At 52.6% G+C, this 273,092-nt stretch overlaps 12 protein-coding genes and 2 long non-coding RNA genes across 38 annotated transcripts in view; 9 read left to right on the forward strand and 5 right to left on the reverse strand.

Moving 5' to 3' along the window:
- Positions 1-364: 364 nt before the first annotated feature.
- MECP2 (methyl-CpG binding protein 2) lies at positions 365-59,235 on the forward strand. Its single transcript, XM_027963279.2, has 3 exons — positions 365-459; positions 48,121-48,471; positions 49,568-59,235. The coding sequence occupies exons 1-3, from the start codon at positions 398-400 to the stop codon at positions 50,649-50,651; spliced, it is 1,497 nt and encodes a 498-aa protein (XP_027819080.1). The 5' UTR covers positions 365-397; the 3' UTR covers positions 50,652-59,235.
- Positions 59,236-61,462: 2,227 nt separating this feature from the next.
- Positions 61,463-73,892, forward strand: IRAK1 (interleukin 1 receptor associated kinase 1). 3 transcript variants are annotated; one of them, XM_027962961.3, is made up of 14 exons: positions 61,463-61,682; positions 61,776-61,943; positions 62,066-62,197; positions 62,313-62,416; positions 62,572-62,760; positions 63,007-63,071; positions 63,278-63,392; positions 63,775-63,893; positions 64,356-64,563; positions 64,812-64,877; positions 66,012-66,248; positions 66,821-67,232; positions 67,650-67,793; positions 68,076-73,892. In XM_027962961.3, the coding sequence occupies exons 1-14, from the start codon at positions 61,547-61,549 to the stop codon at positions 68,135-68,137; spliced, it is 2,157 nt and encodes a 718-aa protein (XP_027818762.1). In that variant the 5' UTR covers positions 61,463-61,546; the 3' UTR covers positions 68,138-73,892. The 3 variants fall into 3 exon arrangements, with proteins under 3 accessions (XP_027818762.1, XP_060264093.1, XP_042097882.1); XM_060408110.1 differs by having other exon boundaries at positions 61,463-61,943; XM_042241948.2 differs by lacking the exon at positions 64,812-64,877.
- Positions 73,893-87,503: 13,611 nt separating this feature from the next.
- LOC121818191 (uncharacterized) lies at positions 87,504-91,795 on the reverse strand. The gene is made up of 3 exons (XR_006058263.2): positions 91,060-91,795; positions 89,660-89,812; positions 87,504-89,047 (listed from the first exon to the last, which is right to left on the reverse strand). It is a non-coding gene; the product is annotated as an uncharacterized LOC121818191 (long non-coding RNA).
- A 1,698-nt stretch (positions 91,796-93,493) lies between these two features.
- On the reverse strand, positions 93,494-98,075 carry TMEM187 (transmembrane protein 187). 5 transcript variants are annotated; one of them, XM_012107080.4, is made up of 2 exons: positions 97,998-98,075; positions 93,494-94,899 (listed from the first exon to the last, which is right to left on the reverse strand). In XM_012107080.4, the coding sequence occupies exons 1-2, from the start codon at positions 98,027-98,029 to the stop codon at positions 93,819-93,821; spliced, it is 1,113 nt and encodes a 370-aa protein (XP_011962470.1). In that variant the 5' UTR covers positions 98,030-98,075; the 3' UTR covers positions 93,494-93,818. The 5 variants fall into 5 exon arrangements, 4 of the variants coding, with proteins under 4 accessions (XP_011962470.1, XP_004022708.1, XP_011962471.1 ...); XM_004022659.5 differs by having other exon boundaries at positions 97,972-98,075; XM_012107081.4 differs by having other exon boundaries at positions 93,494-94,903; positions 97,972-98,075.
- A 948-nt stretch (positions 98,076-99,023) lies between these two features.
- On the forward strand, positions 99,024-121,730 carry HCFC1 (host cell factor C1). Of its 10 annotated transcripts, none has more exons than XM_027963610.3 (26): positions 99,024-100,198; positions 105,285-105,433; positions 105,587-105,747; positions 106,295-106,503; positions 107,379-107,463; positions 107,959-108,065; positions 109,165-109,344; positions 109,427-109,786; positions 110,016-110,176; positions 110,573-110,770; positions 111,095-111,319; positions 111,413-111,517; positions 111,875-112,130; positions 112,457-112,599; positions 112,740-112,878; positions 113,015-113,235; positions 113,713-115,060; positions 115,258-115,421; positions 115,912-116,488; positions 116,846-117,166; positions 117,371-117,489; positions 117,575-117,712; positions 118,005-118,190; positions 118,770-119,070; positions 119,460-119,523; positions 119,741-121,730. In XM_027963610.3, exons 1-26 carry the CDS (start codon positions 100,006-100,008, stop codon positions 119,778-119,780), a joined length of 6,150 nt encoding a protein of 2,049 aa, XP_027819411.1. In that variant the 5' UTR covers positions 99,024-100,005; the 3' UTR covers positions 119,781-121,730. The 10 variants fall into 10 exon arrangements, with proteins under 10 accessions (XP_027819411.1, XP_042097928.1, XP_027819412.1 ...); XM_042241994.2 differs by having other exon boundaries at positions 117,578-117,712; XM_027963611.3 differs by having other exon boundaries at positions 116,849-117,166.
- A 746-nt stretch (positions 121,731-122,476) lies between these two features.
- Positions 122,477-124,509, reverse strand: LOC132658819 (uncharacterized). Its single transcript, XR_009598871.1, has 2 exons — positions 124,358-124,509; positions 122,477-124,068 (listed from the first exon to the last, which is right to left on the reverse strand). It is a non-coding gene; the product is annotated as an uncharacterized LOC132658819 (long non-coding RNA).
- Positions 124,510-124,587: 78 nt separating this feature from the next.
- On the forward strand, positions 124,588-131,436 carry RENBP (renin binding protein). The gene is made up of 11 exons (XM_004022782.5): positions 124,588-124,665; positions 124,963-125,072; positions 125,239-125,314; positions 125,487-125,562; positions 125,761-125,933; positions 127,264-127,488; positions 128,183-128,264; positions 128,492-128,667; positions 129,172-129,303; positions 131,112-131,199; positions 131,289-131,436. The coding sequence occupies exons 1-11, from the start codon at positions 124,639-124,641 to the stop codon at positions 131,420-131,422; spliced, it is 1,299 nt and encodes a 432-aa protein (XP_004022831.2). The 5' UTR covers positions 124,588-124,638; the 3' UTR covers positions 131,423-131,436.
- Positions 131,437-131,732: 296 nt separating this feature from the next.
- Positions 131,733-136,397, forward strand: NAA10 (N-alpha-acetyltransferase 10, NatA catalytic subunit). The gene is made up of 8 exons (XM_004022778.4): positions 131,733-131,883; positions 132,354-132,452; positions 132,858-132,916; positions 133,870-133,915; positions 133,998-134,113; positions 134,307-134,351; positions 135,436-135,520; positions 136,068-136,397. The coding sequence occupies exons 1-8, from the start codon at positions 131,863-131,865 to the stop codon at positions 136,302-136,304; spliced, it is 708 nt and encodes a 235-aa protein (XP_004022827.1). The 5' UTR covers positions 131,733-131,862; the 3' UTR covers positions 136,305-136,397.
- Positions 136,398-140,630: 4,233 nt separating this feature from the next.
- On the forward strand, positions 140,631-156,636 carry ARHGAP4 (Rho GTPase activating protein 4). Its single transcript, XM_027962975.2, has 22 exons — positions 140,631-140,759; positions 144,613-144,820; positions 144,927-145,089; positions 145,301-145,363; positions 145,617-145,796; positions 146,416-146,544; positions 146,633-146,854; positions 150,809-150,910; positions 151,063-151,254; positions 151,355-151,439; positions 151,684-151,711; positions 151,932-152,034; positions 152,563-152,623; positions 152,735-152,812; positions 152,894-153,028; positions 153,137-153,242; positions 153,347-153,580; positions 153,670-153,743; positions 153,833-154,016; positions 154,208-154,300; positions 154,486-154,600; positions 155,705-156,636. Exons 1-22 carry the CDS (start codon positions 140,693-140,695, stop codon positions 155,936-155,938), a joined length of 2,856 nt encoding a protein of 951 aa, XP_027818776.1. The 5' UTR covers positions 140,631-140,692; the 3' UTR covers positions 155,939-156,636.
- Positions 156,637-156,689: 53 nt separating this feature from the next.
- AVPR2 (arginine vasopressin receptor 2) lies at positions 156,690-161,637 on the reverse strand. Of its 3 annotated transcripts, NM_001199793.1 has the most exon segments (5): positions 156,940-157,145; positions 157,305-157,419; positions 157,422-157,438; positions 157,440-158,186; positions 158,472-158,496. In NM_001199793.1, coding segments are annotated over 5 exon segments (1,110 nt in total).
- A 21,971-nt stretch (positions 161,638-183,608) lies between these two features.
- L1CAM (L1 cell adhesion molecule) lies at positions 183,609-206,998 on the forward strand. Of its 3 annotated transcripts, XM_060408115.1 has the most exons (29): positions 183,609-183,722; positions 184,362-184,458; positions 192,731-192,929; positions 195,510-195,524; positions 196,028-196,133; positions 196,315-196,517; positions 197,499-197,621; positions 197,744-197,914; positions 198,355-198,466; positions 198,623-198,807; positions 198,946-199,077; positions 199,182-199,325; positions 199,919-200,030; positions 200,161-200,327; positions 200,442-200,598; positions 200,833-200,957; positions 201,089-201,199; positions 201,341-201,538; positions 201,722-201,792; positions 201,925-202,147; positions 202,725-202,840; positions 203,046-203,247; positions 203,347-203,469; positions 203,565-203,738; positions 203,827-203,946; positions 204,053-204,208; positions 204,766-204,900; positions 205,094-205,166; positions 205,675-206,998. In XM_060408115.1, the coding sequence occupies exons 3-29, from the start codon at positions 192,854-192,856 to the stop codon at positions 205,904-205,906; spliced, it is 3,762 nt and encodes a 1,253-aa protein (XP_060264098.1). In that variant the 5' UTR covers positions 183,609-183,722; positions 184,362-184,458; positions 192,731-192,853; the 3' UTR covers positions 205,907-206,998. The 3 variants fall into 3 exon arrangements, with proteins under 3 accessions (XP_060264098.1, XP_060264097.1, XP_027818773.3); XM_060408114.1 differs by lacking the exon at positions 184,362-184,458; XM_027962972.3 differs by lacking the exons at positions 183,609-183,722; positions 184,362-184,458; positions 195,510-195,524 and having other exon boundaries at positions 192,767-192,929.
- A 30,184-nt stretch (positions 206,999-237,182) lies between these two features.
- On the forward strand, positions 237,183-265,047 carry PDZD4 (PDZ domain containing 4). Of its 3 annotated transcripts, none has more exons than XM_027963172.3 (8): positions 237,183-237,745; positions 259,016-259,269; positions 260,237-260,327; positions 260,760-260,858; positions 261,270-261,332; positions 261,755-261,856; positions 262,043-262,153; positions 262,346-265,047. In XM_027963172.3, exons 1-8 carry the CDS (start codon positions 237,686-237,688, stop codon positions 263,909-263,911), a joined length of 2,346 nt encoding a protein of 781 aa, XP_027818973.1. In that variant the 5' UTR covers positions 237,183-237,685; the 3' UTR covers positions 263,912-265,047. The 3 variants fall into 3 exon arrangements, with proteins under 3 accessions (XP_027818973.1, XP_042097713.1, XP_042097714.1); XM_042241780.2 differs by lacking the exon at positions 237,183-237,745 and adding an exon at positions 238,135-238,279; XM_042241779.2 differs by lacking the exons at positions 259,016-259,269; positions 260,237-260,327.
- A 2,454-nt stretch (positions 265,048-267,501) lies between these two features.
- SSR4 (signal sequence receptor subunit 4) lies at positions 267,502-271,467 on the reverse strand. 2 transcript variants are annotated; one of them, XM_042242265.1, is made up of 6 exons: positions 271,211-271,467; positions 269,304-269,419; positions 268,465-268,539; positions 268,173-268,262; positions 267,845-267,910; positions 267,502-267,664 (listed from the first exon to the last, which is right to left on the reverse strand). In XM_042242265.1, exons 1-6 carry the CDS (start codon positions 271,275-271,277, stop codon positions 267,560-267,562), a joined length of 519 nt encoding a protein of 172 aa, XP_042098199.1. In that variant the 5' UTR covers positions 271,278-271,467; the 3' UTR covers positions 267,502-267,559. The 2 variants fall into 2 exon arrangements, with proteins under 2 accessions (XP_042098199.1, XP_042098198.1); XM_042242264.1 differs by having other exon boundaries at positions 269,304-269,422.
- A 126-nt stretch (positions 271,468-271,593) lies between these two features.
- IDH3G (isocitrate dehydrogenase (NAD(+)) 3 non-catalytic subunit gamma) overlaps positions 271,594-273,092 on the forward strand; it is an 8,529-nt gene continuing 7,030 nt past the window's right edge. For all 3 annotated transcript variants that reach the window (XM_027963523.2, XM_027963524.2, XM_027963525.2), the window contains exon 1: positions 271,594-271,714. In XM_027963523.2, the coding sequence (XP_027819324.1) occupies positions 271,634-271,714 (81 nt within the window). In that variant the 5' untranslated portion in view covers positions 271,594-271,633. The remainder of the gene's footprint in view (positions 271,715-273,092) is intronic.

The following is a 273,092-nucleotide window of genomic DNA, read 5'->3' on the forward strand; positions in this document are numbered from 1 at the left end:
CCAGCATCCGCAAAGGCCTATTAATCCTTAATATTCAAATTCCGCCCACTAAACCATCCCCTCGGCGCCCAAGCCGCCTCTTTTCCCCAAATGACGGCCGTTGGCAGCCAATCGGCAGCTAGACGGGGCGTCCGCCCCCTTTTCCCTCGCCGGAACGGACACCGAGTCCCGCCAATTGGGGGCGTCGCCACCGAGGCCCCGCCCCACCCCGGCCAACACATCCAATGGCGCGCCAGCTCGCTGAAGCATCGGGGGCGGGGCGCAGGCGCGCAGGTGCAGCTGTGCGCAAGCCGGTCGGGAGGGCGGGGCGCGACGTCGGCCGTGCGGGGTCTCGGCGTCGGCGGCGCGCGCGCTCCCTCCTCTCAGAGAGAGGGCTGTGGTAAAAGCCGTCCGGAAAATGGCCGCCGCCGCCGCTGCCGCGCCGAGCGGAGGAGGAGGAGGAGGCGAGGAGGAGAGACTGTGAGTGGGACCGCCGCGGCCGCGGGCGGGGACCCTTGCTGGGGGGCGGGGGGTAGGGGCGGGACGTGGCGCGGGAGGGGCCCGCGGGGTCGGGCGACACGGCTGGCGGATGGCGTCCCTCCTCTCTACCCTCCCCCTCCCGCTGGTGACGGCACCCCCCCCCCCGCGGCGGCCCGTTACCCGCACTTGCGGGTGACCGTCTTCGGCGCGGCCTCCTCAGGCTGCCTTTGCCTGCTTCCCCCCACCCTCCCGCCTTCGGCGCGCATCCCGGCCCCCCGGCCCCGCGGGCACCCCTGTCGCCGGGGCTTCGCCTGTCGGGGCTGCGCGCGCGTCGTGCCCTTCGCGGGGCTTCGGGCCCGCGGCGCCGTCGCGCGCCCGCGCCCCCGGCCTCTCCCTGGCTCGCGCTTTCCCGTCTCCCTCCCTCGCGCGCCCCTCTCCCGTTACTCGGCCCCCCCCACTGGCGCGCGTGCGCAGTTCTCCTCCCGTCGGGAGAGTGCGCCACAAGGGCTCCTGGGCAGTCGCCCCCATCTCCAGGCTTTGCCTCCCCCTCCTTCTCGCCCATTCCATGACTTTCTGCCCCCCCACCGTCCCCGCCGCGAGCGAGTTCCTTTCGCATCTAGCAAGAACAAGTAGGTGGGAATTATTGTCCACCCACAAAAGGCACTAGACATTGTGTTCTTGGCCCCAGAGCTCATCAGAAAGAGGCGGTGATAGTTGCCATCAGGAGCCGTGGGGAGGGGACGGGGTGTCCGGCAGCACCCGTAGCGCTTCGATGGGAGCACGCTCCCAGGGCGTTTGCGGGGGGGGGGGGCATGGCCTCAGAATACGAGCGCCCTCCCATCCTTCCCCCCCGCCCGCCCCGCTTCGCCGGCGATCTTCCAGTTACATAAGTGGAGTGGGACTCAGTCTGTGACGGGCTTCCATAGTCCCGGAGCGCGCCCGGCTCAAGATCACCAGTACCAGATGGGGCAAGTTCACCGCATCGCCGGGGTGCCCATCGCTTGGTCCCTGAAAGTTTATTTTCTTTCTAGTTTGCTTCTGAGTCACCCATACTGAAACTCAGGTGACTGATTAGTGGTGTGGCAATGTTTTTTGTGGTTTTGCACTGAAGACTTAAGGTCATGGTGAAGAGTTTAAAAGATTGCTTTCACAGAGGAGACCGTTCATGGCCTTGCTAAGTGTGGATTCCAAGGGCGGGGAAGGCTGGCTGTGGAATACACCTCTGTGGCCGTCGCTTCTACTGTGAGTGTGTTCGGTGTGGATTGGTCACAGCCGAAATGGGCTCCACCACAAAATTGATATTCCTGACTCATGGTCAGGCAGATGTGTGCTTCTCGTTTTTCAGGAACAGGAACGGGCTGCAAAGCCATTCAGAGTTGTGTCTCTGTTGTGCCGATCAGTGCCCCAAATTGTGAGATGGTAGCATAGAATTCTGTGGGTGGTTGGTGATCACAGAACCGAACCTACTGGCCTGTGAGGCTGAGTGGCTTAAGACTTGAGGACTCTGGCAAATTTTAGGCATTTTGTTACATTACAAAAATGAAGCATATATCGGCCTTGGTAGCAAAAATCATTATTAACAGGCAGTTGCTATCCAGGAGAAATTTGGGTTCCACCGTCAGAATTTTCATCTGCATCTGAACGATTTCAACTAAGAATGCCATTAACCTCTTGGGTCCTTTGAAATATGCTGAATCTTTATGTTTTTTTAAAATCTGGTTTTTAGTTTTAGGTCTTTTGGGAATTTCCACTAGGGATTTAGGGAAATAGATTTATTTATGGGCTTTGAAGGACTTCTAAATCCTAGTCCTGGAACCTAGGAAAAAATTTGCTTTCATTTTTTACCCGGACGTATCAGAACCTTAAAGGGCACAATCAGTCACAGAGGTGTAGAGTTGATTGAATAAGTTGCCACAGAACACCCATTCGTGGCATGTCAGCGAGGGGGCTGATCACTGAGGTGCATTCCTGTCTGCACACACAGATACACAAGCCTCACTTAACGAAGATTCCAAGGTTTGTACATCTGAGCCTCAGATGTGACCGGCAAGGGCTCTGTTTCGTTTCCCATCATTGTCAGTGCGTTAGCCGCCTCGGGTGCCCTTCCAGTGAGCTGTTCCATCATACCCCTATCCCACAGCCTCCAGAATATAGTTTGTCTGCAAAGTACCTGGTGGCATCTGAAGTCATGGTGTCCTAACAGCTTGAGGAAACTCTCTATGGCTTTCTTGCCAGTACACACCATACTCATTTGCCTGGAATACAAATTTGCCTGGAATGCTTGCAACCTAGAATCCCAGGTCTTTGTTTCACCTGACAGAGCATGATGCAGTCCAACCATACTCCAACTTTTGTGCTGCTTATGTTGCAAGAGGGTTCGAGTACTGTTTTGCATTTTATTTGCGATTTCCAGCCACAGCCCTTGTTTGCTGGCTGGCCCTGCCTCTTTGTGGCTGAATCTAGTGGGATGGGGAGGCACGCTGTGAAATTTGACAGAAGAATTGGCTAGAGGAGTCCAATATGATGATATCTTCCTCCTGAATACCCCTTCCCCCAAGTGGAGACGGAATGAGAACCTTGCTTCTTGAACCTAGAATAAAGAAGAGCCGATGGAAAAGTGTTAGTTCCTTCCTGGAGGGCGGTTTCCACTGTTAATATACCTGCCCGGGATTATTTACATGATAAATGATGTCTCCTGGAACCCGTGATCTTTTGTAAAGGTGAATATCAGTGAAAATCTTTTAACTGGCTAAGAGCAGTTTGTGGCCAGCTTGCCCGAGTTATCTATGAGAAGAATATTATAGAAAGGATTTGACTTTTGCAGTAACTAGTGTTTCAAGCACAGAGGGGGTAAAACATAGTCCTAGACTGGTGGTTCCAGGGAGCGTGGCAGACACCTGTTTGTTTTCCCCACCCTTTGTTGGTGATGCGCACGCAGACCAGCCTTGTGTGGCTGGCAGACAACCATTTTTTCTTGGGTAGAGCATTATTACTGCTCCAGTTGGAGGACCTTGTTCTCAGTGCTTCTGTACCAGTGCCTTCCAGTGAAACTGTCATTGTCACCACTGTGCCTTTACCTCAGTTTGGGTAGGATGGATGTAAAGTCTCTTTTCCTTGGACTCACTGACACAAAAGTTGTGCTCTTCTGCATTTACCTGGTCTCTTCTGCCTTTCTTTGGCATGGAGCCCCTTCCTGTTGAAAGCTTGCTTTGTACACCTTTGCTTAAAATATTTGGTTCTACCTCTTTGATGGTAGGTATGGTGTCGGGGGGGGGGGGAACAGAGTGAGAGCAGGGCATGGCCACTCCCATATTTAAGAGGCGTTGTGACCATTCTGTTAGAGTAAAGCCTTGGCCTTTTTCACTTCTTCAAGGCACAGTTAACGTTGGTTCTGCTGGTGTGTGAATGTCTTGAGCATAGCTGTTTTGTTATACTGCAGAAGTCTGGACTCTCGGGATCAAGCCTTAGAAAGGCTTCGGTGCGTAAGAGCTGGGGGCACTCTATATACATATATATAGACCTGCAATTCACTGCTGTATTGGGTCTTCACCTAAGTGCTCTCATTTGCTGGCTCTTTTTTTTTCTCCACGAAATCTTGAGTTATCAGAGATCTTAAATTCAGAGCTCGAAGGAACCTTAGTTTAGGTCCCTCAGTTTACAAATAAAAATGCAATTTACCAAGGGAAAAAAAAAGGCAACTGTGAAAAGTTGTGGCTCTTCTAGGGCCTCCCGGCCAGGATGCCGGTTTGATTTTTATTATATAGCTAATTGAGTAATAGCTCAGCTGGTAAAGAATCCACCTGCAGTGCGGGAGACCCTGGTTCGATCCCTCGGTCAGGAAGATCCCCTGGAGAAGGGATAGGCTACCCACTCCAGTATTCACGGGCTTCCGTGGTGGCTCAGATGGTAAAGAATCAGCCTGCAATGTGGGACACCTGGGTTTGATCTCTGGGTTGGGAAGATCCCCTGAAGGAGGGCGTGGCAACCCACTCCAGTGTTCTTTACTGGAGAATCTTCATGGACAGAAGAGCCCAGGAGGCTACAGTCCATGGGGTTGCAAACAGTCGGACACGACAGAGCAACTAAGCCCAGCAAACCTGAGTAATACTGTGACTTTGACTTCTGAGATTTTAGAGCGTTCTATGACTCGACTGTTTAAGGGAATTCTGAGGCCTCACTGCACCTCAATAGATAATTCCAGATACCATCCTGGTAGTTCCAGACCAGCAGTAAAAGACTTGGTTGGTGCTGCACTTCTGAGTTTGATTACATGAGTAATTGTGTGAATAGTCTCTTGTGTGAATAGTCTCTTAAGTTGTACATGCTAGGCTTTTTTTAGTCTAAAGATAAAAGTGCAACTCTTGGGCCGGCAAGATATCAGCAATTAGCTAATATGAGGCGGTTGAGGTTTTAAGAAGGAAGTGATGGTTGTCTTGATGAAAAGTATAGTGGCGGAAGACCTTCTTTGAACATGTGTTCAAAGGCAAAAGAGAAAGTATCACACTGTTAACTCAGTTTATTGAACATTTTACTGATCAGAGGCCTAAAAGTGAATGCTCAAAAACAGTCTTGTGTATGTCTGAGGATGGCTTAGGATCTCCCGGGGTACTTGGTTTCTGTTGGTTCCGTCTGTTTTTTTTCCTCTCCTGGCTAAAGCCTTTTTATATGATGTCACATCAGCTTGTTGCAACTTCAGCTGCTTGCAAATGACAGGATACTTTGCCTCTGCATTTCATGTGTTCTTGGGATGACATTTTGATGTTGCGTGTTCTCTGGAATATATCTTCTGTCTCTGGATATTTCTGTATGAGATGTTGCCTGAAATACTTACTGGAGATCGCTTCCTAACTGTATGTTTTAGTGACAAAATGTCCCTCAGAGGTGACAAGACCTGTGATAGTGTCAGTTCTAACACTCATGAATCTTTCCTTTAGCACTGTGTGTTATCTGGCAGTAAATTTCAGTGTATCCTTTGTTTCTAGCTAGGTAAGCTGGGAAATAGCATGGTACTTTGTCTGTATCTTCAAAATGTCCCAAATAGCCCTGGGAAAAAGGTCGTGCAGCACAATGGGGGCTTTCAACTTACGATTTTCTTTGTTTTAGGCTCCATAAAAATACAGACTCACCAGTTCCTGCTTTGATGTGACATGTGACTCCCCAGAATACATCTTGCTTCTGTAGACCAGCTCCAACAAGATTCCATGGTAGCTGGAATGTTAGGGCTCAGGTAAGTAACCTTCCTTTTTTTTTTTTTAGTATATGTCCTGGTTTGGCCATCTGTTTTTAAAAAAAAAAAAGGAATCAAACAAGATCTACTACTCTTGAACCATTATCAAAGTACCCCAAAGACTAAAGACATACGGTGCCAAACTGTGCCATATAATAAAAAAAAGTCACTTCCCTGAGCCCTGAAAGGTCAGTTGGGTTAAGGCTCCTTGGTAGCCACGGTATGATCCGGGGGCGGGTGTCAGATTAGAGCTGGAACTGGTGACCTGCCCCTTCAGTTCACCTTCAAGCAGGTCAGCTAAGTGGAGCTCTTCACCGGCTGCTCTGGCTCTCACCTAGCAGCCTTCAGCGTAGTGCTCTGTTTGTTCTGGTCTTGGGTAAATGACTTCCTGGTCAACATTAGCGAGTGGTGGTGGTGCATTTGCAGATACGGGAACCCACGTGTGGTCCCCTAGAAGGACGACCTTCTGCAAGCTGTGGCCAGATAGCAGAAAGAAAGAAAAGAAAGTGAAGTCAATCGGTTGTGTCCGACTCTTTGTGACCCCATGGACTGTAGCCCACCAGGCTCCTCCATCCATGGAATTTTCTAGGCAAGAGGACTGGAGTGGGTGGCCATTGCCTTCTCCAGGGGATCTTCCCAGCCCAGGGATCGAACCCAGGTCTCCTGCATTGCAGGCAGACACTTTACTGTCTGAGCCACCAGGGAGTTGAGCGTGTGCATGCCACACACCTCCCACAGGGGCAGCAGAGAGCACCCTGAGGCCCTTTGGGCTCTTGAGACTCTAGAGCAGGAGGAAGGCCTTTTGAGAAGCTGGGGAGCTAGGCCCTCTGAGTCTGCCATGCAGGGGTCCTGTCACCCACACATCGGGTGCTTGGGCACCACCACCTGGCCTTTGAATTTGGTCAGATCGAATGGTTCCTTCATTTCTAAACTGGCAGGCTCAATATCTTAAGCTTTTTTGGAGGCCACATCCACATTTGATGTTTTGACATCCGGATTGCAAACATCCCGTGTGGTAAGACTGAACACTCTAATTTGATTTCTCCATTTCTTTTCCAAAGAAAAACACGTGACTTTACACATATGCGGTCCTCAGGATTCCAGCTGACCCCCTCAAATTGTGCACTTAGTTGTATCTCTCTAGCAGCTTCTGATGCTTCAGTTTGAAGCTGTGTGGACATCCATCTTGGCCCATTTCGGGGCTGAGTGAGGGGCAGAGAGTTTGGGTGGAGGAGCAGAAAAGGTGTAGACGGAAGTGAAGAGCATCATGCTGCCTCCAAGTCACAAATTTGGTTCCGCTTCTGATCCTATGACTTAAATTGTCATTCCCATTTACCACTGCGGGGTGTGCTCTGGGCCCTGCTGACAGGACGTTCTTTGTACGCCACGTATTTATGCTGGTGGGAGTCGTGTGGCTGCTGCTTTGTGCATTGTCTCAGAAACCATGTGGATGAAATGTAATATAGGCAGTGAATGGGTTTCTTCTGATAGATATTAGGCCTGAAGGGGTGATTGATGTTTTTAATAGTCTTTTTCTCTGATTGCACATGGATTTCATAAAACAGACGGTGGCAACTCTGTACAGTTTCTTCTAAACAATGTAGAAAGGAAGAGATGTTTTTAAAAATATCTCTTATTACTTGTGAATTGGAGAGACACAGCCATTTGAGCTTCAAGGGACTTTGAAGTGAGCATGAGTGTGAAAGGCGCTCAGTTGTGTCTGACTCTTTGTGACCCCATGGAGCATACAGTCCATGGAATTCTCCAGGCCAGAATTCTGGAGTGGGTAGCCTATCCCTTCTGCAGATCTTCCCAACCCAGGAATCGAACCAGGTCTCCTGCATTGCAGGGAGATTCTTTACCAACTGAGCTATCAGGGAGCTTTGAAGGGAATTCTCAAAGGACAGAATGTCTTTAATAGATAAGTACTTGGTCTCTTACTACTTTTCTTTTCCTTTTTAATAAATTATAAAAAACAATAAAGAAAAGTCAAACTATTTTAAAGTATATCAGTAAAAAAGCAAATGCTCCCAGTACTTTCCACACCCACTACCCAAAGTAACTGCCGTTAATAGCATACTGTAGATCCTTCTGATTCTTCTTCTCAGGCTCTGCAAATATGTTCCATTTGTGTTTTTGACAAAATAAGGATTGCATGGTACGTATTTGACATCTACCCATGTGATACGTTTCTCTGCCTCGTTTCTGTTAAATAGAAGAGTGGGTTGGTGCTAATGTACTGTCATGCAGTGTTCCCCTTTTGATTTTCTTGATGGTTCACTATTAAAGATGCTATTGAATTGAATGTCCTCAGGTGCCAGTCCTTTTGAAGAATGGCTGCCTAGACTTGAAGTTGCCGGTGGGTACTTACCACGTCGCCTTCCAAAATGTCTATCCCATTTCCCATGACAATCTTAGCAAGTGCTACTTCCCATATTTCCCATATCCTCCCAGAATTGGATGTCCTTTTTAAATGTGTGTTTCTTGGGTTATTACTAGGGCTGAACGTCAGTGGTCACTGGCCATTTGTATTTGGTTTTTGTGAATTGCCTGTTGGTGTCTTGCGTTTATTCTTCCATCAGGGTATTTCAAGTCAGTTTATAAGAACTCTTAATATATTAAGGATATTAATTCTCTGTCATCATGCAGAGACTTTTCTTTATTACGTGATATGACGATACTCATCTAGATTTTCTTTCTTCCTAAAAAACTTCATGATGTGCTATATTCATACATACATATTTGATACATGCAAAAGATTCATATAGTTTCGTTGTCTTATGTTTTCTGTACGGTATTTGGAATACTTGTTTTTGTATTTAACTTTGGGATGGGATAAGATCTCGAGTCCAGCTAGTCAGTATGTCATAGCTTTCTGGTCTTCACCTTTATCTTATGCCGACTTCAAGTGAACAGAGCATCTTTTACTTCTTTCTTTCTGAAGTTTTGTCTTTGTGAGGCTCTTGAGGGCAAGCCCATTAGCAGATAATGGTTTATGCATTCATCCAACAAATATTTTTGCTCCTGCTTTGAGCCAGGGGTGGTGCTGGGCCCTGCACGTGCTTTCTTCACTGGCCGTGGGGTACTGGGGAAGGCGACAGAGGTCATGATACCAGCTGCATGACTCCAGTGCCCATTCCAGAAGACTCAAGAAAATAGCGGATCTTCACAAAAGTAGGTTTTAGATAAACTAGGAGGACTCCAGAGGGTGTATATGTGCATGTGTGTGTTTTAAATTCTGACACGGAAGTCGGAGCCATGGGGTAGACTGCAACATAAGCATAGTTTGTTTTCTAACTTGGATAATTGCGGGCTGATTTGTGTCTTGATTTATGATGAGGGCTTTTTGCTGTTAAAATAGTTTTATATTCAACTGCCTTGGTTGTGATGGAATAAAAGTTGCGCACTGATAAAAATGGTAATTTTCTTCTATGATGATTTTGAAGCTTTCTGTAATAGCTGATAAAAATAAAGACAGGGTTTTGGTGAATGTGATCTTTGGGGAACAAGTGTAATTTTTTGTGGCTGGCATCATTTAAATCTAATAAGTACCCTCAAAACTGAAGTGGAATCCTAATTTCTTTTTGACTTAAAGAAATGACATAAGTGACATGTGATTAAGGAAGAGGCTTCTTGTGTAAGGCTGAGGTTTTTTAATGATTACTGTAAATACGTATATAACAGTACAGCATTAAAAAGGTGGTATAAAAGGTTACATGGTATAAGATCTCCTTGCCACCCTGTCGTCAGACAACCATTTCTCCCTGAAGGCAACCGTCATTATCAGTTTCTTATAAATCTGTGAGTGTGTGTGTGTAATTTTGAAATTGTGAAATGTTCATAACAGAAAATTTTCTGTTTTAACTATTCAATGTGCAGTTTAGTGACACTGAGTACATTCTCTTTGCTGTGCAGCCATCACCACCATGTATCTCCAGAGCCCTTTTATCTTGCAAAACTAAAATGATAACCATTAAATGAGAACTCCCCGCTCTTTCCCCTCCCTCAGCCCCTGGCAATTGCTCATCTACTTTCTCTCCTATGAAATGGACTATTCTAGATACCTCATATTATTATATATTTTTATGTGTTTATATAAACACATATATATTTTATATGTGTTTACGTATATGTCTTATGTGTGTAGTTTTTTACCAAATAGTAAAACACTGTGCGCATTTGCACCATTTGCTCTTTTTAGTTAATATATTTTGATGCTTGTGTGGTATCAATTTCTGTACAGACATGTCACTCATTTTAAGGGTTGAGGTAGTAGTCCATTATGGATACACCATAGTTTCTTAACTGATTTTCTCTTGATGGATATTTATGTTTCCAGTGTTTTCTATTTCATTGTTGTAGTGAATAGTCTTTTATATTATACCATTTCTCACAGCTAAGTTTATCTGTAGGAGAAATTCGTAAAGCTGGAACTTGCTGGGTCAAAGGATATATGCATTTTAAACTTTGATAGATATTGCTAAATCAAGGATGGCCTTCCAATTGCGTGCTTTTAGAGGGGAAAAAAACTACATTTGAGTAGATAAGCAGAAATTTGTAGAGATTACAGAGCTGTTTATTCAGGTAGGAAGAAATCATTTTCAGCAGTTAGCATGAGAAAGCAAAACTTCAGAAGCTTCCATTTAACGACCTAATGTGAACAGAGGAGCTGAGACGGGACCCTTTATTTGGCAAGAACATCATCCTGTTCTCATTTGTGGATCTTGAAGAAAATGGAGTGTTTTTATTTTGGTACCGTTCTAACTTGCAGCGGCTCCTTGGGACTCAGGGTTGAAGAGCGCCCACAGCTGCTGAACGTTCTCTCTCGTTTGTGTTGTGACGTCATAAGGAATACCCTGAAAGTATTCAGGACCATATTGCTGTCGCCTTGTTTCTCAGTGACTGTGGTACTCTTTCTATTGCAGTCCTTTTTTCACTTAGCCTGGACTAATTGAGCATCTGTTATTTGTCAGTTCCTGCCCTAGATGCTAGGACTGTTCATACACTCAGTGATTTTCTGGTTTAAAAGACAACAGGCCAATACACCTTTATTTTACAAGGGGCTAAAGGTGACAATGGCCACTTAGAGTGCACGGAAACATTAGACAGATCCCACCTGGACTCCTGGGTAGCGTCAGGGGAGAGACTTCTTTGAAAAGCGACCCCCACTACCCAGGACCTGAATGATAAGGCACCGTTAGATTCCAGGAGGAGGCACATGCAGAGGAGAGGGTCACGTGTCTGGAGGCTCGGACGGGAGAGAACTCGGAGAGTTCAGGGTGGGAGGATGGGGCGGCGGGGGTCTCAGAGAAGTTGCGCTGGCAGGGATGCTGGTGGCAGAGCAGACCCAGCTGGCCCAGCTGTGCCAAATAGGTTCGGTCTTCCTTCCAGCGGCCTCACTCTGAGAGGGTCCCGAGCCCCAGGAGGTGGTGGCAGGTGCTCCGGCCACCTGGCCTGTCCCCCCAACCCCGGGGTTCTGGAGGCCATCAGACCCCAGGGGCTCCTGTTCCATGTCTCCTCCTCAAACCTTCCTTTCCTCCCTGATCTTGGAGACCGAGAGGTTGTCCATCCCCTGAAGGTGATGAGGCTACTCCCCAGCCAGGCTCTGTGCCGTGTTCCACAGGCCAGTTTATAACCTTCGAAAGTACTTTGCGAATTCCCAGGACGATGCCCTACCGCAGGTGACATTCTGCAGCTAGTGCTTTTTACGCGCCCCTTGGCTTTTGAGCCTGGGCCGTGTTGCTGTGTGCAGCCCTTCATTCATTTAACTTGTCTCCTTGTGCTGTGGAAACATCTTTACAACTGAAGTCCCACCAGAGCCCTGAGGGAGAATGGAATTGTCGAGAAACAAGGATTGACATCTGGTTTATGTTTACATTCCTCGGCTCTATTAACTGAGAAGATATTTTTATTTCGCTGTTTGTGAAAACTTTCCACAAAAAAAAGGCATCCATTTTCTAGACTTATTAATAGAGCAGTCCGAAGGTTTTATTTTTAGTTTTGAAAGAAATCAAAGCAGGCTTCTGAGATAGGCACATTTTCCCTCATTTCCATCTCCTTTTCATGTTTTGCTGCTAAGACACCAACTTGAGCACTTTTCAGCATGAGCTGGCTGTCTCCATGTAGATTATTTGTGAAAAATGTAAGCACTTGGGTTTTTCTGGGGTTTCTACTGGTACTTAAGTTTTGACATTTCTTTGAAAAGTATTTTAAATCTGTATATATATATTTTAGTAATTCGTTTTTAAAATACAAATTTCTGTGTTTCTAGGGTTTCTGTTTTTATAAACAGCAGAAGGTATTAGTCCATATTAAGTACTAATTTGCTCTAATATTTTCAGCTGTTTTTGGAATTACACTTGGCAAAAAAAAGAGACAAATGTCTGCAGTTGTGACAGTTTGTCTTTTTGTTCTTTTAACTCCAGAATAAATAATTCTAGTGAATTTTTTTCTAGGCTTGTAAGAACACAGGAATAATTCGAGTCATTGTAATAAGTAGTTAGGCAAAATTGAAAGTTTTTTTTTTTTTCAGTGGTGTGACCCTGTAAGAACCTGTTAATACAGCCTGTGAGCAACTGTGTAAAATCTCTTAACCACTCTTCCAGATTGTTTAAGACAAAAGAAAATGAACAACCAAACAAAAATACTGTTCATTATGCTCTTTATTTTTAATTTCATAAGTAAAGCATCATTCTAGGAAATTTAGAAAATGCATGTGGAAATTACTCTGGAAATTCCAGCATGCAGAGAAAACTGCTGTTATGGTTTGGTGTGTATCTTTCTAGACTGAGGGTTCTGGCTCAAGTTTGAGAAGTCAGGGGTTCTGTAACCTTGGATGTACACTTGGCCTTTAGTTTTACTAACCTCTCAGTAAAAATTTAATTACAGATATAGGCAGCAGACCATGGTAGTGTTAGGAGTACCTGTGCTTTTGTCACCAATAGAGAGCAAAGATGCTTTCATATCGTATTCCATGCAGTTACAGAGATTTTGAAATATTGCTCGTGTTTATCACAACTCAAACTTAGTTGTCAGACTCACTTCCAGATCTGGCTATTTATGTAGTGGCTTACTAAAGAGGCACATGTTACTCTTAATACCAATTCTCAAAGTAAGTTGTTAATCAGTTTCTATGTATTTTATTTTATACATTTGAAAACATCCTTCTGAGGAGTGGTTCAGAGGGCCAAAGTCCATTATGCCATGCGACTCCAGATATAAGAACAGCCAACATTTGAGTGGTTGCTGTGCCAGGGTAAGAGATCAGGAAAGCCCTAAAACACAGGTGCATTAAAGAGAGAGAGAATGACATGAAAAGTGAGTTTAAATTACTGTATCAAATATTTTTTTATGAACACATTAATATTTTCCAGATCCTGTGCAGAGTGTACTGCAACTACAACTGGCAAATAATAACCTAAAGGTTACCTTTGCTATTGGCATTTTAAATATCCTTCTAGAGTCTTTACACACCTGTGTATATGTGTCTATGTTTTACTTATTGAATATTTATTTGTGTGTTGGCTGCACTGGGTTTCAGTTGGGGCACATGGGATGTTCAGTTGCGGCACATGGGATGTTCAGTCCTCGTAGTAGCATGCAGGATCTTTTAGTTGTAGCATACAGTATCTAGTACCCTGACCAAGGATCGAACCCGGGCCCCTTGCATTGGGAGCATGAGTCTTAGCCACTGGACCACCAGAGAAATTCCTACATGTTGATTGAGATAAATGGGATCATATAATATGTACTGTTGCAACTTGCCTTCTTTCCACACTGATAATGTCGTAGATATCTTTCCATGTCGGTAAAAATACGTATCATCACTTTTCTCTAAAATGAAAATAACTTGTGTTTTCTAATTATAAAAGTAATAACTGTTTTGTGGGGAAAAAATGTTTTTTAGAAAATATGGGAAGAGGAAACGGAAGGATTGTCCATAAAACTGCCATCTACACATAGATAATGTTTTTATGCCATCATTTTTAATGATCACCTGGCATTTTATTGATGCCTCTACCTTGATTTAATTATGGCTGTTTCCATTATTTCTGTGCGCTGTGTGCTGACCATTCTCCTCTGTGCCTGTGTCTTTAGCTTGCATCTCTAACCTCTCTTTTTTTGTGTTTTTTTTCTTTTCTTTTCTTAATTAATTGCTTTATTTTAATTGGGAGATAATTACTTTACAATATTGTGATGGTTTTGGGCATCTCTAACCTCTTGAGCCCCACATTGGATGGCCTCTTCAGTCTTTCCCCTGGAGTTGCTCCTAGCCGTCTCAAACTTAACAAGTCCCAAACAGAACTCATGCTCTTTTCCCTCCTTCAATTCTGCTTTGGACATGACTGAGCGACTGAACACCAACAACAATGGATCTGCTTCTCTTCCTAGTTTCTGTTTCATTAAATATCATCAGCATCCACCCAGTTACCAGTCTAAAATTCTAGGAGATGTCCTAAGTTTTCACCTTCCTCTAATCCACCAGCAAGTACTATGGCCCTCCACATTCAAAATGTACCTCACAACCAACCACTTCTCACCACCTCCACTAAGACCTCAGTCCCCACCACAAGTCACTTCTCAGACGGATGCTGTAAGACTTCAGGTCACATATTGAACAGCTTTCTCACCTACACTTGGAAACAGCTACATCCTTCATAGGCCTTTTTTTTTTTTTTTTTTTTACAGTGGTACTTAATTCTAACTGATTAAATTTTTCCACATACAAGTACTGGGTTCCTTGCTGCTCTGTGTTGAAGGATCTGCAGTTCATCAGGCTGTCATCCAGTCATTCATCCCATGATGGAGTTAGGTATCTATGGTACCTGGGGCAGTGTGGTAGGCAGGCTGTAGGGTGACCGACACAGAGTGGCATCTAGTTTGCATGGAGCTCAAGTGTGACTGGAGAGACAGACTTTACATAATTTCCAAGTGATTATGTAATTACAGTGGGTTCAGTGTTCTAAAGGAGGAGTTGGAAGAGGGTTCACTGTGATCATGTGTAATGGAGGAATAGCCCAGCCTTGGGAGGGATACGGAGGCCCACCCTAAGGAGGCAGTGCTGAAGTGAGGGACCAAGGGGGCAAAGCCCAGAGTGGAGGAGGGCTTTCCAGGTGGAGAAGAGTACCTATGAAAGCCCTGAGTCTGGCCAGAGCTTCATCAACTGAGATACTTAAGCAGGCTGTGGCAGAGCAGGAGTTGGGGGCTGAGATGCAGGCTGAGAGGCTGACAAGGTGGGTGCAGGATTTTTGATGTTAATGTCATAATAGTAGGAAGCTATTGAAGGGTTAGGCTGTTTGGATTTTGATTTTATAATCAAAGTAGTATAGCCACTAGATAACAGCATAACCTCGAGGTTATGGTGAAAACAACAGTCTAGCCCTCTCCTCTCCTGTTCCATCACCCAGAAATGCGATGCCAGCTTTACATGGTGTCTCCTTTGAGTTTCTTTGGTTACTGTCAAAACTAAATTGTATATTTATGCATCTTTCTTGATTTGACAATGTTGGGGAGTTATGAAAGAAGACAGCTTATATCACCTCCCTTGTTGGCATTCATATTCACAACAGTGGTTCCTGTTCCATCACCATTAGTCCATAAAACACTTCCCCTTTATGGAAGGGGATATAATAACCCTGGATCAGTATAAATGCTGAATGTTTGCCTTTGATAACTAAATTCCAGAGTAAGGAGATGGTGTAATGATCATCTGAAATGGTGGCAAAATATTTGCTGTTGTATTTTCTATTCTCCTTGATGTCAATACAGACTCATGGAATTTTACTTATTAAATGTTTTACTATGCAGCCAAAGTCACTATTCTTTCTTGATCAAATTATTCCAAATGTGGCCAATGAGATTCCCTTTATGCTGGCACCTGTGTTGTCTTGGCATACCCTTATTAATTAGTCTTTGAGTAATTCTTTGCTTTCTGGGATAAGACATTCCATCCCAATGTGTGCTTTCCTAACCCAGAGCTGGTTCCAAGAGTTCTGGATCCTTTTAGTGGGAAATGGCATTTAGAATCCAAGATTTTGGTGTTAGATGTGCACACTCTTACCGGGGTGCCATTGTATCTATTATCTTTCAGTGGACAAAGCTAGAAAACATACTGAAAAGCTTTCTTACCTCACAAATACAAAACGATGTCTACAATGGAAATTAACATTAGCGGGTTTGTCTTCAACTTTATTTTACCCTTATATATCTTTTTCTTACACAAAAAAAGTTCATTCCTAATTAACATTAAAGGTTACTTACTTTATCTTGTAATACACATAAAATAATTAGCAAATTATAATATCATTAGTACTACGAAAATAATAATTATGAATGACGTTTCAGATTTCTTCTTGTCCTTAGGATATATCTCACCAGGATCGTAAAATCAAGATTATTGTGTTCAAAAACCACCTGGAGAATTTGCTTCTAGTAGTAGTGAGGTAGCTCATTTTGGACTACCTCCCACCTCCTTGCAGATAACAGCTAACAACTCAAGACAAAAATAAAAAACCACTTGTTTTAAGACACTAGAGAGAGACTGAAAACAGGCAGAAACTAGAGGGAAGTCGATACTTGGAAGAAGGAAACTGCATTAGATGAAAAACAGCTATTTACCCATGGGCAGTCCTCCTCAGTGCTGCTGCAGGGAAACAGAGACTTTGATAGAGACCTAGACTCGAGGGTTAAGGAATAAGAGGAATGAAGGCAGAAATTCTGGAAATCAGATTAGCCACAGGCAGTGGGGAAGGTAGGCAAATTCTTCATAGAAACTCTATACTAAACTCCAGCTAAGGCAGAAGGAATGAATAGAGAGTTCAACTGCTGCTCACCACAAGGAAGACTGAAGATCTCTTCAAGCAAATTAGAGCTACCAAGGGAACATTTCATGCAAAGATGGGCACAATAAAAGAAACGGTATGGACTGAGCAGAAGCAGAAGATATTAAGAAGAGGTGGCAAGAATACACAGAAGAACTACACAAAAAAGATCTTCATGACCCAGATAACCACAATGGTGTGATCACTCACCTAGAGCCAGACATCCTGGAGTCTGAAGTCAAGTGGGCCTTAGGAAGCATCAATAAGAACAAAGCTGGTGGAGGTGATGGAATTCCAGCTGAGGTATTTCAAATCCTAAAAGATGATGCTGTGAAAGTGCTGCACTCAATATGCCAGCAAATTTGGAACACTCAGTAGTAGCCTCGGGGCTGAGAAAGGTCAGTTTTCATTCCAATCCCAAAGAAAGGCAGTGCCAAAGAATGTTCAAACTACTGCACAGTTGAACTCATCTCACACGCTAGCAAAGTAATGCTGAAAATTCTCCAAGCTAGGCTTCAACAGTATGTGAACTGAGGACTTCCAGATGTTCAAGCTGGATTTAGAAAAGGCAGAGGAACCAAAGATCAAATTGTGAACATCCATTGGATCATAGAAAAAGCAACAGAATTCGAGAAGAACATCTACTTCTGCTTCATTGATTGCACTAAAGCTTTTCACTGTATAAATCACAACAGACTGTGGAAAATTCTTAAAGTGATGGGAATACCAGACCGCCTGACCTGCCTCCTGAGAAATCTGTATGCAGGTCAAGAAGCAACAGTTAGAACTGGACATGGAACAATGGACTGGTTCCAAATTGGGAAAAGAGGCTGTATATTGTCACCCTGCTTATTTAACTTATATGCAGAGTATATCATGAGAAATGCCAGGCTGGATGAAACACAAACTGGAATCAAGATTGCCAGGAGAAATATCAATAACTTCAGATATGCAAATGACACCACCCTTATGACAAAGTGAAGAGGAACTAAAGAGCCTCTTGATGAAAGTGAAAGAGGAGAGTGAAAAAGCTGGCTTAAAACTGAACATTAAACAAACGAAGATCATGGCATCCGGTCCCATCATTTCATGGCAAATAGATGGGGAAACAATGGAAACAGTGACGGACTTTATTTTTGGGGGCTCCAAAATCACTGCAGATGGTGACTGCAGCCATGAAGTTAAAAGATGCTTTCACCTTGGAGGAAAAGCTATGGTCAACCTAGATAGCATATCAAAAAGCAGAGATATTACTTTGCCAATAGAGGCCCATCTAGTCAAAGCTATGGTTTTCCCAGTATGACTCTGGGAATGATCATGACTCTCACATCCCAGTCATGTATAGATGTGAGAGTTGGACCATAAAGAAAGCTGAGCACCGAAGAATTGATGCTTTTGAACTGTGGTGTTGGAGAAGACTGTTGAGTCCCTTGGACTGCAGGGAGGTCAAACCAGTCAATCCTAATGGAAGTCAGTCCTGAATATTCATTGGAAGCACTGACGCTGTAGCTGAAGTTCCAATACTTTGGCTACCTGATGCGAAGAACTGAGTCATTGGAAAAGACCCTGATGCTGGGAAAGATTGAAGGCAGGAGAAGGGGACAACAGAGGATGAGATGGTTGGGTGGCATCACCAACTCAATGGACATGAGTTTTAGCAAGCTTTGGGAGTTTGTGATGGACAGGGAAGCCTGGCATGCTACAGTCCATGGGGTTGCAGGAGTTGGACACAACTTAGCAACTGAGCTGAACATGCCATACATGAAATTTAATTCAAGATTAATTATGGATCTAAATACAAAGCTTTTATTCTTAGCATACAGAAAGCAGTAATTATTAAAGGGGAAAATGGATACATTGGACTTCATTAAAACTTAAAACTTTTTCTTTTCCAAAGGTAAGATTAAGAAAATGAAAAGACAGAAGTGATTGAGAAATAGTTGACACAAGTTGTAAATAGGAAAGTCGTATATCAGACAGATGACTTATATCCAGAATAAAACTCTTACAATCCAATAATAAAAAAGACAGTCTATTTTTGAAACAGGAAAAGATTTTAGTAAGTACTTCATAAAGGAAGGCATTTGAGTGATGACCAGTTTTCATGTGAAAAAGTACTAACATTAGTCATCAGAGAAATGCAAATTAAAGCCACAATAAAATACCACTACACATCCACTGGAAGGGCCAAAACTGAAAACTGACAACACCTAATGTTGCTGAGGATAGGGGGTGGGGCTGACTGGAAACTGGTGCCAGGGAAACTTTCTGTGACAATGGTAGCATCTTTTATCTTGATAGGGTTTGGCTTATACAGGTCCATACACTTGACAGAACTCATCAGATGGTGCACTTAAAATTTGTCATTTCACTGGATGTAAATTTTTCCAAAGAATGAGTTTTCATCTCTAGTTAATGGTATACATGCTAACTTGTTTGGAGATGAAGCATACTGATGAACTTTGAAATGCATCAAAAATAAGATGGATTGATGTGTGGATGAATCATGTCAATAGTGGTAGAATCTGGGTGATAGATATATGAGTGTTCTTTGTACAGTTTGTTCAATTTTTCTGTATGTTTCAAATTTTTCTTCATAATGTGTTGGGGAAAAGTCACTTGGAATAATTCTTTTCTGCGTGGTTATGTTACTGATTTGATGTAGTTAGCTTTATTTGTTTTCAGTGTTGTGGTTTGCTTTTTTCTCTTTATTTGTAGAATATAGTCAAACCTAATTTAATTGGGGAATTGCTCCTTTAGCAAATTTCTTCAGTTATGATTGTGGAATAACAGAGTTATGAGTGTCATAATGATTCTTTATGTGTGTGCTAAGTTGCTTCAGTCGTGTCCAACTCGCCAGGCTCCTCTGTCCATGAGATCCTCCAGGCAAGAATACTGGAGTGGGTCACCATTTCCTTCTCCAGGGGATCTTCCCAACCCAGGGATACAACCAACATCTCCTGCGTTGCCAGGTGTGTTCTTTACCACTAGCGCCACCTGGGAAGCCCAAAGTCGCTCAGTTGTGTCTGACTCTCTGTGACCCCATGGACTATCCAGTCCATGGAATTCTCCAGGCCAGAATACTGGAGGGGGTAGCTGTTCCCTTCTCCAGCAGATCTTCCTGAACCAGGGATTGAACTCAAGCCTCCCACATTGCAGGCGGATTCTTTACCGTCCAAGCCACCGGAGAAGCCCAAGAATACTGGAGTAGTTAGACTATCCCTTCTATAGGGGATCTTCCCAACCCAGGAATTGAACTGGGGTCTCCTGCATTGCAGATGGATTCTTTACCGTCTGAGCCACCAGAGAAGCCCAAGAATACTGGAGTGGATAGCCTATCCCTTCTCCAGCAGATCTTCCCGATCCCTGGAATCGAACCAGGGTCTCCTGCATTGCAGGTGGTTTCTTGACCAACTGAGCTACCAGGGAATGGTATGTGGTGTCCCTGGGTCCTGAGAGGTCCTGGCTGAGTGTGCGCCGGGTCTCCCTGCGTGCTGTTGGGGGCCTGGGGCTCAGACGTCTCTCCACCCTCACCCCCGCTACGAGTCACTGGCTGTCTCCTCCACATCTCCAGGCTCACTGTGGCCCCTGAACCCCAGACTTGTGCATCCAGCACTGATTTGTCATCTCTGGTCGGCTTCCAGCAGGCTTCTCCAGCTGAACCTGTTCAAGCCTGAGCTCCTGAGCTCCTGGTCGCTCAGGCTTGGCCTTTGCCTGGCCTCCACTTCCTAGTAAATAGCAACTCCGTCTTCTTGGTGGTCAGCTCAGAAAGCAAGCACTAGAGCCCTGAGCTGCTCACTCCCCAGCTCTGCTCCTGCCATCCTCCTCCAGCCTCCCATCCACTGCAGCCCCCCTGGCCCCTCCAGGTCCCACCCTGCTTGAGGGTCTCAGCCTGGCTCCTCCCTCTGTCAGGAACATTCTTCCCCCAGGAATTCCACGGCTCCCTTTCCGGTCTCCTTCAGGTGGGCTCAGTGGGCTCCTTCCCAGTGCTGCCCTCCCTGAAGCTGGATGCCTGCTTCCACCCAGCCACTTTCCCCTGCCTCACCCTTCCCTTCTCACCATCTCCTATATGCTGTTTGACTCGGTTTCTCCCTGCCTCTCCCCTGGGGTATCTCCAAGGCCTGGAATCAAGCACACATACTGGGTGGATGGGTGGATGAAGTCTGTAGTGGGACCTTGCCCTAAGATTTTGTCTTATACTCAGAGGGGCAGCCTAGAATACAACCTGCTCTGCTGCTGACTCAGTAGCTTTCTCTGTGTCCAAGTGCACCAATATTCTTTATGGTTGAATCAAATCTGCAATCTGGAGCAGAAAGTGCACACAAAGGGCAGATATGTGGAGTTGAAGTTTTTTGGGGGGAGGTTGTTCTTTTTTTAAACTGATTTGGCTACCTTGGGTCTTAGTTGCAGCATCCAGGATCTCTCTCTGCAGCACATGGACTTTCTAGTTGGGGCGTGCGAGCTCAGTACTTGTAGCGTGTGGGCTTAGTTGCTCCAAGGCCTGTGGGATCTTAGGTCAGTGACCAGGGATCAAACTTGCATCATTCCCTGCCTTCCAAGGAGGATTCTTAGCCACTGGCCCACCAGAGAAGTCCTTGGAGTTAGAGTTTAAGACACTTTTGGAGGATTTGCAATTAGCCCAAAACACAGTATACACTGGTGAAAATCTAAATGGCACCCACACTAGTCCCCCACTTTTTTTTGTTGTTTGTTTGTTATTTGGGCCATGGCACATGACTTCCAGGATCTCAGTTCACCGACCTCAGAGTGAACCCAGGCCTATGGCAGTGAAGGTATGGAGTCCAGATTGCCAGGGAATTCCCAAGTCCTCCGTTTTTTGAACAGAAAGGCATGACTTGTTTCATTGTGCTTTACTTTATTAATAGTGTTTCACAGTTTATACGTTTTTTACAAACTGAAAACTTGCGCAACCGTTCTTTTCCCGGCAGCATTTGCTGACTTTGTGTCTCTGTGTTATATTATGATAATTCTCACAGCATTTCAGGCTTTTTCATTATTACTATATCTGTTATGCTGACTTCTGATCAGTCATCTTTGATGTTACTATTACATGGCTCAGATGACGATTAACATTTTTTAGTAATAAAATTTTTAAGTAAAATCTGCACATTTTTTGGACATAATGCTCTTGTACAGTTTGATAGACTGCAGTCTAGTGTAAACATAACTTTTATATGCACTGGGAAATGACAAAAACTTGTGTGATTCACTTGATTGTAATACTTGGTTTTTTGTGGTGGTTTGGAACTAAACTCGAAGTTTCCCTGAGGTATGTCTGTACATCCTTTACGAGTGTATAATTTAACAGCACGATTTCCCAGGGCAGCTTTGCAAAACAGGAGAAAGGAATTTTAAAGGCTGTCAGGTGCCTTTGCCATCTGTGGCTTCATATTTGGGTAACAATATTTGTGTTTTGCCAACAGATGTGCAGCTTAAAGTACTCAGGAGGATGGCCTTTGAAGAGGCAGATCCTGCTCCTCCCAGCTGCTGGGCCTGGGGGCCTGACTGCCCCTCACTTGGGCCCCAAGCGACCCCTACAGACATCTGGTGCAGGCCCTGTAGCCAGAAGGGACAACTGTGTCTGGCATGCTGCTTTTCCCAGCAGGTCATGAACTTCTGGAGCAGGGAGCCCACGTGACTCCTCGGGGCTTTCCCCTGCAGAGTCCAACGCCCAGCATGAGTGACCAGTGGCACCCTCCCTGGGTCTCCTCAGAGCCGTAAGGGACAGGCTTTCTGGCTCACCGGGCAGCTTTGGGGCACACGTGTGTGTGTGTCCGCTCCCTGGACCTGGTGTCCCAGCTCACTCTGCGGGCTTGGGCTGTTCCTTTACCTGCCCAGTGGCTCTGCTTTGGGAGGGCAGGATGCTCTGGCTAATTGATCTTTCTGAGTCTCAGCAATTCAAACTTTTGTTTTGTTTTTGTTTCGGATTGATTACGACACCCACTACTATGAAGAAAAAAGGAATCTGGTATTGTAGGAGGTGGTATGTGGTATCATTAATTGTTTGATTTTTAAGCTTTTTTTTTTTTTTGCAGTGAGTTCTTTGAATAAATAATTCCGAGAGCTTATCACATAGAAGGCATATGTGTTATCCTTGGTACATTCTGAATTATCTGGATTTTTTTTTTTGTCTCTTGAATTCACTTACACACAATTCAAAGGCTGCCTTTTTAGCCTACAAAAATAGGAAGAAATAAGCTCAGAATTAATTGGCGTTTTTCAGTGGTTTGAGTTATATTGATTGTGATAACTTGGTGAAAAAGCTGTGTAGCAAGTAAACTTCACATATGATTTATTGTGAATACTTTTTGTTTGTTTGTTTACTTCTAAGTACTCGATACCTTTTTTGTTGTAAAAGAATCTCTTTGAATCTTGGGTTTGAAGCAGGTGAATCCTAGCTTCTACTTTAAAAAGCCTAAAGGTTGAGTTGGAGGCTTGTGGTGTCCTCTTGTGTGCCCTGAAGTCTAGAGGGAGGCTGTCCATGGCTAATGTTGTGGCTCCATAAGTATCTGGGATCCAGGGCCCCTCAGTCTTTTTCCTCCATCACCCTGTGCAGGTGACTTCCACCCTCAGGTTTGCCTGTGGTCACAAGATGGCAGTTGCAGCTCTAGCCACTGCATCTTGCTTTCCAGGGAAGGAGGAGGAAGGCATGGGGGAAAGGGAAAGGGAACTTGCTGGCACACCCTCCAGCCCCATTCAGTAGTTTCCATTTCCATCTCTGTCCCTCTTTTTTTCCTGAGGAAGAATCAGTAGCAGTCGTTTCTTTCTCACTCATGGGTTTGGATGGGATTCAGATCTGTTCTCAAGCCTGTTGTTCCACAGCCCAAGAGGGAGAAGCAACTGCCAGGGATGATCTCTTCTTAAGCCAATGTCAGGAGCCCAGGAGGAGTGAATTGACACCCAAAGGCCTTTTAAAGTCTCTTCCTAATCAAAATGACTATACTACCCAAAGCAGTCTACAAATTTAATGCAATCCCAGCAAACTACCAATGGTATTTTTCACAGAGCTACAATAAAAAGAAAAATCACAATTCATATGAAACACAAAATACCCCAGATAGCCAAAGCAATCTTGAGAAAGAATGGAGCTGGAGGAATCAACCTTCCTAACTTCATACTATACTACAAGGCTACAGTCATGGAGACAGTATGGTACTGGCACAAAAAGAGAAATATAGACCCAGTGGAACAAGATAGAAAGCCCAGAGATACACCCACACACCTATGAACACCTTATCTTTGACAAAGGAGGTAAGAATATACAGTGGAGAAAAGACAGCCTCTTCAGTAAGTGGTGCTGGGAAAATTGGACATGTAAAAGAATGAAACTGGAACCAACTTCCTAATCAGTTCAGTTCAGTTCAGTTGTTCAGTCGTGTCAGATTCTTTGCGACCCCATGAATTGCATCATGCCAGGCCTCCCTGTCCATCACCAACTCCCAGAGTTCATTCAAACTCACGTCCATCCAGTCAGTGATGCCATCCAGCCATCTCATCCTCTGTCGTCCCCTTCTCCTCCTGCCCCCAATCCCTCCCAGCATCAGAGTCTTTTCCAGTGAGTCAACTCTTCACATGAGGTGGCCAAAGTACTGGAGTTTCAGCTTTAGCATCAGTCCTTCCAGTGAAAACCCAGGGCTGATCTCCTTTAGAATGGACTGGTTGGATCTCCTTGCAGTCCAAGGGACTTTCAAGAGTCTTCTCCAACACCACAGTTGAAAAGCATCAGTTCTTCGGTGCTCAGCTTTCTTCACAGTCCAACTGTCACATCCACACATGACCACTGGAAAAACCATAGCCTTGACTAAATGGACCTTTGTTGCCGAAGTAATATCTCTGCTTTAAAGTTTCACAAAAATAAACTCAAGATGGATTAAAAACTTAACTGTAAGGGCAGAAACTATAAAGCTCTTAGAGGAAAACATAGGCAGTACACTCATTGACAGAAATACCACAAGATCCTCTTTGACGCACCTCCTAGAGAATGGAAATAAAAACAAAAATAAACAAATGGGACCTAAGTAAACTTAAAACCTCTTGCACAACAAAACTGTAAGCAGGGTAAAAAGACAACCCTCAGAATGTGAGAAAATAATAGCAAATGAAACAGCTGACAAAGGATTAATGTCCAAAATATATAATCAGTTAATACAGCTCAAAATCAGAAAAACAAGCCAATCAAAATATGGGCAGAAGGAGGACTTCCCTTGTGGCCCAGTGGCTAAGACTCCATGCTCCAATGCAGGGGCTCTGGGTTCAATACCTGGTTAGGAAAAAGTGTGAAAGTGTTAGTCACTCAGTTGTGTTTGACTCCTTGTGACCCCATGGACTAGAACCCACCAGACTGCTCTGTCTGTGGGATTCTCCAGGCAAGAATTATGGAGTGGGTTGCCATTTCCTTCTCCAGGGGCTCTTCCCAACCCAGGAATTGAACCCAGGTCTCCTGCATTGTAGGCAAATTCAGCGAAATAGAACCCATATGCCACAACTAAGACCCAGTGCAGACAAATAAATAAATTTTGTTTAAATGGTTAATAGACCTAAACAGACATTTATCCAAAGAAGACATACAGATGGCCAGTAAACACATGAAAAGATGGTCAACATCACTAATAGAGAAATGCAGATTGAAACTACAATGAGATATCACCTCACACCAGTCAGAATGGCCATCATCCAGAAATGTGTATGAACAATAAATGCTGGAGAGGAAGTGGAGAAATGGGAACCCTCTTGCTCTTTTGGTGGGGATGTAAATCGATAGAGCCACTATGGAGAACAGTACGGAGAGTCCTTAAAAAAAAAAAAAAAACAAAACTAGGAATAAATCTACCATATGACCCAGCAATCCAACCACTGGGCATATACCCCAAGAAAACCATAATTGAAAAAGACACATGTACCCCAGTGTTCGTCACAGCACTATTTACAATAGCCAGGACATGGAAGCAACCTAGATGTCCATCAACAGATGAGTGGATAAAGAAGCTGTGGTACATATATACAGTGGAATATTACTCAGCCATGAAAAATAAATGCATTTGCATCAGTTCCGTCCAATAAAGTCGATGAACCTAGAGCCTGAAGTATGTCAGAAAGAGAAAGACAGAGTTTGTATATTAACACATACATATGGAGTCTAGGAAAATGGTGCTAATGAAGTAACTGCAGGGGAGGAATGGAGACGCAGACGTAGAGAACAGACTTGTGAACACAGTAGAAGGAGAGAGTGGGACAAATGGTAAAAGCATCACCATATATGCACTACCATGTGTAAAATAGATAGCTGGTGAGAAGCTACTGTATGACACAGGGCACCCCACCTGACGCTCTGAGATGACCTTGAGGGATAGGTGGGACAGGTGGAGAGGAAGGAGGCTCAAGAGGAGAGTGGGATGTGTAGTATCACAGCTGGTTGTCATATGGCGGAAACCAACACAACCTTGTGATTTGCCTCCAAGTAACAAACATCTGTTTCTGCTTTATTGACTATGTCAAAGCCTTTGACTGTGTGGATCACAATAAACTGTGGAAAATTCTGAAAGAGATGGGAATACAGACCACCTGACCTGCCTCTTGAGAAACCTATATGCAGGTCAGGAAGCAACAGTTAGAACTGGACATGGAACAGTGGACTGGTTCCAGATAGGAAAAGGAGTATGCCAAGGCTGTATATTGTCACCTTACTTATTTAACTTATATGCAGAGTACCTCATGAGAAACGCTGGGCTGGAAGAAGCACAAGCTGGAGTCAAGATTGCCAGGAGAAATATCAATAACCTCAGATATGCAGATGACACCATCCTTATGGCAGAAAGTGAAGAGGAACTAAAAAGCCTCTTGATGAAAGTGAAAGAGGAGAGTGAAAAAGTTGGCTTAAAGCTCAACATTCAGAAAACGAAGATCATGGCATCTGGTCCCATCACTTCATGGGAAATAGATGGGGAAACATTGGAAACAGTGTCAGACTTTATTTGTTGGGGCTCCAAAATCACTGCAGATGGTGATTGCATCCTTGAAATTAAAAGACGCTTACTCCTTGGAAGGAAAGTTATGACCAACTTAGATAGCATATTAAAAAGCAGAGACATTACTTTGCCAACAAAGGTCCATCTAGTCAAGGCTATGGTTTTTCCAGTGGTCATGTATGGATGTGAGAGTTGGACTGTGAAGAAAGCTGAGTGCTGAAGAATTGATGCTTTTCAACTGTGGTGTTGGAGAATACTTGAGAGTCCCTTGGACTGCAAGGAGATCCAACCAGTCCATTCTGAAGGAGATCAGCCCTGGGATTTCTTTGGAAGGAATGATGCTAAAGCTGAAACTCCAGTACTTTGGCCACCTCATGTGAATAGTTGATTCATTGGAAAAGACTCTGATGCTGGGAGGTATTGGGGGCAGGAGGAGAAGGGGACGACAGAGGATGAGATGGCTGGATGGCATCACTGACTGGATGGACGTGAGTTTGAATGAACTCTGGGAGTTGGTGATGAACAGGGAGGCCTGGCGTGATACGATTTATGGGGTCGCAAAGAGTCTGACACGACTGAGCGACTGAACTGAACTGAACAAAGAAAAATGAAGTCTCTGCCTCCTGAGTCCCGTCAGTGAAGCCAGGTGCGTGTGAGCACATGCAGAGCCTGTTGGCAGGGAGGCATGCTCTGCTCACAGTCCACTGCGCGAGAGCAGGAGATTTCAAACAGACAGCATGTACTGCTATGTTCTCTTCTCTACCAGGACGCCGTCCCAGCTCTACAAGAAGCGGGGAGATAGCTTTCCTAAGCAGAGCACACGGAGAAGGCAGTAGCAACCCACTCCAGTACTCTTGCCTGGAAAATCCCATGGACTGAGGAGCCTGGTGGGCTGCAGTCCATGGGGTCGCTAAGAGTCGGGCACGACTGAGCAACTTCACTTTCACTTTTCACTTTCCTGCATTGGAGAAGGAAATGGCAACCCACTCCAGTGTTCTTGCCTGGAGAATCCCAGGGACGGCAGAGCCTGGTGGGCTGCCATCTATGGGGTCACACAGAGTCGGACACGACTGAAGTGACTTAGCAGCAGCAGCAGCAGAGTGCAGGTTCCTGTGAGGAGGGCAGACAGAGGACCTGGGTATTGGGGGCCAGCTGGCAGTGCCTGCTGCGGGGGACAGATAATTCCTTTCCCTTGGTCTACCGAAGCTCGGGGGTGGCCCTGAGACCCAGCCTTGGCCAAACCCATTCTGCCCTCCAGGACTCTGACTTTTGAATCTTAGTTCCCTGACTAGGGATTGAACCTGGGCATTCAGCAGTGAAAGCCTGGAGTCCTATGCCGTGGACCACCAAGGACCTCAACGTGGCCTCTTGTCTTCGAAGAGATTTGGACTCTCAAAAGATAGTGCGAAAGAAGTCATGGTAATGGCCTGTGCAGCAGGAAGTCAGTGAGTGATGTCTGATGATGGAGTTGTGGTGCTGCCCAGGGTGGAGGTCCAGACCAGGTGGTCCCCGCAATAACACCTGGGCTGTGTTTTCAGTCAGGCAGCTGCTGCGGGTGGCTGAGTTTTCTAGTCTTCTCTGCATTTCCAGCTTCTGCTGCAGAACTCATTTGAGACTGGAGCTAGCTAGAGGTGGTTTCTGTTGCTTGCAACTGGGACCTTGATGCTTTCACAGTTTTATCTTGAGTAGGCTGGATAAACAGGGGCTTTTGGAGCCATGTCACTTTAGATCCCGGCTCATTCACCTACTAGCTTTCAGGTCCCATTTTCTTCCTCGAGCCTCAGCATTACCTTTATTTAAATGCTGCTTTTGTGATAACAGCTGAGCCTTCACTGATATTGGATGTAAAGCAGTGACTGGGAAAGTATCCTGGCCTGAGCTTTTTGATGGACTACGTATCATTTGGGCACTGGGTTAACAACCCAGGAGTACTATGAATAGCTCTGTGAATTGTACTATGAACAGGCCCCTCTGGGCAGGGAGTAAGAAAGGTCTGGAAGCCCTGTGGAGGCCCACTGTTAGCAGGGCTCTTGGCAGATCCTGACCTCTGGCAAAGCACAGTGGTACTTGACAACCAGAGGCTGTTTTCTGAACGGAGGGATGAGTGCAATTTCTTGGGATCCTGGTGAGTCGAAAGTCTTTGAAGAAAACAGTTAAGCCACGGCTCACCCTCCAGTGAATCATCCTAGGGTTAATGCCTCCCACTGGGCAGTGGGAGCAGTGATCATCGTGAGTGCCCCGGGACCAACTCTTAAATTTCCTTCTCGTTCTAGACTTGAGTGCGACGGCTCTTATTGCTAACTTAGTACCAGTCCACTCATGAGCAAAAACTATGAACAGGAAACTTTTACAGAAGAGAGACAGGTGGCCAATGAAGATAGGAAAAGAGTTCTGCCTTGGTAATAATCAGAGACATGCATGGAAACAAGCACGCTGCCATTTTTACTTACCAGATTTGTAAAGATTCAAAGGCTGGGTAGAAAGAAAAGACCTAGTGCCAGCGAATGTTAGGCTCGGCCCCGCTCTGTTGCTGCACGCCTTGCCTCTGGACATATTTGGATGCACTCTCAAGCAGGCAGCCTATGCACATGGTTCACAACTCAGGAAGTGGGAGCTCTCTGATGGTGCTTGGTCTCTCAGTGTCCGTGCCACCACCTGGGCCCCTCTGCAGGGATTGGCTGTCTCCAGGGGCTTCTTTGTGTCCTTTGAGGTGTTCTGTACACAGACACGTACTTTTAAACCTACGTTGATTTCCGTGCACCTGCTCGGGTCATCGTAGCTAAGGTGTAGTTTTGCCCATTTTGTCTGCATTCCTCAGTTCACTAGCAAGAAGCTGTACTTAGCTTTTCACCAACCTCTGCAACATCCGTATTTGTCTCCTTTTTCCTTCTACTGTTGTTTTGTTTCTTCTCTTTTTCCTTAGTAACCTTCTGAGGTTTTTACTGGTCTTTGAAGAAGTGAACTCATGGGCTTTGTTGTCCTGTTGGACTTGTATATCTGCTTTCCAGTCCGTTGAGTGGTATAAAACTTTATTACTTCTACTTTCTTGCAGTACAGTCTCTGGTTTTCTTTCTCTCACTTCTTAAGTCTAAACTTGGCTCATTGGTTTTCAACTTTTCGAACATAAGCATTTAAAACTGATCCTCAAACAATTTCAGCTGCATTGAGCCAGTTTCAGTGTACCACATCTCCACTGAAAGTCAGCTTGAAGGGTTTTTTCAAAAATTTCCTTTTAGGATTTCTCTTTGACCCAAAAATTATTTAGAAATGTGTTTTTTTTTTTTAAATTTACAAGTACATGGTTTTGTGGGTTTTTTCCTAGTTGCTATTTTTAAAAATTCAGTTCCAGCTAAATGGCACTATGCTCCAAGACTCTGATCTCTGGGGTGTCCACCTCATGGCTTGTGGAGAAGTGCAGGACCAGATGAGCATGGACTGTTGGTGGGGAACAGAAACCAGAGGAAGCTCGTCTCCTTCATCTCGTCCATTATGAAAGTGTCCTCTCTTCTTACTGTTGTTCTGCTTCCATTCACTACTGGGGAGTGTGTGTCAGTCCAGTTTGCTTATTTTACCTTTATTATTTAAGACCAAATTTTCAGCTTTAGAAACTGTTTTGACTTCCTGGTAAATCGAGCTCTTTGGTGTTACAAAGTGAACCTCTTGGTAATTAGTAGTGCTTTTGCCATGACCGTTGCTTCATCTGATAGTAATGGTGCTGTGCCACCTGTGTTTTTGGTCAGCACAGCCACTTTAAATTTTCCTCCTTTCTGTGTCTTTATGGATTAGATGTAGCTCATGAAAATGGCAAATAGCTGGATTTAAAAAATTCATTCTGTTACATCCATTAACATCTGTTTAATTACTAATGCATTTAGATTTGTCTATACCATTTTATTTTGTGCATTCTGTTTTTCCCACATTTCCTGGTTTTTTTTTTCCTCCTTTTTTGCCTTCCACTGGATTAAGTTGTTTTTTTTTTAAATCATCTTAAAATACACATAACATAAAATTTACCATCTTACCCATTTTTAAACCACTGTACCACCATCTCTTGGAATGAGTTTTAATTGGTGTCATGCAGTGTACACAGTGCCATACTCTGCTTTTTCATTTACCATTTAACAATAAAACATAAGCATCGCCATTGTTATGAACTAAAGTGTATGTGTCCCCCCAGATTTGTATATTGATGCCCTAACCCTTAATGGGAGGATGTTTGGAGTGGGCCTTTGGGAGGTGACTAGGATTAGATGAGATTGTGAGGCTGGGACCCACTGGGATCAGTGCCTTTATAAGACAAGACACCACAGAGCCCACTCTCTGCCGTTTGCCATGAGGTGGACACAGTGAGAAAGCAGCCATCTGCAAGCCAGGAAAAGGGCCCTCAGCAAGGAATCTCCCAGAACCTCGATCTTGGACTTCTGCATCCAGAACTGTGAGCAATAAATTTCTGTTGTTCAAGCCACTCAGTCTATGGTATTTCAAATGGCAGCCTGAGCTGAGACACTCTTGTTAAAAAAAAACAGGGAACATCCCTTGCAAGCTCACTTAGATTCCATCACAAATGTAGCGAATCTTCTTTCTTGGCTCCCTGCCCCTTACCTCTGGACGCTTTGCTGCGTCTCTGTGTGAAGCTTTCCACAAGAGTAGTTTCTGTTTGTAAGCTTCTCATCCCCCTTGGTCAGCTCCTGGGATCACATCTGCACTCAGTCCTTTCACTCCCCACACACACACACACAGAAACTGGGGGTGGGGGGTGGGGTGGTTCCAGACCAGCTACTGTCCGCCTGCCTGACCAGGATCCACTCCTGGAATCTGCAGCAGCCCACGCTGGGCTGGTCCTTAACCTGTGCTCTGCAGGTGAGAACGTACCAGGCGCAGCATGTATCTTAGTAGCTTCTCCATGGCCTGTGAAAATTTGAATTTCCTTCCGGCAGCTCTTCGCTGGCAGAAAGGGGGGTTCAACCAGGTCGTGCCCTTTGGCTCTTATCTCTTCATCCCCTCCTGCTTCCCTGGGCTGTGCAGCCTTTTCTGCCAGTATCCCAGGTGATGATTCAGTTGTCTGTTGCTGTGCGTGTCTCCTATCAGGTGAAGCCACTGAGGGCAAGCTCACCAAGCACAGCCTCCCCTGGTGTCCTTGTGAGTGGTACGCGTTCCTCTTGTCTGTGCGTGACCTTCGTAGGTCATCAGAGCTCTGAGAAGAAGGCAGTTAGCAGCAAGGGATATAGCTCTTTGTTTTACCCCTCGAGCTGAGACATTTCAATAGAAGATTTTTCTGCATTCCCATATGTACAGAGTCAGTCTACCTCAGCCTTCAGGTGCACGTGAAACACTGGAACCGGAAACAGCTTGAGTAGGCTCAAGTGCCCCGGAGTTCTTGTTCCACCAAAGACCCATTTCAGCGGTGTGTTTCTCTCAGCTGCACTAACTTGGTCGTGGGGAGCTGTGTATTCGAGCAGAATAGTCTCTGTGAGTGTAGCCAAGTCTGAGCGCATCTCTGGGAAAGGATCTGAAGTGGAATTGGGTGTTATCAGCACACACCTGTCTCTTAGCTCCAGGAAGCTCTCATCTTCCAGAAGGGGGTCCCACGAACCCTAGAGGCATTTTCAGATATCTGAAGTTAGCTGAGCAAGTTCTCTGGCACCTGAGTGCTGTTCCATCTGTTCCTGCCTCAGTGGCAGTCATCTTAGGAGCCTCAGGTCACCTGCAGCTCAGTCCGCAGGTGACCCTTGGGGTTTCAGCTAACATCCCGTTAGGTGGCGAGAGAGAGCACTGAAAATGAGAATGAACGGAATTGAACTTGTTTTTCCTTGTGTGAGAGAAAGGTTCACAGGGTGGGGGTGGTGTGTGTGAGAGAAAGGCTCACAGGGTGTGTGTGTGAGAGAGAGAGAAAGGCTCACAGGGTGTGTGTATGTGTATGTGAGAGAGGGAGAGAAAGGCTCACAGGGTGTGTGTGAGAGAGGGAGAGAGAAAGGCTCACGGGGGGGGGGGTCCATCAAATTTTACCATATGTGTGTAAGAGAGAGAGAAAGGCTCACAGTATATGTGTGTGTGAGAAAGGCTTACAGGGTGTGTGTGTGTATAAGGCTCACAGGGTGCGTGTGTGTGTGTGTGTGTGTGTAAGGCTCACAGAGTATGTGTGTGTGTGTGTGTAAGGCTCACAGAGTGTGTGTGTGTGTGTAAGGCTGACGGTGTGTGTATGTGTGTGTGTAAGGCTCACGGGGTGTGTGTGTGTGTAAGGCTAACGGTGCGTGTGTGTGTGTAAGGCTCACAGAGCGTGTGTGTAAGGCTAATGGTGTGTGTGTGTGCAAGGCTGACGGTGTGGGTGTGTGGCTGTGTGTGTATAAGGCTCACAGGGTGTGTGTGTGTAAGCCTCACAGGGTATGTGTGTGTGTGTGTAAGCCTCACAGGGTATGTATGTGTGTGTATAAGGCTCACGGGGGTGTGTGTGTGTATAAGGCTCACAGGGAGTCTGTGGGTGTGTATAAGGTTCACAGGGTGTGTGTGTGTGTGTGTATAAGGCTCACAGTGGGTGTGTGTGTGTGTGTAAGGCTCACAGTGGGTGTGTGTGTGTGTGTGTAAGGCTCACAGGGAGTCTGTGTGTGTGTGTGTGTGTGTATAAGGCTCACAGGGTGTGTGTGTGTGTGTGTGTAAGCCTCACAGGGTATGTATGTGTGTGTATAAGGCTCACAGGGAGTCTGTGGGTGTGTATAAGGTTCACAGGGTGTGTGTGTGTGTATAAGGCTCACAGTGGGTGTGTGTGTGTGTGTAAGGCTCACAGTGGGGGTGTGTGTGTGTGTGTAAGGCTCACAGGGAGTCTGTGTGTGTGTGTGTATAAGGCTCACAGGGGGTGTGTGTGTGTGTGTGTGTAAGCCTCACAGGGTATGTATGTGTGTGTATAAGGCTCACGGGGGTGTGTGTGTGTATAAGGCTCACAGGGAGTCTGTGGGTGTGTATAAGGTTCACAGGGTGTGTGTGTGTGTGTATAAGGCTCACAGTGGGTGTGTGTGTGTGTGTAAGGCTCACAGTGGGGGTGTGTGTGTGTGTAAGGCTCACAGGGAGTCTGTGTGTGTGTGTGTATATAAGGCTCACAGGGTGTGTGTGTGTGTGTGTATAAGGCTCACAGGGAGTCTGTGTGTGTATAAGGCTCACAGGGGTGTGTGTATGTATAAGGCTCAAAGGGTGTGTGTGTGTGTGTATAAGGCTCACAGGGGGTGTGTGTGTGTGTATAAGGCTCACAGGGAGTCTGTGTGTGTGTATAAGGCTCACAGGGGGTGTGTGTATGTGTATAAGGCTCACGGGGGGGTGTGTGTGTGTAAGGCTCACAGCGGGGGTGTGTGTGCATTCAGCAGATTTGACCACGCAAGGCCCTTAGGGCCCTGGCCCTTTTTTTCTCCCTTCCCTTCTCCTCAGCGCACTGCCCGCCCTCCCACCCCCCACCCCAGAAAGAAGGTGGATCAACGGAAGGGGGACAGGTGAGACCCGGGTCATCTGATCTCTGTTGTGGTGAAAGGCAGCCCCAGTCTGCCGTCTGGGAACAGGCCTCCCTCGCCAGCTCTGCTCCACCCTTTCTCTTTCCCGCCTCTCTGCCCTTGCCTCCCAGCCACCCCGGCCTGGTTCAAGCCTTCCAGCTCTCCCTCGCGTCTCTCCCGGCCCCATGGGGTCCAGTGTCAGACCTCACTCCACTGCTGGAGCATTTTCAGTGACTCCAGTCAGAGTCATCAAATTCCAAAGATGAGGTGGCTCAGATGTGAAGTAAGAAAACCAAACGAAGCCAGTGACTGCACCAGGAGACGGTGCCGGTGGGACCCCTTATAAACACACACACACACACACACCCTGTGAGCCTTATACACACACACAGGCATCCTGTGAGGCTTACACACACACACCCCGTGAGCCTTACACACACACACACACACACACACTTTACACACACACTCTGTGAGCCTTACACACTGAAAATGTGTCACTGAAAATGCTCTGCTCCACCCAGAGCAGGGTGCTGTCCTCCACGGGTGTCACGGCCCCTCAGTTGACTCCTGCCCCTCCCAGCCGTGAAGAGCTCCCGTGCTGCCCTCCTCCTTTGCCTGCCCCCTTGGGGTCAGATCTCTCCTCTCGAGCTGCAGCTTCCTGCAGCTCCCTCCCCACCAGAGGACAGTGTTGACTGTCCCACCCCGCACACCCTTGGCGGGAGGAGGAGCAGAAGTGTGTCCCCTACGGTCATGAGCCAGTCTATGAGGAACATGGGCTGTGATGCTCAAACTCTTCAAGTCCCCATGGCGAGTCTGCTCACCTGCCAGACACCTCCCTCTATTGAGAACTTGGTGCCAGGCTCACAGGCTTTGTCTGGCTGTTCCCGACCATCTCATCCCACAGGTAACTTAGGCAGGCACATAGTGGGCTTCCCTGATGGCTCAGACAGGAAAGAAGCTGCCTGCAGTGCAGGAGAACTGGGTTCATTCCCTGGGTCGGGAAGATCCCCTAGAGGAGGGCATGGCAACCCACTTCAGTATTCTAGCCTGGAGAATTCCATGGACAGAGGAGCCTGGCAGGCTATAGTCCACAGGGCCACAAAGAGTTGGACATGACTGACTGACAGTAACAGAGGGCCCTCCTGGTGCTTGGCTCTCAACTTTTGATCATCTCTCCTCCAGTGACCTTAGCTACCCACTACCAAGGTCACAGCCTGTACTTCGTCCTGTCCCTGGAGACTGCCCCACCCTTGGAGCACTAGCACACAGCTCCCCTGGTGACAAAGACTTCCTGGAATCTGTCAGTTTTCCCTCCTTTTATGAATCCTGCCCATCACTGTACGAACGTGTTTTCCAGTTTCCCAGCTTCACCGAGCACTCCCACCTTAGCTCCTGCCCAGTTCTCTGTTCCCTCTTTGCCTAAGCTTTTCACGACTTTACTGAATATTCCCCTTTCCCACCTCCCAGTTTTCTTCTGCCCCTAGTGGATGTTTGCCTACCTGGGCCAGTGGAGATTTCTCCCAACAGGCTTGTTCTCTCCTGGAATCCCCTTCCTGCGTCTCTTCAGGGGTCCCACCGGCACCCTCTCCTGGTGCAGAGTCATTGGCTTCATTTGGTTTTCTTACTTCACATCTGAGCCACCTCATCTTAGGAACTTGATGAGAGACTCTGACTGGAGTCACTGAAAATGCTCTAATGCTTCTTTTTCATAGTTGCCTTTTCAGCTTGAACTGCGGTGGGTACACTACATCTGAAGGTCAAATCTGGCCCACTGCCTTTTTTTGTAAAGAAAATTTTCTTGCAACCCTGCCCTCCTCCTTCCTGTATGCATTGTCTGAGGCTACTCTCCCACTTCACTGGCAAGTTGAGTGCCTCCTGTAAAGCAGAAAATGCTTCCTATGTGGCTCTTGGCAGACAAAAATGCCCTAAGCCCTGCACGGAGGTATGGCCATGTGTTGCTGGCTGGCTCATCAGACCCCCCCTCCCCAAGGGAGCAGGGCCAGCTCCCTGGCCACAGTGGCAGACACAGTGCTAGCTGCCCTGAGCCACCTTGGCAGCAGAATTTGGAATATTGTTCCCAGCTAACTAGATTCAAACCTGTTTCTCCAGCCCTCTGGCCCACCTAATAGGCTTTCATTCCCCCCAGTTTTTGTTACTGGGGTAAAATACACTTGGAAAAAAATTACCGTTGAAGTGTAAAGAAAGAAAGAGAAGTTGCTCAGTCATGCCCAACTCTTTGCGACCCCGTGGTCTATAGCCCACCAGGCTCCTCTGTCCATGGAGTTTTTCAGGCAAGAGTACTGAAGTGGCTGACCATTTCCTTCTCCAGGGGATCTTCCTGACCCAGGGATCAAACCCGGGTCTCCTGCATTGCAGGCAGATGCTTTACCATCTGAGCCACCATGGAAGCCCCCATTTAAGTGTACAATTCCATGGTATTAGGTATATTCATACTGTACAAACATTACCACCTTCCATCTTCCAGGAGCTGTTTAATCCAGTCCTGTTCTGCATGAATCAGCTAGACTTGGTCTGTGTTGCTTACTACTAATAATCTGGAGAGATCCACCTGATTGTCTTTCTTCTCCTGCCTTGCTCCTCTTTGTCTCCTCTGCTGACTCTCTCTCCTCATCATAGGGCCAGATAATGGGAGGGAAATTGTCCATACTCATATCTAAGGGACCCTCACTTGCTCGCTGGCCTCTTCAGACATCCGTGCTGAGAAGACTACCAGATCTCTGTCTCTAGCCTTGAACCCTCAAAGGCGAAATGCCTCAACATGGAAAAAAATACAGAAGCCAGAATCCTGAATCTCCAGCGGTCCACCAGCACACACATGCCCTCCCCTGATGGCACCTAGGCCAACCACAGTGTCCCCTGCTTAGACTCTGCACTACCCCCACAGCAGTCAAGGGGATGACCATGCAGATCCGCAGGAGTGCAGTCTGCAGGCCACCCCCAGCTGCCGGCCCCTTTGGGCTTGGCCTTGGCCCTGGTCTCAGCTGTGAGAGCTTCCTCACCTGGTCAGGCTGATCCCAGGGCCGTGGGTGGGTGAAGGAGGGAGTGGGTACCAAACCCCTGCCCTACCATCACTGCCCATCATTCTTGCATGTCCTGGAACCTGCCAGATTGTTCCTGGAGTTGGGGCCTTGGCTCTTCCTAGTCCTTAAGCCTGGACCCCTCTTTACATGATCCCTTAAGGCACCTGAAGAATTCTTTACCCTTTATGTTCAGGACATTGACCACCATCCCTCTCACTGATGAGGTGTGTTTTTTTTAATCACTTTTTTTCGGAAGCATGGTGTGTTCTTTCAGCCTGCAAATGCAGCTCACCTTTGTCTCAAATTAGTTCTCTTATATATCTTTGATGGCGTCTATGTGCCATTTGGGGTTCCCTACTGCAGGGACACGAATTATCCTTATGTTGGATTATCTTTGTCTCTCTTCCAATGCTGTTAGTGTCACTCTAATTGCTTTTGCTTTTATCTCTTTCATCTGCATACAGTGTTTGTCTGATTGGATTTTCAGCTATGCATATTCTGTTTCTGGCTGTCTTTAAATGTACTTATTAGTTCCTTAATGGCACATCTTGGTCTGCAGTTTGTTTCCCTAGGTTGGGAATTTGCCCTTTCATCTTACTGTGTTTTATCTTCTCATCTTTGAACTCTTATTGCGAACATGTTCTTATAAAATTGTAAGGAATTTCCTTCTCTTCCTTTTGTGTATTCGCTCCTTGGTGAAAGTTTGACTTTCCTGAGCCATATCTCCCTCCCTGTCTCTCTTCTCCCCTTTTTTTTTTTTTTTTTTTTTTTTTTTAGCTTTTGGCCATAAAATGTTTCTAGAAGTACCATGTGTTTTTTTGTCAACTTGGCTCAGGCTTCGACGGCTCCGTCCAGTTCTGTTTGTTGGCTTTGCTGCAGAGGGGAGTTTTGGCTGTCTCCTCCTGGTCCGCTGGCCTGTCTCGGTGCTTTCCCCTCTAGGCTGTCGTGAGCTTGGCTCTTGTGGTCAGAACCAAGTTGCACAACCAGGGGAACTGCAGGCAGGGGGACTCTTCGGCCACATCTGGAGTCACTAGCTTAGGAACAGTGTTCAGTGTTTTATGTCACGGCTCGCTCTAGCCCCTTGAAGGACATACATGCCATTCCTGGAAAGGGGCACCCCAGGCTCCTGCTGGTTCCCTGAGCTGGGTGGCCCCAAGCACAGGCACCTCCTGCAGTGCTGGCCTCTAGACCTGGGACATACGTGTGCTTGTGCCTGGTTCAAACTGTCACCCTGCAGAGACCAGCACGCCCCTATAAAGCAATTCTATTCCAATTCAAAAGGAGTTTTCAAGAGTGAGAGATGCCTCCCCAGTTCCTCCGTTGCAGCTTATTGGAGAGATCTCGGGGCTCTCGTGAGCTTCCTGACATGGCTTCCAGGGGTGGAGCAGCCCTGCGGCTGCTTTGTTCTCTGGAGCCCTTTCCTCAGCTGCCAGGTTGTGGCATGTGCTGCATGCAGTGTTACATCCCTTGCCTTCGCGGAATGAAATCTGCCCTTCCCACTCCTTGCTGTCTGTGTGTTTCCCCATCTTCTCTGGGATCAGGAGAGAGCAGGTACGTGGGAGGTTGGAAGCTGCCGTTTGGACCAGATGCTCTCATCTGCGGTGACTTGATCGTGTCGTGTGGCTGCTGACGCAGGTCCCCGGAAGCACATCCCAGCCCCGCCACCCTCTGTTGTCTTCAGCTCTTCCCAGGTGCGGATTCCAGGCGACTTTCCACTGGCGGGCTGGAAGTCAGTCTTCCATTGTATTTTCTACCCCATTAGTGCTTGTACACAGGGCCACCGCTGACTTACTGATGTATGTCTTCTCACTTTTTCTCCGGTCCCCAGAGTTGTTTCAGGGAGCGAGATTCAGTCCCTGCCAGTGACCCACAGAAACCCTGCAGCCTACTGGGGCCCTTGCCCTGCAGGCTTCTCGGCCCTTCTGTCTGCCACGGGCAGACCGTGCTTTTCAGCCAGCCTGGCTCCAGGTCCCCCTGTTGTGACCTTGAAGATTTCCTTGGGCTCTGCTAGTGGGGGTGGGGGTGTCCTGTCCCAGACTGCCCCTCCAGCGGGTCACTCATGGTGCCTCAGCTTTGGATGTCACCCCTTCTTTTTGTCTTTTGTTGCTCCTTTTCTTCAGCGGCTCCTGTGTTGTCATCAGGAAGCAAGGCTGTCAGACCTGCAGCTGTGGGGTGACCTCCACTAGTGAGAGGAAAACAAACGGTATTAAGAGAAAAACTGCAGCAGGCAAGAGCTGTGGGAGCCTATTGCTGGGAACCAGAGAGGCAGGCGCGACCAGAGTGTCTGTGCACACAGGCCATGGGGACCTGAAGCTGGATATATGGCGAGGGGCCCCCAGAGGCCAGCTTTCCCCTGATGAGCATCCGTCTGTTTGTGCGAGGGCTTGACATGAGTAGTCTGTAGCACAGATGTGCACAGGGGCCCAGAAACATGGTGGGAGAGAAGTAGCTAGATATGGAGGCTGGGAAGAGACGAAGTGACGAAAATGTCAGTCATAAGACTTGAGTTCTGGGTTTCCTCTCATTCTTAGCACATTTATCCAGCCCCCTTCAATGACCTACATGGGACCCAATCCTTCCCACCCCAAGCAAGTCACACCACCTTCCAGAGCTCTCCCCTGGCTCCTGGTATCTCCTCTCTGACAACACTCAGCAAAAGCGCTGTGATTTCGTTATTGACTCTTTGCTTTATAAGATTGTTTGTACTGGAAGAAAGAGAAGAAACAGATGCAGGTAGAAAGCATACCTTGTTGCCAGAGCATCCACTATGGAGTGAATGAGGGGGTGACGTGAAACACTTCTCCCCACTCCCAGCGTCTTGGTTGTGACAACTGTGTTCAAAGTTTGCCCCTCCCTGCTGGGCATTCCAGAGTAGAAGCCATTTCTGCCACCCCACTTTATTCCTATGGAGTTCTAGAACATTTTCATCACCCCTAAAGGAAGCCATGTGGAAGACAGCCTGACGTTTCCTCAAAAGGTTACACGTGGAATGCCCGTGTGACCCAGAAATTCCACTCTAGGTATAGACCCAAGAGAATCGAAAATATACACCTGTGTAAAAACTTGTACACAAATATCCACAGCAGCTAAAAGGTAGAAGCAACCCAGATGTCTATCAACAGATGAATGGATGAACACAGCATGGTGTGTCTATACAGTGGAATGTTATTCAGCATAAAAAGGGAAGAAGTTCTAATACATGCTACAACATGGAAGAACCTTGAACACATGCTGAGTGAAAGAAGCCTGTCACAGAAAGCCATATATTGTATGATTCCATTTATATGAAAAGTCCAAGCAGATCCATAGAGACGTAAAGGAGATTAGTGTTTGCCAGGGGCTTGGGAGTAAGGGGCTCTGGGGAAGTACCTGCTTAGTGGGTGTGAGGTTTCCTCCGGGGGGGTGACAAAATGTTCCGAAACTAAATAGTGGTGATGCTTGCACAACATTGTGAATGTACTAAGTGCTGCTAATGGTAAATTTTGTATCATGGGTTTTACCACAATTTAAAAAAAAAGATTGATCAAACGCTTTCAGAATATTTAGCCAACAACCTTCAACTTGGCTACATGCCTAGTCATTAAACTTCTAGGACTAAATTCCTTTCTGACTGTCATGGTTACCATGTTCTGGGCTTTGGAGATTTCATTTGGGTCAGCGTGGTCCAGTCCACCATGTGTCCCCATAGGTCCCCACGCTCACCTCTTTCTCTTAAATGGGACAGCAGAGCTACTTGGCAGAGCATTGGAAAACCTGCCATAATGATTTAGGGTAATTGGTGAAGCTGGCTATCATTTTAGTGGGTTCTCACAAAATATAAGGTCGAATTCACATATCATGACATTCACCCATTTAAAGGGTTCAGTGGCATTTAGTACATTTGCAATGTGCATTCTAATGGGAAAGATTGAAGGCAGAAGGAAAAGGGGGTAGCAGAGGATGAGATGGTTAGACAGCATCACCTACTCAATGAACATGAGTTTGAGCAAACTCCAGGAGATAGTGGAGGACAGAGGAGCCTGGCGTGCTGTAGTCCATGGGGTCACAAAGAGTCAGGCACGACTTAGGGACTGAACAACAGTAACAAATGTACAACCATTGCTTCTATCTAGTTCCAAAATATTTGTATCACCCCCCCAAAAAAAAAAAATCCCTGTGTCCATTAGGAGTCATTCTATATTACTTACTACCTCTGGCCCCTGGCAGTGAATATCCTACTTGTAGTCTCTGGATTTTCCTATTTCTGGATATTTCATATACATGAAATCTCATAATATTTGTCCTTTTGTGTCTGGCTTACTTCACTTAGCATTAACATCTTCAGTTCATGGTCCATCCATGCTGTACCAGGTGTCAGAGTTTCCTTCTTTTTTTTTTTTTTTTTTTTCCTTTTGGCCACCATGGGGCTTGTGGAATCTTTGTTTCCTGACCAGGGATTGAACTCTGGCTCTTGGCAGTCAGAGCGCCAAGTCCTTCTTGGGACCTTCTGGCTGCTGTGATGTGTGCTGTTAGGAACATCGTCATCCATGGGCTCTTGTTTGAGTCTCTGTTCTCAACTCTCCAGGGTTCATACCTTGGAGTGGAATCTCTGGGTCACATGGGAACTCTACATTTACCTTTTTGAGGAACTAACTGCCTGACTGTTCTCCACAGTGGCAGTGTGTTTTCAAACTTGCTTATCTTTCCCACATGTAGTGGTTTCATGCTGTGACGAGGAGACTTACCGTATGGCACTGACTGCCTTCATTTGGGGAGGGTTCTATCTTTGGGCGGCATGAACTGTGTTTTGTACAGCTTTTCAAAGCATAGTTTCTTGCATCTTCTAAAAACTGGGCTATTAAAGAATACACTGAGTTCAGAACAGGGCCACTGAACTTTAGGTTCCACTGTTGAAGCCTTCAAGCAGAACCCCGTCCCTCTTCCTCCTCTGCAGAGACCTCTGAGACCATCTTGCAGTGCCAGTTTGATTGCTCTCAGATCTTTAAAGGGACCAAAGCTGGAGACTCACAGTGCTGCTGCCTTGATGATTCGTGCAGAGAAACCTCCTGGATTCTGAGATGCTGTAGCTCGTACTTGACTCTTCGGGACAGAAGCAGCCTCTGCCGGGAGGCCTGTTCTCGCCTCGGGTCCCAGACTATTGACGTGGAGAAGTAGCCACCCCCTCATCCTTCCAGTTCGTGGCTTCGTAGTGAGGCTTGGGCTCCTGACCGGACTCCACGAGGTGGCTGAAAGGTGGAAATGAAAGGTGCTGACACACGCATCTCCCAACATGGGCCTGATGCAAGCATGACTGAAATTAGGAAACGTCAGGATATCGCTGGGGCTCTGGAAATGTCCTAGAGCTCACTCTGGGGCAGCCTGATTCCACTTCAAGGGAAGAATACCTTTTCAGCTACAGCCTTCACCTGGTTTTGTGGTCTGTCTGTCTTTAATATGAAATCCTTGGGGGTTGAGTAATCCCACCTGAGTGTCCATGGTCTGATCAGTGCAAGTGCCAAATGTCAGCGATCACACCCGTGGAATTCACAGGAGCCTTGGATCCAAAGAGTGCCTGGTACGGCTTACCAAGGCTGCCTCCCGCTTGATTACTGGAGGTTCCTTTCATTAGGAAAATACAGTCAGTTCTTGCCATCAGACCCCTTGGGATACAGTGATTTGGACTGAAGTCAAGATTCCTGCAACTCTTTTTCCTTTGCTAGGTCAAAGCAAGGATTTGATGTAATGTTTTTTGTTTCACGAGCATAATTAGCAAATGATTTTATTTACATAAGAGCCTTCTCTCAGTCTTTATAGATGTTTAAGATTTGTGTAGCTCTTCTGCTTCAATGTGATATGTCATTTCCTCCCCAAATCGTGTGTTTTGGTAATCACACATTGGAAAACAGAAGTTGTTATGGGAAAAACTGGATCAGAGTAGACCATGAGAAATGTGTGTGATTTGGTAATCAGAGCTCACAAAACCAGTAACCATTGTGGTTAAAGAAGCACCAGGGCTCACTGGAGGCTCTATTGGCATTTGCAAGTGGCATCAATATCAGCTGACTGGTTTTTGCCATGACCCCAGATTGGTGCTTCCTTCCCTGCATTGTACAGGTTAGTTTTTCTGTTGATATTAAAAGCTGGGTCCTGGGCAAGGCTGCCTTTGGCAGTGATTTTTTTTTTTAAACACAGGGAAACATGTCAACACTTTCTTTCACACTCATAGCTGTACTATCTAGAGCATAATGCTATTGAAAACGTTGCAGTGCTTTGAGCCACTAAAAGAAGCCACTTCTGCAAGGTTTCCAGCCTTTTCTCTTAATATATCCACGTGAAGTGAAGGCATCCTCTTTAATTGTGAGACAGCTTGGGTGAAACAGCTTTGAAATCTTGGTGTCGGGCAGCACAGTTTCCAGTCATGTTGCTGTCACCTCTGCCTCTGCAGACATGCTGCCCCTGTGCCCCAAGCAGGCACGCCATCACCCTCCTGAGGCCTGAAGGCTGACTCTGCTCCGAGCATCCATTTGGGGCAGTTGGAGCCCTCAAGGACTTCAGCATCACCTCCCCGGCTGCCTTCAGTGAGCCAGTCCAGTGGCCCATGTCTTCAGTCACCAGCCCTTTTTCTGCGCAAGCTGCAACCCATTCTGAAGAGTCCATGCCTGCCACTGCGTGGGATGCCCCTCTATTTCCAGGCCTTTCCTCATGGCCTCAGGAGGTGCTGCTATCACCGCTTATCCCTGTCCCCGCTTTTCCCTGTTCCTGGCTCTTCTACTGGTCGGCCATGGAGCGCCTGCTGGAGTCCTCGCCAAACAGGACTCCCTCCCTCCCTTCCTGGCCTCTTTAGCTTGCATATTCCTTAGTCTCTGGCCAGTTTGTGAGTATTGGTCAACCTTTGTAAGCACTGTCTTCTATAGCATCTTCTGGAAGTCGTTCAGTCCGGCAATTTTGGTAGTTTCAGCCAGAGGAGTCTCTGCAGGTCTCTCTGCCTCACTGCGGGGAGCCGATCCGTGGACCTGCACCCCCAGCATGACCGTCCTCTGTGGCCACACACTCTCCATCGCTGTAGGCGTCACTCTCGACTTTCCTGGGCCCTCAGTGGCCACTCCAGCACCCTCTCCTGCCAACCCCAAGGTCCAGGCACCCATAGTCGGCATGTCCTGGCTGCCTCCTTGAAGCTGATGGGCAGAGGGTGCCATCTTCCCTTGGCACACGGTTCCTGAGCGAGGGGACGACAGGAAAGAGGACGTGTGTGCTCTCTGGGGCACTGTGGGGAGCAGGAAAGGCCTCTCAGAAGTCGAGAGCCAGGGTGACACACGGGGCTTACCCTGACTCATTGATTCCTCCAGGGAGGGGCTTCCCAGTGGTGGCAGGATAGAGCTGTTGCTGGGGTCACCCAGGCCCACCTGGTCTGCCGTGCCCAGAGCACTCATCATCAGCCCTGAAGACCCGCTGTGTCTGGCCTTCCTCTGTGCCTGGGACAGAGGACAGGGTCACCCTTGGCTGCCTCCCCTCATCCGCTCCCCCAAACGGGGAGCACTTGAAGCCTAGAGAGTGAGTCTGGTTCTACCCTGGTGTCCCCATCCAGAACTGAGGCTGGCTTTGGGCAAGGGCCGTCGACGAGCACATGTCATCTCAGATATGACCTCAGACAGGTAACCTTGTCTGCTTATCTCTGCTCTTCTTTTGACCTGTAACATTGAAGAGTTGATCAGGTGGATACCCACAAGTCTCAAATGGATGAACTTAAGAACTAGGTACTCAGTTCTCACGGTCCTCTCTGGGGCAGTGTGTGTGCACACGCATGCACACAGAGATACAGTCTGATGAAAGGGGGGATGAAGAGAGGGCTGTTTGGTTTCTTTGAAACTGTGTTTTAACAAACCCCATAACCCTTCTGCTGGGGGGCCTCAAGTATTTGCCTGGCCTCCCTCCTTCAGGTTACCCTGCCACCGAGCAGGCAACTGAGCCAGGGGTGACTCACTTGGATTACCTGTTTGGCACCCTTTTTGCCTCCAGTTCACACTCAGCAGAATGGCTTCCAGGCTTCTTTGTGGGCTTTTATTTGTTTTCAGTAGCAGTCAGAAAAAGTACCAAACCACCTCTGTGCCCGTCAGTCCACAGAATTGAAAATCACCATATTTTCATAGCAGCTTCAAGTAATTTCAATTTGAAAGAGCCAGGACGTCATAGATAGTTAAAGGCTGTCTTATTCCCATCATTGGTGCTATTGAAAACTCATTTATCGATTATTTAGGTGAAAGGGCAGGTTTTACGTTATGTCTATGTGATTGTAATAAAAATCTCTCAAAGCCCATGCAATTCATTTAGGCCAAGTTGCAGTCTGGGCACAGGGGTCTCCCTACTTGGTAGCCAAAGAATTCTCTCCTCCCCTCCTTGAGCTTCTTTTTAGTTGTTCCTTTGTGTTGAGGTGGAGACTGCTTATAATGCGGTGTTTGCTGCTCCTGCAGTGCCTCCTCGCAGGGCTGGCTGTCGCTCCACCCTGCTGCTGGCCCAGGTTTCCCTATCCTCAGTTGGTGACACTTTTCCCCACACCGGCCAGCTGTGTTGCTTCACCTCCTGGTCACGTCCCGAGTCCCCACTACCTACACCTGGGACTGTGCCTCGAGAGCCCCTGGAGCAGTCTGCCCTGCCCTGGGCATCGCCCCATGAGGAATTGCCATCCCCTGCCCCAGATCATCAAGGTGATGCTGCTGCAGGGCTGCTGTGGCATGGAGTCCAGCAGGCCTCAGAGTCCCCCAGGCCACCTGCTGCTCTCTGGGGTCTCCTGCAGGCCACTCTCCACACAGCAGCTGAAGGAATCCCATCACACCCAGAATCAAACCCGACACAGCTCCATGACCCCTCCTTGAGGCCTCCCTGCTGCCTAAAACCTTCCTCATAAGACCCTTGAGACCCTCCCTCACTTTCTGTCTTTCCCTCCTTTTCCCCCCAACATCGCCAAGCGGGTTATTTTCTTCTCTGAAATCTAAACAGTTCATGCTTTTGGATCTTCACTTTCCCCAGCACAGGCTGCCCTAGGACCTGAGCCAGCCTGTTTCCCCTCCATGGATGCTAGGCGTGTTCTAGTCTCTTCCCTTCTGTCTTGATTTTCTTTTTGGTTATGTCAACTTTTACATGATTCGGAAAATGAAATTCTGGTCCACACACCTGGCAAGTTCTGGCCCTGTGCCATTCCTCACCTCAGTCCCGCCTACCCCATGTTGGACTAGTTCTGTGCATTTCTGCCCTCTGCTTCCTAAAGTCTCTGTTTCTCCCCTGGAGAATGGCCTACCGTGGACCCCTTCCTGGGGGTCCCACCCTGAGTTTCCCACCCTGGGGTTCAGGTTACCTGGCTCTCCGTGGTGTGCACATGTCAGTGTTGGCCCAATAGGTCTCGGGCGGTGGCTGTCTGGCTTGGCTGCAGTCTTGGGCCAGTAAAAAGAATGCTATCACCAATAGCATTGTGCTCAAATGCAGAATGTTGTTTTCTGTTTCTGTGGGTATGTGTTCTTGGTAGATTTCTAGAAGGGCTGGCCCTAGACGGCATTGACACCCTTGTTGGTACCTAAGGGGCATTCCTGGGGCACATGCTTCATGCCAAAGCTCACCGTAGTTACAGTATCCACAGATGCACATGAGGGCTCTGAAGAAGCCAGACTTGGCCATCAGGGCCCTGTTTTCCTGTGGCCTGGGACTGTCTGGGTTCCTGACACAGAGCTAAGCCTGGGCTTACCCTCGAGCTCTGCCGGAGACAGCCAGGATAGGTAGGAGGGCGAGGTGTGCCCTTTCCATGCCCCGTCTCCCTGGGCCCGACCTGTGAGTTCTGGTGCAAACTCACTTTTGGGGACTGAGCCATGTCATTCGAGTCTTGCGGCCAAGGCAGGCCTTGGTGCCTTGGTGGTGGTCTCCAGGGTATGGCCAGCAAGGGAAGTCACTTGGGGTGGGTTGTTGTGAGCCTCACGGGCCCCAGGAGGCTCTGGGGCTGAGATCTGGAACACAGATGAGTCTGGCTCTTTTCCAGGGTGAGTTTCTAAGAGAGGGCTTTGCAGGTGACTGGCTCTGAGCCCACAGTTCTGGTTTCCAGGCCTCCCTGGCCCAGGTGATGCTCTCACCCTGTTGGCCCAGCCACGAGAGCAGCATGGCCAGACTCTAATCCCAGAGTCTGGAGCCTCACAGTAACCACTGTCCAAGGAGATAGGAGGGGGTCCTACCGGGTGGGACCCATGCATACCGGAGGAACTGGTCTGTCAGCATGGAGGAATGGGGAGGCACCCGCCCTGGAATCAGGCACGTCCCAGTGCCAAAGCCCCGCGTGGTCAGGAGAGTCTGGTGAGAAAGACTCACCCAGCAGGGAATTGCTCCTCTTCTCACGTGAGAACCCTGGGCAGTAGTGTCTGGTTGCCCCATCCCACTGTTTAGACAATGCCTTTGTGACTCTTCTCTGTCTAGGGTGTTGGTACCCATTGTCAAGATAGGAGGAGACTGAGGCACAGGATGTTGAAGTCACTTGTGCAGATCCATGTTTGGAAATGGCAAAAAAAAAAAAAAAAATCACGATTTGGGCTCGGTGTGGCTTACTCCAAATCTGCAGGTTTTTCCTCAACACTGCACTCGGCACCACCTCCCCAGGGGCAGTGTTGGGCTCTTCCCATCACCAAGGTGTATTGTACGGTTTTCATTGAACACCCATTTGAGAAAACCCCAAACACAAAAGCTTAAAGTAACACTTATGCTTAAAAACACAAAAACTTAAAGTAACACTCCCTGGGGAAGAGGAGCCCCCTCAATTTTGGTGAGTAGGTCCCTCTCCAGCGGGTGAGAGAGCCTCTCATCATCCGTCCAACCCAGAGGCCCTAGCTCGTAACACCGAGAAGCCATCTTGGCAAGCCTGCTAGAGATGGGCCTCAGGGTGACCACAGTGTCGGTAGGGTGCTGTGGGCCATCACTGTCAGCAGCCCCAGGCTCTCAAGTCATCTGTGAAGGGGAAGGGCATTTCAATCTGGGGGACGCTAGTAGGACAGCCCCTCTCCTGGGGCCCTGCCCATGTCAGGGCACCCCAGACCTGCTGGCGCCCACTTTTTTCTGCACACCAGTTTGTTCCCTGTGATACTGACATCCTTGTTTAACACTCAGGGAAGAAAAGTCCGAAGAGCAGGATCTCCAGGGCCTGAAGGACAAACCTTTGAAGTTCAAAAAGGTGAAGAAGGATAAGAAAGAAGACAAAGAGGGCAAGCATGAGCCCCTGCAGCCAGCAGCCCACCACTCTGCCGAGCCAGCAGAGGCCGGCAAAGCAGAGACCTCAGAAGGGTCAGGCTCGGCCCCAGCCGTGCCAGAAGCTTCTGCGTCCCCCAAGCAGCGGCGCTCCATCATTCGTGATCGGGGCCCCATGTACGATGACCCCACTCTGCCGGAAGGTTGGACCCGAAAGCTTAAGCAAAGGAAATCTGGCCGCTCCGCTGGGAAGTATGATGTGTACTTGATCAAGTAAGTGAGGGTGATTCCTGTCTCTCCAGAGCAGGGAAGGCTAGTGGTGGTGGTTGGGAAAGAGTCAGGGATCACCACTAAGAAACTTTTGGGGACCCCTTGGAGTGTTAGCTCCTTGCGGCTCATGGATCAAGAAAGTGTGTGTGCGTAACCCACTTCCGGTCGGGTCTTCAGTAGTGACCACTGCTGGTGGGTCTGATCAGGTATGCTTGGAATGACCACCTGGGGAGGTCACTGCCCTGAGGGAGATGTCCATCAGGGCCTTGTCTGGAGGAAGAATAGCACTGGGGACACAGAGTTCTGCCATTCATACTCTGCTGATGATTTCCCAGCAGAGGGGCTGTCCTCAGGACCTGGGAACCTCTTCTTTGTGGGAGAGTCCTTCTGTGCCAATACTTCATGAGCCCTGAGAAATACAAATTCACAGGGTTCAGTCTGTTGCGTGAGGCGTGCTGGTAAAGGGGGGCTGTCTGATACAGCCTAGAGAGAGCCCCAGATGGGCTCGGAGTACCTTTCCCACTGTCCCTCTGGCCTTTGTCCAGCTGTGGGCTGGTGGTTGGGTGTTACCTGTTGAAACAGAGTCACTTCCTAGCCAGATATTTAGAGGACAAGTGTGACTACGTTCATTTCACTTGTCCCCCTTAAATGACTCCAGACAGGTTAGCCATTTTGGAATTCACTCGTACAGTCTCATTTAATTCCAGTAACTCAGATAAAGCATCATCCTACTGGCGAATGAGGAAACTGATTCCTGGAGAGTTCAGTCTGGCAGGTAGACAGGGTCCCCGGGCCAGACCCCTTTGGGGGGCTGAGGAGTGCAACTCCCGGGGGCATCCATGTAGCAGCAGGCCACGTGGGCACCTATGGCCATCAGGCGACCCGATTGCTTCCTGTATAAATGGGACCATAGCTCCCTAATTTTAGCTCATCTCAGCTTCTCTTAAATGTCCCTCTTGGTGAGCTGTATCATCGGGCATGTCAGTTGCAGAACATCTCCTGTCAGAGGGCTCACCATCCACCTTCTCCTGTGCCCCACCTCCAGCATTGCTCTGGAAGCTTCTAACCTTTCTTTGTGTGTCTCCGCTTGTTCCCACAGTCCCCAGGGAAAAGCCTTTCGCTCTAAAGTGGAGTTGATTGCGTACTTCGAAAAGGTAGGCGACACCTCCCTGGACCCTAATGATTTTGACTTCACGGTAACCGGGAGAGGGAGCCCCTCCCGGCGAGAACAGAAACCACCTAAGAAGCCCAAATCTCCCAAAGCTCCAGGAACTGGCAGAGGTCGGGGACGCCCTAAAGGGAGTGGCACCACGAGACCCAAGGCAGCCGCGTCAGAGGGTGTGCAGGTGAAAAGGGTTCTGGAGAAAAGTCCTGGAAAGCTGCTCGTCAAGATGCCTTTCCAAGCTGCGCCGGGCAGCAAGGCAGAAGGGGGTGGGGCCACCACCTCGGCCCAGGTTATGGTCATCAAGCGCCCCGGCCGGAAGCGAAAAGCGGAGGCCGACCCCCAGGCCATTCCCAAGAAACGAGGCCGAAAGCCAGGCAGTGTGGTTGCTGCAGCTGCCGCCGAGGCCAAAAAGAAAGCCGTGAAGGAGTCGTCTATCCGGTCCGTGCAGGAGACCGTGCTCCCCATCAAGAAGCGCAAGACCCGGGAGACGGTGAGCATTGAGGTGAAGGAGGTGGTGAAGCCCCTGCTGGTGTCCACGCTTGGCGAGAAGAGCGGGAAGGGACTGAAGACCTGCAAGAGCCCAGGGCGGAAAAGCAAGGAGAGCAGCCCCAAGGGGCGCAGCGGCAGCGCCTCCTCGCCACCCAAAAAGGAGCACCACCACCACCACCATCACGTGGAGCCCCCAAAGGCCCCCGCGCCTCTGCTCCTGCCCCCGCCCCCACCCCCGCCTGAGCCCCAGAGCTCCGAGGACCCTGCCAGCCCCCCTGAGCCCCAGGACTTGAGCAGCAGCGTCTGCAAAGAGGAGAAGATGCCGAGAGCAGGCTCGCTGGAGAGCGATGGCTGCCCCAAGGAGCCTGCTAAGACTCAGCCCGCGCTCGCCACCGCGGCCCCGGCCACAGAAAAGTACAAACACCGAGGGGAGGGAGAGCGCAAAGACATTGTCTCATCCTCCATGCCAAGGCCAAACAGAGAGGAGCCTGTGGACAGCCGGACGCCCGTGACCGAGAGAGTTAGCTGACTTTACGCAGAGCGGATTGCAAAGCAAACCAACAAGAATAAAGGCAGCTGTTGTCTCTTCTCCTTATGGGTAGGGCTCTGACAAAGCTTCCCGATTAACTGAAATAAAAAATATTTTTTTTTCTTTCAGTAAACTTAGAGTTTCGTGGCTTCAGGGTGGGAGTAGTTGGAGCATTGGGGGTGTTTTTTTCTTATCGACAAGCACAGTCAGGTTGAAGACCTAACCAGGGCCAGAAGTAGCTTTGCACTTTTCTAAACTAGGCTCCTTCAACAAGGCTTGCTGCAGATACTACTGACCAGACAAGCTGTTGCCCAGGCTTCTTAGGGTGTGCCTGCACCTCCCTCCCACCCAGTCCCCCTACGTGGTCACTAGGGACAGAGAGCACTTGAGAAGACACTCCTGGTTTGGGGGCCATCGCTACCCCAGTCTCAGCTCTCCTCTCCCCCCACACCCTGCCCAGCCTTGAGCTCCACCACCCCACCCTCCAGCCCCCCTTATGCCCACCCACGTCGGGACCAGGAGGTCCAGGGCAAAAGAGACAGTTGGATCCTTTCGAGACGGTGGAGACGGCCAGTGGCTCCAGCCCGTGTGATCCCACCCATGGGGGTACACAGACGGCTCCCCACCAGCCCCAATCCCAAATCGACCAGGACATTTCACAGGATGGGGACATAGCACCTGTCGGCCCCGGTTCTGGCCCAGCTAGGAGGGAGGCATCCTTTGAGCCCCCCTGGGTGTCGACTGGCCTGCGCCAGAGGCGACATTGGCCCAGGGCTGGCCTCCAGCGGGTAGCGCTAGACAGAGGCCACCAAGGCCACGTGCCGAGGCCCCAGCAGGCTGGCCCAGGCTACAGCTGGCGGAGTGCCACAGGCCAGGTAGAAGGCATCCCTAGCTGCTCAGAGCAGTTGTGGCCGCTAGTTCGAGCCTTAGTAGACAGGGCCAGGGGCCAGGGGGAAGGCAGGGGAAATGTTCTTCCAAAACTTTTCCAATTCTCAACTCCTTTAGGGACAGCTTAGAACTATTTGCACTATTGAGTCTTCATGTTCCCACTTCAAAACAAACCTGCTTTGCGAGCAAGCTAGCGGGCTTGACTTGGTGACCCTTTGTCCCTCAGGCCACTAGACGTGACAGTGTTGACAACTACCTGGATCTGTATATACCTGCGCTTGTTTTCAAGTGGGCTCAGCACATAGGGTTCCCACGAAGCTCCGAAACTCTAAGTGTTTGCTGCAATTTATAAGGACTTCCTGATTGGTTTCTCTCCTCTCCTTTGGTTTCTGTCTCCTTTCATTTCAGCCTTTTTATTTCTCCCCTTCCTCCCTCGTCCTCACTGCTCCCTTCTGTTCCAGGCAGCCTCAGTGCCCAACCGTACTTTGAGCCGACGCTGGTCAGCTCAGGCCCCCAGAACTACCCCCACCCTTGGCCTTCCCGCCGTCCACCCCAGCCTCCCCTGCCACCCATTTCTGAGCCCTGAGGAAGCCCCAGACTCCGCTGAATCCACCCAGCCCTAGTACCCCAGCCTCTCTGAGGGGCATGGGAGAGGCAGGATCTTGCTCTCCCAGGAGTCCCCTCCTTCAGTCAGACCCTGGATCCCAGGTCTCCTCAGCCTTCCCACTCAACGGCAGTGGGTAGGAGAAGTGGACCCAGATTGGGATTGCAGAGCCAAGGGCAGCACAGAGACCCACTGTGGCCTGCCAGCATCACGGAGTGGCCAAGCCCTGACCTTGGCCTGTGCAGGACCCAGCTAGGGTGGGGTAGTCGGGCCAGGCAGCAGGCAAAATGAGTGCAGATACCCCCTGCCACTCCTCTGAGCAGGAGTTCTCTGCTGGGCCCCGTGCGGCCTTTGCTTGCTGGAGGCTGGTAAGGGTGGCTGGTACTTCAGGCTTTTCCCCATCAGCACCAGGGCTGTGGTGTTGGGGCGTCGAGGCTTGGGCTTGTTGCGGGGTGTTCATTTGTCAGTTTCAATTTGAGACCCCGTGCTCTTACCCTCTGTTCAGGAAGTCCTTATCTAGCTGCATATCTTCATCATATTGGTATATCCTTTTCTGTGTTTACAGAGATGTCTCTTATATCTAAATCTGTCCAACTGAGAAGTACCTTATCAAAGTAGCAAACGAGACAGCAGTCTTATGCTTCCAGAAACACCCACAAGCACGTCCCACGTGAGCTGCTGCCATGAACTGTCAAGTGCGTGTTGTCTCGTGTATTTCAGTTACTATCCCCCAGCTTTCCTCACTGCAGTGTAATCATGAAGGAGTGAAACATCTTAGAAACCATCTAGCACTTCCTTGCCAGTCCTTTAGTGATCAGGACCCCTAGTTGACAGTTCCAATCAGTAGCTTCAGAAAAAAAAAAAACGAAACTGTGTCTCTCTCTCCCAGAATGGTTAGAAGCAAGGGAATTTGCCCTGTTCTGTTTGTGGAGTTGTAGCTGCCCTTTCTAGCATTTTTGTATCCATTTCTTGATGCTGCAAAAGCAAGTCCCCCAACCAAACCCACTCTGCTGTCCACCTGCTGGGCTTCACTTCTGAGTCCTCCCCCAGGAAGGGATGGGAGTTGGAAGAGGGGGCGTGTTCATTGGGGTCCCTCTTCCTCCAAGGACAAAAGGCTCCTGGCACTCTCAGAGGACTCCTGTCCACATGAGCCCGCTCTCCAGCCCATTTGTCAGGGAGGTGCCATCTGGTTTGCTGGGTCAGGTTTTGAGGCATTAATTACACCAAATCCATAAAATGTGGCTCCTGGGACCGGTCTCCAAAGCTGACCTCCCCAGCAGCTTGGCACCATCTGGTCCTGGGCCAAGGAGAGCTGGGCCTGTCATGCTCACCTCTGACCTGTAACAGTTGATTTTGGAGCTGACCGATGGTGGTGGTCGAGAACACTGTATCTCAAGTGGTGTTTCCTTTCTGCCCAGCCTGACCTGCAGGCCCCTTGCTCCCCAGCTCCTGCCCCTAGAGTTTCAAGGCTGCAGGTGGCACCTTAGGGTTTTCTCCCCCTTTCATCCACATCCCCTCTCCCCCAGATACAGGCATTACGAGCGAGTCACCTTTGGGCAGGGGTGCTGAAGGTCCTGTACCACTTCTGTCCTGGAGACAGGTGGACAGAAGGTTGGAGGGCAGGCCTAGCCTTGGAATTCTCACCAGCTGTGTCCGGCCCAGTTGGGGAGTGTGACGTTGATTCTGTGTGTACTTGAACATTGCGAAGATTCAGGGGCCATCCCTTAGGGACTGTGTCCAGAAGGCAGGAATTGATAAGACAGCTTTCAGATACCCGAGGGGCTAGGTCCGTCACATTGGGTCTCCCCGCCCCGTGCCTGTCACTTGGTTGTCCTAACCTGTGTCGTTGCTGGCATTGACACCACAGTGAGGCGGGGCCCCTGGGCCACAGCAAGGTCCAGTACACGTCCCTTCTGCACCGTAGTCCTTATCAAAAGGCACAGGAGACCCCCAGAAATGCCCTGCCTCCCCCCACTCCCCTCAGCTCCCTGGACGGTGGAAGCCACAGCGGTGTCCTGGGCATGCTGGTCAGTCAGCACCTGACCTCTCCTGAGCCCCCATGCCGGTGCTAGCAGCAGTCTGCTCAGTGGTGGCATGCCAGCCTAGAGGCCATGAGCAGTGGCAGTGGGACATGGAACAGCACCAGGTTGTCACCTGCCTCCCTGCTTGTCATTGCCGTGACAGCCATCATGAAGGAGGATACTTAAATAGCCACAAGCACGCTGCCATCTTTGGTGGGAGAGCAGTTTCCTTAGCTGACAGGACCTCTGGATTTGAAGTAACTTCTAACAAGCAGCGTGAGCCCAGGAGGGGACAGAGGGTGTAAAGGGAAGCCACCAGGTATGGTAGCCTGGATCTCGTGGAGCCTGGCAGTTGAGCTCTGTGCCCCCTCTCCAGAGTGTTCCTACCAGGCCTGACAAGGCCAGGGGAGGTCACAGGCATCAGCCCTAGCTCAGCACAGCCATCTCTAGCAGGGTCATGGCCTCAAATTGTTTTTCTGATGTGAGTTGCCCGCGTGGGTGGCCCAGACCATCCAGACCTTGGGGAAGTGAGTTCTCTCTAGAGCCCTGTGGGCATCAGCCTACTGACCCCCTGAGTACTGGCCAGTGCCTGGGGAGGGCTAGGGGCACAGGCGTGTTGCCAGGCTCGTAGTGGATTCCCCAATCTCGAGCCGACAGCCCCGCCACGTTGTGTTCCGGGCTCTCAGTTGCTCCCTGCAAGGGCCCCATCTCAGCGCTCTGCTCTACTGGAGGGGTTTGTTGAGTCTGTTTTTGCTTCTTTCTCTTTTTGAAACTGTATCAATCTTTAGAAAACATAGCTGAATTGTTAGAGCTCGCTAGGATACTGCCTCACCCAGGGTCTAAAGTTCCATGTTCAAGGGGAAAAAGGGAACACTGAAGCCCCTTGTCAACATTGCAGAAGAAAGACCTAGGAAACCTTGAGCAAGAAACTATATCCTGATGTTTCTGGGTGAATAAGAGCAAGCTTTTGCCAAAAAAGGCTGATCTAAGAGGACTTGCAACCTGGCCTGCTGTGTGGCCAGCATTGCAGGTGAAGGGGAATCCAGCCTGAAACTGCTGGGTCTGCGCCTTGGGGCCCTTGGGTCACTGGAGAGTCTATCTCTCTGTCTCTTCCTCTGTCTCTCCGGTAGCGGTCCCTGCAGGGAGACCTGCCTGTTGCGAAGCTACAGGAGCCCAGCTCCGGGTGGGAAAGGTGGGCGCTCAGCAGGAAATTGTAAAGGCACGCAACCTCCTCGCTACCTGACTTCACCTGTTCCTTCTCCTCTGTCATCTCCAGTGAGCCTGCCCCAATTGCCGAGGTGTCAGGAAGAATTAGTTCGAATTAGGGCCCAGGCCACTAAGCAGGAGAAGGTGATGTCTCCTCCACAGCGTCTGCCTGTGGTGTGGCCTGCCCCCGAGGACAGTCCCTGGCTCTGCGCTCCTTGGGGCCTGGGGCTGAGGGAGGGCAGGGGAGAGGACCCTCATGGAAGGGGCTTCAGCTGGAGGTTTCCAAACATTGGGGAAACTTGCCTTGGCTCTGCCGGCCTCCCCCTCGGTCACCTGTCTCCTCAAGTCCTGCTCAGCGGTGAGAGGAAAAGGCCACGAGGTTTGGCTCCTGCCCACTGGTAGTCCCTCTCCCCACAGTGTCTCTGTGTCAAGTGACAAAGCTATTCTTCCTGGTGACCCTGATTATATCCGGTATCTTCTAGACTATACGAATAGACCTGCTTGGTCTTTTCTCTCCTGGGCTTTTGTTTTGCTCTTTAGTTTTGCTTTTCCCTCTCCTGTCCCTTTTATTTAAATACACTGACTAGACACACAAAGCAGTTGAATTTTTATATATATATATATCTCTGTATATTGCACAGTTATAAACTCATTTTGCTTGTGGCTACACACACACACACACACACAGACCTGTTAAAATTATACCTGTTGCTTAATTACAATATTTCTGATAACCATAGCATAGGACAAGGGAAAATTTTTAAAAACCAAAAAAAAAAAAGAAAAAAAAACAAACGGAGAAAACAAAAAACAACAACAACAAAAACGAAAAATCAGTCTGCTGGTCACTCGTGTCCAAGCAGAGCCGTGGTCTTTCCTCGCTTCTTTCAAGGGCTTCCCAGTGCCGAGCGAAGGAGGCAGCTCCTGGATTTCGCACTGTTTTTCCCAAGCTTGTGAGTGCGGCCCCAGGGCACTGGTGTAGACAGGACAGTTCGTTTCAGTGGGTGGATGCAAGCGTGTTCCCTGGCTCTGGCGAAGCCTAGAATGTAGTTGGCACTGCCTGGTCCCCTTTGATCTCTGGGTGGGGCAGCTGGCGTTCATGGGGGTGACCTGCCCCCCGCCGACACCCTCCAGTGACCCAGTCAGAGTGATGGTGTGCAGACAGGCAGCAAGCCTCTCTACTGGTAGGGCTTGTCTCTGCCAAGTCCGGGGGCTGAATGGGAGACAGAAGGCTGTGTCTCAGTTCAGAAAGCGTGAGCTGTACCAGGTAGAACATCAGGGACCCCAGAACCACACATGTGGTCCAGCGGGCCCCCTCCAGGAGGTAGCGAAGACTCCAGAAACGTTCCTTCCTCCCCACCCCCCCCACCATCCTATGAGTAATTGCATTTGCTTTTGTAATTCTTACCGAGCAATATCTGCTAGAGTTTAGCCGTAAGTTCTTTTTGATCATTTTTTAAGTAAGTAAAAACACCAAAAAAAAAATAAGAATAATATCCAGAAACTTGTTCTTCCAAAGCAGAGAGCATTATAATCACCAGGGCCAAAAGCTTCCCTCCCCGCATCATTACTTCTGAGGCCTATGTCCAAAAGAAACCCTTAGAGGCCCTTCAGGTGGCCAGGCACCCCTCAGGCCTTTGGGAGGACCTGGGCCTGGGGGCTGGGCCCCGCCTTCTGTTCAGTATTAGTGGTGGGTCCCTGCCGCTTCTACCCAGCCTGGGCCAGGGTGGCAGAGGAAGCTGCTGCGACCACTGCTGTCCAGCTTCTTGCAGATGGGTGTTGGCGTGTGTCCAGTTCTGCCTGAGATCTGAAGACAGCACCGAGTTAGCCTCAGCTGGTGACCTCTCACCTGGCCTGCCCCAGGCAGCAGGGCCCACCCAGTGTACTGTTCCTGGGTTGCCGGACGGTAGCATGGCAAAGGCTTGCAGAACTCAAAACCTGCTCCTTCCCTTGCTCCCAAGCCCTCCTTTTCCCTTTGAGTTGTCACTGCTTCAATCAATAACAGCCGCTCCAGAGTCAGTAGTTGATGAATATATGACCAAATATCACCAGGACTGTTACTCGGTGTGCCGAGCCCTCTCCTCGTGCAGGGCTCCTGTACCCGGACACTGTACCGTGTGCTGTGTTTGCGCTCCTCCCCTCCTCCGCCCTCCCCTCGTCTCTCTGGGGTTGTTTCTGTTTGGGTTTGGTTTGGTTTTGAGTTCTCCTTTTGTGTTCCAAACATGAGCTTCTCTCTACTGGTCCTCTTAACTGTGGTGTTGAGGCTTCTATTTGTGTAATTTTCGGTGGGTGAAGGGAATTTTGCAAAGTAAATCTCTTCTGTGTTTGAACTGAAGTCTGTATTGTAACCATGTTTAAAGTAATTGTTCCAGAGACAAATGCTTCTAGACACCTTTTCTTTACCAACAAAAGAATTCAGAGGGAGGGGATGGTAACCAGAAGGAGAGGGGCTGTCCTCTTGCCCCAGGAGGGAGAGAGCCAAAAACAGGACCCCCTGCCCAGATCAGCCAGAAGCCACCCAAAGAAGTGACACCTAGAGCTGACAAAGTGAATAGCTGACGTGCTGCCATTTGTGAAGTCAGAGCAAAACCAGGTTTTGGTCCACTCCCAGATTAATAGCATCAGGATTATCTTTTTAAGGACAGACAAGGTTGACGTTCCTACAAGGGGAGCCAGGAGGGGTGTGAGCGGAACCAACCACACCTCGGTGGGAGAAGGTCAGGGTGGGCCTGTGGGGCAAGGCTCGGCCTGAAGGTGGGCGTCTCCCAGGAGACCTCCACTGTGGCCACAGGTCAGGCGTGTGTGGACATGGCATTATGATTCGGGGGGGACATTACTGTTCGGGGTACCATCATCAAATCCACCCCGCCCCACAGTGCAGGACACTAATGTTACCTCTGGATTCCCCACTTTCCTGGACAAAGAGATGATGATGGGGTGGGGGGTGCACACCCTTGGCTGTCATCTGATCCCCAGCAAAATTTGGATATGAGAAACCCCCCTTCTCGTTTCATGGCAAAACCCGATCCTCTTGAGTAGCCATTACCTCCCAGACACTATTGAGGACTGACGAAACAGGGTGGCCACGTGCTCCCTTAGCGCCCGGGGTCCCCCCCCCCCTTCGAGGACAGTGCTGACCATTCGGGCATGGGGCTTAGGAATGAGAAGAACCAAGCAGGATCACCGCCCCCTCCTGAGTCGCAGGGACCCTGGTCACCCTGTGCAGAGGGAGCAGGCTCCAGCCCAGGAGGAAAAGGGCTGGAAAAGTGTGTATGGGGTGAGGGGAGTCACCCAGGACAGACTTGGCTGGAGATGATCTCCAAAAGCCCTCTATCGCATTCACCTTCAGTTTTTGTGTTTTGGGACAATTACTTTAGAAAACTTAAGTAGATCGTTTTAAAAACAAAAAAAATATTGATTGCTTTTTTGTAGTGTTCAAAAAAAGGTTCTTTGTGTATAGCCAAATGACTGAAAGCACTGATATATTTAAAAACAAAAGGCAATTTATTAAGGAAATTTGTACCATTTCAGTAAACCTGTCTGAATGTACCTGTATACGTTTCAAAACACCCCCCACTGAATCCCTGTAACCTATTTATTATATAAAGAGTTTGCCTTATAAATTTACATAAAAATGTCCGTTTGTGTCTTTTGTTGTAAAACCAAGTGATTTTTTCATAAGGTTCTTTTACTATTTGAAAAGATGGGCAGCACGCAGTTTTATTTTATTTTTGTAAGTTTTTTAATACGTGTGAAAGCCAAGAATACTCAGCATGCCTTTCTAAGTGACGCGTTCGCACCTTTTGTTGGGAAGTACTGTATCCTGTGCTGTTAGCATTCTCGATAAATCTCTCTGTGAAAGTGACTCCAGGTCTGGGCTTTCATTATCAAGACAGCTCCCAGGACAGCAAGGTGGGGCACTTCCTGGGAACACACAGAAGCCAGCTGCTTTCTGGGCACCCTGGGGAGGACAGGGCACTGGCCGGCACCCCGCACTGGCCTGCCTCAGGGTCCACCTGCCCAGAGGGGAGCTCTGAGCCGGCAGGTGGGAAGGGCCTTCTGCAGGGCAGCATCCTGGCTGTCCCCGATGGGCTGCGGGGCTTTTGGAAACCTCCCAGCTCTGACTCCTCCGGTGCCTCCTACCTGAGACCCTCCTCTGGTGCCTCCTGCCTGAGACCATTCCAAGGTCTCTGCTGACCTGCTCCTGGCTCGGAGGACGCGCTGCCTCCCCCCACCGGCTTCTGATGAGGTGGATTGCTCTCAGGAGCTCGTGGTTTCCCTACAGCTGTCCTTTATCAGGCTGCCGATGGCTTGGAGATGAAAAGAACTGCTTAGAGTTCAGCACCACAGGTACATGTATGTGAACACAGCTACTTGGAGGTGCACTCGAGCGTCCTGGCCTTAAATGGTAAAACAGAGGGTTAACATTCATGGCGTGTGTGTATCCTGAGCATCTCTGAGGTGCCAGGGCTGTCCCGGGAGCTGCAGTCCAGCAGAATTGGAAGTGGGACCAAGTCCCAGTTCACTTAGTATGTGTGTGCCCACTAGTTCCCTCCACAGCTTGGGAGTCTCGGTAAGAGCTGTCCCTATGGGAAGCCACTGGGGCTCAGGGCATGGCTGGCCTCCTCTTGCGGAGTGGCTGCAGCTTCTGGGAAGAGGCTGCCACAGAGGTGCGTCTCAGGCTGACCTGGTTTCTGCAAACCACTCTTGAAGTCTCTGGATGGACAGCCTGCGGGCGGGGAGGGTGGCAGCCCTCAGGGGTCAGGATCAAGTGGATAAGGGGGTGGCTAGCAAAGACCTGCCTTTCAAGTTGGCGTCCAGCTGGAAAAAACAGAAGAGGACGGCGCCCTGGCTGCTTGGCGGGAGGCGGGGAGGGGTGTCGGGGAAGCAGATGAGTGCTGAGGCTGAAGGACGTGCCAGGGGACTCCAGGCCAGCTTCCAGCTACCTGAGTATCTGCTGGATGGAGCTACAAGTGCAAACCCATAAGGGTGGGAGCCCTGGCACATTCTCGGAACCCCAAGGAGTTGTGGCTGGGTTAAGGCTGCTGCCAAGTGCCAAGAGCGAGACAGGTGGGCAGGAAAGCGCCACACGGTGACAACGTCAGAAGCCGTGCTGAAAAGCTGCAATCCCTCAGAGGGCTTCAGGAACCCCGGAAAGGTCTTAAGCAGAAAAATTGATGTGAAGTGCTTTGTGTCTAAGTAAGACCCCTGAGCTGAGAGGAGGCAGGGAAGCATGTTCGTTTAGGTTCATCTAGGTCAGAGCCCCGTGGGGAAGAGAGGAACTCCAGAGAAGTTCAGAGAGGTAACAGTTTCCTGGTGGCTGCTACTGTGGCTGCTACTGCTACTGCGAATGATGGAGGCATGCCGGAGGCCTGTGGGGAGACGCCAGATAGGCCAAGTATGGCGCTCAGTGAGCTTCAGAGAAAAGGGTGGGAGCTGCCAGAGCCCGCCATCCTCAAGCGTGACAAGAGGGTGGAGGGCAGCCGGAGTGAAGGTCTGTCTCTAAGAGAGTAGTAAACACGTTTTCTGTGCTAGCGGAAGGAGCCAGCGAAGAAGAAAAGAGGGCAGCTGCTGCAAAGACCTAACCACCGCTGGAGCAGGTTCCGGGAGGGCCAAGAAAAGATGGGATCCAGGGCCCAGGGGGTGGGTGGAGATGCTGCGAGCTTCCAGATCGTTCTTCCTGCCCCCAGCCTCACAAGCCAGCTGCAGAGAGTCAGCCGGGAGCCCTGGTGTGACCCACATCTGACCCTGGATGTCTTGACCCCTCTCCACCGCTTTCCCCACGAAACAGAAACCTAAAGAGGACCAGCCAGCGGCTCTCCGAAGCCCCGCTTCTAGCCCTTTCTGGAAGGCCTTCGCTGTGTCCATCGTCCCTGGGGCCGAGAAGCGCTCTCCTGCAGCCCTCGGAGCCCTCCTCCTCCGGGAAGCTCACCCGTCCGCCTCGCCGGGCCCCGGGGCGAGGCCTCCGGGAGGCGTGACCGCGCGCGGCGCCCCCGTGTGGCCGGGGCTGGCGGCGGTGGCGGCAGCCCCGGGTGCCGCCCCTTCCGGCCCGCCGGGCGTCGCACGAGGCCGCCTTAAAGGGGAAGTGAGTCAGTGTTCGCGGACCCGGCCGGCCGAGGCCCGCGCCCGCCGCGGCCCGGAGAGGCCCCGGCCCGGCGGCGGCGGCGGCGGCGGCCATGGCCGGGGGGCCGGGCCCAGGAGACCCCGCGGTCCCCGGCGCCCAGCACTTCTTGTACGAGGTGCCGCCCTGGGTCATGTGCCGCTTCTACAAAGTGATGGACGCCCTGGAGCCCGCCGACTGGTGCCAGTTCGGTGGGTGGCCGCAGGCCGGCAGGGCGGGCCGGGGCGGGCCGGGGAGCCGCGCGGGACCCGGACGCCGCGACCTGACGCCCCCCTGCCCCGCAGCCGCCCTGATCGTCCGCGACCAGACCGAGCTGCGGCTGTGCGAGCGCTCCGGGCAGCGCACAGCCAGCGTCCTGTGGCCGTGGATCAACCGCAACGCCCGCGTGGCCGATCTCGTGCGCATCCTCACGCACCTGCAGCTGCTGCGGGCGCGGGACATCATCACTGCTTGTGAGCGCGGCCCCGGAAACCCCCGGAACCCCCAGGACCCTGGGACAGGGGCCGCCCAGGGCTTGCCTCGGAGCTCCTCCCTCCAGCCTGGGCCTAACGTCCTTCCCTCCCCGGCCTCCCAGGGCACCCTCCCGCCCCGCTTCTGCCCGCCAGCACCACCTCCCCGACACCCAGCAGCATCTCCACACCCTCTGAGGCTGCGGTTCCCGGCCACCGGAAGTTGCCGTCTCTGGCCTCCACCTTCCTCTCCCCAGGTAAGAAAACCCGGGTTGGCCTGATGAACCTCAGGAAAGGACCCCCTTGCTCCTGGCCACCCCGATAGATCCTGCCACTGGCCTCTGCCTGCCTTTCACTGGTGTCTTTGCGAAGCTTTTCCAGGCTCCCAGACTCACTCTGACCCCGAGCTCTGCCCTGGACCAAACCCAGCTGCCCACCAGCCACCATTGCCATCTCCAGCCCCCTCATCTACCAAGGTAGGTGGGTCCTGCCCCCCACCCAGAGGTTTGATGCCAGCAAGCAGTGACAGCTGCCTTTGGTCCCCTGGGCCACCCCAGGCAGCCCTGCAAGGGTGGGCTGAGGCAGAGGGGAGGATATGGGACCTCACCTGATACAGGGTCTCTTCCCACAGCCCAGCCCGGAGAGCCCCATGCCCCTCCTGCCGGCGGCCCCCTCCTCTTCGTTCTGCTGGCCCCTCCATGAGATTTGCCAGGGCACCCACGACTTCTCAGAGGAGCTCAAGATCGGGGAGGGCGGCTTTGGCTGTGTGTACCGGGCAGTGATGAGGAACACCGTCTATGCTGTGAAGAGGCTCAAGGAGGTGTGTGGAGCATCCTCGCCAGGGCCCTCAAGGGCTGTTCCCAGACTCGGGCTTTTGTGGTCCTCCCCCACCCCCTTCGCAACCCCACAGGGTTCCTTCAGCCCTGTGATTTCACAGTCCAGGGCCCCCAGGCCCGTGCTCCTTCTGGGCCCAGAACAGGTGGCGGGGGGTGGGGGGCATGAAGTCCGGGCCACAGGAGTCTCACACTGCCAGTCCCCCCTGCCTCATTCTCCCCGAGGGCTGCAGGAGGCTGACCTGGAGTGGACCACAGTGAAGCAGAGCTTCCAGACCGAAGTGCAGCAGCTGTCGCGGTGAGCCTGCAGGCAGGGGCAGGGCCCCACCAGGACCACATGTCCGGGGACCTGGCTCCCCATTGGTCTGCAGCCTGCCAGGCCCAGGCGAGCTGGGAAACCTGGTTAGGGACCATCGGCACCCTACACCACCCCCCAACAATGGCCAGATGGAAGGCGTGCTGGATGCTGGGAGCAGAGCACTGAGACTCCACTGTTTCAAATAGGTTTCGTCACCCCAACATTGTGGACTTTGCCGGCTACTGTGCTCAGAGTGGCTTCTACTGCCTTGTCTATGGCTTCCTGCCCAATGGCTCCCTGGAAGACCGCCTCCACGTCCAGGTAAGCCTTGCCTGGCCTGGCCTGGCACACTGTGTCACTCTTGGCACCTGGTCCAAGCGGGACATGGGGCTGGGGTCCTTGGCCTCAGTGATCGGGACCTCTTCATGCTTGGAAGCCAAGCTCATGGGGCCTCTGAAAGGGGCCCCATCTGCTCCCCTGGGCAAACAGAGTAGCGGAAGGATCTTGGCGGCATTGCCCAGAGGGCAAGAGGCAATGGACAGCCCCTGGGCCCCATCTAGAGAGGCGCCCGCAGGACACAAGGGCTGACCAAGCCCAAGACAGGAGCATCTCTGACCTGACACTTCAGCGCTCAGGGGAAGCATAGATGGGCATCAAAGACGGTGGCTCCACGGTCTCCCCTTTCTTCCTTGTGCCCCTCCAGACACAGGCCTGGCCCCCTCTCTCCTGGCCTCAGCGACTGGACATCCTTCTGGGCACAGCCCGGGCAATTCAGTTCTTACATCAAGATAGCCCCAGCCTCATCCATGGAGATGTCAAGAGGTGAGGCGGGGACACGGCCAGTCCCTGGGGGCCTTTGAGGGTGGCAAGAGCCCTATGGCAAGGGGTGATGCTCCCACACCTCCCGCCAGCAGGGACCGGGGGTGCCTGCTGCCTGGTCCCTAGGAGCCTGGCCCTGAGTGATCCCCCTGAGAACAGGGGACGTCAGGGCTGGGGTCTGAGGGTCACTGAGCACCCAGTGTGGGCCAGGGGTGGACATGGAGGCCAAGGATGGGTTCCACTGGTGAACAGGGCCTCAACTGCAGGATGGGGCTCTGGGGGCCACTTGCTCGGAGCCCCAAGTGGCCAGAACACCATGAGCACGGGCCACAATCCGCCACTGAGGTGCACGTCAGTGGCTCCGGTCTGATTGTCTCAGGACCAGGCAGGGGGCAGTAGGTACAGGGGTGATGAGTCGCAGAGAGGGCTAAGGCCAGGCTGACGCCACCGCCTTCCGTCCCCAAGTTCCAACGTCCTTCTGGATGAGAGACTGATGCCCAAACTGGGGGACTTCGGCCTGGCCCGTCTCAGCCGGTTTACAGGGGCCAACCCCGGCCAGAGCAGTAGTGTGGCCCGGACTCGGACGGTGCGTGGCACCCTGGCCTACCTGCCTGAGGAGTACGTGAAGACCGGGAGGCTGGCTGTGGACACCGACACCTTCAGCTTTGGCGTGGTGAGCTGCGGGGCCCTCGACTGGCCTGGGGGTGGGGGGCTGCAGCCCTCGGAGAATCCTCCAGCAGGCCTGACCAGCTTCAGATCCCAGGACCCGTCTTCCCCAGCTCGGGCGCCCTGCGCGGCTCCACACCTTCATGTCTGTCGTTTTCCATTCCTCTCCTCCACGTGGGCCCTCCAGACCCCCTGAGCTTGAGTCCCACGTGCAGTTTCTCAGCGGCCCCAGTCTGCAGCCTGCTCTCTCTGCAGGTGCTGCTGGAGACCTTGGCCGGCCAGAGGGCCGTGAGGATGCATGGCACCCAGCCCAAGTATCTGGTGAGCCTCCTCCCGAGGCAGGTGGGGAGAGAGAGAGGGAGGGAGGAACAATCCGGAACGTGGGGCTGCCAGCCCAGCCTCTGCTGACTCATTGTTGAGAGTAGGCAGGGCCCCAGACAGTTGCATCTGCCTGGCTGGGGACAAACCTCTCTGTCCCCGGCAAGTACCACAGGCCCTTCCAGACCCCACCTAGGTTTGGCGAGGTTGGGGGGGTGGTCAGGGTGGGGGGTTGCAGCCCGATCACAGTGGAAAACAGAATCAGGGGACCTGGGAGAAGCAATGGATGGGAATCGGACCACGTCCCCCCTCACCCCAGATGCCTTCTCTGGGTTTTACGGGGCAGGTCTATTCCTCCGCAGACTGACCCAGAGCCCAAAATCCAGCTCCTCTCTGCTTAGTCAGCAGGATCCTTCACACTGTATAAGCCGGTGTGTTGCCCGGGCTCGGGGCTGTTTCCATCCATTCCCGGGTCTCGAAGGGATCTCTGCCAGAGCCGGGCACCAAATAGATCTGCACTCGGGCCCATCGTCAACACCGCAGTGGCGCAGCATGCCAGACCCCACAGGGTGCCTGCCACGGCTTCTCTGGGCAACCACCAAAAAGCTCTTTTAGAACTGTGAGGAGGTGGTGGAACCCCTTTACCCCCGCCATGCTTGGGATGAAGGCCCAGACCCTTGACGTGGTTGCCAGCTTGCTGTCTGTCCTCCAGACCTGGCGGCTCCCTGTTCCTCTGCCTGAAAGGCCACGCCCCGCACCCCCCCCCTGACCCCAGGGTCTGCTCCTGGTCCTTCCTGTCTGGTCCTGTCCCTCCCCATCTCCGTGGGGCTCTCCCCTCTGAGCCCTGCCCTCTCTGGCTAGTTGCTGTCTTTTGATCAGAGCCCGAGTGTCACTTGCTTGGGCCCCCCCATCAAAACCCCTGGGGAGGCCTCCCTGCTGTGGTTTCCCCTGGTTTTCGAAGCATATCGACGTCTCTCCCCTCTCAGGAAGTCAGCTCTGTGAAAGCCAGCCCAGGTGCTGGGCGTGTGGCTGGATCCCGGGGGCCCAAGTCAGCGCTGAGCATATGCAGATGAGGGCCGGGGATGGCAGCGCAAGGCACGGCCCACGGGGGCCAGACTCACGTTGCATGTCCCACAGAAAGACTTGGTTGAAGAGGAGGCAGAGGAGGCCGGGGTGACCCTGAAGGGCACCCAGACCGCAGTCCAAGGTGGGCCAGCCGCAGACACGTGGGCCGCCCCAGTTGCCGCCCAGATCTACAAGAAGCACCTGGACCCCAGGCCAGGGCCATGCCCACCAGAACTGGGCCTGGCCCTGGGCCAGCTGGCTTGCTGCTGCCTGCACCGCCGGGCCAAGAGGAGACCCCCGATGACCCAGGTAGTCCTGTGAGCTGGGGGTATGGGAAGTGCTTGAGATGCCAGTCTCCACATGTTGCTCAACTGCCCTTTGGTTTGGCTTGAACCCCCGCTGAACCCAGCCAGGTACAGAGAGGGAGGCGATCGGCTTTTTACTGCGCCCCCTTCTGGGTGCCTTGCGCCACTGCATCTGCCTTTTTTGTGTCCCTTCCACCTCTTTGTCTCTCTTTTATTTATTTATTTTAATTGGAGGCTAATTACTTTACAATATTGTGGTGGTTTTTGCCATACATTCAACATGAATCAGCTGTGGGTGTACTTGTGTTCCCCATCCTGAACAACTCCCCCCACCACGTCCCTCCCCATCCTATCCCTCATTTGTCTCTCTTGAGAAAAGAAAGAAGCATCATTGAGGGCATCAAGGCAACAAGGTTTGCTTTCTCAAAGACAAAGAGAAGCTGTTCTCAGTCCTTAGCTTTAGTGACAACGATTCTCTTCTCTGGCCCTGACCTGGAGCTGCCCTGCAGTTCCACCACCCTCTGTGAGGACCTGGACAGGGCCACTCACCCTGAGAGCCCCGGTCCCTCCCTGCAGGTGTACCAGACACTGGAGGAGCTGCAGGTGGTGGTGGCAGGGCCATGCCTGGAGCCAGAGGCTGCCAGCCACAGCCCCCCTTCCCCGCAAGAGAACTCCTACGTGTCCACCAGCGGGAGCGCCCTGAGCCGTGCCAGCCCCTGGCAGCCCCTGGCGGTGCCCTCGGGGGCCAAGGCCCAGGCTACAGACTGGCCGCACAAAGGTGCCAACCAGCCCGTGGAGAGTGACGAGAGCATGTCTGACCTCTCTGCTGCCCTGCACTCCTGGCATCTGAGCCCCAGCTGCCCTGCGGGCCCAGGGGCCCCCAGCTGGGTGCCAGCACCCCTCGGGCAGGCTGCCTGCACCCAGGGGGGTGCCGCCCGAGAGTCGAGCTGGGGGAGCGGCCCGGGTCTCCAGCCTACAGCTGTGGAAGGTACCAGCAGGGGAACCAAAGGCCTCCTTTCCGGGCAAACCCCATCCTCCCGACCCCAGCCTTCTGGGAGGAGAGACCCAGGACCCGCCATGAAGCTCCATCTGTCCTTAGCAAGTTGCAGGCTGCCGTCTTGGGTTGGGCTGCTCGCCTGACCCCAGGAAGGTCCAAAGAAGGACCATCCCGGGCCATCTTGTCTCACTGGGCCATGCCCCCAGCTGGCTGAGGATAGGCCAGGAGTAAGGCAGGCCCAGTCCATGACTAGGCTCCAGGCCTTGCCCACAGACAGAGCGCTCAGGACCTCTGTCCTTTGAGAGGGCAGGGAGGGAACTAGGCTGGGGATGGGGAAGGCTCGCGAGGCCAGCAATGAGTGTCAGCAGGGAGTTCCCAGAGGCTCAGGGGGTCCTCTCTCCACCCCAGGACCCCTCCTGGGCAGCTCCACATCCTCGCAGCCCCCGCAGATCGTGATCAATCCGGCGCGACGGAAGATGCTGCAGAAGCTGGCATTGTATGAGGACGGTGTCCTAGACAGCCTGCAGCTGCTCTCGTCCAGCTCTCTCCCAGGTACCCTCCAAGAACAGTGGCCTTTGAGAAGTCATGTGCCCTGGGCACAGCCCGGTCCTGTCCTGTCCCACCTCCCTGTCCTGCCAATACTCCCCCTCCCCGTAGTCCAGGATTGCCCGTGCCCGTACTTCCAAAACATACGAAGCCCCTGCTGGGCAGGTTCCATTCAAAGAAATGCTGCTGAAGAATGGAAACCACTAAGTCCAGAGAGCGCCCCAGGAGCAAGGACTAGGGCAGCCCCACTGTCGGCTAACCGACTGGCATTTCCTACCCACTGTGCAGACTCGGGCCAGGACCTGCGGGACAGGCAGGGGCCCGAAGAGAGAGACGAGTTTCGGAGCTGAATCGCCCGCCTGGGCCGATCCCCAAACCTGGAAGTCCAAGTTCTCATGGTCGAAAGTTCTCACGGCCCTCAACCCCTTGGCAGCCCACGGGCATTGGGGGTGGGGGGATTCCATCTGCCTGGAGGAGGGTGTTTGGTGGCCCTGGCACTTTTGGGGTGTGGGCACAGGCTGGGCTTGGAGCCCCCCGCCCTGAGTAGGGCAGGGACATCTTCATGACCTGCCCTCAGTCCAGCATCTGTGGAAGCAGAAGGCCGCTGGCCCTGGAAGGGCCAAGGAGGAGCTAGAGTGGGCACTGCCAGTTGGGCAGGGCATCTGTAGCCCAGGGCTACAGGGCACAGAGCCATCGAGGCAGGGCCCCTCCCAGCCTTGTAACTGGGAAAGACACAGGTCTGGCTGGCCCGTGGTTCAGTCCACAAGCTGGAAGTGGGGGTTCCAAGAGGCCCCGGGGAGTCCCACAGTGCCTCCCACCAGGCCAGTGTCTGCAGGCTGCCCTGGAGGACCAGGAGCTGGTCCGCTACCCAGGCCACCCCTCGGTGCTGTGGACAGTCATGGAGCCAGGCTAGGCTCTCCAGACCACAGGCTCCGCCCCTGGGCACAGCTTGTGGCAGAGGGGTCACGCCCCCCCACTCCAGGTTTGGCTTGGCACACACCTTGTGTCACCCAGACAGTGAGAAGCCCCAAGAAGGCAGGAAGTCGGGAGCCAGGCAGACAGGAAGAAAAAAGACAAGGGGACTCTGAGTTTTCGGAGCAAGTCAGGGTTTGTGTCACTGAGTGTCTCTGAGAGCAGCCCAGGGCTGTAGCAGAGGCTCCAGATGCTTCTGTGTCTGCAGTCGTGAGTCACACTACAGGCCCCACGTAAGCGAGGCATCGGTGGAATCCAAGTTGTCCTGGAGTAATAAAAGCTTACCCTTCCATCTCTGGCTGTACTCGTAGACTTTGTGGCAAAGCCCTGAGCTTGTCCAGGGACTTTGTTCTCAGGGTTCTTGACTGTCCAAACCCAGACACCAGTCTCCCACCCCACCCCCAAATCCTCTGCAGGTACTTGCTTCCTCTCCCAGTAAGCCACCATGCTGGTGACAGGTCACACAACACTACTACCCAGCAGTACTTTCACAGGGTGTTACCTTTTCCCCTATGTTACACATTTTTATTGTAAATGGCATCTTTATTTCCTTTTCTAACTGCTTGTTACTCCTGTATGGAAGCACAGTTGAGTTCTGTCCATTGGCTGTGCTTTCTGTCACCTTGCTTCAATTTACACATTAGCTCTAATAGTTTGGTAAATACCGTGGGATGGTTTATGCACACAACCATCTCATGTGCAAATAAAGACTGATTCACCTCTTCCTTTCCATTCTGTATGCTGTTCTTTTTTTCATTTATTTCTTTATTTTTTTGTTTGGCTATACCGTGCTTAGTTCCCTGACCAGGGATTAAACCCAGGCCCATGGCAGTGGAAGTGCAGAATCCTAAACACCGACCCACCAGGGAATTCCCTTTGTTCTTTTTCTTACCTTGTTACACTAGCTAGGGCTTCTGGTCTGGTATTGAATAGAAGTGGTGAAAGGGGACATCCTTGCCTTGTTCTCAGTATTAGGTGCAGAGTGTTATATTTCACCGTGAAGTATGATGCTACCAATAGAATTGTCATAGGTGTGTTTTGTCAATGTGGTAAACCCCATAAGTTGATTTTCAAATATTAAACCTATTTTATATTCCTTAGATAAAATTAGCACTTGGTCATGATGTTACCCTTTTATATATTGCTAAATTCCATTTGCTAATATCATTTTGAGAATTTTTGCATCTGTTCATGAGGGATACTAATTTGTAGTTATCTTATAATATCTTTACCTGGTTTTGCTATCAGATAGGCTTTCATGCAGAGAAGGCGATGGCACCCCACTCCAGTACTCTTGCCTGGAAAATCCCATGGACGGAGGAGCCTGGTAGGCTGCAGTCCATGGGGTCGCAAAGAGTCGGACACGAGTGAGCGACTTCAGTTTCACTTTTCACTTTCATGAATTGGAGAAGGAAATGGCAACCCACTCCAGTGTTCTTGCCTGGAGAATCCCAGGGACGGGGGAGCCTGGTGGGCTGCTATCTATGGGGTCGCACAGAGTCAGACACGACTGAAGCAACTTAGCAGCAGCATCAGGCTTTCATAAAGTAAGTTGGAAAGTGTTTCCTTCTCCTCCTAGGTTGTTAAAGGGCTCATATATGCTTAAGTGTTACTCCTGTAAATGTTTGATGGAATCACCAGTGAAGTCCTATGCATCTGGAGTTTTCTTTTTTTCTTTTCTTTTTTTTTTTGAGTTTTCTTTGAGGGAAGGATTTTCATTATAAATCCAGTTTCTTTAATTAGATATCAGGCCCTTTAGATTTTGTTCATGTGTCAGTTTTAGCAGTTGGTGTCTTTCAAGGAATTTGCCCGTTTCATCTAAGTTGACATGAACTTAATAATGCCCCCTTACCCTTTGATGTCTGTAGGATATATAGCAACAGCCCCTCTATCATCCCCAATACTGGTAATTTGTTTGTTTCCTTTTTCTGAATTTATTTTATTTTTAGCTGTGCTGGATCTTCACTGTTGCATACAGGCTTTCTCCAGTTGTGGCGCATGGAAGCTACTATTTGTTGGGGTGCACAGAGGCTTCAGTAGTTACGGCTCATGGGCTTAGTTGCTCTGCAGCATGAGGGATCTTTCTGGACGGGGATTGAAGTCATGTCTCCTGCTTTAGCAGGTGGACTCCCAACCACTGGGCCACCAGGGAAGTCCCATGTCTTTCCGTTTTTTTTTTTTTTTTTTGGATCAGCCTAAATAGAGGCTTATCGATTTTATTGATAATTTCAAAGAAGCAAGTTTGGTTTCACTGATTTTTCTCTATAGTCCATTTTCTCTCTTTTATTAAGTTCCACTATCATGTCCTTTCTTTTACTTGTTTTGGAGTAATAAATCTTTTGGGGGGTTTAATTTGCTCATCTTTTTTTCCAGCTTCTTAAAGTATAATCCTAAATCAGTGACTTTAAAAGTTTCTTTTTCTAATATAAGCATTTAAGGCTATAAATTCCCTTTGAGAATACTGTTAAGCCGCATCCTACTGATTTAGATATGTTGTTTTCATTGTCATTCAATTCATAATGTTTTCTACTTTTCCTTGTGATTATTTTCTTTAATGTCTTACTTAGAGGTGTATTTAATTTCCAAATATTTCAGGATTTTACAGATACCTGTATGTTTTGTGTTTTTTTAATTCTGTTGTGGTCAGAGAATTTACTCTGTATAGTTGCATTCCTTTGAAAATAATTGAGACTTGCTTCATGACTTAACATATGGTTTAGCTTGATGAATGTTCCATGTCTGTTTGGAAAGAGTGTATATTTGGCAGTTGGGTGGAGTATTCTGTAAGTGTCAGGTCAAGATGGTTGACGGTGTTTGAGTCTCTGGATTGCAGTCTCCAGCTGTAACTCCATCTTTCACCTTTCAGTTCTTTTAGATTTTGCTTCATGTATTTTGACATTCTCATTGGGTACATACACGTTTAGGATAGTGTTCTTTATAAATTGGCTCTTTCAATATCATGAAATGCCCCTCTTTATCTCTGCTAATGTTCTTTCTTTTGATGTCTGCTTTGTCTGGTGTGGATATAAGTGGCTACTCTCAACTTCCTTGCGCTTAATTTGTTCCCTGGTATAGCCTTTTTTTTTCAGTTCTGTGTCTTTGAATTTAAAGTGCACTTATAGACGCATATGGTTCAGTGCCACTTTTTGTTTTGGTTTATCTTTCTTAACCAGTTTCATAATCTCTACCTTTTTAATTGATCTGTTTAGGCCATTTACATGTGATAGTGAGGTTTCAGTCTATCAACTGCTTTTTATTTTCTGTTTGTCACATCTGTCCTTTGTTCCTCTTTTCCTCTGTCCCTAATATCTTTTGATTAATCACGTTTCTTATATTCTATTATTTCTTTCCTGTTGGCTCGTTGCTCTAATAACTGAGACCACTGGTTCTACTCAGGAGCTGCATCATATCCTGGGCATCATATCCTGGAAAGTACCTCTAGGCAGAAATGCCAGGCTGCTCGTAGCGGTCACGACATTTGTTTTCCTTCTGATCACAGTCTGATACTGCCGTTGTCCAATATCTAAAAATAGTTGTTTCGAATATTTTGTCTAGTTTTCTAGTTGTTCACGATGAGAGGGCTATTCTGGCTGGAATCACAACATTCCCCTCTTTTCTGAGGAATTCTTCAGTCCTAAGATGACCCCATCTTTCTCCTGCAGGATCCATTTGTTCCTCACTCCTGGATCTACTTTCATCAAATATGTTCTAGTAGCTTCCAGTCTTTCTTTTTTTTCCAGTCTCATGTGATTTGATTTTAATTTCTCTTGAAATGCAGTAGGTTAACAATGTTTCAGGTGTACAACAGTGTTTCACTTATACACTATAAATATATCTATCCTTCTCACTTATACACTATAGATATATCTGTTCTTTTTTAGATTCTTTTCCATTATAGGTCAGTCACCACAAGGTATCGAGTAGAATTCCCCATGCCATACAGTAGGTTGGTTAGTAGCTTGAACCATTCCTTTGACGTAGCACCTCTCTCCAAATCATAACCCCAATTTTCTATTCCTCTTTATGGACAAAGTTCTCAAAATAATTGTCTCTTTTCTTACTTTTTTCCCATTTCCTTTTCAAACCCTTCTAATCTGGCTTCGACCTGCCCACTCCACCAAAGTGATGTCCAAGACACCACTGACCATGTTTCTGAATCTTGTGACTCCCTTCTGACTTCATCCTCCAGGCCTCTGGGTGCCACCTCTGCGATGTTGCCTGCTCTCTCCTTTATGCCACCCCTTCACTACCTCCACTCACTCCTTTTCACCCAGATGCCTACCAGACATGTCCTCTTTGATGTCTCGCAGGTGCCGTAAACCTAAATGACAAAATAGAACATTGGATTCCCAGCTCACTGATGTTGTTTGGCTATAGACAGCCAGGTGACAGCCACCACTGAGATCTAAGTCAGCACCAGTTATCTATTGTCCCAAATAACCACCTCAAAACAGGCTGAAACGATGACATTTATTTTGCGAACCCGCAACATGGGCAGGCCTCTGATGGGTACAGCTCAGTGTCAGCTGGAGTAGCCAGAAGGCTGGTTGCTGGGACCACTCAGGCTTCTGCACATGTCTGGTGGTTGACACTGGGGGTTTGCCAAGTACCCTGCCGAGGCCGGGACACCTATCTGCGCATACTGCTTCTTCATGGCCACGTGGTTTCTTCCCAACATGGGGGCTTGCTTCTAAGAGTGAGCCCCTCGAGATGGCCTGCTGGAGGCCATATCACTAGTTTGGGTCTGGTTTCTACTGCATCCTCAAGGGGGAAGCAATTACAGTCCAGCTTTTGGTGTGAGGAGTGTCAGAGGATTCATGGATGTGTTGAAAACCAGCACGGGCATTTCCTTACACAAAGAAGACCACTTTGCTGGCTTCAAACACAGAAGGGTCTGCTGTGTCCTTGAACTTCCCAGAAATGGAACCGCGTAGATGGGCCCTGTTGTGGCTAGCTTCTTTCACTCAGCATGTTGTTCAGAGACGCAGCTGAGCGGTAGCAGCAGACAGGCCTTCATGCCTACATGCTCTTCCATTGAACACGCAGACCACATTTTACCCCTTCTCCCCTTCATGGATGTCTGGGTTGCTTTCAGTCGGGGGCTGGTATAAATAAAGGTGCCGTGAACATTTCTGTCAGTGTCTTGGTGATGGATGCCTGCATTTCTCTTGGATGTTCTATACACTAGGGTTTTAGCCTAGAGGCAGAACCACTATTGGTTACAGATAGGGTTCGGCCTGCCGGGGTGTGTGAGGCTGTAGCTTCTGCCTCTCTTGGACCTCAGGTCAGCAGGCCTGGCTTCTGGAAAGGAGAGACAGCCATTCGTGGGAAAGCAAACCCCAGTGAAGCCTGCATTGGTCTCACCATATCCCCATGGTGCAAACAGCCCACAGACAAGCCAGTGCACAAGGTCACGCACGCAGCAACCCGCAGGCACGCTTCCCACAGTTCTCAACTCCAAACCACAAAGGCACTCCGCCCTCCACCAGCCTTCCTACCCCCTCCTCATCTGCCAGATCGACCCAAATTTCTTGTTACGCCAACCTTGACCTGGGATCACATGTGGAGGGGAATTCTGGGAAATTCAGAAATTTCAGTTCAGCTTGGGTGACACAGTATCAGAGCAACCCAGGCACATATACACATGGGATGCATGTGGTCAGCTGTAGCGGGTCCTGCCAGATGTTTTCCAGTGTGGCTACACCAGTTTACCCCCTCTCCCCAAGCAGTTCGTGAGCATTCCAGTTGTTCCACATCCTCACGGATAGTTGGTGTTCTTGCGTGTTTTCATTGTAGTCATTCCAACAGGGTTCTGAAGGGCTATCTCATTGTGGTTTTGGTTTGCATTTCCCTGATGACTCATGGTCAGCGTCCATTCATCTGCTTGTTGGCCATCTGCAGGTCCACTCCTGGGAAAGGCACACCGCCTGATGAGGCCCTTGTTGATATGCAGGGCTTCTGTGTCCATTCAGAGGATTTGTCTTGGATGACAAGTGTCCCATAGCATCTTCTGCCACTCTGGGCTTTATCTTTTCACGCTCTGAATGACATTTTTTGATGAACAATTCTTAATTTGAATGAAGCCCAACATAGTGATCATTTCCATTTGGGTTAAGAGATCTTTTCTGTTGGTCTGTGCACTGCTTAAGAGATTTTGGCTTCCTCCAGGGTCATAAAGATATTCTCCTTTGACTTCTAGACACTCCATTGTTTTACATTTCATATTTAGGTCCATGTGATACCTCAAGTTGATTTTTGTTTCTGGTGGCAGGTTGACATCAAGCTGTCCTTTTTGTCCCCACATGGACATCCTATCTCTCCCACGTATGTTCAGTCGCTCAGTCATGTCTGACTCTTTGTGACCCCTTGGACTGTCACCCACCAGGCTCCTCTGTCCATGGGATTTCCTTCTCCAGGGGATCTTCCTGACCCAGGAATCAGACCCACGTCTCCTGCATCACCTGCTTGGCAGGCAGATTCTTTACTGTGAGCTATTGGGGAAGCCTCCACCAGTAAGTAAAAAGACCATCCTTCCCCAGTAGATCACAGTGGGGACTTTGTCATCAACCTACTGGCCAGCTCTGTTCTCTGTTCCATTACACCAGGCTTTCTGCCTTCTTTCTATCAGCACCGTATCAGCTTCATTACTGCTGCCTTAGAGCAAGTGTCTATTTCTGTGAGCGTTGAGCCTTCAGGTTTGTTCTAGATCATCTGGTTTTTCTTCCAAATTGATCTTCCAGTTTTTCTAGGCACTTTGCATTTCCACATAAATCGTAGAGCAGTTGGAGCTCTCCTCCACTGCTGCTGGGAATGTCAAATGGGTCAGCCACTTTGGAAAATGATTTGGCAGTGTCTTAAAATGTCATCATCCACTTATATGACGATACACTCTTCCCCAGCTAGCATCTGAGAGGAGCAAATTCATCCATCCACACCAAGACTTGTACGTGAGTGTTCACAGCTGCTCTAATCACAACAGCCAGACAGTGGAAACAATCCAAATAGCCATCAGGTGACTGCGTAAACTGTATGTTCATACAACAGAGGAAAACTTAGCGATAAAAAGGAATGAACTATTGGACTCAGAGTAACTACTGAGTGAAAAGAGCCAGACCAAAAAAAGCACACAATTCTAGGAAATGCAAATTTATCTCTCCTGACAAAAAGCTGGTGGGTGGCTGGTTTAGGGATGGGTGGGGATGGAGGTGCAAGAGACGGGAGTCACCAAGAGGGAGGGGAAACTTTTGAGGTTTCATAGATTTCATAGATAGAACTTTCAGAGGTCTAGGTTTTCGATTATGTGCAGTTGATTTTATGTCAATTCTATCTCAAGATTGCTGTTTGTTTTTTTTTTTTCAAAATACAATGTGACTCTTTTAAGCAACATATTGTTGGGTTTTTTTTTTTCTATTTAATCCAGCCTGGCAATCATTGTTTATCCACTGACATTTTAATGTAATTGCCCATATGGTTGTGTGTGTGTTTATTGTGGTTAATATACATGACATAATATTTATCATGTGAACCATTTGCATCCGATTCAGTGGCCCTGGATACATTCACAGTGTTGTGTAACCATCACTACCATTGAAACCCCCCAATTTTCTCATCATTACCAACACAAACCCTGTGCCCACTAACCAGTGACACCCCATTCTCCCTCCTGAGATGCCCATATTGTCCCATCTGCTCTGTGTTCCTTCCTTTCTCCTTTCTCACATTCTTTCAATGTCACTAGTGTCATCCCTCTTGGGTTACCCTGCAGATCAGGTCTGCAGCCCTGCATGTAGCCCTCCCCCAGCACTCCTGGCTTCATAGTGTCTACGTGGTTTCACTTATGCTGCATTGACCACATAGATTCCCTTTCTAATGCTCTGTATGCCTTCCTGCTGCTCTGGTCTTCCACCCTGGATCCCTCTATCCCTCCCTTGCTTTATTTCTCAAATGACTTCATCTCTTGGCTGAAAATAGGGTCAAGAAAATAATGAAAGGATAACATCACCACCAGAGCCATTAACGAGTATGAACCATCCTCTGCTGTTCTCTGCTCTTTACTCCTGCAAACATCACCAAATCCCCTCTATGGGCCCCATGACCTAGACGTCAGTGTTTTTTGAATAACACTTTAAATAGCAAATATTCTCTGGATGGACCTCTGCACGCAGGGGAAATGTGGGGCTCCTTGACGTGTTTATCAAGAGGGCTGGGGTAACTATGCTGGGGTCTGTGACAGTCTTTCTTGGCTATAACTCACATACCATAGCATTCACTTGTTCCAAGCTGCAAAAGGAAATGGCATGCCCATCAGCAGTCACTGCCTGTGTTTCCCTGTCCCCCTTCCAGCCCAAGGCTACGCTTAGTCACTCAGTAATGTCCGATTGCGGTCCCATGGACTGTAGCCCGCCAGGTTCCTATGTCCATGGGATTTTCCCAGCAAGAATACTGGAGTGGGTTGTCATGTCCTCCTCCAGGGGATCTTCCCAACCCAGGGATCAAACCAGAGTCTCCTGCATTGCCAGGCAGATTCTTTACCACTAGCTCCACCTGGGAAGCCCCAACCCAAGGCAATTATTAACTTATTTGCTCTCTCTATGGTTTTAGCTATTCTGGACATTTCACATAAATGTGATCTGTTGTGTCTGACTTCTTTCCCTGAGTAGCATGACTTTCAGGTTCAGCCACATTGCAGCCTGTGTCAGACCTCCATTCCTGTTGATGGCTGGATAATATGCCATCGTACAGAGAGAACACACTTTGTTAATCCATTCTTCCATAGATGGAAATGTGGGTTGTTTCCACTTTGGGGTGCCTGTGAATAGTGCCACTATGAACATTTGTGTATGTTTTCCTGTGGTTGTGTTTCATTTCTCTGGGAGTGGAATTGCTAGGTGGTATGGTAACTTACATAGAACATTTTGAGGTTCTATTTCCACAAGGGCTGCACCATTTTACAGCCCTGCCAGCAATGTGTGAGGGCCCCAAGTTACTGTCCGTCCTTTTGACGAGCACCATTCTAGTAGGTGTGAAGGGCCAGCTTATTGTAGTTTGCAGGTTTCTACTTCCTTAATGGCTAATGGTGTCGAACACCTTTTCATGTCAGGGGCATTTCCCTTCAGCCTGAAGAACTACCTGCAATATTTCTTACAGGATAGGTAGGCTGGCATTGAGTTCCCCAAACTTTGCCTGAAATGTATTTATTTCACTTTCATCTTTAAAGGGTATTTTTCTGGGTATAGAACTCTAGGTTGGCAACTTTTCCCTTTTGGCACTATTTCAGGTATCATCCTATCACCTTTCATTATTTCTGTTGAAAAGCCCACTGCTGCTGCTGCTGCTGCTGCTGCTAAGTCACTTCAGTCGTGTCTGACTCTGTGTGACCCCATAGACGGCAGCCCACCAGGCTCCCCTGTCCCTGGGATTCTCTAGGCAAGAATACCAGAGTGGGCTGCCATTTCCTTCTGCACAAAAGCCCACTACCAGTCTTATTATAATGCTTCTGCAGGGAATGTTTCATTTCATTCTAGCTGCTTCTGATAGTTCTTCTCTGTCTTGGGTTTTCAACAGTTTGACTGTATGAGGCACCTGGTGCCTAGCTATGATTTTCTTTGTATCTATGTTGGTCAATGTTTGTAACATCCTTGAACCTAGGATCTGATGTCTTTTTGTCACTTCTGAAAAGTTCCTGGCCACTATCTCTTCAAATATTGCTTCTGTCCTCTTTCCTCTGTAGCCGCTCGAGTAGGCCTTGTTCTCTGGTGACTACAAATTGTTCTTGAAAAATATACATTTTTACCAACTTCCCAAGGTGTTTCCAGGGAGAGTTAGTTCTGATATACTCTTATCAATTGTGATCAGAATGAAAAGTCACCACAAGTTATTCTTGACATCTCTCATTCCCTCACTCATACTCTCAACACAGCTAGCCAACACATCTTATCTTCTTCCACACTGTATATCTCTCCCCTCTGCCTCCTTTCCTGCCACTTGGGTCTCTTCATAAAACTCAGACATTATAAGGTTGGTCAAGACAGATCTGTGCCCTAGCAAGCCAGAACCAAATCCAAGCAAAGCTATGTCCCTTTGCTTTTCTCTCTGTTGAAGGGATGAACCACACTAAGCTCTCCAGCTACTGCTGGGTGGTGTTTTCGGCTTGCTTGTGCTCTAGGAGCCACCAGTTGCAAAAGGAAGCTTGCTTTACACCATCAGTAGGAGGCTCTGGGATGCCGGGCCACAAGTAGAAGCTGCAGATTCAGTAGTGCCAAAGGAACGGCTGGCAGAGGGCAGGGGACCCGTGGTTTCCTAGGGACAGAAGAGACATCACTCTGCTAGTGACAATTTAGAAGAGAGGGTCGACGCATCCTAAAACCTTCATTTTTTTTATCCTCTCACCAGATTGCAGATGTGACATCAGAAATCCTCCCTCACTGTTGTTTTTCTAGAAGAGAATGAAAGTCAGCAGGCACAAACAGTGAATGGAGACCTCCCTCCTGGGCTAGGTTTTCTGCTGAGTCATTGCCTTAATGGCTCCCCGAGATAACTGGCTCCCCGTCTCTTAGCCTGTTTCTAAGGCAACCAGTGAGCAGGCTGGGAGCAAAGCCAACTTGGGATCAGTAGTCCCATTCCTGGCCACCATGTGGTCAGTTTTTTTCCTAGCCAGAACATTTTTAGAGTCCTTTTTTTTTTTTTTTTTTTCAAAAGAACAAACCTTGCCTTTTAAAAATACCTGCTTCTCATGGAGAATCCCAAACAGCCTAGGAGTATAGTTTATGAAGACAAAGCCCTTCTGAATTTCGCTTCCTGCATCATCTCCTCCCCAAGGGCAGAGAGCAACCACGCCAGCCTCCATGGTCTACCAGCTGCTGCTCAAAACGGTGCTCCCCCAGCCCACCCCGCGTCCAGCTGGGTGCCCAAAGGCTGCTCGCAGGTGGACCCCCACTTTTGCTCCTTTGCGGAACTGCAGAGCAGACACTGTCTGGATACGCTGTCAAGTGATGTACGTGGTCCTCTGTTGGGGAGTCACTTAGGTTGTTTCCAGTTCTTCTCTTTGTGCTTTTGCTACTACAAACAATCCTGCTTCCTTGCACGTGTATTTTTACACACTGAGGCAATGGTATTTTTTAGGTGAGACCCTCAGGAGCTGGATCACTAGCTCATTTTCGTAGACATAGCCTACGTGGCCTCCAAGATACCAGGTATTGGCCAAAGTTTCACCTTTGCCAATTCACTGGCGAAAAAGCCTAGCTTGCTTTTTGTGTGCATTTCTTTCAGTTTGAGTGGTGTTGGATGTTCTTCATGGGCCCTTTTGAGTTTCTTTCCATGTGAGCGACCTAGTTACAGCTTTTTCTTATTGGGAACAGAGAGTTCTTTCCATATCTAGGATGATCTGTGTTCCAAGTAGTCTATCCTCATTTGGGACACGTTTTTAACTTTGTTCCTGGTACTTGCCATGCGAAACTGTACAAATCTTCACCTGTCAGAACGGCTAGCATCAAAAAGACTACAAATAAATAACAAATGTTGGCAAAGACATGGAGACAATGGAACCCTCATACGCCATTGGTGAAATGGATAAGTTGGTGCAGCCACTATGGAGAACAGTATGGAGGTTCCTTTAAAAAGTAAAAATAGAACTACCACAGGACCCAGCAATTCCATTCCTGGGTAAATGTCAAAATAGTCTCAAAAAGTAGAAAAACCGAATCCAACAAGAACCACACATGATATGAAATGATATGCAAAGTTTGTATTCAGCAAACTGTTCTTACCTTTCACAGAGGCATTCTCACAGTAGGGTGAGCCCAGGGAGTGTAAGAAGGAATGAGACTTGGGGGACCCTGCCTGGCTGAGGCCTGCTGGGGGCTGGGGCCACATTTCCCCCAACCTGTTGCCACCATCTGTCTTTGAACACAATTCTGCCTCTTTGCCTAATTAACTTGGGAACCTAACACAGCCTAAGTTGGGGATACATGTGTGTGTGTGTGGTCCCTTGCTACCTGTGTGCAGCCACTCGGGATGACCATGGGAGCCCCTTCCCACCTTTTCCCAATTGCAGCTGTTGACAGCAGACTCCTCAAAGACCACAGGCAAAACCTTTCGACCTGGCAAAGCTGAGCTTACTGGACTCAGTGCAAAGGCGATGAGGAAGGACACCACCTCAACCGAGGAACCTAGAAAAAAGACTCGGAGCCAGGAAAGTGCACAGTGATATCCAGGTGGGAATCTGGGGGCAAGCCAAGGGTATGACATCGTCACTGTGGATTGATTGGTGGACACAGCCTAGGGTTAGGTCTTCACCTAGGGTTGGGTTACAGTCTTACCTTCCTGGACTAAGTTTGTCCTGGAGCCAGAATCTCATGTACTCTGCTCTGTTCCCAGTTTGACAACGCAGTGGGAAAGGATGCTCAGTCCCAGAATTGTTTGTCTTGGGGACAGGATGGTCTGTTTGTTCCCAGTGTGATGTAACACGGGACTAGGAAAGGATGCTGGTGTCAGATTTCACAAGACCCTTAGGCCCTGTTGGTGCCCACTCACTCCCCTGTGAGGTCACCAAGACGATTCTTGGTCAAGCCAGGCCAAAATTACTTCGGCCTGCACTAAGAGAGACCACGACCTTGTCAGAGCCTTAGAGACTCCTTAGAAGGGCCAGGTCAGGGGTGAGATGTTTTTAATTAGATTTTTTGAGTCTGCTGTAAGGCTGGACTTTTAATGATGGGATCTGATGGGGATGGAGCCAACCTGACTCAGGATTGGTGGACTCTGCTGAGCCAGGGCTTTGAAGGTAACTGCAAGAACAAAGGGCCCTCTGCAAAGCCGGGGCTGTTATGCTCAGTTGGAGGCCGTCACCCTGATGAGGGCTGGTTAAAGAAGGTCATGTTTGGATAAATGGATTTTGAGGAAGCTCCTGAAATCAGCAATAAAGTTATTTACAACTTCTACATCCTAGACAAGAATTTCCTGGCATAGCAGAGGCACCGGGAGCTAAGAGGCTGGGTGACTGTAGTTGTGGTTCTTGCCTGAGCAGGTCAAAAGCTGCTGCAGTGTGGGGGAAGCCGCCTCCCCCGGGACTGAAAGTTACGAGATGGTGGGTGTCAGGTGGGCTTTCTTGCTAACTTCTACCCAAAAGTATGTCCTACTGAAGGACCCCCAGCAGCAAGGGCTGTGGGGTCAGCAGGGCTGAGAGGTGAGAAAGGAGGCAAATGCAAGGTGGATGGATTCCTGGATGGATGTGGAGGACAGAGGAGCCTGGCATGCTGCAGTCCATGGGGTCACAAAGAGCCAGACACGACTTGAACAACAAAACAACCCAGATTAATCCTCAAAATTATTCCCCAGAGTGAAGGATCCAGACAGTAACTCATCTAGCCTTTTGGCTTGAGATATATATATCATGAGGAGGGCATGGCAACCCGCTCCAGTGTTCTTGCCTGGAGAATCCCATGGACTGAGGAGCCTGGCTGGCTATACAGTCCATAGAGTCGCATGGAGTCAGACACGATGGAAGTGACTTGGCACGCACACATATATATCATATATCAGGTTTTGAAGCTAGCGTCTATCACAAATTTCACTTTCCAACAATGGCTGGAGTGATATCCCCCACACCATTTGCTCTTCCAGAACATTTCCACTCCCTCATCAGAAGGTAGAGTCCCCCTGGCCCTGGGCAGGCCTTTATGACTGCCTTGACTAGATGGAGTCTGGCAGAAGAAATTAGTAACATCCAAGGCGAAGTCCATCTCTTGAGAGGCTCACCCTCACAGGCCCCACACTGTTAGGGAGGTGACCCAGAGGGGCACGTGTGCAGAGGGACTATCCAACACCCACTTGCCCATGTGGCATCTTGGCAAAGATGCCCAGCCCTCAGTGGGCTAGCCCCAGCTGACACCACATAGAACAGAGATGAGCCCTGCCCATGATTTGGACCCACCAGCCAAATGGACCTTTGGTGTTGATTTAAGCCACTGTTCTGGGGTGGATAGTGAACTGGAACGCTATCCATTCCAATTCCTGTGTTGTTAAGCGAACTGATTTTTTTTTTAACAATTACCACTTTGACCACTTTGAACTGTCCAGGTCAGTGGTATTTTAAGTTCAGATCATTCACACTCATGTGCAGCCATCACCACCATCCATCCCCAGAGCTCTTTCCATCTCTGTGCCCAGGCCCTGGCACCCAGTCTCCTACCTTCTGTGTCTGTGTGCTGGGCTGCTCTGGGGACCCCATACCATAGATAATACACTCTTTGTCCAGTTGTGTCTTGGGTTATTTCACTCAGCATAATGTTTTCAAGGTTTGTCCATGTTGAAATATGTATCAGAATTTCGTTCTTTTTTAAGGCTGAAGGACACTCCACTGTGTGTCTCTACCACACTTTGTCCACTCATCTGTGAACACTGATGTATAAGTACCTGTCCCAATCCCCACTTTCAATTCTTTTGGGTAGAATTGTTTCAAATACCCTTCTGAGATCTTCTGATGTCATGTTTTCCTCCTTGGATGTACTAATATTGCTAATTATAGTAACATCATTTGTAGTTGAATAACCTCTGCACTCTTGGAATGAACTCCACTTGGTTATGGCATTGTGTAGTCAGGTAGTCGCTGAGTCGTGTCCAGCTCTTTGCGACCCCATGGACCGTATCCCGCCAGGCTCCTCTGTCTATGGGATTCTCCAGGCAAGAATACTGGCGTGGGTTGCCATTTCCTTCTCCAGGGGATCTTCCCGACCCAGGGATCGAACCCATGTGTTCTGCATTGGCAGGCAGATTCCTTACTGCTGAACCACCAGGGAAGCCCCGGGTTATGGTATATTCATTTCTTAATCTGCTTTTGGCTTGTCTTAGCTAATTTTTAATTTTTGAACTGTGCACCAATATTTCAGCGCAAAGAATCTGCAGTTTTCTTTGTGGTGTGTTTGTTTTTTGGGGGGTGGGTAGGGATTCTTTGTCAAGTCTGGAAACCAGGTCAGACTGTCAGTCAGGCCAGAAGTGTCCACGGAGCACCCCGCCCCGCTTGGACTCTTGGAACTGAGCCCGGGAGGGAGAACCACGGGGAGTCACCCTGTGTGCCACTCTCAAGAAGGTTCTTTCGGTTTCATTAGACGCACTTGGAAGCTTGTCTTTACTTTCTGGAATACAGTGGCACGACCCGTTTCTGAAAAGCCAGAAAGGATGCATTTGACAACTCTCCCCTTTTGCTGTCTTTCTTCTGGGGACAGTGTCGGAGGTGTCCGCAGCCAAGTTGGCAGAGAGGATGGGCGAGGCCACCGCTCAGAAGCGGAAGACACCCCGCGCTGCCTGGCGGGGTCCGGCGGTTGGGGCCAGCGGGCCGGCGCTCCTCCCTGCGGGCCCCTCCCCGCCTCCGCCCTCTCTCTCCCCGCCTCCGCCCTCCCCCTCCCCCTTCCTTGCACAGCCCCGCCCTCGCCTCCTGCTGAGCCTCGTCGGTCACCGGGAAACGCCTGAGAAGACTTCAAGGACATGGCTGTGCACACACACACCAAGATGACTAACACTAAAAAGACTGGTCATAGCAAGTGTCGGCAAGGGAGTGGAGCCAACAGCGGTGCAAACTTGGCCAGCCACTTTTCTTACGAACTTGAACTTCACCTACCCAGCCCCTCTCAGCCAGCCATTCCCCTTCTGAGTGCAGTGCAAGTCGCTCAGTCGTCTTTGAGACCCCATGGACTGTATAGTCCATGGAATTCTCCAGGCCAGAATACTGGAGTGGGTAGCGGTTCCCTTCTCCAGGGAGTCTTCCCAGTCCAGGGATCAAACCCAGGTCTCCCACATTGCAGGCGGATTCTTTACCAGCTGAGCCACAGGGGAAGCCCAAGAATACTGGAGTGGGTAGCCTATCCCCTCTCCAGTTGATCTTCCTGACCCAGGAATCAAACCGGAGTGTCCTGCATTGCAGGATGATTCTTTACAAACTGAGCTACCAGGGAAGCCCATTCCCCTTCTAGGTGTGTAGCAAAAAGCAAGGAATGCACAAGTCCATACAAAGACTTGTACCTGCATGTCCACTGCAGCTATTCTATGATCCCCCAGCTGGAAACAAACTGAATAAATGGCCATCAACAGAGCTACAGGACCTCCATATCACAGACTGCTGCTCAGTGATAAAAAGGAATGGACATGTTGATACGGGTATGGATGTCACTGCGAGCTTCCTTTCATACCAACATCTAGAACTGCAAAAGGAATCTGGAGAGTTTTGCTTTGGGGCTGAGTTTGATGGCGCCTCCGCTGTGTGTGTGGAAAGTTCCAGTGGTTACACTTAGTATGTTTTGGCTCAATAAAAATAATGTAGATACGTAAGCTCATAAAGTTGTAAATTTTACTTTAAATACCACTTTCACTTTTAGCCACCAGTTTTATTATTTCCTTCTTTCTATTACTGTAGTTCTAAGTCTTTTTCTTTTTGGCTGCACCAGGCATCTTGGGAGATCTTAGTTCCTGGACCAGGCAGCCTCCAGACAGAGTCCTGGTTCCTACTCAAAGAAATATGCATAACAATATCTTTGAGCCCCCACCCAGGTGGAGGATGGTAACTTCAGACTGAAAAGATTCTGGGGGGTGGGGGGGTGCACAGCTCTATTGCCTCACCACCAACCAATCAAAAACGGTCACAAACCCTGCAACCCTCACCCCAAATGTTGCCTTCTGTTTCTGGGGACCAGAGATGACCATCCTGTTAGGTCTCCTGTTTGGCCCCTGTCTATTTCATCTCTGAGAGGGGCCAACAGTTTCAAACTAAATTGCTGTTATTACAAGGGTGAATGCTGGTTTCAGGCCAAAAATACCTTGACTTAGATCTGGTAGAGAGAGACTTCTGCTCTGCTAGGCAGGCCTACAGCCATGCACAGCAGGAAGAAGTTACAGAAGAAAGAGACCTCCGCCCCAATTCCCAAGAAGTATCTTGAGTATGGAGTCTCTCAGTGGGGAATTGTTAGGGGAAGCACACTGATTGAAACCGCCCACCCTGGCCAGGCACCATAGTAAACATTTGCAGGAGTTGTTTTATGACAGGAGATTCTGATAAGGAATAGGGAACTAATAAGCCACTACCAACCGGAAGAGTTTGGGAAAGGTCGAAAGGAGACACCACGTGTCCATCCACTTCCCAGAATCCCTCTCGCTAGCATCCATCTTGGCTGAGCGGTGCGTGCACCACCAGGAAAGACTCTGAATTAGAATGATTGGCCAAAGACCACCCAGAAACTAATCCCATCACCATAAAACCCGAGACTGCGAGCCATGTGGCAGAGCACTTCTCCTGGGTTCCCTTACTCTACTGCTCTCCACCCGGGTGCCCTTGCCCAATAAAATCTCTTGCTTTGTCAGCACATGTGTCTCCTCGGACAATTCATTTCTGAGTGTTAGACAAGAGCCCGGTTTCGGGCCCTGGAAGGGGTCTGCCTTCCTGCAACACCTTCAAGGAAAGCCCATGGAAACCTCCCTGTAAGGTGCTAGATGTGTCTATTTCTCCATGGAGTTCTGTCCATTTGTGCTTTATATATTTTGAAACTATTTTAACATCTTCATAAAATGTTGTAGGTTTGTCTGATATTAATATAACTACACCAGCTCCCTCTTGGTTCTTAGGTGCCAAGTAGATCTTGTTTTTCTCCTTCCCTCACATGTGATCTTTCCACAGACATATGTTTTAGGTGAGTGTCTATTAAACAGCATATGCCTGGAAGTTGTGGTTTGGATGCAGTGTGACAATGTCTGTAATCTCTGACAGTCCCACTATCTGAAGTCCTCTCAGAGTTGACATCTGTTGTTTGTTGTGTCGGCCACCACAGAAGCAACCCCCCCTCCCCAGCCCTGTGGGGCTGGCTCAGCTCATTGTGGATGTCACACTCTCAGCTCTCCCACCTGTTTGGGTTGTACACTATGAAGAACAATCTGGAAAGAAAGCCCATCTGAATGGCAAGGACAAAGAGTTGCAAATGATAAACATTTCAGATGGCTGCCTGGCAAGGTCAGAGTGCTCTCCAGAAAAGCTGAGGTGCCCGCTGATTAGAGGGCTTTGAAATTAAGCATGTATGTTCAAACCACAATAGACCCTGTATCACGCCCACTAGGAGGCTTACAGTCAAAAATCATTAAAAAAAAAATCAGTAACAAGTGGTGGTGAGGATGTTAAGAAATCGAAAACTTTGCGCACTGTGGTAGGAATGGTGTGTCCAGTCCTCCAACAATTCAACAGAAAATCAGCCCCTGTCCCAGCACAGCCCTGTGAATGTACTAAAAACATTGAAACATACACATTAACAGTGTGAATTGGGGCATTCTCTGGTGGTCCAGGGGTTAAGACTCCACACTTCCAATGCAGCAGGGGGGGTCTCAGGTTCGATCCCTGGTCACAGAACTAGGATCCCACAAGCCACATGGCCCCCCCAAAAAAAAAGTTATCAAAAGTAACACGAAAGAACATGAATTATATGGTAGGTCATTCAGATCTGAATTTTTCAATGTATTTTCCAAACGAAATTTGGCTCCCAAGCCATGGTAGCAAGGGCTCCAGTTACAAAGACCAACGTAGCAGCCAAGAGCAGGGGAAGCCTCACCTTCGCCACTTCCTTCCCCCTCGGACCTGAAGGTCGTTCACCTCCTCTAAACTTACTGTTCTTGATAGTAAGGCCTCCATCCTCCCTGGAATGATATGTGTTTCCTCATGTACAATGCCACCGAGAGATGCAGCCCTGGTCGGGAAGGGTGGCCAGGACACCACCCGGTTCTATGCATACACTTTCCTGATCTGCTGGGTTTGTTGGTTTTCTTAAGATTTATTTATTATTTTTGGCTGCACTGGGTCTTTGTTGCTGCATAGGCTTTCTCTGATTGCAGTGTGGTGGCTTCTCTTGTTGTGGGTCATAAACTCTACAGTGTTTGGGCTCCAGAAGTTTCAGCTCACAGGCTTAGTTGCTCCGTGGCACGTGGGATCTTCCCTGACCAGGGATGAAACCCATGTTCCCTGCATTGCTAGGCAGATTCTGAACAACTGGATTTGCTGGGAAGCCTGTGACCTGCTTTTATGTGACCTTGTCCAGTGCTCATATGAGAGGTGAAACTGAGGCACAGAAGGCTGACAAAATGTATGCAAGGTGTCCCAGCTCCTGAACTGCAGACGTCAATGTGGATTTTGAAACTGTAATTAAGTACCGATAACATCAAATTTGGGCTTCTCTGGTGGCTTCCCTGGTACCTTCCCTGGTAAGGAATCCATCTGCCAATACAGGAGACCCAGGTTTGATCCCTGAGTTTGGAAGATTCCCTGGAGAAACGCAATGGCAACCCACTCTGGTATTCTGGCCTGGGAAATCCTATGGACAGAGGAGTCTGATGAGCTACAGTCCATGGGGTCGCAAAGACTCCGACACGACTTAGCAACTAAACAACAACAAACATCAAATGTAGCATCTTGACCATTTTTAAGTGTCCAGGTTGGCGGCACTAAGTATGTTCATGTGGGTGTGTGTCCATTCCCAGAACTGCCCATCTTCCCCAATGGAAACTCTGTCCTTATTAGACTCTAACTCCCCCTCCCCAGCCTCTGCCCCCTCCCCTTCCTCCTCTCTCCGTCTAGGGTCTGATGACTCTAGGCGCCTCATACAAGTGGAGTCATACTGTGTCTGTCCTTGTGTCTGGCTTAATCTCACTGACCATCACACCTTGTTGGTCCAGTGGTGTTGTAGCGGCTGTTTTTTGAAGGCTGAACCACACTCCTTTATGGGGCTGGACCATATTCTGTTCATCCAGGCATGCATCAGTGGACACTTGGGTTGTTTTAAATGTTTCAGTTATTGCGAATAAGGCTGCTGTGAACACAGGGGGACAAGTATTGCTTCAAGGCCCTGCTTTCCCTTACAGTGGGGAGATCCCCTTCAAGTAGGATTCCGGGATCCTATGGTAGTTGTATGTTTGATTTTTCTGGGCAACTTCAATTTTAAGCCAGGAAAGGCAAGCAAGAAAGCAGTGCAGTTCTAGTTGGCTGCCATCCGCGTAGCAGACAGCAACCCTTCTCCCAGCACCATGTGCTGGTGATGCTTGGCGCACAGAGACTCTGGCAGGCAGTCATTTCAGCAACCACTGTGGCTGGAGCACAGGCATGCTGCATGCAGGCAGATCCTCTAGCGATGTGCTCACACATAGGCAGGGAGTCCCAGAGAGCAGCACCAAAGGAGGAACTCCCCGGCTGGGTACCCAGGAGCCCCGGGGGCAAACGTCCACAGATTGGGTCCTGCAGCTGGTGGGAGATGGCTCTGGACCACGTGGTGCATCTAGAGAAGTTTAGAGCATGTGACAGTGGGCAGTGGGCATGGCTGCTCATCTCCCTCCACCCCCAGGAAAGGTCTCAGAATGTGCCAGGGAGTGGGTTACACCGAACTCCTGAGGGCGGCTGCCTCTGGGGTGAGAGGGTAGGGTAGGGTCAGGACCCTGATGTGATCTGTGAGGCTGCACGGGATGGCCGAGATAGTGGCAGTGCAAACCCCATGGAAGATGCCCCAAGTGGAAGGCGGGCAGGGCCGAGAAAGATGAGGCAGAGGGAAAACCAGAAGTCAGCGGTTCTGAAGTACAATGGAGGGCAAGGATCCAAGTGAAAAGCAGGAAATGGAAGAAAATACTAGAAATGCATGAAAATGGTTAGAAGGACCCTGGGCCCCATCATTCAGCCCAGGCGGCAGCGGGCAGCCTCCAGGTCACTTAGAAGAAAGGCATCCACGGCTCGAGGGGCACGTGGATCTGCAAACACCAGGAACCTAAGCACCGCTGATAAGGGGCTAGTTACGTGGCTGTCTGGGGGCTTGCTTGGGAACTGGAATTGCCTCATTTCTATTTACCCAAAGATTTCCCCTCATGGAGGCCTTCATAGGCGAGAGGGAAATGCTTACCTGTGGGATGGGGCCAATTTTAAGTGCCGAGAGACAAAACCTCCTTTGTCCTCCAACCTTTGATGAAATGCATTTCGCGAGGTTTGGGCATTTCCTCTCGGCCATGTATTGTGACTGTGAATGGCTTTGGTCAAGTTCAGTTCGGTGAACTTCCTGTGAACAGTGATGACAGCTGCACTGTTTGGTTTCTGAATGTACATTTCAACTATTTTAATTTTTATTCTGAATACTTTTAGAATACATGTTTATAAGGCAAAATATCTGAAGTAGCTATTGGAGATGTTAAGATTTGACAAAGGTATCTGATATGTGCACAAGAACCCCAAAAGCTACAAAGAAAAAGACAGACATATAGAAATCCATGATTAGGGAAAACCTGCAACCACCTTCAAGAGGCCCACAAAAGCAAAAGACAAATGAGAGTAAGAAAACATGTATCATCCATATGACAGGTGAATGACTAATATAAAACAAGCTTCTGCAAACTTTTGGAAGAAAAAGTCCAAACTGAGGAAAGGATATAAACAATTTATGGAAGAACAAATCCTAACTTTCAATAGAAAGCATAAGCAAGAGTTGTGCACAAGTGTGCGTGTGTGTGCGTGCGTGTGTGTGCATGTGTGTGTGCGTGTGTGTGCGTGTGTGTGTGTGTGTGTGTGTGTGTGTAGAGGGGCATGAGTTAAAGTCACAGCAAGATCTTGCCTCGCCCCCATCAGATTGGCACAAAATGAAAAAGCCTGCGACACCTTGCCTGTGGCTGGGGACCCTGGGAGGCCTCTCTGACCACCGTCAAAGACATAGTATTTTTGTGGGAAATACAAGTGTCAGTGGGAAAGGCAACACGAGTGTCCTCTGAGTTGCCCCCTGAGGCTGACCCAGAGGAAGGCAAGCTCTAGGGCACAAATGCAGGAGGTCAGGTGAGGGCAGCACGCATAGATGTGGCTGCAGCCATGCCCAGCACTGACTGGGAAAGACAGGTGGGGGGGGCGGGGGGTGGTGAGTCCGATGTCGGGGCCACTACAACCCTCGTCTTCCCTGCTGTGAGCCTGGATACCTGCGTGATCAGAACGAAACCGTTACCACTACTTTTGGCAGGGGCAGGAAGGGGCCAGGTGGCCACGCCACGGTCACCGCCTCCTGGGAGAGGTGAGGCCGCACCGTGGACGAGGCTTTGGGCCTGGAGGCTGGCCACCTGCCTTTCTGATGCTCAGTGATGAAATTTGCAGCCCAGTCGAACATCTAAGAGTTTTAGTTTCTGCAGAACGAGGGGGTTGGCACAGATGCTTTCTGAGATCCCACCCAGCTAGGGAACCTGCCAACCACTGGCCTCTCTGTTGTCCTCTGGCATCTCAGACAGGGCTGGGGCTGGGCTGGGACCAGCCCCCAAAGGCAGGACTCACCAGGGCTGGAGGGGATACAGGAAGCTGCGTGGCTGACGCTGGCCACCCTTTGAGAAACGCTGATCAAATACACAGGCCAGAGAAGGAAGGTTCCAGGCCTCTGGCTTTGGTTGGATTGGCTCAATGCGGGGTCATCTGATTTGGCAAATGAAGTCAGAACACCCTATTAAACCTGAATCTGAGATAAGCAATGAACATTTTCTTAGTATAACCATGTGTTGTGTGACACTGGAGACACAGTGGTCCTGAAATATCATTTGTCATCCTGTATTTCATTGGACCATGTTAGGTGGGAGGCCTGCCAGGAGGCAGTGGCTTTAGGCTTCTGAGGGTTTCAGCCCCCCTGAAGTGTCCCTTCCACACGAGTCTCTGCTTTGGGCGGAGTGCACCCTGCCCAGGGTCTCCCCACTCACTCTCCCCACCTGCATACATTGGCGTGTGTAGTTCTCCTGGTCTCAGTGTGCCACTTGTTTCCTGTGGGGACCCAGCTTGACACAGGAGTGGAATGACACCCAGAAGGTCCTCAGGTTATTTATTAAATGGGAATTAGTAAAAAAAAAAAAAAAAGAATAAGAATAAAAAACAACTAAATACGTTACGGGTACTTGCGGCTCAAAGGTATGGAATCAATGAGGCTATGCAAAGCCCCATTCTCAGGGGACTCACTGTCAAGGAAGGAAACGGCAACTCTGAGAGAGATGGCAGAGCAGAGGAGAGTCAGAGCGCCCTCCCCCACCCCAATCAGACCCTGGTCCTCCCCCGGCCCTCCACCCTCCCACCTCCATCTCTAACCAAGCCATCCGAGAAATCACATGTTCCCCTCTGGCCTCTTCAAGGAGATGTCCTGGCCACTGTGCTCTTGCAGGACATACAGAGCCTTCGAGATAATCGTTGCAGAACAAAGTTGCTTCCTGAGGCAAATGCTGCCCAGTAGGCCCCGCCTCGGGCCCCATTCCTGGGGAGAGGGGCAGAGGTGACGGTTCTCGGCTGGATCCTTCAGGTAATGACTTGGTTGAGACCCACCACCCACTGGGGATGTGCCAGCTGGGACAGAACATCCAGCACCAGGTATCTGGTTTCAAAAGGACCTCGGTAGTCATGGCAACGGTCCACCGGCCAACCCTTGAGGCTCTAGGGACACTCAGGGGACACTGAACAGATGCACGTGGGCTGGCCATCACAAGGAGCCATTTGGCAGGGACAGGGTATCCTCTCCTCTCCACCTTCATCTTTAAAGACCAGATGCCTTTCAGGTGACAGGGGAATGAAACCAGTGTCTAAGGAACATGTTAACAAGCAGGAGAGAGTGCAGAGAGAGTTGGTCTCCACAGGGCAAGCCCAAAGCAGAGTCCTCAGCATCTGTCAGGGTCGCCCACCCCTGGGTAGGCCCGCTCGTTCAGACATCCTCATCTGCACGAAAAGCGTGTTTCAGGGTTCAGTTCAGTTCAGTTCGGTCGCTCAGTTGTGTCCGACTCTTTGTGACCCCATGAATCACAGCACATTAGGCCTCCCTGTCCATCACCAACTCCTGGAGTTCACTCAGACTCACGTCCATCGAGTCCGTGATGCCATCCAGCCATCTCATCCTCTGTCGTCCCCTTCTCCTCCTGTCCCTCCCAGCATCAGAGTCTTTTCCAATGAGTCAACTCTCCACATGAGGTGGCCAAAGTACTGGAGTTTCAGCTTTAGCATCATTCCTTCCAAAGAAATCCCAGGGCTGATCTCCTTCAGAATGGACTGGTTGGATCTCCTTGCAGTCCAAGGGACTCTCAAGAGTCTTCTCCAACACCACAGTTCAAAAGCATCAATTCTTTGGTGCTCAGCCTTCTTCACAGTCCAACTCTCACATCCATACATGACCATGGGAAAAACCATAGCCTTGACTAGACGAACCTTAGTTGGCAAAGTAATAAAAGAGGCCAACTCCAGGGCCCGTGAACCTGAGATCCCATCAAGGGAATCATGGTTCCTAAAGGCCCCGGGTTTATCCATGGGTGACAGACACTTGACACTTCAGTAACCCTAGCTGCTAAGGACATCTGAGCCATCCCCTGGCTCTCAGGGAAGAGCCACCAAACAACATTCTGTTGAGAACTCAACTTTTGTGTTTCTTGTGGGTGTTTCTTCATCTAGACGCACCCTGCCTTGTTCCACAGAGGATCTGAAGGGGTGTGGCTTCCATGTGACCTGCTGTCAGCCTGGCAGTCAGATGCCACGGTGAATTAGTGCTCTGGCCTTTGGATTTCCCCATCAGTCTGCTAGGTGTGTGTTTAATATGACTCTGTCTCCTTGAAGCCAGCTACCTCTGGGGACACTCACTGGTAACCCCACTGCCTTGCCCAGCACACTGGGCAGAAGCTTGCCCTTCCCCCCAGTTCCCCGCCCATGCTTGGAGCCAACATCCCAAAGCAGACAACCATTCTCTGGCCAACTGTGAGTGTGATGGATTTCTTGGGGGTCACTTCCCCCCAACACTTTATTTTGAGTAGTTTCAAACCACAGAAAAATTACAAGACTAGTACAATGACCCCCACATCCCCAGCCCCTAGATATTTGCTCTAAGCCTTTGAAAGTAAGTTGCAGAAAGCATAACATTTCACAAAATTGAATACTCATGTTCATAATACTGAAGCCTATAACTTCGAAGGCAGGGACAGTCTTCTGTGTCATCACCTTATGTCATCACACCAAGGACACTGAGCACTGATGACAGAATGCCATCAGTTAGTGCATGTAGACGCTGGGGAGAGGGTTGGCGGTCATAAGCCCCTTCTTCCCACACTTGAACGCATCTTCTCTGCAGGTGGGCACCTTCGGCAGGTATGTAAGCTGGTCAGGAACAGGAAGGCAAAGTGGAACTGAAGCACGTCACAGACTTTGGACCAGAAGTGCCCTGTGAGCTGCTGGAAGAGATGCCACTGTGCGAGCTCATGGTCACATAGCTTGAGGACCACAAAGCCCAGGCAGGAGAGCACGCCCAGAGCCAAGTACATTCCCGAGGAAGAGTTGCCGTGGTGCACCTGGGTGCGCAGGGCCTGGCCCACGGCAGCTGCAATGTGCAGGCCCAGCGCCAGCTCAAACCCACGGGGGTGCAGCAGGGCCAGGCTGTAACTGCACAGGGAGAGGCCCTCGACAGCCAGGAGGAGCCGGGGCTTCCAGCCCCCGTCCAGGCAGAGGCACCAGGCCACCGGCCACGCGAAGATGGGTAAAGTGAGCCACTGGTCCAGCACAGCGCTGGGCCGTGTCTGCATCCCAATGCGCAGCCACTGGACCGGGCCATAGACCAGGGCCATGCCTGCGAAGACGTCCTTCAGGTAGCGAGCCCTCCACTTCTCTGCAGGGCCTCCTGGGGCACGGGCCTGGCTCCGCAGCCAGTACACCCCCAGGAACACATAGGCCATGTTAACAAGGGAGTTGAAGGGCATGGCCAGAAAGGCAGGGAGGCTGGTGACCGGGGCTTCCGCATAGTGCTCATAGCCCACTTGGACAGAGACACCTTCGAAAATACCAGTGTGGACAGTGGCCACGCAGAAGCAGCTGGCCAGGGCCACATGGAAGAGGGCCTGCCCCGACTCAGGCTTCATCTGGAACCTTAGGTGTGGCCCCAGGATGGGGAGCTCCACAAAGCAGCTGCCTCGGCTATTATTTGAGAATTCGGATAAACGGTTTCTTTTTTTCTTTTTTGCAAAACACTCCTCAGCCTCCCAGCTGAGCCAGCAGGAAGAAGTCCCCGTGATTTCCGACGCAGATGCTGCGACCTTGCCCCAGTGGAGGTAGCAGCTCCGAGGAAGGCAGCGGTTCTGCTGATTGGTTGGCACCAGTGGAGGCCCGTTCTGCCTTCTTCCTTTGTGGTTACAAAAAGAGTGTGGGTAGAAAGAAAACCATCCAAAAAAGCGCCTCCATCTTCCCAATTCTCAGCCTCAGGCTCTGCCAAAGTTTTTATCATGACCCTCTCTCCTGACACCTATGCTGTTCTTCTTTCATCTGTGTATTATAAAAAATCCTGCTCCTCGTCTCCGCTCCCCTAGAACCACTGCATTTAGAGACTTAAATCTTTCCTAGGTCTGTTGTTAAAACTCAGGATATGCTTGGAGTTTTCCAAGCCAGTCCCAAAGCCCTTTGAACTAAATTCCCAGTTAAATTAGAGACATTAGCTGTGGGCCAGATTCTGGAATCTAAGGCAAGGGAATGGTGGGGCGGGTTGGGGATGGGCAGAGAGGAAGGGCTCAGCTGCTTTGTGGGTGTGAGGCCAGGCAGCAGAGGCAGCCATCCCCCTAGGACTGCCAACCTGAGTCACCCCCTCCTCTGCCCTCCCCTGAAGTGCCACACCTTCCAAAATTACCTTCTCTCCTTGGCTCACAGGAAAACCTTCCATTTCCTGAAGTCACGGAAGCAGACAGATAATTTAAAAACAATGTGGACTTTTCATGGATTGTCAACTGTTCTGGGGCCAGCTGTGGTGTGAGTGGGCCTCATTGCCAAGAAATGTATTAATATTAACAAGAGAAGAGGTTCGGTGCCCTGAAGATGACTCAAAGCCAAGCTGGCAGGCAAGCACACGGGCGTGGGGATGAGAAGAACTGTCTGTGGTCAAATCCAAGCTCCCCCACCTACTAACCCTGTGATCTTGGGCCTTAACCCTTCCAGGCCTCAGTTTGCATACCTGTAGAATGGGGATGTACATCCTAGCAGAGTTGTTGTGTGACCTACATGAGTTCTTAGGTATGCAGACCACTGTTTATTTTTGAGGCCCCTTGTCCCCTCCTGCAGTTTAGGCCCTGAAAGGGCAGGGCCCAGTCTGATCCTGGCCCCTCCCTCCCATGCTTAGCAAAGACCTGCTAATTTTGGTTCAAGCACAAAGTTAGCATCTCTCCTCTGTTGTCATCCTGTTTGCCATTTCATTGCTCTGACTGACCCTAGGGCCCACCTGTAAGATCCAGGAAATGGCTGGCTGGGCCTCATGGTGACCCTCTCAATCCCCTCCCGCCTCCAGGGAGCCTGTTGTTAAGGGGAGCAGCATTTCCCCGAAGGAAGTGAAGCCCCTGTCCTGACCCTCATCTCAGCCTGTGCCACTGTCATGTACCTCCTGTTGCAGCCTCTGGTGAAGGAAGAGTCTTTTAAGTTAGAGGCTGTCCCTCCTCCAGGGTTCCCACTTCCAGGCTTGCCACCGCTCACGTGGTCTGCACACAGCAGCCCCCAGCAGCCCCCTTGAGGACTGCCCCTGTTTAACACCCTTCAGTGGCTGGTTCTCTGCTCACACGTGATCATGCCCCAGCCTTTTGGCCAGACACCAAAGTGCCATGCTCATGCAGTCCTGTGAGTTGCCAGGCATAGTCTGTCTTCCTGCCCTCCTCTGCCTGGTCTGCTGAAGCCCTCAAATCAGCTATCACTTCCTCTCCAGCACCAGCACTTCCCCACTCAGCTCCAAGTCCAGCGGGGACACCAGCTGAGGCCTCACCTGGTGTCTCCAGGTCCTTCCCTGACCCCACCCAGGGTCTGACTCCCTGATGTGAAGAGCCAGGCTTCCGGGGCCCCAGGCCGCCAGTGCTAGCCTGACCCTCCTGTCTACCAGCCAAGCATGGAGAAGAGCTGCGGACAGGCAGTCTGACACTGTCCACTTGCTAAAGGAGGAGATCCAGGAAGGGTGTAGAAAGGGACTCCTCTCTGGCCACTGGGCAGAGGTTGCTCGAGCCCTTGCGCAAGCTGAAAACGACATGTTACCTAACTAACTTCCCAAGTCCACTAGAAAGACCAAGGCAGGTCTCATATGGCCTAAGTCCTAAGCTGCTGTGACCCTTGTGATGTGACTCTCAAAGTTCTTCCCAGTTTCCCCTGCTTGGCACATGAAGGTCTGAGGGCTCACCAGCATCACCCTTTCCCCTGCTCTGGTTCTGGGCTTGCTGCGGGGGGAAGTCCTGCAAAACCCGACAATCCCCGGGCTAAGGGGTTAAGATGTGTTCCTTAAACTCTTCTGCTTTCTCAGTCTGTATGCAAAAGCTACCGTTGCCTGTCACAGTGGTGGCTTCTTTAACCTGTATCCCTTATAACAACTGTTTGTTGTGCCCGGGACTATCCTGACCACCATTGTTCCCTTTCTGCAGGTAAGGCGATGCCAGTCTGAAGGCTCTACCATGGGACACCAGCAGGAGAGCTCAATCTACGCCACCTGGATGCCAAAGGAGCTACCATAGCAATTCTTGAACTCTGAGAACAGAATCCCAGCATGTGGGCAAGGCTGCTGAGAACCCGCAGCTCAGTTTCCTTATTTGAGAGGGGAAGGACTTGGCCAGAGAGGTGACATAAATGGCCAAGGTCACTTAGGGCAGTTGGTGGCACAGAAACACAGGTGAGGGTTCTTGTCCCTTGACTGTCACAGGACTCTTTGGCCTCTCCTCAAACAAATGCTTCCAAATCCATAAACTAAAACAGAATTAAAACACAAACTTAATATGTTCAAAGATAGTTATTAAAATATTTCTTATAATGTATGATATAGTAATAAGTGTGCTTCCTTACTAACATGTTAAATTACATGATCTATGGGCAGGTTGAATAACTACAGTAATTTCAAATGAGTTATTCTGTAGTAACTTGCAGTTTAGTTAACTTTCAGGATATCTAAAAGAAAAGCTATATAATCTCAAATGATGTCATTTCCCTTGGTGACACAATCACCAGGTTAACGCTCTGTGCTTTGTTACCTACACTTTAGTTGCGGGAAAGGCCAAATTTTGGCTAGAGGCTAATGAATGTAAAGATCAAATAAACATGAGAGAAACTGGAAAAACCGTCTGTTGTCATTCTAAGATCCTGGACAGCAGCGCATTGCAGCCTGCATCGTCTGGGCGTGAGCTTGGAGCAGCGACCAGACAGGCTCCTGCAAGATTTGGAACATCAGGATGATGTACCCACCTCTCAAGATTGTCGTGAGAACTTACAGTATTGGCGCGAAAAGGCCAGCGATCACCATCCGGGTATTTTGCCTGTCTTGCTTTGCTGGGGGAAATTCAAATCTTGAAAAAGGGCGGACCCTAAAGGTGGTTGTGCGCCTGCGCGAGGGGCTGGGCCCAGAGCTCTGGGAAGCAGGCGGGGCGGGGTGACGCGAGGTGACGCGGGGCGACACGGACCTTTCCCGCGCCCGCCCGCTCGCCTCAAACACCGCCAGCCCGGCCGCTCGCCCGGCGGGCAAAGGGGCAGGGGCCGGCCCGACGCGCGACAGCTCGGCTAGTTTCTTTGGGGCGCCGGCGGGGTCTCGGCGGCGCCACCACCTGGGGGCGGGGCGTGAGGCCTGGGAGCCTGGGAGGGCTCCGCCCCCGGCGTCGCGCGCCAGGCCGCGTTATCGCTCACGCTCGCCCCGCCCCCGGCTCCCCCGTGGCGGGCTTCGGGCTGCTTCCATGGAGCCAGCTGCGCGTGAGGAGAGGGAAAATGTCCGCTTCCTGATCCGAAGCCTGATTTTAGTGTCTCCTGTCAGCCACTCTCTGCAACCTGTGCCCTGTCCCCACTGCTAGTTAAAACGATTCCTCTGGCGAGTGTCCCGTCAGCGACCCGGGGGGCAGTTCCAAAGGGGGCGGGGCCAACCGCGTCTGAGGCATCCTCATCCGGGCATTCCCCAGATGCCGCAGCCGCCATCTTTGTTTTGTGCTGAAAGTCGCTATTGACGCCCGCGGACGGCCGGGCGAGGGGAAGTGGCAAGATGGCGGCTCCCAGGACGGAGGCGTGGAGGCGCGCTTCGGCAGCAACAGAGCTGGGCGCGCCTGTGCCTGACCCGAGCGAAGCCTGACCTCAGGCCGAGCGTGCAGCGGCCCCGGTCTCTTGCCGCGAAGCAGCGCGGAGTTCCTTTAACGGGCCTCGGACGGGAGGAGAATCCTGCGAGGGCGGGGTGGGGGGGGTGAAAAACAGTGACGTATCCGACTCCGCCCCCTCGCCCGACCACCGCTGCCGCCATGTTTAGTTGTTACTTCTTCACACAAGATGGCGGCTCCCAGGGAGGAGGCATGAGCGCCCTGCCGTTACCGCTCCTCCTGCCGTACAGTTGCCACTTCGGGGCCTAACTCTGCCTTTTTGAAGCGGCTCCTGTGGAAAGGAGTCATAAAGAGGAAAGCGAGGATCGGACGCTGCCTTGCGTTTGGTTTGCAGTGGAAGAACTGACCCGGGAGGAAGAGAATAGGGGGGAAGGGGGAGCTAGTCTCAAGATGGCGGCTCCCAGGGCGGCAGGCGCAGCCTAAGCAGCAGAGGCGGACTAAGGGTAGACTCTCGAGACCTCACGAGCCATACGGGGCTAGTCTCTGAGCAGCCCTCAAAAACTCAAGCTCGTTTCACTGGCCTCTGGCGCGCCTCTATTCCTTACGAGTGTCGAGGCTGTTAAGGGAGCGGCCTCTACCCTAAGCGCTGGGCGGGGAAGCGGGACGGTCTCAAGATGGCGGCTCCCACAATTGTGGTCTGAGCGCCGGCGGGGCTGAGACAACCGCTGCGCTTGTGGCTCCTTTCCACCCGCCCCGGAAGCCGGCCAGTACAGGGGACTCGGGGGGTGTGGGAACCGGGCCGGGGCTCCGCCATTTCCGGCAGGGGAGGGCTACGACTGAGGAAGGGAGGAGAGAGAGGCGGCTCAAGATGGCGGCTCCCAGGGCCTCCTGCTCGAGCTTGTAAGTGGGAGCTCCCAGGCAAGTAGTCAGGGCGGCGGGACTCGACGGCCTCCACCTTCTCGGGTCCAGGCGCTTGACAGTTTCAAGAGGCTCTCGACAAGACGCGGTAAGCGAGAAGAAGGGGAAGAGGAGAAGGGAAGGAGAAAATAGTTAAGATGGCGGCCTCCATGGAGCCGTCCACCGCTGTGTGAGGATCAGTTTCTCAGTGAGAGCCACCTTAGACGAAGAGGGGTGTGTGTGAGCGGAATTGGGGGGCTCCCTTCCCACTTGGCGACTTTTCTCCACCGCGCCCTTTCCCGGAACTATGGCTTCGGCCGTGTCACCCGCCAACTCGCCAGCAGTGCTCTTACAGCCTCGCTGGAAGCGAGTGGTGGGCTGGTCGGGTCCAGTGCCCCGGCCCCGCCACGGCCACCGGGCTGTGGCTATCAAGGAGCTCATCGTGGTGTTTGGCGGCGGCAACGAGGGGATAGTGGACGAGCTGCACGTGTACAACACGGGTGAGTGCAAAGCCCGCTGGGTCCTTGGATCTTTCCCTCCCTCCATCTCCTCCCTCTCCCTCCTTTCCTCTTCTCCCTCCTCCTTCCCTCCTCCCTTTTTCTCCCTCCTTCCTCTCCTCCCTTCCCCGGCTGCCTTCTTCCCCCCTCCTCCCATTCCTTCCTCCAGCCGCACGGGACTCCCCTCCGAGACCCCTTGCTCTGCATGGCTTGTCTGTTCTGCCCTGCTCTTGTCCCCATCCTGACACCCCTGCTTTTCCTGTCTCCGAAGGGGGTGCCTTTCAGTATTGGAGAGGAACCCTCTAGGCCGGCTGGTGAGGGAGCGGGGGCGGCGCCCGCGGTGGTGACTTCAGATAAGACACCGTTACCCCCGCCAACTAGGCGGGCGGATGCGTCCCTTTGGCGCAGAGTCCCACCCCCCCACCCCATTCCTGCTAGGCTCTTCCTCATCTCTGGTGCGCTCTGGGGAGCAGTGACAACTTTTCGATGACAGATGAGGTGGCCGTCTCGAGAAAAGGGGCAGAGTTGAGCGGCCTCAATCCTGCCCCAGGGACGGGGTGGACCGGTGGTGTGCCACGCTGGGGAACTGTCGTCCTGGGGCCCCACAAATCCGACGACGCTGCCGTTCCCCACTTGCAGCGTCGACTCCTGCAGTGTTTCCCTTCCCATGGCCCGTGGTCTGGATCTGGGGCCTTTGGCTGGAAGAGAGAAGGATTAGTTGCAGTTATCCCACAGTGGACCGAGGAGGTTACTCTGCCCATTCCCAGGCCGCCCCTAAACCCGAGGCTGGGTTCTTCAGGAGGAGTGAGGTGCAGTCGCCTTGGGTCTGTTGTCTGGTACCCCTGCTCAGTCTCTAGAGCTTCGCGGCATCCTCCTGTGGCTCCCTCCCCCATGGTGGCCAGTTGGTACACCTGGTGCCTTCGTGGGCCCCAGCTGCCTGTTGAATGGAGGCTGGCCTGGGGAGAGGGACTGAGCGTTCTTACTGGGTGCAATGGGCCTGGGCGCGTTTCGTTCCAGAGCCTGAGCGGCGGAGGTGGAGCTGCTGCAAACCCCCTCCTGGCTCATAGTGTGCTTTTAGGAAGCTCTTCTCTGCAGTTCCAGGTCGCTTTGGGGTCAGCCGCAGCCAGGGGCTGGCTTCTAACCCTTTCCCCCCACGCCAGCTCATCTGCCAAATGCCTTTTGCCCCCAAGCCGTCCTGTCCCAGGGTTCTGGCGGGCCGGGGTCCTTGGGTCTGGGCACCCCGTGTCCCCCCCCCCCCCCCCCCTGCCTCTGCCCCCAGCTCCGTGGTTGCTCTGAGCTAGGCTGTTGGTCCGTGCGCTGAGGGTTGGAGCCGAGCTTTCTCTCAGTTGAGTGCTCCCGGCCCGCGCCTCCCCTGAAGCACAGTGCTCAATATGCTTGCGTCTTATAAGTGGTTGATCCTACAAAGTTGACTTTCCGAGGCTGGTGGGTTGCCGGTGACCCTTCACATTCTTGGTCGGAGCACCTGTTGCTTCTGGGGAGGCTGGGCTGGCTGCTGGAGCTTGGTGCCAGTTTGGACAGCTGCGGCGGCAGCGATTAGCCCAGTAAGGGAAGGCTGAGGGGCAGGGTTGTTTTTAGAGAGGCCAGTGTGCTCAGCAGAACCTCCTCAACCCCTTGGACCACCTTCCTTCTGGTAAGGCCTGGAGCAGGTTCCTTGGCAGGGAATGCCAATTTTAGAAAGTAGGCCAGGGGCCTAATTACCATCGGCTCCAAAGGCCGCTGCTTCCTGGGGCCTCCGTGTCAACATGTGTTGACCATTTCGGCATTCACTTGTTCCCCTTCTGGAAGAGTACATTGTGTAGTAGTGGGAGCCAGCCTTCCAAAGGGCCACAGCCCTGGATTCCTCCAGGGTACCAATTCGGAAAGTGCCCCACGAACTCCCTTGGCGACTTCTCACTGCTAGTAGACGCTGCTCCCCGGTTCTCACCGCATGTTAGTGTTTCCTGTTTGACGGAGCCTCGAGCTTCTGCTGTTTCAGAGAGCTGGGCTTGGTGTGGCCTATCTCCCACCAGCCGAGGCACAGATGCCCAGCATCCTTCTTAGGGCATCTTTAGTGCTGCCTTGACAGCTGGCCTTCTGCTTACCTTGTGTCTTGTGTCTTAAATGAGGTCAGAGCATATTCTCTAGCTTCTCCTTCTGTAATAGGAATGCTCAGAGAGACTCATCGTTCAGAGAGAGTTCCCCGTTGCTAAGACAAAAGACCCTAGGGGGCACGTGCCTGCTTTGCCATCTCAGGCAGCTCAGAGATCGGGGGTGACAGGGCTAGGGGTGGCAGGTGTGCACTGAACTGGAAGGGGGTGCATGAGGAAGTGTGTGTCCTTCCTCCCCAGTGGCCGTGAAACACTTCCCCGGCTTTTGGGAGACCCATCTTTGACCTCAGGGAAGTTTCTGGCAACACCAAAGTGGATCACCCAGGGGCCCTGGCCCTGACACAGTGGGGAGGCTGTGGCTGTTGGGCGAAGCAGCGGTCGAGGCGGGTCTGCCTCAGTGGTTCTCCAACGTCCTCAGCTGATGACGCCAGTTCTCCAATGTCCTCAGCTGATGACGCCGGAAGGAGCCTTGGAAAGCGGCTAGTGAAACTTCCTTGTTTTTGCACACGTGGACCCTGGGGTCTCAGGCGGGACGTGCTGGGTCCAGGGTCACCCTGTTGGCTGTCTCGGCCTTCGGTTTGGTTATCAGGCGCAGGCCCCCGCTTTGGGGACACCTCCCGGGCGTGCTCTCCCTGGAGCTAATTGGTTACTAAGTTGAGCTTATCTCCAACCTGTTCACCCTCTGTTCTGGGCCTTTCGCATTCTCACAGGCACTTCCTGCCTGACCCCACCGGTTTCACTTGTTGGGAAGTCCTGTTCAGCCTTCAAGGCTCTGGGTCCCGCGTCACCTCTTCTGAGAATCATCTCCCCCACTCCGTGCCTCCTAGCACCTGCCACCGCCTCCACCATGCAGGAAGCGGGGCGGGGGGGGGGTTGGGGGCGCTGGGCCACCTCTTCCGGGGTATAGGCGTCTCTTCCTAGCCCCACTCCCAGCCGAGAGTGGTGACAAGCCAGAACTGAGGGGGGAGGAGGGTCCCGCAGGGGTCGTGCACCACCCACCCCCCTAGATAAGCGAGTGAGGGGTGATAGGATTAGGGGACAGCTGCCATCTCAGGGCAGAACCAGGCTTCGGCCCAGAAACTGTGCTGCCTGACAGCCTTCTCCTGCCTGGAGTGTTCTAGATCGAGGTCAGCCCCTCCTGGGTGCTGCAGAATGAGCTCTTGGGATGTCACCAGTCCCTCTCGCCCAGTCCTTGAATCAGGTGGCAGGTGACCTGACACCTGTGGGCCCGTCCCTTTCCCGTGTAGCCTCCCCTGGCCCTCAGGGAGGCACCTGGCGGTCCCTTTTACTCAGGGACAGGGTTCTCGTCTCATGTGTTTGTTTGACCCTGTGACCTCTGGTCAGTTACTTCTCCTTTCGGTCTCTGTTCCTGTGTCCAGTTTTTAAAAGTTTGGTGGCTCAGATGGTCAAGCATCTGCCTGCCATGCAGGAGACCCGGGTTTGATCCCTGGGTTGGGAAGATTCCCCCGGAGAAGGAAATGGCAACCTACTCTAGTACCCTTGCCTGGAAAATCCCATGGATAGAGGAGCCTGGCAGGCTACAGTCCATGGGGTCACAAAGAGTCGGACGCTACTGAGCGACTTCACTTTCTTTTCTTTCCCGTGTCCATGGAGGGAGGTTCAGAGATCTGTGTCAGCATTTATCCTGGGAACTTGGATGTAGCTCCTTCGGGCACTGCATGAGCCATCTCCCCCCAGTGTGTGTAGGGCTGAGGGCTCAAGCCTGGAAAGCTGCTGCTCTTCTCGGTTTGTTTTTGCACCTCGAGAAAGGGTAAGGTGGACCTCCGGACTCTGGAGCCAGGGTGCACGTTGCAGGCAGGGGAGACGGAGGGGAGTGCTGGGCGTCCCTGAGGCCTAGTGACTCCCCTGAACCGAGGGTGGGACCCATGGCCTGTTCCAAGGATGTGTCCACCTGGGAAGTGGCCAGCCAGGGTGCCTTTATGTCGGGAGGTGGAATGTGCTTTGGGGTGTGGGGGCAGGCCTCTCCCCCCTTGAGGGTGACGCCATGGGAGTCCGGTTACCCAGCATGGAGAGGGTGGTAGGGACCGGTCCCTGTCATGCTCTGGGAGGGGCTCCATTGGCGCTCAGGTCCTTGTCCTGTCCACTGTCTCCTCAGTCCCGATTTGCTCGCCCATGTTTGACCAAAACTGATGGAGGGGCGTGGAGTCAGGTTTGCAGCTGGCTGCTGGTTTGAAGTGTCTGGTGAGAGTTCAGTGTGTGTTTCAGGAGATAGCCCTTCAAATAACACAGGACAGGAGGAGTCCCTCCAAAAAGGGCAGCGTTTTCTCCGTGACTTTGCCAGGAAGCCCCAGCAAGGCAGGCAAGGGACTGGTTGCCTGGGAGGGACGGGGTGCCAGCCTGAGCAAGGGCAGTTGAGGAGCTCCACCCTGGCTTGAGGCGGCAGACTTGAGGTGGCTTCCAGGGCTGGGAGGCTGCCCGCCACCGCCTCTGCCTGTGTTCTGGAGGAGGGAGCTGTGGACCGTCGCCGGGGAAACTGCAGCAGAGCTCAAGCGTGCCCCCACAGCTTTCCTCGGCCTGTACTCGGATTGCTGCCCCTGGCCTGCAGCATTCGCTCTTTCAGCCACTGAGATGTGCAGCCAGCTGTGGGCCTCCGGGAGGGTAGCTTGGGTGTTAGATGTTTCTTTCCAAGTCCCCATAGAGGGGCGGGAGGTGGTCCCATCCCCAGAAGTTGACGGATTCTGTTGTCAGTGACTTCCTGCCTATTAAGATGACCGTGATGAGAAGCAGGGTGACTTTGGGGTGGTCTCTGAGGCCAGAGGGTTTGGAAAATGGCTTAGAGGGTTAGCAGTTGGATGCTCAAAGGAAGAAGTCCCACATCCTTGGAAAAAGAGGCGCTGTCTTAGCCTGTCCTTTCTTGGACTGTATTTGAAGGTTGGTGGGTTTAGGGAGGCAGAGGGGCAGTGGTTTTGGTTCTGGTGGCTCCCAGGGTGTTCTGACTTCTGCTAACTTTTGTCCTCCAGCGACCAACCAGTGGTTCATCCCGGCTGTGAGAGGGGACATCCCTCCTGGGTGTGCAGCCTATGGCTTCGTGTGCGATGGGACACGCCTGCTCGTGTTCGGAGGGATGGTGGAATACGGGAAGTACAGCAACGACCTCTACGAGCTCCAGGTAGTGTCCTGCTTGTCAGAGCGGGGGCAGGCCCTGCACCACCCAGACCTTCTTACTCCAGTCAGGTGCCCCCTCCCACCCCCAGCAGCCCCTCTGTATATGACAAACGACCCAGCTCACCCTCGAGTTAATCACTGAGCCTTGATTTTGCAGGCAAGCCGGTGGGAATGGAAGAGACTGAAAGCAAAGACACCCAAAAATGGGCCTCCTCCGTGTCCTCGGCTCGGGCACAGCTTCTCCCTTGTGGGCAACAAATGTTACCTGTTTGGGGGTCTGGCCAATGATAGCGAGGACCCCAAGAACAACATTCCGAGGTGAGGCTTTGTCCTGTTCATGTGGAATCCCATGAAGGCCGGGGTGTTCGCCCACACAGCAGTCAGTTTTGCAGTACCAGGTCCCTTTCATTTGTGAAACAGGAGAGTGGGCCTAGATGCCATCTAAAGAGCTTTCCAGAGCTGAGGGGTCTAACCCCCAGGAGGCCTCGTGGGAGGACAGTTGGTTCCTCCAACCTTGCCTTGTGCTGGTTCCTGCTCCTCAGACCCAGTTTAGAGCTGGTCCTTCTCAGTGCTTACAGGCTTCGTGATGGGTATTTTCCAAGGGCCTTTCTAGAGTCTGCAGGTAGTCCCGAGCTGGTGCTCCCTTTTCACCTCAGAAGTCCTCATGTCATGTCCAGCTTTGTGCAGGGCAGCCGAGCACACCCCGTCTTGCTGCTCCGCTTCCACTCGCACCCCTCCTCAAGGGTGAGGACAGAGGTAGAAGGATTTGGAGTCCGTGTAGCCTTAGCCCTGCTTTGCCTCCCCAGGAGTCTGCCATTCCCCTGTCAAATTGGGTGGCCTGCCCTAACCGGACATTTTTATTCAGGTACCTGAATGACTTATACATCCTGGAACTGCGGCCGGGCTCTGGAGTGGTAGCCTGGGACATTCCCATCACTTACGGTGTCCTGCCCCCACCCCGAGAGTCTCACACTGCAGTGGTCTACACCGAGAAAGACAACAAGAAGTCCAAACTGGTGATCTATGGAGGGATGAGTGGCTGCAGGCTGGGGGACCTCTGGACCCTGGATATCGGTACGACATGGGTGTGGCTGCCCCTGTGGTCTAGGAGTGCAGTTGGTCTGCGGGGCAGCTGGCGTGGGGTGTTGTGGTGGGGCCCTCACAGAGGAGGCATGTCCTGCCTAGCACCCTACTTGTGACTGGGTCAGGATAGGACCTATCTGGGGCTGTTCTCTTTGCCCTTAGTTGCAGTGTTTAAGAAAGAGCAAGGCTCTGTTGGCCGAGTCTGTCTGCTAGCTTGCAGTAGAGTAAGGGGAGAAGAAATGGCCTTTCTAGAATGACATTGTGTGGGTAAGGTAGCACAAGTCCCTGTCAACTCGTCAGTGGTCATGGTGTGCTGGGAGCAGGGCCCCCTGGTCTGTCCCAGCCAGAGGGGTTGCCCAGACGCGGTGAGAACCCTGGGGGCTATATGGGCAGGTCGACAGGCAAGGAATCAGGAGTTTAGGCTTTTCACCTGGAAAAGGTGGCCAACTGCACAACTATAGAGGGTTAGGTGGTCCTGTAGCATTACATCAGCGTTCCAAAGAGAGTGTATTGGGCACAGAATTTCTAGTAGCCCTGGGTCTGTAGATGACAGAGCTGACGGTGGGTGAGTGCCTCTTGAGGAGTGGGAGGTGCTATGGCGCATCTGGAGGGTATGGCGACGGCTCCTACCCCCAGCCCCAGCCCTGGTTCATAGCAGGTGCTCGGGAAAGACCACTTGGGAAGTGCCAGAGCCTGGTGATCAGGGGGGTCTCTCAAGGCCTGTTGGGAGGCCAGGAGTGTAGTTCTTATGCTGTGTTAATAGCTGCTTTCCAGAGCCTTCCCCACATCTGGGACACAGCCTCTGGGTCAGAGGGCATGTGTCCCACCTGGTGTGAGTAACCTTCTCTTCCCACTCCTCCACACAGAGACTTTGACGTGGAATAAGCCCAGTCTCAGTGGGGTGGCACCTCTTCCTCGAAGTCTCCACTCGGCCACTACCATAGGAAACAAGTAAGTAGCCAGCCGTGGCTTTTTTCTCTTTGTAGCCCCCATCTCCCACCCCCATGGGCTCACAATTTTGTTCCAGCAATCCCTGAGGCCTGAGGAGACCTCTCTTTGGCTGGGCTGGCGTTCAGCAGCCTTGTCTTCCCCTTATGACCCTGGGGGACCAGGAAAAAAAAGAGGGTAGAGGGACACAGATTGTTCTAGATCCTCTGCAGCAGCAGCTGAGTGTCTTTGTCAATGCCAAGGTCCCAAAGTGAACGTAAGGATGATGGGGACAGAGTGGAGCTTTGGGTGAGCTACACCAAAGCTCCGTGCGCTGGAGGTGACACAGTTCTTGTGAGGGCTGAGCCACCGAGGCAGAGAGGGCCACGTTCAGAGCTTTGTGCGTCCCGGGGAGAGCTAGAGGACCCAGTGTGTTCAGGACATTCTGGATGGAAGAGGTGGCCTCGAGCTTGGCACCTCGTCCACAATCGTCTCCTACTCTTCCCTCCCTCGTCCCAGAATGTACGTGTTTGGTGGCTGGGTGCCTCTCGTCATGGATGACGTCAAAGTGGCCACACACGAGAAGGAGTGGAAGTGTACCAACACCCTGGCTTGTCTCAACCTGGGTATGGCCTCCTCGGGCTCAGCGCGGCCTGCAGAGGGCTGCGGGAGGCCGGCCCACCTCGGCCTGCGGGCTGTGTTGGGGGCGCAGGGGGCCAAGCTGCTTCTAGGCCGTGCCTCTAGAACTCTGCGAGGCGTAGCCAGTGGTCTAAGCGCCCTGAGGGACGCTCCTTGGCGTGTTTTGAATAGGCTATTCCTCACCGGCGTAACCACGCAGTGCCTCCCTCTCGTCTCCTGTTGGTGGTTTCTCACCCACCCTGCAGGGACCGTGCCATAGATGTGAGCGTTGCCTATAGGTTCCTTAAAAACGGAGCACACAGGATGGCGGCCTGCTCTACGCAGCGCAGTGCCTGGCCCTTGTGTTTCCTCTGTCCCGGAGACCATCCCATCCCCGCAGGGCGAGTGGCTCATTCTTTTGAATTGCGCTCGTGGTGTCAAAACTTGCACCGACGCTGCTCCGTGAGTATCCTCGCACCGTTCTTGCCACGTGCAGGTGTATCCGAAGGGGAACAACCTAGAGGTAGCCTTGCCGGCAGGGGGATGTTACCGGACATGCAGATGTCTGTAGCGGTGTTCACCAGGCCGGCAAAAGCATACGCTCTTCACCAAGCCCCGTAGGTGCTTGACTTCCCATGGGCCAGCCCCAGGTCCCCTCCCCTGGCTCACCCTCAACCCTGGCTGCAGCGAAAGGAACATCAAGCTGCCAGGCACCTTCTGGGTTAAGTTTGCCTTTCTCTTATCTTGAGTGAGGGTATGTATTTTTCTTTTCTGAGATCTTCTGTCACGTTTTCCATAACTTGCGTTCCTCTTTGCCCATCTCTTTCTAGAGGCTTTTGTGTTGCTCCATGTGCAAGAAGGGGAACCTTTGACTGTCTTTCATGTAGTTTTCCCAGTTTATAGTTCATGGTTTCTAATTTTGTACGGTCTTTTTGCCATACGGAATTGTATTTTTTTGTTTGTTTGTTTTTGTCTTCATCTTACTTTAGTAATCTTGGATGACTTCCTGGTTTTAATTCCCCATCCCTGACAGCAAAAGGCCAAAGAGCCCCTGAGGGTTGTCGGTTCCTCTGTCCCCCGCTGACCTTCACATCCTGTCCTCCTCAGATACCATGGCTTGGGAGACCATCCTGATGGATACGCTGGAAGACAATATTCCCAGGGCCCGTGCCGGCCACTGTGCAGTAGCCATCAATACCCGCCTTTACATTTGGAGTGGGCGTGACGGCTACCGAAAGGCCTGGAACAACCAGGTCTGCTGCAAGGACCTCTGGTACCTGGAAACGGGTAAGGCTAACTGGATGAGAGCTGCCACACCCGCCCCTGAAGTGTCTGCCTCTCCCTCCTCACTAGTGATGCTCTCTTACAGAAAAGCCGCCACCTCCAGCCCGGGTACAGCTGGTGCGAGCCAACACTAACTCCCTGGAGGTGAGCTGGGGGGCCGTGGCGACAGCCGACAGTTACCTTCTGCAGCTCCAGAAATATGACATTCCTGCCACGGCTGCCACTGCCACCTCCCCCACACCCAATCCAGTCCCGTCTGTGCCTGCCAATCCTCCCAAGAGCCCTGCCCCAGCAGCAGCCGCACCTGCCGTGCAGCCGCTGACCCAAGTAGGCATCACGCTCCTGCCCCAGGCTGCTGCCGCGCCCCCGACCACCACCACCATCCAGGTCTTGCCGACGGTGCCTGGCAGCTCAATCTCCGTGCCCGCCGCAGCCAGGACTCAAGGTGAGCCGGGCGCTCGAGGGCAGGAACTGGCTCACCCGGAGGTGGCATGCCTGAGCGGGGGCTGCTAGACCGCACGCCTGGAGGCCGTTAGTGCAGACCGGAGGCTGAGTGCTGCTGCGGGTGCCTGGTCCTGACCCGCGGAGACTGTCCCCGAGCAGTACTGGAAGGGCGGGAGCTGAAGCCCAAGCAGATCCCGGAAGTCGCTTACTTCGGCCCCTTCTCTGAGCAGGTGTCCCGGCTGTGCTGAAAGTGACCGGTCCTCAGGCTACCACGGGAACCCCATTGGTCACCATGCGACCTGCCAGCCAGGCTGGGAAAGCCCCCGTGACTGTGACCTCCCTTCCCGCAGGCGTGCGGATGGTTGTGCCTACACAGAGTGCCCAGGGGACGGTAAGGAGCCAGGGCAGGGCGCGGTGGGACTTTGCTGATAGTGGCGCACTGGAGGGGTTTGACTCCCACCCTGTGCTAACACCTTTCATCCAAGGCCTGGAAAGTGCTGATGAGGCAACCTCTCATCACTAACTTCAGAATTAGTAAGCTGACAGCTCAGAATGGTCTCCTCACCATATGATCTCAAGGGCATTTTAAATGTGTATTTTCTGAGGGGAGAAGCTAGCCAGCTGGGGTTTGACATGGGCCTGGTCTATGGTGGGAGTCCAGGTCTGGGGTCAGTAGAGCAGTGCTTGGCCGTCCTCAAAGCCAAGAGGTGCTGCTCCAGGAAGCAGGGATTGGGGCCACCTCAGGTCTGGTGCTCCCTGTGGGCTTAATCTCCTTTGTCCCTTGCAGGTCATTGGCAGCAGCCCACAGATGAGTGGCATGGCTGCATTGGCAGCCGCGGCTGCTGCCACCCAGAAGATCCCTCCTTCCTCGGCACCCACAGTCCTGAGTGTCCCGGCTGGCACTACCATCGTCAAAACCGTGGCCGTGACGCCAGGCACCACCACGCTCCCAGCCACTGTGAAGGTGGCCTCCTCACCAGTCATGGTGAGCATCCCTTGGGGCTGGTTCTGAGCCCACAGCCTTGGGGCCAGGGGCTTCTGGGCACTGTCATTAGACAGTGGTCACTGCTTCTGGCCTTTGGACCAACCATAGAGGATGGGGGTCCGTGGTTGGTGCTTAGTGGTGGCTGGGGAATAAACTGGCAGCCATGGGGGTGTGGCAGCCTTGTGGCCAGACCTGTGGCCCAGTGACCTCCCTTGTTTCGCTAAAGGAGAGGTGAACGAAACTGAGCTTGGACATACACAAATGCACAGGGGCCAGCTCTCCGCCCCCCCACCCCCACCCACCACTCTTCTTTGTGATCTCCAGGTGAGCAACCCAGCCACTCGCATGCTGAAGACTGCAGCTGCCCAGGTGGGGACCTCCGTCTCTTCTGCCGCCAACACATCTACCCGTCCCATCATCACTGTACACAAGTCCGGGACCGTGACAGTGGCCCAGCAAGCCCAGGTGGTGACCACAGTGGTGGGTGGAGTCACCAAGACCATCACCCTGGTGAAGAGCCCCATCTCGGTCCCAGGAGGCAGTGCTCTGGTGAGTGACCAGCACCAGGAGCATCCAGCCCAGTCCATGCCCTTGACCGGTCTCTGGATCACTTATTTTGGTGCACTGTCATTTCGTTTTTAGATTTCCAATCTGGGCAAAGTGATGTCAGTGGTCCAGACCAAACCGGTTCAGACTTCGGCAGTCACAGGCCAGGCATCTACAGGCCCGGTGACTCAGATTATCCAGGTGAGCTCATGGACCCTAGACTGGGACCCTGCCTAGACAAGATCCCATGAGTTTGAGTGGCTCAGAAGGTCCTGTTGCTTGGTTCTGTCACTTGCAGTCTTCAGAATAGTCCAAGCTGTTTGGGCTAGCAGTGAATCTGGCCAGACCAGACTCACCATTAAACTTGCAGTTCTTTTAAAAAATGACAGATACATACGTGTATCACTGACTGACTCTGTTAGACACCTGAAGCTAACACAGTATCATAGAGCAACCAGACTTCATTTAAAATTCAACAACGACAACAAAGCCACACTTTGTATCCCGGCAGTGATGCCCATTCATCTCAGCCTTTCCCCATGCATTTTCCCCTTACAGACCAAAGGACCCCTGCCAGCCGGGACCATCCTGAAGCTGGTGACGTCTGCAGATGGCAAGCCCACTACCATCATCACAACCACGCAGGCCAGCGGGGCAGGGACTAAGCCTACCATCCTGGGCATCAGCAGTGTGTCCCCCAGCACCACCAAGCCCGGCACCACCACTATCATTAAGACCATCCCCATGTCGGCCATCATCACACAGGCGGGCGCCACGGGTAGGGGCCTTCCCCGGTGTGCTGGGGAGAAAGCAGGTGAGGGGGTAGCCAGTGTGCAACATCTTTCCGTTGAGGTTTTTCACTCTGCACTGCCCTCTCTTTGCCTCTTAAGATTTTCCCTCTCTGCTGTGCCCTCTCTTTGCCTCTTGTATAAGATTTTCCCGTCTGCTCTGCCCTTGCCTCTTGTTTACGATTTGTCAGGAGGTAGCGAGGGTATGGCTACAGTTTGTACGTCTTTGTTTTAATTGAGGGGTAACAGGCATAACTGTTTGAAAAGAGGGCCCGAGAGAAGCGGGCCTGGGTGGGAGGCCAGCACTGTTGCCTGGCCCTTCCTGAAGCCAGGATGCCCCCCTCTCCTCTAGGTGTGACTAGCAGTGCCGGCATCAAGTCGCCCATCACCATTATCACCACCAAGGTGATGACTTCTGGAACTGGAGCCCCCGCCAAAATCATCACGGCTGTTCCCAAAATCGCTACAGGCCACGGGCAGCAAGGAGTGACCCAGGTGAGGTGTGCCTGGCCCTATCCTCCCCGAGGGTCCAGCCTGGGACCGCAGCAGGCCACGTGGGGCCTGGGAGGGGCAGCACAGGGTCTGCTCTGGCCAGCCCCCGAGTGACACGGGGGCCCTTTTCTCTGGTTTTCCAGGTGGTGCTGAAGGGTGCACCTGGCCAGCCAGGCACCATCCTGCGCACCGTGCCTATGGGGGGTGTCCGCCTGGTTACCCCCGTTACTGTCTCTGCTGTCAAGCCGGCCGTCACCACACTGGTTGTCAAGGGCACCACAGGTACGGAGGCCTCGGGGTACGGGGCCGCGAGGGCAGGGTCGGGGTGTGCCCCGGTCCCACTCACCTGGGAAGAACAGCCGCACTAGCTGCTGACCTCCTCCCACACCCGCCCGACCCTCCCCTTCCCCACCTCCAGGCGTCACGACCCTGGGCACGGTGACAGGCACCGTCTCTACCAGCCTGGCCGGAGCCGGGGGCCATAGCACCAGCGCCTCACTGGCCACGCCCATCACCACGTTGGGCACCATCGCCACCCTCTCAAGTCAGGTGATCAACCCCACTGCCATCACTGTGTCGGCGGCGCAGACGACGCTAACGGCGGCCGCTGGGCTCACCACGCCCACCATCACCATGCAGGTAGGGCAGTCGGAGCTGCAGTGTGCCGCCAGGCCCTTGGTTTTCCTCCTGCATGTGGCACCTGTAGGTGCATAATTGCGATTGTTAGTCACTGCCTGCAAGTCTGTCGGGTTTAGACGACATATCTCAGCCGTGTTTAGCATTTGAGCAATAGGTTCTTGCATCTTGAGCTGAATTTCTGGTGAAGTGGTGAAGCTGGCCTTGGCACAGCACGGGGTCAGCCAGGTTTCCCCCTACCCCCGCTTGACCAAGGGCTTGCCCCAGCCTAGGCCCTGCTCCTCCACCTCTTCCTGGTTCCTTTTTTCTGGTCCCTGAGCCAGTCAGTGTCTTGGAATGAGGGTGAGCAGGTCCTAGATTTGCCAGGGTTTTTGCTTTAGGTTCTAAGTCGCTGGTCCCAGGGGGTACTGCAGGTAGGTGGCAGGGGCAGACACGGGAGGATGGGCAGCAGCACTAACTCCCTGTGTGCCCTCTCCCCAGCCTGTCTCCCAGCCTACTCAGGTGACTCTGATAACGGCACCCAGCGGGGTGGAGGCCCAGCCTGTGCACGACCTCCCAGTGTCCATTCTGGCCTCCCCTACTACAGAACAGCCCACGGCCACGGTCACCATCGCTGATTCGGGCCAGGGTGACGTGCAGCCCGGCACCGTGACCCTGGTGTGCTCCAACCCGCCGTGTGAGACCCATGAGACGGGCACCACCAACACAGCCACCACCACCGTCGTCGCTAATCTCGGGGGGCACCCCCAGCCCACCCAAGTGCAGTTCGTCTGCGACAGACAGGAGGCCACTGCTGCTCTCGTGACCTCCACGGTGGGCCAGCCGAATGGCAGTGTCGTTCGTGTCTGCTCCAACCCGCCGTGTGAAACTCACGAGACTGGCACCACCAGCACAGCCACCACCGCCATGTCTGGCATCGGAGGTGGGCCGCGGCGAGACATCCGGCTCGCCTGCGCGGCCACCACCATTCCCACCGTGGTCCGGGTCAGCGTGACTGCCGGGGCGTCAGAGGGAGCCCAGGTTTCCATCAAGCCTGCGTGCCAAACCCGTCAGACCAGCGCAACCAGCACCACCATGACTGTGATGGCCACCGGGGCCCCGTGCTCAGCCGGCCCGCTCCTCAGACCAAGTGTGGCCCTCGAGGCCGCTGGCCGCGGTGCCACTCTCTTACAGCTGGGGCCGCTGAGTGCCCAGGTCAGGCCCGGTGGCGAGGAAAGGTCCCTTGCCGGCCTGGGCCCGCTGGTGTCCATGGGGCGCCAGGTGGAGGTGCATCACACGCACACGACCAACACAGCCACTGTGGCCCGCTCTGCCATGGGTGCCGGGGAGCCCCATGAGCTGCTGGGGGCCCCCACACTTGTGTACGAGAGTTCAGCCAGTGCCTCTGTGACTGCCGCGGCCTTGGAAGCACTGCTGTGCCCCTCGGCCACCGTGACCCAGGTCTGCTCCAACCCCCCGTGTGAGACCCACGAGACGGGCACCACCCACACACCCACCACAGCCACATCCGGAGGGGCTGCAGGCCAGCCAGAGGGCGGGCAGCAGCCTCCTGCCAGCCGGCCCTGTGAGACGCACCAGACCGCTTCCACTGGCACGACCATGTCTGTCAGCTTGGGCGCCCTGCTCCCGGATGCCGCCCCCTCCCACAGGACCCTGGAGTCCAGCCTGGAGGTGGCAGTGCCACCCGCAGTCGCCCCTCAGGCCAGCGCTTCGTTGCTCACTCCTTTCCCAACGCAAAGGGTGTGCTCCAACCCGCCCTGTGAGACGCACGAGACAGGCACTACGCACACAGCCACCACTGTCACCTCCAACATGAGTTCCAACCAAGGTAGGTGGAGGCAACCAGCCAGGTCCCCACAGGCTCCCGGGCCCAGGGCTCACCAAGAGGCCCGCAGTTCAGTTCTGTGGAGCCCAGTTGCCCGGTACGGGCAGGTCTTCCAGGCAACCGTGTTTCCTGGTGGCAGAGTTGGGTGATAGCCCTGCTGGAAGAGGGCCTGTCACCCTACTCTCTGCTTGCCCCACCAGACCCCCCACCGCCTGCTGGTGACCAGGGAGAGGTGGAGAGCACCCAGGGAGACAGTGTGAATATCGCCAGTTCCAGTCCCATCACGACAACAGTGTCCTCCACGCTGACACGGGCCGTGACCACCGTGACGCAGTCCACGCCAGTCCCAGGCCCTTCGGTGCCGGTAAGAGCCAAGGAGGGTCCCTGTGACCTGGCGCGCCTGGGCCCATGTTCCTGAACTGGACACCAGGTGGTGCTGTTGCTCCAGGCATGCGCCGCTCCCGGCTCCTTTTCCAGACCATAAAAGGGCAGTTTCTCGCAGGGCAGGGCACAGGAGGCCCCAGTCCTTGGTGGGTGTCCTTTGGGTGATTTTATCGTTGTAGTTGGTTCCTGTGGCTCATCACTAGGCTATGGTGTGGCACAGCAGGAGTTGGGCCCCTTTCGTGAGACCAAGGGGTCTCTCTGGGGATGGGTTAAAATGGGCTGGCAGGTCGGAGGTCTCGTCTTCTCTTGCCATGTGCCCTGCTGCTCAGTGACCTACTGTTCCTGTCTGTCAGGCAGGGTTGTGGCCACCCATTGAGAATGTAGATCCCGGCCCATAGGGAGAGATGAAGGCCTGCCTGGTTTCGGTCTTCCTCTCCTCCCCTCTGACGGGGGCTTCTCTCCCTTTCTAGAAGATCTCATCTGTGACTGAGACTGCCCCAGGGGCTCTGACCACCGAAGTCCCCATCCCGGCCACGATTACAGTGACCATAGCCAACACAGAAACTTCTGACATGCCCTTCTCTGCTGTTGACATCCTGCAGCCCCCAGAGGAGCTCCAGGCCTCTCCAGGGCCGCGCCAGCAGCTTCCACCACGGCAGCTCCTGCAGCCTGCCTCCGCGCCCCTGGTGGGGGACTCCGCCGAGGTCCTGTCAGCCTCCCAGAGTCCTGAGCTCCAGGCCGCCGTGGATCTGAGCAGTACAGGGGACCCGTCTTCAGGCCAGGAGCCTGCCAGCTCGGCTGTGGTGGCCACCGTGGTGGTCCAGCCACCGCCACCCACCCAGTCCGAAGTAGACCAGTTGTCCCTCCCCCAAGAGCTGATGGCCGAGGCCCAGGCGGGCACCACCACCCTCATGGTGACAGGGCTCACCCCAGAGGAGCTGGCAGTGACTGCTGCTGCTGAAGCAGCCGCGCAGGCTGCAGCCACAGAGGAGGCCCAGGCCCTGGCCATCCAGGCTGTGCTCCAGGCTGCACAGCAGGCTGTCATGGGTAGGTGCTGCACATAGGCCAGCTGGCTCAGCGGGCTGTCCTCGCTTGAGGCCAGGGGTAGCCCTGAGGGAGGGACAGGCTGCTCAGGGGTAATGAACCACGCTTCGGGTGCCTCCCTCCGGCAGCTTGAGCAAAGGGAACTTGTTTGCCACCAGAATGGCACAGTATGGCCTAACTGGGATGGGGGCTGACTTTGGTACGCAGGCAGGAGGCAGGTCTCACCAGGGGGAGGGCAGAGGAGAGGTCTGGGGGACAGGCTCTGAGAGCTGGCATTCACGGATCCTGCCTGTCGCTCTGAGAGAGTGGTGGTGGGAAGCCGGGCTGGCATCCCTCTTGAGTCGTCTTCTGCCCTTGGAGCAGGCACTGGGGAGCCTATGGATACTTCAGAGGCGGCCGCGGCAGTGACGCAGGCAGAGCTGAGCCACCTGTCGGCTGAGGGCCAGGAAGGCCAGGCGACCACTATCCCCATTGTGCTAACGCAACAGGAGCTGGCCGCCCTGGTCCAGCAGCAGCAGCTCCAGGAGGCGCAGGCCCAGCAGCAGCAGCACCACCTGCCCACGGAAGCTTTGGCCCCTGCCGACAGCCTCAATGACCCGACCATCGAGAGCAACTGCCTCAATGAGCTGGCCGGGGCTGTGCCCAGCACCGTGGGCCTATTGCCCCCCACGGCCACCGAGAGTACGTGGGGCCCTTCCTGGCCACGGGCGGGTTGGCCAACATCTTTGCTCCCCTAGGGAAGTCAGTTGACTGGGGAAGAAAGTCTTGTGAGTGGGGTCCCAGGTCCCTTGGGGTAGAAACAGGCTCGGTTGTGTAGCCTGAGGCAGGGGCTCCTGTGCAGAAGCTCTGGAGCCTTTCCTGCTGACACCTTGTTTTACTTCCCAGGCCTGGCCCCGTCCAACACATTTGTGGCCCCCCAGCCGGTCGTCGTGGCCAGCCCCGCGAAGCTGCAGGCCGCGGCCACCCTGACAGAAGTGGCCAACGGCATTGAGTCCCTGGGTGTGGTGAGTCTGGAGTGACGAGGTGAAGCGGGCTAATGGATCCGGACTCTGAGGGTGTCCTGATCTCTTCTCCCTCTCTGCCTGCCAGAAGCCAGACCTGCCACCGCCACCTAGCAAAGCCCCTGTAAAGAAGGAGAACCAGTGGTTTGACGTGGGGGTTATTAAGGGCACCAATGTGATGGTGACACACTATTTCCTGCCACCCGAAGACGCTGTCCCGACTGATGTATGTATCCCTGGGGGCCAGCACCCTCAGGTGGGCAGGGGCTTGTGAATCTCCTAAGGGGTGCGCTCTCCGTCTCAGGGCTGACCCCTCCTCACCCTATCCCCCTTGCAGCCTTTGAAGCAGGGGCAAAGCTCAGCCCTGGCCCCCTGGTCATGACAGGGCTGCCATGGCTGCCCTTTGCCTACCCCATTGTCCCCATGGTGGAAAAGTGCTCCACTGACTCCGGCAGCCCTGTCAGTGGTGGGATTCATGTCACTCTGATCTCTCCTGTTCGTCTGATCTGTCCCTGTAGGATGACTCGGGCACCATGCCCGACTACAACCAGCTAAAGAAGCAGGAGCTGCAGCCAGGCACTGCCTATAAGTTCCGCGTCGCCGGGATCAATGCCTGTGGCCGGGGGCCCTTCAGTGAGATCTCAGCCTTTAAAACATGTCTGCCTGGCTTCCCGGGGGCCCCGTGTGCCATTAAAATCAGCAAAGTGAGTCTTGTGAGATCAGCCTCTGTCCTTAGCTAAAGCCCGTGCTTGTGGGGCTTTTTTCTTTGCTGGGCTGGGCGCGGGTGATTTGGGAGGGGCCCCTGAGATGTAGGCAGAGTCCGGTGGGTCTGGGCTGAAGCTTCTGGTTCTCTCCATCTCTGACACTGCGTGAGCCATGACTAACATGCTCATTTACCTAATCCTCTAATGCCTAAACTCCCTGACGAGGTCTGGGCCTGTGGTTCTTTCCATTTTTCTGATGGGGAGACTGAGGCACCAAGAGGCTAAATGACAAGCCATTTGTTAGGTGACAGAACAGGTCTAGGAAAGTGTTTGGAGTCCTGGTTCATTTTGCCATTGTGTCAGGCTGCCTTTCTGGTGGGGGCAGACGAAGCCATCTCTTTGGAGCTCCTTGAGCTCTGTTGTGAAATAGGTTTGTTGTGTTGGGAGGGGGATGAAGAAGGAGCTGTCAGTTCTGAAAGCTTTGACTCGGTCTAGGTTCTCTGTTCTCCGATGGGCAGGGGAGGAATAAGTCACAGAGGCCGAAGACGGCCCTCTTGGTCTCTGCTTCCTCTGTTCCAGAGTCCAGACGGTGCTCACCTCACCTGGGAGCCGCCCTCTGTGACCTCCGGCAAGATCATCGAGTACTCAGTTTACCTGGCCATCCAGAGCGCACAGGCCGGCGGCGAGACCAAGAGCTCGACCCCAGCGCAGCTGGCCTTCATGCGGGTGTACTGCGGGCCCAGCCCCTCCTGCCTCGTGCAGTCCTCCAGCCTCTCCAACGCCCACATCGACTACACCACCAAGCCCGCCATCATCTTCCGCATCGCCGCCCGCAACGAGAAGGGCTATGGCCCAGCCACCCAAGTCAGGTGGTTGCAAGGTGGGTGTGTGTGGGGCTCCCTTTGGGGAGGGAGAGCTCTTGCCAGCTGCTGGCCTGGTGAGCTTGACCCTCTGGGGTGGGTGGATTCCTCACCCACTGTGGAGAAAGCTCCTTGGGGGACTGTTGGAGGGGGGTGGGCATGGGAAGGGCCAACAGGACCTGCAGCCAGAGGTGGGGGGTGGGTGCCCAGGCTTCGGGCTGCTCTGTCAGTCGGGGGGACAACAGCAGAGGCCTCTAAGCTGTGTCCAGAATGGCCCTGGGGGTTGGCGTGCAGGTGGCCGGGACCCTGGGGCACACGCCCACGGGAGGGGCCGGCACACTTGGTGCCTGGCTGCGCTGTGCTGGGTGGCGTCAGGGCTGCCCGCCCACTCTCCCCTCTTTGCTTTTAGAAACCAGTAAAGACAGCTCTGGCGCCAAGCCGGCCAGCAAGCGGCCCATGTCGTCTCCAGAAATGTAAGCAGAGGGTGCCTTTCCAAGAGCCTTCTGGGGCCGGGAGTAGGCGGACCCCGAGAGCAAGGAGCAGTGGGGATAGCCGGGCCCTGCTTCTCCAGAAACGTGGGGGGCCGCCCAGCCTAGGGGGCAGCCGGAGCCCTGGCCGAGTCCCACTCGCTTCGCCACGCAGACCCACGCTGACCCTGTCTTTTTTTGCCTTTGCCTCTCATCTTCCAAGGAAATCCGCGCCAAAGAAATCGAAGGCAGACGGTCAGTGAGAGGCAGCTGCCCGGCGCCTGGCTTCTTCTCCAGCCTCCCCTCTGCTTCAGGACCGCCGCCTGCCCCGCCCCGCCCGCCCCACCCGCCTGGCGCGCACTCCACCCTCACGAGCCAGCAGCTGCCCTCCTCCCCCCTTCCTCTCTCTCTGTTTTTACAAGAATCTTGAGAAAGCACATTTTACCATGGCTGCGGGGATGGGGGGCGGGGGGTGGGGAGCGGAAGGCAGATGCTAAAGAGCAAGTGAGGGAGCGGGTGCACCCCCTTCCTCCAGGGAGCCCTCGAGCGAGAGACCTAAATGCACCGGAGCAGACGGAAAGCCCACCTCCTCCAAAGTCTGCACACCTCTCGCTGTTGCCCTTGGCTCCAGGGATCAGCCAAGGCCCGAGGAGTTGGTGGGGGGAGCTTGTAGAAGCACCCCTGGCCCCCTTCCCCACCTCTAGTCTCAGAGTCTTGGGGGGCACGCCCCCCCCCCCTCCGAACCGGGTATCTGTCTGGTTCTGTTTTCTTTTGTGACCTTAGCATTTCTTGCCACGTGACGCCCGCCTGCCCTTTTGGTTTATCCAACCCTGCCCTGCCTGGCAGTCCCATGGGAAGCTGACACGTTTTCTCAGAGGCCTTCGTTCTCCCATCCCATCCTCCCTCCCCTCCTCTTACCGTTCAGAGAAGAAAAAGTGAACGAAAAAGCGAGGGGCGGAGAAGGAGCCCCGTGGTGGCCTGAGCAGTGTTCTGTGAAAACCTCCCGACGCCCACCTGGGGCCTCGAGGAGCCCTCCCACCGAGCCCGGCTTCGGCCTCTCTGGGGTCGAGGTTAGGGGCCACATCACCAACTGCTGCATTTGTTGTATTTTTTTTAAGTTGAAATGGATGAAGTTAACAGTTTTATTGTAATTTTAGTCTTAGCGTGTGGGGTTTTGTCCCTTTTTTTGTTGTTATTATTAGTTGTGTACAGAATGTGTATCTTTTTCTGTTTTTGTTTTTTTTTTTTTCTTTTTTAACCTTTTATCCTTGGCGAAGCCTTGGCAGGGATCTCTCTGGACGAAAAAGTGAGGGGTGGCCAGGGCAGGAGGAGTATGGCATTTTCCCTGTGGGCCTGGTGTCTGCTGCCCAGTGCGATTTTCTTTCTGGCCCCTGCCGTGTGCCCTGCTGCCTGTCCCCAGGTCTCTGGGATGACGGAGGGTGAGCGGTCAAATCTTGCCCCCCTCGTGGCCCATGGCTCCAACACTTGGGCTTGAGAGTCCTCTAGAACCCAGAGTCAGACTTCCTGAGGACGATGGTGCAAAGGCGTGGGCACGACCCGATACCCAGCCCTGGGTCTGTGGCCCTCTCCACGACCCCCAGGCTCCCTCCCTGGCATGAGTGCTTAGAGCATCCAACACACAGCTGCCACTTCCCGCGGCCACCCTCTGGGCAAGGATGGCACACATTGGACAGGAACCCAGCCTCTGAGGCTGCCTGGGACGACAAGTCATGTGGTACCATCAATGCTATGAAGTTGGGCTCTGGGCTCTGCTGGGAGAGGCTAGTCCAGTGCCAGCTCTGCCCCATGTCCAAGGTTTTTAGCAAGGAGTGAGACTTGCGAGCAAGTCGCACCGAAGGATTTGAACCGAACAGCCGATGTCTTCAAAGCCCCTTCCTCTGCCCTGGAGATGCAGCTGGGGCTGGGAAGACCCCAGCCTCTGCAGACCCCTGCCCCTAGCCCCCACCCTCTGGGGCCTCTGTTGTATTATAGTATATTTCGCTGTGGAAAACGTCACGTTTAGTCACCTTGGAGCCCACCGCCTGATCCCATTGTCTTCCCCCCCAGCCCGATTCCTGAGCGCCCTCTGATCTCTCTGTTTCTGGAAACAGTACACCCATTCATTATTGTAGAGTAACCCTTGTGACTCAATATTACCATAGTGCGATGTCGTTTTGTGCTATTTTGAACAATTAAAAGACTTTTTGAAATAACGACCTGCTGTGTCCGCTGTGTCCGGGACTCTCATGGGAGGAGGCAGGAAGCTGGGCCGCCCTGCAGGGCTCACAAACCACCCTCCGTCCAGGAGATTTTTGCTCCCAGAATTGTGCTTCCCATCGCCTCTTGACAACTCAAAAGTTGTGCTATGAGCTGTGGCCTTGGCAGCGAGCTGGTCTAGGACTGGGTTGCCCCTGGAAGATCCCACGATGGCAGCCAGAATGCAGGGCACAGGCCAAAGGGGCTCACTGAACAGCTGGTGCTGACTCCCTGTGTGGAGGCCATGTCACCTCCCTCCTCTCACTAGAGGACAGGGGACAACCACCACACTCCTTGGATTGAGAGCTCACAGCCCCCAGGACAGACCAGCATCACCGGAGGGATGCCCCTGTGGTCAGGGGATGCTGCTGGAGTAACTCCCAGCCTGGCTTTTTGTGCACATGGGCCAGGGTCCCCAACTAAACAATCGCACTGTTGGGTTGTGGTGCCAAGGCTAAGATGGTGGTGTACCCAGGGGCAGGCAGGAAGCATCAGTCCTCAGTGCGAACCAGGACAAAGGGCCAAAAAAACCAAGTGGGGTGGCCAGGGTGTCTGGCCACCTTGGTGCCAGACGGTACAGAGAGGACCCGTGAGGGTACTGCCCCACTGACACGGATGGGTCTCGGACACTCCTTTGGTACCAAAATCCAGCAGGTAGGGATGGAAAGTGGTCGACGCAGTTTGGGAAAAAAACGAGACAGAATTCAAGTTTTCAAGATGGGACTGGGGGACTCAAGACCTCAGATCAAGCGCCCTGTTCCTCGGAGCCACATCACATTTATTTAGTGTCTTGGCAAACAGAACTTACTGTTGTGCTCCAATGAAGTCAGCCTCCTGACTTCATGTCTCCCATTTTATGGATTACCTTAAACTATCTCTGTTATTTTCTTGTACAAGGGGCATCACCTAACTGGAGGTCACAGACCCACATATGCCTCGGGAAAACATCTTGGCGTGTGCACAAGCAGCCTTCTGAACTTGCGCTGACTCAGCATTTCAAGGTCCACACTGTTTCTCCTTAGCTTAGCAGGGCATGACGACCCCAACTTACCAACCCAATGTACTTTTATTTGGATTATGCTGTATTGCTATATTTTATTCTTTGCCCATGGGGTTTTCCTCATGACTTAGAGCAACAGGCGGCTACTAACCCCTGCACCTCTCCACTCAGGGCACACCATGGCACCTCACCCCAGCACATGCTCCTCTGTTGGAATCATGGAGTCTTGTGAGTATGGGGTCCTGTCAGTCCCTTGCCATGCCAACTCTGACCTGACTCAGAGCCCAGGCACCTCATGTCTTTGGGGGGCCCGTGGGGGGTGGTGGTGGCAGGCAGAGGCCCAGGCACATGTCCTTCAGGCTACAGCAGCGGGGGCAATGTCCAGGGGCGGGAGGACGTGGGCCAACTGTGGGGCGGAGAGTCCACCTGAGGGACTCCAGAGAGAAGTCACGGGGTGAGGAGCACCGCCCGCTTTTACCTCAGGGTTGGCCCATGACTCGACGGCCGTGTCTGAGGCAGGAACCTCAGAACCTTCCCCGGAGCAAGGCTAATCTTTGGCTAGGCATGTTACAGGAAGGCAGGGGAAGGCTGGGTGGAAGGGACACGCCAGGAATAATGACAGGCATCTGCAGCTGGGTGGCTGATACCAAGCCAGCTGGGCCCCCAGCCGGGAAACCACCCCCCCAAGCATGAGGTTATATGGGGGACACACAGCGGCTGCAGGGCGCACTTACCTGCAGGGCGCCCACAGTCTCGTCGGGACAAGCACACAGCATGCCAGGCTCCTGTCCCTGGGCTGTACGGATGAGGCAGAGGCCCAGTTACATCTTTGGCAAACAGGGCGCCCCCCCCCCGAAGCCCAAGCTTCCCCAAGCCCCCAATGGGAGCTCAGGGTCCCGGAAACGGTCCCTCCACATAATTCTTCCATTGGCTGGGCAAGAAGAGGAAGTTTGACCCGCCTTCTTCGGAGCACCCAACGTAATCTGACAGTCCAGAAAAGCAGACTGGGTGCTGGAAGACCTGGAGAACTCCGACTCTGAGGACCTTGCTCTTCACTTGCACAGTTCCCGCCTGACTGTCGAGTGGCATCTCTGGGGTGAAGAGGTCAGGGGCTGTGGAGCGGATTCCAAAGAGAGAGGACTTGGCCGCCCTGTGGTGTCACAGGTCAGCGGGGCCTCAGCGTTCAGCCATTTTCCAGCTATCTCTTCTCTTGGACTTCCCTGGTGGTTCAGATGGTAAAGAGTTTGCCTGCGATGCTGGAGACCTGGGTTCGATCCCTGGGTTGGGAAGATCCCCTGGAGAAGGGAATGGCAACCCACTCCAGTGCTCTGGCCTGGAGATTCCCATAGACGTAGGAGCCTGGCAGGCTAGAGTCCATGGGGTCCCCAAGAGTCAGAAGCGACTTCACTGTCACTTTTTCTTCTCCTGGACACCTGGGCTCATGCTCTGCCCTACCCTTCCCTGCCCCGGGGCGGGGAGGGGGGCCCTCAGGCGGGGAGACGTGGCTGGAGGAGGGAAGACAGCCCTGAGTTCACTCTTTCCTCCCCCCTTCTACCCCAATCCCAGAACGTCCTGCCAACTCACCCAGCACTTCCCACCAGGAGGGCATTGAATGGAGGGCGCCCAGCAGCGGAGCTCCAGCGGCCTCAGCCTCCCTGCCGGAGTGGGGGGTGGGGTCCGCCCGGGGGCGTGACCTGAGGGTGGGTGTGGCAGTGAGCCAGCCAAGCCCCGCCCCCGCTGCAGGCTCGGCCCCCGGGCCGGGCGGAACCTGGGGGGTAGAGGTGGGTGGTGCTAGGCTGGGTCAGCTGAGTGACAGTCACGCGACAGCACTCCGCTCCGTGTGGCTTCCTGGAAGACAAGGAGTGATGAGCCGGGGTCTCCGAGTGTGGCAGGCCAGTGCTCGGCGGCCCGGGGAAGGGGCGCGGGCTGGGGGTGGTCGGTGTTGTCCTGGAAAAGGCCGTCCAGGATGGGGGGCGGGGACGAGGGGTTCAGTCCCGGGGCCCATCTTGGTCAGGAGGGCAGACCTGCCCCGGGGCGGGGGGGGTTCCCGAGGCTCCGAGTCAGGCAGCCCTAGGGGGCCACTCGAGCCTGGGGTGACCTGCAGCCCCGGGGAGTCCACCTACGGGACGGGCACCCGAGAAGACGGGACGCCCTCTGGGGGAGCCGTGTCTCCAAGTCTCTCTCCACAGGACATGGAGAAGGAGCAAGAGAAGCTGCGGGCCTGGAAGGAGCGCGTGGCGCGCGAGCTGGATCGCGTGGTGGCTTTCTGGCTGGATCATTCCCACGACCAGGAGCAGGGGTGCGCGCCTCGCCTTTCTGGGGGCCTTGGACTGGGTTTTTCTCTCCTCTGGAGCCCCTGCACCTCACTCTGGGCTGACTGCCATCTGTGGGGCACCACCCCCAGCCCCTAGGCCCCCTCACCAGCCCCCTACCGCGAACTCGGCTAACGCCAGCGTGTCCCGCAGGGGCTTCTTCACGTGCCTTGGCCGCGACGGGCGGGTGTACGATGACCTCAAGTACGTCTGGCTGCAGGGGAGGCAGGTATGGACGAGGCGTGCCATGGGGCGCCCGGGACTGGAACCGGCGCGCTGGGTCCTGCCTGAGTTCGCACACCGGGCAGGGATCGCGGCTCACCGCCCTCCTTCCCAAGGCCCTGAGGACGGCGGCCCCCCACTTGAGCCACGACCCCTCCGCTCCCTCACCCCCCACCTAGGTGTGGATGTACTGTCGCTTGTACCGCCAGTTTGAGCGCTTCCGCCGCCCGGAGCTTTTGAATGCAGCTAAAGCAGGTGCCCTCCCCTCCCAGTCCCCGTCTCCCCAGAAGCCACTCCCGGTGATCCCGGTAGCCGCGCGGTGCTCCCAGTTGCCTGCTTGCCAGCCGGCTCTGGAAGCCCCCCAAGGACGCCGGGTGCCCACCGATGGGGAGGTAGGCGCCGGCTGGGGCACCCCCAGCGCGCCTTCCAGCGTGACACCTTCCTGACCACCAGGTGGCGAGTTTTTGCTGCGTTATGCCCAAGTGGCACCTCCTGCAAAGAAATGTGCCTTTGTGCTGACCAGGGACGGCCGCCCAGTCAAGGTGCAGCGGACCATCTTCAGCGAGTGTTTTTACACCATGGCCATGAATGAGCTGTGGAGGGTGACTGGGGATGCGCGGTACCAGGTGCGGGGGAGGATGGGCACACTGTACATCTCCGTGCCCTCACTTTCGCTGGCTCCTGGTACCTGGGTGCAGGCCAGATCTGTCCTTAACATCAGTCCTTTCTCTGGGCCCGCAGGGCCCGGGGCTGCCAGTCACACCCACTGTTACTGCTGTTATTGTCACTATGTGTCCTCCCTCCCCTAGAGGCCCTCCCCCAACAACCCCCACAGGGGCCCTGGGCACCATTCAGTTCAGTTAAGTCACTCAGTTGTGTCCAACTCTTTGCAACCCCATGGACTGCAGCACGCCAGGCCTCCCTGTCCATCACCAACTTCCAGAGTTTACTCAAACTCATGTCCGAGTCAGTGATGCCATCCAACCACCCCCTCCTGTGTCGTCCCCCTCTCCTCCCACCTTCAATCTTTCCCAGCATCAGGGTATTTTCCGATGGGTCAGTTCTTCGCATCAGGTGGCCAAAAGTACTGGAGTTTCAGCTTCAGGATCAGTCCTTCTAATGAATATTCAGGACTGATTTTCTTTAGGATGGGCACCGAGATGTTACCAAACCAGACTTGGGCCCATGTGCGGTGAAGGCAATCCACTGACACCAGGTGGTGGGGAAGGAAAGTGCAGCATTTATTCCAAAGGGACAGGGTAGGTCCTACTCAAAACACCTTTCAGAGAAGGGTTTAGGGCAAAATCAAGGAGGAGGTCACAGAGCTTAGGAACATTCTTCTGATTGGCTGGTGGTGAGATAACCAGGAGGGAGTTACATGATCTACTTTCTGGTTCCAATGGTCTGGGCTCTATGTGCCAGTGGGCAGCATGTACTTAAGTTCTTCCCCATGGTGGGTGTTTTAGTTATGTGCAAAACAGCTCGAGGATACAACTCAGGATTTTATTTCTGGCTCTTGGGGAAGACTTTAGTCTAAACTTATTGTTTTGTCTTGCTTATCTGTTTTCCTTTGTTTCTGCATTTCCTCACTTATTTGATTAAATGTGCTCCTTGGAACTTGGAAAGGCCTAGGAGGCTAACGCTTTTCAACAAACAAGAGGTGGGGGACCCTGGGGGATCAATTGCCCTCGCCCATCCCGGCTCTGCAGGGTCTTGCTCAGAGGGACCAGCCCTGCCCTGGCTGGGAGGGTGCTCCTCCCTGGCCCCCTCATCATTCAAAGCTGACCTCACTGCCTGGGCACGGTCTGTAGCCCCCAGCCTGGGAGCCCTAGCACCCAGCCCAGGGCCAGGCCTTGGCAGGAGTGTCCTAGGAGCTCAGCCCAAGGGACCTGGGTGGACCAGACTAGATGGGGAGCAGCCTCAGCTTGGGTCTCCCCTTACCACCCCCACTCCCAGAACGAAGCCATGGAGATGATGGATCAGATCGTGAGCTGGGTGCGGGAGGACCCCTCTGGGCTGGGCCGGCCCCAGCTCCCTGGGGCCCCGGCCTCGGAGTCCATGGCGGTGCCCATGATGCTGCTCAACCTGGTGGAGCAGCTCGGGGAGGCGGACGAGGAGTTGGCAGGCATCTCCGCGGAGCTGGGGGACTGGTGCGCTCAGAGGATTCTGCAACATGTGCAGGTGGGGGCAGGAGGCAGATGCCGACTGCCAGACCAGTCCTGGGGGGCTGGGGCACAGAGTGACCCCCATTCCCCACCCCCAGGCCCACACCCACCCCCAAGCTTAGTCATCTCCAATTCTTTGTGACCCTATGGACTATAGCCCGCCAGGCTCCTTGGTCCATGGGGATTCTCCCAGGCCAGAATACTGGAGTGGGTTGCTATACCCTCCTCCAGGGGATCTTCCCCACCCAGGGATCGAACCCAGGTCTGCTGTGCTTTGCAGGCAGATTCTTTACCATCTGAGCCACCAGGGAAGCCCACTCATGAGCTGGGGGTCAATTTTACAGATGGGGAGATACAGGGAGGTGTGGCCCAGAACCCTTGGAAAGGGTGGGGGAGGCCCCCGGGGAGCCAGGTTGGGGTGAGGGCAGGAGGGTGGGGTCCAGACACCCAGGCCCATCAGGGAGCATGAAACCCAGACCCAGCTTCCTCCCAGGCCTCTGGACAGCCAGGTCGGCCCAATCTTAGTCCCCCCCGTTCAGTGTCTTCTGGGGCCCAGGCCCAAAGCAAGTTCCAGACCCTTGGGAGTGAATCAGCTCCTCCTCAAAATCCCCTTGCCCACTCCCGCCAGCCCACCCAAGCCTGCAGATGAGGAGGGAGGGGCTGGAGGGGGTTGCTGAGTGCTGAACCCCCTTCTGCACCTCCCTCTGCAGAGGGGTGGGCAGGCTGTGCTGGAGAACGTGTCAGAGGATGGTGAGGAACTCTCAGGCTGCTTGGGGAGACACCAGAACCCAGGTGAGGGGTGGGGTGGGCTTCAGATGTGGGGACTGCCTGCCTCCCTCCACACTGGGCACTGAGGACCAGGCAGAGAAGCAGGGATGGGCCTGCCATGCTGGGGGGCATGGCTCAGAGCAGGCCCCACTGCTGGCAAGAGAGGAAGGGAGTCAGCACAGAGTGCAGGGGGCTGGAACCCCCTACCTGAGGGAGACCACACTACCTGCCTTACCCTGAGCCCTCACCAGGCCACGCGCTGGAGGCTGGCTGGTTCCTGCTCCGTTATGCCATCCGGAGAGGTGATGCCAAACTTCAAGCCCACGTGATTGACAAGTTCCTACTGTTGCCTTTCCACTCTGGATGGGACCCTGAGCATGGTGGCCTCTTCTACTTCCAGGATGCTGATGGCCTCTGCCCCACCCAGGTGGGAATGTGCCCAGGGCTGTCCTCAACCCATTTCACAGAGTGGGGGGCCCAGGGAGACCCCAGTGGTCCTCAAGCTCACGCACACAAGGAGACACGTGTCCCTCTGTCTTGGAAAGGCTCACTGGGTGATTCTAAGTCATCAGCAGCGGGGGCAGATTTGGTCCCTTACGCCTGTGTGATTATACCTTGATCCCACTGAGGTCCACAGAAGGTGGCTGAGTTGACTGTCCAAGGGGCTCTAGACAGACCGATGAGACAGCCAGGGTTTGGATTCCAGGGCTTAAGGGGAGCCTGGCCCAGCCCTGCCCTTCTGGCTCAAGAAGCTAGTGCCAATCTGCCAGGCAGTCAAGGCCTCCATAGACATCCATGTCACAATGAAGCTCCAAGTGCCTGGGCCAGATGGAGTCTTAGCCAGGGCCTGAATGATGGGGGTGACCTTCCTGCTGAGAGGGGTGGTGGAGGGTGGGACACAGGCTTCCAGATGCCTCCTCTCTGCTCCCAGCTGGAGTGGGCCATGAAGCTCTGGTGGCCACACAGTGAAGCCATGATCGCCTTCCTCATGGGCTATAGTGAGACTGGGGACCCTGCCTTGCTGCGCATCTTCTACCAGGTGGCCGAGTACACCTTCCACCGGGTAAGTTCTGCTTCCTGGTCTCAGCAAAGGTGTGGAGACTGCAGACTGGGCGGGGAGGGCAAGTCTTCTTGCACATCCCCCGCTTGCCCCTCAGCAGACATGGAGGTCCCAGCCCCAGTACCCTCTGTTGTCAACAGAGCAGCCCCTTCCCCACTGGAGCTCACATTTTGCTGGCAGTGACTGACCATAAACAAGTAAACAAGCAAACGGAGATGGGGATGAGAGCTCTGGGAAATACAGCAAAGTCAGGGGGCTGCAGGCGGGGCTGATGGGAAGGAAAAAAGCTAGAAGGGGTGCTCAGCAAAGAGGGGTCAACCTGACTCCGGGGTTCACAGGTGCTGGGGCTTCAGAAGGGGAGGCCATAGGGCCCTGGGCCAAGGCAGGGAGGTGGCGCGGTGGCTGTCATCCTGGCCAGTGAGTGGGGGCCTGACCCGGGGTGGAAGATGCAACAGGAGCAGGGCTCAGAGTCTGGTTGAGTGGGAGGAGTCTGGACTGGCCACAAGTGTTTGGGTGTCATAAGGATATAGATGATATATACTGCGAGCCACAAGGCAAGGTGAGCTTTGAGGACAGAAAGAAAAGAGAAGAGGGAATAGAAGGGCCCAGCAAAGGAGACAAGAATCAGTTGTGAGGCAGGAGGGGAGCCAGGGACCCCCCTCCACTAGAGGCCCGAGTGCAATGAGTGGAGTGATGACCTGTGCCAGCCATGGCTGAGAGGCACCTTGGGGGTTGAGCCTGAATGAAGGAAAATTCCCAATGTGTTTCGAAAGCCACAACTCTCTCCATCAGTAAACCCCAGTACAGGAGGGATTACAACAGGGGGTCTTACTTGGTGGTCTGTGGGTTTTGCAACCTGGGAGAAAATTCTGTCTTTCTTTAGGCTGACCTCTAACTGAAATCCAGTATTCGCTTCCATCATGAATGAAAGCACAGTGGCATTAGCAGTGTCTGACTTCGTCACCAGTAGACATCCCAAATGTGTTCACGTTATATTGTAGTTCTAGGGGCATCTCCCAGTATCGCACACACTCATCATTACTTCCAAACACAACAGTCACAAGATAATGTTAATATTGAATGCATTCAAAAGAACCTGTGTTTGAGGCCATTGGTGTTAACTGCATAAAGTGAAATTTAAGGAATAAATTGTCAAGAAAGAGAGATGGCCATCAAACAATCAGGAAACTTATAAACAGATCAGTCATTATGCATTGATCATCATAACAGAAGACAGGAAATTCAGACATCCACAGAAACAGTTCAATCTGTCCATGTCAGATCAAATAGTTGAATAATGTGAGGACATGAGCAGTGTCACTGCAAAGATAGAATGAATAGATATAGAACTAGTGTTACCTGCTATGAAGAGGAGTAGACCTATTCACAAGTCGACATTTAAAAAGACATTTTGATAGTGGACTTCAGTGTCACTGACTTCTTCCACAGTCCTTCTGAGAAGGGATTCCACTCAGGTCTCTATCTGGGGAGGAAAGAGAAGGGTCTAGGCCAGGGCTCCGGAGTCTACCTTGGAGCATCTGCAAGGAACTGTGGGCAAGAGAGAAGAAAGGAATTTGGAATGGGTCAACACAGCTGCTGGGCAGGGTCAGGCTTCAAGGGGCTCCAAGGGAGAGGGAGATGTGTTTGGGACCTGTGACAAGCAAGGCTGGAGTCCGTTCAGTGCTAGATATCTACAATCTCATCAACTGGAAGACAGGCCTGTGAAGCAGAGAACAGGAACTCAAAAGGAATCATCTGTTACAAAGTTACATGACCTGCCAGCGCTGCCTGTCACTGCCTTGTTATTGCAGTTTCGCGATCCAGAGTACGGGGAATGGTTTGGCTACTTAAACCGAGATGGGAAGGTCGCCCTCACTATCAAGGGGGGTCCTTTCAAAGGTGAGTGGGGGACAGGGCGAGGCCTCAGGGGCTCAGGGCACTTCGCTGTCCCTAGCCCTCCCAACCCGCTGTCCCGCCTCTCCCCGTAGGCTGCTTCCACGTGCCGCGGTGCCTGGCCATGTGCGAGGAGATGCTGAACGACCTGCTGAGTCGCCTCGCTCCGGCCTCGGCCCTCAGCGCCCGGTCTCCGCCCGCTGGTCCCGCCCGCCCAGGCGCAGAATAAAACGAAGCCCGTTACACTGTCTGTGTGTGTGAGCTTCTGTGGGGTCGCGGGAGGTGGGGAGCGCCCGCCGCCTTCGGCTGAAGAGCACCTGCTCACCCGGCCAGTGACCCACCCGGAGCGCTGGAACCTCCCACCTCGCCAAGAGGCCCGCCCCGCGCCCGGGCTTGCCCAGCCATTGGCCCGCCCCGCGTAGAGACCCCGCCCCGCCCTTGGAGCTCCCTGCGCATTAGCCGAGCACCCAGGAGGGTGGGTCCGGCAGCGCGCCACTTCCGTCCGGTGGACGGGCCAGGCGCGCGCCGCCTCTTCCGCCACCGCCCCCGCGATCCCGGACCTAGCTCCAGCCCTAGCCGTGGCCTGGCAGCCCCGGTGTCGCTCTGAAGCGCGGCGGCAGCTGACTGCGCGTTCACGACCCGCTGGGAGCTGCGAGTCCCGCCGCCGTTATGAACATCCGCAATGCGAGGGTGAGGAGCCGGGGCCGGAGATGGTCCGCGCCGCGTGGGAGCGAGGCCCAGTGGCCGCGTGCGCATGCTCCCGAGGGGCCCGGCCGAGCCCCAGGGCCGGCCGCCTGGAGCGCCTGCGGCCGCCCGGCACAAAGCAGTGAAGGCTACCGTTCCCGTGGGGTTGGCCCTCCCCACAGATGAGGCCAGGGGTTCAAAGCCGGGGCTGCGAACCCCTTTCGGGGATGTCGGGGCTCTGTGGGATGGTGTTGGGGAGCTTCCTAGCGCTCACGTCCGTTCCTGGAACAGTCAAGTTTTTGCCCGGCGGCCCTGGGCCAGGACTGTGCAGAGACAGATAGTCCCAGCTCCCGCCCAGGTCTGGGGGTGGGGATGGGGGGTCGGTGAGTAGACAACGAGCAGCGCCTCAACAGAACCGAGGCCTACTTAGAGCAGCCCCAGGCTTGACCGCGTTCCACTGCCCTCCTCCCTCGCAGCCAGAGGACCTGATGAACATGCAACATTGTAACCTCCTGTGCCTGCCTGAGAACTACCAGATGAAATACTATTTCTACCATGGCCTCTCCTGGCCCCAGGTGGGCGGCTGTTGAATTTGGGGACTGGGTCAAGGAAGTCCCACCCTGAGTTGGCTGAGACCATGAAGAGTCCGAGGGGGGCGCCTGGGTGAAGGAGGCCCTGGGTGTTGGCTTCATCTGGGGTGGCTGGGGGTGGAAAGGAGATGCCTGAAGATGGGAGATGAACAGGGCCAACCTAGGAGCAGAATTACCACCTGTCTGCCCACCTCTTCCTGGCTAAGAACGAGGGGCTTGGGAAAACAAGGCCACCTTGCCTGGAGGTCAGGAGCTGTCACTGAACTCCACCCTGGGCTGCTGTCCATCATGGCCAGGGTGAGAGACTCGGTGGGGCCAGATGTCCACTAAGGGCTCCTCCAGCTCTGATAGAAACTTGTTTTCTGCCTCCTCTTTCCTCCTGTCTTATAGCTCTCGTACATCGCTGAGGATGAGAATGGGAAGATCGTGGGGTACGTCCTGGCCAAAATGTGAGTCACCAGAGGCAGAGAGACAAGACTGGTGCCTGACCTGCGGGTTGGGGAGGAGGGACACTAACATTTGCACATGCCTGATGGAGGCTGCCTGGGTTGGTTTTTTTTTTTTTCTTTTTTTCTTTTTGAAGTGAATAGACTGTTCTTTAGTTCAGTTTGAGCTTTAGAGGAAATGTGAGTTTAAAATACACACCCCTCTCACATAACTCCTTCCCTGTCTTCCCTGGTTGCCTCTCTTACTAATATCTCCTGGTACATCTGTTACAATATTACTACATCATTATTAAAGTCCATAGTTCACAGTAAGTTTCATTCTTAGAGTCATATGGACAAATGTATAACATGTGTTCACTACTATAGTATCACACAGAGTAGTCTTACTGCCTGCCGAGTTTTCCGTACTCCACCTGTTCATCCCTCCTCTCTCCCCAGGGAACCACTGATCTCTTTACTGTCTCCATAGTTTTACCTTTTCCAGAACATCCCATGATTAGAATCATACAGTGTGTGGGCTTCCCAGGTGGCTCAGTGGTAAAGAATCTGCCTGCCAGTGCAAGAGACACAGGTTCAATCCCTGGGTGGGGAAGATCCCCTGGAGGAGGAAATGGCAACCCACTCCAGTACTCTTGCCTGGAGAATCTCCATGGACAAAGGAGCCTGGCGGGCTACTGTCCATGGGGTCGCAAAGAGTCAGACATGACTGACTGCATACGTACCTCAACATACAGTGTAGCCATTTCAGACTGCCTCTCAGTTATATGAATTGAAGTTTCCTCCATGGCTTTTCCTGGCTTGATAACTCCCTTCTTTTTAGCACTGAATAGTGTTCCATTGATACTGCACATGTTTTTTGTCTGCTGTCTAGGGTCTGGAGAGCCCTGACTCTCTCCCCTACCCTGGGTCTGGGAGCACTGTGAGGTTCGCTCCTAGTCTCTTTCTTCTTGATCTAGGGAAGAAGACCCAGACGACGTGCCCCATGGACATATCACCTCGCTGGTGCGTAGGACCTCCCCCCAGGCTCTGGTGGGTGTGGAAGTTAGTTGGAGCCGCCTCTGAGGTCCCACTTTTCTGCCCCTAGGCTGTTAAGCGTTCTCACCGGCGTCTTGGCCTGGCTCAAAAGCTGATGGACCAGGCCTCCCGAGCCATGATCGAGAACTTCAATGCCAAATATGTCTCCCTGCACGTCAGGAAGAGGTGGAAGCCGGGGTCAAAGGAAGGGGGGTGGGGGCTACTGTCTTGATACGGGTCCTGGGCTGCCTTGGCTTTTGGAGAAGACTCCGGAGGTGGGATTCGTGGGGAGGGGGGCTGGGAGGATGGGCAGGGCCTGGACGTGTTGTCCCTGTCTGGCCTGGTCTGTAGAGCTCAGCACTGCCTTGTTCCCCTACAGTAACCGGGCAGCTTTGCACCTCTATTCCAACACGCTCAACTTTCAGTAAGTAAATCTAGATGTTTCTAATGGGACAGTCCCCAGGTCTGGCTTGCCCAGGTGGCTGAGATGGGCTGAGCTACCTTCTAGGCATGAGGGTGGGCAGCAGCTGGAGCTAGGGACAGGCTTTGGCCTCCACTCGGAGACAGTGACACCCACCTGCCACCGTCTGTTTGAGATGTGTTGTGGGCCTAGAGGACATTTAGCGTTTCTTGCTGGGCAGAAGAGGACTACGTGCTGCTGGTGGGGGCCAGGTGAAGGGCAGCATGGTGAAGGGATTCAGAAGTAGAGACAAGGACCCAGGACAGGAACAGGACTGAGAGTGACCAGGCACCTAGAAGCATCTCAGCAGAACCAGAAGAAAGGGTAAACCTAAGCATATTGGCGCAGGAAGGGTGCAGCAGAGGGGTCTAGAGCCCTGGGTGTCCTAGTGGGTGAGAGCAGTCCGCTCAGTGTGCCCAGCACAGGACACAGAGAGCCTGGCCAGGAACTGCCCTGCCCAGGGCGTTGTGGTGAAAGCTGCTGGGATGGGCTGTTTGTGGAGAGCCCACTGAGACAGCCTTAGCTTCAGCTTGCTTAAGGAAGGGAAGGACCTACGGGCTGGGCATCTGAGGATCTTTGACCTGGATGCAGACGCCCCTGCTGGTTGACAGTTCCTGGGTCTGAAGGCTGGCAGGGCCTTTCTGGGCCATCCAAGAACACCAAGAACAGAGGCCACAGCACCACCCCCCGCCGTTTCCAACTGTTCGGCATGGGAGCCAGCCAGCCATGCATGCCCAGGAAATGACAGGGAACCGGGCAAGGAGGGGGAGGGTACTGCCACATGCAGGGCCCGCAGTTCCCAGGAAACCACAGAAACAGATCCTTGGGAGCCAGGTTAGAGATGAGGTGGGGGGTGGCAGAATGCCAAGGGTGGGAGGGAGTCCAGCTTACTGTCGGAGAAAGCAGACAGAAGGCCACGTCAGAAATGTTTCCAAAGGGCCTCTGGGGGGCACTGACACCCCGTCCCACTGGCAGGTGGCACCAGAGGGTGGAGGAGAATTGCCCCCAACTCAGTTTCTTCTCCTCCTCTCCACCCCCCCACCCCCAGGATCAGTGAAGTGGAACCCAAATACTACGCTGACGGGGAAGATGCATACGCCATGAAGCGGGACCTCACCCAGATGGCCGATGAGGTGAGTCCAGTGGTGCCAAGTCCACCGGCCCCAAGCAGGCTGAGTAGGGTGGCCTGAGGGAGGTGGAGATGTCCTGGTCCTCTTCACCTCAGCTGACAGGTGGGGAGCCAGACCTTGGCAGGGCTCTAAAGGAGGCTCTCATTGGGCCAAGGCTCCATTTTCTGAGGAGAAGCCTATCCTGACCAGAGGCAGCTGTGACAGGACAGTCTGGACATGCTGAGGCGTGGGGCTGGGGATGGCTGCAGCCGGCTCCAAGGCTGAGGAGACAGGGTTCTGCCCAAGGCTCCATGGGGGCTGGGGCCATTCAGAGGGCTCCACAGCAGCCGTGTGAGGGTGTGTGAACACCTCCACTTCACTGCAGAGGAAACAGGCCCAGAGGGGGCAGTTGCCGGGACTAGCCCTGGGTCTCCCAATGCAGTCCCGTGTTTTCTGCCCTGCCTGCCCCCCCACCAAGGGACCAGAAATGGGCAGTGGGAGTGGGCCCTCATGGTCTAGAGACTTAGGCCCTGTCTCCTTCCTCCCGCCTCTCCCGGGCTTCTGGTGGCAGCTGAGGCGGCACCTGGAGCTGAAGGAGAAGGGCAGGCATGTGGTGCTGGGCTCCATCGAGAACAAGATGGAAGGCAAGGGCAACTCGCTTCCAAGCTCAGGGGAGGCCTGTCGTGAGGAAAAGGGCCTGGTTGCGGAGGACAGCGGTGGCGACAGCAAGGACCTAAGCGAGGTCAGCGAGACCACAGAGAGCACTGATGTTAAGGACAGCTCAGAGGCCTCTGACTCGGCTTCCTAGAGCCCGCACCTGCTCCCCTCCCTGTCCTGGCCTGCCCATCCCATCCTCACAGCAAGAGGTTTCACAATAAACTTCACCCAGTGGCCTTGGGGAGTTCACGTGTGCGAGTGTGCACCTTTTGGGTGATGTGTGGCTGCCCTGCTCCGGCTCTTGTGTTCCTCTGGATGTGGACCTCACAGCCTTTTGGCACAGTGCGTCCTGCAAGCCCTCCTAGAAGGGAAGAGCTTTGTCAGGGCTTTGGAGAAGTCTGATGGCTTGGAGCTGTCTTTGGGTCTCGGGTGGTTGGGGAAAGAAACCCTGGAGTTCTGGAAGCCTTCTGAGCCTTGCTGTGCTGCTGCCCTGCCACGCTCCAGATGTGGGAGTCCAGCTGCTCATTGACCTTATCTACCATCTCAGTAGTGGCCCAACCAGCTCCCTAGTTCCCCAAGCCCTGGCAAGTGTCCTTGATTCCTCCCTCCCCTGCAAACTAACAGATCCACCAATTCTGTGCGTTTGATCACCGTGATACCCCTTGAATCTCCTTCCTAACGGTTTTAGATTCACAGAGGTGGGCAGATAGTACAGGGTTTCCGTGGATGCACGCCTCACCCCTCCAGTTTCAACTATTAATAACATTTTGACCTTTTTTCTTTTTATTTTAATTGGAGGGTAATTACTTCATTATTAATAACTTTGTATTCTTACATTTGACCCAATACTGATACATTATTAACTATAGTCCTGCTGCTGCTAAGTCGCTTCAGCCGTGTCCGACTCTGTGCGATCCCATAGACGGCAGCCCACCAGGCTCCGCGGCCCCCGGGATTCTCCAGGCAAGAACACTGGAGTGGGTTGCCATTTCCTTCTCCAATGCATGAAAGTGAAATGTGGAAGTGAAGTTGCTCAGTCGTGTCCGACTCTAGTCCAGGGTTTATATTTCCTTCTGCGTTGTACACTCTGGGTTTTGACAAATAACATTCATGTCATTTCATGCAGAATAGAAGCCTAAAATTTGCTCTAGTACCTTTCATCCCTACCATTCCCTCCGACTGCATCACCATTGTTTGCTGCCCCTCCTCCCTGGGCGGGCTGCCTGGGCTGCCCACCTCCCAGCGGAGCTCAACACTCCTTAGCTGTCACTACCTTATACCCCTGCTACCGCAGATGGCACATTGCTCTCCTGCTACGCTGAATAATTCGCTACCAAGGGTTGGAGCTCCTGTCTCTCTCTGGCTGGCGCCTGCCACGTGATCAACAGGCAGCCGGGTAGGCGGAGACCAGTGGGCGGGTCGGGAATTGGAAAACGCGCCTGCGCGGGCCGGTGCGCCGCCGCCGGCTCCTGGGCCCGCGAAGGGAAGGGAGGCCGTGTTCTGATTGACTCAAATTTCTGCCTCGCCCCACCTCCCGGCGTCAGTTCCTTTAGATTCACCCACGGAGCCGGCTTCGTTCCCAGGCTCTGATTGGTCCGGCGGCGGCTGGGCCGGGCTCCGCTCGGAGGGCGGGGCGGGGCGAGCGGCGGAGCATGCGCACTACCTCGACCGCGCCCCGGTGCAGGCTGGCGGGAGCCGGGGGAGGTTCTCACGGCCGCTTGCGGGCCTTTTACTTCCTGCCTCGTCCGACCTGCGCTCTGCCCCTCCTCCAGCGCCCTGCGGCCCAGGGGGAAGGTTGAAGCTCGGCCGCCCTTAGGCGGTCGGGTTTCCTGAGCGGAGGCGGGAGCTGCGGCGAGGGCGGAGGGCAAAGAGGGAAGCCGCAGGCCCGGGTGACCCTTGGGGCCCAGCACTTCCTCCGCCTCTGCAGGGCTCGCCTCTGGAGCAGCCCCTTCAGGGTCATCGTGCCGACCTGAGGCCAGAAGGCTGGGGGTGGAAAAGCAGGAACGCCTGCCCTGTAGCCTTGGGACTGTGGGTTCCGGGGACGTTTTCCCTGGCATGAGCCTATACACCGAGGTGCACAACCTGACATGGGCACCTGGTAACAGCCTCGGCACCGATCTCATCTCCCTCTGGTCCATTCTCCGCGTAGCAGACCTGACCCCGCCTCCGCCCGGACCAAGTATTCACTCGCCAACCGGTTTAGCAAGCTCTCGCAGATTTGGTCCTGCACAGATCTGGTCCTGCCCTTCTGAGCAGTTTAGATCCTCCGAAGTGGAGAAATAGAGCTGAGGATAGAGCAGGCAGTACGGCCTTAAATGCCAAAGAAAAGTTTGGCCAGTACTAGTGACCATCACTTCATGGGAAATAGATGGGGAAACAGTGTCAGACTTTATTTTTGGGGGCTCCAAAATCACTGCAGATGGTGACTGCACCCATGAAATTAAAAGACGCTTACTCCTTGGAAGGAAAGTTATGACCCACCTAGACAGCATATTCAAAAGCAGAGACATTACTTTGCCAACAAAGGTCCGTCTAGTCAAGGCTATGGTTTTCCATTGGTCATGTATGGATGTAAGAGTTGGACTGTGAAGAAAGCTGAGCGCCGAAGAATTGATGCTTTTGAACTGTGGTGTTGGAGAAGACTCTTGCAAGTCCCTTGGACTTCAAGGAGATCCAACCAGTCCATCCTAAAGGAGACCAGTCCTGGGTGTTCATTGGAAGGACTGATGCTGAGGCTGAAACTCCAATACTTTGGCCACCTCATGCGAAGAGTTGACTCATTGGAAAAGACCCTGATGCTGGGAGGGATTAGGGGCAGGAGGAGAAGGGGACGACAGAGGATGAGATGGCTGGATAGCATCACTGACTCGGTGCACATGAGTTTGGGTGAACTCTGGGAGTTGGTGATGGACAGGGAGGCCTGGCATGCTGCGATTCATGGGTTCACAAAGAGTTGGACACGACTGAGCGACGGAACTGAAATGAGTGACTCAAAAGTTTTACACCAGTGGCTGAATGGGACATCACGTGGGTATTTCTGGAGTGGTAAAGCAAAAGGACAGAAGGAGAGTAGGGGCTGAGGCCAGTTCAGCAGCCGTTTCTTGTGGGCTTGAGCCCTGTGCCTGGCTCTGCTGAATGGGGGAGGGGCTTTGGGGAACCAGTCAGGGCCCAGATAGAGGGAAAGGGGCAAGATGTGTTCCATCTAGCTCCCAGGTCCAAAAGCCCCAGTCCCCGGTACACACACTTTACCTTAGAGAAGGGCCTAGACACGGGGGTGGGGGGCAGGGAGCTGAGAAGGTATGTTTTCCCCTTCTGGGCAAGAGAACTGTGCACAGTTGAAAGCCAGGAAGTACCTGTGCAAAGTCCTCTCCCTTGCAGAGCTGCAGGTCAAGGTCACATGTGCTCACATTTGCACAGAGCCTGACTTTGACTTCCATGCAAACACATGCCTGGACCCCTTGCACAAGTGCCCACAGGTTCCCCTTGCCTGGGTACCACCCCAAAGCTTAAATACCTTTGCCACCCTTGTCACCATCTGTGTACCCCAGGGATTTCTCTAACACGGTTGTCTACTCCGCCTTGTCTACCTGCTAACTGCATCCTGCCTTAGTATACCAGAGGAAAACTGTTGCCCTCTGACTTTGAGTTGCTAGAGAGACGTGAAGCATCCCTAGATAAGAGAAGCCGCAAGCTGCCCCCCGGGCTCAGTAAGGCCCTGTTCTAAGGGTGCAGGAAGAGAGCTACCCCTCCCCAGCCCCCCAGGCTTAAGACAGAGCAGGTGTGAGGTGCAGGGGAAAGGAGACAGAAGAGTGTCTTCCGGTAGCAGGAAGTGGTAACCACCTATGGGGAAACAAGGCTGGTTCCTCTCTATGGGGCTGAACAGAAGGGGAACCTTAGCCTAGCCCTGCCCTCTGTCCCTGCCTCCACCCCACCATGCGGCCTGGAGGGACCAAGGGCAGGTTCTGGTCTCCCCTGCTGATCTTCCTTGCCCCCTGGCTCTCCTAGTGTTGGGAAGGGTGGGCCCCATCGGATGTCCTGGAGGTCTGGGGAAGGCAGCTGACCCAAGGGAGCCTGGCGGTCAGGAGCAGCTATGGCATTGCTGCACACTGGCATTGATGGCTGATGGCCACGATGTGAGGGGTGCAGTCTGGCAACGGGGACCACAAAGCCCTCTGGAGTTTGGGAGGGAGTGGCAGCCAGAGGGTGCCAGCTTGTCGGGCACGTTGAGGCTCTCACAGCGACCCTGGCTGCTTGGCAGCTGAACCTGGGGCACAAGGCTGCCTGGGGGCGTGCCCCATGTGCCCGGAGTTGGGGTGGGGGGACGGCAAGGTCCAGCCACAGTGAGAACCACAGCGGCCCGAGACCCTCGTGGGCAGTGCCAGGCCTGGGGCGCCCCGCCCCAGGAGCCGCGTTGGGGGCGGGACGGGGCAGGGCGGGGCCGGCGCAGGGTGCTGGCTGCCGGCCCGCAGGTCCCTGCGCCTGGCCCGCTCACGGCCGCGTGGGAGCAGCCGGGCTCAACAGTGCGGCCACCCAGTGGCCATGGCCACTCATGGGAAGCTACGCCGAGAGCGAGGGCCGCAGGCTGACTATGAGGCGCAGGTCAAAGGTGAGAGGGCACTGGGCGCTCCTGGCCCTTTTCCCCCCCGGAGACCCTAAAGGTCGTGGGAGAGCTTGCAATGTGCTGGCTGCTGGCCCGGGGCTCGAGGCCCACCCCTAGCAACCTCCGGAGCGGGCTGGGGGAGGGAACCTGAGCCCCCTGCCCGCCTCCTCACGCCCCTTCGGCCTCAACCGCCACTGGTCCTGCTTCCTTCCTCCTTCGCTCCATTCCTGTCCTAGTAGCTCTGCTCTCCTAGGTTCTCCCTGCCCCTCAGGAGCCCGAGGAGGAAAGGGGGGCACCTGGTTTCCCTCAAAAAGTGGCATTCTAGCCACCAGAAGGTGGAACACCTTGACTTTGCTGAAGGGGGCTGGGTAAGGGGGTCCGCGGGCTTCAGTGGGTGGATTAGTGATGGCTTTACCCTAAGACCACTCCAGTCCTATAGCCCAGCCCTGGTTGCCCTTTTTTGGGCCTTGAGGTGGTTCCGAATTGAAGGCCACTCTGAGTCCAGCTGGCACAGCGAATGGTGAACTGCAGAGCAGACCTGTTTGTGTTCTGATAAACACTCTGTGCAAGTCGCATGCAAATGAGCCTTGCAAACTCTTAGTCAACAGCTTGTCTCCGGGTCTTATTCAGGGTGTGGTGGCTCTTGCAAAGGGAAGAAAGCCACATCCAAGCACCAGCAGTTTCCTGGTATCTCAATCATTTGATTTTACTGATGAAGGAGACACAGCTCAGAGTGTGCTCATGGTCACACAGCACCATAGGTCCTAGGAGGTGTAAGAAAATGAACCTCGAATGTCCTTCCAGTCCAGAGGTGGAGAGTCCAATGTAATTCTGCGATGCAAGCAATTTGCACTAAAGTGTGCATGAGTCCTTACCATCTGGTAAAGGTGGGCTGCTGTCCAGACCCAGCTTGATGTGACTGTGCATGGCGAGACAGCTCTCCAGGCCTTGCTGCATCATCCCTCAGATGGAGAGAGCGATCCCAGCCTGTATCCCCCAAACGTCATGAGGCTGAAGAACTTTGGAAACCCTTCAGTCGGCAGATATGTGTCAGTTCATTCACACCAAAAAGATTGGGCTTTGAGCAAGGCTGTCTTTAGATGTTCGTCGCCTGCTGTGGGCGTCTAATGACTTGAGCTTCTGTTTCCCATCTCCTCCGCCCTCCAGCCCCCGCCAAAGAAACTTCCTACTATGCTACAAAAAGAGGATCAGTATCTCAACACCCAAAATTCTGAAAGGTCAGCACAGTCATGGTTTGGGAGGCTGTCTTTTCTGCTTTGCTTGTCAGCAGAAGTGAGACTGAATGCCTCGCTCACAGGAAGTGTTGTTGGGGCCCAGTCCCAGCTCTGCAATGCAAGCAGACATGGATTCCATCCTTTTGACAGATGTTTTGTACACATTGGTTCTCTGCCAGGCCCTGAAGATACAGTGAGGAGCACACGAGAAGCCATCCTTGCTCTCATACAGCTCACAGTGGAGGAGACATATAGTAAACAACTTATCACACAACTTGTTTCAATTATGATGAAAACCACTGTAAAGGAAAAGCGCAGATGTCCAAAAAGGGCATGGGAAGAGGGCCAGACCTAGTTTATGGGGAGGCAGGAAGGGTTCCCTGATGAGTACACCTCAGCTAAGATCTGAGAGCTGGATGCTGCTGCGGCCTAGAGCCTGGGGATTTAGGTAGGTGCCAGCTGTGCTCAGACCCTGCCGACTCACGTCTGCTTGATACCAGGTCTGCTGGATCTCAGCCAAGGCTTGGTTGCACTGAAGAAGAAATGAACATTTTGGTGTGCTGGCCCGTCGAGCACTACTCACTTATGATAGGTCCCCAGGGAACTTTGTTCCAGGAGGGCAAGCAGATGCCAGTGGACAGCGAGGCAAGCCAGGACACCTCAGCTCTTTCTTGGAATGAAATGAAATTGACTTTTATCTGAAAAAATGTTACCGTGATTCAGTGAATAGTCTCATGATCGCAAGTGGCTGAGAGCCCACTCCAGCTGGCCCATGGAGTTGAGTCAGCCCCTGGGGCCAGGCCTCAGACAGTGTAAGGAGATGGTGTCAGTTTCACCATCAGGAAGCAATCCCGCCCACCCGGGCTTCCATTAACCCAGCTTGACTCTTCCGTGGAAAGAGAGTGCTCCCATTCAGTGTTTGCAGTGAAAGCATGGGCTTGGTGGCCCCCGGGCCTATCACTGACCTAGTCCCAGCAGTGGAGGGGGGTGAAGGGGCCACAGCTGGGGTGCCTGGAGCCAGGGAGACAGACCCAGGGGCTGAGAGTAGGAAAGGGACCTTCTCCAATGGGAAATGAGAGGAGGAGACGGGAGTGCTGGGCAGGCAGGACCCATGGAGACTGCCGCAGGCCCCACAGACCCCCCTGGGATGGCACTGATGGGACAGAAGTCCCAAGTGTACCAGTACTGAGTCCTTACCCACAGCCACCCTGGATCCTGCCACTTCCTGCCTCCTCTCATTCTGGCTCCTGGTCGAAACCCCCAATTTTCTATTGCCTAGATGGGTGCAGTAGTGGCCACTGGGGCTGGGCACTTTTCCTTTGTCACCTGACCCCTGCCCAGGCTCTGAGGGCCCAAGTGGGCCCTGAGAGCAAAGCAGGACCCTTTGGCTCCACTGCTGTGGCTGCCCTCTCTCTTGCCGTCTTCCCCCTGCCACCCTCCACTGGCGCGGCTCTCTTCAGCCATGCTGCCTGCAACACCCTTCACAGTGCCATCTGCCTGAACATTCTTCCCCTGGATGTCTCCATGGCCCCTCTGTCACTTCCTTCAGCTCTGTGTTCCAAAGCTGCTTGTTCTTGACCACCTTCCTCTAAAAGAACCCCTCCCTGATGCCACCTCCTGCTCTGCGTTGTTGCCCCTTGTTCCCCCGCTGTTCCCCCCACCCACGCTGTTCCTATCCCAGCTCCAGGAGGGCAGGAAGTGTGTCTCTGAGTCTAGACCCACTAGGTGTATAATCAACATTCTGCTGAATGAAGACATCAGTTAATGCCCTCTCCCCACCCCTGGCATCTGGATGGCTGTTAGTAGAGGGGTGACCCACTTGCCAGAAGCCAAGATACAGGGCTTCTCTCCCTGGGATGCCCAGGGCTTGCCAGTGGCTTACTCAAGCTTGTCATTCTCATTGAGGTGGTTCTTTGCTTTGGGTCTCTGTGGGGAAAGCAGCATTGCCAAATCAAGCCAGCGATAAGATGTCACAAGCCAGCAGTGTGAGGACCCTGGGTGTGGCTCTCTGCTGAGAGGTGGTGTTGGGGTGCCCTGGAGTTGGGTCATCGGGAGTTAGTACTGGGAACAGAAATCAGCCCCGTTGCCTCAGTTCTGTCACCGGTCAGCCCCCGCTGGCCGGCCTGGCCCTTGCAGTGAGGCCGCCCTTTCTCCTGGGGGCCGAGGCCCGGGTTTCCAGCTCCCGAGGCTGCAAGTTTTTGGCAAGAATGCCGTGGCGGCCCCAGCCCTGCGCAGCCCCGTGTGTCCCTGAGTTTATCGAGGAGGCTGCCCTGCCTGGAGTCCTGGGCACCCCAGCGGCCGGAAGTGGCAGGGGAAGCCACTGGGGGCTTTCCAGGAAGCAGGGAATCATGGGAAGGCCACATGACTGGTGCCTGGCAGGGATGGGCCCCACTCCGTCTTGGCCCTGGCCCATGGTCCCAGGAATGGCCTTTCTGTTCCTTGGGCCCTGGCCCACCTGGCTGGTTCCCCTTAGCTTCCACTAGGAGGTCCATTTCCTCAGGCCCGCCTGGAGCCCAGCTGGACTGCCGAGCCCGGAACTGGCCCCTCTCCCCCCGGGGCCAGCATCACCTCCCCAGACTCAGGGGGCCCGCAGCCCCAGCCTCAGCTGCCCTCCCACCCTGCAGAGATGCGCTGGCAGCTGGGCGAGCAACTGCGCTGCCTGGAGCTGCAGGGTGAGCTGCGGCGGGAGCTGCTGCAGGAGCTGGCTGAGTTCATGCGGCGCCGTGCTGAGGTTGAGCTCGAGTACTCCCGAGGCCTTGACAAGCTGGTGGAGCGCTTCTCCGGCCGCGGAGGCCGCCTCGGGGGCAGCAGTCGGGAGCACCAGAGCTTCCGGTGGGTCCTGGGGCCTGGCAGCTGGGATGGCCAAGGTGGGGGGAGGGGAGGCTCGATGCCCGCTCCTGGTCGGTCTGAGCCCCCATCTCCACCCCTCCACCCCCAGGAAGGAGCCGTCCCTGCTGTCACCCTTGCACTGCTGGGCTGTGTTGTTGCAGCAGACTCGGCAGCAGAGCCGGGAGAGCACGGCCCTCAGCGAGGTGCTGGGCGGGCCCCTGGCCCAGCGCCTGAGCTACATTGCTGAGGATGTGGGGCGCCTGGTCAAGAAGGCAAGACCCCTGCCCTGAGCCTGGGAGGCGGGCAGACCCCAGGATCCAGCGAGGGCAGCCCATGGGTGCTCAAAGCCCAAGTGTCAAGGACGGGAAGGCCCTGGAGGCCGGAGGGAGCCAGTGGGAGCCTGGAGTGCTGAGCTGAGGGCTGGCGGGATGGACGTGGGTGTTGCCCTGGGGCAGGGTGGCACTCAGCTCGCCTCCTCCCCAGAGTAAGGATCTGGAGCAACAGCTGCAAGAGGAACTCCTGGAGGTGGTGTCAGAGCTTCAGATGGTGAGAGCCCACGATTACAGGGAGGCCGTCACCTCACCTCTCCCGGGGCCAGGCTCAGGGAGGAGGATCAGGTGCCTGGGAGAGACCTGGGTTTTGGGGATCGCAAGCCGGGCCCTTTCTCCCTGCCCCGGGTGCTGAGGGCTTGGGTCAAGTGCTCAAGGCCCAAGTCCCAGACGGGCTGGGAGGAGGACGGGGCGGGCTGACTGTGGCCATGGCCTTGAGCAGGGCTGCCTAGCCTCGGGCCTCCCTGCAGGCCAAGAAGACCTATCAGGTCTACCACACAGAGAGCCTGAGTGCTGAGGCCAAACTCCGTGAAGCAGAGCGGCAGGAGGAGAAGCGGGCAGGCCGAAGCGCCACTGCCACGACCACCAGCACCGAGTCCGGGCCCCTCCGCAAGGGTTCCATCAAGAAGGGAGGGCGGCTGGTGGAGAAGGTGGGCCTGGGGGGAACCTGTCTGTGTCCAAAGGCTCTGGCTCCTGGCCTTTGTCCTTTCATGTCCTCGACCCTCACTGGGCCCTGCAGGGAGGTGGTGTGTGGATCAGGAAAGCAGGGCTGGCTCTGGCCAGAGCGGGGAGGTGCCGGGGCGGGGGGGGCTCCCGGGTCTCAGTTGGTAGACACAGGGGGCAGGAGAACGGTCTCTAGGTCTGGGACAGCCCACATGCTCCCCTCCCTGCAAACCCAGCTGGCAAAATAGTGATCCCAAGCCTGGGGTTCCTTCCTCCCACCCATCCTCACCTCATACAGTGCTGGGAGATCTCAGAGGAGTGAGGGGACACGTTGGATGGGGGGCTGAGTGATCAGCGGGGAGGACACGTGTTCTAGGTGGTCCCTGAAGGAAGGATGGGGAAGTGGAGGCTGGCAGGGTTTAGGAATGAAGAACCTTTCAACTTCTGGGCTACATAGTTTGAGGGGCCCAGTGGGATAGTGGGAGAGCTGTCCAAATGGGGAAGAGAGGGGTGGGAAGTATGTGTCGAGGATGGTGGGTACACGGGAGGCAGGGTTGGGGGATTTGGCCATGTAGATGACCTGGGGGCTCATGTGATCCTGAGCAGCGTCATGCCAAGTTCTTGGAGCACAAACTCAAGTGCACAAAGGCTCGCAATGAGTACCTGCTAAGCCTGGCCAGCGTCAACGCCGCCGTCAGCAACTACTACCTGCGAGATGTCATGGACCTGATGGATGTGAGTGCAGGGTGTGGGGAGGGATCCGGGGGGGTCCGGGTGCCTGTGCCCCGAGCCCTCCCAAGCCGTGTCCTCGCTTGTCCCCCAGTGTTGTGACACAGGATTCCACCTGGCCCTGGGCCAAGTGCTCCGGAGCTACACGGCTGCAGAGAGCCGCATCCAAGCCTCCCAGATGCAGGGCCTGGGCAGCCTGGAGGAGGCTGTGGATGCCCTGGATCCCGTAGGTGACAAGGCCAAGGTGCTAGAGGTGCACGCCATCGCCTTCTGTCCCCCACTGCGTTTCGACTACCAGCCCCACGAGGGGGATGAGGTGAGGGTCTCAGCCCAGCCTTCAGGAAAATGGTTCTTTGTGTTCTTATCTTCACTGTGATGGCAGCTGAGTGGAATGGATTTCCTTCCCTTTGCCGAGACACCAAACCTCTTGAATGCCACTTCTCAGAAGTGGCCTCAAGGCAAATGGGGAGTTTCTGCACTTGCACTGAAGCAAGCAGACCTCCCCAACCCACTTATGTGGTACGGCTAGTGAACACAGCATCCCCCACAAGGGCAAACATAGCCAGCATGGCAGCAATTTTGAGGCCAGCTTGTTGGTGGTAGACAGCTGCCCGTATACTGTTCTTTTGGTGGTTCTGTGTGCTTTAGACATTTCACAATGCAAACTTGGGAGGGAAAGAAACCATGCAAACACTAGCATATAACTAGGCATCTTCTTTTTTGGTCACACCGTGTGGCATGGGGGACACTAATTCCCTAACCAGGAATAGAACCTGTGCCCCCTGCAGTGGACCTCTAGGGAATTCCTCACTAGGGTACCTTTTTATGCATTTCTGAGCTGTACTCTCCTTTACCAGTTTATCCTCATGAGCATGGACTGGGATTACACTGGATTGTGCATGGACTGGGGTTCCACTGACCTTTTTCTTTTTTTTGCTTATTTCATTTGTATTTTGACCAAAGTCATATCTGATAAAGTCAAAGGTTACTCAAGGCGTTCAAGGGCACACCGCCCTTCTGTGACCCACCCTTCCTGTTCCTGATTCCCACTCCCCAGATGCAGCCACTTCCCAGTCTTCTAGCTGCTGCTGCAGACAATGCATCAGGTGCTGCTTGTGCTTTGCAGCTTGCCAGAGGCCCTACAATCCCCTTCCATGGACGATTAGGGCTCCACCCCACATCACCACCATCTGTCTCCACCACACCAGGCAATCTTTTCTCTTCAGAGCCCTGCTGTTGAGCCATGCAGTCCCAGCTTGTAGGCCTTGATTGACTTCTAGGCCGGCACAGTCCAGGACCTTTCTTTCCCCATTGTCCTGAGCATCCCTGCATTAGACCCTCTGCAGCCCAGATCGTGTGTCTTCCTCTGTTTTGGTTTATTACATTGTTTCCATGGACATCTTCCCCCATACTTTCCTGACTTAGACTGTCTGGGAAAAAATGCCTGTATTCTGTTCTTGAAATTGGTTGATAGTTTACCTGGGTGTAGAAGTCAAGGTTGAAAAGCGTTTTCTTTTTGGAATGTTCAAAGTATCCCTCCAAGCTTTCAGTAGTATTGTGGGTGAGAAGTTCAGCCGCTGTTCAGATTTCTCCACTGTTGTCTGTCACCTGTAATTTTTCTCGTTGAAGCTTTTAGGATAGGCCCTTTCCCTCATGTACAATTTTATAATGATATGCCTTGGGGATCCTTTTGTCTTCATGGTGCTGGGCCACCCATGGGCTTTGTCGGTACAGAAACTTAAGTCTTAAGGTTTTGAGCTCATATTGTTCCTTTGGTAATTTCCGTCCCTTAATTTAATTTGTGCTTGCTTTCAAGAATTCTTGTAATTGGATATTGAACCTCATGGGTTGTCTAATTTCGTTATCTTTTATCTTTCCTATTTCTCATCACTACAACTTTTGTGTTTATTAATACTATTTAGGTATATTTAAAAACTTTATTTGGCTGCATTGTGTCTTTAGTTGTGGCATGAAAGAGCTTTCTCTACTTGTGGCATGTGGACTCCAGAGCTCGAGGACTCAGCACTGCGGTGCATAGCATACATGTGAGATCTTAGTTCCCAGACCAGGGATTGAACCCAAATCCTCTGCGTTGGAAGGCAGATTCTTAACCACTGGGCCACCAGGGAAGTCCCATCACTATGCCTTTTAATTCTGTTCTGTTAGAGATCTTTTTGACTTATCTCTGCCCACCCCTTTTTAATTTTTCTTAAAAATTTACTTTCATAAGTTTTTTAAAACAGTTTTGGTTTGTTTTATATGTTCTTATTTAAAATAGCCCTTTGTTCTTGTTTCATGGATACAGTATATTCTCAAATTTTTCTGAAATGCTTATCATTTTTCTTGATATTCCCGTGTCCCCTACATTTTTTCTGTTTTCTTGCATTGATCTCTGTCTTCCACTTAATTTTTTTAGATTTTTTTGGACCATTTTTAAAGTCTTTATGGAATTTGTTAGAGTATTGCTTGTTTTGTATTTTGTTTGTTGGCCTTGAGGCATGTGGGATCTTAGCCCCCTGACCAGGGATCGAACCTGCATCCTGTGCATTGGAAGGCAAAGTCTTAATCACTGGACCACCATGGAAGTCCCTATATCTTCTACTTTAGAGCTGTCCCTCAAACTGCTGCCAGTTCTTGGCTGTCAGTTCCTATTCCCGAGGAGGCACTGAGAGATAGATTAGGTATTTGGTGTGTGTGAGAAGAGCTTGTCAACAGTGGTTTTCCCCACAGGGTGGCTGGGTAGAGACTTGGAATGTTTTGTGATGCTCGCCTTCAGCACGGGGAACTGGAGGTGTCTCAGCTGCTGGAAAGAACTTCAAGGACTTGGGGGAGGGGCTCGGCTCTCACTTGGATGCTGTCAAGAGGCAGGGGTGCCTCTGATTCTGTGTCTTAATAAATCTTCTCAAGAAGATGGGGTGAAAGTGAGTAGAAAGAGGCTAGAGCAGTCATTAGCGAGGAGGGAAATGCAGCGGGAGGTTTGGTAATTTTTGTGGCTTGGACAAAGTTCTTGTTTTGGTTCATGCTCGGACATGCTGATGATGTGATCTTGTTTTTATCTTTAGCCACCATGGCCAGAGAGTGGCTTTGTGTGATGCTGATGCTCTGTGACGTTCCTTATGTCTGACAGGTTCATGCCGAGGCACAGATGGTGGTGGCTGCTGTGCCTGCTCATCAGGACTAGTCTCTGATTTATCCTTTCCAAAGAGTCAGTTTCTTGTGATCTGCCTATTATGTGGGCTTGAGGGGGGTGGGTCTTCTCACGTCAGCGTTTCCTAGAGCCTGGATAGAAATTTTATAATTGTGGGCAAACATACATGGGACTTACCATTTGGACCTTCACATGGTTGGGCAGCCATCCCCACCAGCCATCCCCCCAACATTTTCCATCTTCCTCAATGGAAACTCTGTCCCTGTTAGACGTTTTAACTCCCCATTCACCCTCCCCTAGCCCGAGGCCCCCACCATCTGATTTTCTGTCTCTATGAACTTGACTGCTCTGCTGCTGCTGCTGCTGCTGCTGCTGCTGCTAAGTCACTTCAGTCGTGTCCGACTCTGTGTGACACCATAGATGGCAGCCCACCAGGCTCCCCCATCCCTGGGATTCTCTAGGCAAGAATACTGGAGTGGGTTGCCGTTTCCTTCTCCAATGCATGGAAGTGAAAAGTCAGAGTGAAGTTGCTCAGTTGTGTCTGACTCTTAGTGACCCCATGGACTGCAGCCTACCAGGCTCCACCATCCATGGGATTTTCCAGGCAAGAGTACTGGAGTGGGGTGCCATTGCCTTCTCCATGACTGCTCTAGACACCTCATATAAGTAGAATCTTATACTATTTGTCCTTTTTTTTTTTTAACAAAAGGCTTATTTCACTGAGTATAATGTCCTCAGGGCTCACCAGTGTTGAAACATGTATGAAAATTTCCTCCCTTTTTACTGCTGAATAATATTCTACTCTATGGAGACACCACCCTTTGCTTATCCACCCATCAGCTGCTGGACACTTGGGGTGCTTCCACCTTTGGGCTATTATGAGCAGCGCTGCAAGGACATCCATGCATAAGTCTCAGTGCTCATGAGTGTATGCTGCCTTCCTCTCAGAAGGGGTCCATGCTTCAGATCTGGCTGGACCGGGTGTCAAGGCTGGTGACCCTCTGCAGTAGCCCCCAAGGCAGTGAAAATCAGCCCCAGAAACCTCTGAGCCTGCTGCACAGCCCACCCTGGTGTCTCAGGTGTGACCCTAACTGCCCCCCTACCCAATGCTGCACCCTGCAGGTTGCTGAGATTCGGGTTGAGATGGAGCTGCGGGATGAGATTCTGCCCAGAGCCCAGAATATCCAGAGCCGCCTGGACCGCCAGACCATCGAGACAGAGGAGGTACAGGATGGCCTGGCCCAGGTGTGGGGACAGGGACCTGGACACACAGAGCTGGATGGCCATGATCTCCCTTTCCCCTTCCTTCTGACTCGGCCTCCCTGTTCTTCATCTCTCCCCCATTTCTTTCTGCCTGGGTGCCATCCCCTCCCAAGGTGAATAAGACGCTGAAGGCCACAGTGCAGGCCCTGCTGGAGGTGGTGGCATCGGAAGACAGCGACATGCTCGACTCCTTCCAGGCCAGCCTGTCCACCGAGTCCCTCAAGTCCACCAGCTCGGACCCGGGGGCTCGGCAGGCTGGCCGGCGGCGGGGCCAGCAGCAGGAGACCGAGACCTTCTACATCACGGTGGGGAGGTGGTGCTGGACCAGGAGGGCGGGTGGGTGGTGGGGGCCAGGGAGGGCCGGGGCTAGGACTAAAGCCTTGGGCTCTTCTGGGGGTTTGGCAGAAACTCCAGGAGTACCTGAGTGGACGGAGTATCCTTGCCAAGCTGCAGGCTAAGCATGAGAAACTGCAGGACGCCATCCAGCGAGGTGAGGCCTCTGCTTCGCCACCCCCAGGGCTGGGAGCAGCCTAGCCATGGTGTGGCTCTCCTCCTGCAGCCTCTCCCTGGCCAGAGAGGGTGCTGGGCACACAGGAAGGAAGCCAGCTAGGGTCCTGGCCCCCATCCTGCTCTTTGTCCTGTGGCCGCCCTCACCTGTAGGCTGCCCTGTTCCTCTGCCATGTGCTGAGAAACTTCCTGGCCCAAGAGGCACACCAACCCTTTCTCCTTCCCAGGTGACAAGGAAGACCGGGAGGTGACTTGGTGAGTCCTTTGAGAGGGACCAGTTTGTCCTGAGGACCCATCCTTGTTCATGGGTCCCCTCTGCTTGTTCCTCGGTGGCCTTAGTTTCCTACTTATTTTGCCCAGAGGGTTCTGGAATAACTTGCGAGCCCCAGCGTCCAGTTGGGCTGGGCTGAGGGGTCCAGGCAGCCTAGTGTCCAGGCCTGCTCCCCTCAGAGGCAGCTCCTGTTCACCGCGACAGGACCCAGTACACACAGAGAAAACTCCAGAAGAGCCGCGCCCCCCGCCCCAGCTCCCAGTATAACCAGAAACTCTTCGGGGGAGACATAGAGAAGTTTATCCAGGTACTTGCCTTACCCTTCAACCGAGTGCAGGCCCCTTCCTGCTTCAGCTGTCCCTCCAGCCCTGGGGCCCCCGTGAACCCAAATGAGTTACCACGAACTGAGGACTTACCAGGAGCATGGGTACCTGCAGGCTCCACTTCTGGGATGCTTGCTAGAGAGGGAAGTCAGGAAAGCACCAGAGATCAGAAAAGGAGAAATGACACTATTGTTTGCAGCGATGTGATTCAGTCTCTCACTGTTCAGAAGAATCGGCAGGTTATTTAAGTGAACAAACCCGAGGTTCATGATGTTGCTTGATTCGAGGTCAGCAGAGAGAGTTGGGTGGCATTTCCACTCCATAGCAGGAAACAGATAAAATGTCAGGCACAGCACCAGGGATCAGACACCGCGCCCCCCACCTGCACCGGGCGTACACCTCCCTAGCCTTGTTGCCGACCACAGAATGCATTAAGACAAAATGAAAACAAGTGAGTGACAAGGTGGGCTGCGCCATATCCACCATGGAGGGCACTCTGTCCTTGTCCGCAGAGCTCAGGCCAGCCCGTGCCCCTGGTGGTGGAGAGCTGTGTCCGCTTCATTAACCTCAATGGTGAGTGAGATCTGGGCCCTCCCACCCCTGGCCTATCCCTGCCCCCTGCAAGATTTGAGGGGCTGGGGTGGGGAGGAGGCTTGGTGCCCACCAGTTTTCATCCTCCCACAGGCCTGCAGCATGAGGGCATCTTTCGGGTGTCGGGCGCCCAGCCTCAGATCTCGGAGATCCGTGATGCTTTTGAGAGAGGTGGGGACCGGCGAGGTGGGGTCAGGGGTGGGGAGGCTAGGAGAGCCAGTGTCACAGGCCTCTCTCCTCGCCCCCTCCCAGGAGAGGACCCACTGGTGGAGGGCTGCACTGCCCATGACCTGGACTCGGTGGCGGGCGTGCTGAAACTCTACTTCCGGAGCTTGCAGCCCCCCATATTCCCACCAGACCTGTTTGGAGAGCTGCTGGCTTCTGCAGGTGAGCCAGGAGCCTGGGGGTGGGGTGGGAATGGGGGGCTCCCCACTCCCTAGTGGCTACCTTGCCCAGGCTCACGGCTTCTCCCTGGGGTGATGGCCTTGTCTGCAGAGCTGGAGGCCGTGGCAGAGCGGGTGGAGCATGTGGCTGGCCTCCTGGCCCGGCTGCCTGGACCCGTGCTGGTGGTCTTGCGGTACCTCTTCACCTTCCTCAACCAGTGAGTGCTTCTAGGGGTCGGGGGGGAGCTCGGGGGCAGCCCAGGTTGGGGCGCGGGGATGCCGAGCCAGGAGCTCTGTGCCTATGACCTGTCTGTACCCCCAGCCTGGCCCAGTACAGTGACGAGAACATGATGGACCCCTACAACCTGGCTGTGTGCTTTGGGCCGACGCTGCTGCCCGTCCCTGCTGGGCAGGACCCAGTGGCTTTGCAAGGCCGTGTCAACCAGCTGGTGCAGACCCTCATCATCCAGCCTGCACGGGTCTTCCCGGCCCCGGCCCAGCTGCCCGGCCCCATCTATGAGAAGTGCATGGCACCGCCTTCTGCCAGCTGCTTGGGGTAGGCTCTTGGCACCGCCAGGAGAGAGAGGCTGGCTGCAGGGGGCACCCTGAGGATGCTCAGCCACCTCGCTCTTCTCTGGACTACAGGGATGCCCAGTTGGAGGGCCCGACGGGGGACAACGAGTTGGAGCTGGAGCCAGGGACCTCAGCCCAGGAGGAGGGTGAGGGTGGGGAAGGACAGCCCCACAGGGTCCCTGGCCAGGGCGTCCATGCCACCCCCCCCCACCTCACTTGCATCTCTTCTCCCCAGACCTGGAGGGTGTCGTGGAGGCCGTGGCTTGCTTTGCCTACACAGGCCGCACGGCCCAGGAGCTGACCTTCCAGCGCGGGGACATCTTGCGGCTGCATGAGCGGGCCTCGGGCGACTGGTGGCGGGGCGAGCATGCGGGGGTGCGGGGGCTCATCCCCCACAAGTACATCACTCTGCCTGTGGGGTGAGTTTGGAGGCTCTCCTTCCAGCCCCCCGTCCACCCCCAGGCTTCCAGCCCTTCCCACATGCCGAGTCCCAGGTTCTGCGGGCCTAGGCTGTGCCTTGCTGATCACTGCTGACCCGCACCATGCCCTCTGCCCTGCAGACCCCAAACCCAGAGTGAGCATTCCAAGTGTCTTGTCTTTCCATCTCCAGAGCGGAGAAGCTCGTGGTGGGCCAGGGGCTGCTGGCCACCGGGGACCTGCTGAGCAGCTCAGAGGGGCTCCCCATGGTGGAGCTTGTCCAGAGGTGAGCAGAAGCAGGGAAGACCCTTTCTGGGCCTTGCTTGCCCATCCCAGGCTGGAGGCAGGATGGCCAAGGACCAGTTTTACTGTTTCTTTCCCTTTCCCGTGCACTGGACTGGGAGAAGCCCCTGCCTGGGAGCACGGGGCCTCCCCAGGGCCCCCTCTAAGCTCCCTGTCTGTGCCCTGCAGGCCGGAGCTATGCACCCCACCCGAGATCCCTCTTGGTATCCCTGGGAGTCACTCCGGGTACCGACGGCCCTGCATGGTCCCAGCATCCCCGGAACGACACGTGGAGGTGGATAAGGTGAGCGCTGGGGATGGCCACGTTGCGAGAGGGGTGCACCTCCCCGGAGGTAGGTTCTCTGCTTCCCCTTACAAGCCACTCTTCCTGCCTGAGATTCAAGTCTGACCCTCCTGATCGCAGACACACTGGCTGAGCCCAGCCTAGAGAGGGGCAGGCTGGTAAGGGGGTGAGCTTGGTAGGGAGGGACCGGCCTAGAGGCAAGGTAGTGGGAGACCTGGGGGAGAGCAGTCACACATTTAGGCCTCACGTTTGGTTCCTGAGTGGGAAGCGGCACATGGGACAGGCTTCAAGGCTGGTATCTAGAGCCAGGCTAGGTGACAGGTGGTAACATGGCAGGTGCTTTGTGAGCCAGAGAAGATGAAAGGGGCAGATGGAAAAGTGGCTGAGGGAAGTGGTGAACTTGGGAGCCCGGCGGGGTCATGGTTCTTACAGGGGGGCAGAGAGCAGGTGCCAGATGGGGCCCTGGCATGGGGTGCAGCCTGGGGAGACCCAGCTGCCTGCTGTGCCCACTGGCCCCAGCGCACCCCTCCGTAGGCTCCTGGTGGGCACTGCCAGAAGCCCTGGGGGACAGTGCAAGCCTGGGGACAATGTGAGCCTGGGGACAGAGAGTAAGAGAGCCTGCCATGTCCCAGGTGTGGCCTGGTGAGCAGGCCTGGGCACCAGGAACAGAGGGGTGATTGGGGACACACATGTGTGGTAGCTGGGGGAGCATGGGCCAAGTGTGGGGGGCAGGGCATCCATGAGACCCCAGGGCAGGTGGCCGGTAGACTGGGCCAGGCGGGCTGTGGGGGAGCCCTGGCCTGGGACGTTGGGGCCCACTGGGGCCCCCCAAGCCAGGGGGTGGTGGCTGTGATCTCTGCCAGGGAGAGAGTGGGGAGAAGATGGGTACCCAGGGCCCAGCTGGAGGAGCTCCCATTTGAAGGCTGAGCTAATCACTGCAGTCCACAGAGGCAGTGGCTGAGGACTTTGTTTCAGGGGGCGGAGGAGTTCAGGGGATCAGCAGGCCTGACTCCTGGGTCAGGTCACTGTCCTGGGGGCAGGGGACCGACTAGGCAGGTGGGGCCCACTTGTGCCAGCATCCTGCCTTTTTCTCCTCTCCACCAGGCTGTGGCGCAGACCATGGACTCTGTGTTTAAGGAGCTCTTGGGGAAGACCGCCCTCCGTCAGGGCCTTGGACCGGATGCCAACAACTCCCCAAGCCCCGGGCCTCGCAGCCCGAAACCTCCAGGCTGTGGGCGCCTGGGCAAGAACAAAGGCTTCTCGCGGGGCCCTGGTGCCCCAGCCTCACCCTCGACCTCCCATCCCCAGGGCCTAGACTCACCCTTCAAGTCCCACTGAAGGGCCCCCTCATCCTCTGCAGGCCCTGCCCCAGCCCAGGGCAAAACCGGCCAGGCGCCCCCAACCCTTTGCTTCTCCCTGGCCCTATCCAGCATACCTGCTCGTGACCCTCTGCAGAGAGGAGGAAGTGGCCGCTCCAGCTCACCCCTGCCTTCCCTGCTCTGGCTTGGGCCCCTCTGGGAGGCCGCCGCGGAGGGAGGCAGGGGGCAGGCCCCTCCTGGCCCTGGGTGTGAGGGCTCGTGGCTGGTTGTCACCCTTGGCAGCCAGTAGGTGGCGGGTGCCTTTGCTCAGCTGAGGGCGCCAGCCTGGTGGGGGTTGACAGGCGTTGGCAACCATTCATAAAATCCTGTGCATTGACTCCCAGATGCAAGCCAGTTCTCTGGCTGGCTGGGAGGGGAGAGGGTAGTTGGAAGGTGGGTACAGGCCCAGCCTCTTGGCACCCCCAGCACTCGAGGCCAGCTTCTGGGGCTTCTTGGCACAGGGCTGTGTGGCTTGGGGACCTGCATCTTGGAAGTCCTGTCTCCTGTGTGGTAGGTTCCAGATCCGTGCACGTGTCTGTGGGTGCAGGAGGGGCCTGAGAATCTCTCTGTGCTTCCCCTACATTTAATGCAATTAAACATGCATGAATTTTTAAAAATACCATCCTTGTAGAGAAGGGGGACAAAAAGAAGCAAATATAGAAAAATATGGGAAACCTATTGAAAATGTGTTCATTTCTCCAGTACCCCAGTATCCAAAGAGACTCACCAGGTGGAAAATGAGCCAGAGTTTTTATGAGGGCAAGGTCAGAAGGGAGGGCCAAGGGGGACAAGATGGCGGGGGGGCAAGGATGGCCTCTGGTCCAACCTCCTTTTTCTGCCCCCTGGGCCCCCGGGACCTCCACTGGCTGGCTGCATGTCTCGGCCAGGCCCCCGTGGAGCCAGTTTGTAGGCGGTCAGCTGAGTTCTGTGGAGCCTCTAGAAGGAAAGCAGCACCCCCACCCCCGCTGCTGCCCCGATTTCTCAGGAGGGGGTGTCCTTGGCCAGAAAGGAGCTGGCTGTGGCGCATGACTCCTCTTGGGGCCCCCGGCTGGGTGGGGCGCGCCTCCGGGTGCAGCAGAGCAGGCTTCGCAGCTCGGAGGAGACGCTGCTGCTGAAGGAGGCGTAGATCCAGGGGTTGGTACAGCTGTTGAGGCTGGCCAGCAGCATGAGCAACACGAAGGGAGGCCCTGTGTGGGGCAGGAATCAGGGCTGGGGCTGAGGGGGCCTCGAGGTCGGCGCACCTGGGCTCGAAGGCCACGCTGGCTGGGTTGAGGGGTGGAGAGGGGTGAAAGTGCACATGCACCAAGATTGGGTGGGCCCCCACAGCCCCAGCCACTGCCACACACCTTCCCGCGGTGCCTCTGGGTCCCACGCGGCCCACAGCTGCACAAGGAAGAAGGGCGCCCAGCACAGCACGTACACTATGACGATCACCAGCGTCATCCTCACGGTCTTGGCCACGGCCGCCGACACCCGGGCTCCCTCAGCAGGACCGCCCGGCCGGCACTCTCGGCGGGGTCCGCCGGCCCTCGGCACCGGCCCTGGCCCCAGGCTGGCATGAATCTCCCGGAAGATGAGCACCTGACAGGCAGCGATACCCAGGGCAGGAGCCACAAACACCATCAGGGCGATCCAGGTGACGTAGGCACGGAGGCCCCAGGGCTCAGCAAAGCGGGCCCAGCAGTCAAGGACCCCGCTGCCATCCACGTCACGCTGGGCAAAGATGAAGAGCTGGGGCAGGCTGAGGAGCAGCGAGAAGGCCCAGGCCAGCAGCACCGGCCGGTTCCAGTGAGTGCCACCCGCGTGGCGGTGTGCCAGCATGGGGCGGCAGATGGCACGGTGGCGGTCCAGCGTCATGGCCAGGATCATGTAGGAGGAGGCATACATGCCCACCATCTGCAGGTACTTGACTGCCCGGCACAGGGCATCGGGCCCACGGAAGCGGTCGGTGGCGTCCCAGGCCAGCTGGGGCAGCACTTGGAACAGAGCTACGGCCAGGTCAGCCAGGCACAGGTGGCCGATGAAGACGTGCATGGGTGCCCAGCGGCCCCGCCGGCCCCGCCGCACCAGGGCCCCCAAAACCAGGCCGTTGCTCAGGGCCACGGCCACGAAGACGGTGGAGAGCAGGGCCAGCTCTGCCTGAGCTAGCAGCGGGTCCCGGGCAGTCCACAGCTCCCCTTCGCTGCCGTTGCCTGCTGGGGTAGGTTGAGAGAGGTGCCGGGGCACAGCTGGGCAGAGGTGGGGGCAGAGGGCCAAGTCAGTGAGTCTATTCTGCCCAGGCACCAGGCCGCTGTCAACCTGGGCCCTCTGTTTCCCTCCAGCCTCCTCCTTCCTGGCTCCTGGCCTTCCAGCACAACACACGTCATCCAGCACCGTCCCCCCACCACACACTGCCTCAAACTGCATGTGGTGGGGAGGAAAGGGCAGCCCCAGGCCCAGGTGAACCAGAGGGCTGGCTCTTTCCAGTGAGGGAGGCGGGCTGAGTTGGGGACGCCGAGGGATGGGAAGCTTACCTGAGGTGGTGGATGCCATGAACATGGCAGGGCGTGCAGGAGTCCTGAGCGCCTGGGGGAGACGACGTTGTGAGCTCAGCCTCCCACCCGAGGGGCCAGCCGTGCTGCCCAGAGTCTCTGGATAGGGGTCCTTAGAGCCTTGGCCGGGGTGGTGGGGTGGGGGCCTGTGTGTGTGACTGTGTGTGTCTGTGAGACTGTGTGTGTGAATCGTGTGTGTGTGTGAGAGAGACACTGTGTGTGTGTGTGAGTCTGTGTGTATGTGTGTGTGTTCATTCCCATGGCTGGGTCCTGGGGGGTATGTCTTAGCCTAATCGACGTTGGTGAGGTCTGGCCACTGAGGCAGACTCAGACCTTGGCGCCCACGACTGGGCGGGGGAAGATAGCGCCAGGGGTCATCAGACAGATGGACAAACCCAGCTTAAGACCCATCCAGGCAGCCCATGAGAAGCGAGGCAGACATACAGACCCCCCACAACCTCTTGCCCTGACAGAGGCCCAGAGAGGGAACCGTTGGAGGGCTGGGGGCAGGGTAGGAGGGCTGCTACATCCCCCTTACCTGGCTAGACTCCTGGGCTCCTGGGCAGCTGGGCGGCAGCAGGCGTAAAGGTAGCCCCAGAGCTCAGATCAGCTTTCCATGGGCGGCCCCGCCCCAGCCAGTCCTCTGGGAGTGACCAGCTCAGGAGGGGACTTCCTCCCCCACCTCCATGAGCCTCCTGGCCTCTGGTACCGGGAAGTAGGCTCCTGGCCCCCTCTGCTTCCCTTCCCGGCCCGCCCGAGCCATCCCAGGTCAGTCCCTGGGGCCCCAGGCTGCCCCTGAGAAGGCCGGAGACCTTCTGAGCTGGGCCTGGCGACCCTCCAATACCGCCCCCCACACACACACACACCGCCTTATGACAATGTCGGGTCTGCGGAGCTCTGGGCCATCCCGGAGTTCACTGTGTCTATTTTCAAAGTGGGGTAGCTGTGACCAGAGACGCGCACTGGCTCAGCGCCACACAGCTTTCTCGTGGCAAAGCCTGACTCCCCTCTGCCAGGACAGGCTCCTCTGGCCCCTCTCCGGGCCTGGGTGAAGCACCCGAGGCTCCTACTAGGCAGAGGGAGGGCTTGTCCCCAGCCAGTGAAGGCCCCTCCCATCCTCAATTAAGCCTCCCGGAGATGAGGGCCGGAGATGAGGGGTGGGAAGGCGGTGGAGTGAGGTCCTGCCAGCTCCCTCCCCTGAGGTTCTATGGGAGCCCGGACTCCCCCTACCACCTCGCAGCTACCTGTCAGTCTCTGTACCCCACATCCCATCTCCCCCTCCTTGTGCTTCCTCAGCCTCCAGGACCCCCTCCCCTCCAGCCCATCATTTCCCCCCCTCGCCAGCCCTCTCGTGCCACAGGCCCGGCCTCCCTCAGTCCAGGCTGGCCCAGCCCAGCCCCAGGAAGTGGCCTGCGCACTGCACCGCGCGGAGCCTGACTCCAGGCTGATGTTGGCTCTGTCTTCCTGTTTGTCCGTGTTCCTTGTTGACCTGCGAGGTTAGAGACCAAAACGGCCTCTCCCAAACAGGCCCGGGTACAGCCCAGGCCAGGCCTCCTCCTCCTGGCCGGACTCTGGCAGCACCAGTAGGGGGACATTAGGATGGGGGTCCACCCGACCTTATGCACCACACACACCACACACCACATGCCACAAACACCACACACCCACACACAGCACACATACCCACACACACCCACACCACACACCGCGCACAGTACACAGCACATACCCACACAGCACATACATACACCCCCCCCCCACACACACACACCACACAAACCACACTCACACACATCCACACCACATACCCACACCACGAACCCACAGCACACAGAACACACCTACCCACACCACACACCCACACACAGCACACAGGACACACAGTACACAGCACACACCCACACATACCACACACCACACACATCCACACCACATACCCACACCACACTCCCATACCATGCACCCACACACAGCACACAACAGACACATTACACAGCAGCACATGCCCACACACAGCACACACCCACACCACACACCCACACACAGCATATCACACGCATCATGTTCAGTATTCATACAGCACACAGTAAACACACACTGCTTGTACACATGCTCCCCTGCCACACCCCCGCAGTACACATGGGTATTTATAATGGTTTTTCCTATTTGAGAGTCGGTTGTAGAATACCAGCGCCACACGTCTGAACACATCAGCCATACCTCCTAACAACAAGAGCATCCTTACTTTCTGCCTGTAACCACATGAGTTTTATTAACCCAGAGGCATAGAAAAAACTTTTCAGCTGCCATCTGGATCTACTAAAAAGGTAGAAAGTGGAGTTCCCAGGTAAGATTATAGAACAGATTTTTCGAAGGAAAACTGTAAGCCACTGGGAAAAATTCACATCACATCACACTCATGGACATGAGTTTGAGCAAATCCCAGGAGAGAGTGGAAGGTAGAGGAGCCTGGCGTGCTGCAGTCCATGGGGTCACAGAGTTGGACACAGCTTAGTGACTGAAACAACACACCACCACTCAGTATGTCTTTCTTCTTGCCTTGTGTCCCTGTGTGCCTCACAGGACCCCAGTCCCCAGGACTCCCCCATCGGCCTAGGAATCTGAGGTACCTGCTTTGCCACTCCCCCGCTGTGTGACTCTGGAGGGCTGTGACCAGCTCTCTGTGACTCAGCTTGCCCCTATGTAAAATGGGAATCCAGTGACTGAAAGTTGAGCCCTGGCTCTAGGACGGGCAGAGACTTGAGCCAGCTGGTGATGAAGTGCCAACCTCATCATCTCCTTACAGGGTTCTCTGCCCAGACCCAAACGGGGCCCCACAGGGCTGGATTCCGGCGGCGAGCTGGCGCAGGGCCGGGGACCATCTCTGCTCCCCATGTTCCTTGTTTCCTGTTGTCAAGAGTCCAGGGAAAGTCACAGGGAAGGCCCCTCCCTCCAGCTTTCTCTGGGTTCCAAGAAGCAAGGGGAGGGATTTGTGTCTACACCAAGGCCAGGGTGTAAAGGGAAGCAAGTGCTGGGGACCTCTGGAAGGGACAGAGAGACCCCGAGGCCAGTGGCTATGACTGGAGAGAGACTCCAGGTGCTCTGCAGGTGCTCTGCCCCTTGAGAGCCTGGGCAGAGTCCTGCTGCCTGCAGCAGAGACCTATGAGAGAGAGACGCCCCAGCAGGCCCCTGCCCCAGCCACCAAGAAAGACTTAGCCATGGAGCTATGCTGATTAGCCTCAGGTGGCCTCAGGCATGGGGCAGAGCTGAGTAGACACCCTCCCCATCCCCTCAAGCCCCTTCCCCAGCACAGCCCCCTCTGCCCTGCCCAGGACTGCATTTGCAGAAAGGTTCTATGTGTGGCCAAGGAGCATGCCCTGAGCTCCCCTGACCCAGTGTCTGAGCAGAAGGCCACAGAAGGCCGCCCCCAGGTACTAGGTGCCAGGGCGGAGGTCAGAGAAGAGGTCAGGGGGACAGGACCCAGATCCTGGGAAGTGCAGTCCTGTGCCAAGTGGTGTGCAGGCAGGCAAAAGGTGATGGTGGTGGTTTTTCAGTTGCTCACTCATGTCCGACTATTTGCCACCCCCTGGACTGCAGCATGCCAGGTCTCCCTGTCAATCACCAATTCCGGGAGCCGGCTCAAACTCATGTCCATTGAATCAGTGATGCCATCCAACCCTCTCATCCTCTGTCCTCCCCATCTCCTCCTGCCTTCAATCTTTCCCAGCATCAGGGTCTTTTCCAATGAGTTGACTCTTTGCATCAGGTGGCCAAAGTATTGGAGCTTCAGTATCAGTCCTTCCAATGAATATTCAGAACTGATTTCCTTTAGGATTGACTGGTTGGATCTCCTTGCAGTCCAGGGGACTGTCAAGAGTCTTCCCCAACACCACAGTTCAAAAGCATCCATTCTTTGGCGCTCAGCTTTCTTTATGGTCCAACTCTCACTTTCATACGTGACAATTAGAAAAACCATAGCTTTGGCTAGATGCACCTTTGCTGGTAAAATGATGTCTCTGCTTTTTAACGTGCTGTCTAGGTTGGTCATAGCTTTTCTTCCAAGGTGCAAGTGTCTTTTAATTTCATGGCTACAGTCACCATCTGCAGTGATTTTGGAGCCCAGCAGGAATGGAGACCAAAGGCATTTCTCAGGCCTTGGGAAAGACCCTGGAAGGCTATTTTAGGCATGAGCAAGAAAGAGGAGCCAGCCCAGGACACAAGGAAAGAGTGACAAAAAGCCTGGAGAAAAACCAGGGGAGCAGATGTTCCTGAGGTTAGGAGGGGAGATAGGTACTGTGAGGTAAGGAAAGACAGGAGCCAAGCCAAGGGGAAGCCAGACCTCGGGTCAACTGGAAAAAAATGCACACCTCAAAAGTGAAGTATGTTTTATTCGGCCGACTTTTGGAGGAGTGCATCCCGGGGCACCAGCCTCTCGGAAAGCTCTGAGGGACGGTCCCCAACAGGTAAGGGAAGAGCCAGGATGTATGGGAGTTTTTGCAACTAAAACCGGGTCATGGGAACATCAAAAGATTAGCGTCGGCTAAAGAAAGCTAGACAACTCAAGTGACTGCATCCAGTACTTTTCTGTGTGTGGCAAGATGCAGAGGTGCAGGTGACATTCTTTGTCTACACCAGACATGGAGAGAGGGCCTGTAACTGGGCATCCCCCCAGGAGCAGGCATTGCAGACTGCAGCTCCTGCCTGGTAGTGGGAGGAATGCGTAATGTCCCAGCGAGTGAACCAGTATGACAGGGACGAAGCAGGGCCAGGAGTCAGGCTGAGGACACAGATGCCCTGAATCCAAACATGCGGATGTGCTTTTGGGCAAGTGTGTGCTGGGACAATGGAAAGATAGGGTGATCACTCGCCTGAGGTCTGAATGAAAGTGAGCAGGGATTTTGAAAGTGAGACAAGCCCCGTTTGTCCATTGGAGGAGGGTGGGCAATGGAACTTGATGGCTTAGGAGCCCTGTAGGCTCTGAGCTCTCTCCAGGTCCTGGATGAATTTTCAAACATTAAGTCATGAGGTCTTCCCTGGTGGCTCAGGGGTAAAGAATCCACCTGCCCATGCAGGAGACACGCTTTCCATCCCTGATTCGTGAAGATCCCACATGCCTCAGAGCACTTAATACTGTGCGCCACAACTAGTGATCCCGTGTTCTAAAACCCGTGCTCTGCAACAAGAGAAGCCACCACCATGAGAAGCCTGTGCACCCCAACTAGAGAAAAGCCCGTGCAGCAATGAAGACCCAGCACAGCCATAAATACATAAATAAATGCATAATTTTTAAAAATTAATTAAATAATCATTTCGGTCTTACCTCTGCTGGTGGGACCTGCACCCTCGACACTGAAAGCACCGAGTCCTACCCACTCAATGGCCAGGGAATTCCCCAGGAATGACTCTGTAAAATCAGCTCTATTGAAGGATGATTAGCATACAGTAAAATTCATGACTTGCTTCACGAGATCTGACACATAATACAGTTGTGTAAGTGATAGTGAGAGTTGCTCAGTTGTGTCTGACTCTTTGCAACCCCATGAACTCGTCCGTGGAATTCTCCAGGCCAGAATACTGGAGTGGGTAGCCTTTCCCTTCTCCAGGGGATCTTCCTAACTCAGGGATCAAACCCAGGTCTCCCACATTGTGGGCAGATTCTTTACCAGCTGAGCCGCAAGGGAAGTCTAATACAGTCGTGTAAGCACCGCTATAATTATGATACGGAACTGTTGCGTCACTACAGAAAGCTTCCTCATGGCTCTTTGCGGTCTCCTTCCCCTACCCAGAGCCTGGCATTTTCCTATCCCTATATCTGTGTCTTCCCTAGAACTGTCCACACGTAGAATCCAAGCATGTGCAATATTTCATGTCTGGCTTTTTTCACTCAACAGGATGCCTTTGAGTTCATCTCTATGGCTGTTTGTATCAGGACTTTGTTCTTTCTTGCTAAGAAGCATTCTGTTGTCCAGATGGATCACAAGCAGCTTATTCCATTAATGGTTGATAGACAGGTAGGTTGTTTCCAGTTCGGGGCTTTCATGAATAAGGTGACTCTGAGCCCTTAAGTGCAAGCCTTTCCATGCTTTAGCTTCTCTAGCAGGCAGCCTTAGCCCTGGGACAGCCAGCTCCTGTGATAAATAGGTTTCATTTGATAAGAAAGCAGCAGATTGTTTTCTACATGCCTCGGATTGGTTTGCATTCCCACAAGCACAGTTCCATTTGCTCTCCATCTTCACCAGCCCTTGCTATGATTGGTCATTTTTCTTTAGCCTCTTTCAATTTTAACCATTTCAGTGATATTTTATTCAGGTTTTATTTTGCATTTTCTTTTGACTGATGATGGTGAGAATCTTTTTATATACTTACTTGCCAGTTGTCTATATTCTTTGGTGAAGAATATAGAATATAGAATTCTTTGGTTCAATCTTTGGCACTTTTTAAAAGTTTTCTCTCATTTTCTTTCCATTTTGTGTGTATTTTGGTTACAAGTCCTCCAACAGAAAGGTTTTGCAAATAGTTTCTCCCGCCCTGTGGCAAATGGTTTTCTAAGTTTGACAAAGTCTAATTTTATATATTTTTTTTCTATCATGGTTTGGGTTTTTGTGTCCTCTTCAAAAGTTCTTTGAATAATTCACTGTCGCAGAGATATTCTTCTATGAGTTCTTCTAGGTGTATATTTCTAGCTCCTAGAGTTAAGTCTATGATTCATTTCAAGTTAAATCTTGTGCATAGTATGAGGTAAAAGTCTGGGTTCCTCGTTTCTGTGTGGATACAAATTTGTGCTAGAACCAGTGGTTCAGAAGACTGTCCTTTTCATCTTGAATTACCTTGCACCTTTCCTGAAAATTGATCACATGCGTGTAGGTCTTATTTTTTCTGGACTCGCAATTCTATTCCTTTGATTTCTATGCCTATCCTTATACCTTAAACCAAGGCTGGCTACACTGCCTATTTTTAAAAAATTATGTATGTCTTTATTTATTGTGTGGCTGTGCTGGATTTTGATTGCTGCTTGGGCTTTTTTCTAGTTGCAGAGAATGGGGGCTACTTTCCAGTTGCTGTTCATAGTCTTCTCATCGTGGTCATTTCTCTAGTTGGGGAGCACGGGCTCTAGGGTACGAGGGCTTCAGTAGTTGCAGGTCCAGGCTCTAGACTACAGGCTCAATAGATATGGCAGAAGTGTTTAGGTGCTCCTAGACAAGCATGATCCTCCTGAACCAGGGATCGAACGCGTATCTCCTGCATTGGCAGGCAGACTCTACCACTGAGCCACTAGGGAAACCCAAGGCTATGCTATCTTGACTCCTCTAGAGTGATAGTAATTTATTTTTTTGGATCATACTGGACAGCTTGTGAGGATCTTACTTCCCTGATAAAGGATCAAATCCGTGCCCTCTGTGGTGAAAGCTCAGAGTCCTAACCCCTGGACTGCCAGAAAATTCCCTATTGTAAGTCTTGAAATCAGATTGCATAAATCTTGTAAATTTGTTCTTTCTCAAAATCTTTTTGGCTAGTGTAGGTAATTTGCATTTCCATGTAAAATTTAAAATCAGCTTGTCTGTTTCTACCAAAAAATTAAAAAAGCCTGCCAGGATTTTAATTGCTATTACATTGAATCTGTAGATAAATCTGGGGAGAATTGGCATCGTAACAGTAACAAGTCTTTCAACCCAAGAATGTGGTGTTTCTTTCCATTTATTTAAGTTTCTTTAGTTTCTCTCAGCAATATTTTGTCGTTTTTGATATACAGGTTTTACACATATGTTAAGTTATCCCTAAGTGTTCACATTTTTGATGCTATTGTAAATGGTAGTTTTAAACTTCAATTTCTGATTGCTGTTAGTTTATAAAAATACTAATGATTTTTGGATATTAACTGTTTATCCTGCAACTTTGCTAAACACTTATTGGTTCTACTGGTTTTTGCAGATTTCTTAGAACTTTTTCTTACATAGCCATTCATGTTCTTTCTGAATCAAGACAGTCTTACTTTTTTTTTTTTTTCTCCTGATCTGTATGCCTTTTATTCCCTTTTCGTGCCTTACTGCACTTGTTAGGGCCTCCAGTGCAGCGAAGGGTGAAAGTGATAAGAGCAAACAGCCTTGCCTTGTTCCTGATCATAAGGGAAAAGCAATCTGTCACCATTAAATATGACAGTAACTGTGGGTTTTTCATAGACACTTTATCATGCTGAGACAGTTTTCCTCTCTTCCTAGTTTACTGAAAGTTTTTTTTATCATGAGTGGGTGTGGAATTGTATCAAATGTTTTCTTGCAGCTATTGAGATGATCACGTGATTTTTTTTTAAAATTGTTGCTTTGTTAATACGGTCAATTACACTGACTGATTTTCAGCTGTTGAAGCAAACTGTCTCCTTTTTTGGCCATGATGTGTTATCTTTTTACATATTGCTAGATACGATTTGCTAAATTGTAAAAAAAAAATTTTGCCTCACAGCTTGTAGGATCTTAGTTCCCTGACCTAGGACCTTGGCAGTGAGAGCATGAGTCCTAACCACTGAAATGCCAGGGAATTCCCTGAGTTGCTAAAATTTTGATTAGTACTTTTACATCATGTGTGTTCATGAGTGATACTGCTCTGTAGTTTGCTCTTCATGTAATGTTTTCCGTTTTGGTATAAAGATAATGCTTACCTTGTAAACTGAGTTAGGAAGTGTTCCCTCCTCTCCGATTTTCTGGAAGAGTTCATGGTGAATTGGTGTTATTTCTTCCATAACATTTGGTACAATTTGCCAGGGAAGCCATACAAGCTTGGAGTTTTCTTTGTGAGAATGATTTTTGCTACAAACTCAACTCCTTTACGGAGAAGGCAATGGCACCCCACTCCAGTACTCTTGCCTGGAAAATCCCATGGACGGAGGAGCCTGGTAGGCTGCAGTCCATGGGGTCGCTGAGAGTTGGACACGACTCAGTGACTTCACTTTCACTTTTCACTTTCATGCATTGGAGAAGGAAATGGCAACCCACTCCAGTGTTCTTGCTTGGAGAATCCCAGGGATGGCGGAGCCTGGTGGGCTGCCGTCTATGGGGTCACACAGAGTCGGACACAACTGAAGCAACTTAGCAGTAGCAACTCCTTTAATGACTATAGGGTTAGTCAGGTTATTTATTTCTTTTTTAATGAAATTTGATAGTTTGTATATTTCATAGAATTCCTCCATTTCATCTAATTATTGCCATATGTTTTATACAACATTCCCTTAATATCTTTTTAATGTTTATAAGATCTGCATTGATGGCCCCTCCTTCATTTTTGATATTGGTAATTTATATCTTGTCTCCATTTTTCCTGAGCGGACTGGCTAGAGGTTTATCAATTTCATTAATCTTTTCAAAGATAAGCTTTTGGTTTCATATATTTACTATATTATTTTTCTGTTTTCTAGTTTATTTATTTCTGATCTTTATTATTTTCTCCCTTTTACCCAATTTTTATTTAGTTTACTCTCATTGCTAGAGGGAATGCTGCCCAATTTATCAGTCGCCTAATAAAGCCAATTAGATCTTCAAATTCACTTTCTGAATTTTTTAACAGTATACACATAGATCAATGAAAAAAAATTAAAAACCTAAGACTATATCTATGTGAAATGTTATATATAATTTATATACATACATTTATTATAAAGATAGTATTATAAATCAGTTGGTAAAAGACGAATTATTGAATGAAGGATACTGGGGAAACTGGAAAGTGATCTGAAAAAATATTTATTTGGGTCACTACCTCACCCTTTACAGCAAAAGAAATTCCAGACAGAGGAAAGGTTGGAATGTGACAGCAAGGAGATCAAATGAGTCAATCCTACCGGAAATCAATCCCGAATATTCACTGGAAGGACTGTTGCTGAAGCTGAAACTCCAATACTTTGCCCACCTGATATGAAGAGCTGACTCATTAAAAAAGACCCTGATGCTGGGAAAAATTGAAGGCAGGAGGACAAGTGTGCCATTGAGGATAAGATGGTTGGATGGCATCACTGACTCAATGGACATGGGTTTGAGCAAACTCCAGGAGATACTGGAGGACAGGGAAGCCTGGAGTGCTTTAATCCATGGGATTGCAAACAGTCAGATACTGAACAATACTAGAAGAAAACATGGGAGAATTTTTCTCTCTTGCTGTGGATAAGCCATCCTCATTATAGTAAAACAAACACACAGATAGATAAAACAAGAAGCTATAAAAGAAAATACAAATAAATTCTAGGTTTCCCCCCAGTTTTATTGACTTGAAATTGTAAATATTTAGGTATACTGAGTGATATTTTGATGTACATATTCATCACCCCATCAGTTCCCTTTTTAAATTTTTTTTGGTGGTGGTGAGAGCCCTTGAGATCTACTCTCTTAGCAGAGTTCGAGTATACTATCATGCCATACATTAGGTCTCCAGAACTTATTGAACTTATAACTGAAAATGTGTACCCTTTTCCAACATCTTCCCATTTCAGCTGGCTCACAATCTTTAGTACTCACTCACCATTCTCTGTTACTACGTGTTCCACTTTTTGGATTCTATGTATAAGTGAGATCATTTGTCTCTCTGTATTATTTCACTTAAATTCATTAAGTCCAACTATTTAACAATTTTTCAAAATTCCTGTACAGAAAATAAGTCATAAGAGAAAGAACAAAATTGATTTGGGACTTTTCTCCTTTTCTAATATAAATAGTTAATGTTGCACATTTTCCTCTAATCACTTATTTAATTGAATTCTCAATTTATGATATGTGATGCCTTTAGTTTTATTCAATTACAAATATTTTCTACTTTAACTTGTGATTTCTCCTTCAATCCATGGGTTACTTAGAAGCATATATTTTTTTTTCATTTCCAAATAGAAATTTCCTTGTGATCAGAAATCCTGCTTTGTGTGATTTCTATCTTGTGTGACTTACTGAGGCTTGCTCTATTGCCCAGCAAGTTGTCTCTGTGGGTGAATGTTACATATGTATTTGAGAAGAATGTGTATACTCTTGTTGTCAGGTGTAGTCGTCCATAAATATCAGTTAGGTCACTCTGGTTGATAGTGTTGTTCAAATCTTCTTTAGTTTAACGATTTTTTTTTACTATTTATTTTGTCAGTTACTGAGAAAGGAATAGGAAAGTCTCCAACTATGTTTTTAAATTTGTCTATTTTCAGATCAGTTTGGTGCTGTCAATTTTTTTTTTCCATGTACTTGGGAACTCTGTTATAGGGTGCTTACATATTTAAAATGATTATATCTTCTTGATGATTTGTCCTTTTTCCATTATGAAATATTCCTCTTTACCTCAGGTAATATTCCTTGTCTTGAAGTCTACTCTATCTGATGTTAATGTAGCCATACTGACTTTTTTACATTCAGTGTTTTGCATGGTGTATCTTTTCCTGTCCTTTTACTTGCAACTTCTCTGTGTCTTTGTGCATGTAAATAGCACAGAGCTATTTTATCTAGCCTGATGTTCCCTGCCTTTTAACTGGTGTTTGTGGCAGATTGTGTTTTTCAAAGGTAGCCGCAACAATATTTTCCATCCCACATGCTCTTCTGGAACCTTTCCATTTTCCCATCAAGAGGTGGGATTTAATCCTCTCCCTATAATCTGGGCAGACTTGTGACTTATTTCTAATCAAGATGATATGTTAAAAGTGGTGCTACTTGATTTCCAAGGCTAGATCAGGAAAGGCAATGCAGCCTTTAGCTACCACGTGATCAGTCCAAGTACCCTGAAGCTGCCATGCTATGAAGAGGCCCAAGGTAGCCCTTGACGGAGAAACCACATGAAAACGCTCTGAGACGACACGAAGATGGAAAGAAAGGTACCTGACCAGCTCTAAGCTGCCGCAGCTGAAGCCACTGTCTAATGACAACCGTGTGAAAGACCTTCAGTCAGAACTGCCCAGTTGAGCCCTTATCACATCTTTTTCTGAAAAAAAAAAAACAAACACAAAACTGTGGAATCACTGGATAATATGACCCTCCTTTGTTTAGCTTTTCGAGGAATGCCTATCCCATTTACTTGACTCACAGAAACCATTCACAATAAGAAAATGATTTTAACTATTTAAAAACACTAGAGGAGGGAGGTGGGAGGGGGGTTCAGGATGGGGAACACATGTACACCCATGGCTGATTCATGTCAATGTATGGCAAAAACCACCACAATATTGTAAAGCAATTAGCCTCCAATTAAAATAAATAAATTAATTAAAAAAATAGAAACACTAAATTTTGGAATGATTTGTTACACAACAGCAGTAACAGGAATAGTTTTAGTATATTTGGTCCATTGATATTTTACCAAAATTATTGATATCTTTGGGTCGATCATCTCAATGTTTGATTTCTATTTGTTCCATCCTTTTTTCTTCTTTTTCTCCTTCTCTCCCCCCTTCTTCGGGGGGAGAGGACAAACTGGATTTTGTCAGTATTTCATCTTATTTACTGCCTTGGTAGTTCTTAATATTTGGTGTTATTTTAAAAATTGTTGCTCTAGAGACTAACATTTGTTTCTTTGGTTTAGCACACTCTACCCTCAAAAAAATAATTCTACTACTTTATAAACAATGTAAGACTGTTACAACAGTATTCCAATTCCTTCAGTCCCAACTTTTGTGTTCTGGTTGTTATATAATTATTTTCACACACAACATACAAAAAGATAACTCTACCTTCCATTGTTATTATTTTTACTTCAAAGAGTAAAATAGTCATATTTTAACTCTTTCTGGTCTTTTTCATTCCTTTCTTCAGTCTGATATAATTTATCTTCCATTTGGGGATGCAACTTTATTTTGTCCTAATTTGTGTAGGATATATTCGCTGGATATGGAATCCCAGATTAATTTTTTTTTCTTTTTTCCCTAGCATTTGAAGGTGTTGTTTCATTACTCTCTGGCCTCCATTTGTTTTTAGATTAGGAGTCTGCTATCACTCTTAGTATTCCTCTGGATATAGTATGTCTTTTCTCCTCTGACTGCTTTCAAGGTTTTAAAGAAATTTTGTTTTTTAGCAGTTTGACTATGAAGTGCCTAGGGGGTATTGGAATTATGATAAATACATTATTATGTTAAAGTCTCTGTCTGGTAATTATAACCTCTAGGCCATCTATGAGTCTGGTTTCATTATTTCTTTTCTTTTGATGATGGATCCTATTTCCTTGCTTTTCTACATGTATCTTTTTTAAAAAGAAATGAATGCCAGACATTGTATGTAATAGAACAGTAGGGAGTATAATAAATAACATTTATGCCCTATATCCTGAGAAAACCATAATTCAAAAGGACTCATGCTCCCCAGTGTTCATTGTAGCACTATTGACAATAGCCAGGACATAGAAGGGCTTCTCTGGTGGCTCAGATGGTAAAGAACCTGCCTGCAATGCAGGAGACCCAGGTTCGATCTCTGAGTCAGGAAGATGCCCTGGAGAAGGGAATGGCTACCTACTCCAATATTCTTGCCTGGAGAATTCCATGGACAGAGGAGCCTGGCAGGACATAGAGACAATCTAAATGTTTATTGAGAGATGAATGGATAAAGAAGATGTAGTACATATATACAATGGAATATTTGCCATAAAAAGGAACAATGTTGGGTCATTTGTGGAGATGTGGATGGACCTAGAGTCTGTCATACAGAGTGAGGTAAGTCTGAAAGAGAAAAACAAATATCATATATTAACACATATATATGGAATCTAGAAAAATGCTATGATGAACCTATTTGCAAGGGACAGGTAGAGACAGAGATGTAGACATGTGGACACAGGGGGAGATGGGGAGGGTGAGATGAATTGGAAGATGGGGATTAACATATATACACTACCATGTAGAAAGAGACATCTAGCGGGAGGCCTCTGTACAACACAGGGAGCTCAGCTCACTGCTCTGTGATGACCTAAAGGGGTGGGATGGGGGTGGGGTAGGACGGAGGTCCTAGAGGGAGGGGATTTATGCACACATATAGCTGACAGAATGGAAACCACAATTACTAAAAACTAACCTGATCACTTGGATCACAACCTTGTCTAACTCAATGAAACTATGAGCCATGTCATGTAAGGCCACCCAAGATGGATGGGTCATGGTGGAGTGTTCTGACAAAATATGCTACACTGGAGAAGGGAATGGCAAACTGCTTCAATATTCTTGCCTTGAGAACCCCATGCACAGTATAAAAAGGCAAAAAGATAGGACACTAAAAGATGAACACCCCAGGTCAGTACGTGCCCAATATGCTACTGGAGATCAGTGGAGAAATAACTCCAGAAAGCATGAGAGGCTGAGCCAAAGAGAAAACAACACACAGCTGTGGATGTGACTGGTGATGGAAGTAAAGTTCCATGCTGTAAAGAGCAATATTGCATAGGAACCTGGAATGATAGGTCCATGAATTAAAGTAAATTGGAAGTGGTCAAACAGGAGATGGCAAGAGTGAACATCGACATTTTAGGAATCAGTGAACTAAAATGGACCAGAATGGGTGAATTTAATTCAGATGACCATTGTATTTACTACTGTGGGCAAGAATCCCTTAGAAGAGATGCATAGCCCTCATAGTCAACAAAAGAGTCCAAAACACAATACTTGGATGCAATCCCCAAAACGACAGAATGATCTCTGTTCTTTTCCAAGGCAACCCATTCACTATCACGGTAATCCAAGTCTATGCCCCAACCAGTAACGCTGAAGAAGCTGAAGTTGAACAGTTCTATGAAGATATACAATACCTTCTAGAATTAACACACCAAAAAAGATATCCTTTTCATCATAGGGGACTGGAATGCAAAAGGAGGAAGTCAAGAGATACTTGGAGTAACAGGCAAGTTTGGCCTTGGAGTACAAAATGAAGCAGGACAAAGGCTAACAGAGTTTTGCAAAGAGAACGCACTGGTCATAGCAAACACTGTCTTCCAAGAACACAAAAGATGACTCTACACATTGACATCACCAGATGATCAACACCAAAATCACATTGATTATATTCTTTGCAGCCGAAGATGGAGAAGCTCTATACAGTCAGCAAAAACAAGACTGGGAGCTGACTGTGGCTCATATCATAAACTCTTTATTGCAAAATCCAGATGTAAATTGAAGAAAGTAGGGAAAACCACTAGACCATTCAAAAAGAAAGTAAAGAAGTAAGTGAAGTCACTCAGTCGAGTCTGACTCTTTGCAACCCCATGAACTGTAGCATGCCAGGCTCCTCTGTCCATGGAATTTTCCAGACAAGGATACTGGAGTGGGTTGCCATTTCCTCCTCCAGGGGATCTTCCCTACCCAGGGATTGAACCAGAGTCTCCCACACTGCAGGCAGCCTCTTTACTGTCTGAGCCACCAGGGAAGTAGGTATGACCTAAATCAAATCCCTTACAATTATACAGTGGAAGTGACAAATAGATTCAAGGGATTAGATCTGATAGACAGAGTGCCTGAAGAACTATGGACAGTTTGCAACATTGTGCAGGAGGCAGTGATCAAGACCATCCCCAAGAAAAAGAAATGGAAAAAGGCAAAATGGTTGTCTGAGGAGGTCTTACAAATAGCTGAGAATAGAAGAGAAACAAAAGGCAAAGGAAAAAAGGAAAGATATAAACGCAGAGTTCCAAAGAATAGCAAGGAGAGATAAGAAAGGCTTCCTAAGTGAGCAATGTAAAGAAATAGAGAACAATAGACTGGGAAGAACTAGAGATCTCTTCAGAAAAATTAGAGATACCAAGGAGATATCATGCAAAGATGGGCACAGTAAAGGACAGAAATGATATGGGCCTAACAGAAGCAGAAGATATTAAAAAGAGGTGGCAAGAATACACAGAAGAACTATACAAAAAAAGATCTTGATGACCCAGATAACCACAATGGTGTAATCATTCACCTAGAGCCAGACATCCTGGAGTGTGAAGTCAAGTGGGCCTTAGAAAGCATCACTAAGAACAAAGCTAGTGGAGGTCATGGAATTCCAGCTGAGCTATTTCAAATCCTAAAAGATGATGCTGTGAAAGTGCTCCACTCAATCTGCCAGCAAATTTGGAACACTCGGCAATGGCCACAGGAATGCAAAAGGTCAGTTTTCATCCCAATCCCAAAGAAAGGCAATGCCAAAAAATGTTCAAACTACCGCACAATTGTACTCATCTCACATGCTAGCAAAGTAATGCTCAAAATTCTCCAAGCCAGGCTTCAACAGTACATGAACTGAAAACTTCGAGATGTTCAAGATGGATTTACAAAAAGCAGAGGAACCAGAGATCAGATTGCCAACATCTGCTGGACTATAGAAAAAGCAAGAGAATTCCAGAAAAACATCTGCTTCTACTTTATTGACTATGCCAAAGCCTTTGACTATGTGGATCACAATAAACTGTGGGAAATTCTTCAAGAAATGGGAATACCAGACCACCTTACCTGCCTCCTAAGAAGTCTGTATGCAGGTCAAGAAGAAACAGAACCAGACATGGGACAATGGACTTGTTCAAAATTAGGAAAAGAGTACATCAAGGCTATATATTGTCACCCTGCTTATTTAACTTATATGCAGAGTACACCATGAGAAATGCCAGACTGGATGAAGCACAAACTGGAATCAAGATTGCAGGGAGAAATATCAATAACCTTAGATATGCAAATGGCATCACCCTTATGGCAGAAAGTGAAGAGGAACTAAAGAGCCTCTTGATAAAAGTGAAAGTGAGTGAGTGAAGTCGCTCAGTCGTGTCCGACTCTTTGCGACCCCATGGACTGTAGCCTACAAGGCTCCTCTGTCCATGGGGTTTTCCAGGCAATAGTACTGGAGTAGATTGCCATTTCCTTCTCCAGGGGATCTTCCCAACCCAGGGATTGAACCCAGGTCTCCTACATTGTAGACAGATGCTTTACTATCTGAGCCACCAGGGAAGTCAAAGAGGAGAGTGAAAAAGCTGGCTTAAAACTCAGTATTCCAAAAAGGAAGATCATGGCATCCGGTCCCATCACTTCATGGCAAATAGATGGGGAAACAATGAAAACAGTGACAGACTTTATTTTTTTGGGCTCCAAAATCACTGCAGATGGTGACTGCAGCCATGAAATTAAAAGATGCTTGCTCCTTGGAAGAAAAGCTATGACAAATCTAGACAGCATATTAAAAAACAGAGACATTACTTTGCCAACAAAGGTCTGTCTAGTCAAAGCTATAGTTTTTCCAGCAGTCCTGTATGGATGTGAGAGTTGGACCATAAAGAAAGCTGAATGCTGAAGAACTGATGCTTTTGAACAGTGGTGTTGGGGAAGACTCTTGACAGTCCCTTGGACTACAAGGAGATCCAACCAGTCAATCCTAAAGGAAATCAGTTCGGAATATTCATTGGAAGCTGAAGCTCCTATACTTTGCCCACCTGATGCGAAGAACTGACTCATTGGAAAAGACCCTGATGCTGGGAAAGACTGAAGGCAGGAGGAGAAGGGGATGACAGAGGATAAGATGGTTGGATGGCATCACCAGCGCAATGGACATGAGTTTGAGCAAGCTCCGGGAGTTGATGAAGGACAGAGAAGCCTGGCATGCTGCAGTCCATGGGGTCACAAGGGGTTGGATATGACTGAGCGACTGAACTGAACTGAAGAGCTGATTTACTTTGTTGTACAGCAGAAACTAACACAGCATTGTAAAGCAATTATACTCCAATTATAAAACAAAGCAGAAACATATTTATGTCCCCCAAAAGACATACCTCCTCTTCTGTTAGACTATTTGTGTGTGTGTGTGTGTGTGTGTGTGTGTGTGTGTGTGTGTGTTGGATGTTGGTTCTGAATCAATTTGCTCTGTAGTTGAGCTACATCTGCGATTTCTTGTTGCTTTAGGTAGATTCTGTTCTCCGTGATCTTCAGAGATTTCAAGTACTCCCCTGGTGGTCCAGTGGTTAAGACTCCGAGCTGCCAGTGCCTCAGGGCATGGCCAAAAAGAAAATAAAAATGATTTCAAGGTAGGATCAGAGCCTTCTCTGTAGCAGGACTTGTGATCTGAGACTCCAGTAGGTCCATGAACATGTGCTTCCAGTCTTCTGCCATAGCAGCCTTCTGCTTTGGGTTTTTATTCACCCTAAGTCTCAGTGGGAGACTTAGGCGATGGCCTGGAAGGTGTCTCTCAGTCCTCCTTATCCTGACTTAGGACCTCAACATCCTTGTCCCTTCGACCTGGGGAGACTCTCTCTTAGCTCTTTTGTCCCTTCCCAGCCACCAATTAGCACTGGAAGGTCTGGAGTGTGGTTTCCCTCAGCCCAGCTGCCCTGTCTGCCAACTTTGTTGGTGAAGGCCATGGCAAAGGGTTGGTGGGTGAATGCAAACTCTATGTCTAAGGTTCCTAGGAATTCAAACTGTCACGTCATCCCATACTCAACGTTTAAAAAATTTATCAAAAGTTCCTCTGTTTTCTGCTCACACTAGTGTCTGGCAGCTTCCTTCTCCTCCTGCTGCAGCTGCTGTCCAGGATAAAAGCAGCGATGGGCCTTTTCCTGGGAAGGACTTGTCATTTTCCAGATTTTGGCCCACTTTTGTTGTTGTGATTTCAGATCCCTGATAGGCTTCAAAGAAAAAAAACCTATGACTCTGTTCCCAGACAGCAGCAAAATAGCCATCTATTGACTTTGGAATTTCTGCAACTGCAGAAAGCTCTCTTTGGTTCTCTGACTGTTCCTTTTTTTTTTTTTTTGAATATTTTTTTGAATTATTTTTGAATGTTCCTTTTTATGGCTTCTGTTCTTCTCTCATGGATATTCATCTTATTATCTCCTTGAGGAAGTTAAGGAGTTTTTAAGAAAATATTTCTTATCCCTCACAATCCTGTTTCCCATCAGTTGTTTTCCTCTTCGTTTTGATCTTTATTTGTCATGCTTTCATGTTGGAGGCATTCTCAGATGTTTAGTGAGCCTTGGTTGTTGTCTCATATTCAAGGATGGGATACTAAAGAGCTTATTGCAAGAGGCAGGCTTGTCAATATGAGCCTCATGGTAGGGTGAAGTACCTGGGCTGTTTTTGAGGGGAATCCCAATGTTACCCTCTGGGGTCCCTTCCTTGTGGAATGTTCAAATGGTCCAAAGAAAGACCTTTAGTCTTATAGCTGTGGCTGGTTGTCAGCACTTGAAGAACTGAGTCAGTGAGAAGGCCCAGACGACCCCATGTTCAGTAAGTAAATAAACAGTCTCCTCGTTTTCAACATGGTAACTGCTCAGCTGTTCCTGGTGTTTTCTAATTGAGACACTCATGCTTTCATCATCCCCAAAGAATAAAGTTATTTTCCTTCTGGGATGGACAATGGCATCCAACTGCCTCTTGTACAGTTTCATTCCCCTCCCCACCCCCATTTCTACTGAGTTCTAAGCCTTGCGTGAGCTCTGCCCTGTGAATTCAGCTGGTGCTCAGTCGTCCCCATTCCCTTGGCTTTCTTGGACCTGCTACAGTGGTTACTGCTCTGCTATCATAACTTTGTTGCTGCTATTTTATCTATTATTTTTGTCCTTGGGAATTTTTGCTTTTAAAAAATCATTTACTGTCATTGTCATGGGGCTTCACGGGGGGTGGGGAGAGAAAGTAAATGCATGTATTTAATATGTCCCCTTTGTTTCCAAGTTGACAGTATGTGGAAAAAGTCTGGAGGAGCCAATGAATGGAAACAGAGGGAGGTTGGCAGGGGGTGTGTGACAGGGCTATGGTGCCCACCGGCCAGCTTGTTTGGAGCCCGTGAGTTCCTAGTGATCTGTCTACACACTGGCTTGGTTTCATCCAGCAGTGTTCTCCACAGCCTGTTGGTGGGGAGTAAAGTCAAATAGGCAATTCTGTTCAAAACCTGGGGGTTTCTAGGGAAAACAAGAGACTAGGTGACTTAGGTATGGTTAGACTGGACAGGCCCAGCAAGATGCCTCCAAAGACATAGCTCCCTGCTGTGGGAGCATCTCCAGCCAGTGATTTACACGTAGCTGCTGTTTTTGTCAACTCTCTTCCTGGCTTGTAGATGGTTGTCTTCTCACTGAGTTCTCACATAGCAGAGAGAGAGAGGGCACAAGGACAGGTGACTGTGGGGTCTGATGTGTCTTCTTATAAGGACACTAATCCTGTCAGATCAGGGCCCCACTTCTATGACCTCATTCAAACTTAATTATTTTCTCAGAGGCCCCGTCTCCAAATATAGTCACATGGGAGGCTGGGGCTTCAACATATGAATTGTGGGGGGAGGGGGACACAAAATTCAGTCTATAGCAGATGACCAGACTATATATCAAATAGCCTGCCCCAACTTTAGCCTTAGCTGCTTGGATTAGGAGCAAGCACTGGCCAAGAACAACCAGTCTATATAGACTAGTTACTTGCCTATCAGGTTACCTGGGATGAAGGCTCTTCCCAAATAAGGATAGTGAGGATTTGGGCCAATAAGCTCCTTTCTTGTAGGTACTTGAACTGCAATGAGATTAGAAGCCAAAAGACATGCAGAGGAAAGGTCACATGTGACTTTCATGAGGCAGTCGAAGCTAATGGGGAGCAGAAACTAAGATTAGGGAGAAGCAAAGGGATGAAGAAAAGACAGCCACAGAGCAGAGGTGATATTGTTGGCTGGTGGTGGTAGGAGCTGCAGGTGCTGAGTCACCATAATTGCAGCTCAGGGATGGGAGGCTGAGCATATAGATCAGAAAACTTGGTCCACAGAGCTGCTCAAATATCTGGTTCAGATTCCCCAAAGCTCAGGTGTTGGGTTGTGCCTGGGGAGCTGTCCATATGTCTGAAGTCAACCTTGTCATGGTTAATTTTATGTGTCAACTTGACTAGGCAACGGGATGCCCAGACATGTGGTCAAACATCATTCTGGGCATGTTGGTGAGGGTGTTTGTGCATGAGATCCATATTTGAATAAGTAGATTGAGTGAAGTCGATTGCCCTCCATAAGGTGAGTGGACCTCATCCAATCAATTGAAGATCAGAATAGAACAAAGAGGCTGAACGAGGGAGACTCTCTGGCCAGACTGCAGGAGCTGGGGCATGGGTGTTTTCCTGCACATGGGCTGGAATTTACACAGTCAGGCCTCCAGCTTGTCAACTGTAGATTTTGGAACTTCTCAGGCTCCATACTTTCAGGAACCAATTCCTTCTAATAAATCTCTTTACACACACACACACACACACACATGCACACACACTCACACACATCCTATTGGTTCTGTTTCTCTAGAAAACCTCTGACTGACACAATGGCCTTCCTCATTCTTACAGGCACCCTCCCTCAAGGCAGAAATTTGAGTGTAAAGAGATCCGCTGTTGAGCTGAGATGGGATATGGAAGCGAGAAAAAAGTCAAATGGGATCCGATAGATTGGGTGCAGGGGTCAAGGGACTGGAAAACTTGGAGCTCAGCTCAAATGCAGGGGTGGTAGAAGGGTGGGAACTAGAGAACAAGAAGAGAAGATTGAAGGTTATGCCCAGAGAGGTGGCATTTGGAACTTAACACCTCAGAGCAATTCTGTGGGTGGTGACGAGGCACAACTGTGTGAGGGAGAGGCTGAGGTGAGGCCAAGAAGGTCAAGGAACTGAGAGGTGGGGATGTAGTATGGGTGAAGGGCAGGTTGGCAGAGTGATAGCACAAGAGGGAGCAGAGGGTGGCCAGGCCCGATGAGGAGAACCTCAAACAACATGGCGTCTGACTTTCAGACAGAGCAACCCTAGAAGAGAATGGGAAGCAAGAAGCAGTACTTTTTATGACCTGCTCCCCAAAGTTGCCTGTTATCCCTTCTGTCTCTCTATTCATTAGAAATGAGTCACCAAGTCTGGCCCACACCTGAGAGGACGCACCTCTTGAAGAGATGAGCATCAAAGAGCTTGTAGCCACAGGTTAAAATCGCCAGACTAAATTTAGACTTTGTTAAGGAGGCATGTTGAAATGGGAACTACAGTGCTTCTAAACAAATAAGAGGAGAGAATGAAAAAAGAGCACATTCAGTCTGTCTAAAAGATGGCCCAGAGCTGAGGGAATGGCTGGGACAGTAGCTGGCGCTCAGCTTTCAGGCCCATCTCTCTTTTTTTTTTTTCAGTTCAGTGCAGTTCAGTCGCTCAGTCGTGTCCGACTCTTTGCAATCCCATGGACTGCAGCACGACAGGCCTCCCTGTCCATCGCCAACTCCCGGAGCTTGCTCAAACTCATGTCCATTGAGTTGGTGATGCCATCCAACCATCTCATCCTCTGGCATCCCCTTCTCCTCCCGCCCTCAATCTTTCCCAACAACAGGGTCTTTTCCAATGAGTCAGTTCTTCGCATCAGGTGGCCAAAGTATTGGAGTTTCAGCCTCAGCATCAGTCCTTCCAATGAATATTCAGGGCTGATTTCCCTTGGGTTTGATCTCCTTGCAGTCCAAGGGACTCTCAAGAGTCTTCCCCAACACCATGGTTCAAAAGCATCCACTCTTCAGTGCTCAGCTTTCTTTATAGTCCAACTCTCACATCCATACATGACTACTGGAAAAACCATTGCTTTGACTAGACAGACCTTTGTTGGCAAAGTAATGTCTCTGGTTTTAAATATGCTGTCTAGGTTGGTCATGGCTTTTCTTCCAAGGAGCAAGCATCTTTTAGTTTCATTTCCCTTGTGGCTCAGCTGGTAAAGAATCCACCTGCAATGTGGGAAACCTGGGTTGGGAAGATCCCCTGGAGAATACCCATTCCAGTATTCTGGCCTGGAGAATTCCATGGACTGTGTATAGTCCATGGGGTGGCAAAGACTCAGACACGACTGAGCAACTTTAACTTTCTTTTTTTAAAAGTAATTTATATTGGAGTATTGTTGACTTGGGGCTTCCCTGGTGGCTCAGAGGTAAAGAATCTGCCTGCCAATGCTTTCCCTGGGACTCGCTCTCCCCACAGTCCTCACTTATTCCTCCATTTCTGCATATGGCAGTCATACAGAAGCAAGTGCAAATCCCAGCTCTTCCATTCACCTTCTGGGTGATCTTGTGTCAGTCACATGACCAGTGTGAAGCTCAGTTTCTTCATCTGGGAAATGGGAGCAATACTGGTGCTGATGTAGAGTGATGTGCTGAAGAGCAGGTGGGTGAATGCAAGCAAATTGCTCCATATAGCACCACTGGTTGCATGACTGCCCCCACGCCCCTTGGGCCCCTCTCTTGGAGAGGGGGGTAACTTGTGGACACAATGAGCTAAAGAGACAAAGACACTCTTCCCAGCCTTGCTTCCTGGACACGTTCCTTGAGTTGGTTGATGTGGTTCACAGTTGACCTCACTGGTTGGCATGAAAAGTAAATGTGCCAAGACTCAACATGTGCTGAGAACAGTGGCAGGTCTGAGACAATGGTCAGTAAATGGGATGTAGTGGAATAATAGTAATGAATATAGTATGAGAAATGGAGACTGAGCCCATGACTTTGTGCTTAGCAGGAGCACACGAAATGGCTCTATCCCCTTCTTACTTCAGTGTGGTCATTCTCATCCCAGGGATTAGCATGGAACCCTAGGGTCCTTAATTGGAGCTGGCTGAAGAGTTTGGGAACTTGGGGGTGGGAGGGGAGGGAGAGAGGATGCTGAGTGAAGGCACAGGCCAGGCCTATCAGAGGTCAGATCAGAGCCGGCAGGAAGCCAAGCCTATCAGAGATCAGATCAGAGCTGGCAGGAAGCCAACCGCAGCTCAGTGCCTCATGGAAAATACCCCCTCTTGGGTGCCCATGCCTGCCCTCTGCCCAGCTTCCTCCACGCCCAGCTCCCAGCCTACTGGCCTAGCGCCCCAGCCAGCCCCAGCCTCCTCACAGCTCCTGAAGGGGCTGGACGGGTGGCACAAAGGCCCAGCCAGCTCTCCTGCCCTGGGTCTGTTGGAATCGAAGGGTAGGGGGGCCACTGGCCGCCCTGGGACACACCCTGCCCCCGGCTCCCTTGGTTCTCCCTGCCCCAGCCCCCTGCTTCACTCAAGATCCTGAAGACACCTTGCAACCTTGCATCCAGACCTTCCCTGGGGGCACGTGGGACCACTCAAAGCCTCTCCTTCCAGGGATTGTGAGATGGGATGGTGAATGGAGGCCTCCTCTCACAAGGGCCTCTTGCACGACTCAGAGGGCCTTAGGAGGCCGAGCTGAGGGACCGAGTATGCTTCACTGGGCCACAGGCATGCCCATAAAAATACCATGGCCACCAGGGCCGCAATCTGCCATCTGGGCCCTAGGCCTTCCTTGCCCTGCGGCTGGGCTCGGCTGGCTCCGGAATAGCTCTGCCCTCCTCGTGGCCTCGGAGGTCACGACCGCCAGCCCTGGTAGGGGGCGCTGGGGAGGGGATGATCCCTGGGGGCCCTCCAGAGAGGGGGAGGCCTGGGCCACCAGGAGAGGTCGGGATGAGGCCATTCCCCAGGACAAAGAAATCAGACGCCAGGAAAAGGGATGGAGAGCGGGGGTGGGGGGCAGTTCTGGGGATGGGTGATGGCAGCTCGACGGGGAACCCTCTCAGCCACTTCCGTACACCCCTCCTTCCCCGGGCTCTGCGCTGTTCAGGAGCGCGCGCCCAGCTGTGCCTCCCTGGCGGGCTGAGATCAGGCCTGAGCGGACAGAGCTCCTAGGAGTGGTTCCCAGGAAGAGCTGAGAAACTCGGGAATCCTGCCGGCGGTGGGGGGCGAGGAGCCGTCCAAACATCGCTTGGCCAGGGCGCCGCCGAGCCCGCTTGGCGCATGGGTGCCCGCCGCTCGCCAGCGCCCTCGAAGGCTGGGTGGAGTCTCGGGGGCATCTGTTTCTTCCCTCCCCCAGCTCCCCGATTCCTCTCTCCGCCGCCCGGCACCACGCCCCGGGGGGCACCCCAGCCCGAGACTCCTGCCCGGCCCCTGCGGAGCGGATGCCCGGCTGCGGAGCGCCGCCGGGCCAGGGACTCCAGGGCTACGGGCGCGGGTCCGGCGGGACCCGGCGGCCGGGATGCCACTGAGCTCCGGAGGGGGGTCACCGGGGTTCCCCGGCTCGCGCTGGCCTCGGTCGCCGGGTCCCGCTGGGACGAGGGGCACGACCGGGCGGGGCGGGCGGCGGGAAGGTGATCTCACTCCCCCCGCCCCCACGTCCCCCGCCCCCACGTCCCCCGCCCTCCCCGCGCGCACGCCCGCCCCGCCCCGCCCCTGCCCCCGCCCCGCCGCGGCGGCCGCCGCAGCATCAGCATCGCAGTCTCGCTCGGGCGGCGCGTCCGAGGCCGGCGCGTGCGGAGGCTGGGCGGGCAGCCCGAGCGGTGGCCTCAGCGCAGGTAAGGCGGCCAGGCCAGCCCTTGCGCACGGGCCTCGCGGGCAGCGCCCCGAGCCTCCTGTCCCAGCCCTGCCCTGGGGGGTTGGAAGGGTGGGCGGGTGGGCGAGAGCGGGGAGCCCCACCCGGACCAGCCCGAGACCACCAGCGGAGCGGCCAGAGCCCCACCCAGGCCAGGCGGTCGGCTCCGGGCCTCCGCGGAGCTCAGCGGGGCAGGGAAGGAGCATCCCTGACAGGTGAAGACTACCTGGGCGGCGCCCCCAGTGCCGTCTCTCCGGGGGGAGTCGGGCAGGGTCGGTGCCGGCCGATGAGGGTCCGAAGTTGGCACGTCTCCCCGGGTGTGCGTGCGCGGGTGAGAAGGCGAGAGGGGTGGGACCCAGGGACCCCCACATAGGCGTCCCCATCAGCCGCTGTGGGGTGTGGCCCTGGGCGTGGCTGCCCCCTTCCCCCGTTCAGGATCCTGTTTGGTGGAACATTCAGCTGCCCGGTGTGCTTGGGGGGCAGGTTGGACTCGGCCGCCCCTGCAGTGGTGGGGGGGGGGGAGGGGAGGGAACTGGGCTGGGCGCTGCCCAGCTCTCCGCCCCAAGGTAGGAGAGGGGGGCTTTGTTCTCCTGCTTTCTAAACCTCAACCTGACCTCCCCAGGGTTCCCCTCACACCTTGTGCCAGGACCAGAGTCTCCTGCCCTGGAGCCCGCAGGTTCTTCGGGCTCTCGGGACCCAAACAGGAAACTCCGAGTGAGGTGGGCCTGGGTACCCACTAGGGTGCCGCTGGGCACATGGATGTAGACTGTAGCCCATCAGGTAGGAGGGTTGCAGGAAGCAGGGATCGTGACTCGGCCCTGCCCACTGCAGGGCTTGCACCCATGGCTGTCTTCCTTCTGGCTGTCTGGTTATGGGAGGAGACGGCAATTCCTCTTGCCCCTTCCTAGGGTCAATTTTGGGAGACTCTTGGTTGGCAGGCCCAGGGCCATCCGGTCCCCCCAAGAAGTGGGGGGACTGACACCCCCTTCCAAGGAGTTACCCTACTCCAGTTAACTCCACCCAGAAAGCAGGGGCTTCTGGGCAACTCAGTGCCATCTCTGCTGACTCACATGGCCCTGAGGGTGAATAAGCCAGTCACCCTTCCCTCCCATGAAGTGCCCCTGAGTCCCACATTTCTGGTCCCCTGTTGGGTGGCTGGGGTGAGGTGGGGGCCTCTTGCCTCTGACCAACGCCTTGCTGCAAGTGATGGGGCTCAGCCCGGCCTGGCCAATCACAGGACCTCCATGCAACACCCACAGGTGCACCCATGGGCTCCTTAGCTCTCATGGGGGGCTCTTGGCTAATCTATGGCCAGATGGCAAGTCCTTATCAGTGCTGAGGCTGCGACACCCCTCCGCCTGATGTTTGTCTTTGCTACATCCTTTCTTTTCATGTGTGTTTCTCTTTCTCTTCACGTGTGTGTGTGTGTGATCCCCAAAGTAATACATCTTATTGTTGTAGGCTCGAAATATACAAAAAAAATAGAACAAAAGAAATTAGGGATCTTTGGGGATCTGATCACAGAGAGACCCCTGCTCAGCACACCCCAGCCTCAGTCTCCCTGCTTGGCTACAAACCACTCCCAAAAGGCTCCTCCCCCAGCACCCAGCCCCCTGCCACCGGGCAGTTGGGAGCTCCTCCCAGCTCAGGAGCTCTGGGGCCCACGGGGCACACATTCATTCATGGGGCAGCATGCCCTGCCGGGTGCCTGCCTGAGCCAGCCTCAGGGCCGCCCATGGAAAAGACAGGGACATACTGGACCCGCACCTTCTTTGTCTCCAGATGGGTTTTCTGTTTTTCTTTGTGACTCCCCGCAGGGTAAGAGGAGGCAAGAACTGAGGCAGGGCCTTGTCCCAGGGCCTACTCCAGTGGGCAGACGTGCCCAGGCTGTGTGGCCCCGTCAGCCTCTTCCTGTGCTGGGATGGGTAGCTTCCATGGCATGCACTTGGGCGAGGCCAGCTGGGGAGGCGCCCCTGTGCCACACCCGCCATTCCATGGCCCAGCAATGCAGGCCCCTCTGCCCTTTCCCTTCTGAATCTTGGCGTTCTTGGCTGTCACATGGGGTGTGGACCCCTTCATCTGCAAGGTCCCTTTCAAGGCAGACGGTCCCTGGTGCCCCTCTCAATGGACAGAATGTCTCCTGGGGCACTCTCTGTCCAGGGGGCAAGCAGCCTTGCCGTACCTGGCCTGGCGAGCTGGGGCAAAGGTGCGATGGAAGCCTTTCTCCAACCCCTTCTTGGGGGTGAAACAGGAGTGGGTGGGAGCAGCTTCCCAGGGGGTGCCCTGGGTTGAGCAGGGGCCTGTTCTGGGAGAGAATAGAATAACGGGGCCCTCTTCCCTCTTCCACCAGGCCCCCCCACATGGCATCAGTGGCCATCCAGAGCGCTGCCCACCCAGGGCTCTGCCCCACCCTGGGATGTGGACCGTGAGGGAGAGAGGGGATCTGAATCCCCGCTCTAGGGTCCCAGGTGGGCTGCTGGCTCGGCCCTGTCTCTCCTCCCCTAATTAAGAAGGCTGGGTTGAGGTCCCTGGGTGGGGCCTTACCTCCCCCTAGTCTTTCTCCCTCCTGCTAGCTCTTAACCTGGCCATTCCTAGATGCCCCCCCTACCCTGCTCTCAGCGTCTTTATACCCTCGCCCCCCCACCTGTCAGCTTCCTCCTCCCTCTGCTCACTTCCTGCCCCCTCACTGTGGCGGTGGGCATGCCACTGTCCCCCTCCCTTCAGTCCCCAGATGCCCTTGTCCCTTGTTTCCCCATTTCCCCTTTTGTCTGTCTCCCCTCTCAGCGCGACCACCTCCCAGCCCAGTCCACTGAGTTGGGCCCCGGCCTCCCATGGAGCTTTGTCTGACCTGCAGGGTGGCTGGGGCGGGGGTGGGGGAGTGCCTGGTGGCCACCAACCGAAGACTGGGGGCAATCAGCAAAGGCCGGCCCACCTTCTCCCCAGACATCAACAGGATCTTTGTGACTTCCTAGAGACTGTAGTCTGCAAGCGGGAGGGGCCAGAGGGTGGTGAGTTCCTCTGCAGGGGGAGGGTCTGGATGGACTGCTGGTCTTTCCAGAAGCTTTTCTTTGTCCAGTGCCCCCACCCGATGCCTGGGGCCTACACCTCCACCCCCCCACCGTGTTCTCCCCAGGTCACAGAGCTGGGGGAGGGGGTCACAGACCCAGCCTCTCCCCTGCCATGGGGCAGCCCCTGGCAGCCTCTGGCCCTCAACCTAGTGGGGCCAACTGGGATGACCTCAGGTTGAGAGGAGCAGGAGGGCTGTGATGTCCTAGGCCTGGCCCTTCCTGCCCTTCTGGTGTGTCCCAGGAGCCAGGCTTTGCTCAGAAGTGTTCAAAGCCAGGCGGGTGGCTGGTCTGGAGGTTTGCACCGGGCAGCTTTGTGTGTGTGTGTGTGTGTGTGTGTGCGCGTGTGCGGCTTCCCCATATTCCTGTTTGCATGCGTGGGCATTAGCCATCTCATTGCACGTGTGCAATCGTGTGTGTGTGCGTGTGCTTGAGAGAGGGTGTGCACACAGATTGTCCTGTACCCGCGTGGATCCTGTGCTAGGAAGAGGCGGGGCTGTTGCTGGTGGAGGCTGTGTGTGTTTCCCTGCGGGCTGAGGAGGCTTCCTCCTGGGGGGCGGGGTGCCCTCTGGCCCCTCCCCTGGCCGCCTGCATTCATGCCTTAGGAATGCTGAAGCCCAGGGGACAACAGAGCCTCCATTGTCCATCTCCAGGCTTCCGGTGCCCCCTCTGCCCTTTAACCCTTTGGAACAGGGAGCCCCGAGGCAACCAGAGGGGCCCCGGCTGTGTCTGAGCTGTTTCCAGGAGGCCCCTTCTTGCTTGGGCCAGGTGTCCCAGGGCCAGCGTGGCTGTGCAGCTTGGGGTGGGCCTTGGGCCGGGCCCCTCCTGCCTCTCCCATTGGCTGGGCACCTTTCCTCTCCCACAGGGCCTGCCGCCTTCTCTCCTTTGGGGTCCTGGAGCGGATATATGTCGCCCCCTCTTGCCCAGTCCCCGAAGCTCCCAGCCCCCTCTGGTGCCAGGTTCATTTCTCAGGATGGGGGCTTGCGATCTTATTCTGAGCCCACTTTCCAGACCCAGAGGGAGGACTTAGAGGGGATGAGGGGGCCCCATTTTTAGGCCATGGGCATCAGTTTTCCCAACTGGTCACACACCCTGGGAACCTCCCTGCTGCCCAGGAAGGGAGTCCATGCTGCCCCTAAGCTGTATCTGGAGAGAGGGTCCCTCTAGGTAGCCAGGTCTTTGTGAGGGGGGCCCTGGAGCCTTTGGTTTACAGAAAGGGGTCAGAGCATCCCAAGGTTCTGCATGGCCAGGGAGAGAGGAGCCAGAAACCAAAAGCCGTCTGCCTTCTCTTGTGCAGAGTCCTGGCGGGGGTGGGGGGGAGGCTGGGGAGGGGGTTGAGGTGTAGGGTGGTTTCTGCTTTGTGCTGAGATGGGATGTGGCTCGCCTTCTACTTCCGCGTGGCCCGCTCCCAAGAGTTCCCTCCCGGTTGCCCACGTTTGCCTGCCATCTGCCTAGCAAATAGGCCCTTCCCCAGGGGGCAGGCCGGCTTGGAGCGCATCCCTGTCCAGGCCCCTGACCCTCTGCGAATGCAGGCAGGTGCATGCACAAGGATGCCTGAGATGCCCAGAGGCAAGCTGACCCCCCCGGAGTCAGCTTTGGGGGCCTCCACGCCATCTAGAACCCCATACATGGTGAGCATGGTGCTCCAGTTCTCTGAGCCTCAGTTTCCTCAATGTATACAATGGAGATAATGATAGTACTGCTCTCCCAGGGTCATTTTCAGGATTCAATGAGTAATGCATGTAAGGGTATTTAGAGGCGTCCCTGGCTTGCGGGACGTGCTGGCCATGAATTCAGTTAATAAAATAGGAAAGGGGGAAATGTCTGACTGCCGTTGGTGAGATTCCCCCCCTTCCTTTCTCAGTGGAGACCATCCGCTCTCCCCTCTCTCCCACAAAGAGTTAACCTTTGCCCCACCCCTTCCTTACCGTGTAAGGAGAATGGTCCATTACAGGTGAGCTGGTGTTGCCTTGGAGACCGCTGCCTTGAAGGGGCTGAGGGTGTGCTCTCCCTGAGAGTGGGGCGAGGCTGGGAGCACCAAGGACTCAGCAGCTTCCTCTAAGACTTCCGGCCACCCCCACACCCCCACCCCCCGCCTCAGTACCTGTGGGGGCTCCCACTCAGGAGCCTCTTTTCTGTAGTATCTAAATTACCCATTAGGCTGCGGCAAGCTTTCCTCCCTTCTTCCCCCATCTTTGCCAGTGGAGCGAGCTGGCTCCATCTCCATGGAAACCCGCCAGCAATAGCCTGGTGGGGAGGGTGAGGAGGAGCCTTAAAGAAACACAGTGCCTGGGGTGGAGGTGACACCCACCCCACCCCATTTGTATACCCACCGACAGCCTGGAAGATTCCCCACCAGCCCTGCTGAGCAGACAGCCCAGGTGGAGGTGCCCCCAAGCGCCCCTTCAGGCCTACCAGATCATGGCCCTGGCACTGCCACTCTGAACTATCTTATATACCCAGGCTGAGCCCCCAGCCCTGCCCCCTGCTCGGAACAGACCGGCAGGGGCACCTTCCTGTGCAGGAGCATTTCTGTCCGATGGGAAGGGGCCGGGAGGAGGCCAGCCAGGAGGTTCCCAGGGTATATGCAAGGAGAAAAGCAGCCCTCCCAGATCTCAGCCTGGCTTCACAACCTCCTAAGTGTGCCCCCCCCCACTGCCCCACCCTATCCCCATTTAGAGGATGGAGGCCAGAGGAGAGGACTGGCCTGAGGATTCAGGGTGTGGCTGGGGTAGGGCTCCTCCAGGGTCTCACTGAGGTACTCCCTGCTGGCTCTTGGAGCCTGCCACACCCTTTCTCCCTCCCCACCTGCCCTCACCTCTTGAGTTTGCTGGAGGCCTCAGGGAGGAGGGGTACTCAGCCCGCCCTGGTCTCTCCTCCCCCAGCGTGCGGGCATTCACTGTTGAGCTGGCCCATGGACACACAGGCACCCCCTCTGCCCTGGGGCGGCTCGCTGTGTGCAGCAGAAATCTTGGAGTGAGGTCCTCTGAGTGTTTGTCCCTCCTCCCTTGTGGGACTCCCCACCTGCTTCCTAAGGGTCTGCCAGCAGCATCTTGTTTCGTCTGTAACCACCCCCCATCCTATGGCCACAAGTGGCCAGGGCCCTGCTGCTTTGTATCCGTTGCAGGCTTTGTCTCTGCCTTCTGTTGGTCTCTCCACCGTCCAGTCTGACCTCCGAGCCCAAGAAGCCCCATTCCTGTGATTCGGGTCCATCTCCTCTCCCTCCCTGGCCCTTTCCTGGCACACCCCTGTCTACAAGGATGTGGAAAAGGTGTCCCTGGGCTTGCACACACTCACACACACACTCGAGCACAGGCGCACATACACACCCCTCACTCATCTTGCTCTTTCGGCCATTTCTCATCAGTTGCTTTTTGCTTTTTGTCTCGTCCTTTGTGCTCCTCACCCTTCTCCTCTCCCTTTCCCCGCTGCCCAGGTCTCTGTTTCTGGGTTTCTCCACATGGGTTACTGTGGTGGTCCAGCATCTGTCTTTGTCCCCCATTCCCTGCCCCCCCCAGCCCTCCTGCTCTGTCTCTCCTGTTCCCTCCTGCCTCTTTCTCACCCTGTCTGTCACCCTTCAGTCTTCCCCAGCCTGCCCCCCCAGCGGCCTCCCCCCCCCCCCCCCCCCCCCCCCCCCCGCCTTTGCAGACGTGGCCTTGGCTCCATCTGTACACCAGCTTGTGGAACACTCCCCCGCCTCCTTTGCCCCTGGAGGTGCTGATGGGGGGTGAGGGGCCTGCTGTGCTGACAACCTGAGCTGCTTGCTCTTAATTGCCTGAGGAATGGGGAGAGATCAGAGACCCAGCCGCAGCTGTCAGGAGCCTCCCCACCTTCTGGCTCCTGCCCGGGCTCTGAGGGCCTGGGAAGGTGGTGAGCTGGGTGGCAAAGACCAGGAGACTAAAAGAGTTTGAATGTGAGACTGCGGGGTGTCAGGATGGGGCAGTAAGTGGAGCCCACAGGGATTGGGGCTATCCTGTATCCCCTGCATATCCACCAGGGTACACATGCCAGACCTCATTCTGGGGATAAGCAGCCATCCTCTTTCCAGCAAAAGGGAGTGCTCCAGCCTCACAGGCCAGAAGGACGGCCTTGGAGATTCTTGCTTGTCTCCCTCCCCTCCCCCTCTGAAGACCAGAGCACTCAGAGCTCCCAAGGCAGTTGTTTGATTGCCTGCCCTCTGATCTGAGTCTCCTACTGCTTCCTACAGGCCTTGAAGCTGAGGCCAGGGGCGCGTGAGGCCCAGTCACCTTGCGTTGACTTGGTGGACCTCTTCCTTTCTGGGACCCAGCTTGGCTCTTGTCCTCGGGAAGTGACCAGGCCGTTGCCACTTCCTTACTCTCCTGGTCACTCTCTCAGCCATCAGCCTGTCCATGTTGACCCACCCGGGTGCTTCCTTCCCCACCTCCCCCTCCAGCTTTGGGTCTGGGAGTCTGAGAGCTCTAGGCTGGCAGCTATTCTCTACTGTCCATTTTGCCTGCTGGGTCCCAGGGCAGTCTGCTGAATTCACCACACTTCTTGGGTCACCTTCCACAAAACCAAGCTGTGGCTTCTGGCTGCCTCCTGATTGACTGAGTCTGGATGTCTTGGCATAGCATTCCAGGCCTCCACACCCACCGCTCTGGCCTTCTGGATGAGGCTGGTCCCCATTTTGATCAGGTCCTGGCTGGGAGAGAGCTTGCCTGGGATGGACTTGGTGAGCTCAGGCATGACATCCAAGCTCCATCCCCCAAGCTCTCAGTCACTTTTACTATTGTCTCTTTCTCACACCTCTTCCTGTTCAGGGGTCACAACTCTGTCTTCTTGGGAGTGTCTCTTCTTCTCGTCATTGGCAGAGAAGCACCCTCCACTGGGCCCTTGGTCACTGGGGCTTCTTGCATGCAGAAGTGGCCTGTGCATATAGCTGGCAGACTTGGGCTTGGGGTGGACACATCTATCAGTTGAGCCCTGAAGACTCAGAAAAAAAATCCAGAAGGGGGGCCTGCCAGATACTCTAGATGTAAGAAATGCTGTCCCAGAGCTTTCCCTGAGCCCTGCTCTGAGCCTGGCTTGAAGCATCTGGAAGGGGGGAGGCCACAGTTGCCTCTGTTAACCGCCTAGGAGCCTGAGGGACAGCTGAGAGGTACTTTCCTCCTTGACTCCCTCCTGCCACTTCTTGAGGGCAGGCTTCCTTTCCCCTTCTTTCTTCTTTTTTTCCCTCAACCTGTTCAATGAAATGCAGCCTTCTTGGTTCCCTTCCCTTCTTGCCCTGTTCCCACTTCCCTAGTCTCCCTGTCCCCTACAAGTTTTTTAGGCCTGAACAGCACCCAGGGATCAATTGGTTCCAAAACCCCCAGCAATGAGACTGTGACAATACATATGTGTGCATGCATGCTGTGTGTGCACACAGAGATAGCAGACAGGAGTCATCCCCCAGAGACACAGATGCACAGGAGCACACGCCCATACTTCTGTGTGCCTGCAGTCATACACACACCCACTCATGAGTGCCTCCTGGTTCCAGAGAAGAGAGACATGTCCTCCTGTGTGTACGCACACAGTCACACAGCTACTGCACACCCACATCCACACTCATGCTCACAGGCACCTTCTTATGGGCCCTGGAGTCACACATCAGGAGGATGGGCACAGAGCAGCCTGTGGCATGCCCAAGGGAGCGGATGGGGCAACAAGTTGGTGGTGCCCAGAGAGGCAGCTGGTGGAGGAGGCACGGCCAGTAGGAAGGGAATGAAAGGCGAACTGGAGGCCCAGCCTCTGCTGGTCTCCTCCAGGTTTTCTTCTCCAAAATGGGGGGGTAGGGGGAGGGAAGAGTGGAGGGGGCGGGGCCGGGGGCGGGGCCAGGAGCCCAGGCTCGCCCAGATGTTAGTCACTAACATCGTCTGTTCTCTCTCCTCCTTTACCTTGCCCTTCCCCTTCTTCCCTCTCGCAGTGCCCTCACCTGCCCTCACCCCCGGCTCCCTCCCTCAGCCACCCACCAGCCACCCTTCCCTCCGGCCGGAGCTTGAGCCAAGCCCGGCCGGCTTTGCCGCGCCGGTTCGGCGCCGCCGGGAAGATGGCCGTGGCGCTGCGGTACTTGTGGCCTCTCCTCCTCTGCAGCCCTTGCGTGCTCATCCAGATCCCTGAGGAATGTGAGTAATCGGAGGGCGCCGCGGCGCCTCGCTGGGCTTTTCTTTATTTTCTGCCTCCTCACCTTCTCTGGGTTCCAGACCCCCTGCCCTTCACTTCCTGGGGGCCTGGAGTGCGCAAGAGGTACCCGGACTTTGGATCCCCTGGAAAGGACAGGGTGGAAGACTTGGGCTGTCTCAGTACCACAGACAGGGACCAGAGACGCGGGAGGGCGGGTGCTGTTTCAGCACCACGGACAGCAGGCCTGGCTCCTGACCCGCCCCTTCGGGCCTCAGTGCCGGCCCCACCCCGCCAAGGATGGGGCAAGCATGAGAATGTCCTCAGCTAGCTAGACCAAGCCTCGCTCTGGCTTCTGACGGGTAATCCTATCTGGGGCCCTTGGTAGCCCTTTCTGTGAACTGAGACAGGAAAAGACCCCTTGAGAAGATCCAACAGCCTTCTGGATCCTTAAAATGTGATGTGTAGTTACTTAGTGGGGGGTTTCTGGGGAGGGTGGCTACAGGGCTGTGACCGAACGCGAGTGTTTGTGTATGATTTTGAGCTGGACGGACTGTGTAATTTGTCTGGATATATTTTTAGATGTGTGTGGTGTGATACATTGACTAAGTGGGGATATTCCTGAGTGTGTGATTTTGATGTCCTGTGTAGGTAAGTTTGTGAGTCACTCTAACCACTACTTACTGGTCACATTTGTGAAGCTCTGTAGGTATTTGATTGTTGACATTGGATTGTACTAGTGAGTCATATGGGCCTGTGAGTACCTGTCCGTGTGTGGACCGTATGTTACTATGATGGTATTTTCTCCTGAGTGTGAGCAGGAGATATAAACACACTACTATAAGCGGCTTTGGGGCTTGTGTGAGGGACAGTTGACATGGTAGCATTTGTGTATCTTAAATCTGCTCCTTGTTCACTCCAGTCCCTTCCCCCCTCACCTTTCCATCTTTGTCTCTGAGCCTGCACCTGTTGGAGGCCAGCATCACTGAGAGATGAGCTGTGCGCTGAGGCTGGGGGAGACTGTCCAAGCTAGGAATGGGTCAGGGGCTGAGGGAGGTGACCATGACTGGCCTCTGACACTGAGGGGTCCTGAGGGTTTGCAGGAGGTGGGGAGGGTCTGATGGGAAGAAAGGTTGGGGCTGTCTCCTTAGATATGCACATGGAGCTCTGTGCAGTCACACCCAAAACCCTACCCTAGCTGCAGAGGCACACGGACCAGCCACCTATATCCAGCCAGGCACAGAGACCCCCCCAAGAGGACCCACGGGGGCACACAGGCACACACAAGTGAGAGGTTGAGATACAAAGGAACACAGCCATCCGCACAAACACAGGAGCGGGTAGGCCACACAGAGTCGTACAGTAAACGCAGGCAGGCACTCACAGCCTTCTGAGATACTCTGGCCAGACACGTCCGTATAGAGGCACATGGGCGGATACTCACAATGTCACTGCAGCACTGCCTGGGGCGTGCCCACATGTGCTCAGACTCATACTTTGGCACATTCCCACACATGTGCTCATCCGCTTCCCTCTTCATCTCCCCCCAGTGGTTTTCAGGCCTTACCCTGCTACACCTGTGTGCAGAGGGGTGTCAGAGACCCACGGCAGGTCTAAGGGGGCCCTGGGCACCGGCTGGCACTTGTTATTGACCCTGATGCAACATGACAAGCAGCCTGGTGCCTCCAGGTTGGGAGCTCTGCTCCAGCTCTCTCCCTCCCCGGCCGCTCCAGGCCCCTTTGTCTCCTTCCCCGCTTGCCCCATCCTGTGGTCCCTCTCACTATCTCTGCCTCTTGGGCTTCCTTCACTGGCCCCTCCCCAGCGCAGAACCCTCTCTGCAGTGTCCCCAGGGAGCCCCGTCCTCTCTCCTGGGGCCCCCTACCCTGAGGTCTTCCACAGAAACAAAAGCTTTCAGAGGCAGCCTATTGCTGTCAGCCGCCCCAGCCAGTGCTCTGCTGAAGCCTGCTGGCACTGGGGGCAGAAGCCCCGGCGTCAGCTCCAGGGAACTCGGCAGCAGGCTGGGAGGAAGGAAGGGGAGAAATTGAGGCCTGGCATCAGGCCGGCAGGCCCTGGAAACTCAGATTCAGCAGGGCCTTGGGGAGGATTTGGAAGGGAGGGGGCCGCTGGGCCCAGGTAATTGAAAACACTGAGCTGTGCTAATTGGATTAGGAGGGATATGAGCTCGAGCAGGGGAGTGTTCCCTGGCTGCTGTAGGCGGGCTGTCTGCCTCTCTGGCTTCCGAGGTGTCCTGGGTGGAGGGCGGGGAGTCAGTTCTGCAGGCCCTGCCAGGAGGAGGCAAGGATCTGGCCACAGCGCAGTCTTTGTTAAAGTCACGGATTTCTTTCTCCCTGCCCATTAGAGCTGAGGCCTACTGGCCTTGGCCATTGCCCCACCCCAGGACTGGCGATCAGGCTGTGTCCTGGAGATCTTGACGTGCCATAGCTGTAGCGTGGCATGTGTCCCCTTCTTACACCCTCTCCCAGCCTCCCCCTCCCCCAGGGTTGTCTGTACTACTTTCGGCCCAAGCCATGGGGCGACTTGTCAGCCTTTCTCTCATTCTGTCCCTTGCTGCATGGATCTCTCAGATGAAGGACACCATGGTAAGTTGAGGGGAGGGTGGAAGTGTTTCCCAGGAGGCCCTGTATGCCTTGTGCATCATGCAGGCTGCAGCCTTTGCTGGTTCCTGGGTCCTGCGGCACCTGGTGGGGGGGGGCGGCTTTGTTCTGTCTTCAGCAGGTGGGTTTTCTCCCTGGCTTTCCACCTGTCTCTGGTGGTCCACCCTTCCCTCTGGTCCTCCTCTCTCCCCATGAGGGGTTTGCCCTGGTTGGTGCCCCTGTCTCTCTTTTCTTTCTTGCACATGCTTTGTCTTTCTGTTTGGCTTCTTCTCTCTCTTCTGATTGCTTTCTCTGTGATTTTTGGTGCCATATTCTCTCTGTTCTGGTCCCTTCCACCTTTGCCCAGCTGCTTTGGGCTCAACTTGCTCCTCCCCACCCCACAACCCCATGGCCATGCGGCCTGTCAGGCTCCAGACCTGGCTTCTGTCCCCACGGGACAAGGGTGAGGGCCAAAGTGCTCACCATGTCTGTCCCCCCTCCTGCCCCAGTGATGGAACCCCCCATCATCACGGAGCAATCTCCCCGGCGTGTGGTCGTCTTCCCCACAGATGACGTCAGCCTCAAGTGTGAGGCCAGCGGCAAACCCGAAGTGCAGTGAGTGACCGTCACCCTCTAAGCCCTGGAGCTGACCACTGACTTGATCCCCCAGCCCTCGTGGTCCCCAGGGCCTTCCCCCTCCTGGGCATCCCTCACCAGCCAGGGTCATCGCCCTGGCCCAGCCCCTGGCCTGGCTGCCTGGCTTCAGGCCTCCTCTGAGCCTTTTTCTGCCCCGCAGGTTTCGCTGGACTCGGGATGGCATCCTCTTCAAACCCAAAGAGGAACTGGGCATGATCGTGAACCAGGCGCCCCATTCTGGCTCCTTCAGCATCACAGGCAACAGCAGCAACTTCGCCCAGAGCTTCCAGGGCATCTATCGCTGCTTTGCCAGCAACAAGCTGGGCACCGCCATGTCTCACGAGATCCAGCTCATGGCCGAGGGTGCGAGGCTCTGCGGGGACCAGGGAGGGTCTGGGGCATGTGAGCGGGTCCCCAAAACCGATCTGCTGAGCGCGTGTGAGGCTCCAACCTGAGAGCTGAGCTCTCTCAGCTGGTTGTTAAGAGTACCAAGGGACCGGGCACCCTACTGGCCTGCAGCCACCTCTTCCCTCCTCACCCTGTTCTTTTGCCATTTTTTCTGGTCAGCTCCATCCCCCCTTCCCTCTCTTCCGTGCTTTTTCCCTTCTTGGCCTTGGGGCTTGCTGCCTGAGGGGTGCCCTGGGAGGGCTTGTTGACTGAATGAGGGCAGGACTGAGCCTGTCTGAGCCTGGGCTTCAGTTTCTACCCCATCCATCCCTCAGTTGCTGTCTACTCTCCACTGCCCTCCAGTCATCTCCTCCCATGTCCCCTCCATCACTGTGTCTCCTCTCCCCTCCGTTGTGCACCTCTCACCTGACCTCTCTGGCTTCCCTTCTTACTGCTGTCTGCCTCTGTCTTTATGTGTGTCGCCCTCTCCCTGGGGTTTTTCCCCCGCAGCATTGCATCCTCCTCCATGAGCTTTCTGCCTCCTGAGCTTGCACTCGTCTCCTCTCCTCTGCCCCTCCAGTTACCTTGGGAACCGTTGCCATGGTTTCTGTGTCAGGATGATGGAAGGGGCTATGACTCCAGCATCCTACCACGGCTCCCCTCCCCCCATCACTGCACCTCAGCCTTCTCCCACCCGCCCTCATCCCTTCCTCCTGGTGGGAGCTAAGAGTTGTAGTGAGTTAACCCTTCATGGCCATCTAGCCTCCAGCCCATCCTCTCATCTTCATGCTGTACTGGTCTCAGCCTTGAGCCCAGAGAGGATCCAGAGTCTCTGCCTCCCTCATGTCCTAGCTCGCCAACCTGTGCCCTCGGGTAGCCCTCCTCTTCTCCCCCTGCCCTGCCTTCACCAGAAAGAGACTGGAGAATCCACAGGGCCAGCCTCTCTGTCCCTTCCAGGTACCCCCAAGTGGCCAAAGGAGACAGTGAAACCTGTTGAGGTCGAGGAAGGGGAGTCGGTGATTCTCCCTTGCCACCCGCCCCCCAGTGCAGAGCCGCTCCGGATCTACTGGATGAACAGCAGTGGGTGCCCATGAGGGGCTGCCTCCAGGGGCAAGGGACGGGTCAGTGGGTGTATATTCCCGGGGGAAGGCTCCTGACCTCTGACCTCTGCCTCCTTCCTTCCTGCCCTTCCTGGCCCACAGAGATCTTGCACATCAAACAGGATGAGCGGGTGACTATGGGCCAGAATGGCAACCTCTACTTTGCCAACGTGCTCACCTCGGACAACCACTCAGACTACATCTGTCATGCCCACTTCCCTGGCACCCGAACCATCATTCAGAAGGAACCCATTGATCTCCGGGTCAAAGCCAGTGAGTCCCAAAGGCTCTGATACACTGCCCTACTCTTCTCCTACCCTCATGGCACATCCCATCAGTCTTCTTCAAAGACAGCGTGGCCCACACACCTTCCCTGGGTGGTGAGGGCAGAGATGGGGCCCTCTCTTTAAGAAAACGAGGATGGAGAAGGAAGTGGCAACCCACTCCAGTATTCTTGCCTGGAAAAGTCCATGGACAGAGGAGCCTGGTGGGCTGCAGTCTATGGGGTTACATGACTGAGCATGTGTGCATGAGGGTGGAGGAGGATGGGTTGGTAGCAATAAACTGGTAGAACTAAAAAAAAAAAAAAAGAGAGAAGATGAAACTGAGGCTCGGAGGGCTCTCTGGGGTGTCCAGAGTCACCCAGCCTGGGAACTTAGTGGGTCGGGGTCGGGGGAAGAGTGCGCCATGTTGCCCGCCCTGTCTCCTCACAGCCAACAGCATGATGGACAGAAAACCACACCTGCTCTTCCCCACCAATTCCAGCAGCCACCTGGTGGCCCTGCAGGGGCAGCCCTTGGTGTTGGAGTGCATTGCAGAGGGCTTGTGAGTCTGGGTCCCCCGGGAGGAGGGGCAGGGGTGGAGCCTCTGCTTTGGGGCGGGGCATGGGTGGAGCCTCTGCCATGGGGCGGGGCTGAGCGGCCCGGTCCTCTCTCCCCTCTGCTGTCTCCCTTGGCCTCTGTGCTCGGTGGCCCCGGGCAGCCCCACGCCCACCATCAAGTGGCTGCGCCCAAGCGGCCCTATGCCAGCCGACCGGGTCACCTACCAGAACCACAACAAGACGCTGCAGTTGCTGAACGTGGGCGAGGAGGATGACGGCGAGTACCGCTGCCTGGCTGAGAACTCGCTGGGCAGTGACCGCCACGCCTACTATGTCACCGTGGAGGGTATGGCGCCACTGCTGGCATTCAGACAGCCAGGATGCCATGCCCATGGTCACAGGGGGTGAGGGTGGGCAGAGTCAGGGCCGGCCCGAGAGCTGGCCACCTGCTGTGAGCTTAGATCGGTTCTCCCCTTCCTGGCAGCTGCACCATACTGGCTACACAAGCCCCAGAGCCATCTGTACGGGCCAGGGGAGACTGCCCGCCTGGACTGTCAAGTGCAGGGCAGGCCCCAACCAGAGGTCACCTGGAGAATCAATGGGATCCCTGTGGAGGGTAAGCAGGGCTTTGGGCAGGGATGGGGAGGGAGGCTGGGGGGCCCTGGGGATAGTAACTCACTGCCCCACCCTGGGCCCATGGCCCACCTGCCATCTGCTCAGAGCTGGGCAAGGACCAGAAGTACCGGATCCACCATGGAGCCCTGGTCCTGAGCAACCTGCAGCCCAGTGACACTATGGTGACCCAGTGTGAGGCCCGCAACCGCCACGGGCTGCTGCTGGCCAATGCCTACATCTATGTTGTGGGTGAGTGTCAGCCACCTTGCCTTATAGCCCCCTGGTCTGTCCCTGCAGCCCTGCCCCGGGCAAGGCCACCAGGCCGACTCAGCCACCAGCTGGTCTGTGTGCTGTGGCTGCCCTGCTCCTGTCTGGAGCCTTCCCCACGTCTCCCGCCCATCCTGCCAACAACGGGGCAGGGTCTTGCTGGTATTTCCAGACAAAAAAGCAGCCTCCGAGCGTGGTCCCCGAGCAGAGGCTCACCCTGGCCAAGATGCTTCTGTCCCCAAGCTTTGGGGAAGGTGGGCTTGGGGAGACCCACAGAGCTTTCAGGAAAAGGCAGGCTGTCAGTGGGTTGGGGGGAGCCTCACATAATTGATAGGACATGGGAGACTGAGACAAGAGGCCGAGAGAGGCTCAGCCTGGCAGGGGCCACAGGGAAGCAAGGTGCGCAGGGCGCACGGGGGCCTGGTGGAGTCACTGTCAGCTTCCAGAGGCTGCCAGCTCTCCTGGGAGAAGCTGCCCTCGTGATCCCTGTGTCTGCCCGCTGACTGCATGTGGGCGCTCGCCCGAACTCAGGGCCCTGAGTTCGGCCCTGTCTCCCATGACTGCTCCTCGCTCAGAGCTGCCAGCCAAGATCCTGACCCCAGACAATGAGACATACATGGCAGTCCAGGGCAGCACCGCCTACCTTCTGTGCAAGGCCTTCGGAGCCCCTGTGCCCAGCGTCCAGTGGTGCGTGCCCTGACCCTGGTGGCAGGGGGTGGGGGGGCACCTGGAAGCCATCTTCCAGCCCAGGCAACCAAGGAGGGCCAGGGGTCCCAGCCCACTGGGGTCTGAGCAAGGCCCGCCTTGCTTGTGCCAGGCTGGACAGGGAAGGAAAGACAGTGCTGCAGGACGAGCGCTTCTTCCCCTACACCAACGGGACCCTGGGCATCCGAGACCTCCAGGCCAATGACACTGGGCACTACTTCTGCCAGGCTGCCAACGACCAAAGCAACGTGACCATTGTGGCTAACCTGCAGGTCAAAGGTCCGATGCCCCTCCCTGCTGCTGCTGATTGTGGCCAGCAGCCCCTCCCTGAGGGAGGGTCAGGGTCTCTGGGGGACCCTGGAGTGACCTTCCCCTTCTTGTCCTCATCCCCAGATGCCACTCGGATCATGCAGGGGCCCCGCAGCACAATAGAGAAGAGAGGCTCCCGAGTGATGTTCACGTGCCAGGCCTCCTTTGACCCCTCCCTGCAGCACAGCACCACCTGGCGCAGGGATGCTCTCGACCTGCAGGAGCTGGGGGACAGTGACAAGTGCGGGCCCAGCCCCAACCTGGGCTTGGTGGAGGGAGGGGGCAGGGGGGGGAAGCAGGATGCCCAGACCTCCTGGCCTCATACGTGGGGGTGGGGACATGACCCGCTGTTGAGCAGAAGAACCTGGCAGGAAAGGGAGGAGGGAGGAGTGGCATGCGGGGGGCAGGCAGGGAGTTGTGGGTCCCCTGGGGGGGCTAGAAAGACAAGTGTGCCCCCACCCCCACCCCCCACCAGGTACTTCATAGAAGATGAGCGCCTGGTCATCCACAGCCTGGACTACAGCGACCAGGGCAACTACAGCTGTGTGGCCAGCACCAAGCTGGACATGGTAGAGAGCCAGGCAGAGCTGCTGGTGGTGGGTGAGTCCCCAGAGGGTATCCACCTCGTGGCGCAGAGGCAAGGGAGATGGAAGAGCCCAGGCAGCTGTCGCAGGGGGAGCGGGCCAGCTGCGTCGTGAGCGGGCCCGAGATCCAGCTCCTGTGTCCCCCAGGGAGCCCTGGACCTGTGCCCCAGCTGGAGCTGTCTGATCGCCACCTGCTGAAGCAGAGCCAGGTGCGCCTGTCTTGGAGCCCGGCTGATGACCACAACGCCCCCATTGAAAGTAAGAAGACAGCAGCATGGCACTCCATTTGCCCTCCCTTCTGGTTCCTTGTCCCTTCCTCCAGGAGAGCCAGACTTTGCATGCCCCCCTGCCCCCCTCGCCACCCACCGATGACTCCACTGCTCATTCACTTCTTGGCAGAGTATGACATTGAATTTGAGGACAAGGAGATGGCACCCGAGAAGTGGTACAGCCTGGGCAAGGTGCCCGGGAACCAGACCTCCACCACCCTCAAGCTGTCGCCTTATGTCCACTATACCTTTCGAGTCACTGCCATCAACAAATACGGCCCTGGGGAGCCCAGCCCGGACTCTGAGACTGTGGTCACGCCGGAGGCAGGTGAGCGCCAGGGAAAGTCAGGAAAAGGGATGGTGCCCAAGCTCTCTTGCTGCCAGGGGTTTCCCTGGGGCGGCGACTGCCTCCTGACATCCAGGGTCATAATAGGTCATTTCTTTCTTGGTCTTCGGCCTTTGTGGCCTTGGTGGGTGCCCACAGCGTTGATGTGTCCACATTACTTTGCAGCCCCGGAGAAGAATCCTGTGGACGTGAAGGGGGAAGGAAACGAGACCAACAACATGATCATCACTTGGAAGGTGAGGGCCCTGGGCCGAGTGCACCCCTGGACCTCAGATCAGGACTCGGGTTTGCGACTCCCAAAAAAAACTGGCTGTCCTAAGGACCAGGGACCTTGACTACCCAACTTCTTTTCCGTTCTCCCCCTCCAGCCGCTGCGGTGGATGGACTGGAATGCCCCCCAGGTTCAGTATCGAGTGCAGTGGCGCCCCCAGAAGATGCAGGGGGCCTGGCAGGAACAGATCGTCAGTGACCCCTTCCTGGTGGTGTCCAATACATCTACCTTTGTGCCGTATGAGATCAAAGTCCAGACCGTCAACAGCCAGGGCAAGGGCCCCGAGCCCCAGATCACCATCGGCTACTCTGGAGAGGACTGTGAGTATCGGGCTGGCCCCGCCCATACCCGGGGGGTGGGGTGGAGCCCGCATGTGCCTCCCTGGCCCACTCTCTGCCCCCCACTCAGGGATCCAGCCCGGTGCCAGCTCCTGCCTCTTAATATAGTACATTCCCTAAGAGTAAGGCTATTTGCTTACGTAACCAAAGAGCTGTCTTGCAAATCCAGAAAGACACTGACCATCCATAAGTTGGCATCTATAACTTAACTGTCTGTTTGATGGCAGCCAATACCCGCAGTGTGGGGCCCAGGACTGTCTTTCCCACAGTCCGTGGTCCAAGTCAGGATCTCCCGCATGGCGTCCACTTATCCTGCTTCTTCCCTTGCCTCGAATCTAGAACATAACCAAATGTTCAGTTTTATATGCAGTCAAGATCTTTTCTAGTTCTTCCTTCACATAGTTACTATTTTCTCTCTCTTCGTGGAGAGACCCTGAGACCATGCGAATGCCCTTGCTCATTAAACTGCCCACCTGTTACATCACATCCAAATCCATCTTCCTGCTCTGGGTGGGCAGAGTCCTGGGCTGGCCTCATCCATGTCACCGGCCCTTTGCAGACCCCCAGGCAATCCCTCTGCTGGAACCCGTCAAGGCCCTCAATTCAAGCACTGTGCTGGTCAGGTGGCAGTCTGTGGACCCAGCCCAGGTCAAAGGCCACCTCCGGGGATACAATGTAAGAGTCCATCACGTGGGGGCTGGGGAGATCCCTGGGGTGACGGGTGGGGCAACCAGGAGTGACAGGACTGGGGCTGGGTTTCTGCCAGCTGCTCCCTTGGGAGGGCTGTGGGGAACACGCGCCCCTCCCCACTCCACCCCACCCCAACCCAGGTCACTGCCAGACGCTTTCTGTCCTTCTGGGGTCTCCCGTCCACCTGCAGGTGACATACTGGTGGGAAGGCAGTCAGAGGAAGCACAGCAAGAGGCACGTCCACAAAGGCCATGTGGTGGTGCCCGCCAATACCACCAGCGCCATCCTGGGAGGCCTGCAGCCCTACAGCTCCTACCGGGTGGAGGTTCAGGCCTTTAATGGGAGGGGACTGGGGCCCGCCAGTGGGATGACCTTCAACACCCCTGAGGGAGGTGAGCTCTGTGCCCTGCACCCCTGCCTCCACACCCCCCGGCCCTTCCCACCTGGGGTGACTGGGGCGAGGACTTGCCACTGGTCTCTGTGCCCCGCAGTGCCTGGACACCCTGAGGCGTTGCACCTGGAGTGCCAGTCGGATACCAGCCTGCTGCTGCACTGGCAGCCTCCACTCAGCCATAACGGCGTGCTCACAGGCTACGTGCTCTCCTACCAACCTCGTACGTGTGTCGTGGACCCAGCCGGGGGGTGGAGGGAAGAGCCTGGGAGTGGGCCGCACCGGGGACCGAAGCCCACCGCTCACCTGTCCTCACAGTGAATGATGGGAGCAAGGAGCAGTTGTCCTTTGACCTCCCGGACCCTGAGCTGCGGACACACAACCTGACCAACCTCAGCCCCCGCCTGCGGTACCGATTCCAGCTGCAGGCCACCACGAGGGAGGGCCCGGGGGAGGCGATCATACGAGAAGGAGGCACCATGGCCTTGTCCGGTGAGCTGGCGTGGGCTCTGAGCAGGCGGCGAGGGCAGGCTAGAGGAGGGCCTCCAGGTCCCATGACCCTTCTTCTCTCCATCACCAGGGACGCCGGACTTTGGCAACATCTCCGCCATGGCTGGCGAGAATTACAGTGTGGTCTCCTGGGTCCCCAAAGAGGGCCAGTGCAACTTCGGGTTCCAGATCTGGTTCAAAGCCCTGGGGGGTGAGCCTCAAAAGGGGGTTTAGGGCCCAGAGGGGCTGGGGCTGGCATGGACCCAGGGTGCTGCCAGGCCCTCCCTGCTCAGTCGGGTTGCCCTCGCCCCCTACAGACGAGAAGCTGGTGACTCGTCTCCCGCCGCAGTACGTCAGCTACAATCAGAGCTCCTACACACAGTGGGACCTGCAGCCTGACACCGACTATGAGATCCAGCTGCTCAAGGAGCAGGTGCTCCTGCACCAGATGGCAGTGAAGACCAATGGCACCGGTGCGGGGGCCATGGGCAGGCCTAGTCAGCTTCCCTCCATCCCTGGGCTGCCCATGGCCCTGCCAGAACCTCTGTGCCCCTAGGCCTGTAATGGAGAAAAGTCCAGGTCCCTGAAAAGAGCCCTTTTTTTTCATATCCTCCACTGGTCCTGTTGCCAGGGAAGCCATTTCTACCGAAGGTTTTCCTCCCTGTTCCCCCAGAGGGACCCTGACTTTCCCCTCCCCCATCAGCTCACCTCTCTCCCGGGCTGTCTGAAGTCCTCGGACGTCCTCAGCTGCTCCTGTGCAGTCCCTGGCGTGGGGGGGTCCCTGACAGGGGGGTCCCTGGTGTGAGGGATCTCTGGAATGGGGGTCCGTGACATGGGGTGTCCCTGGCATGCGGGGTTGGCAGGGTTGGGGGTTGGCAGCAGATGGAGCCAGAGGCTCGGAGGGAGGTCCTTGCCCAAGGCTGGAGACTGACAGGGCGAGCTCAGGTCCTGTGACTGCAGTGCCCCTGGGGGCCCCCCGCATTCAACCCTGGACTTGGCCTCAGTCTCCTGCCCCTTCTCCCCTCCCCAGGCCGAGTGAGGCTGCCTCCCGCTGGCTTTGCCACCGAGGGCTGGTTCATTGGCTTCATCAGTGCCATCGTTGTCCTGCTTCTCATCTTACTCATCCTGTGCTTCATTAAGCGCAGCAAGGGTGGCAAGTACTCGGGTACATCCTGGCCATGGCCCCACCCCCTTGGTCCCTGAGCCCGGGCAGGACAACATGGGCACACTGCGGGTGGCGGGCAGGTAGCCCAAGGGGAGCTGTCGGTGTTGAGCATGTGAAGGACCAGGCCCATGTGCCTGGGGCCAGGCTGGGTGATGGGGCGGGGTGAGCAGCTGGGCCTGCTCTGTGTCTGCAGTGAAGGACAAGGAGGACACCCAGGTGGACTCAGAGGCCCGGCCCATGAAGGACGAAACCTTCGGCGAGTACAGGTGAGCTGGGGGTGGAGCCCATGTCCCCGGGCCGCCTAGCTGTGCACTTTGCGTGCGTGATTTCATCTCTCTGTCTCTCCTTTGTGCTGCGGGGGTGATGGCAGGTCCCTGGAGAGGTAAGGCTGGGCTGTCATGAGTTGGGGGCAGGGACCCTCTTGTGGGTGCTTTGTGCCAGGCCTGTGCACTCCCCATGCCTCCTGATCCTATAGTTCCCTGGTTCAGGGACCAGCCAACAATGCTGATACTCAGCTCCCAAACTTCCCTGTCCCTGTCTCCGGGGATGGGCTGGACTGGCACCCCTCCTCAGCCCGTCCAGAGATGGGAGCCCCCACACCCCCACGGTGCAGGCATGTAAGCTGCATGTGTCCAGAGTGAGGGCCTTGTCCCCAGTGTGCTCAGAACACACAGAAGTGGGGCAAACCTGGGCCTCCCATCTCAGGCCAGCGGCTGCCTGCTCCTGCTGGCTACCGTTGGGCCACCTCCCATGGTCCCCGCCCTCCCCTTGCAGTGACAACGAGGAGAAGGCCTTTGGTAGCAGCCAGCCATCACTCAATGGAGACATCAAACCCCTGGGCAGCGATGACAGCCTGGCGGACTACGGAGGCAGCGTGGACGTCCAGTTCAATGAGGATGGCTCCTTCATTGGCCAGTACAGTGGCAAGAAGGAGAAGGAGGCGGCAGGGGGCAATGACAGCTCCGGGGCCACATCCCCCGTCAACCCCATCGGGACCCTGGAGTAGCAGGGTCTGGCCAGGCCAGGCAGAGCACCGCCCAGGGCCAAACCACGGGGCTATCAGAGATCACCATGATGGCCCAGCCTGAGGCCTGTGCTGGGTCTCTGACCCTGAGACTGAGGCCCGTCCTTCTCTCCAGTGAGTTTGGGGGCCAAGAAGGGGATCTTGCTGCCTCAATGCCCCCTTCTGACTCCCCAGTCCCCACTTGATTGCCAAAACCCAGCTGCTCTGCTTCTTGGGCACACATTGCTTTTTCACTCCAACCCGGGGGCCACTCACACGCCAGGAGCCTTCAGGTGCTGCCTCGCCGGCCTTTGGGCAGGTCGAAGCTGTAGTCGGGGCAAGGAGGCAGGCACGGCTGTGGAGGGGGTCTCCCAAGGACCAGGGTTGGCACCTTCAGCCCCTGCCACTCGTTGGCCAGTCGGACTGGGACAGGGGACCGAAGTCGGTGTCCCTGCTGTCTCCCCCATCTTCTCGGCCATCTCTGCTCCAGCTGGGATGGGAACTGAACAAGCTGGCCATGGGTATGGAGGGGGCCATCTGAACAGACCAGAGTCCTCCCCCACTGCCTGTGTCAACTTGGCTCACCCAACCCTGCAGCTGGCTTTCAGGAGTTCCAGACACATGCTGCCTTCGGTGTCCACCATACAACATCCAAGTGGGCTCTGCTGTCCCTGCCCAGGCCCACCTCCTTCCCCGGCCCCAGGACCCCTTAGCAACCCACCCCCCGAACCCCAGTCTGAACTTGTTCAGCCCCTTGCTCAGCGATCCCCCCAGCTACCCCCCCTTGGAAATGTAAATACACCGCGACTTTGCAAGTTTGTGCCCTCGCCCTTTCCCCATATGCCACTAGTGTGTAGGCAGATGTCTGAGTCTGTAGGTGGTTTCTAGGTTTTCTAGCAATTAGCTTTGATGATCCCATCCCAGGAAAAAAGAAAAATAGATAAAAAAAGGAAAGATCAGTTCTCCCAGCAGCCACCATCACCCTGAATGCCTTTGCTTGGTCTGTTGATGAGCCCTTTACAAAAAACAAAAGTATATATATATATGTACATAAATATCAGAATTATAAAAGGCAAATAAAAACCTGGAAACAAAGAGGCGCTCTTGTCATTTTACCCAGCACTGAGTCCCACACTGCGGTTCCACCTGGCCTGTTCCCCTTACCCTGCTGGCCTTCCAGGGGCAATCTGGGCTCTCAACCACAGTTGGGCACCTTGTTCCTGCAGCTTTAGGCTCCAGGGGTAGAGCGCCCTGGGCTGCCTGGCCCTCTCAGGCAGTAAACCACCCCCCCCACCTCAAATGAGTGACAGAAACCTCAACTAGACCCGCTGGGACAGACGGCCAGCCAGTCCTGCGGATCTGCGTTGGTTTGCCCAACTCCCATATTCAGTGGAGGTCTTGGTGTCTGTCCTCTTTAGCTGAGTCACTACAAAACACCAGTAGAAGGCATCTTTGCCCCGGTTCTCGCCATCAAATCTTCCCCCTCCACCCCAGCCCCAGCCAAGAACCCTCAGTGAGGTGAGCTGAAATCGGAGGTCACCCTCTCCACCTAGGTACCAGGTCCCACCCCACTGTGACTCATCAAGGATTGTTCTCCTGCTGTATCTTCCTTGTCTTTTCTGTATCTCTCATTTTGGCTCCTGATGATTAGTTCCGGGGGCAAACATGCAGTAACCACCTTTCATCCCTAAAAACACCAGCTAGCAACACCACACACCTCTGCGGCTCTTGCCCTGCTATTCTGTTCCTATTGATGGATCACCCCTCAAGACTTGTCTACCCTAATCATCCCCTCTTAAATCTCCACCTAAAACAGCATCTGCTTCTTGGCCCCAGAACATGTCTTCTTGTTCTTACATAACAATAGAATGTCTTCACTCAGCTGAAGATGCATTTCCCAGACTCCTTTGCACCTAGGTGGGGCCACTGGGACGGAAGCACAGGGCTGTGCCCTGAAAGAAGCAAAGTGTGTCTTCCCCTGCCTGGCTCCATCTCCTGGCCAGCCTGGGAGAGTGGAAGTTGGCTGTTGATGATGACAGAGCAGCAACATAGAAAGCCCAGGGTCCTGATGAGATGCAGCTGCCATGTCAACCCTGGGCTGCCTTTCTAGAAGGTTAAAAAAAAAAATTACAGACTTTGTTTTCTAGAACAAGTTTAGGTTTACAGAAACATTGAGTGGCAAGTAGAGAATTTCAGTGTAGTTTTCAGTTCCTCACCAGTTTCCCTCTTTATTCCCCTCTTCCATCTCTTACAACTGATGATCCAATAGTGATTTGTTACCATTAACTGAAGTCCACAGCTGCCATTAGCATTCACTTTTGGTGGTATGTGTTCTGTGGATTTGGACAAATGTACGGTATCATACAGAGTAATTTCACTGCCCTAACATCCCCCCAAAATGTTGTCACTGGGACTTAGCATGCATGACATAAAATGTTCACTTGAAGTTGACACTTTTGAATCCACCACTCACAACACTGGCAACACAGAAAGCCCTATATGCCCCTACCCACTACTTGTTCCAGACACAGCCCCACTTATGGCATCTTCCGTCCCATGCCCTGCTGGGGAATGGTGCGGACGTACCACAGTTTACACATCTATGTGCCTATTGGTGGACAAAGGGTTGTTTCCAAGCTCTGGCTGTTCCAGGTAAAGTGGATCTATGCAGTCCTTTCTTGGAGGTGCATGCCCCAGGACGAGTATGACTAGGCCAGGTATTAAGCTCTTGTCTCTTGAGTGCCAACCAACTTTGCTCTCCTCTGCGTCTTGACGCTAGAGCGGAGACTGCAAATCCCATTCCTTCTTGGCTAGCTGGCCCCATCCTAAGCTCTGCTCTCAGAGGCTGTTAGAGGGAGACTGTGAGGCCCGAGGAGGAAGAAAGGGTGTGCTTTCATGGAAGCATCACCCTCACAAGTCCTTCTTCACCCCTCCTCTGGCCTTGAAGACAAGAGGGACTGTGCTTTGTTGCATCCCCAAACCGAGGCACCAATGCCAGGTGACAAATGCCCCTCTTCTTGGGGCCCCCCTTGGGGCTCTTTTCTGAGCTTGGAGACCTCAGCATTGGCTAGGCTCTGCCCCTACCTGGACACTGAGTGTCACCTCTCAGGGATCCCATCAATGTGGCTAAGTTTGAGGAGTTGCAATCCTGCTTTTCGTTCCAGCCTTAGGGGCTATATGAGATTGTGGGGGAGGCTGTGACCAAGGACTACAAGCTGAGGGGCTTCAACAGCAGAAATGTGTTGTCTCCAAGCTATGGAGGCTGGATGTGCAGGATCGAGGAGTTGGCAAGGCCATATTCCTTCTGTGGCTCAACTGGTAAAGAATCCACCTGCAATGCAGGAGACCTGGGTTCGATCCCTAGGTTGGGAAGATCCCCTGGAGAAGGGAAAGGCTACCCATTCCAGTATTCTGGCCTGGAGAGTTCCATGGACTGTATAGTCCATGGGGTCGCAAAGAATCAGACGCGACCAAGTGACTTTTTATTTATTATTATTATTCCCTCTCAGGAAGCCAGGGAATGACCTGCCTTTGCTTCTGCTTCCTGATTGGTTGGATCTAGACCAATGGAGAAACTGGTAACAAGGGTGGCATCAGGAATCTCATCTTCTGGCTTGAAGGTACCGTTTGCTCCTCACCACTCAGGGCTCCATCTCTCACATGAGAAACCCAAAGAGGCTGGCAATTAAGTTGACACTGGGATTCTTCAACCTGCAAGATGAAATGCTGTGCTTGACTTGCAGCACGTTTCAGCTCCAAGGCTACAAAAAGTAAGAAAACTTTTAGGGCTGTCGTGGAAGCCCTCCGATGCTTTGCAAGGGGATACCCATTCTCCACGAGACCCGTTGCCATTAGACCCGTGAGGAGGGCCCAGTCTCAGCATTCTCTGGGGGTGTGGGCACAGGGAAGACCCAAGAGGAAACAGCTGTAACCCCAAAAGAATAGTAAGATTTTTGCTAGTTATTACTGACAGACATCTGGGAGCATTTGTGTGAGAGTGGATTCTAAGGATGTTATACCAAGAGGGTGGAATGTAATGTTCTGTTAGATATAATTTATTGAGCTAGGTGCATTTACTGGAGAGTCTATATTCATGTTAACCCATGTAGCTGGCAGGGATTCGAACCGACTACTTGGTTGGATGTCTTCAACTTGGACTCCACTGTGGCCAAAGTTCGATGAGATCAAGATGCCAGCACAACCTTGGCTGCTGCGGGGGCAGGAACACAAAGATGTAATTGCTAGTGGGAATTGCAGGTATTTGTTCCTTGATTTGAAAGTTATGGTTGGGATGACATGGCTCATATCCCCATTTATCTGTTTGAGTCTGCGCAGACGGTAGATGGATCTTGGAGAAAGACTACAGACTGATTTCAACTTCATCAGGTGGTGACTCCAATGATAGCTGCTGTTTCAGATAGTTTCTTTTCTGAAGCAGTCAGCGCACAACCCCTGGTCCCTGCTATGAAGCTATTGGCCTATTGACTATTTTACTCCATACCAATATGCAAAGGGATTCCCTGCTGTCTCAGACGGTAAAGCATTGGCCCCGTAATGCGGGAGACCCGAGTTCGATCCCTTGGTCAGAAAGATCCCCTGGAGAAGGAAATGGCAACCCTCTCCAGTACTCTTGCCTAGAAAATTCCATGGATGGAGGAGCCTGGTGGGCTACAGTCCGTGGGGTCACAAAGAGTTGGACATGACTGAGCAACTTCACTTTCTTTCTTTTCTTTTCTAATACAAGAAGTCCATCAGAAGCATTTTGTTTTTACTTGGCAGGGCCAATAGCACACTTAAGGGTCAAGTCACCTCTCCTCCTCTCTGACATAATGTACTGCTCAGAGACTCGGACTATCTCACCATTTCTCACAAAATCTACTGGTCCACTGCACTGATGACATCATCCTGATTTAATCTGATGAGCAAGAAGCACAGAGTACTAGAGATGCTTTGTAAGACATATATAGACCAGAAAGTGGGAGATTTACTCCATTAAAATCTAAGGATGTAAAACTTCACTGAAGTTTCTGGAAGCTCAGTGCTGTACAGAATGTAAAGTTACCCTCTTCAAGGTGAAAGACAGGTGCACCTACATCAACCACCTCTAAAAACGTCTGGTTGTACTCTTTGGGATCATGGAATATATATCACAGGCAAGTGTGTCATGTTGACCCATCAACTGTGTAACTTGTGAGGCTGCCTGTTTTGTGTGGGGATCCGGGCAGGAGATAACTCTTCAGTGAATCTGGGCTGCTCTCTCACTTCCAACTGGGCCTATGACCCAGCAGATCCAATAATGCTCAAAATGTCTGTGGGAATTGGTGAGGCTGTGTGGAGTCTCTGGCCAGCACTGATAGGGGATCACTGTGCAGAGCTCTAGGGTTTTATAGAAAGGCCAGGCCCTCTTCTTTCTAATAACCATTCTCCTCTGGAGAGGCAGCAAAGGAAAATTCTCCAAGTAGGCAGAGCTTGGAGCGGCACAGCTAATTTTTCACAAATTTTTTCCCAACTTTATTGAGAGATCATTGTGTAAGTTGAAGGTGTACAGCATGATTTGGTACACATATGTGTTGCAAAATGTTGACCACAATAAAGTTAGTGAACACATTCTCCACCTCATAGAATTTTCATTTTGTTGTTGTTGTGGTGAGAACATTTAAAATCTACTCATAGCAACTTTCAAGTGTGCACTACAGTAGTATTAACTCTAGCCACCGTGCTTTACCTTAGATCCGAGAACTTATTCATCTTCTAACCAGAAGTCTATGCCCTTGATCACCAGGTCTTCTTTTACCTCAACCCCTGAAAACCACCATCCTTTCTATTCTATCTCTTCAGCTTTTTTTGAGTCTACACAGAAATGAAATTACACAGTATTTGTCTTTATCTGATTTATTTCACTGAGCATAGTGCCCTCAAGGTATACCCACATTGTCCCAATTGGCAAGATTTCATTCTTTTACATAGCTGAGTAATATTCCATTATATATACATATATATATATATATATATATATATATATATATATATATATATAATATACTACATCTTCTTTATCCATTCATCCACCGAAGAACACTCAGCTTGTCTCCATGTCTTGGTTATTGTGAGTAATGCTGCTGTGACATGGATGTGCAGAAAACTCATCATGATATTGATTTGATTTCCTTCCAATATATACCCAGAAATGGAATTGCTGGATCCTGTGGCAATTCTATCTTTTTTTAATTATTTTTTAAAAAACTTTTGGCCACATCATGGGGCTTTTGTGGTCGCTCAGATGGTAGAGAATCTGCCTGCAATGCAGGATACCCAGGTTCGATCCTAGGTTGAAAAGATTCCCTGGAGAAGGGAATGGCAACCCACTCCAGTATTCTTGCCTGGAGAATCCCAAGGACAGAGGAGACTGGAGGGTTATAGTCCATGGAGTCGCAAAGAGTTGGACATGACTGAGCACTTAACGTCGCTGTCACTGGGGCATTCAGGATCATAGTTCCCCAACCAAGCTTAGAGCCTTAATCACTGGACCACAGGGGAAGTCCTGGCAACTCTATTTTTAATTTCTGGAGGAACTTCCTTGCTGCTTTCCAAAGTAGTTGCACCAATTTACATTCCCACCAACAGTACAGAAGTCTTCCCTTTTCTCCACATCTTCGCTAACACTTGTTATCACTTGTCTCTTTGGTGATGGCCTTTATGACAGGCATGAGGTGATCTTTCATGGTGGCTTTGATTTGGATTTCTCTGATGATTAGTGATGTGCATCTTTCCATGAACCTGTTGGCTATCTGGATATCTTTGGGAAAATGTCTATTAGGGTCCTTTGCCCATACCGAAATCAAATTAAATTTTCTGCTTCCTCTCCCTCCCTTTTATTACTTTATATAGCAATCCTTTTGATACATAACTTTACAATTTAGTCTATGGATCACAGATTATTCAAGTGGGACTATGACATTTAGAGGAGAAATTAACATTATCAGCACCGTGGCTGTCATCAGAGATGATTAAAAAGGCTTTTGGGGGGATTTCCTGGCAGTCCAGTGGTTAGAGTTTGGCACTCTCACTGCTAGAGCCCAGGTTCAATCACTGGCCAGGGAACTCAGATTCAAAAAAAAAAAAAGGCTCTTGGGGATTGGCCTCTCTCTTCCTTGGGGAGAGGGTGGAGCATATTTTTAGGGAGGATGCTGGCATTTGGTCCGGCAGAAACATACAGTCATCACCATCGCTGATGGAAGTTCAAATACATGTAGAAGGGTTTGGGCTGAGACTGAGAAGCTGAAAGGCATACAAACCCAGAGCTCGGCCACACTGGGCTTTCAACACTTCCTCCTCTTCTGACTGTCTGTCTGTTGGCTTCCACCAGTAGGCGCCCTAGAGGAAGACTGAAAGGTTGGAGTCCTGTCTGCTTTGGGTTCCTCCGGCTGACCTGACCCTTCCCCCAAGCCTCTGCAACAGCCACTTGGCAACAGCTTGGTGGCACCCTCTCCTTGGGCTCTGATTTCCAGCTCTTCAGGGCTCCTTCTCTGAGCTTTGAGGCCTGTATCCAAGCTCTTTCTTGAGTTCTTCCAGCCTTGAAGGTGGCACAGGCTCCCTGTGGCTATTGCCTCCTGCTGCCTGCTTAATCAATTCTCTGTATTACATCCTAAATTAAACCCCCAATGCCAAGAAGCCTCAAAAGAAGATGCTCAAGCCCAGTGATTATCAGAGAAAACGTAAATCACATGAGAACAACAGTGAGATACCATTTCTACCCATTAGACTGGCAAACACACACAAGCACAGATAATATGAAATAAATGCTGGCAGAGATATAGGGCTACAGGAGCCTTTGTGTACTACTGCTGGAAATACAGACTGGCACGGTCATTGTGGAGAAGAATTTGTCAGTATCTAGTTCAATTAAGCATGTACACACTTGGCCTAAGACCCTATAATACTGTGTCACCTATGATCCAAGATATATGCTGTCATGTGAGACAAAGTTTGCTGTAGCTTTATTTTTGGTGACAGGGAGGGGCAGGTAGGACACTAGGGAGCACTGTGGGCCCAGGGGTTGGGACTCTGCTTTTGCTGGGTTCAGTCCCTGGTGGGAGAACTAAGATCCCACAGGCTATAGGGCACAAGCAAAACAACAAAAAAAAAAAACAAAAAACAACCAAACAAACAAGATTTACATGTAGACCCAGTGTCATAAAGAGAGCCTCCAAGCATAATGCTGAGTGACTTCTGTGGCCAGCAAGGACAGAGTAAGCCATCTGAACCCCAGATTTCACTGAGAACAACTAGGCAAGCTCAACAACGTATGAAAACATTTGCTGGAAAACGTGCAAGTGATAACAGGTAGTGAAGACTCATGAGGCCAAGGTATGGAAGAGGGAGCAAAGTGAGAGAGACATGAGCTCAGCATTTAAGGAGGTTTATCCTCTAAGGCCATCTGCTTGGGTCCCGCAGGGTCAGAGAAGCTGAGCAGAGCTGTGGACAGACTTACAGGGCAGAGGGTCCAAACCTGGAGTTCAGGGCCCACCAAAGGTCTAAGAGTGAGTGTAAGGTGGAACTAGAATAGCCCTTGAAAAGATTACAGTCCTGTCACCTAAGGGACTATACTCAAGATCTGAGCTATTTCAATCCCCAGAAACTGGATTAAGGAAATCCGGGATTTCTCATGTACCAGCTGTCCACCAGATGCGACTATAGATTGTCTCTGGAGGAAAGCGTGGAGTCCTAACCGCAGGACCACCAGGGAATTCCCTATTTGTAGATTTGTTGATGAAGGCCATTCTGACCTATGTGAGATGACACGTTGTCCCAGTTTTGATTTGCATCTCTCTAAAAGATTCTTTAACTAGGGCTACAACTTTCCAAGATATTTGCTGGAACTGGCTCCGGATGAAAGATCAAAGAGGAATTTCGAAAATACAGCATCACTTGCTTCCTTTTAGATCAAAGAGCAAAATGAATATCTTGATTGTGTGACAATTCCTTTAAAAACCCTTCCTCCACTCTTGACAATATATCGTTGCTCTCTACGATGAGCTTTATTAACAAAAAACGTTAAAATAGTCGATATATACGTTGTGCCCAGCAGGTAAATTGGCAATCTGACTTAATTCAACAAGATAAACCAGAAGCAAGATAATTTACCAAATTAAAGCCCTTTAAATATTAGTGTGTATGATATTCACTCCACGATGCAAGGGGCAGCGTTTTGTCCTTACTGGAATGGACAGTCAGTGTGGCCTCCTCTGCCCATGGAATTGACTGATGTCACTCTCCATCGTGAAGCAGCTGGCTTGGTGGGTAGGAGAGTGGCAGGCCCTCTTTCAGACTCAGTTGTCATGCCAGCTGGGTGGCGACACCTCTGAGGCAGGGCCAGGGTCTCCAGAAGGCTGTGTACACAAGGCTGTGTACGTTCTGACTCAGCGTTCGGTGTACGGAGCTGTTTCTCTTGCAGCCAGGATTTGTGGGTACAGGCAACAGGGGCTGGAAATGGGAGTGGCTTTGCTTCCTAATCCCTTGACTTTGTGCTCTGCTGGGCACAGAAGGTTAACCATCAGAGCCACCAACAATAGATGAGAGCTCCGATCTCTCCACAGCCTCTCCACCAATTGTTTTTATCCTGGCCATTCCAGTGAGTGTATAGTGATATCTCATTCTGGTTTTCAGAGGTGTTTCCTGGGATTTCCCTGTTGGTCCAGTGGCCAAGACTCCACACTCCCAATGCAAGGGATCTGCATTTGATCCCTGGTTGGGGAACTATATCCCACATGCTGCAGCTAAAGACTCTGCATGCCCCAACTAAGAGCCGGTGCAGCCAAAGAAATAAAAATTCTGTTGCCTGAGGGATAAATAGGATGTATTGGTTTTTCATATGTTTATTATCCACTCATGTTTTCTTTGGTAAACTGCCAATTTAAATCTTTTGTCCATTTTTTATATTGTGATTTCACAAATAGGTAGTGACATTGATCCAGCCAAGATATTGAAGGAGGAAACAGACAGAACAGGCTCCATCTTGAAAGCAGGACTCCATCTTGGGCGGACTGTGGACTTTGAGCTATATGCCCAGTATCTATGGAAACAACATACCAACTGGAAAATCAAGTCCCTGGAAGGAAGAGCCCCAGCGCTCGTACATAGACTTTCCATTGCCTAAAAGAATACCCTAATTATCTGTGTAACCAAATAGAATCATAATTCTATTATGCTTATTGGGGTATGACCACAGGCCTATTGATAATTGTCCACTGTTAACTACCTGAGCTTAAGGCATATGAATCATGGGTTAACTTTGGTTGTATCTTTCTTTTCCTTTGTTCAGACTAATTTCAGGGAATTTGGGGAGGTAGGTTTGGGCACATACACTTAGGGTATATAAGGTTTTCACAGAAACTGATCGGGGTCCTTGGCTAAGAGGAGACTTGGCCCTGCGGATGTAATAAACTGCATTCCACTATCTGCATGTTCTTCTGAGTGAGTTTGTTTCCCGAAATGCGTGGCTACAACACTACCTTTCCATCACCTCGAGATTCCCTCCTGTCCTTTTTATAATCACACCCCCTTTCCTCTGCCTCCAGCCCTTCCATATTCCTTGGTAATCAAGATCTCTTTGGTTTTGTTTTTAGCTGTGCAGCATGTAGAATCTTATTGCCTTAACTAGGGACCCACTATCACTGCAGTAGACAGCCGGGATCTTAACCAATGGCCTGCCAGGGAAGTCCCAGGATTGCTTTTCAACGCTGAGCACAGTCCTCTGGAGATTCTTCCAAATTATTGAGCGTATCACTAGTTCCTTCCTTTGTATTTCTGAGGGCTCCATAGTGTAGATGGACCACAGTTCTTTAACCATCCATTATTGAAAGACATTGGAGTTCTTCACAATTCTGGGCTATTACAAAGGAGCTACATACTGCTATAAACATTCATGTACAGATTTTTGTGCGAAACTGAATCTATGTTCTCTAGGATAAATGCCCAGGACTACAATTGCTAGGTCATACCGTAGTTGCACGTTTACTTTTATAAGAAACCTGCCAAACTGTTCTCCATAGAGGCTGTACCATTTTGCATTCCCTCAGCACACAGGAGTGATTCAGTTCTCTGTACCCTCACTGACATTTGGTGTTGTCACAATTTTTTATTTTACTATTCTGACAGGCATGTAGTGATAACCTCATTATGATTTTAGTTTGCCTTCTCCTAGTGGACAAGGATGTTGAACATCTTTTCATGAGCTTAGTGGCCATCAGTGTACCCTCTTTGGTGAAAGATCTTTTCATGTCTTTTGCCCATTTTCTAATTGGATTGATTTACTGTTGGGTTTTGAGTTCTTTATATATTTAAGATACTAATCCTTTCTCAGATACGTGGTTTGTAAGTATTTTCTCCCTGTCAGTATTTGGTCTTTTCACGCTCTCACTTAACAGAGTCTTTCAGAAAGCAAAAGCTTTTAAATTCTAATGAAGCCTGATTTATTAATGTTTTCTTGTATGGATGGGCTTCCCAGGTGGCACGGATCATTCTTTTGGTGTCAAATTAAGAACTCTTAGCCTAGCCCGAGGTCCCAAAGGTTTTCTCTTTTTTTTCCCCTTGTAAGTTTTACATTTATGTCCATGATCCATTTTGAGTTAATTTTGAGAATATAGTGTGAAGCTTAGAGACTTAGGTCAAGGTTTATTTTATTTTTTTTAAAACTACTCTGGACTTTTAAATTTTGTTTGTTTGTTTTGGCTGTGTTGGGTTTTAGTTGCATCATGCGGGATCTTTTGTTGCATCATAACGGACTCCCTAGTTGTGGTGCTTGGGCTTAGTTGCCCAGTGGCATGTGGGATCTCAGTTTCCTGACCAGGGATCAAACCTGTGCCCCCTGCAGTGGAAGCAGAGAGTCTTAACCACTGGACTGCCAGGAAAGTCCCTAAATGATATTGCATTGTAAATTTTGGTGTCCACATGTTTATATTTAGTATATAGAAATACAACTGATTTTTGCAGTATTCTGCAGCCTCATTAAATTTCCTGTATTAATTCCAGGAGCTTCTTGGTACACTCTTTGAGATTTTACACATAGACAACTATGTCACCTACAAATTGGGATGGCTGTATTTCTTCCTTTCTGATCTGTATGCCTTTTATTTCCTTTTCTTGCCTTAATGCACTAGCTAGGATTTCTAGCACTATCTTGAATAAGGGTAGTGAGAGCAAACATCCTTGCTTTGTTCCCTCTAGATCTTAAGGGAAAAACAGTGTTTCATCTTTAAGTATAATGTTAGCTGTAGGATTTTTGTTGTTGCTCAGTCGCTCAGTCGTGTCTGACTCTTTGCAACCCCACAGACTGCAGCACGCCAGGCTTCCCTGTCCTTCACCATCTACTGGAGGTGATTTTTGTAGATGCTCTTAATCAAATTCAGGAAATTCCTCCTCTATTCCTATTTTTTCTGAGAGTTCTGAATCATGAATAGGTGCTGAATTTTGCCAGATGCTTTTTCTGTACCCATTAACATAATCATGTGACTTTTTCTTCTTTAGGCTGTTAATATGAACTGCACTGACTAATTTTCAAATATTAGACCAGCCTGCATCTCCAGAATAAGATTCTCCTTGGCCATGATATATGTCTTTCTGTATTTTGCTGAATTCCATTCACCAATATTTTGTGAAGCTTTTTTTGTATCTAGGTTCTTGAGGAATATGGGTTTGTGGTTTTTTCTTTTAAAATTTTCTTTGCCTGGTTTTGGTGTCAGGGTAATACTAGCCTCATAAAATAAAGAAGTACTTCCTCCTCTTCTGTTTTCTGAAAGAGATTGTGAAGAATGGATATTAATTCTTCTTTAAATGTTTGCCAGAATTCTCCACTGAGACCATCTGTGACTAGAAGTTTCTATTTGGAGGAAATTTTTTTTTGAAAGAGGTCCCTCTCAGAAAGTGAGAGCAGCCCTGGGGTATGGGGTTGTTAGAGGGTTGGTTTTTGTTTTTTTGGTTTTTTTTTTTTGCTTTTATTTATTTATTCATATTTATTTGGCTATACTGGGTCTTTGCTGCAACATTTACGATCTTTATTTGTGGCATGTGGGATCGAATTCCATGATCAAGGATTGAACTCAATGCTGCACTGGGAGCACAGAGTCTTAGCCACTGGACCACCAGGGGAGATTTTAAATCATCAATTCAATTTCCTTAATAGTTATAGAATTATCCAAAGTATTTATTTTATATTGAATGAGCCTTGGTAGTTTGTGGGTTTGGTCTTGTTTTGCTGAGCCAGGTCTTAGTTGTGGCACGTGGGATCTAGTTCCCCAATCAGGGATAGAACCCTGGTCCCTGAACGGGGATGGTGGAGTAGAGTCTTGGCTACTGGACTACCAGGGGTGTCCCAGGAATTTGTGTTTTTGAAGAATTGGTCCATTTCCATTTCTTTTTTTGATTTTAATTTTTGGCCTTGCGGCACATCTTAGACGATCTTAGTTCCCTGACCAGGGATCAAACCAGGGCCCCCTGGTAGAGGTGCAGAGTCCTAACCACTGGACCACCGGGGAAGTCCCTGTCCATTTCCATTTCTATTTAAATTGTCACATTCAGGTAAGTTACTGGTAGAATTCCTGATCCTTTTGATGCCTAAAGGGTGTGGGGTGATATCCCCCATTTCATTTATCATTTGTTTCTTCTCCCTTTTTTCTCTGTCAATCTTCTAAAGGTTTGTCAATCATACCGATCTTTTCTTTCATTAATTTTTTCATTGGTTTTTCTGCTTCCCCTGTCCTTGATTTCTGGTCCCAAGTGTATTGTTTCCTGCCTTTGGCTTGCTTTCGGTTCATTTTGTGTTTGTACTTTCTGGAGGTGGGAGTTCAGGTTATTGATTAGATACTTCTCTTCTCTGAGGTATGCATTTAGTGCTATAAATTTCCCTCACAGCACTGCTTTAGCTGTGTCCCACACATTTTGCTATGCTGTATTTTCATTTTCATTTTGCTGACAAATGTCTGTCTAGTCAAAGCTATGGTTTTTCCAGTAGTCATGTATGGATGTGAGAATTGGACCATAAAGAAGGCTGAGCACCAAAGAATTGATGCTTTTGAACTGTGGTGCTGGAGAAGACTCTTAAGAGTCCCTTGGACTGCAAGGAGATCAAACCAGTCCATTGTAAAGGAAATCAACCCTGAATAGTCATTGGAAGGACTGATGCTGAAGCTGAAGCTCCAATCCTTTGGCCACTTGATGTGAAGAGCTGATTCACTGGTAAAGACCCTGGTGCTGGGAAAGATTGAGGGCAAAGGGAGAAGGAAGTGGCAGAGGATGAGATGGTTAGATAGCATAACTGAGTCAATGGACATGAATTTGAGCAAACACTGGGAGACAGTGAAGGACACAGAAGCCTGGCATGCTGTGGTCCGTGGATTCTCAGAGTCACACAGAACTGAGTGACTGAACAACAACCACAACAGACCAGTGATCAGTGACAAGGCCCTGGCCCTTTGACTTTGCAGAAAAGAATTCCCACAAAGATGGAAAGCAGTGAAACAAGTAAAGAGTTTATTAGGAGGAAGAGAGTATAATACATGTAGATAGACACACTGAAAAGGAAGAGATAAATTTTACATAACCTCTTGCTCATCTGCCTCTGTAACTCAGCTTGCTCCTTGCAAAGTCTAGATCACATAGGTCATGCAGGCTCAGAAAGTGGGGATTTACAATAGTAGGAACTGGAGATTATCTCACTCACCCTTGTCCTGCTCTTTGTAACTGCCAGGCCCTTGCAAACCTGCTTAATCATACCTGTCTGTGTAAAGGTCAGACATCCCCCTCCCCATCTTGATTGCTGTTCCCTCGTGTGTGAAACCCCTTAGTTTAAACCAGCCTATTAACAGCCAGTGTTGCCCACTACAGTCTTGTCTATAAAAACTCTGTAACCCCTTTGGTAGGGGGCTCAGAGCTTGGGGTGTTAACTCCTCTGGGCCCGCCAGCGTAATAAACCTGAATTCTCCAACTCTCTGAGTGTGGTGCTTGGTTTCTCCAGTACTGGTTTCTGCAACAACACAGGTGCACTCAGAGAGAGTCTCACCTTCGTGGTAGTTTAAATCACCTTTATGGGTCATTTCTTCTGGATTTCCTTTGGCCAATCATCTTGATTTGCCTGGTTCTGAGTTGGTATTTGGCTTATCTCAAGATCCTCCCACGTGTGTGTGCATCTTTCAACCAAGATGGAATCCAGCGAAGAGGACTGTAAATAGCCTTGGCAACATTCCACTTTTGACCTCCAAGGAGCCTTCTAGTTGGGAAGGTGTCCTTGACTTTGAGACTGAGAAATCTGTGGTCTCTTCTCCCTTATCTCGAGAGGCTCAGCCTCCTCTCTCAATTATCATTATTGATATTTTAGAGTTTCTGTCCACAGGGAATGAACTCAAATTGCTCACCCTGGAGACGGGGGACATCTATGTCTTGGTTCACTATGACTATTGATTTGGAGTGATGCAAGAAAAAAATGGCCCAAGGGACTGGTTTGTCCTAAGACTGGAAACAAATCTGGCCGTGGATTTCAAACACTGGAGGTTCCACCTGTGCCCTTGAATTGGTGCCTCCTAAGACTTGGATGCTAGATGATGGCCATGAGTGTGTTTGTATTTCATATCTGAGACATGGTATTTGAGAAGATAGAACAATTACAGAAGAGCCTCAGTTATTAAAGAAGGAATTCATAGGGCCTGGACTCCATCTTAGGCCTGCTCATGCTGATCATGCTCGGCCACCTTTCCAATGGACTCTGAACTCTGTATTTAGTGCCTATGAAAACAACAACAGAAGGATAAGACCCCCTCCAGACAGGGGAACCTTGAAGATCGTATCTAGGTTACTCATCGCCTAAGAGAAAACATACACTAATCACCCCTTCCTCCAGACAGGCCATAAATTTCTCTGTATCAATCGGAGTGTAACCTTGGGTTTATTGATTATTGGCTGTTTGTTTGAGCACATGAGTACATAGCGCGTGAATGATGGGGTTATTGGGATTGTATTTTCCTTGGTTTATGTAAGTCTCAAGGAATTTGGAGTGGTGGGTTCAGACACGTACACATGGGGTATAAAAGATTTTCACAAATGCTGGTCGGGGTCCTTGACTAAGAGGAGACTCTGCCTTGGGCCTGATGGTGTAATAAACTGCACTCCACTATCTGCATTGTCCTTCTGAGAGAGTCTGTTTCCTGGAACACGTGGCTACAACATTATCATACAAATGTGATGTTACTTACATATTTGATGAAAATTTAGGAGAAATGTATTGGGCTTTACAAGAACACTCTTAATTAAACATTTAAATTATACAACCCCAGAGTTAAGCTACTCTAGACTTGGATTGGACAAGACTTTGTAAGGAACTTCAAAATAACACTCAAATAGTTAACTATTTGAAAGCTTGGGTAATAGAGAGGTCACAACAGCTAGCAAAATTAATGAAGACAGGGAAAAAATGTGCATTGCTTCCCGAGAATCTGATTTAACCCTTCCCCATTGGTATATTTAAAGCTTCTTATCTTTCAAGGCAAATATCAGGCTGCATTGTGAAATTCATCCTATTGTAATTCTGATCATTGTTTTGCTTTGCATTTTCCTTGCTGGCTTTTCAGGCATGGCAATTTGCCCCTCGCCCAGAAAAAGTTAAAAGGGCAGTGGAGATAATGAAGTATTGTAATGTGATGATTTCTTAATAACACAAGGAGGTGGTCCTTGGAAATATTCAAATGAAGAGTAGGAGCCTTCCATCTCCCTGGAGAAGACAAGGTGAGAGACTCCCCCTCCTGGACCTTTTCTTTCAGAATTTCCTCCTCATTCCTTTTAAATATATGCAAATCCTCTCATGACTCAGGAATGTCCCCCCTCTCCAGGGCCGGGGAGCATTGTTTTGCATTGTAATCAAGCTGCAGCCCCTGCAGACCTCCTGGCTTCCTGGGAGAGGTCTCACTATAGCCAACTGGACTCCAAATGGCCAAAGTTACTGGTTAGGGGTGCGGGGGCGGGGGGTGTCCCCCACCCCTTTGGAGAAGCTCCCGGAGTCAGCATCCCTCAGGTGTAGCGCCTGGGTTTGCACAAATTATTCTGAGTTTTATCTTTTCTGCCATTGTGGCCAGGTATTCCCAGTTGGGAGATTTTGTTTTCAGTTCTGTGTCTCCAACGCACTTAACAGCCATGGAGAAAGGACACATTTCCTTTAGTGGAGATGTGTTCCTTAAGTATCTATCTGGAGGAAAAAGAAAACACTTCTTTCCTCAAGTGTTACCATCAGGCAGAAAAGGGAAAAGTCATCAGCGCGCTGAGTCTTTTTCCCCTGTGCAAGTGCCTCCCTGCGCCAGGGCCGGGTGCGGGGGCTGGAAGACTGTACTTAAGTCTCACTGTGGCATGCCAAGTGGTTCCTATGCCACCTGTCATCTGAGCCCAAACCTCTGTGTCTTATCAGTGCTTCACAAATGCAACAGGCCTTTGTCTAAAAGGTAGAAAAGCTTCCTGTTCTGGTCACTTCTTAGGGTCTTCCTTGAATTGTGTAGGTGGCCAGGTTCATGTAAAAGGTTACTTGCGTTTCTCTTGTGAATGTGTCTTGTGTTAGTTTCACTTCCGGGCCCAGCCGGAGACCCAAAGATGGTAAAGGAGCATTTATTCTCCATGTCCATTTGGGGCACCCCTGCTTCCCCCAAACAGAGATGCATGTGCAAAGGCTTCTCCAGCAGTGGTGGGAAAGCGGGGGTTGCTGAGGGGACTTGGAAAGAAGGAGGTACCCAAGGCAGAAAGGAAAGGAAGGGGCAATGGGTGAAGGGTCCAAGCGAGAGACCGCACACCAGCCCCTCCCCCAGGAACTCAAAAGGTGCATTTCCTCTGGGAAGCTATGGTGATCAGGCCCGGAGAATTTCCACTGGCCCCCTTACAATTTAAAAATGGTCAAGCCGTGATAGGGATAAGTCAACGCTTCCGCCCCTCAGAGGGACTTGCATTTCAATGCCCTTGAGTTCCTAGAGGAGTGGAGAGCCTTCCAAGTGTGCGAACCCACAACGGCCCCTCCCCACTGGAGAGGCCTTTATTCCTGGAGGCCATTGTGAGCAGACCTGACGAATTTCTCAGGACTTCCCTTAAAACTTAAAAGTGCCCCAAGACCCAAGCTTGGAGAAGCAAATGTCCTGCCGGCAAAAGGACTTGCATCTCAATGCTGTGTCCTTTGAAAGGAAAAAAGGACTTTAGCCAGCTTCCTGGAGTTCTTCAAAACAAAGATCTGGAAAACCAACCTGGATCTCAGGATTAGACCCTACAGAGCATCTGCAACCTGGAAGTCTTTTTTACCCCTCTTTTAAGAAAAAATAAATAAATCTTGACCACCGCCGGACACCGCGGACAAAAATCAATTCCAGTTGTTCTGGAAATCTAAAAGCAAAAGGCAAAATAGCAAAACTTGTAGAAGATGACAGGAGAACACTTTCATGATGTTTGCAGTTGAGAAAGACTTTCTTAAGTGGGATAAAAAAAAGTACTAATTTGTAGGAGATGTTGATAAATGAGTGTTTTCTGAGCTCCCAGAGCACTGGGTTAGTTTGATATTCTCTGTTCCGTGCTCCCACCCACCCCCCGCCCCCATCTCCCCTCAGAGTGGCTCTGGCCTCTCCTTTCTGTTGCCCCCACCTCCAAGCTCCTGCTTTATGGGGGGCAGGTAGGATCACCCTGAGAGGATGAGCCCCTCAGCTAAAGAAGTGCACTTTGTTTGGGGTGTTTTCTGAGATGTCCTGCCCTTGGCTGCTTTGTTATGTTCTTCATCCTTAAATGATATGTATCCCCTGCGTGGCTTCCCTTCAGTCTCCTCCCGAAGTCCCCCAGGTCCTATAGCTCTTGCTGTTGGTAGGGACATTGGGTTACCGTCACAGAGTCAGCTCCTAACATGGATAGAGTGCTCTGATCTCAGGATGGGGCGGCCTCACTGTGGACTCTGAATGCCAGTGCTAACTGCCTTGGGGCTGAGATCTGTCTCTTGCGGCTTTTTTGGCAATTTAATTTTAACATCTTTCCCCAATTTTCCCAATTTATGCATTCTTTTTGTCTCTTAGTTTTGTTGAAATTTTTTTTTTTGGGGGTGGAGGGGGAGTTCCATGCAACTTATTGCCTTTGTGACATCACCGGAAGAGTCAAAACACTGTCTCACTTCCTTGCACTTTCTTAAAAAAATTATTTTATTGAAATATAGCTGATGTACAATATTGTGTTAATTCCCTTCTCTGATTGTCAACCTGATGAGAAGAACTGACTCATTTGAAAAGACCCTGATGTTGGGAAAGATTGAAGGCGGGAGGAGAAGGGGATGACAGAGGAGGAGATGGTTGGATGGCATCACCAACACAATGGGCATGAGTTTGGGTAAACTCCGGAGTTGGTGATGGACAGGGCGGCCTGGCGTGCTGCAGTCCATGGGGTTGCAAAGAGTCGGACATGACTGGAGAGACTAAACTGATACTGATACTGATTGTGTTAATTGCCACTGTACAGCAAAGTGACTCAATTATATGCACACATGTTCTTTCTCATATTGTTTTCCATTATGGTTTATCACAAGATATTGAACATAGCTCCCTGTACTATGTAGTAGGACCTTGTTTCTTAGCCATTCTATAGAAAATAGTTTGCCTCTGTGAATCCCAAACTTCCAATCCTTTCCTCCCCCATCCCCTCTCCCCCTTGGCAATCACAGGTCTGATCTCTATGTCTGTCAGTCTGTTTCTTAGATGTTTGTGTCATATTTTAGATTCCACATATCAGTGATATCATGTGGTGTTTGTCCTCCTTCTTCTGACTTACTTCACTGTATAATAATCCCTATCTCATATTCTTTTTTTTTTTAAGAGTTGTCCAGGCTGTTCTTTTATTTAGTTTTTTTTTTCCAGAGTTTATTTTATTTTACTTTAAAATACTGTATTGGTTTTGCCATACATCAACATGAATCCATCACGGGTGTACAGGTGTTCCCAATCCTGAACCCCCCTCCCAGCTCCCTCCCAATACCATCTCTCTAAAATATTTATTTGGACATGGTATCTTCCATCATCATTGTAGCATGCAAGAACTTTTTTTTTCAGTTGAGGCATGTGGGATCTAGTTTCCTGATCAGGGATGGAACCTGGGTCCTACACATTGGGAACATGGAGTCTTAAGCCACTGGACCACCAAGCAAGTTCCCAGGTCAATCTTTTCTTACGTCTATTGTTCTTAAGGAAAAGATTCCTCTAAGGTGAGCCAGGCTCAGTGGCTCATTTTAACTTAGAGCAACTATTTGCTGCTTTACGAGTTTCAGCCATCTAACAGGATTCTCCTAAGTCAGCTCTCATTCCAGCTGCTGCTGCTAAGTCGCTTCAGTCGTGTCCGACTCTGTGCGACCCCATAGACGGCAGCCCACCAGGCTCTGCCATCCCTGGGATTCTCCAGGCAAGAACACTGGAGTGGGTTGCCATTTCCTTCTCCAGAGCATGAAAGTGAAAAGTGAAAGTGAAGTCGCTCAGTTGTGTCCAACTCTGTGCAACCCCACAGACGGCAGCCCACCAGGCTCCTCTGTCCATGGGATTTTCCAGGCAAGAATACTGGAGTGGGGTCCCATTGCCTTCTTTGCTCATTCCAGCAGTGCTCTGCATACCTGCTTGGGAAGCTCCGAGGGAAGCAGATGAAATTAATTAGGATACAGCCTATCAAAGCCAGGGCAAGTATTTCACCAGCTGTGTACCTTCTCACAACCATGGCAAAGGCCACAGAAGAAATATTTTTACCGCTTAGAGTTCCATAGTCACTGTCCTTTTTGACTCACTCCTCCTCTCTTCAGCTCTCTGTCCTGACAGTCTCAGCCAGTCCACCATGTTTGTTCTCCCAGAGGCATAAGGATTTCTTTTTAGCTTATTTTTGTGGTTTACCCAACTAACCGGGAAATCAGGCCTGTTGGGACAGAAGGTAAAATCAAGTAAACAGTCCTCTGAATGTCTGGGAAACGGCTGCTGGGTCTTCAACTTCAGGAGACACTTGGGTCAGCTGTGCTCTTCTACGCGGGGTCCTCCTCATCCATCACCACGTTGTCGCTGGTTCATATTCTTTTTTAAAGGAATGAGTTTGATCAAATGAGTAATTAGCACCTACTGATATGATCAAGCTGGTTCCTCTAACTTGCTAAGTAATAATTTCTATGAAAAGATTTTGTCACGTTGAATTACCTTTGTATTTTTGGACTAGACCCTACTTGGTCATACATAATATCCTGATCTTTTGTTACATTGAGGGAATCGCCACAGTTATTTTTTCCATTTGCTTATAAAAAAAATATAGGCATTATCTTTTTTGACTTCAGGTTAGGGAAGGACTTCTTAAGACCAACGATAAAAGGCATTAATCAGTTATAAATTTTGGTATATTTAACTGTGCTAGAATTGGGGACTTCTGTTTAGCAAAGACTCAAGAAAGTGAAAAGGTAGGCCATAGACTGAGAAAATATGTGTAACATTTGTAACTGACAAAAGATTAGTATCTAGAACATAGAAACAATTCTTACAAATTAGTGGATGGGTAAACAAGGGAAACAGCAACTGACTTTATTTTCTTGGGCTCCAAAATCACTGCAGATGGTGACTGCAGCCATGAAATTTAAAGACACTTGCTCCTTGTGTTGTAGCTAAGCATTCTGGGAAACAAACTCACTCAGAAGGACAATGCAGATAGTGGAGTGCAGTTTATTACACCCGCAGGCCAAAGGAAGTGTCTCCTCTCAGCCAAGGATCCCAACCAGTTTTTGTGAAAACCTTATATACCCTAAGTGCCCAAACCCACATCCCCAAATTCCCTGAAACTAGTCTGAACAAAGGAAAAGAAAGAAATACAGTTAACTGGTGATTCATTTGCCTTAAGCCTAGGTAGTTAACAGTGGACAATTATCAATAGGCCTGTGGTCATACTCCAATAAGCATAATAGAATTATGATTCTGTTTGGTTACACAGATAATTAGGGTATTCTTTTAGGGAGAGTCTAGGTACGAGCCCTGGGGTTCTTCCTTTCGGGGTCCTGATTTTCCAGTTGGTATGTTGTTTCCATAGATACTGGGCATATAGCTCAAAGTCCATAGTCTGGCCCAAGATGGAGTCCTGCTTTCAAGATGGAGCCTGTTCTATCTGTTTCCTCCTTCACTTGGAAGAAAAGTTATGACCAACCTAGACGGCATATTAAAAAGCAGAGCTATTACTTTGCCGACAAAGGTCCATCTAGTCAAAGCTATGGCTTTCCCAGTAGTCATGTATAAATGTGAGAGTTGGACTATAAAGAAAGCTGAGCATCAAAGAATTTATGCTTTTGTGGTATTGGAGAAGACTCTTGAGAGTCCCTTGGACTGCAAGGAGATCAAACTAGTCAATCCTAAATAAAATCAATCATGAATACTCATTTGAAGGACTGATGCTGAAGCTGAAGCTCCAATACTTTGGCCACCTGATGCGAAGAACTGACTCACTGGAAAAGACCCTGATGCTGGGAAAGATTGAAGGCAGGAGAAGAGGACAACAAAGGATGAGATGGCTGGATGGCATCACCAACTCGATGGACATGAGTTTGAGCAAGCTCCAGGAATTGGTGATGGACAGGGAAGCCTGGTGTGCCGCTGTCCATGGGGTCACAAAGAGTCAGACGCGACTGAGCAACTGAACAACAACAAATCAGTAGGCAAATGAAAAAAAAAAAAAACACTACAAAAAAGGGCAAAAATCAAAACCAGGTGCAACATAAAAGAGAAAATGCGAATGGCCAGGAAACCTGGGAAGGAAAAATTTGCCTCACCAGTGTCAATGAAAATAATCAATAAGCAATCTATAATAGAATAGAAAAGAGTTTTAACTGAGCCAAAGTGAGGACTCTGTGGTGACGCAAGGATGAAAAAGCAGATGAAACCAAGGAGGGCCTTGGAATGCAGGAACAGAAAAACTACACCTTTATCGTCCTTCCCTCCCCCATGTAATTTCAGGTCCTCCTGAGCAGGATAACCTGTCTCCACTCCTACCCCATAGGGAGAAGGTATTTGCCTTACTCTTCCCTCCACCCTTCCATTGTGGCTCAGCTGGTAAAGAATCTGTCTGCAATGTGGGAGACCTGGGTTTGATCCCTGGGTTGGGAAGATCCCCGGGAGAAGGGAAAGGCTACCCACTCCAGAATTCTGGCCTGGAAAATCCCATAGATTACAGTCCATGGGGTCGCAAAGAGTGCGACACAACTGAGTGACTTTCACTTCACTTCCTTCCACCCAGTATACATGCCTCATACAATCAGCAAATGACCCACAAGACCCTTATCCCACTTCTTGTACCCGGGGTATAAAAATGTGAGTTGAACTATAAAGAAAGTTGAGCGCCGAAGAATAGATGCTTTTGAACTGTGGTGTTGGAGAAGACTCTTGAGAGTTCCTTGGACTGCAAGGAGATCCAACCAGTCCATCCTAAAGGAGATCAGTCCTGAGTGTTCATTGGAGGGACTGATGCTGAAGCTGAAACTCCAATACTTTGGTCACCTAATGTGAAGAGCTGACTCATTTGAAAAGATCCTGATGCTGGGAAAGATTGAAGGCAGGAGGAGAAGGGGACGACAGAGGATGAGATGGTTGGATGGCATCACCGACTCAATGGACATGAGTTTGAGTAAACTCTGGGAGTTAGTGAGGGACAGGGAGGCCTGGAGTGCTGCAGTCCATGGGGTCGCAAAGAGTTGGACACAGCTGAGCGACTGACCTGAACTGAAGGACCCCTGTTCAACATCAGTTCTCCCTTGAGCTGGCCCGCTATTCTAACAGCGTCTCCCACTCTAATAACCTTTATTTCTCTCTCACTCTGCCTCATGTCTGGAAATTCTTTTCCAATCCGTGACCAGAACATGACAGACTCTAGCCTGAAAGACAGCTTCTCAGAGTCAGTCAGAGCCTGAAAATGTGCTCTGGAGATGCACGGTGTTCAGAGCTGTTCCATAACTTGTCAGAACAAAGAACATCAAACAAGTCAAGGATACATTCCTTTAAGTTTTAAAAAAACACAACAAAACAACAACAACAACAAAAAACAGACCAGCATGTATATGATGAGTCAACAAAGCCTTGGCACCTGGGAAGGGAGCCTTTTCATCCAAGCAGCCCCAGGAAGGGGGGCGTTTCATTTTTATTTTTATCATGGACATTCTTTACTTCTGGTCAATGTGTCCTTTTCTTTCATAATTAAAACAGATGTACAGTCTATGCTCAATAAGCCACAAACAGGCTTAAATTCGAGTTAAGTCATGCATAAGCCAGAATGCCTTCCCCAGACCTCAGTGCGTGAACATTTCTACCATAATTAGTAATCAGGAAAATGCAGGATCATAGTGAGAGAGCATTTCCACCCACCAGTCTGGCAGACATGAAGTCTGAAAAAGCCCAGTGGTTAACATGGCAAATTTTGTGTTATAGATATTTTTTCCCAATTTTAAAAAGCATGAGAATGATAAATCCATCTGTGGCCTATTGTCGCCATGGGGCATTGGAGCAGTGGGGTCAGGATGGTATATGGCCCTGTGCCAGGATTGGGTGGTGGCTTTATAGGTGTTAATGAGCTTTATTCTTTAAACAAACAAAATGAAAACTAGCCTTGAGTGGACCTGTCTGACAGATAGTGAGTAATCCAATTCTCTGCATCTGCATTAAAAAAAAAAAACAACAACTAGAAAAGCAAATACCCATGTTCCCATGATCCAGGACTTGTTCTCAAAATGAACATGAGAAGCCCCTTGGGTCCACCATTTGCTTCCTCTATGTCATCAACAGGGTTTTCAGTTTCGTTACATGGAATAGCAAGAATAGTCCCTGACAACTACTGTCAAGTGATCTTTGACAAAAGAGCAAAGGCAATTCAATAGAGAATGAATAATCTTTTCAACAAATGGTGCTGGAACAACTGGATGTCCATATGCCAGGAAAAAATAACCTAGACACAGACTTTATGTCTTTCAAAAAATTAACTCAAAATGAGTAACGTGGAATGTGAAACTAAAAAATCCGAAAGATGATGACCTAGAGGAAAATCTAGGTGACTTTGCATTTGGTGATGACTTCTTTGGCTACACCACCAAAGGCACGAGCCATGAAAAACACAAAGGGAAACCCAAAGAATTAGGAGAGTACAACCTCTTCATTCTAGGATTCAGGCAGGAGGTAGATGCCCCTGCACCAACCTCCTGTAAACCAATTGGAGATTCATTCCCTGTGGACCAAAACTCCAAGATGAGAAGAACAGGACACACACACAAAAAAAAAAAAAAGAAGAAGAAGAAGAAGAACAGGACAATTAAAGGAGGAGACTAGGCCCTGTCCAGACCACATTTCTCATTCTAGAAGTCAGGAGACCTCTCCGACCATGCATGCACAGAAAGGCTCCTTGGAGGTCAAAGTTGGGGAGTGATGTCAAGGGATGCTCTACCCACAGGCCTCTGGGATAGACTCCATCTTGGCTAAGAGATGTGTGTGGACACATGGGAATATCCTGAGCTGTATGGACTGTGAACCAGGCAAATCAAAATGATTGGCCAAAGGAATGCCCCATATAAGTGATTTAAACTACCACGAGGGTGTGACTCAGGGAGTCTCCCTCTGAGTCTGCCCATGTGTCTACCCACACATATTATTGTCTTCTTTTCCTTTTCCTAAACACTTCACTTGCTCCAATACTGTCTTTGTGGGAATTCTTTTTTTCTATATATATATATTTATTTATTTATTTATTGGCTGTGCTGGGTTTTGTTGTGGTGCACAGGCTTCTTTAGTTGTGGCATGCAGATTTAGTTGCCTTGTGGCACGTGGGATTTTAGTTCCCTGAGCAGGGATTGAACTCATGTCTCCTGCATTGGAAGGCATATTCTTAACCACTGAACCACCAGAGAAGTCCCTGTGGGAATTCTTTCCTGCAAAGCCAAAGGGACAGGGCCTTTGTCACTGACCACTGGTCTAGTGGCTAGGATCTGGTGCTTTTTCCACCTGAACCTGGCCTCAATCTCTTGTTGGGAACCCAAGTTTCACTCCAAGCTGTTGCAGGCCGGGGCCACCCACCCGAGATCAAGATGACAGATGACAAAGAGGCCAGGCTCTCGAGAGATGAGAAGCTGGACAGTTTCTTGGTTGTGCTCTGGCCCCTGCTTCCCTGGGAGCTCCCTTCTGGGGACGCCAGTGGATAAAGTCATGAGTGACTACTCGGAAACAGGGCTTCCCATTGGGACACCCAGCAGGGCAGGCGTGAGGAAATATAGAGTCACGATAGCACCAGTCCAGATCAGAACCTGGGCCAGAGTCACCTTGGTATTTAATGGCCATGGGGCTTACAGTGGTGATACACCCACCTTGTCTGTCTCTTGTCTGTTGCAACCTGGTTGCCTGCCATACCTGTCTCCCTCCTGCTCTGCTAGGGTGTCCCTCCCCGTCCTCCTCTTTGCTGAGCTCAGATCAAAGCCCCTGCTCCCAGATCCATCTTCTGGCTCCCATGTTCTTCTCCCACACTCTCAGGTTTCGTACATTTGCTTTTTTTTTTTTTTTTTTTTTGATTGCTGGAAGACATGGACCAGAAGACATGGACTCGACCTTCAGCAAGAAAAGGATTTATTTGGCATGAGGCTGGGTAGATCACCCAATGAGCAGGATGTCTCATCTTAAGCAAGTCTCGAGATGCGCAGCTGTCACTTATTTTGAGAGTGGTCCAGAGTATGAAAGGGTCCTGCAGAAGGTCAGAGCTGCAGACCAAGCTGCTAGGCCACTAGAGCTAGAAGATGCAGCCAGTCTAAAGGCTCAAGGGGATCTGTCCATGGTAGATAGTGATGGCAGGACAGAGTTTGGGGGAAGGCCTCAGTAGAAGGATCCCAGCACATATCCATAAAGGTCTGGAGCAAGGCCATATCTTCCATGGCAGAGCTATTCACCACTGAAAAAGCAGCTGCTGTCATGCTACTTGGCTGTGGTCCAGACTTCGAGCATGATCCCAGGATATCAAGTGCCTATGTGATTGGTGATGCCCATCATGACCTGAATATTGGCAGACCCACTGAGCCCTGCAGCCAGGTGGGCATGACAGCGATCCAGCAGAGAGGGCACCTTCCCGACCAGGTCCACCTGGGGCCCAAGGCCCAAGTCAGGTACATGGACAGGTAGTCAAGACCCCAGGTCACCTGCCTGCATCATACAGTACCCTGTTCCAGCTCACACCTGTGGGCTTCTGAGCAGAGGTTCCCTATGACGGACCTATGTAGGAGATACACTCAGACCTGGCTCCTGGGTGTGTCACCATGGTGAGGTGAGTACTCCAGGTGGGCAGGACACTTGGCTGTCCCCTTGGTAGAGAGATCTATGGCCTGAGATAAAGATGTCATGGAAAACAAGTTGACTGATTGGTCCGGGACCCAGGGGGAATAAGACTGGGTCAGTAGAAACGGTTCTGCACCCAGTTCCAATGTGTGGTATAGAGGTCTTCCCCAGTTCAGATCAGTTCAGTTCAGTCGCTCAGTTGTGTGCGACTCTTTGCGACCCCATGAATCGCAGCACGCCAGGCCTCCCTGTCCATCACCAACTCTCGGAGTTCACTCAAACTCACGTCCATCAAGTCAGTGATGCCATCCAACCATCTCATCCTCTGTCATCCCCTTCTCCTTCTGCCCTCAATCTTTCCCAGCATCAGGGCCTTTTCAAAATGAGTCAGCTCTTCACATCAGGTGGCCAAAGGATTGGAGTTTCAGCTTTAAAATCAGTCCTTCCAGTGAATATTCAGGATTGATCTCCTTTGGGATGGACGGGTTGGATCTCCTTGCAGTCCAAGGGACTCTCATGAGTCTTCTCCAGCATCACAGTTCAAAAGCATCCATTCTTCGGCACTCAACTTTCTTTTTAGTCCAACTCTCACATCCATACATGACCACTAGAAAAACCATAGCCTTGACTAGGTCTTCCTGAGCACCAAGCAATTCTCACACACCAGCTGGTGTAATTCAATGCAACGGCAACACACTTCAAGTCTCCCTGGGGATAGCATCAGATCCCACAGGTTAAGGGCGCAGTCCCACAAGACTGCCCCTCACCACTTCAGATGCCAAGCACAAGCCAGGTTGTCATCTGTGCTTTTGACCGACTAGCTACATAGATGAGAGGTTCCCCCGACCCCTTCTGAGGGTTCCATTAATTTGGCAGAAGGACTCCCAGGACTCAAAGCAATATTTCCCTTACTAGACCACCAGCTTCTTATAAAAAGGATATAATGGAGGACCTGACAGATGGATGTGATGTGCCAGGTGCCACTCTCACAGCACGCCTGTTGTGTTCACCAACACAGACGCTCTCGAAACCCCATCCTGCTGAGTTTTTATGAAGGCTTCCTCACACAGGCATTATTGATGAAAGCTTAGGCCCTCTTGGGCTAGAGGTCCTGACTTCTGGGCCCAGGGCATTGCTTCTATCAGAGCTCATGGGAAGGGCTCTGTAGAAACCTGCCATCTGGCTAACGTGGACTCCTCATAATCAGGGATCATCTGGCCAAGAAAAGACTGCTTGCTGTATTGGCAGGGCAGTTGATCCTGAGAACTTCAGGAGCTAGCACTGCTATTCTCCAATGACAGTAAGAAGTATGTCCGTGACACACAGATTCACTAGGGGTTCAAGCCCTGGTCAGGGAACTAGATCCTGCATGGGGCAACTGAGTTCGCAGGCCACAACTAAAGATCCCACACATGGCAATGAAGATCCTGCAAGCCGGCAACACACACCTGGTGCAGCCAAATAAATAAATCTTTAAAAAATATTAATAGACAAGCAATTTAATAAACTTGATTGATAAACAAAATAAGCAACTGCACAATGGTGGCCTAATAAGGAGAAAACCATTAAACGCTCAGAGCTGTGGTGGGTAAAGGTCTGGTTTAGTCCTCCAGGAGAATCACCTAGACCAGTGGAGATGCTTTCTGAGGGGGAGAAAGATCTAGAATGGGTGATGGAGGAGGATATAGTCTCTGGCAAAATGGACACAAAGCGCTCCCATTGGAGTCTGCCCTCATGTTCGAGACACTCATGGTCCTATGGATTGTGACTTTTGTCTCTTCTCCCACCAAGAGGCAGAGTCCATTTTGGCAGGCTGAGAAGCTGGACTTGCTGATGTGTAGTGGGTAGAGCCACATCCTCCAAAAAAGTTCAAGTTCCTTAAAAAAGTTTAAAAAAAACATACAGACATTAAAAAAAAAAAAGTTCAGGTTCCAGTCCCTGGTACCTGTGAACGGGACCTTCTTTGGAATTAGTCTTTGCAGATGTTACTGAGTTAAGAGGGGGTCACGCTGGATTTGGGTGGGCTGTAACTCCAAAGACTGGGGTCCTGAATTTGTATTGATTTCTTTATTTTGCTGCTCAGCAGTGAAAGTGCAAAGTCCCAACCACTGGACTGCCAGAGTGTCCTTAGAAAGAAGGAAAGTTGGACCCAGACATAGGAGACGCATGAGGAAGAAGGTCATGTGAAGACAGAGGCAAAAACTGGAGCCATGCAGCTACAAGGCAAGGAAGAGCAAAAATGGCTAAGAACCCCCAAGCAGCTAAGAAGAGGCACAGGAGGACACCCCCCTCCCAGAGCCTTTGGAGGGAGCATGGCCCTGCCAACACCTTCATTTTGGACTTGAGGCCTCTAGAACTATGGAGAAAATACATTTCTGTTTTTGCTGTTTGAAGCCACCAAACTTGTGGTCCTTTGTGGTATGGCAGTCTCCTCTTGGGGCTTCCCTGGTGGCTCAGGTGGTAAAGAATCCACCTGCAATACAGGAGACTGGGTTCGATCCCTGGATTGGGAAGATCCCCTGGAGAAGAGAAAGGCTACCCACTCCGGTATTCTGGCCTGGAGAATTCCATACACTAAGTCCATGGGGTCGCAAAGAGTCGGACATGACTGAGCTACTTTCACCTTCACCTTCACCAGTCTCCTCCTGGGGTCTGGGGTAGACAGTTATATCCAGCCAGCCCCTAGCAGGGTCAAGTCCCAGTAGCTTCAAGTGCCAGCCAGCTTGAGGACATACCCTGACATTGGTTCTCATTCCCCTGAGACCACTTTCTGACATATGCAACCTACACACCAGCCCTGTCTCCAGGGGCATATACATCCACATCTCATTTCCAGATTCTAGGCAGGCCCAGCATATTCCTGATTCCTGTTCTCTAAACCAGGAGTCAGGGAGGAAAGAAGGGCTATGGAGGGGCCTCTGCCAAGGCTGCGGTGTAATTAAACAGCCCTGTGTGGTTATCGATTCCATCACTTGCCAAAGCCTGGCAACGAAGAAGGCAACAATTGAATCAAGTTATCTCTGCAGCCAGAGGGCTTGGACTCTGCAGTTCTCCCTGGCACCCCATGGGAACCCGGCCATCCATCCAAGGCGGCTTTCCAGGCCAAGGCCTTCTCTCTCCAGGCTAGTCCAAGGAAGCCAGGGCAGGTTGTGGGAGAGATGAGGGAAGAAATGGAAGGAACGTGAAAGTGGCACGCTGGGCGCAGGCGGGGGCAGAGAGAGACGCAGGTAGGTAGGTAATCCGGTGCGCCCGGGGCCCAGGCATCCCAAACCGCTCGGTTGGCTCTCCCGGAGACCCACTCAACCTCACGCTTTTCTCTATTAAAAAAAAAAAAATGTTTTCGCTTTTAAAATTTTAACAAAGGTATACGTTTACAACGACAGCGAGAAAACGGCTGAGTTGAAGGAGAGAAGCGATCGTTAAAGGGAAGCCGGAGAGACGGATGCTGCGCGGAGGATGTGGGAAAGGGGCTGAAATCGTGATCCCCCCTCCCCCAGTCCCGAGGCCGCGAGCTCGTGGGGGATCCCGGGAGGCGCTCCTCCACCCTGGACACTGGTATCCTGGGCTGGTCCAGCGCAGTCGGCATATCCAGGGCCAGGTGCTCCGGGCCGGATGCTGGCGATCGCAGGGAATCGTGGAACCTGGGAGCCCCCCCCCCCGCCCCCCAGGGACTCCGGGCAAGGCCCGCCCCTGGCTTTCCGCGCTGGCTCCCGCGGCCTCCAGCCTCGCGCTCGCCCACCCAGCCCCGCTCCCCTCGCTCCCGCGCGCGTGCGCCCGCTCCCCACTGCCGCCGCGGGCGCGCGCGCGCCGTGTCCGTCGTCCCAGGCGGGAGCCGGAGACCGCGGGGCGGGCGGCTGGCTGGGGAGCGTGCGCCCGGAGCGCCTGGAGCGCGGCCCATCCAGGCGGGAGCGCGGGCGGGGCGGGGCGGGGCAGGGTCGGGTGGGGGAGCCCTGGCTGCGAGCGGGGTGGCCGCCGCTACCCCTAGTCGGCGGGCCCGGACGCGGCGCGAGGGCCGGGCTCCCGGGGCGGGTGGCCATGGGTGGGAGCCGGAGGCGGCTGCGGGAGCCACGGAGCCCGCGGGCTGGGAGGGTTTCGGCCCGCGGCCCCTGACGGCCCCCAGCGGCCTGGCGCGCCCCCGCGCCTTCGCGGGGGGGGGGCGGTAGCCAAGCAACGCCCGGCGCGCCCGCCCATCCCCCGCTACCTTTTTTTTTTTTCCTGGCGGGGTGCGAGGGAGCATGCCCGCGCCGGGCCGCGGACAGCTAAGGGTTAACCGGAGGGGCGTGGAGCTGCCCCCACCCCGGGGGCGTGCCCCCCTCCCCCGCTAGGCGGCCCGCCCCCGAGCTAGGCTATGGCCCCCGGCCCCGGCCCGGGGCCCGAGGTCCCGCGATCGGGTCAGTGAAAGGCATTTTCCCGTGGCCGCCTCCTCCCCTCGGCGGCCGGCACCATGGGATGTAATATGTGCGTGGTCCAGAAGCCGGAGGAGCAGTACAAAGTGATGCTGCAGGTAGGGCTGCCCGGCCGCGGGGGCGAGGGGCGGGGGGGCGTCACCTGGGGGGGAGGGCCCGATGGAGGGGCCGGAGGGCCCGGAGTGGAGAAGGTTACGGAAGCATTTTCGTCCTCCGTCTCTGGGGCGGCGGGTGTTGGTGTCCGTGGGAACCAGGCACAGATGTGGGGGCGGATGGGAGTCCCTGCGTGGAGATCGGGGTATGGGACGCATCCCTGAGGTGCTCGATTGATTGCGAGGCGAGCGCTGGATCCCAATCGGTCCGGGTCGGGAAGTTGGGCTGAGCCCGGGTCCTCTGCGCGAGCACCCCGGAACCCGGAGCCGGGCAACGCGTTGCCGCCGGCGCCGGCGCGGGACGGGGGTTGCATAGCAACGGCCTGTGTTTCCCTGATCTCGCTGGCCCCGCTGGCCCCGGGGCTGGGGAAGGGAGGTGGGCACTCACGGAGCGCCGGGAGGCGGGGGCAAATCGCGGTCCCCTTGGGCCAGGGGTACCGGGGCCCCAGGACCCCGCCGACACCCAGCCGGCGCGATCAGGTACCTCCCCCAGCAACCCCTCTCCGCTCCGGCCCTGCCCAAGCCAACGGTGGGCTCCCAGGCCTTCGGGGCCTCGGGTGAGCGGCCGTCGCCGGGTTTGCTAGAAGGGCAGCCCGCGGCCGTCGGTTCCCGGCCCGCCCTGTGCCCCGCAGGGGCTTTGGGCGGTGGGTGGGGGTGTGGACCGGGCAGTGCTCGACGCCCAGAGAGATGAGAGACTCCAGGTCGCGCTCTCGGACCCGGAGCCGTGCTCCTTTTCCTGTGCGTGGCGTGACTTCGTGAGTGCGTGCTTGTGCCCCGTCTGTGTGTGCGCGGAGACTCCTGCCACCCCGTGTGTGTGTACTTTCTCTGTGAGCCCTGAGAACCGTCTAGAGACGTGTCCTGGATGGCTTGGTCTGAGACGTCCCCCGGGCTCTGTGGAGGGAGTTCAAGGTCAGAGGTGGGGGAGGATCTGGACCCAGGGGCAGACCGGGCGCACCCAGGTATACGTTTCTACTCTGGGTTTGTTGGTCCGGACCGGGCGCACGTGCAGGTCGAAGAGGTGCTGGCTGGGAGAAGGCGGTCTCCTTAGAAAAGTCGGGGAACCTGCAGGCATTGGCGGTGGCGCGGGGGAGACGGGGGAGGACGCGGGAGCGCTGAGTGTGTGGTGGGAGTGTAGGTCCTTGGGCCCACGGGGGTAGAAGCTGGCGGCGGGCCGGACGCGAAATCTTGCACCAGCCTGGTGGCGCTCCTCCCCGCCTGTCCCAGGCCGGTCTTTGTGGACGCGCAGGCCTTCTGCTTTCCTGGCTCGTGGCTCTCCGCCTTCTTTCTGCTTCAGCCCCCCCTACCCGCCCCGCCTCCCCCCTACACAGCCCCGTGGTTAGTTTCATCTGTCCTTCCAGGTGTTTGGAAATCTTGGCTTGGCTATTACCATTTCCCCTCCTGCGATCCAGTTCGAGAATGACCCAGGTTGGGATCACTAGAGGAGGCCGTCGGGTGGAATCCCAGGGGTCGCCCTCCCCCCACCCCACAACCCCAGCCCCGTGCTTGGTTTCATCTCTCCTTCCAGCTGTTTGGAAATTTTGGTCTGGTTATTTCTATTTCCTCCTCATGCAATCCGGTTGGGGGATGACCCAGGTTGGGGTCACTAGACCAGTCGGTCCTGTGGAATCCCAGTGGTCTGCACCAAGGCTGAGGGGAGGGAAGTTGGGGGTGGGTAGGTGGTTGGTCGATGAGGCCATGCCATCCCATCTTCACGGTTGCCTTTTCTTGCAATCATTCCATCAAACGGCAAGCAAATCCAAAGCTCTTGAGTTGGCTCTTGATGGTGGTAGCACTTCATTAAGGGCCAACCCCATGGGGATGTGTGGAAAGTGGAAGGCAACCTGCCCCACGCTGCAGGCCTGAGTTGAGCCAGCCAAGCTTGGGAGAGGATGCTGCTGTGATCTTCTGGATTCCCCAGGGCAGGAGTGGGCGTCCTCAGGTCTGGCTGGGTCAGCCTTCAGGGAGGCTCCCTGTTGGAGGAAGGCTTGAGGTGAACCTGGACAGGGAAATCCTGGGCCAGGGTTTTCTCCTGGAGGGAGACCCCCAAGCCCTAAGTGACCAGCTCCCCCAGGAGATGGGTCCTTTTCCTTTCCTAGTCTTTGCCAGCCCTCACCGACCAGGCCCTGGGGACGTTGATCCCTTTTAAAGCTCCCACAGAAGTTTGGACAGAATTGGAGACCGGTTGTGGTTTGATTTTTACCTTTTACATCTTTACATTGATCTTTTAATTTTTACTGCACTATAGTTGATTTATATTATTGTGTTTCTGCTGTAGAGCAAAGTGAATTACTTATACTTACGTCTACTCTTTTTTAGATTCTATTTCCATATAGATCATTACAGAGTACAGAGTGGAGTGCCCTGTGTTACACAGTATGGGTGCATTTTTTTTTTAGAAAAGAAACTGTCCTTTCAAAGGAAAATCAAAGAGAATTTGAATTGTAAAAAAATCTAGAGAGGAGGGAAAGCAATTAGCTATCCCAGATGAGCTATCAGGGAGCGTCTCCTGGCTTGAACCTCTTTTCAGAGGGAAGAAAGTTTTTGTCCAGAAGACCAGCTTCCAGGACCCCAGCTTACCCGCCACTTAAATTCTGGTGCTTCCCAGTTTCAGAGATGCTTCTCCATGGCTTGTCCATACGTTCCTGTGGCCCCAGCATCTTACCAAAATAAGGAACCCCACCAGGACACAGCGCAGCCCAGACACGCACAGACACTTACACCACTTGCCATGTGGCTTCCTTATGCCCTGAGGCTCTTTCCTAGGTCCCCAGAGGCCTCTGACTCCCAGGTTAAGAAGTCTCAAGTCTCTATTCTAGCCTTGATTTCAGACCCTTTTCTCCAAATGATTCACAGGTATTTTTTAAAAAAATGCACACATACAGAGCTATATTGATGTATAATCCACATACCCTTGCAACATGTACAGTTGAGTGGTTTTTAGTATATTCAGAATTGTGCAACCATCACCAATTCCAGACCATTTTCATCACTTTAAAAAGAAACATTAAACCCATTAGCAGTCATGACCCCATTCGTGCCAGTAGCTCCTAGGCTCTGGCAACCACTAGTCTACTTGTCTTTATGGACTTGCCTGTTCCAGACATTTCATTTCAATGGAACCAGTTTCATTTTAGGAACTGTATGATACCTGATCTTTTGTTATCCAGCTTTTTTATCATGTTTTTAAGGTTCTTCCACATTGTAGCATGTTCTCGGTTCGAAATTTCTTTTTATTACTCAATAATATTCCATTGTGTGGCTATATACCACATAATATTTATCATCACCCAGTGATGGACATCTGACTTACTGCCACCTTTTGGCTAGTGTGAACAGTCATCCTGTGCACATGAGTGTACAAATACCTGTTTGAGTCCCTGCTTGCAATTCTTTCGGGTAAATACCCAGAAATGCATTTGCTGGATCATATGGTAATTATGATTATTATTTTGAGAACTGCTGAACTCTTTTCCACAAAGCCTACATCATTTTACATTTTACATTCTCACCAGCAGTGTAAGAGGATCCTAATTTCTTCACAGCCTCTCCAACACACGTTTTAGATTAGAGCCAACCTATTATGCTAAATGCTTTTCAAATGCATTTCCTGATGAGTATCCTTCCTGTACTATTGAGTATTTGCTTATCTTTTCTGGAGAAATGTCTATCTTTATGCCTTCACCACAGCTTTTACTAGAGCTTTGTAAATAAATTTTGAAGTGTGGGTCTTCCAACTTTGTACTCTTCAAAATTGTTGTGTCTGTTCCGGGTCACCTGGATTTCCATATGAATTTTCGAATCAGTTTGTCACTTTCTGAAAAGCCAGCTGTGATTTTGTAGGAATTGGGTTGAATTCATATTGACTATTGCATTGAATAGATATTGAAATTGTATTGAGTATTACATTGAATTTGGGGGAGTATTACCCATGAACATGGGATGTCTTTTTATCCCACTTGTGAAATCTTAGTTCCCTGACTAGGGATTGAACCTGGGCCCTTGGCAGTGAAAGCACAGAGTCCAAACCACTGGACCACTGGGGAATTCCCCAGGTTTTCAATTACTTTTGCCAATGTTTTGTACTTTCATTAAATGTATTCCTGAATACTTTATTCTTTATGATGCTATTGTAAGAGTTGTTTTCTTAATTTCCTTTTCATTTTTCTTATTGCCACTGTATAGAAATACAATTCAGTTTTTTGTATTGATCATGTATCTTGCAACCTTATTAAACCCATTTATTAGCCGGAATAGTTGTTTTGAGTGGATTCCTCAGGATTTCCTATATATAAGTAGAGATAGCTTTCCTTCCTTTCCAATCTGTATGCCTTTCATTTCTTTTTTTGGTGGAGCCTTGCAGTTCCTGGATCAACTAGGGATCGAACCCCTACCCTGTGGAGTGGAAGCACCGAGTCTTAACCACTGGATGAGTCTTAACCACTGGACGGCCAAGGAAGTCCCGTCTCTTGCCTTTCTTTTTCTTGCCTACTTGCTCTGGCTAGCACCTCCAGTGTAATGTTGAATGGAAGTGGCCAGTGGGCATTCTTGCGTTGTTCCTGATCTAAGTGGGGAGGCTTCCAGTCTTTGTCCCATGAGTATGAAGTTAGCTGCGGGTTTGTCATAGATGTTCTTTACCAGGTGGAGGAAATTCCCTTCTATTCCTAGTTTGAGTGTTTTTATCATGGAGGGTTGTTAGAGTTTGTTGAATGGTTTTTCTGTAGCCACTGAGATGATCCTGTGGTTTTTGGCCCTGGGTTCTTCTGATGTGGTCTATCACAGGTATGTCAGAAGTGCAGCCTGTCAGAACCCCAGTTCCATTTCTGTTGTCTCAGTCTTGTCTTCCAATGATATTTAACCAGCTGTGGATGCTGGGGGCCTGGGGGCATAGGGAGAGCTTGGAAAATCTGGAAATGACCCTTAGTGGGGGGCTGGGTCGTGCAGGTTGTTAGGAAGAGGAAGAAGCCAGGTCACAAAGGGTAGAAAGGACGATAGTCTGGTCACCATACACTGAGACACCAAAGCGCCTTCAAGAGCCATTCCTGGTGTCCCTGCTTGCTGGGCCTGTGTCCTTCTCTCTGTCTGACACCATGACCCCTTGTCCTGGATCTGTCTGAGCCATTGATAGAAAATTCTAGAAAGGCAAACTATAGTGACAGAAAGCAGATGGTGGTAGTGCGGGGGGGCCCTGGTGGCCTGAAAGGGAAAGTGTTAAGTCACTCAGTTGTATCTGACTCTTTGACACGCCATGGACTGCAGCCCCGGCAAGGTCTTCTGTCCACAGAATCTTCCAGGTAAGAATACTGGGAGTGGGTTGCCATCTCCTTCTCCAGGGGATCTTCCTGACCCAGGAATTGAACCTGGGTCTCATACATTGCAGCCAGTAGGGAAGACCTGCTGCTGCTGCTGCTAAGTCACTTCAGTCGTGTCCGACTCTGTGCGACCCCATGGACTGCAGCCTACCAGGCTCCTCCATCCATGGGATTTTCCAGGCAAGAGTACTGGAGTGGGGTGCCATTGCCTTTTCCGAGGGAAGGCCTAGTGGTTAGGATTTGGAGCTTTGACTGTGGTGGCCCAGGTTCAGTCCCTGGTCAGGGGACTGAGATGCTGCAAGCTGGCCTCAAAAACAAACAAACAAACCAAAAGCAGGTGAGGGGCAGGCAGGTCAGTATTTGCAGGGATGGTGGAAGGGGTGGAAGGACCCTTTTGGGTATGATGGAGATGGTCACTCTGTTGGTTGTGGCGATGACTTTACAGATGTACACATACCCCTGATATCAAAACTTTTCAAACTGTATGCTCTAAATACGTGCAGCTCATCATATGGCAGTTATACTCTGGTAAGGCTTTAAAAAGAAGGCAAAAGGAGAAGCGGGCGGCAGAGGATGAGATGGCTGGATGGCATCACTGACTCAATTTAACATGAGTTTGAGCCAACTCCAGGAGATAGTAGAGGACAGACAAGCCTGGCGGGCTGCAGTCCATAGGGTCGAAAGTCAGACACGACTTAGCAACTGGACAACAACACATACGCTTACCAAAAGCACTTCTCTTACCAAAAGCACTTCTCTTACCAAAAGCACTTGGGAGCGCTTAGCTCAGCAGGGGCCCCTGGTAGGGCCAAGTAAGTCTTTCTTACCTTCTCCTTCAGGGCCCCTTCCAGGGAATACAATGTGTGGAGGTACTGGATGGCTCCCTGACTTGGTTCCTCAGCTTCTACATGTGCCACATGGGAATACAGAGGGCCTGCCTCCTGGCATCACTGCCATTGAGAAATCAGCAGGGCATTTGGTCCCCTGGAATCTCATCTGGGTGGGCAAAGGGTTGTGGACATCTGATCAGGCACTAAGGAGTGGAAAGTGGATGGAGAAGGCCTTCCTCATGGACCTGTCACAATGTCCAGTGACAGAAGAATGTCTGATAGTATTGTGAGAGTTTTCCTAACAGGAAAGAAGGGGGAGGGACTTACCTGGCCCTCCCGGCAGTTAAGACTCCGCCTTCCAAGGCAGTGTGTTCGGGACCAGAGTCCCTGGTCCCGGAACTAAGATCCCACAGGGTGGGGTACAAAACCAGACGGGCCTTGAGTTGTGAAGTAGAACGTATGAGATGAATCAGGCACTGGACAGATACTGAGATGGAGGTACAGAGTCCTTCTGCACATGAGCCATGCCAAAAGAAGAAAGACCCAGAAGCTGGGGTTCAGAGCTGGAAATAAAGGGAATCTTTTCATTTTGCATTGATCACTGAGGAAGGCTTCATTTGAATGAAAAGAATATTTCAGTCTTTATGAAGAATATTATTTGGATTACTGCAAGACATGGCCTTTGCCTTTGGGCCAACCAGGTTAGCCCAGAGGTACGTAGGTGGGAGGAGGTTTTCCTTTGTCATCCACGGGTGCCTGGGAAGCTGTGAGCACACAACCAAGGATGACCTTAGGAAGTGCTTTGCTTTGCTTGTCCATCGTGGCTTCAGTGGGGCATCCCTCACTCCCAGCCTCTCTCCAGGCAGGGCTTGAGAGGTGCCTGAGAGGCCTGCTCATCCCTGGAAAAGCAGGAGGTTCAGGGCTGCTGGGTCAGATTTCAGCTTGCCCCTGGCTGGGCACCACCCACCCTTTGGGGAGGGCTTGGGTGGAGGAGAGACCCTGTGAAGCCCTTGCCTGTGGTCTGAATCCCTTTCAGGTGCCTGCAAGTTCCGGTTCCTCAAAGGGGCGCTCTGGGCCAGCACGACTACCCTGAGGCCCTTGTTAAAATGCAGAATCTGCTTCAGCAGGTCCAGGGTGGAGCCTGGTATTACTCACATGCTCCCAGGGGATGGATATCCGTGCTGCTGGTCTTAGCCTACACTCTGAGCAGTGAGGACCTCGAGCGGGACTTTGGATCAATCCGTGAACCCACAAATTCCATCAGTATCACCTAGCAAGTGAGTTTATTACAAATAAAAGGGAGGAGGCCTCAGCTCATATCTATCAAATCAATTTCCAGGGATGATTGTCCATGTGGGGCCCCCAAGGGACATAATCTGCTCTTCCAGGCTACATGCAGCTAACTGAGCCTCTTCACATCACCCACATCCTTACCAATAACCCACAGGTAGCTCACATGGGAACCCAGATACACACACCATCCCAATACTAAAGGATCCGTTGAGATGAAGGCTTCCTGCATGCTTCATTCTCTCCGATCCTGCCCCTGGGTAGAAAGGGTGGGTAGAGTTTTAGGGGTGGATGGTATAGCTTGTCCAGGCAGCCTCAACTGGGTCAGTCACATGTTGGCATGTAGTGCTGTTTCCCTGCTAGAATTCTAACAAATGAAGGCATTTTGCAGCCACCAGTGCAATTCATCCAGTTGAACTGATCCAGCTGGGGAGCATCCTTGGGTGGTCAAACCATGAGATGAAAGTTGTTGAGGAAAAGAGTCCCTGGGTCTCAAGATATCACCCAGATGACTTGTGCTTTAGGAAGGGAGAAGGCAGCTTTACCAGGGAGAGACTGAGTGATCAAACTGAGGTTCCCTCACACTGCATGGGGAGGGACACAGCCTGCCCTGGGTGGCCGCTCTCCTCAGAAGGCCTAAGCTGAATCAAACCAACAAGAAAGGAGGCGAATCCAGACCCTGGGACTTGCTGTGAGGCCAGTGCCCTGGACTCTTCCAAGAGGTCAGTGTCATGAAAGTTATTTTTCAGTGCATGGGTTGTTGTAGATTACAGGAGACTGGAGACCTAAGAGACTTCCCAGGTGCCCCTAGTGGTAAAAGAACCTACCTGCCAGGGCAGGAGACATAAGAGACATGGGTTTGATCACTGGGTCAGGACGATCCCTTGAAGAAAGGCATGGCAACCCGCTCCAGTATTCTTGTTTGGAAAATCCCATGGACAGAGGAGCTTGACGGGTTCATGGGGTGGCAAAGAGTCAGACACAATTGAGCAGTGGAAGAGGAAGTGACAAATAGATTCAAGGGATTAGATCTGATAGACAGAGTGTCTGAAGAACTATGGACGGAGGTTTGTAATGTACAGGAGGCAATGATCAAAACCATCCCCAAGAAAAAGAAATGCAAAAAGGCAAAATGGTTGTCTGAGGAGGCCTTACAAATAGCTGAGAAAAGAAGAGAAGCAAATGGCAAAGGAGAAAAGGAAAGATATATCCACCTGAATGCAGAGTTCCAAAGAATAGCAAGGAGAGCTAAGAAAGCCTTCCTTGGTGGTCAATGCAAAGAAATAGAGGAAAACAATAGAATGGGAAAGACTAGAAATCTCTATGAAAATTAGAGATACCAAGAAAAAATTTCATGCAAAGATGGGCACAATAAAAGACAGACATGGTATGGACCTAACAGAAAGTGGAAAGTGAAAGTTGCTCAGTGTGTCTGACTCTTTGTGACCCCGTGGCTATATGGAATTTCATGGCTCCATGGAATTCTTCAGGCCAGAATACTGGAGTGGGTAGCCTTTCCCTTCTCTAAGGGATCGTCCCAACCCAGGGATTGAACCCAGGTCTCCTGCATTGCAGGCAGATTCTTTACCAGTTGAGCCACAAGGAAAGCCCAAGAATACTGGAGTGGGTAGCCTATCTCTTCTCCAGCAGATCTTCCTGACCCTGGCATCGAACCAGTCTCCTGCCTTGCAGGCGGATTCTTTACCAACTGAGCTATGAGGGAAGGACCTAATAGAAGCAGAAGATATTAAGAAGAGGTGGCAAGAATACATAGAAGAACTATACAAAAAAGATCTTAATGACCCAGATAACCACAATGGTGTGATCACTCACTTACGGACTTCCCTGGTGGCTCAGAGGGTAAAGCGTCTGTCTACAATGTGGGAGACCTGGGTTCAAGCCCTGGGTTGGGAAGATCCCCTGGAGAAGGAAATGGCAATCCACTCCAGTACTATTGCCTGGAAAATCCCACGGACAGAGGAGCCTGGCATGCTGCAGTCTATGGGGTCGCAAAGAGTTGGACATGACTGAGCAACTTCACTTCACTCACTTAGAGCCAGACATCCTGGAGTGAGAGGTCAAGTGGGCCTTAAGAAGCATTATTAAGAACAACGCTAATGGAGGTGGTGGAATTCTAGCTGGAATTTTAGGAATTCAAATCCTAAAAGATGATGCTGTGAAAGTGTTGCACTCAACATGCCAGCAAATTTGGAACACTCAGCAGTGGCCACAGAACTAGTCCATTGTTCATTCCAATCCTAAAGAAAAGCAATGTCAGAGAATGTTCAAACTACTGCACAATTGCACTTGTCTCACACATTAGCAAAATAATGTTCAAAATTCTCCAAGCCAGGCCTCAACAGTATTTGAACCATGAACTTCCAGATGTTTAGCTGGATTTAGAAAAGGCAGAGGAACCAGAGAACAAATTGCCAACATCCGTTGGATCATAGAAAAGCCAAGAGAGGTCCAGAAAAGCACCTATTTCTGCTTCATTGACTACTCTAAAGCCTTGGACTGTGTGGATCACAACAAACTGTGGAAAATTCTTCAAGAGATGGGAATACCAGACCACCTTACCTGCCTCCTGAGAAATCTGTATGCAGGTGAAGAAGGAACAGTTAGAACCGGACATGGAACAACGCACTGGTTCCAAATTGGGAAAGGAGTATGACAAGGCTGTATATTGTCACCCTGCTTATTTAACATGCAGAGTTCATCATGAGAAATGCTGGGCTGGATGAAGCACAAGCTGGAATCAAGATTGCCGGGAGAAATATCAATAACCTCAGATATGCAGATGACACCACCCTATGGCAGAAAGCAAAGAGCTAAAGAGCCTCTTGATGAAAGTGAAAGGTGAGTGAAAAAGCAGGCTTAAAACTCAACATTCAAAAAACGAAAATCATCGTATCAATCCCGTCACTTCATGGCAAATAGATGGGGAAACAATGGAAAACAGTGAGAGACGATTTTGAACTGTGGTGTTGGAGAAGACTCTTGAGAGTCCCTTGGACTGCAAGGAGATCAAACCAGTCCATCCTAAAGGAAATCAGTCCTGAATATTTATTGGAAGGACTGATGCTATAAAGAAGGCTGAGGACACTGAAGAATTGGTGCTTTTGAACTGTGGTGCTGGAAAAGACTCGAGTTCGCTGGACAGCAAGGAGATCAAACCAGTAAAGGAAATCAACCCTGAATATTCATTGGAAGGACTGATGCTGAAGCTGAAACTCCAATAGTTTGGCCACCTGATGTGAGGACCTGACTCATTGGAAAAGACCCTGATGCTGGGGAAGATTGCAGGCAGGGGGAGAGGGATGACAGAGGATGAGATGGTTGGATGGCATCACTGACTTGATGGATATGAGTTTGAGCGTTGGTGATGGACAGGGAGGTATTGCAGTCCATGGGATCTCAAAGTGTCAGACACAGTGAACTGAACTGAACTGAACTGAGTGACCAACGCTTTCACTTTCAGAGAACTAAGAACCAGGTGTGTGATCCTTGATTGGGTCCTGGATCTGGGGGAAAAAAAAGGTTATAAGAGCATTAACAGTATAATTGGAGCGATGATTGCGTCAGTGTTCAATCCCTGAGCACATTAGGGTGTCGATTTCCCAGGAGGGGAAGCTTGGTGCAGCTTTTTGCTTGGGAATGTGTGTGTTGAGACAGGAGGGAGCAGGTGCATTGGATCTGAGTAAGCGGCATGCAGACGTCCCTGGGCAGATGCCATGGACAGATGTGCTGATGGCCCTGTGAGTTGACAATTTTCCAGCTCCAGAGATGGGAAGGCATGAATGAGGACTTCTTTCTGGGCCCCTGAAAAGAGCCTGCACTGCTCTGGGCATCTCCTTTCTGGGTCCCGCGGAGCCAGACACCCAGCTGCATCCACGGTGTTCCTGGACACTGGCGACAGCAGAGCTGAGCTAGCCGGTGGGACTGGGCGCCAGGGCAGAGGCTAACTTTGGTTTCTGTTCTGCCTGGCCTCGGTTTCCCTAATCTGCAGATTGGGGTTGGGAGAGGCAATCCAGCCGTGGGCGCCCGTCGAATTATGGCGTTAACCCCCTCCTCCTCTCCTGACCCTGGCTGAAAGGGGCGTTCCCCAGACCTTCCAGGGGCCTGCGGGGCCTGTGGGACCCCCAGTCATCCGGGCCAGGGTTCTTTTCTCTGACTACCCTCTTCGCCCGGCTCAGAGATTCTCAAATCAGAGCATCTGGGACGGATGCTGAGGGCCTTCCACCTGAAGCCCCCAGCCCCCTAGAGCCGGGCCGGAGATCCACCAAGGTTGGGGGCGGGGGCGGGGGACCGGAGGGGTAGGGGCAGTCGATCGGGCCACGAAGCGCGGGAGAGACCCGGCCTGAGCGCGGGGGACCGGGCCGGCTGGGCGGCCCAGCCTCGCTCGCGTCGCCGCAGCGGCGCGCTCTTTGTCTGCGGCTCGGTGCCCGGGGGGCGGGGCGAGCGCGCCCGGGCCCCGCCCTCTGCCGCCTCGGCCCCGCCCCCTCCCGGGCCGCCGCCGCCTCGCCGCGGGCGGAGGGTGGGGCAGTGACTCCGGCTTAGCTGATCAGGCCCCTCCTTGATCCCGACTGCGTCGCCGAGCTATCTGCGTTGCTGTTCCCTGACCCCTTGCTCCTGTGTCCTCTCGTTGCCCTCATATCCCCACCATGTCCCACCGGAAACCGATGTCCCTTCTGCTGCTCCACCGCCATTTGCCTCCCTCTTGCCCCCTGCCCCCCACCACGTGTTTCCCTCGATTCCCCCCTCCCCCATATACTCCCTACCTTTTCCAGGTCTGTCCCTCACTGTTTTTTGGCATTGAAAAAATTTTCGTCTTCTGAACCTACCTTTCCCAACAAGCATTCAAATGCTCTCATGCATCTGTCCTGGTAGAAACCAAACCTAGGGCTCTCCCACACCCTCAAGCCCCTTCCACCCCATTCTCTGCAAAAGCTTCCAAAGGCTGAGTCTATACAGGCCGGCTGGGTGCCCCCCTCCCCGACTGCCCTCTTTTAACCAACCTAGAGGGTCCTTCTGCATCCTGATCCCATCCAACCTCCCCTCCTTGGTACACTGTCTTGCCCAGCTTCCCTTCTTCACTTTCCTTCTCTCTGGGTGACTAAGCTCTGTATCTTTATCTGCAACTGCTCAATGTCAAGGTGCCTTTGGGTCCTCCATGGGCCTCTTATCTCTGCCTACACTCAATCCCTGGCTTATATACCTCCATCTCAGCATTTATACACTTCCCTGGTAGCTCAGATGGTAAAGTGTCTGCCTACAATGCAGGAGACCTGGGTTCGATCACTGAGTCAGGAAGATCTCCTGGAGAAAGAAATGGCCATCCACTCCAGTACTCTTGCCTGGAAAATCCCATGGACAGAGGAACCTGGTAGGCTATAGTCCATGGGGTCGCAAAGAATCGGACATGACTGAGTGACTTTACTTCAGCATTTTAAGTCAACAGTCAATCCCTACTTGAATTCAACAACAATGGTCATATGACACTTGGTTTGGTGGCTTGGTTGGAGATGCATGTAGGTGGAGTAGGGGATATCTGCAAGTCTCAGGAACTTCAAAGCAGAGATCAAGATTTGCATTGGGGCTTCCCTGGGGGCTCAGTGGTGAAGAATCTGCCTGCCAGTGCAGGAGTCGTGGTTCAAGCCCTGGTCTGGGAAGATCCCACATGCTGTGCAGCAACTGAGCCCATGTGCCAAGAGAAGCCACCTCAATGAGAAGCCTGTGCACGGCAATTCGAGAGTAGCACTGGCTTGCTGCAACTGGAGAAAAGCTCTCACAACAACAAAGACCCAGCACAGCCAAAAATTAACAAATTAAAAAACTTATTTTTTAAAAAATGATCTGCATTGAGTAAAACCAGTTCCCCAAGTCCTACCTCTCCCCGCATCTCTGTGAGGGTGCCTGTGGTCTCTGTGGGTTCAGGGAGCAGTTTTAATTTTTTATTGTGGGCGACGATGTATGTCATAAAGTTTCCCATTAGTGACATTTGAGTACTTTCAATGTGGTGTCATTGTCACCACCACCTAGTTCCAGAACATGGTGGTCACTCCCAAAGGGAACTTCCTACCATTATGCAGGCTCTCCCCATTCTCTCTTTGCACTCCTTGACTTTCTGTCCCGATGGGTTTGCCTATTCTGGAATCATACAGCATGTGGCCTTCTGTGCCTGCCTTCTCTCACTTGGCTGGGCTGCCAGGCTGTATTCATCCATGTTGTATTATTAGCATGTATCAGGACTTAGCTCCTTTATATGGTGGAATGATCTGCCGGGTGGATGTTCCCCCATTATGCTTATCCATCTGCTGGTGGACATGGAGGAGGCTTCCAAATTCTGCCTATTTAGAAAAATGCTGCTGGGAATTTCCCTAGCATTGCAGTGGTTAGGACTCAGTGCTTTCACTGCTGGGGCCCAGGTTCAATCCCTAGTCATGGAACTAAGATCCCCACAAGCTGCGCCACGAGGCCAAAAAACAAAAAAATAGTGCTGATATGAGCATTTGTGTACAAGCTTTTGTTAGGGTGCCTGTTTTCCATTCTTGTGGTTACGCTGGATTATATGGCAGCTCTAGAGAGTTTTCCACATCCACTGTTCTCCATTGACATTCCTGCAGCTTCACGCCCTCCCTTACCGCCCTCCTTCTAATCCCTCTGATTCCCAGAGAAGCCCTGTGGAGACAGCACAGCAGGACCTTGTGCCTGGAATCCTTGTCCTCACCCCCTGGGGCCCCACTCAGTGCGGGAGCAGTGGGCAGTGACCCAGGCACCCAGACTCTCTCCCCTGGTTCAGCCTCTGATGCCTGAACCGGGGGGTGAGGGGGGACCTCCCCTTCCTTGCTAATTTCCCTAACACCCTGGATTGTTAGAAGGGTATTCCCCTGCCCACCATGACTGTCTACCACTTAGCCTTTGGAGCTTGGGTTGGGCCAGTCCCTGCGCCAGCTTTATGCCAACTGCGTCTCCTCTCCCCTATTCCTCCCACCCTCACCCCTTTCCCAGCTGCCACAGGCACCTGCCCTCCGGTTGTCAGAGGGGTCCCACCCCAGGGCCTGGCTTACTTTGAGGGGCTGGGGTAGGCAGGGCCCCCCTCTGAAGGCAGACTTGGGGGCCTGCTGTCTTCTCCCCCCTCTCTGACTGGTGCCTCGTGGGTCTGCGCCCTGGGGCACAGACATGGGGCTGGGGGAGCGCGGGGCCCATTCCTTGGCCGCCCACGGAAAACCCCTTCTGCAAATGCAGCCCTAGAGCCGGTGGTGGGGTGCACATGGGGGAAATAAATGGAGGGTGGGAGGGAGCCTGCTCAGTCCTGCCCTAGGCCTGAGACTAATTGACAGCCCCATGACAAGGCCCTTCTCTAGCCTTCCAGAACCAGCTTCCTGGTGTTCCCTGGGGTGGGCACTGCGATCCACTCAGGGAATCCAAGGTCCTGGGAGCTGCCCCTTCTGTTTTAGGGACACCTGGGCAAGAGCGTGCCTCCCCTGCGCTTCCCCAGCTCAGATCTGGATGTGAAGTCTGATGTGACTTCATCACCACTGCTCCCAAGGGGCCTGAGCAGAAAGGCTGCACCCCTCCCCCTGCCCCGGGCCAGGGCTGCCCAGGGGCCTGGGGCCTCAGGAAAAAACTCAGAGCAGGGCACAGGCTAGATTGTTCTTGTCTGTTTTCTCTAGGTAGCTAAGTAATGTTTACGGGAGAAAATGCTATAAAGAACAAAGGATGAAAGTCAGCTAGAAATACTAGCTTCCGGAGATAACCAGCCACTGCTGGGAGAGTCGCTCAGTTGTGTCCCACTCTTTGTGACCCCATGGACTATACAGTCCATGGAATTCTCCAGGTCAGAATACTGGAGTGGGTAGCCTTTCCCTTCTCCCGGGGATCTTCCTAACCCAGGGATCCAACCCAGGTCTCCCACCTTGCAGGCAGATTCTTTACCAGCTGAGCCACCAGGGAAGCCCAAGAACACTGGAGCGGGTAGCCTTTCCCTTCTCCAGGGGATCTTCCCGACCCAGGGATCAAACCCAGGTCTCCCGCAGTGCAGGCAGATTCTTTACCGACTGAGCTATGAGGAAAGCCCCAGCGCTGACATTCTTCCATTTTCATGAATTTCCTTCCAGTCTTTAAAGAAAGGATTGTGTAATAATACTGACGCAGGTACCAATGAATATATATATCAGGCACGCCCATTCCAAATAGTTTTCACAGCCCCGTTCACTCTCCAAGCTGCATACTTGTGGCACTATGATGCGCCTGTGGACTCATACCTCCCTTCCCACCTGTACCCCATCAGCTCTCGAAACTGGGCTCACACTGAGCTCTCCCAGCAGGTGCTTGATAGTTTATTATGAGACTTGTCCAGCAATGCTATCTTTTTGAAGTCCATAAACAGTTTTTCAAAAAACAATTTAGCCATGGTATATAAAGTTGGGAAGAAAGCAAATTCTCAGATCTTCATTTCCCTGGAACAATGTTTCTATATATTACTTTGCAGTCTTTTACCTTAAACATACATTTTACATGATAGTCATCAGAATTCATGTGTCATTTTGTATCTTTTTTGAGAAACGCTTGTTAGAAAACTCTGGTAGGGCAGCTGTACATTTCCATGAGGCAGATACTTGTACTAAAGACTACTGTAAAGTTTTTGGCATTAGAAATAATGCTGGTACCTCCATACATTAAATATAGAATGACCATATGGCCCCAAATATTTGAAAGCAGGGTCTTGAACCCTTGGAGACAAATGTTCACCGTAGTGTGATTCACAACTGCCAAAATGTAGAAACAAACCAACGTGTGTTGAGGGATGACCGATTTATTCACTCAGTGCAGTTTTCTGGAACAGGCTGCAGTATTACCCATAAAAGAAATGAAGTACTGATGTCTGCTGTTATATGGGTGGACCTAGAAAACATTTTGTGGAAAACTGCCAGACATACTGGACCACCTGTTCTAGAATTCCACTTAGGAAATGTCTAGAGGCAGTTGCAAGAAAGAAAGATTGGTGAGTGCCAGGGCGGGGTGAATTTGGAGAGAATGGGTAGGGGGTCTCCTTTTAGGGGCTGAAAATGTCCTGGAATTAAATAGATGTGATGGTTACATGACCGTTCAGAGGCATGAAATGCCACTGAGTTGTACACCTGAAATGGTTAAAATGGTAAATTTGACGTTTGCTGTATTTTCGCACAATATAAAAAATAATGAATGCTGCTCTGTTCTGAATATCCTTATCATTCATGTAATATAAATTCTGATCATTTTAGGATCTATTATTTATAAGAAATATACTGGATAAAAGGATATGATGAACATTAGCAAGGTTCTTTGTAGTTATCAAGATTCCTCCAGCAAGTTAACCATCTTGTGTTCGGGGGTGAAACAGCTCAGGCCCACACAGAGCGCCCCCGACTGGGGATTGCTTCTGGGTCTAAGCAGGAGCCGGGTGCCCCAGCTCTGCCTGGGAGACAGACATGGGTACAGCGCTGAGGGCCACTTGGAGCACTTCTCCTCAGCCAGGGTTGTGCCATCGGTCCTTGGGCCCGCTGACACGCACCCTGAGCCTTTGACATCCCACGCTGGGAGGCAAGGCCCACGGGTAGCCTCCAGAACCTGATGGAAGGCGAGTCACCCTGAAACCGTCTGCTTGGCATTCTCCCTGAGAGGGGGTGGTTGCCAGGCCTGGCGTGACTCTTGGGCTTGGAAGGGACACAACGGGGCATTTCGCCTTAAGTGAATGTAGGTGTCCGCGAAGCAAGAAAGAAGGGCGTTGGAGGGAGAGAAGGCACCACAGAGGCCCAGCAAATGAAAAAGCTTGGCTGGAGTGCCAAGACCATCTCCACCCCGTCCACAGCTGCCACCCCGGAATCCCCTCCAATTCAGCCAAAGCCCCGCCTTCTCCCCCCATCCCAGGGGTACCCACCATCCACACACCCCCAGCCCCTACTATATATACTCTGTTCCCTGCCCCTCACCAGCTGGAGATACCAACCGTGGTGGGCATGTCTGGGTGAATGGATAGTCGTGCCACGTTCTGCTCTGAGTGCTTTTTGGCTGGTCCTGGAAAACGGGCACTAAGAGACATCCACCTGACAGATGAGGAAACGGGGGAGGCTAAAGGATTCACCCAGGACACAACACCTGGGCCAGAAACCTCTGCGCCCCAAGTCTCACCCCTTCCACATCCTAATAGGTGACGGCAGCTGTCCATCCACGTGGATGTGTTCTGGATTGTTTCTCGAGTATTGCGTGTGTACTGCCATCCAACCTTGAGGTGGGCCTTGTGGGTCTTAGTGTTCTTCCCATCCCTGACCCATCCCTCCCCTCCCCTGTCCAGGGGGATTCAGGTTTGTCACCCAGAGGTACATTTTCTCCTATCTGTGATGTTCATAAGCATGTGTATTGCCACAAACCACATGTACAAATATACCACAATTTTTGGATCCATTCTACCAATGGCAGATCTGCACTCTTTCTGGTATTTACATCCCAGTGTCCTGAAGGGGCATCTCCTCAACCCTCCTCAAAAGGGTTCAGGGTCCCTTTTCCTAGAATCCCTGCTTCCCTATTGAGTTCTGGATTTTTCCAGTGTCCTGTTTAGTTCAGTTCAGTTCAGTCCAGTCGCTCAGTCCTGTCTGACTCTCTGTGATCCCATGGACTGTAGCACGCCAGGCCTTCCTGTCCATCACCAGCTCCTGGAGTTTACCCAAACTCATGTCCATCAAGTCAGTGATACCAATCTAACCATCTCATCCTCTGTCATCCCCTTCTCCCGCCTTCAATCTTCCCCAGCATCAGGGTCTTTTCCAATGAGTCAGCTCTTTGCATCAAGTGGTCAAAGTTTTGGAGTTTCAGCTTCAACATCAGTCCTTCCAATGAATATTCAGGACTGATTTCCTTTAGGATTGACTGCTTGGATCTTGCAGTCCAAGGGACTGTCAAGAGTCTTTTCCAACACCACAGTTCAAAAGCATCCATTCTTTGGCACTCAGCTTTCTTTATAGTCCGACTCTCACATCCATACACGACTCCTGGAAAAACCATATCCTTGACTAGACGGACCTTTGTTGGCATTGTTCTGTAGGAGTTCTTTATTCTGGATAATCTGGTGTCCGTTCTGTGCCTGTCCTAACTGTATTTATGATGTCTTTTGTTATCCAGAAGTCTTATAGTTTAACACAGTCAGAGTGATACCTTTTTCCATTCTTGTTCGCCCATGTTTTATTTTCAGGCGATTCCCTTGCTGTCTGGTGGTTAGGCCTGGGTACTTTCGCTGCCATGGCTCACATTCAGTCCCTGGTCTGATCCCTGGTCAGGGAACTAATATTCCACAAGTCGTGAGCCCTGGCCAAAAGAGAAAGAAAAAATTGCTTCTCTATGTCAGCACCATAAAACCACTTTTCTCACTCATCCAAGCTAGTTTTAAAGCTCAGTCCATTTAGGACTTGGGTCCATTTTGAATTGGCTTGGTCTGGGTTTGGAGCAGTGGCAGCCGGCCAAGGAGGTGGGGCGTGCCTCTGGCGGGTGTAGACTGTGATCTTACCTTGTGGGGGACTCTGATGGGCTGGCTTCGGTTCACACCTGTCCAGACAGGAGCAGGGACATTTGAATGGTGGCTTGGCCCGTGCACACACCTTTCTCTTTTTCATGGCTGAAGGATGAGGGAGCATGAGAAGTGCAGAATACTCCTTTGATCCTTGCCCTGAATGTCGCCATCTTGTCCGTAGCCCTCACCCTCCTCGGGAGGGGCTCACATCTTACTTGTCCTGCCCTGTTCCTGCCCTTTATTAGCTCTGGGGGCTCAACAGGATGGCTGAGGAGGAGAGGAGGTTGAAGGCGCCCCAGGCACTCGTGGCAGGAGCGGCCCCGGAATTCTAAGCCTCTGCACCCAGAGCTCTGCTTCTGCCCAGTACCACATGGGTCAAGGATCGGATGGCTGCAGGGTTGTCACAGGGGTGGCCTGGATCTGCGCGTATGTGCCCATCCCTCTCTTGACATCCCAGCCCACCCAGGTCTCTCCTCCCACTGCCTGGACCCGTTTTCCGTAGCAAAGCTGTGGCTGGGTACCGTTTCCAGGGAGAAGTACATCCTTGTTTCTCAGCATCACCTGAGCATCCCACTGCACACCATGAAAATGTGAAATACGCCTCCTTCCGAAAATCCTCAGCGCAACAGCTCCACACGTCCCCTTCTGGACTTAAGGGCAATGGGGCATCAGTTAATGTTCTGAAAAACCCTGGTTGGGAGTGTTTGTCGATTTCCGTGGTGTGAATATTCCCACCATGACCACCACCCCGGCATCACTGATCTCTGGGTTGGGAAGAGACGCACAGCCACCCACCATCCTGTGGTGTGTCCTTCCAGACACACTAGACTGAAGGAACCCTAAGGGGCTAGATAACTGGAAAATATAGTAGTTAGAAAGCCATGAGTTTGGAGGATTCATGGCCTTTGTTTTTAAGATCATTCATTTAGTTGTACGCTTGTACCATTGAGAGGTCGATACTGGATGTGCATTAATGGATGCCTCAAACATTCCCTGACCCTTTTGGCTCTGCTAAGGGCTTCAAGGCCAGTCTGCCCATTCCCTTGGCCCCCAGCCTTAGCCAGACCGGCCTTCACACACCCCCTCACATACACAACAGCTGGTCCTTTTCTCCCATGCACCTCCCTTCCCTCCTCCGTTTATAACTGCAACCTCCCTGGCTCTCTTGATCCTCTAGGGCTGTGCTGATCACATTCTACAACTAATATCTGTTTCCTTGATACTCTTTGATCCAATAATTCCTCTTCTGGAAATGTTCTCTATCACCGCCTAGATTATACAAAGACATACATAGATAATAGGTACAAAATGTACAAATAAAAGGTGTCTCTGCAACCTTCTTTCTGATTGAGAACCATTAGTTATAGACCAAACCAACACAGAGTGGATGGTCCATGCATAGGCTGCCTGTAGTCACAAAGTGGGAAATGACCAAGGAGGAGATATGCCAACAATCACAGCTTTTACATCCCTGAGATGGTGGGTGATTTCTGTTTTCTTCTTTAGGATTAAGTCTTTTTCAAATGTTCTACAGTAAAGTTATTTACTCGATAATTAGACAAACCTGATTAAAAAATCTTTCCCGACTATGGAAAGATTGGGGAGAGAGGGAAAAATTTCCTGAAATTGCTGTCTACAAAGGACATACCCAGGTAGCTACAAGATGACTATCTGGGTTCCATGACTCAGAGGAGCCACCGGCTGTCCAGGGGTCCTTAGGACTCTGTACTTTCCTGGAACGACACTCAGGGGCTGGGCTGTTCTTGACAGCCCTGAAACCATGATTTTGCAACTATACTGGCCATCTTGGTGAAAACCCTCATTCCTGGAGATGCCCAACTTGGGGGAACACTGTCACAATTGAAGACTGGGAAAACCGTGGTCTTATCAGGGCAACTTCCTCAGCCCCTCTCTTGGGCTCGGGTGTGTGGCATCCTTTTCTCTGTGGCAAGCCTTGGCTGCCTTGAGGATGGAGATCCAGTCCTTCAAGCCTCTTTGTTCTTCATGGCCCTGGCATCTGAACCCGTTTGTGGACTGACTTCTGTTGCAGAAGGCAGTCAAGGTCTCCCTCCCAACTCGGATGCTCGAAGGAGCAGGAGGGTGGCCCAGTAGGACTCTAGGCGAGGCTCCCCAGCCCTCGAGGTGTGGCCCTGCCATCCCCAGATGGCTCAGTGCGGTGGTGGAGGGGGCCGGGGTCAGCAGGGCCCCGGCGTGTCCTCACCGGGGCATGTCTCTGCCACAGGTGAACGGGAAGGAGCTCTCCAAGCTGTCTCAGGAGCAGACCCTGGAGGCCCTGCGTGCCTCCAAGGAGCCCCTGGTGATCCAGGTGCTGAGACGCAGTCCCCGCCTCCGGGGGGATGGCTCCTGCCACGACTTGCAGCTGGTGGACAGTGGCACTCAGACGGACATCACCTTCGAGCATATTATGGCACTGGGCAAGCTGCGCCCACCCACCCCGCCCATGGTCATCCTGGAACCGTTCGTCCCATCTGAGCTGTGAGTCGCCCTCAGGAGGGCCCCAGGCCCTGCCTCCAGAGAGGGCACGCCACCCCGGGTGGCCATCCCAGGCTACCCAGAGCTGCTATGTTGTTGTAGCTCTGGGCATGGCGGGGAAACCCCGACTGGGTGCCCTCTATGGCAGAAAGCAGGCTCCTTGGCCTGCAGAACTGACTGTTACACCCCAGGGCTCAGGAATCTCTGGGCTTCTAGCCTCTGGCTGGAGGCCAGCTGGTTTTGGGCCCGGGGGGTCTGACACGCAGGCTCCCCATTGTATCTACCCCCAGGGCCATGGGAGGATCATCCTGGGACCTTGTTGCCAGAAGGTTGGGGTCCTCAGCTATTCCTCCTCCATTCTCTCTTCTCTGCCAGCATCACCCCTCGAATCTTCTTGCATCTTTGTCTGTTCCATTCCTCTTCCTGCTTTCAGCTTTCTCCATCCCTTCGACTTTATTCTTTGGCCCGCTTGGAAGAAGGGCCTCTCCTCCGGGCCTGATGGCTCATGACCATGTGAGCGCTGACTCGTCTCACTAGAGTCTTCCGGGCAGCAGGGAGGTGGTCCTGTGGTCCCCTCCTCTGCAGAGAGGCAGACCCAGGGATGGCAGTGGCCAGGCTTAGCCTCGGGGCCAGGAGGGCTGCCTCTGGATGGAGGCTGGGTCCTGCTCCGCTGCCCAGCCATCCTCCAGGGTCTGGATAACTCTTGGGGGCACTGCATGAGTGGGTCCAGTGCCAGCTGAGAGGGGTGCCTGCTGACTGGCATGGTGAGAGGCATCGAGCTGGGGGTCAGGACAGGATGGTCCAGGGCAGGGTGAGGAGAGCTTAGGCACACCTGGGTCCTCGGTTCAGATGACCTCGCAATCCTGTTCAAGACATATTCCTGGTCTCTGCCTGGGTGTGTGTAGCACAGGAGGAGGGGTATGGAAGAGGTAGCTGGGCTGCCATCTGATGCCCCGCTTCTCCTGGGCAGCCCCCCCATCAGTCATGAGTATTATGACCCAGCGGAGTTCATGGAGGGCGGCCCGCAAGAGGCAGACCGGATGGATGAGCTGGAGTACGAGGTGAGACGGGCGGCCAGCCCTGGGATAGCTGTTGGCCGCCCAGCTCGGGCCTGGCTCGCGCTGCCCCCAGGTGGCCAGACCTCACAGTCCTGTCCTGTGCGTGGCTTTTTACTCGGGCCCAAGGGCCAAGTTGGGCTGAGTTGGGGAGGGCACGTGTGAGATCCCTTGCTTGGTCTGTGTTGCTGAGTCTGTGTCTCGTGCCTGTGTCTATCCCATGAGTCCCATGTGTCCTCTGTGTGTGTGTGTCCTGGGTGTTTCCTGGGGTAGGGGAGACCACGGGACCTGCGTGCCGTTTGGGATGGTAAGAGAGAGCCTTGGGAGCCCGACTAATGTGACACAGTCCTGGGGTCAGGGCTGAGCTGAGGCTGCCCCCTCCCACCCCCCGACCCCCCCGTGGCTTCTCATTGTCTGTTTCTTCATCCCCCACTGCAGGAGGTAGAGCTGTATAAAAGTAGCCACCGGGACAAGCTGGGCCTGATGGTCTGCTACCGCACAGATGAGGAGGAGGACCTGGGCATCTACGTGGGAGAGGTATGAAGCTGGGAGGGGCAGGAGTCTTCTTGAGGGCTCCACACAGCCTCCCTGTGCAGCAGCCTCGCTGTGCAGCAGCACCCAGGAGGGCCCAGGGCCCCCTGGGGCTCTAAGGCTGCCCAGGAGGAGCCCCCTTAGCACCACAGGGAGGCTGCCGGTCAGTGAGGCCAGGGCAGCCCATGGCTTCCGTGTGTGTGTGCAGCCAGCTGGTCCTCCCCACAGGCCCCAGGCTTGTAGTGAAAGAGCCCTTCCCAGCAATCACAGGGATCCTTCTCCTCACCTGTCTGCTGTGCTCAGAAAGTCAGCCCCCTGTTCGCTTGTGGGGTTGCCCCGAGGCAAGACTGCCCCTTCCTACCAAATGGGCACCTTAGTGGAGGGGGCCAAGGCCCCATTGATACTCGTGCCTTGCAGGTGAATCCCAACAGCATTGCAGCCAAAGATGGCCGGATCCGTGAGGGAGACCGTATCATCCAGGTGAGGTTGGGGGACAGGCTCTCCCACTAAGAGCCTAGACTGAGGCCGGGCAACCCCCCACCCCCGTGCCTGAAACCAGGCTAGGACTCACCTCCCTGCTGTACAACCATGCCCCTGGCTCCTGTGTGCCCATGGGACCTGTTGGCATGGCAGGCCCCTTGTTAGCCTGTCCCTCTGTGCCCCCGACGTGAGCAGGTCTCCCACTCCACGTGTGTCTCTGAGCACACGTGCTCTTGGGTGGGCCAGGCGGTCTCTGTCCATGGCATCTTCCACTTGCCTCTATCTTGCCAGACTCCAAGAGCCCGTCCTGGCCTAGGGCACTTGCTTTGCAGCTCTGGGGGAGGGGGACCCCTGTAGCTCAACTGGGGCCTGCCCCTGAGCCAGCCCCAGGATCTCCGCTGATGGTCCCTGGCCTGCTGCAGATAAACGGCGTGGATGTCCAGAATCGGGAGGAAGCGGTGGCCATCCTAAGTCAGGAGGAGAACACCAACATCTCTCTGCTGGTGGCCCGGCCCGAGAGCCAGGTGGGTGTGTGCTCACTCAGGTGTCCTGGGCCCCTGACCCTGGGTTAGGGTTCAGGCTTTCTAGCACTGATGAGGGGCGGGGGGGTGTGATTCCAGGGCCCATTGCCCTCTCTGGCCTCTGATGAAAGGGGGGGGCTCTGGGGTGGTCCTTGAGGCCATGGGGACAGCACAGGCCTGTCTCTGCAGCTGGCAAAGCGCTGGAAGGACAGCGACCGGGACGACTTCCTGGATGACTTTGGCTCTGAGAATGAGGACGACCTGCGGGCGAGGAAGCTGAAATCCCCCCCGGCCCAGCAGGTGAGGAAGGGGGGCCGGGTGGGGAAGCGGGTGCCGGAGGGCAGAAGGAGGAGGGGCTTGGGGGGGGCTGTAAGAGATGGAGCAGACCCTGAAGAAGCCCTTGTAATCCCCACCCCCTGGTGACATCCCCCCCAACCCCACCCTCCCACCCGATGGGGCCCTCACTGAGTGGGACTCCTCTTGCCGCCCCAGCTTGGACACGAAGAGGAAAAAGGGGCCCCCGAGGTGGGCCCAGGCCTGCACAACAGCCAGGAGCTGGACAGTGGGGTGGGCCGGACAGATGAGAGCACCCGCAATGAGGAGAGCTCCGAGCACGACCTGCTGGGGGACGAGCCCCTGAGCACTGCCAACACACCTGGGCCCTTGCGCAAATTTGGCCTGCAAGGGGATGCCCTACAGAGCCGTGACTTCCACTTTAGCATGGACTCCCTGCTGGCCGAGGGCGCAGGGCTGGGCGGCGGTGACGTGCCAGGCCTCACGGACGAGGAATACGAGCGCTACCGTGAGCTGTTGGAGATCAAATGTCACCTGGAGAATGGCAACCCACTGGGTCTGCCTTTCCCCCGGGCTGCGGCCAGCCACGGTGCCCTGGATGTCAACCGCAATGAGAGTGCCGGCCATGAGCTGGCAGTGCTGGAGGAGGAGCTGCGGCACCTGGAGTTCAAGTGCCGCAACATCTTGCGGGCGCAAAAGATGCAGCAGCTGCGGGAGCGCTGCATGAAGGCCTGGCTGCTGGAGGAGGAGAGCCTGTACGACCTGGCGGCTGGCGAGCCCAAGAAGCACGAGCTGTCTGACATCTCCGAGCTGCCGGAGAAGTCAGACAAGGACAGCACCAGCGCCTACAACACGGGCGAGAGCTGCCGCAGCACCCCACTACTGGCCGAGCCCCTGCCTGAGAGCCCCCTGCGGCGGGCAGCCGCAGTGGTGGGCAACTCCAACCTCAACCGGACCCCCTCGGGAGCCCTTGGCGTCACCCAGCCCAAGGCTGCTGCCCCCCCTCCCCCGGGGAGCCCCGCCAAGTTCCGATCCCTCTCCCGGGATCCCGACGTGGGCCGGAGACAGCACTCGGCTGAAGAGCGGGTCCGCCACGGCCCCAAGACAGGGGTGGCCCTGGAGCGTGTGGGCCCTGAAGGCAGCCCCTACCTGTCGCGGCGCCACCGCAGCCCGGGCCAGGAGGGCGAGCACTACCACAGCTGCCTGCAGCTGGCTGCCCCACGCGGCCTTGAAGATCTGGGCCCCGGCCCCTTGAGTGTGGCCGCCGGCCCCCGGGTGGGTGGGGGGGCCGCGGCTGTGGCCCCCGAAGCGCCCCGCATGGAGTGGAAGGTCAAGGTGCGCAGTGATGGGACCCGCTACGTGGCCAAGCGACCGGTGCGCGACCGCCTCCTGAAAGCCCGGGCCCTGAAGATCCGCGAGGAGCGCAGTGGCATGACGACCGATGATGATGCAGTGAGCGAGATGAAGATGGGCCGCTACTGGAGCAAGGAAGAGCGGAAGCAGCACCTGATCCGGGCCCGGGAGCAGCGGAAGCGGCGCGAGTTCATGATGCAGAGCCGGCTGGAGTGCCTGCGGGAGCAGCAGAACGGAGACAGCAAGGCTGAGCTCAACATCATCGCCCTGAGCCACCGCAAGACCATGAAGAAACGAAACAAGAAGATCCTGGACAACTGGATCACCATCCAGGAGATGCTGGCCCATGGCACGCGTTCGGCTGACGGCAAGCGGGTCTACAACCCTCTGCTCTCGGTCACCACCGTGTGAGCACCCTCTGTGCTCCCGGGCGCGGTCTAGCAACCTGGCCAGATCCCTGTCTCCCGCCCTTGCTTAGCATCTAGCCTGTGTCTGTGTGAGCGTGGGACTTTGCTACCCAGACAGAAGCCCCCGCAGAGAAGGGATGCCTCTCCTCATCAGCAACTTCCTTCTCCCCAAGGAGAGTGACCACATCCACAGTTGGCCTGGGGACAGACCTGTATCTGCCTCCCTTCAGCCGTAAGGGGTGTGTGTGTGTGTGTGTGTGTGTGTGTGTGAGACATGAACCCAGGCACATGTATGCACACACACATGTACTTCCCTATAGAGTGGCTACTTGGGGACAGGGAAGTCTGCTGAAAAGGAGAGGCAAAGAAGACTGTCCTAAGCACAAGAGAATGTCCATTATTTGTAGACAGAGGCAACCCTGATTTTTTGTGGCTCTTTCCCTTTTCTGTGCTTGCTAATTGTTTTGGTTTGTTTCTTTTGTTTTGTGGACCTGCTCTGGAGCCTGGCAGCTCCTTCAGGCAGCCTGACCAAGGTGGAATCCCCAAGTGATGGCTGGGAAGGAGGGGGTGGGGGGAAGAAGGGACGGGAGGGGGGCGGTTTTGGGGTGGGAGGGAAGGTGGGGAGATGAAGGCAAGAAGGGGAAGCAGCTTTGCAGGGGGCCTCCTGTCCGAGGTGTGGGGACAGGGAGTGTAGGTGTGGCTTGCCAGGCTCACCCTCCTTCCCTGGTGGCCGTGGGGACGGAAGGGGCAGTCTCCATCCAAGACATCTGCGAGCCCAGGCTGTGTCAGACGCCCCTGGAGCTTGCCTTCTCTCCTGAGTGGCAGGAGGGGTCCAAAAAGAAGCCAAGTCCCCTGAGTTGCAGCAGAAGACCCTGGTGACGAGACCCATATGGAGCTAGGGAGCACCCAGGCACTGAGCAACAGGCAGGTGCTGCCAGCTGGGCGGACTGGGGAGCAGATGCCCTTGCACCTCACTTTGCCAATGTGGACGGGGCCCCCCTCAGGGACCTGTGTATCAGTAAGAGCTGGCCTCAGGACCCTTCTGCAGTTAAGAGGGCCTCAGATGGGAGGCAGACAGGCTACCCATCCCTACCCCCTGCTGACGTCATAAGAATAAAGCAAGCTGCCTTTTGAGGGTGACTCCTGGTCTCCTGGTATTCATTCTCCAGCAATGGGGGCTGGTTTGGGGCTTGGTGGGTCACGGGGAAGCTGAGAAACAGGGAAGTGTCCTGCAGTCAGCCTCCAGAATGCTGGGAGGAGGAGGGACAGAGCGCCAGGATCATTTCCAAGGTCTGGCTCGGTCACAGGGATGGTACCCAGGTGCAGGAAGCAAGGCAGAGACTGGGCTCAGGATGGCAACGGCCTGGCGCTGGCATGCACCTGAGGCCAACGCCCTAGCTGTGGTCGGGTCCTAGAGAAGTGGTTCATGGAGAGCCTTACAGGGCAGTGGGCTGCGGTATTCTGGAAGGCAATGGCTAGCACTCATGAGATATGTCTTCTGACCTGGGCTGGTGGGAATTCCCAGAGGGTCCATCCAGCACAGCAGTCCTGCTCAGTGCCAGGAACCCTGCTAAGTCTAGCAATTCCAAGGACCATGTGTGTGATGAGCCCTTGAGCTTGGTGTCCTGAACAGACACAGGACAGGACATTGCCAGCACCTTAAGTGCGTGGGGAATACATTTAAACATTTTCTTGGAAGAGCAATAGACTCCTCTAATTTGCCAAGATTGGTGTGAGCAAGAAATCTGAGCCCATTGAAGCAGAGTGCCCTGCTGAATGAACAGCTGGGAGGGAAAACCCAGCATAGCACATGGAACACCAGTGGCTTCTTCCTGAAAAGGGCAAACAGCTGACACCCTAGGCCTCTGGAGCTGGGGGCTAGGCATGGCAACTCTTGAGACATGAGAGGTCCCCACAAGAATGGGGTGCCCAGGGCCCAACCTGTCACAGAAAACTGGCTAGAGCAGGTGACTAAGGGCACTCACTTTGATGGCTCTAGAAGCATGTCATTCTTGCTCTGAGGTGGGGTGCTAGATGCCCAGGGCTCCCAGGATGGGGTCCAGGACAGGCCTGTAACCTTGGGTCCCCATGTGAGAGCTTAGCTCTCATTGGCTGTGGCAGACATGACATCACAATGCCCTGGACCAGCGACTTCACATTGGGGTCTCACTCTCTCAGGGCAAAGGGGTGATGAAGCCTGCATCTTAAAGTCCCAGGGTGGCCAACTGCTACTATGCCTTTTTAGGAGCAGTGCTCAGCTAGCAGGCACCTGTGTGGAATACAGAAAGCCCCTCAGCCAGGATGCCCTCGCCCCTTCCGGTCTTAGGGGCACTCAACTGTGTCCTGGAACCTCCCCAGTCACACCCTGCCCAGCTGAGGGTGGGGGCAAGGAGCAGCTGGAACCCCAGAGGAGACCCCCTACCCACTCAGGTAGGTTTTGAGTCTACCTTGGTGGCTCAGACGATAAAGCCTCTGCCTACAATGAGGGAGACCTGGGTTCAATCCCTGGGTCGGGAAGATCTCCTGGAGAAGGAAATGGTAACCCACTCCAGTATTCTTGCCTGGAAAACTCCATGGACAGAAGCCTGGTAGGCTATAGTCCATGGGGTCGCAAAGAGTTGGACACTGAGTGACTTCACTTTCACTTTCCCTTTTGGTGCAGCCTCCCTGGAGGCTTGTTATTCATTCTCTCTGGTAACAGGTGATGGGAGCCAGGTGCTTTGCTGGCTGATTCCAAAACAATCTCTCACTGATCCCCGTGTGCAGCGGGGAAGGACTCTAGGCACTCCCCCCTCACCCACCAGCAGCAGGAGGGAAACCGGGCTAAAGGGAGGGCTGTGGGTTGACTCAGAGCATGGAGCCTGCACAGGAATGCCTGCCAGGTGCTGGGGGTGGGGGTGAGGGCGGCTGCTAGGAAGCAAGGTGCAAGGCCAGGCTGGAAAGGGCTGACAATGGACTCCTTGGAAGCTCAGGGGTCTGTCTCTGCCTTTCTCTGGGCCCCACCTTATGCCATGAGACAGGAGCATCCTGAGGGTAACTGGCTGGAGCAGAGAGCCTGCAAGGACTATCCCCCAGAGAGCTACTGGAACTTGATTCAACAGCATCAGCTCCATAGGGGTACCTGCAACACCCCCCAGGAAAAACACATGAAGTACTGGGGTGTAGCTCATGCCCCGAGTTCCAAAGCCCAGGAACCCTTCCAAAGGCCAGAAGGGCTGAGCCTGCAAATGCTACTAACTCCTGAGTTCAGGCAAGCTTCTCACACCACTGTCCCTGGGACCCTGCCCTCACAGTAGCAGGTGGTCAGAAGGCCCTTTGCTAGGTGGGGCCCAGGCAGGCTGGGTGAGGGCAGGCAGACAAGGCCACACTTGCAGAAGACGGGTGGGAGGGAAACCACAAAGGCAACCCTGAGAGATGCTGGGCACTGAGCATTCGGTCCCAAAAGCCATCTGGGGGCTAAGAACGGAGTAGTAGTGATGGCCAAGGAATGAAGCAGAACACACGAGGAGAGGACCTCCAGACCTGTGCCATCCACCCGGATGGACGGATGCTGGGCACCCAGCTCTGCCCACGTGCGTGACCCAGCTCCAGTGCTTGGGATAGCCAATAGCTCTTTATTCAAAGAAGCAAGGGTGGGGGGCAGGCACCACCCTCAGGCTTGGATGTGGCTCTTGGCACTGAAGGCCAGGTAGTAGATCACTAGTCCGATGGCTGCAGCCAGGACTTCGGTGGAGACCCAGGGCCCGTTCCAGGTACCCTGCAAGAAAGGAGACCATGGTCATTCCCACAGGGACAGACGGGAGAGGGCCAGCCACTCCAGGGGGCACAAAGACACGCCAGCCACCTTGGCACAGCCCCCAGTGCCCCCTCAAAGGCGAGGCTGGCCGTGTGCACCACTCCTTCCCCTGGGCTGAGCCAGTCCCCTCCTCCAGCTTACCCGATGGTCCACGCTGACCGTGAATAGAGGTGGGATGACAGAAACGTCCTCGTTGTTTCTCTGAGCCTGCGAGGGAGGTGCTGGGGTCAGGGGGCTCTGCTGGGTGGGCAGGTTGGGGCAGAACCCTGCCCAGAGTTGTGGGAGAAGAGAGGTGGGCAAAGGAAAGAGGGCATGGGGCTAGCTGGGGTGGGCTGTCAGGCAGGAAGGTGACTACCCACCCATCCTGCTTTGAGTTAGGGAGGGGGATGGGGACCGCAGGGGAGAGACAACTGTGGCTGTGGGCTGCACCCTCCCTCCAACAGGCCTAGGGGGCTTTGGGGACACTCACCTTCCTCAGGAGGCTATAGGACTCCTCATCAAAGAACCGGACCTCATAGGTGCCTGCGTGGGCGCTCTTGTGATCTAGGCTCCAGGACACCTGGGTGGGGTGCATTTGGCAAGGGGTGGATACAATGGACGTGCTGCTGCTACCAGCGCAGAGTCCAAGAACCTCAGCTTGGCTGGCCAAGCCGCCCAGGGCTTCAGGCTATGCCTGCAAGCAGGTGACCTCCCCTGAAAGTGACGACCACAGCCTCCCTTACCTGACCTCCCCTGAAAGTGACGACCACAGCCTCCCTTACCTGATAACGTCCCACGTCCTGGCCCCGGGTGACAGGAAATTGTTTTCCACTGACGTCAGCATAGAGAGCCATGTTCTGGGAGAGGGAATAAAAAGAGAGTCACCTTCTCCCCTCTCGGGCCGTCTGTGAGGTTCTGCTATGCCCACGCCTGGGGTAAGCAGGGTGCCAGGCAGAGTCAGGGACTGCACTGGGTCTGGTAGGGGCACCAAGTGAGAACCATGGGGACCAGTCTCTCCATGTTGGTCTTGCTCCTTGGGGACCACACCTCCCTTCTGGCCTGGCCTCCCTAATCCCCAGCAAGCCTGTTAGCTGAACAGGGGTAGGATGACTGAAGTGTTCTTTTTTCTCGAGTCTGGAAGCAAGTACTGGGATCAGGGGCGCCCAAGGAGCTGCCTAAGGAAGGTGGTACCTAAGAAGGCCCAACTTCCATCTTTCTTTGGGCCTTCAGGTTGCAGGGACCCAGGCCAAGACTGCTCAGTTTTTAAGTCACCAAACACCCATGTAGGCGCACGTTTCAGCCAAGAGCAACCAGAAAGGGGATACAGGAGCCCTGGGGCTGAGCCTGGCTTTCTCCCTTCCCACGAGCACGCTTTCCAGACACAGCAAAGTGTCTACCTACACTGCTCTGTGGGGGAGAAGCAGACCTGTCCGGTGAGCTGGATGTTCTTTAATCACCTATGCCCTGTTCTCGCCTTCAGCCGGGCGGCGAAACCCTGATGCTCACTGTCCTCGTGGAGCCCTGGGTTTGAACTCATCTGGTGCTACCGAGGGCCCAAAGGCTCAGGCTCCCTGCCCACCTCTGAGCCTTCGCCCTCTTGGCTAAAGCCCTGCTGCCTCACCTGGACCCTGTTCTTGCAAGTCAAGGAGATCTCCACGATGAAGACAGTCTCGGTAGAAATGACAGCATCCGAGGTGGTATAGTAGGAAGGAGTGATCTGGGGCTCCACACAGGCCTCTGCTGCAGGGAGGAGGCAGAGAGGGAGGGATAAGGCCTGGCTTTTGCTCACTGAGTTGCAGGGCAGAAGGGACCATCCTACCCCACTTCCCAGAGCTCATTCTCGAAAGACACAACGGGCCCTTTGGACCCTGCCAGGTGGAGTCTGGGAGACGGATCCAAATGACGAATCAGAAGTGCAGGGGCCAAGAGGGGTGGGGTGGCCTTTAAGGAAGGCAGAGAAAGGGGGATGGGAAGACTTTGTGCGTGTGAAACCTCGATGTCAGGACAAAAGAACAGGTGAGCATGTTGAGGGGTGGGGAGTACACTGTGTGAATTCACTGCACAACTCGACTCTGTGCCTGGACCTATAGACAGAAAAGCCATGCAATGGTTTAGAGACACAGCCTGCCCTGGAACACCCCAAAAGCTCAGGGCCAGGCTGACCTCAATTCAGAGCCGCAAGGCCCTAGCTAGTTGACTGAAGGTGTGCTCTGCAGACATAAAAGCACAAAAACTTATGCAGGCTTCCCACATGAAGGGTCTCTGCCCCAGTTGACAGAAAGCCAAGACTGGTCCCAGCGGTTCTGGAGGAAAGGAAATGGGCGATCTGGGTCCAGAAGCACAACTTCTCCTCCTGCTGCGCTGAAAGGACACACCCTCACCATCACTACACTGCTAGAGGCCACAGGGAAGGAAAGGTGCCACCTAAACCACCAGGCGCCAACTGCTCTAACGCATGCAGGGCAGGGCCATGACTTGGGCTGAGGCTTAGGACTGAACCAGTGGGAGGAAGATGCCTGGGAACGTCGGTGGGAAGTGGCTCTCAGGAGCCACGTTCCCCAGATGCTTCCACACTTTGCCAAGTTTGACCTTCCTCCAAACAAGGGAAAGCACAGTTTCACAGTCAGGTTTGTCCTTTCCAGGCATCACTGCCTACAGGATGGGTAGTTCCTGAGGAGCCAGTGACCAGGGTGCAGGTGGGGTGGCCACTGAGGCTGGTGAAACACTCCCAGCTTCAGGGGCGCTGGCTTGAAGTAGGGCAGATAAAGTGAAAGTGCTCAAAGTGATCCTAACCCAGTCCAGATCCCCAGGCCCATTGTGGGCTCCTGGAAGGACCTCCTGCTAAACACACTTCTGGACCCCAGTGTCAGTCAGAACTCAGCCCAGCCACTGTTAACAACCTCTCAAGAATGTGAAGCCATCTGGCTCTGCTGAAAAACTCTATACGGATCCAACAAGGCCTTAGGGGACACAAACCAAGCGTCTGATCTAGACACTCATCTTTCCCTCTTCAGGTCCCTTCTAACTCGTCCGCACTCTGGGCCCCTCTGCCTGGACCGTCTCTGCTTCACTCGGAGCCCCATTCCTAGGGAGGCCTGACCCCACATCGGGTCAGGTGGTTCCTCTCCACCGGCTCAGTTTCTCGCTCCGATCGCCCTAAAATGCAGAGCTTTGCTCCTGTCCAACCCCACCCCCCTACCCCCAGATCCGGGGCTCTAGGAGTGGCGGCAGGGACGAGTGTCACTTTCCCTGCTGGAGCTGGGGCCAGGCGCACAGAAAGGCTCTGGGAGTCTTCCTCACTGGAGCAGACGGGGCACAGATCAGGCTGTTTCTTCCAGCAGCTCAGCTGCTAGGTGAACGTGTGTGGTGCACGAGAGCGTGGTGGCCTCGGCCGCCGCGACCAGAGACCACCTGCCTCTCGAAGGGAGAAGGCCCAGACCCCCGCTCTGCCCGCATCCGTCCTCCCCCGACGCACCACCAGTCGTGGGTGAGAGACTCGCCAGAAAAGAACTCCGGCCAGGCCGCTACCTGAGCAGCAGGAGAGACCGGACAGCAGCAGTAGCGCCAGGGCGCCGAGAGATGCCAGCGCCGCCATCGCTTGTTCTCTGCCAAGGAAAAAAGAGAACAGTTAGCTTGAACACGAGGAGTAGACGAGGAAGCGCGACGCGTCAGCAGCCACCGCAGCCAATCGGGCGCCGGCGGGCTGGGCGGGCCTGTGATGTCGCCGGCGATACTGACGTGTCTCCTCCCCGGACCAGGCGCCCAGCCGGCCGCCCCCCAAAGATGGCGGCGGCGGCGCCTCTGGCGCCGGAAAAAGGCGTGGGAAACCGGCGCGGCCGTGTGCGTGCGTACTGCCGGGACCACGCCCCCTCCCGAGACGTCGCGCTCCGCCGAGCTCTCGCGAGAACGACAGCTGCGTGTCGGAACCTGCGGCTGCCTTCACGTTCTGTCATGGCGCTGAAGGTGGCGACGGCCGCGGGCGGCGCTGTGAAGGCAGCGCTCAGGCCGGCCCTCCTCTGGCGTCCTTGGGAGGTGAGAGGGAGGAGCGGCCCAAGGGGACAGCCGCCGCGCTCACTAAGAGGTGTTAGCACCTCGGCGAGATTAGGCGGGCTGCCGCCACGCTCGGACCGTTCTGGAGCCCGATTGGCTGCAGGCCTCGCAGGGAGGGGAGAGTTTCGCGGCCTGGGGTTGATTGGCCACCTCCGCTGTCAGTGAAGGGGTTAGCTGAAGTTGACCCTGGTCTGGCGCTCCAGGAGTCTGCATGTGGTGGCGGGGGAGCTCCCGGCGAGCGGGTGGCAGTGTCACTTCCCAGTGTCCTTGTGGGAACCCTCGTGAGGCGGTTGCGTGTCCGGCCCGCCTTGCTCTTGTGCTCTTGGGAATCCATTCCCGGCCGCCCGTCCTCCTCGGGTTTCCCTCCTATGAACCGCTTTGCCACCTCTCCCAGTGGAGGTGGCCTGTCGGACTTTTCGGTGCCCCAGGGGCTTTCCCCAGCCTGCAGGCGCTGGGAATGGGAAGGAGCTAGGATTCCTGAAGCTGGCGGCGGGTCGGGAGGCCGCGAGGGCTTTGCTTCCGTCGTTCTCCGTTTAGGATCTTGCTTATTCGGGTCTGATTCCTCTCGTGACACACTTCCATGAGGATAGTGTAGTCCCTAGGTGGGTGGGAAGTCCGAATCGTCATCAAGTCTGGACTGTCCCGAAGGGATGAAAGGTCTGACCTCTCTCTCTGGGCTCCAGTTTCCCCTCACTGTCAAAGGATCCACCCACCTCTGACCTTCCAGAACTCAGTGACTTTGCTGACACTCCTTGCGGTCACATCTCCTGGCATGCTTCCCCGCTCTGAGCCCTTGGGAAGGCTGGCCTGTCGCAGCTTCTGCCTTATTAAATTCTGTGTAAAATGCTGACTTCTCCCACTTGCTGGCAAGAGGCTTTCCAAAGGTCCCTGGCCTCTAGGCTCTTGCAGGATCCTGGTGGAGACATTTGTCTCCTTGCTGACTTCGCCTGTGTGTGTGCTTGTGTCCATATTGGGGCGGGAATGAGGAGACTGAAAGGCTGCTAGGTGGGCAGTGCCTTGCCCCGAGATTTGTTGTCTTGGATATGGGAACCTTTAGAGATGAAGCCCGGATCTTTGGTCCCAGTTAGTGGGACCTTGTGGGAAAACATGCAGACACCATTGATACTTGATCCAACAGAAACATGCTGAAGAGAGAAACTTCACTAAGGTGCAGCACGGGAGCCCTTTGGTTGAACCACATACCATTCTGGACTGCTTTCTGTGGTACTATCAAAGGACAAGGGTAACAGTCCAACTTCCTGTTTGATGAACAAGCTGGAGACCAATGCATGTATCACATCTTGCCTTGTCTTGGGGTCCTTAGAATGGGTAGGTTCACAGAATCTTTGTAACTCTCTGA

Source organism: Ovis aries, chromosome X (genome assembly GCF_016772045.2).
Source record: "Ovis aries strain OAR_USU_Benz2616 breed Rambouillet chromosome X, ARS-UI_Ramb_v3.0, whole genome shotgun sequence".
Taxonomy (NCBI): Eukaryota; Metazoa; Chordata; class Mammalia; order Artiodactyla; family Bovidae; genus Ovis; species Ovis aries.

What these genes read in the sequence shown, in the direction of transcription:
- MECP2 (XM_027963279.2), top strand. Translation starts at nt 398, where the DNA reads ATGGCCGCCGCCGCCGCTGCCGCGCCGAGCGGAGGAGGAGGAGGAGGC. An exon ending in GGAGGCGAGGAGGAGAGACT is followed by an intron (nt 460 to 48,120) that starts GTGAGTGGGACC and finishes TTTAACACTCAG; the next exon opens with GGAAGAAAAGTCCGAAGAGC. An exon ending in TATGATGTGTACTTGATCAA is followed by an intron (nt 48,472 to 49,567) that starts GTAAGTGAGGGT and finishes TTGTTCCCACAG; the next exon opens with TCCCCAGGGAAAAGCCTTTC.
- IRAK1 (XM_060408110.1), top strand. Translation starts at nt 61,547, where the DNA reads ATGGCCGGGGGGCCGGGCCCAGGAGACCCCGCGGTCCCCGGCGCCCAG. An exon ending in CTGTGAAGAGGCTCAAGGAG is followed by an intron (nt 62,761 to 63,006) that starts GTGTGTGGAGCA and finishes CGAGGGCTGCAG; the next exon opens with GAGGCTGACCTGGAGTGGAC. An exon ending in ATCCATGGAGATGTCAAGAG is followed by an intron (nt 63,894 to 64,355) that starts GTGAGGCGGGGA and finishes TCCGTCCCCAAG; the next exon opens with TTCCAACGTCCTTCTGGATG.
- TMEM187 (XM_012107080.4), bottom strand. Translation starts at nt 98,029, where the DNA reads ATGGTGATCGCTGGCCTTTTCGCGCCAATACT. An exon ending in GGCCTTTTCGCGCCAATACT is followed by an intron (nt 94,900 to 97,997) that starts GTAAGTTCTCAC and finishes CCACAAAGGAAG; the next exon opens with AAGGCAGAACGGGCCTCCAC.
- HCFC1 (XM_027963610.3), top strand. Translation starts at nt 100,006, where the DNA reads ATGGCTTCGGCCGTGTCACCCGCCAACTCGCCAGCAGTGCTCTTACAG. An exon ending in TGGCCTCCTCACCAGTCATG is followed by an intron (nt 110,771 to 111,094) that starts GTGAGCATCCCT and finishes TGTGATCTCCAG; the next exon opens with GTGAGCAACCCAGCCACTCG. An exon ending in CGGTGACTCAGATTATCCAG is followed by an intron (nt 111,518 to 111,874) that starts GTGAGCTCATGG and finishes TTCCCCTTACAG; the next exon opens with ACCAAAGGACCCCTGCCAGC.
- RENBP (XM_004022782.5), top strand. Translation starts at nt 124,639, where the DNA reads ATGAGCCGGGGTCTCCGAGTGTGGCAG. An exon ending in GGGGTCTCCGAGTGTGGCAG is followed by an intron (nt 124,666 to 124,962) that starts GCCAGTGCTCGG and finishes CTCTCTCCACAG; the next exon opens with GACATGGAGAAGGAGCAAGA. An exon ending in GGGGAGACACCAGAACCCAG is followed by an intron (nt 128,265 to 128,491) that starts GTGAGGGGTGGG and finishes AGCCCTCACCAG; the next exon opens with GCCACGCGCTGGAGGCTGGC.
- NAA10 (XM_004022778.4), top strand. Translation starts at nt 131,863, where the DNA reads ATGAACATCCGCAATGCGAGG. An exon ending in ATGGCCTCTCCTGGCCCCAG is followed by an intron (nt 132,453 to 132,857) that starts GTGGGCGGCTGT and finishes CCTGTCTTATAG; the next exon opens with CTCTCGTACATCGCTGAGGA. An exon ending in ATGGACATATCACCTCGCTG is followed by an intron (nt 133,916 to 133,997) that starts GTGCGTAGGACC and finishes TTCTGCCCCTAG; the next exon opens with GCTGTTAAGCGTTCTCACCG.
- ARHGAP4 (XM_027962975.2), top strand. Translation starts at nt 140,693, where the DNA reads ATGGCCACTCATGGGAAGCTACGCCGAGAGCGAGGGCCGCAGGCTGAC. An exon ending in CGGGAGCACCAGAGCTTCCG is followed by an intron (nt 144,821 to 144,926) that starts GTGGGTCCTGGG and finishes CTCCACCCCCAG; the next exon opens with GAAGGAGCCGTCCCTGCTGT. An exon ending in ATGGTGGAGCTTGTCCAGAG is followed by an intron (nt 154,301 to 154,485) that starts GTGAGCAGAAGC and finishes TGTGCCCTGCAG; the next exon opens with GCCGGAGCTATGCACCCCAC.
- AVPR2 (XM_027962757.3), bottom strand. Translation starts at nt 158,496, where the DNA reads ATGTTCATGGCATCCACCACCTCAG. An exon ending in CATGGCATCCACCACCTCAG is followed by an intron (nt 158,187 to 158,471) that starts GTAAGCTTCCCA and finishes ACCTCTGCCCAG; the next exon opens with CTGTGCCCCGGCACCTCTCT. An exon ending in CCCAGAGGCACCGCGGGAAG is followed by an intron (nt 157,146 to 157,304) that starts GTGTGTGGCAGT and finishes TGCCCCACACAG; the next exon opens with GGCCTCCCTTCGTGTTGCTC.
- L1CAM (XM_060408115.1), top strand. Translation starts at nt 192,854, where the DNA reads ATGGCCGTGGCGCTGCGGTACTTGTGGCCTCTCCTCCTCTGCAGCCCT. An exon ending in CTACTATGTCACCGTGGAGG is followed by an intron (nt 198,808 to 198,945) that starts GTATGGCGCCAC and finishes CCTTCCTGGCAG; the next exon opens with CTGCACCATACTGGCTACAC. An exon ending in TGTGGTCACGCCGGAGGCAG is followed by an intron (nt 201,539 to 201,721) that starts GTGAGCGCCAGG and finishes ATTACTTTGCAG; the next exon opens with CCCCGGAGAAGAATCCTGTG.
- PDZD4 (XM_027963172.3), top strand. Translation starts at nt 237,686, where the DNA reads ATGGGATGTAATATGTGCGTGGTCCAGAAGCCGGAGGAGCAGTACAAA. An exon ending in TGGGCATCTACGTGGGAGAG is followed by an intron (nt 260,859 to 261,269) that starts GTATGAAGCTGG and finishes CGTGCCTTGCAG; the next exon opens with GTGAATCCCAACAGCATTGC. An exon ending in AGGGAGACCGTATCATCCAG is followed by an intron (nt 261,333 to 261,754) that starts GTGAGGTTGGGG and finishes GGCCTGCTGCAG; the next exon opens with ATAAACGGCGTGGATGTCCA.
- SSR4 (XM_042242264.1), bottom strand. Translation starts at nt 271,277, where the DNA reads ATGGCGGCGCTGGCATCTCTCGGCGCCCTGGCGCTACTGCTGCTGTCC. An exon ending in AGGACGTGGGACGTTATCAG is followed by an intron (nt 268,263 to 268,464) that starts GTAAGGGAGGCT and finishes CACCCCACCCAG; the next exon opens with GTGTCCTGGAGCCTAGATCA. An exon ending in CGGTCAGCGTGGACCATCGG is followed by an intron (nt 267,665 to 267,844) that starts GTAAGCTGGAGG and finishes CCTTTCTTGCAG; the next exon opens with GGTACCTGGAACGGGCCCTG.